Here is a 288,358-nt window from a genome sequence, read left to right on the forward strand (position 1 = left end):
GTTCTGGGGGTGTTACTCTGACTGGATGTCTGGGGGGTGGGTTACTGACTAGATGTCTGGGGTTGTTACTGTGACTAGATGTCTGGGGGATGTTACTCTGACTAGGGGTCTGGGTGTGTTACTCTGACTGGAGTTCTGGGGGTGTTACTCTGACTAGAGGTCTGGAGGGTGGGTTACTCTGACTAGAGGTCTGGGGGATGTTACTCTGACTAGAGGTCTGGGGGTGTTACTCTGAATAGGGGTCTGGAGGATGTTACTCTGACTAGAGGTCTCGGGGTGTTACTCTGACTAGATGTCTGGAGGGTGGGTTACTTTGAATAGAGGTCTGGCGGTGTTATTCTGACTAGATGTCTGGGGGTGTTACTCTGACTAGGGGTTTGGGGGTGTTACTCTGACTGGAGGTCTGGGGGTGTTACTCTGACTAGATGTCTGGGGGTGTTACTCTGACTGGAGGTCTGGAGGGTGGTTTACTCTGACTAGAGGTCTGGGGGATGTTACTCTGTCTAGAGGTCTGGGGGATGTTACTCTGTCTAGAGGTCTGGGGGATGTTACTCTGACTACAGGTCTGGACGGTGGGTTACTCTGACTGGAGGTCGGGGGAGTGTTACTCTGACTAGATGTCTGTGAGGTGGGTTACTCTGACGAGGTCGGGGAAGTCTTACTCTGACTTGATGTCTGAGGGGTGGGTTACTCTGACTAGAGGTCTGGGGGATGTTACTTTGACTCGGGGTCTGGGGGTGTTACTCTGACTGGATGTCTTGGGTGGTGTTACTCTGACTATGAGTCTGGGTGGCTGTTAGTCTGACTAGAGGGTTGGGGTGGTGTTTCTCTGACTAGATGTCTGGGGGATGGGTTACTCTGACTAGAGGTTGGGGTGTTACTCTGACTAGATGTCTGGGGTGTGGGTTACTCTGACTAGAGGTCTGGGGGATGTTACTCTGACTAGAGGTCTGGGGGTGTTACTCTGAATAGTGGTCTGGAGGATGTTACTCTGACTAGATGTCTGGAGGGTGGGTTACTCTGACTAGAGGTCTGGCGGTGTTATTCTGACTAGATGTCTGGGGGTGTTACTCTGACTAGGGGTTTGGCGGTGTTACTCTGACTGGAGGTCTGGGGGTGTTACTCTGACTAGATGTCTGGGGGTGTTACTCTGTCTGGAGGTCTGGAGGGTGGTTTACTCTGACTAGAGGTCTGGGGGATGTTACTCTGTCTAGAGGTCTGGGGGATGTTACTCTGACTAGAGGTCTGGACGGTGGGTTACTCTGACTGGAGGTCGGGGGAGTGTTACTCTGACTAGATGTCTGGGGGGTGGGTTACTCTGACGAGGTCGGGGGAGTGTTGCTCTGACTAGATGTCTGAGGGGTGGGTTACTCTGACTAGAGGTCTGGGGGATGTTACTCTGACTAGGGGTCTGGGGTGTTCCTCTGACTGGATGTCTTGGGTGGTGTTACTCTGACTATGAGTCTGGGTGGCTGTTAGTCTGACTAGAGGGTTGGGGTGGTGTTTCTCTGACTAGATGTCTGAGGGATGGGTTACTCTGACTAGATGTCTGGGGGTGTTATTCTGACTAGATGTGTGGGGCGTTGTTACTCTGTCTAGATGTCTGAGAGGGGTTTTACTCTGACTATAGGGTTGGGGTGATGTTAGTCTGACTTGATGTCTGCATGGTATTACTCTGACTAGATGTTTGTGGGGTGTTACTCTGAGTAGAGGAGAGGAGGGTGTTACTCTGACTAGATGTCTGAGGGGGGTTACTCTGTCTAGATGTCTGTGGGGTGTTACTCTGACTAGAAGTCTTGGGGTGTTACTCTGACTAGAAGTCTTGGGGTGTTACTCTGACTAGAAGTCTGAGGGGGGTGTTACTCTCACTAGAAGTCTTGGGGTGTTACTCTGACTAGAAGTCTTGGGGTGTTACACTGATTGGCGGTCTGGCGAGTGTTACTCTGACTAGACGCTTGGGGGTTTTACTCTGACTACAGGTTTGAAGTGGTGTTACTCTGATTAGAGGTTTGAGGGTTGTTACTCCGACTAGAGGTCTGCGGGGGTCACTCTGACTAGAAGTCTGGGGGGCTGTTAATCTGACTAAAGGCCTGGAGAGTGTTACTCTGACTAGAGGTCTGCGGGATATTACTCTGAATAAAGGCCTGGGGGTTGTTTTTCTAACTAGATGTCTGGGGGGTGTTAGTTGGACTAGAGGTTTGGTGTGGTGTTACTCTTACTTGAGGTCTGCCGGGGTAACTCTGACTAGAAGTCTGGGTGGTGTTACTCTGAGTCGAGGTCTGGGGGATATTACTCTGAATAAAGGCCTGGGGGTTGTTGCTCTAACTAGATGTCTGGGGGGTGTTACTTGGACTAAAAGCCTGGGGTGCGTTACTCTGACTAGACGTCTGGGGGGTTGATGCTCTGACTAGATGGCTGAGGGGGGTTTTACTCTGACTACAGGGTTGGGGTAGTGTTACTCTGACTGGAGGTCTTGGGTGGTGTTACTCTGATGATGTCTGCATGGTATTACTCTGGCTAAATGTCTGGGAGCTTGTTACTCTGAGTAGAGGAGAGGAGGGTGTTACACTGACTAGATGTCTGAGGGGGGTTACTCTGTCTAGATGTTTGTGGGGTGTTACTCTAACTAGATGTCTGGGGCATTGTTACTCTGACTAGATGTCTGAGCGGGGTTTTACTCTGAATATAGGGTTGGGGTGGTATTACTCTGACTTGATGTCTGCATGGTATTACTCTGGCTAAATGTCTGGGAGGTTGTTACTCTGAGTAGAGGAGAGGAGGGTATTACACTGACTAGATGTCTGAGGGAAGTTACACTGATTGGAAGTCTTGAGGTGTTACTCTGATTGGAAGTCTTGATGTGTTACTCTGACTAGAGATCTGGGGGATGTTACTCTGAATAAAGGCCTGGGGGTTGTTACTCTAACTAGATGTTTGGGGGGCTTACTCGGACTAAAGGCCTGGGGGGTGTTACTTTGACTAGATATCTGGGGAGTGTTATCTGGCCTGATGTCTGGACTGGTGTCACTCTGACTAGAGTTCTGTGGTGGTGTTACTCTGACAAGATGTCTCAGACCAGTGATAGCAGAATCAGAATTGGGACAAATGTCATGAAATTTGTTGTTTTGTGGGAGCTGTATAATGTAATAAATTTTTTAAATACTATACGTTACCATAAGAAATACAAGTAAATAGTGCAAAAAATTCAAATAAATAGATTTCATTGAGAAATCTGTTGGCAGAGGGGAAGAAACTTTTCCTAAACATTGAGTATGTGTCCTCAGGCTCCCGTATCTCCTTCCCAACAAGGGAGCAATGAGAAGGGGGCATGTCCAGGGTGACCGTGGGGAGAGGGGGGAGTGGTTCTTAATGTTGGATGCTGCGTTCTTGAGGCATCGGCCTTAGAAGATGTCCTCGATGCGGCTAGTGTCTCTGTTTCTGATCCTGTGCACATACCTGACAGTGATGTAACCAGTCAGAATGCTCTCCATGGTACCTCTGTAGAAATTTGCCAGAGTCTCTGGTGAGCTCACAAATCTTCTCAAACTGTAGGTGAAATATAGCCTCTGGCCTGTCTTCTTTGGGATTGCATCTCGACGTTGTTCTGCGAGGATCAGTGTGGACTCTCTGCATATTTATATGTACATATTTAGATAAAAATGTACTGGGCTCATTGGTAAGTTCACAGGTAACACAAAAATAAAGGAGCTGTATGTTCGAATGCTGTTCATAGACTTCATTTCAGCATTCAACACAATCATCCCTCAGAAACTGATTGGAAAGCTGAGCCTGTTGGGCCTGAACACCTCCCTCTGCAACTGGATGATTACTGAAGAAGGCCCAGAGCGGATGTACTTCCTGCGGCTCTTGAGGAAATATGGTCTGCCTCAGGAATTGCTGCTGCAGTTCTATACTGCAGTCATTGAGTCTGTCCTGTGCACCTCCATCACTGTGTGGTTTGGAGCCGCCACCAAGCAGGATAGAACCAGACTACAGCGCACAGTGAGGACTGCCGAGCACATCATTGGAGCCTCCCTGCCCTCTATTGTGGACCTGTACTCTTCCAGGTTGAAGAAGAGGGCGGGGAACGTCATAAAGGATTCCTTCCATCCTGCGCACGGACTGTTTGAACTGCTTTCATCTGGTAGGCGCTTCAGATCCCTCCAGACTCAGACTAATAGGCACTGGAGAAGTTTTTTCCCTACTGCGGTCACTTTGCTGAACAGTTAACTGCCGGTTAACTGTCGGCTAACTATTACTTGGATTGCACTATTTGTATGTATAATCTATATTTTCATTTATATTTATCATTATTATTGTTATGAGCAGAGAGACAACATCTGCCGGAAGTAAATTCCTTGTATGTGCACAGGTACTTGGCGATTAAAGTCTGATTCTGATTCTGATTCTGATCCTAGACTTCCTGACTGGGAGACCTCAGTCAGTCTGGATCAGAGGCAGCATCTCTAACACCATCACACTGAGCAAGGGGGCCCCCCAGGGCTGTGTGCTCAGTCCACTGCCGTTCACTCTGCTGACCCACAACTGTGCAGCAATACACAGCTCTAGCCACATCATCAAGTTTGCTGATGACACGACCGTGGTGGGTCTCATTAGCAAGAACGACGAGTCAGCTTACAGAGAGGAGGTGCAGCGGCTAACGGACTGGTGCAGAGCCAACAACCTGTCTCTTAATGTGAACAAAACAAAAGAGATGGTTGTTGACTTCAGGAGGGCACGGAGTGACCACTCCCCGCTGAACATCGAAGGCTCCTCGGTAGAGATCGTTAAGAGCACCAAATTTCTTGATGTTCACCTGGCGGAGAATCTCACCTGGTCCCTCAACACCAGCTCCATAGCAAAGAAAGCCCAGCAGCATCTCTACTTTCTGCGAAGGCTGAGGAAAGTCCATCTCCCACCCCCATCCTCATCACATTCTACAGGGGTTGTATTGAGAGCATCCTGAGCAGCAGTATCACTGCCTGGTTCAGAAATTGCACCATCTCGGATCGCAAGACCCTGCAGCGGATAGTGAGGTCCGCTGAGAAGATCATCGGGGTCTCTCTTCCCGCCATCACGGACATTTACACTACACGCTGCATCCACAAAGAAAACAGCATTATGAAGGACCCCATGCACCCCTCATACAATCTCTTCTCCCTCCTGCCGTCTGGGAAAAGGCACCGAAGCATTCGGGCTCTCACGACCAGACTATGTAACGGTTTCTTCCTCCAAGCTATCAGACTCCTCAATACCCAGAGCCTGGACTGAAACCTTACTGCCCTATTGTCCTGTTTATTATTCATTGTAATGCCTGCACTGTTTTGTGCACTTTACACAGTCCTGGGTAGGTCTGTAGTCTAGTGTAGTTTTTTTCTGTGTTGTTTTTTACGTAGTTCAGTCTAGTTTCTGTCCTGCTTCATGTAGCACCATGGTCCTGAAAAATGTTGTCTTGTTTGTACTGTGTACTGTACCAGCAGTTATGGTCGAAATGTCAATAAAAGTGACTTGACTTGTAGATAGTGAGGAATATTCTGAACAGTTGGAAATGTGAGCAGGGAAGTGGTAAATGGAGTTTAATTTGGACAAGGTCCAATGGAAGAGACAAATCTAGAGGAAATGACAGGACCTTGATTTACAGAGGGGTTTTGGGGTGTGTCCACAGCCCCCGGAAAGCACCATCCCAAGTAGACAGGGTGGTAAAGAAGGCATGCAGCATCTTTTTCGTTCAGGTTGTTATTATGTCTGGAAGTCATGCTAACATGGGACATGGGACATGCTAACACTATAGCACAGTACAGGCTCTTCGGCCCACAATGCTGTGCTGACCCTTAATCTATTCTAAGATCAATTTAACCCTTTCCTTTGACTCCACTCTTTTGTCATCCATGTATCTACGAGTATCTTAAAAGTCCCTCATGTCTCAGCCTCTACCAGCTGTGTATCTTACGCACGTACCATTCTACGTGAACAGCCCTCTTCTAAACATTCCTCCAATCACCTTAAAAGGACTTCCTCTGGTACTAAGAGACACCAGATGATAGGATTTGGTATCATTGTCAGGACAAACATCAAAGGACGAAGGACTTATTCCTGTGCTGTACTCCTCCATGCTTCATGATTAATAAATAGCATCTCTTCTTTTAAGCAATACAATCTCAACACTGATTTTGACAAAGTGTGTGAATGGGAAGCTTAACCTCATTATGTAATGGGAGAAACAATGTCGAAGAGTTAACAGATGATTGTGTGAATGATGTTCCTTTTAATGAATGGTGCTTGTTCTTAATCTAGTAGCTGGCTGTGCAAGCAGCATTTACCTCTCTTGTGTGATCTGTGCCACTAACACTAAAAGTCAACGTAAAGTAACTTTCAAAGTAGATTTATTGTCAAAGTGCGTATATGTCACCAGATACTTCCTTGAGATTCATTTCTTGTAGGCAGTTACAGGAAAATATAGAAATACAACGGAATTCATGAAAAACTATACACAAACACAGATTGACAAACATCCACTGTGCAAAAGAGGACAAGTTGTGCAAATAAATAAATAATACCGCAAATGTGAGTTGTAGAGCCTCGAAAGTGAGTCTTTAGTTGTGGAATCTGTTCAGTGCTGAGGTGAGTGATGCCAGTTCAGGAGTCTGATGGCTGAAGGGTATTAACTGTTCCTGAAACAGGTGGTGTGGGACCTGAGGCTCCATGGCAGCAGTGTGGAGAGAGCGTGGTCTGAACAGTGAGGGTCCTTGATGATAGATGCTGTTTTTTGTGGCAGGGATCTTTGTAAATGAAGGAGTACAAGGCGAAGGTTTTACCTGTGAGGGACTGGGCTGTTTCCACTACTTTCTGTAGACACAAACAACTAAACAGATATCCTCAATGTTGTGAAATTCATTGGGAGAACATAGGAGAAGGTGGAGGCCATTAAATCTTCAGTGTATTCTGCCAGATCTGACTGATCTTAACCCTGTTTATTTCCTTAACTCCATATCTCTTAATCTTGTTCCTTCACAATCTTTGTCAGTTTTTAATCTTTTAGTTGACCCTCAGCTTTCATTGTCTGAATTCTGCCCCTCTATGCCTGGTAGGATAAAGAGTTGAGAATGTGGTTCTTCCCCACAGAGTCTTTGCATTGGTTGCATTGACCTTCAGGGTCTCGTACTCCTGAAGCCTGAAACATATCAAGGCATAGCAAATCTGAGCGATCTATGGACGTGGACCCCAAGTTTCACCTGTTCCTCCCCACTGCTAAGAATCAGACCATTAACCCTGTACTCCACTTTCATGTTCAAAGTTCAAGTTTACTTTACAATTATTTGATTGGTTTTGAGATGCAGTGCCCTTCCAGCCCAACAAGGCCACTGTGCCCAGCTGCACCCATGTGAGCAATTCACTCCCTGAACCGTACGTCTTTGATACTGGAGAAAGCAGAGGAAACCCAGACACAGTCACAAAGGGAACATCCAAACTGCATCCAGCTTGAATTGAACCTGGGTCACCGGCACTGTAAGACCATTACGCTAAACGCTAAACTACCACGCCACCCTTGACTTGGGAAGCACTCTTCCACAAAAGACAGGTGGAGCGGCAATGTCTGTCTAATTGTGACGCTGCGCGATGACTTGGCCAGGTCTGTCTTCCACAGTACCAGGAACTAGTAGACCCTCAGTACACAGTGACACACGGTGCCCACATACTTGTGGTCTGCACACACTGACTGAGAAATGCTCCCCTTCTAATGCAATTATTAGAAAGCAGTCGCCATAATCCTGTGAAGGATATTTGGCCCCGGGAGCGATTGATACCAGTGCACCTTATCATTGTGACACTTCAGTGCATTCACAAGAGGGGGTGTCGTGGAAAAAAACACATCATTTACTGCCATTCCTTTGCACTCGCTGTCTGAGGAAAAGTGAAATCTGAGCATAAAATGCTTTCAATACCATTGCTCTCAGTGGCTCAGTCCCCATAGCAACCAGAGCACTTAATCAAATTGGTAAACAGATGGTCAGTGTGCAACAGGTAACATATGTGACAATGAGGCCTGACATCACCACAGATGGAGGGTGGAGAGAAGGCTGGTGCAGGAACATTTCCTCCTCATTTGCTGCCCTATTGTAATCCTTCACACATGTAGATTAGCTGAGTTCATTCATGCAGAAAGCACAAGGCTATGTGGAACCTGCTCCCATACAAGACTCCCAACAACTCACCCCTTGAACAAGACGGGAGGCAGCTACTGCTCTGATTATCCTGTTGTCTTCCGCCTTCCTTTCCAGTCGCGATGAAGGGTTTCGGCCCAAAATGTCAACTGTACTCTTTTCCATAGGTGCTGCTGAGTTCCTCCAGCATTGTGTGTGTGTATTGCTTTAGATTTACAGCATCTGCAGATTTTCTCCTGTTTCTGATTATGCTTGCTAAAAATACTCCCCTTCCTGAAATATTATCAGAAATACCACACTTTCTATTTTCCAAACCTGACCTATTGATTTCCTTTCCGTAAGTTTATGGGCAAGGGTTAAATAGATTAAGACTTTATTCCCTGGAGTGTAGAAGATTGAGGGGTGATTTGATAGCTATACAAAATTACGAAGGGTATAGATGGGGTAAATGCAAGCAGGCTTTTTCCACTGAGGTTGGGTGGGACTACAACCAGAGGTTGTGGGTAAAGGGTGAAAACTGAAATGCTTAAGGGAGGCACTTCTTCACTCAGAATGGGGAACGAACTGCCAGCAGAAGTGGTGGATGTGCGTTTGATTGCGACATTTAACATGGATGTGAGGGACATGGGTATGGGGTCTATGGTCTAGGTACAGGCAGAGTAGTAGTTCAGCATAGACTAGATGGGCCAAATGGCCTGTTTCTGTGGTGCACCTTACTTCCCAGGGATCCCTGGTTTCTATGACCACAATGAAATGTGGGAACAAATCACTGTGGCCCAACCTTCACTACAAATAACACCGATGACCTTTCCAATATTCTTGATTCAATATTACCATCTATCACTGACAATTACCCACTTGTTTTAGCAGACCCTGCCTGTCCTTGAATGAGAAATTGGGCACAGGCAGAATTTACTCTCTCTGATTTCTAAGAAAGGCACCCTGGTTCCCTCACTATAGGAAGGGCGTGAAAGTTTAGCGAGGAGGTAGGAGTTTACCAGGATGCTGCCTAGGCTAGAGTGGGATGAGAAAGCTAGGGCTTTTTTCTTGATAGGTGACTTGATAGAACTGTACAATGTCCGGGTGAGCTTGATTTCAATGGTTAAGGGGCTTTTGGGCAGGTATATGGATAGTAAAGATATGGAGGGCGATGGTCATGGAGCAGATCGTTGGGTATAGACAGTTTAAGTGATTTTCGTCATGACCTAGTTGGGCCAAATGGTCTGTTTCTGTGCTGTACTTCTCCATGACTCTACAAGATGATAAGAGGCATTGATAGAGTGGACAGCCCAGGCAGAAATGGCTAATATGAGTGGGCATGGTTTTAAGGGTGTTGGGAGGAAAACATAGAGGCATTGCCAGAGATGGGTTTTCTTTACACAGAGAGTGGTAGGTGCAGGGAACTTGCTAACAGGGTAAGTGGTAGAGCCAGAGACATTAGGGACACGTCTGACTCATGGATATGCAAATGGATGGCAGGACAATAGAGAGAAGGGTTAGATTGATCTTAGGGCAGGTTAAAGGATAGGCACGACATTGTGGGCCAAAGGGCCTGTACTGTTGTATGCTCTAAGTTGTATGTTCCACAATTTCCAAGATCTTAAAAATGCTTTGCCAGTCAATTAACTATCCCTTGAAGCATTGTAATGATGGTGCTGTGTTATGGGAATTTGCACACAGCATTGTCCCTGATGATAACCAGATAATCTACTGAGGTAATGTTGGGTGTGTAGCAACACCCCCACCCCTGCCTTTACCTGACCTTGTACCACAGATGTAGTATGTTTGTGGAAACCAAAAAGTAAAAGTAAATTACTTTGTTACTACTATTTTTTTAAAAATCTCAATGTTAACATTAATGCAAAGGCACTAATTATAGCTTCCTTCAATTCTGGGAGTTTAGCTGACATGATGCACTCTTCAGTGTGTCATCTGAATGGCCAACATTTATGTATAAGCTTAGAATACTTAACTCTGCATAGCTTCACTGTCTAGCCTGACTGTATGCAAACTGTCTGCAAGATGCACCAGGTTACAGGAAGGACAGGGGACATTTTTAAGTTCCACACCTGTGTCCAAGAGGCCCAAGGGGAGAATTGGAAGCCAGGGCCTGTTAGCCCAAGCACTGAGTCTGCGAATCTTGGTGAGCTTGCTGGGGTAGTCAACGATCCAGTCCTCTCAATCTGGATCTGCTGGAGGTCATAGAATAGAGACCATCTTGGGGTCAGAGGCTGGTGTATGTTCATAGCTGGGAGAGAGGAGTGGGGGCTTGCTTAGCTGTTGCTTGCCCTGTTCTGCCGAGCATCATGGGCATGTTATGCTGGCGTTGGAAGGCGTGGTGGCATTTGCGGCCCCCCCCCCCCCAGCACACCCTCGTTAACACAAAGAAAGCATTTCACTGTCAGTTTTAATGTACACGTGCAAATAAACTTGAATCTTGAGGTACAGAGTGAGTAACCTGCCCACTGCAGCCACAAACCCAGCTCTGGTTTTAACTAATCAGACTATACAAATGACATGTCATTGAAGGCATTTAACAAAGGTTATTCTGTAACAGCACATCCACAAACCTTGGACTTAAACAAGGGTCAGCAGTAGTCCTTTCAAAGATCAATAAACAGATTGCAGTCTGTTTCACTGAGAGCAGGCTTAAACCTGCCCTTATATTCAATTAAATGTTTGCCAGCAGTGCTGTGCTGTGGGGTGAGGGAGAAGGGAGTTTGTCCAAGGGCAAGATGACTGCATTTTCTCTATAGATGATGGAAAGCATTCTGAGACCAGAATCAGCTTTATCTGTTGCTTTTTGGTAGCAGTACAGTGCAGTAGATAAGCTAATATTACAAGTTACAATAAGAAATATATTAAACTTATATAACAATATTTAAAAGTATACCAAGAACAAATCTCACATGTGGCACTGCAGTAGCGTAGTAGTTAGCAAATGCTGTTACAACTTGGAGTTCGGAGTTCCACTTGAACCTCCTCTGTAAGCAAGCTTGCACGTTCTCCCCACGAGTGTGTGGGTTTCCGCCAGGTGCTCTGGTTTCCTCCCACAGTCCGAAGACGCACCGGTTAGTAGGTTAGTTGGTCATTGTAAACTATTCTGTTGCTAGGCTCGGGTTAGACTGGGAGATTGCCGGGCAGTGCGGCTAGTGGATCAGAAGGGCCTATTCTCCTATTCTGCACATTGTCTCCAAACAAATCAAAGTAGAAGAGAAGCAAAGAGCAGTCCAGGATCTCACCCCCCCCCCCCCCACTTACTCCAAGGCACAGAAGAAAGGACAAGGAAGCACTTCTCCCTGAAGAAAACAAACACGCTGCTTTCCAGGAGGGCACATTACAGCCGTCCCCCCTTGGCTGGAAAAGCTTTGCAGCGCACAATTAGAGGAAAGCACTGAAGCGCAGGATAAAGTGTGAAGACCTTACATTCGCGGTTAAAAGCGTGTCTGCTTTGCGACTGTGTGCTAAATACACAACTGACATGGAAACGCACAGCTGGTTTCTGGGGGATCTGTATTATGTGGGCTGACATGGTGATCATTAACCCCTGATAAGATCATGGTAGGAATGAACTGCTTGGTTGTTGCTGTCACTGCAAGAGAAACCATTTGCTGGCTCACTCCAGCTTTGTTCTCTGACTTGACTTCTGCATTGTAATAACACACTGTATTGTAAAAGATCCCTCCTCCTGTCTTTTTGTTTTCTCCTTCTACTTGTCAATATTTTTGTCTTACTCAAAGAGGTTTAATGATAAGAAATCACCAATGGCCAGTCTCTAAGTGAAAGGGTCTCCCATACTCTGGGTATTGCCAAATGTAGTTGGCATGTGTGCTTTATACCTATGACTGTGAGGCTAAGTACAGTTCCAATGTTGTACGAAAGTTTGGTGGCAAGTCCTCTGTTGTTGACCTCTACGTCTCTAGAAGTTTATGCATCATCTAAAACCCTGACAGACTTCTACAGACATACAGTGGAGTCTACCCTGACTGAACTCCATGAAGAGCTGAACTGTCAGTCGTGGAAGATCTGGTCTTCGAGGGGACAAAGTTTGTGATTTCAGTGTTGGCATGCGAGGAAATACTCCAGAAAATACACAAAGGGCATCTTGGTGAGGAAAAATGTAAATGTAGATCTCATGAAGTGATGTACTGGCCAAGAATGAACCAAGACATCAGCCAGATGTGAAATATGCCCTACCTACAGACCATAGCAGCAAGCAAGACTGTTTATAATGGGAAGAGCCACTGGTGTAACAGACTACTTTTCCAATTTCCCAGAGGCTTCACCACTACAATCAACATCCAGCAGAGCAGTCATCACCTTCCTGAAAGTTGTGTTTGTGAGGTATGAAGTTCCATGGCAAGTGTATCGGACAATGGTCTACAGTTCTCAAGCTGTGAATCTGAGTCTTTTGCCAGTGACTGCGGGTCTCAACATAAAACTTCAAGCCCACAACACTCAAAATCTAATGGCCTAGTAGAGAGTTCAGGCCATTTGGCCCATGGAGTCTGCTCCACCATTCCATCAAGGCTGATCCATTTCCCCCTCAGCCCCAATCTCCTGCCTTCTCCCCATATCCCTTCATGCTCTGACTAATTACTAATCTATCAACTTCTGCCTTACATATACATAAAGACTTGGGGTTCACAGCTTCCTGTGGCAAAGAATTCCACAGACTCAGCACTTTCTGCCTAAAGAAATTGCTCCTCAATTCTGTTCTAAAAGGACACATGTCTATTCTGAGGCTGTGTCCTCTTGTCTTATACTCTCCCACCATAGGAAACATCCTATCCACATCCACTCTATCAAGGCCTTTCACCATTCAATGAGGTCACCCCTCATTCTTCTGAATTCTAATGAATATAGGCCCAGAGCCATCAAACACTCTTCATATGACAAGCCATTCAATCTGCCAAACCTGGAATCATTTTCTTGAACCTACTTTGAATCCTCTCTGGTTTCAGCACATCCTTTTGAAGAAAAGAGCCAGAAGGCTCACAATACTCCAAGTGAGGCCTCTCCGGTTCTTTACAAAGTCTCAACATTACATCCTTGCCTATATATTGTAGTTCACTTAAAATGTATGCTAACATTGCATTTGCCTTCCTCACCACAGACTCAGCCTGCAAATTAATCTTTAGGGAATCCTGTATAAGGACTCCCAAGTCCCATTGCTTCTCATTTTTTGTATTTTCTCTCCTTTTAGAAAATAGTCAACCCTTTCATTTCTCTATCAAAGTGCATGACCACACACTTCCCAACACTGTATTCCATCTGCCATTTCTCCTAATCTGTCTAAGTCCTTCTGTAGACTCCATATTTCCTCAAAACTACCTACCCCTCCACCTATCTTCATATCATCTGCAAACTTCACAACAAAGCCATCAATTCCATCATCCAAATCATTGACATATAACGTAAAAAGAATCAGTCCCAGCACAAACTCCTGTGGAACACTGCTTGTCACTGGCAGCCAACTAGGAAAGACTCCCTTTATTCCCTCACTTTGACTCCTACTGCTTTATCCATGGTAGAATATTTCCTGTAATACCATGGGTTCATAGCTTGTTAAGCAGCCTTGTGTGTGGCACCTTATCAAAGGCCTTCTGAAAATCCAAGTACACAACATCAACTGATTCTCCTTTGTCTATACTGATTGCTATTTCTTCAAACAATTCCAACAGATTTGTCAGGCAAGATTTTCCCTTGAGGAAACCATGCTGACTATGGGCTATTTTATCATGTGCCTCCAAGTACCCTGAGGCCTCATCTTTAATGATCAACTCCAACATCTTCCCAACCACTGAGGTCAGACTATTTGGCCTATATTTCCTTTCTTCTGCCTCTCTCACTTCTTGAAGTCCTTAGTGACACTTCAGACTTAATCTTCTGGAACACTCCAGAGACTTAATCTTCTGGAACATTCCGGAGTCTAGTGATTCTTGAAAGATCGTTATTAACGTCCTCATGCTCTCTTCAGCCACCCTCTTTCAGAATCCTGAGTGCACGCCACCTTATCCAGCTGACTCATCTACCTTCAGATTTCAGTTCCCCAAGAACGTTCTCCCTACTAATGGGAACTTCACACTCTTCATGATTCCTGATAACTGGAACTTCCACCATACTCCTTGTGTCTTCCACAGTGAAGACTGATGCAAAATACTTACTGAATAAGTTCATCTGCCATTTTGTTGTCCCTCATTACTACCTCTCCAGCATTGTTTTCTAGTGGTCCAATATCCACTCTTGCCTCTCTTTTACACTATGTATCTGAAGAAACTTTTGGTACCCTCTTTAATATTATTGGCTTGTTTACCTTTGTATTCCATCTTTGCCTTCTTTATGACCTTTTTAGTTGTCTTCTGCTGGTTTTAAGAAGCTTTCCAATCCTCTGACTTCCCACTAATTTTGTTCTATTATGCTCCCTCTCTTTGACTTTGACAATACCAAACCTGCCTCTACCACTTCTACTGGAAGCTTATTACACACAGCTCATTTACTCTCTGAGTAAAGAAGTTCCCCCTCGTGTTACCCCTAAACTTTTGCCCCTTGACTCTCAACTTATGTCCTCTTGTTTGAATCTCCCCTACTCTCAATGGAAAAAGCATATCCACGTCAACTCTATCTATCCCCCTCATAATTTTAAATACCTTTATCAAGTCCCCCCTCAACCTTCTATGCTCCAAAGAATAAAGACCTTTCTCTGTAACTTAGGTGCTGAAACCCAGGTAACAATCTAGTAAATCTCCTCTGTACTCTCTCTATTTTGTTGACATCTTTCCTATAATTTGGTGACCAGAACTGTACACAATACTCCAAATTTGGCCTCACCAACGCCTTGTGCAATTTTAACATTACATCCCAACTCCTATACTCAATGCTCTGATTTATAAAGGCCAGCATACCAAAAGCTTTCTTCACCACCCTATCCACATGAGATTCTACCTTCAGGAAATTATGCACCATTATTCTTAGATCACTCTGTTCTACTGCATTCTTCATTGCCCTACCATTTACCATGTATGTCCTATTTGGATTATTCCTACCTAAATGTACCACCTCACACTTACCAGCATTAAACTCCATCTACCATCGCTCAGCTCACTCTTCTAACTGGCCTAAATCTCTCAGCAAGCTTTGAAAACATACTTCATTATCCACAATGCCACCTACTTTAGTATCATCTGCATACTTACTAATCCAATTTACCACCCCATCATCCAGATCATTAATGTACATGACAAACAACATTGGACCCAGTACAGATCCCTGAGGCACACCACTAGTCACCGGCCTCCAACCTGACAAACAGTTATCCACCACTACTCTGGCATCTCCCATCCAGCCACTGTTGAATCCATTTTACTACTTCAATATTAATACCTAATGATTGAACCTTCCTAACTAACCTTCCGTGCGGAACCTTGTCAAAGGCCTTACTGAAGTCCATATAGACAAAATCCACTGCTTTACCCTCGTCAACTTTCCTTGTAACCTCTTCAAAAATTTCAGTAAGATTTGTCAAACATGACCTTGCACGCACAAATCCATGCTGACTGTTCCTGATCAGACCCTGTCTATCCAGATAATTATATATACCATCACTAAGAATACTTTCCATTAACTTACCCAGCACTGACGTCAAACTGATGGGCCTATAATTGCTAGGTTAATAGAACCACATGAGCAATACGCCAATCCTCTGGCACCATCCCCGTTTCTAATGACATTCGAAATATTTCTGTCAGAGCCCCTGCTATTTCTACACCAACTTCCCTCAAGGTCCTAGGGAATATCCTGTCAGGATCCAGAGATTTATCCACTTTTATATTCCTTAAAAGCGCCAGTACTTCCTCCTCTTTAATCGTCAGTTTCCATAACTTCCCTACTTGTTTCCCTTACCTTACACAATTTAATATTCTTCTCCTTAGTGAATACCAAAGAAAAGAAATTGTTCAAAATCTCCCCCATCTCTTTCAGCTCCACACATAGCTGTCCACTCTGATTCTTTAAGGGACCAGTTTTATCCCTCACTATCCTTTTGCTATTAATATAACTGTAGAAACCCTTCGGATTTATTTTCAACTTACTTGCCAAAGCAACCTCATATCTTCTTTTAGTTTTTCTAATTTCTTTCTTAAGATTCTTCTTACATTCTTTATATTCCTTGAGCACCTCATTTACTCCATGCTGCCTATATTTATTGTAGATATCTCTTTTTCCTAACCAAGTTTCCAATATCCCTTGAAAACCATGGCTCTCTCAAACTTTTAACCTTTCCTTTCAACCTAACAGGAAAATAAAGATTCTGTACCCTCAAAATTTCACCTTTAAATGACCGCCATTTCTCTATTACATCCTTCCCATAAAACAAATTGTCCCAATCCACTCCTTCTAAATCCTTTCGCATCTCCTCAAAGTTAGCCTTTCTCCAATCAAAAATCTCAACCCTGGGTCCTTGCTAATTTCTAACTGTGCTACATGTTCATCTGCCTTATTCTGCATATTGCGTGCATTCAAATATAACACTTACAGTCCTGCATTCACCCTATTCGATTTTGTCTGCCTTTTATGTTGCAACTCATCCTGTTGTGCAATGTTGCCCTATCAAAATCTCTCTTTGCTACACATTGCCTCTGTTTGTAAACCAGTTACCTCACCTTCAGCACTGACATCTGTCTTTCCTATTGAATTGCATTGAAATGTACGCAGCTCAGGACACTAGTCACACCAGGCTCAACATTTTGATTCCTGATTTTGTCTGAGGTCTTACCAACAGCTGCCTCCACAACCTCTCCACTAACAGAAAGGCCGAGAGAGGATGAACTAGTAAAACCCACTGGAATGTGAGACTGAGGATGGGAAGTGAAATTCTCTGTAGTTTTGAAAGTCAGCGTTATTCATGGTTTTGAATTAAATTTATTATCTACGTGCCACCATGTACTACCCTGAGATTAATTCTTATTATTTATAGATATGGCACGGAACAGGCCCTTTTGGTCCAACAACCCACCTGACCTAATCACAGGACAATTTACAAAGATCAATTAACCTACTAGCCAGTATGTCAACACAAAGTACACTGCAGACGCTGTGGTCAAAGCAACATGTACAACACGCTGGAGGAACTCAGCAGGTCAGGCAGCATCCATGGAAATGAACAGTCAACGTTTTGCAAAGGTCTCAGCCCGAAACGTTGACTGTTCGTTTCTACAGATGCTGCCCAACCTGCTAAGTTCCTCCAGCTTGTTGTATGTGTAGCTGGTATGTCATTGGACTGTGAGAGGAAACGCACTGGTTCACGGAGAGAACCCTACAAGCTCCTTACATAGGATGCCAGAATTGAACTCCGTACCCTGACTGTAGTAGCTTCACACTTCACACTAACTGTTACACTTTCTTGCAGGCATCCAGAGTGGAAATGTCAAATACTAGCAGGCATAACTTTCAGCTGAGAGAGGAGATTTACATTTTTTTATTCTAAGTTCTTCAACACAGAAACATAGAAATCTACGGCACATTACAGGCCCTTCGGCCCACAATGTTAGCTGACCATGTAACCTGCTCTAGAAACTGCCCAGAATTTCCCTCCCACATAGCCCTCTATTTTTCTAAGCTCCATGTACTTATCTAAGAATCTCTTAAAAGACCCTATCGTATCTGCCTCCATCACCATTGCTGACAACCCACTGCACATACCCACCATCTGACTCTTAAGTAGCTAACACTTACTCAAAAAAGGTAATTTAATTTGCATTCAAAGTTTGGGAATAGATTATTGGTCTGGACCTGAACCCTGAGTGTGATTGAAACCTGAGGACTGGTCTCCTCCTCATGCAAGGACCAGTACCAATAGCCATGAGGCCACAAGTTTTCCTAAACTGCTTTATTATTGTCATATACCAAGATACACTGAAAAGTTTGTCTTGCATACTGTGATGTTAGCATGCATTCATTTCAAGAGGATTAGAATATAAAAGCAAGGATGCACACTGACGCTGAGGCTTTATAAGACCACATTTGGAATATTGTGAGCAAATTTGGGCTCCTTATCTAAAAAAGATGTGCTGGCATCGGAGAAGGTCCAGAAGAGGTTCATGAGAATGATTCTGGGAATGAGAGAATTAATGTATGAGGAGTGTCTGATGGCTCTGGGCTTGTACTCACTGGAGTTTAGAAGAATGAGGAGGATCTCAGATTCAGATTCAGATTATTGTCATTTATAAACCACAAATATAATGCAGTTAAAAAATGAGACAACGTTCTCTGGAATGATATCACGAAAAAGCACCAAACAGACCACACAAGAAAAACCACATAACGTTTGGTAGTCCCCAATCCAGAGTCCGGAGAGGCTGCTGCTTATCGATATTGTGCTACCGTCTTAGCACATTCCCCGGAAAGGACCTACAAACCCATCAGACAAACCTAAAGCTACAAGACCTACACAAAACCACATAGTTACGTATAGTTATAGTTAACATATAGTTTCAACAGTGCAGACAATACCATAATTGATAAAAGACTAACTGACAAAGACCACATAATTATAACACATAGTTTCAACAGTGCAAAGCAATACCGTAATCTGATAAAGAGCAGTCCATGGCACAGTTTAAAAGAAAGTCTCAAAGTCCCGACAGCCCATGCATACGGTAAAAGGAAGAAAAACCGCAGCTTGCCGATACAGCACTTTGGGAGCTCCGACCACAGCCAGCTCCGAGTCACTGAAATCTATTGAATATTGAAGTAGAAAGGATGTTTCTTATGGTGGGGGGGGGGGGGGAGTCTAGGACCAAAGGGAACAACATCAGAATGGAGAAATGTCCATCTTAAACAGAGGTAAGAAGGAATTTCTTTACCCAAAGGGTGGGGAATCTGTGGAATTCATTGCTGTGAAGGCCAAGTCATTGGGTATATTTAAAGTGGATGTAGATAGTATGTTCTTTATCACACATCAATAAAAGTTGGCCGGCAATTTTTGGGGCAGATTAGCTCTCAATAAGCACCTCAGGTACTATAGTTGCTCAAAGATGAGAAAGTCTGCAGATGCTGGATATCCGAGCAACACACAAAATGCTGGAGGAACTCAGCAGGTCAGGCAGCATCTGTGAAAAAGAGTAAACATTCCTGATAAATGGTCTTGGCCCGAAACATTGACTATTTACTCTTTTCCACAGATGCTGCCTGACCTGCACGTTCCTCCAGCGTTTTGTGCGTTGCTAGTAGAGTTGCTGTTGTTTTTTTACTGTTGAAGTGGTGTTGACGACCATGTGAGCTCCTTGGTGATGTTCATCCCCAAAAACTTGAAACTGGAGGCCTTTTCCCCTACCCCATTGCTCATCAACAGTGCGGCTTCCTGAAGTCAACTCTCATTTTTTTTGTCTTCTTGATATTGAGTGATAGGCTGAGGTTCCAGCACCAATTGGGCAGTTTCATACCTCTTCCCTACATGCAGATCCGTTACTAGTCTGTGATGAGGCCAATCTCAGTTGTGTCATCTGCAAATTTGATGACTGAGTTTGTAGCATGAGCAGGATTGCAGTCACAGGTGAAAACAGAGTAGTGAAATGGGCTCAGTACACATTCCTGTCCGGGGGGTGAGGAGTGATCTGCACTTGCCTAGTTTCACTACCTGGATACGATTAGTGAGGAAGTCCAAGATCCAATTACAGGATGATGTGCCAAGACCTGAATTATGAAGCTTGACAGCCAGCTTGTTGGTGTTAAAGGCCAAGTGCTAATCAGTGGAAAGCATCCTGATGTAGCTGTCTTTGTGCTCCAGGTGTTCCAAGACAATATGAAGGGTGATAGAAATGGCACCTTCAGTTGATCTATTCACCTTGTACGCATACTGGGGCTGGTCCAGGGTAGCCAGGATTATTATGTCCTTGATGTGGGACATGACCAATCTTTCCAAGCACTTGGCAACTATGGGAGTGAGCATAGCATCTGTAGTTATTAAGGCACGTTGCCACTGACATTTTAGGGATTAGCATGATGGGTGCTGCTTTGAAACATGCCAGAACCATAGCCTGGGACAGTGAGAGGGTGTAAATACCATCAGAACTTTTGACAGCTGTTTGGTGCAGTCCCTGAGGTCCTGTCTGGTCACACTGCTCTGTGTGCATTGCTGTTATGGAAATGTTTCACACCTCACCTCCTGTATGTCCAGTGTCAGTGCAGATCTTCCATCTGATGTTAAGACCCTTATCACTGGCTCCTTATTGTCCTTATCAAAGCGAGCAAAAAAGCCGTTTAGCTCTTTGGCTAGCTTGGCATCACCATGAGCAGAGCCGGAGAGCTTTCCTTTGTAATCTGAGATGGCAGAGGGGAAGAAGCTGTTCCTGAATCACTGAGTGTGGGCCTTCGGTCTCCTGTACCTCTTCCCTAACACAAAGTACACTGCAGATGCTGGGGATCAAAGCAACACAGACAAGCTGGAGGAACTCAGCAGGTCAGGCTGCCTGACCTGCTGAGCTCCGCCAGCTTGTTGTACCTCTTTCCTGATAGTAACAATGATAAATGTCTTTGGTGGTAGGGATCTTTAATAATGGACACCTCCTTCCTGAGGCACCACTCCTTGACAAAGTCTTGGATACTATGGAGGCTATTACCCATGACAGAGTTGACTAATTTTACAAGTTTCTGCAACTTACTTCGATGCTGTGCAGCAGCCCCACTAACCCTATACTAGTGATGCAGCCAATCTGAATGCTCCCAAGGAATTAGATTCATACATCAAGAGAAAAAGGATAACTTAGGAGAGGGTAGGGCCAGTCAAGGATAAAGGGGGGAACATTTGCTTGGATGTTACTAAATGAGTACTTTGCTTCAGTATTTAACAAGGAAAATAATATGGAGGACCAGGAGATCAGTGCTGTGTATAAATATTTTAGGGTATTTAGAGGTCAAGAAGGAGGAAGTATTGGGCTTTCTAATGAGTATTAAGGTAGATAAGTTCTCAGGGCCTGATGGGATTTACCCAGAATATTGAAGGAGGCAAGAGACAAGATTGCTTGATCCTTGACCAGTATCTTTGTGTCACAAGCAAGGTCCTGGAGGACTGGCAAAACTGGCTAATGCTGTACCTCTATTTAAGAAGGGGATGAAGGAAAATCCTGTGAAATATAGACCAGTGGGCTTCATGTCAGTTCTAGGGAAGTTTGTGGAGAAAATTCTCGGGGATAGGATATATGAGCATTTGGAAAGCCATGGCGTAATTGGGGAGAGCCAGCATGGCTTTGTGTGGCAAGGTGTGGGTTACAAACTTGATTGAGGTTTTTGACAAGGTGACGAGAGAGATTGATGAAGGCAGGGTAGTGGATGCTTCCTACATGGATTTTAGTACGGCATCTGATAAATCCCTCATGGGAGGCTAATCCGGGAGATTAAGATTCATGGGATCCACAGCAAATTGGCTATTTGGATTTAGAAATGTCTTGCGCATAGTAGAGGGAAGTGGTCAAAGAGACTTACTCGAACCGGAGGTTTGTAATTAGTGGAGTTCCGCAGAGATGTGCTGGGACCTCTGTTGTATATAAATGACTTGCAAAAAGTAGAGTGCAATATAGATAATTTACAGATATGGGCAGAGGAATAACAGATGGAGTTTAACTCAGATAATGTGAAGTGTTGCATCTCAGTAGGGCAAATGCAAGGAGACAGTACACTGTTAAAGGTACAATCCTAAACAGTGTTGCTGAGCAGAGAGATCTTGGGATCCAAGTTCATAGCCCCTTGAAAGCGTCTACACAGGTCAATAAATTGGTTAAGAAGGCTTGTGGAATGTTTGGTTTTATTAATTGAGGCACTGAGTTCAAAAGTCAGGAGATTACATTGCAATTTTATAAAACTCTGGCTAGGCCACCCTTTGAGTTCTGGTTGCCCTACTATAGATAGGATGTTGAGGCTTTGGAGAGGAGGCAGAAGAGGTTTAAATGCTCCCAATGGCATGCATCTCAAATAGCCTCCAACAAGCAAGTCCTGGCCTTCACATATGGTTTAGCTAACTAAGCCCAGTGGAATCGTTTCTACTGACAGGAGAAGAGGCAAAGGTGGGTTATTGACATCTTAAAATCAGTCACTTCGTCAGCTGTGCTTGGCAGCTCATCCAGAAGGAAAAATGACCTCAAATCTCTGCTGCCTTGAGGCAAGACCCACTCCTGGGGAAGGCTTTGGGAGTAAACATTGAGGAAAATCCTGAACTGGAGTCCCTAAGGCAGTCTTACATTGAGTTCAACACCGACTGGCAACTCGATGCTGCCAGTGCCAAACTGTATCAGTCTCTGTAGTTCCTTTGGATTCATCAACTACATGAAGAGGGGGAGCCTGCTAACGTGGGCAACAGCTTGTTCTCCATACTGCACTGCCCTGGCTTGTGCATCACATAGATAGCTGGGACACAACATCCACGGTCGACCCCAACCAACGGAGGACCTCAAGACTAAGAAAGCAGTGGCAGGACATAGCAGGAGGGATAAAAGGCATGAGGTTGCTCTACCAGACAAAGTGAAGTAGAATCCCAAGGGTTGTATTAAGAGCATGAGGATTGCAGGGGACAAAAATGGTCCTCTTGAAGATCAAATTGATGAGCTGAAAGAGATGGGGAAAATGGAATTTTTGCATCAGTATTTACTTGGGAGATGGACACAGTCTATAGAAGTGATAAGCAGCATGCAAGCACCATTCTCTGCAAACTCTAGAGACTGTTGTGCATGAAAACCCCAGGGGATCAGCAGCTTCTCAAATACTCAAACAACCCTGTCTGGCACCAACATCATTCCATGGTCAAAGTCACTTAATCACATTTCTTCCCCATTCTGACACTTGGACTGAAAAGCAACTGAACGTCTTGACCATGTCTGCATGCTTTTTATGCACTGAGTTGCAGCCACACGACTGGCTGATTAGATATTTGCATTAATGAGCAGGTGCATCTATTAAAGTGGCCACTTCATCGCCCTTTCGGTGAAATGGTTACTCCTCAGGTTCCTATTAAATCTCTCCCTTCTCACCTTATATCTGTTGTCTGGTTTTTGATTTCCCCAAACTTAGGAAAAAGACTATGTGCATTCAACCTCTCTATGCCTCTCATAATTTGATATCGTCAAAGTTCTGGCATTCAAGGGAGTATTTTGAAAGTTCTTTTGGGCAATCCACATACAGTTTCAAGCTTGTAATCACTAGACTTAAAAATACTTTAAAAACTCCTCCAAAGTTGGCATTACATTCATATATGTTTTGATAAAGAGAATGGGATAGGAGCTTTTCTTCCAAATAGTGCATCAGGACTGGCGGGACTCCCTGGATAACAAGCAAGACCACCAATTTAAAAGCAAAACACTGCATATGTTGGAAAGCTGAAACAAAGCAGGTGAAAGATCATAGAAATGAAATCCTGACTGTGATTCACTCTCAACAGCTGCTGCTGAGCATTCTTGTTTTTGTGTTAATGAATCTATCAGCGGCTCCATCACCAGTTACATGGTTGAAGTTGCTGCCAATCTGGGACCTGATAATGTAGTTAGTATTCAAACCAGTGACAAAAAGGGAAAATTCCAGAAGAGACAGCAGAGGAGCACAGTGGAAAGTATGTTAATGACCTTTTAGCAAATCAGGGAACGTGACTGGATAACTTGCATAGATGTTGTCAAAGTTGCATCAGACTTCATAAATCATTTATTGCTCTGCCAGTCCAATACAAAAAGTGTCTTTAACATGCTAAGTCAATAATTAATGTTTCTGGTAGTTTATTGATTGAACCAGTGGAAATCGATATTACACTCTCCTTCAGGAAAACGTTCGTCTTCTCTCCTCTAACATTCTGTCTAGCTCCAATCAGGCTGTGAACCTTGGAAGCTAAATGGTCTAAAATAAAATGAAAACAAGACAATGGTCAGAAAGCTGCTTCTCAGCAAAAGGTTTGGACAAATGTGATTATGTCAATTATTTTGCATAATGCTTCATGTCAATGGCCCTTCCTCAGAACACTAATCAGTTCTGCTGGCAGGTCATTAATTTCTGAGGTTAACTCTGGTTCTCTCTCTACAGATGCTGCCTGATCTGCAAGGTATCAACAAAATTATTTGCCGCACACACACACACAAAATACTGGAGGAACTCACAAGGTCAGACTGGACCTAAGGAAAGGAAACAGTTAGGTGTTTTGGATGAGATCTTTCATCAGGACTGGAGAGGAAGAAGCCAGAATAAAAATATGGTGAGGGGGGAAGGAGTACAAACTGGAAGGTGGTGGCTGAAGGTGGAATCTGATAGGAGAGGACAGTGGACTAGTGTTCTCACATAAGTTTACTGTCACATACAACAGTATACAATAAAATTCTTTGTTCGTGTGAAGATCAGAGTAAAATAAGCGACAGAAATGTGAGCAAAACATGGCAACTTGTCTTTTGACTCCTCTTTATCATACACAAGTGGCACCAAGTATCCAGGGCTGACATGGCAGTGTGGGGTTAGCACAGTGCTATTACAGGGCCAGTGACCCGGGTTCAGTTCCCACTACTGTCTGTACATTCAGCCTGTGACTGCCTAGGTTTCCCCTGGGTGCTCTGGTTTCCTCCCACATTCCAAAGACATGTGAGTTAGTAGGTTAATTGGTCACATGGGTGTAAATGGCCAGCATGGGCTGAAGACAGTTCAAAGTTAGTTGAAAGCAGCTGATTGAAGACTGTTTGATCACTTGCATCTTTATTGCATTTGGAAATTCATCCTTAATTCACTTGAGGAATGGGTTTTAGAACCAAGTTTCTTGGCACAATCCTCAGTGTTGGAATGATTAACATTGGCATTTGCCAGGAAACCTATTTGTCACATCAGAGGATTCTATTTTTGCATTTTAAAAATGTGTTGCTTGTGCTCAGTATGAGGCCACTCCTGAAGCACAGGTCCCAAGTTTGTACTTCTTAATGCAAATTCAAATTTCTAGTGAATTGCATCATCAGCTATCTGATGGCCCAATTCTGCTCCTATGTCTTATGGTCTATTCCACATCCTCGGTAATTACTAAAAGTACCCCCACATAGGCAATTCACAGGATAGGTAGCAGATCAGGAAAAGCCCCTTGAAAAGAGATTTTACAATTAGAAATTGGAAGAGAATGTCAAATATGTTAAAGAATCCAAGTTATGCCCATAATTACAGCATGGGAAAGATGTAAAGTACAGCTACCCTGGATCCTAGGCTAGATTGTCAGTTGTAAACGCAGCATTTCCAGACATCTGTATATTGTACCTGAGAGTTTATTTTAAATGGAAACATGAAAAGCCAATCATGTTTTATACAATGATTCCAACAAAAAGAAAAGGGGTGTCTTTGCCCAGAGATGACATAACACAATCAGCAGCTTAGGAGGGGGAAAGGAAAAGGAGAAACATCACTGATAGGTTTAAGAGAAAAATACTTAAAAAGACAAGAAGAATAAGTTTCTTTTTGCATGTTTCTTCATCAGAAGCAGAAATTGTTGACAAGGAAAGTATATTTTGATTGTTGATCTCTAAAATGCCTTGCACATCTCAATATGGCTGCTCATTTCAGAACGCAGTTCAGAGTCAATCATTTTGCTTTGACACTTTAGAAGTGTTTACTTAGGCAGGCCAAGATCAGCAGACTTCCTTCCCTGGAGGATACTGGTAAACCAGATAGATGCACACCAACCTGGTAACTTCATGATTACTATTAAAGTTAAATTTTAGAATTCTACAGCTGTTATGGGACCTGAACTCATGCTTCTTCGTGGGTCTGTGATATTTGTCCAGTCATCTACTCTAACAACAGTCCAGCTTAATACAGCAGAACTGCGCTTCGGAATTGACAATGTCTCCTGCTGAGCTGCTCTGGTTGTTCTAACATTGAACTTTTCCAAAATGTGGAATAATACTCGGTTATGCTCTGTTCAGAAAACCAGTGCCTCCAGTTTTATCTAGCTCCGATTTCTGGAGAAGCTTCTACCAGTCTACGCTATCAACATCCTCAAAAATTAAGTATCTCAATCATACCTAGAGGTCATAGATTATTTAAGACGGACCAGAAGGGTGACGTGAGTTTAAAAAGCTGCCACCAGAAGTGATGGATGTGGGTTCAATTGCAGCATTTAACAGAAATTTAGGTAAGTACATGGATATGGTCCAGGTGCAGGTAGATGGGAATGGGCAAAATAACAGTTTGGCATGGACAAGATGGGTTGAAGGGCCTGTTTAGTGTTGTCTGTTAACCTTCTCCATGCAGTAAGAATGGACCAAGGTTCTCCAAGTTCTCCTCATACGGAACCGCACCATCCATGCAACTTTCCTGTGAATCTTCTCTGCACTATCGTCAATGGTCTTACATCCTTCCTAAAGCAGGTAGCACTCCAACTGAGGTCAGACCAAAGTTGGAGCACAAAACCCCTACTCCTGTATTCAATGCCCCAACTAACACCATAGCCAATATGACTTCCTAACCATGTTGTGTACTCGTGTTGTCACCTTCAAGGATCTATGTCTCTCTGCTCCTCAATACTCCCCAACAGCCTATCATTCATGACGCACGCACGCGCGCACACACACACACGATGTTTTGGGCCAAAACCCTTCAGTAGGAATGGAGAAAAAAGATGAAAAATCAGAGTTAAAAGGTGGGGAGGGGAGGAAGAAATACAAGCTGGTAGGTGACAGGTGGAACCGGGGGGGGGGGGGGGAGCGAAGTAAAGAGCTGAGGAGTCGATTGGTGAAAGAGATAAAGGCTGGGGAGGGGAGAATCTTATAGGAGAGGGCAGAAAGTCATGGAAGAAAGGGTAGGGGAGGAGCAGCAGAGTGAGTCAATGGACAGGTAAGGACATAAGGTGAGGGAAGAAAGTGGGAATGTGGAATGGTGAAGAAGAGGAGAGGGGCCATTACAGAAGTTGAAGAAATCAATGTTCATGCCATCAGGTTGGAGGCTACCCAGACGGAATATAAGGTGTTGCTCCTCCAACCTGAGTGTGGCCTCAGTGCAGCAGTAGAGGGGGCCATGGACTACCATGTCGGAATGGGATTGGGAAGTAGAATTGAAAATGGGTGGCCAATGGGAGATCTTGCTTTTCCTGGTGGATGAAGCGTAGGTGCTCGGTGAAGTGGTCTCCCAATCACTGATATACAGGAGGCCACACTGGGAGCACCAGGTACAGTAGATGACTTCAACAGGTGCACAGGTGAAGTGTGGCCTCACTTGGAAGGACTGTTCGGCAACATTTCACCTGTGAGTCTGTTGGGATTATCTACTGCATCCAGCTCTTTACTTCACCCTTACCCTTCCCCCTCCCCCATCTTTTTACTGTGATTTCTCATCTTTTTTCTCTCCAGTCCTGAAAGGTTTCGGCTTGAAACTTCGACTGTTTAGTCTTTTTCATAGATGCTGCCTGGCCTGCTGAGTTCTTCCAGCATTTGTGTGTGCTGCTTGGACTTCCAGCATTTGCACATTTTCCCGTTTGTGATTCATGATGCAAATCCTGGCTTCATCCGTCATCAACTCACGTGTCTGCCATTTTTCAGCCTACTTCACTAACACATCGATATCTCTCTGCAGCCTAAATACATCACTTGTAAACTAAATGATCATGTCTCCCACATCCAAATCCAAGTAATTCGCGTATATTACAAAGACACTAGCATCCAATCACAAAAGTATTCTTCTAGCATCACACATTGCCAAGCCAAGTTTGAGTCCAATTTATCATCTTGCCCTGGATTCCCTGGGCCCTAACCCAAACCTTTTGAACCTGTCTCCCATGTGAAAGCTTGTCAAAGGCCTTGATGAAGTCCATATCCTGCCCCACCCTTAACAATATACTTTGTTAGCTCTTTAAAGTCATTCATCAACTGAATCCAGCTGATTCCATAACCTCAGGGTAGAACTTAAATGGTGAATAGTAGGGCCTTGGGAAGTGTTATTGAACAGAGAGGCCTAGGGATGAAAGTGAATGGTTCACTGGAAGACATGTAACAAGCAGACAAGGTGGTGAAGGTGGCTTTTGGCGTACTGGTCTTCATCAGTCAGTAGGAGCTGGGATGCCACAGTTATTTAACTGACCAACATCCTTGCCGGCAGGTTTGCTAGGGCTGCTGGGGAGGGTTTAAACTAATTTAGTAGTGCGATGGGAACTGAAGTGATGGGACAGGTGGTATCAAAGTAGATGCAGTGTGCGAGTAAGGACAGACAATTGACAGGGCAAAATTGCAGTCAGTGGAATGGGTGGGGGGGGGGAAGAGTGTTCAACAGTTTAGAAAAGTGATAAAGTAAAAGGGCAGGAGAGTGCAGAAGAGGCTCTGAAAGGTTCCAGAATAAATAAAATGACAAAAATTTTAGATATGGATAAGAATTTAACCTCCAGACATGGGGGCAAGATTGAATAGGGTGATGAAAACAGGACTGAAGATATTACTTTCAATGCATGCAGTTTACAGAATAAGGTAGCACAGGAAGAGATTGACAGGTATGATATTGTGAGTATCACTGAGTCGTGGCTGAAAGAAGATAACAGTTGGAAGCTTAACATCCAAGGATGCACATTGTTTTGAAAGGTCAGGCAGGTAAGCAGAGGGGATACAGCTGTTCTACTGGTAAAAAATGAAATCAAATCTTTAAAAAAAGTGACGTAATATTGGAAGATATAGAATCCATGTGGGTAGGGTTAAGAAACTGCAAAAGCAAAAAGACCCTGATGCAGGCCTCCAAACAGTAGCTAAGATCTGGGTGACAAATTACAATGGGAAATAGAAAAGGCATGAAAAAAGGGCAATGTCACAATATAAGAGCATAAGATCATCAGATATAGGAGCAGAATTAAGCAATTTGGTCCATCAAGTCTGCTCCGTCATTTCATCAAGGCTGATCCAATTTTCCTCTAAGCCCCAATCTCCTGCCTTCTCCCCATATCCCTTCATGTCTTGACCAATCTATCAATCTCTACTTGAATATACAAACAACTTAGCCTCCACAGCTGCCTGCGGCAATGAATTCTACAGGTTCACACTCTCTAGCTAAAGAAATTCCTCCTTATTTCCATTCTAAACAGATGCCTTCTATTCTGAGGCAATGTCCTCGGGTCTTAGGCTATGTCCACACTAGACAGGATAATTTTGAAAACGCCGGTTTCGTGTAAAAATGATAGGCATCCATACTATGCGTTTTTTAAAATATCTATCCACATTGAAATGGAGATTTCGGCGAATCTCCTCCTGCGCATGCGCAGGACAAATCTACTGAAAACAAGTGACATGTTTTGGGAGACTTAATTTTTTTGTACCTATTGTTTATATATCCTTCTATGTTAACTTCTAATTTTGTAATCCCAATAATTATGTACCAATTTTTGTTATCTTAATATGTTGATATTAATAAAAAGATTGAAAAAGAAAACAAGTGACATGTTTGGTGTCGAATCTCCCCGTAGAAGTGTGCGTTTGTGTAGTTACAGACTAGAAAAACAAAACGACGGACAGTTGTTGGCTTTCGCGCAGGAGAAATTAAAAGTAAAAAAAAAACTGGAGCATACGGAGGCAACCGACGTGAGTTCACTGGGATTGACCCAGCTGACGATGAACATTGAAAAACTGACTAACTCTGTTGCATTAATAAAGCACCTTGTTAAATGTATAAAACATGTCTGCATCAGTGTTATTGTGTATTTCCATACAATGTTACATTAGGCTGTTACACATCTATTATCAGAGAAGTACTTGCATAAATAGGTAAACCACCTTCATACGAGCAAGAACAGAAAACAGGGCAAAGTGAGTATACTTATTTATTCAGTAAGTTATGGGTCGAAGTATTTGGTGAGTAAACTTCTAACTCTTCTGGCGTCAGTTTCGTTGCCATCTGTTCTGAAATTGTTAGGTTGCATTCAAGAAAACAATGAAATAGCGCGCTGCCGTCTGACAGCGTTTTCAGAAGTCTCCGGTTACCCCTTCCACACTGATCCAGCCAATACAGCATTTTCAAAAATACACACTTTGGAGAGCGTTTCTGAAAAGCTCCGGTTTCGGGGTACGAAAACGCCATTTTAGTGTGGACAAAGAGTAAAAATGAAGAGAAAAAGCTTCGGTTACGGATTTATCCGGTGTAGTGTGGACGTAGCCTTAGACTCTCCCACCGCAGGAAACCTCCTCTCCACATCTACTCTATCAAGGTCTTTCACCATTAAATAGGTTTGAATGAGGTCACCCCTCATTCTTCTGAATTCCAGTGAATACAGGCATAGACCATCAAACAATCTTTATATGACAAGCCATTCAATCCTGGAATCATTTTCGTGAACCTCCTTTGAACCCTCTCCTGTTTCAGCACATCCTTTCTAAGTTAAGGTGCTCAGATACTCCAAGTGAGGTCTCACCAGTGCTTTATAATATCTCAACAGTATATCCATGCTTTTATATTTTAGTCCTCTTCGAAGGAATGCAAATATCACATTTGCTTTCCTCACCACAGACCTAACCTGTAAATTAACCTTTAGGGAATCTTGCATAAGGACAGCCAACTCCATTTGTACCTCAGATTTTTTGTTGTATTTTCTCTCCATTTAGAAAATAATCAATGCTTTAATTTCTTTCACCAAAGTGCATGACCATACACTTCCCGACACTCTATTACATTTCCATTCTCCTAATCTGTCCAAGCCCTTTTGTAGCCTCTCTACCTCCTCAAAATTACCTATCTTCATATCATCTGCAAACCTTGCAATAAAGCTATAATTCAAACCATTGACATATAATGTAAAAAGAATTGGTCCCTTCACAGACCCCTGTGGAACACCATTAGCCACCAGCAGCCAACCAGAAAAGGTTCCTTTCTTTCTCACCCTTTGCCTCTTGCTAATCAGCCATTGCTTTGCCATGTTAGAATTTTCCGTGTAATACCATGGGCTCATAGCTTAAGTAGCCTCATGTGTGGCACCTTGTCAAATGCTTTCTGAAATTCCAGTACCCAACATCAACCAATTCTCCTTTGTCTATTCTTGTTATTTCTTCAAAGAATTCCAAAAGTGTCAAGCAGGATTTTCCCTTGAGCAAACAATACCAACTTTGTCATGTGCCTCCAAGTACCTTGACTGCTGAAAGACCATTTCTAATGCCTCCACAATCTCTTCAGACTCCTCTTTCAGAACTCTGGGCTGTACACCATCTAGTCCAGAAGACTTATCTATCTTCAGATCTTTCAGCATTCCAAAAATTTTCTGTCTAGTAATGGTAACTACACAACACTTTATGACCTGGAATTCCACTAAACTGTGTCTTCTACAGTGAAGATTGATTCAAAATACTTATTCAGCCCATCCGCCATTTCCTTGTCCCCCATTACTACCTCTTCAGTATTGTTTTCCAGTGGTCTAATACCCACTTTCGCTTCTCTTTTGCACTTTAAATATCTGAAGAATCTTTTGGTATCCTCTTTAATATTACTGGCGAGCTTTCATATTCCATCTTTATCTTCTTAATGACTGTTTTAGTTGCTTTCTGTTTTTTAAGAATTCTCTCAATCCTCTAACTTCTCCTTGAATTTTGCTCTATTATATGCTCCCTCTTAGGCTTTTATGTTGACTTCTCTTTTTTAGCCACGGTGTCATCTTGTCTTCAGAATATTTCTTCCTCACTGGGATGTGTATATCCTGTGATTTTCTGAATTGCTTCCAGAAAATCCAGCTATTGCTGGTCTGCCATCATCCATTAGTGTTCTTTTCCAATCAATTCTGGCCAATTCCTCTCTTATGCCTCTGTAATTCCCTTTACTCCACTGTAATACTGATATATCTGACTTTAGCTTCTCCCTCTCAAATTGCAGGGTGAATTCAATCATATTATGATCGTTTTCCCCTAAAGGTTCTTTTACCTTAAGCTCTCTAATCAATTCTGGCTCATTGCACAACAACCAATCCAGAATAGCTGATCCCCTGACCTGCTCTAAAAAGCCATTTCGTAGGCACCCTAGAAATTCCCCCTCCTGGATTCCAGCACCAACATGATTTTCCCAATCTACCTGCATATTGAAATCCCCCATCACTATTGTAACCTTGCCCTTTTGACATGCATTTTTTATCTCCTGTTGTAATTTGCAGACCACATCCTTACCACCGTTTGGGGGTCTGTATACAACTTCCATCAAGGTCTTTTTACCCTTGCATTTCCTTAGCTCTATCCACAATGATTCAACATCTTCTGACCTTATGTCACCTCTTTCTAATGATTTGATTTCATTTATTAACCAACGGAGCAACCGCACCCCCTCCGGCTTCCTGCCTGTCCTTCCTAAACAATAAGTATCCTTGGACATTAAGCTCCCAGCTATAATCTTCTTTCAGCTATGATTCAGTGATGCCAACAACACCATACCTATCAATCTGCAACTGTGCTACAAGTTCATCTACTTTATTCTGTATACTGTGTTACGCCCGCAGCCCCCTCCTTTGTGAGAATCGCAAGAGCATTATTGGGTTGGGTCACAGGACCCAGGAAATGAGAGAGAGACATGGCCATTGTCTCCTGGAGACAACGTTTGTGGATTGGGGACTATGCTACGTGCAGGCCCTTGGGCAAAGTGGGCTGGTTGGGACAGAGATTGCATCACCCCAACCTGATTGACATCTACTACCCTGCGAGTTAAGATAAAAGAGGGGCTGTAGGGACAGCCCCTCAGACGCACCAGAAGAAACGCTAGCGATCCCGTAATAGCGGAAAGCCATTTGAAGGAAGCCACGTGCGTTTGGTTCCCTTGCCTGGGGACTGGTGGCTGGTACCACGGAAAACGACTTGGAACTAACAACGGGGAACCAACTCCCCTGACTCAACGGATTGGCCTCATAAAAGACCAGGGCAAGTTTCAAACCGTCTCTCTCTTAAACCCAAAGAGCTGCAGTTTGAAAGGACAGAGACTTTTATCTTTCCATCGGACAATACAATATCCCCTAGACCAGGGGTCAGCAACCTTTACCACTGAAAGAGCCACTTGGACCAGTTTCCCACAGAAAAGAAAACACTGGGAGCCGCAAAACCCGTTTGACATTTAAAATGAAATAACACTGCATATAACGTTTTGTTTTGCCTTTATGCTATGTATAAACAAACTATAATGTGTTGCATTTATGAAATTGATGAACTCCTGCAGAGAAAACGAAATTACATTTCTGCATGCAACAAAAACATTTTGAACTCCGAAAAAAAGACGTTGGGTTGAAGGTTACTTTTAAGTAAAATACTCAACGTCTATTTGAGTCCCTCTTGTATTTATGAAAGACGCCAAACTTAAATTTGCCGCCAGCAGCAAACCAAAAATAACGTCAGCCAGCTGTCAACCTGAAAAATAAAAGGACTATTTCACTGAACAATGAAAACATATGAATATACGTAAAATAATAGGCAATTAAAATATTTATCATACTTGGTCAGGTTGACTCTCACCTGACAATGCAGTCGTGTTCAGTAGGGATGGATCGATGCTTAGGGGAGTGACCGGAAAGGATAATGTGTTTTTTTCCTCTCTGAACTCACAGAAGCGTTTCCCAAACGATGTTTGCATTGCGATGATTGCAGAATGTAAATACTCCGAATTTATCATGTCGTGACCTTGTTTGAACTCTCTCAAATTGGGGAAGTGAGACAATGTGCCTTTCTGTAAATCTCTGGCAAGCAACGTCAACTTGCGCTCGAATGCCAAAACATCCTCCAGCATGTGCAGGGCGGTACGTCCTTACCCTGTTGAAGAGCTGTGTTCAGCGTGTTCAGGTGCGCTGTCATGTCTACCATGAAGTGTAGCTTTTCCAGCCACTCTGGCTGTTCCAGCTCAGGAAAGTTGAGCCCTTTGCTGCCCAGGAAAGTTTTCACTTCTTCCAGACACGCGACAAACCGTTTCAGCACCTCCCCTCTGGACAGCCAGCGATAAAAACACGTTGTAGCGGTGTGCTACACGCAGTCAGTAAACTGCAGTCAAAGATAGCTTTATTCGAACTAAACAGCCTTGCTTTTAAGCCTCCCTCAACCCGCCCCCCATGGGCGCGGATGTTGCAAAAGACACGTACTCACAAACCCCCGTAGGCTATCTCCCTTAGCCTGAACGCTGGCTAATTGTGAGCCGGTTCGGATGTGTCAGGAAATGGGTCGCCACAACGTCTTATTTAGATTGTACAAGATCACCATAATCTTCAAATTTAGAATTACATTTCAAAAACTAACAAACTAACATAAAATACATTTTAATTAAATACTGACCATGTAGCGGTGTGCTACACGCAACGCTAAAATTACGACACGGAGTCGGTAACTGCAGTCGAAGGATAAAACTTTATTCGAAATCTTCAGCCTCACTTTTAAGCCTCCCTCAACCTGCCCCCCATGGCGCAGAGGCTCCAAAGCTCTGTGCTCGCAAACCCCCGTAGGCTATCTAATTGTGAGTCGGTTCGGATGTGCCAGGAAAAGGGTCGCCACAACCAATTATTTCCCAAAGCAACAGGGAGCCGCAGCACAGACGTAAAAGAGCCACATGTGGCTCCGGAGCCGTGGGTTGCCGACCCCCGCCCTAGACAAACGATAGAGCTATTGCTTAATTGATGATTATTATTATACCCGCGTTTTTAGATTGAGTATTGACAACGTATATTATCTGAATGTCTGCATTAATCTTATTTTTGTGCCCCTTTATAAATAAAGACTTTTAAAAATAGTATCATCAGACTTCAACGGACCTCTCTATCTTTGCTGGTAAGTGATCCAGTTACGGGAATTTCGTAACAACTGCACACATTCAAATATAACTCCTTCAGTCCTGCATTCACCTTTTTTCAATTGCCTGCCTTTTACGTTCCAGCTCATCCTGTTGATTGCAATTTTGCCTATTATCAGCCTTTTCTCAATACACAGTGCCTCTGTTTGTAAATTAGCTACCTCACTTTCAGCACTATCATCCACCTTTCCTATGATTTTTTTGCATTGCAATATATGCAGCTCAGGACATTAGTTGCACCATGCTCAACTTTTTGTTGGAGGTCTTACTAACATCTTCTAAGTGTTCTGGCACTCTGGTTCCCTGCCGTGCCGCATTAACAAACCTTCCCGCTAGGATATTAGTCCCCCTCCAGTTCAGGTGCAAACCATCCTGGCTATATAGGTCTCAACTTGCTGGAAGAGAGCCCAATGATCCAAAAATCTTATGCCCTCCCTCCTATACCTTCTCCTAAGCTACGTATTAAACTGTATAATCTTCCTAGTTCTGGCCTCACTAGCATGTGGCTTGGGTAGTAATCCTGAGACCACAACCCTGGAGGTCCTGTCCTTTAACTTAACACCTAACTCCCTGAACTCCTGATGCAAAATTTGAGGTAACAGTAATATCCGACCACTAGATAATGGTGCTGGAGAGGTAGGAATGGGGTACAAACACAACGTCTTCACTGTGGAAAATGCAAATGTCACTCCACTTTTTAAGGGAGGGAGGCAGCAAGAAGGAAATTATAGATCAGTTAGCCTGACTTCTGTGGTTGGGAAAATGTTGGAGTCCATTATTAACACAGAAAACCTACAGCACTCTACAGGCCCTTTGACACACAAAGCTGTGCCGGTAACGTCCTTACCTTTGAAGTTACCTAGGGTTACCCATAGCCCTCTATATCTCAAAACTCCCTGTACCTGTCCAGGAGTCTCTTAAGACGTGAAAGAATGGGACCTATCAAGTGTGACAGTGGGAAAGTGTGTATGGAATCAGAGGAAAAGGCAGAGGTACTTAATGAATACTTTTCTTCAGTATTCACTATGGAAAAGGATCTTAGTGATTGTAGTGATGACTTGCAGCAGACTGAAAAGCTTCAGCATGTAGATATTAAGAAAGAGGATGTGCTGGGGCTTTTGGAAAGCATCAAGTTGGGTAAGTCAGCAGGACCAGACAAAATGTACCCCAGGCTGCTGTGGGAAGCGAGGGAGGAGATTGCTGAGCCTCTGGCAATGATGTTTGCATCATCAATGGGAACGGGAGGGGTTCCTGAGGATTGGAAGGTTGTAGATGTTGTTCCTTTACTCAAGAAAGGGAGTAGATAGCCCAGGAAATTATAGACCAGTGAGTCTTAACTCCGTGGTTGATAAGTTGCTGGAGAAGATCCTGAGAGGCAGGATTTATGAACATTTGGAGAGGTATAATATGATTAGGAGTAGTCAACAAGGCTTTGTCAAGGGCAGGTCATGCTTTACGAGCCTGACTGAATTTTTTGAGGATGTGACTAAACACATTGATGAAGGAAGAGCTGTAGATGTAGTGTATATAGATTTCATCAAGGCATTTGATAAGGTACCCCATACAAGGCTTATTCTGTATACTGTGGATAAAGTAAGGAGGCATGGGATCCAAGATGACATTGCTTTGTGGATCCAGAACTGGCTTGCCCACAGAAGGCAAAGAGTGGTTGTAGATAGGTCATATTCTGCATGGAGATTGATGACCAGTGGTGTGCCTCAGACATCTGTTCTGGGACCCTTACTCTACGTGATTTTTATAAATGACCTGGATGAGTAAATGGAGAGATGTGTTAGTAAGTTTGTTGATGACACAAAGGTTGGACGTGTTGTGGATAGTGTGGAGGTCTGTCAGAGGTTACAGTGGGACATTGATAGGATGCAAAACTAGGCTGAGAAGAAGTGGCAGATAGAATTCAATCCAGCTAAGTGTGAAGTGGTTCATTTTGGGAGGTCAAATATGATGGCAGAATATAGTATTAATGGTAAGACTCTTGGCAGTGTGGAGGATCAGAGGGATCTTGGGGTCCGAGTCCATAGGACACTCAAAGCTGCTGCGCAGGTTGACTTTGTGGTTAAGAAGGCATCTGGCCTAACCTTTTGAACCTGTCTCCCTTGTGGGACCTTATCAAAGGCATTGATGAAGTCCATATCCTGCCCCACCCTTAAAAATATACTTTGTTAGCTCTTTAAAGTCATTCATCAACTGAATTCTCTGCACCCTTTCTATGTCTTCCACATCCTTCTTGTAGTGAGGTGACCAGAATTGAGTACAGTACTCCAAGCGGGGTCTGACCAGGGTCCTACATAGCTGCAACATTACCTCTCCGCTCCTAAATTCAATTCCACGACTGATGAGGCGGATATGATAGGGTTTTTTAAGAGGCTTTTGGATAGGTACATGGAGCTTAGCAAAATAGAGGGCTATAGATAAGCTAGTAATTTCTAAGGTAGGGACATGTTCGGCACAACTTTGTGGGCCAAAGGGTCTGTATTGTGCTGTAGGTTTTCTATGTTTCTGTGAGCCTTTCATTTCCGCCTCCACCACCGTCGATGGCAGCCCATTCCACGCACTCACCACTCTCTGCATAAAAAACTTAACCCTGACATCTCCTCTGTACCTACTCCCCCAGCACCTTAAACCTCTGCCCTCTCATGCTAGCCATTACAGCCCTGGGAAAAAGCCTCTGACTATCCACACGATCAATGCCTCTCATCCTCTTATACACCTCTATCAGGTCACCTCTCATCATCCGTAGCTCCAAGGAAAAAAGGCCGAGTTCACTCAAGGCATGCTCCCCAATCCAGGCAACGTCCTTCTAAATCTCTTCTGCACCCTTTCAATGGTTTCCACGTCCTTCCTATATTGAGACGACCAGAACTGAACACATTACTCCAAGTAGGGTCTGACCAGGGTCCTATATAGCTGTAACATTACCTCTCGGCTCCTAAACTCTTTCCCACGAATTATGAAGGCCAATGCACCGCATGCTTTCTTAACCAGAGAGTCAACCTGCGCAGCAGCTTTGAGTGTCCTATGGACTCGGACCCCAAGATCCCTTTGATCCTTCACGCTGCCAAGAGACTTACCATTACTATAGTCTGCCATCATATTTTACCTACCAAAATGAACCACCTCACACTTATCTGGGTTGAACTCTATCTACCACTTCTCAGCCCAGTTTTGCATCTCTGCCAGCCCTCCACGTTATCCACAAAATCCCCAACAGTTGTGTCATCAGCAAATTTACTAATCCATCCCTCCACTTCTTATCCAGGTCATTTATAAAAATCACGAAGTGTAGGGGGTCACAGAACGGATCCCTGAGGCAGACCACTGGCCACCAGCCTCCATCAAGAAAATGACCCATCTGCAACCACTCTTTGCCTTCTGTGGGTGAGCCAATTCTGGATCCACAAAGCAATGTCATCTTGGATCCCATGCCTCCTTACTTTCTCAATAAGCCTTGAATGGGGTACCTTGACAAATGCCTTGCTGAAATCCATATACACTACATCTACTGCCTGGTTTAGAGAATATGGATTATGATCAGAGATTAAGGGAGCTAGGACTTTACTCTTTGGAGAGAAGGAGGATGAGAGGAGACATGATAGAGGTGCACAAGATATTAAGAGGAATAGACAGAGTGGACAGCCAGCGCCTCTTCTCCAGGGCACCACTGCAAGAGGACATGGCTTTAAGGTAAGGGGAGGGAAGTTCAAGGGGGATATTGGAGGAAGGTTTTTCATTCAGAGAGTGGTTGGTGCATGGAATGCACTGCCTGAGTCAGCTGTGGAGGCAGATACACTAGTGAAGTTTAAGAGACTACTAGACAGGTATATGGAGGAATTTAAGGTGGGGGTTTATATGGGAGGCAGGGTTTGAGAGTCAGCACAACATTGTGGGCTGAAGGGCCTGTAATGTGCTGTACTATTCTATGTTCTATGTACTGCTCTACCTTCATCAATTTGTTGAGTCACATCCTAAAAAAATTCAATCAGGCTCGTAAGGCATGACCTGCTTTTGACAAATCTATGCTGACTATTCCTAATCATATTATGCCTCTCCAAATGTTCATAAATCCTGCCTCTCAGGATCTTCTCCATCAACTAACCAACCACTGAAGTAAGACTCACCGGTCTATAACTTTCCCTACTCCCTTTCTTGAATAAGGGAACAACATCTGCAACCCTCCAATTGTCCAGAACCTCTCTCATCCCCATTGACAATGCAAAGATCATTGCCAGAGGCTCAGCAATCTCCTCCCTTGCCTCCCACAGTAGCCTGAGGTACATTTCATCTGGTCCTGGTGACTTATCCAACTTGTCCAAAAGCTCTAGCACATCTTCTTTCTTAATATTTACATACTCGAGCTTTTCAGTCCACTTAAGTTATCCTTACAATTGCAGAGATCTTTTTCTGTAGTGAATACTGAAGCAAAGTACTCATTAAGAACCTCTGCTACCTCCTCCAGTTCCATACACACTTTTCCACTGTCACACTTGATTGGTCCTATTCTCTCACGCCTTATCCTCTTGCTCTTCACATACTTGCAGAATGCCTTGGGGTTTTCCTTAATCCTGTCCACCAAGGCCTTCTCATGACCCCTTCTGGCTCTTCTAATTTCATTCTTAAACTCCTTCCTGCTGGCCTTATAATCTTCTAGATCTTTATCATTATCTAGTTTTTTGAACCATTCGTAAGCTCTTCTTTTCTTCTTGACTAGATTTACAACAGCCTTTGTAAACCACGGTTCCTGTATCCTACCATCCTTTCCCTGTCACATTGGAATATACCTATGTAGAACTCCATGCAAATATCCCCTGAATATTTGCCACATTTCTTCTGTACATTTCCCTGAGAACATCTGTTCCAAATTTATGCCTCCAAGTTCCTGCCTGTTAGCTTCATACTTCCCCTTACTGCAATTAAACACTTTCCTAACTTCTCTGTTCCTATCCCCCTTCAATACTACGGTAAAGGAGATAGAATTATGATCACATTTCCACCTTTAAGGATCAAGTTTCAGGGTACTTGGAAGCACATGATAAAATAGGCTGAAGTCATCATGGTTCTCTCAAGGAAAAATCTTGCCTGACAGATCTATCAGGGTGTTGGGCCAAAGTAGAGGAATGGGCCTCTTGCTCATGATGTTTTACTCATCTCGGTGCTGAACTGAGGCTGCAGCCTGCACCTAACGACTGTGACTGTGGCTCATGCCTGTGGACTCTCTTTCGTGAGTATTATTTGCTTGTTCTTTTTGTTTAGACATTGTTGTTTTCTGCACATTGGGTATTTGATAGTCTTCTTTTGTTTTAATAGGTTCTTGGGTTTCTTTGATTTTGTCTTTAAGGAGACAAATCTCAATGTATAAAGTAAACATACATCGATAACAAATGTGCTTTGAACTTTTGAATTCTGAGTTACTTGAGGAAATAACAGGCAGGATAACCAAAGGAGATTCAGTGCATGTTGTTTACTTGGATTTTTAGAAGACTTTTGACAAAATATCAGACAAGAGTCTGCTTAAAAAAGAGCCCATGGAAAACTACTAGTATGGATAGGAGATTGGCAGGATGTCTGTTGCTGTCAAGTGGGAATAAAGAGAGCACTTTCTGGTTGGCTGCTGGTGGTATTCTGCTGGGGTCAGTGTTGGGACCACTTCTTTTCACATCATATGTCAATAACTTGTGTAATGGAATTGATGGTTTTGTGGCCAGGTTTGTGGACAATACAAAGACAGGTGTAGGGGCGAGTAGTGTTGAGGAAACAGGGAGCCTGCAGAAGGACTTAGACAGATTAAAAGAACAAAACAGAAGTTGGTGTTACATTGAGTAAGTGAAATTAAATGATAAAGGCGGAAATAGGACAAATATTTGGAGGAGATGAAAATGTAAACTAATTATCTGAAATTCTTGAACAGCATTGAGACCAGGCTTAATGTGGCTAATCAGAAGAATGTGTCTCTGGAATATCTTCCCTGGATCATGATAGGCATTTGAAGTGAAGGTGGATAAATATTTGATAGACTGGGAAATGAAGAAATGCCACAGAAGAGAAGGCTAGTAAAGATCAATTATGATCATTTTAAATGGTGGTGGGGAGAGGGGGGGGATAAACTTGATGGGTCTGATTGCCTATTCTTTCTCTGATTTCCTTGTGTATGAGGTGTATTACTGTAGGTTTCATTGTGATTTATAGTACAGATTTACTGGCTGAAGATGGAGGGGTCAGATTGGGAATGTGACAGAAATACAAAGTTGCTGTAAGCCTGAGGAGTGAAAGGTGATGTTTCACCAAGCAACCATTCGGTCTGAAAACAGAAAATGCTTAGAAGGCTAGTTAGTGTCTGTGGAAAGTGAAAAAGTTAAAATATCAGGTCCAGGAGCCTTCAACAAAGTTTGGTCTCTCTGAGGTGGAGGAGATAACATCTTCACCCCCAAACGAGTAAATTGCTGCTTCCTGTGGAAGTGAGTGGAAAGGGAGGAGGTAAATTGGAAAAGTGCTGTAACTGCTGAAGTTAAAGAAGAAATTGAGTAGATTTTATACTTGTAACTTAATACAAAGATACAAAGAGAGACAAGATACAATAATTCTTCACACTCACTACAGTGGTCTCCTGTGGCAGAACCCTGGCCGAACTTGAGGTCTTCTACCTGAAATAATGAAGAAGGTTACACAATAAGTGAACTCAATAATGAACAGCATTGATGTACTTTTACAGAATGAATTAATTTGAGGATACAAAGACCTACACAGACTGTACTCCCTGCGTATATTATAAATAAAATACATTTTATGAAAGTATAAATAAAATACACAGAAGAGCTAAGGAAGCTTTGAAATCCTTTCCACTTAAACACACACCAGTATTGTGATCAACTACAATTCCTTTGCTGGTACTTTGTTGATACGTTCTGTTGACTTTTTAAAAATTTGATTAAAAATTTAGATGGAAATGAAGATAAAAATACTTCAGAATGTAGGACATCAAAAGTAAATGAATCACAAGTAATGTTACTTCATAGGATACTGGAGTTCTTGGGAACTGAAAACCACTTTCCTAAACTAATTTATTCAGAAAATTTTCAAATATTCATAGCACATTTTATTATCAAAGAATTATACACCTTGAAATTTGTTTACTACAGGCAGCCACAAAGCAAGAAATCTGAACAAAAAAAGACAAAAACCACTGTGCGGGGAAAGCAGCCAGAGTAGGCCCAAGCCTGGGTCCCCAGTTCATCACACCCTGGGGCAAAAATGCAAAGCAGCCGGATCAGTTTACAGCCTCGGTGCTGCGGAGAAAGGAATAAACATTCACGGGAAAGCCAGTGAAATCAGCCTGACTCTTGCCTCTGTACTTGACACGTGGGCCTCAGTCTATCTGAACCGCCAGTTAAATCATCCAAGCACTAGGTAGTGCCATGCTTCAGAATCTGGATCCAACCACACCAACAAACCTGGGCTGCCAGCCCAAAGCTGTTCTCAATCTCACCAAATTGGCTCAACACTTGGAGCGATCCAACCTTACACCCAAGTTATGTACATGGGCACCCAAACTCTTCTGCATTGAATTCTCTCCAAATTGCTCATTCCATCTCCGACAGTGGTACAAACTCCGTCCGCAACCCCGGCTCGAACGTGTTGTGACTCACAATGCCCCAACACTACCCATCCCCTCTTCACTGTCTGTGGCAATAGTTCACCACAATTTGCTTCAGAAAAGTTGTTACAAGGAATGTTTGTAGTTGAAACTCTTCCTTTATGATTTACCAGTAAGCTGTTACACATCTTCAGCAGCAGCTGTTAAACTGGAAAGTTAACAAGGTTTATTGAAAAATTAAGCATAACACAAAACCCTGAAGGAAAAATGTATTTGTATATCACAAAAGAGCATGGGTATTGACTAAAACAAATGCCTGATATAAAAATGTATGTCACAAAAAGCATGGGAATATGCAGGCTTAAAAACTACCACCATTTGAGAAGAAACTATAATAGCCACAGCCAAGGTAATTAAAAATCAAACCTAATGAAATTAATTGTATAGACTTAACATCAGAAAATGCTGGAAATGATCAGTGGAGACAGTAGAACTAGAATTTAGTTTCATTTTTCATCAGAAGATTTCATTCCCCACTGACAAAATTGAAAGCTTGAATATTTTCTGTACCTTATTGTTTTTACTGCAAACTTCTATCACTTCATAAAGCCTGTTGCTTTACAGCTTAGAAAAGGAGACACCTCCTGTTGCAGACAGTATAACATCTTCTCCACGGTGTTATAAATAAATGAAACAAATTAAAGGAGATATGAAATTCTGTTTAGATCACACATAAAGCATATTCCAGAATAATCAGCAAGAAGTTGAAAAGCTGCCAAATTTCTGTATTTTTTCTGTAATTTTTGACTGCTAGTTTGTCATATGTACATGCATACATAGGTGCAATGACAAATGTTATTTGCATCAGCATCACAGACATGTAGCAACTAACTGAAATATTCAAACAAAACTTAGCCTAGTTGGTTTAATATACTACCAGTCGAATACCACACTCACCAGTTCTATGGCATTACGCGTGCTCATAACCCCAAATGCACATCACCTATGATATCTGTATCCACTGAAATCATTGCCATAAAGCTGCTGTTGAAGCTCTGTGCATTTTGGCTACCACCTTTCTTCCTTACAATGACCACACATCAAAAGAACCTTATAAACGATCAAGCACTTTGGGTGCTAATATATGACTGTCTGTGCTGGATCTTAACTACGCATGATGTGTGTGATTGCATGTACAGTGTTTTACATCTTGTCCTGAGAGGAACAATTTTTAAACTCTTCTCAGGCTTCCAGCCAGGTACAGGTATTGATTTTAACCAACATTTCAATGACAAATTGCCATCTTCATCAGGGATGATGCCTGGGCAAGTCTAGTCTGGAGGTATTTATACTCCATCATCCGTCCTTCCTGATTGGTTAGTCCTCATCCAATCGGATTTCTGCTGTCCCACCCTGCTTACAATTGAATTCCAGTTCTTACTTAAAGCGAGACCTTCATCTTTGTTAAAATTCTTCTCCACTAGTTTTGTGCTGTCGAAGTCAATCCTTCGGCCATTGCGTTCTGCTTCCACCAGTTCCTCCAGGTAACCCAAACGGATACACCTCCCATGCTTCATGATATGGGTTTCCACCATGTGCTCCATCTGGCCGAAAGACGCTACTCCATATTCACAGGGAATCCTATAAACGCCAGCCATTGAGCCCCAGGTAATCTTTGACCCATAAGTTGTGATTTGAACTTCTTTACTTTATGGGTTTGTGGATGGTATTAATCTGGTATTTCTTCAAGATCCTGGCGATCCTTTCAGAAACTGTGGCAAATAGGGAAAACAGGCAGTAGTGACAGGTTCCTCCTCGTTGTTAGGTTTCCTGGCTCTTCTCTCAGCTCTTTTAAGGGCCCTATTGATTTCCTTCACCATTCTTTAGGAACATAGTGTGTAATCATCTTATCTTCTTGTGGAGACTCTCCAGGTCCAAAATAGTTTTTGCACTGTTAGTCTTGAGTAGAGAGAACCACTCTACATTGGGAGGCATAACGGTGGCTGTTATTGCTGAGGTAGAAGTCTCCGTGAGTGGGTTTCCGATAGACGCCATGTCTGAGGCTAGCATCCAGTTTTCGTCCGAGAACGTCCAAGAATGAGAGGCAACCGTCCTTCTCCATCTCCATCAGAAGTTGAATGTTTGAATGTATGCTGTTCAGGTGGTTGTGGAACTGTTGGAGTGCCCGGAGGCCATGAGTAGTATTTCGGGCAGACGAGATGCACAGGGGAAACTCACATCAAAGAACATAGGAGGTGTATCTGTCTTGGTTACCCGGAAAAATTTGCAATGGCTGTAAGATTGACTTTGACGGCACAAAACTACTGTGCTGCACCTGGTGAAGGAAGCTATTGAAATAAAGAAGAATTTTAACAAAGATGAAGGTCTTGTTCTAAGTCAGAACTGGAATTTGATCGTAAGCAAGGTGGAAACCTGATTGGATGAGGGCTAACCAAACAGGAGAGACAGACAAAGTGGGGTATAAATACCACTGGACTAGACATGCCCGGGCATTATCCCTGATGAAGATGGCAGTCAAAACGTTCGTTAAAATCGATACCTGTACCCAGCTGGAAGCCCGAAAAGAGTTTATTCATCACATACGCAGGGAAAGCACATGATCCTTTTTGAATAATATTTTATTTAGCTGTATGTATGTGTATGGTTGAATGATAACAAATTTAAACTTGATTTTATAAAAGGTGTGAGAAAGATGTAAGACAAATCTATTTCCCTGTCCCTGCCCCTGCCATGCTTCCTGGGTATCACTGATCACCGAACAATTGGCCTGGTTCATTTTTCAGAACTAGGAAGATAAAAGTACAGTGGATTCCGGTTAATTGGGACACATCAGGACCAGTTTGGCCCAATTAAGTGACTGCTGGAGAATTAGCTGAAGTTTCATTGAATTGACAATATTACTTACATCCTTCATACACATGGGGAGTAAATATCTTTACGTTACATCTCCGTCTAAATGTGAAATGTGCAATTATAGTAATTTATAATAAAGATTATGTACAACAGGATAGTCAATATAACATAGAAAAGCAGTTGTGTCAGCATGAATTAAGCAGTCTGATGGCCTGATGGAAGAAGCTGTCCTGGAGCCTGTTGGTCCTGGCTTTTATGCTGCGGTACCGCTTCTCAGATGATAGCTGCTGGAACAGTTTGTGGTTGAGGTGACTCGGGTTCCCTATAATCCTTCAGGCACTTTTTACACACCGGTCTCTGTAAATGTCTTGAATAGTGGGAAGTTCACATCCACAGATGAGCTGGGCTGTCCGCACCACTCTCTGCAGTGTCCTGTGATTGAGGGAAGTACAGTTCCCATATCAGGCGGTAATGCAGCCAGTCAGAATACTCTCAATTGTGCCCCTGTAAAAAGTTCTTAGGATTTGATAGGCCATACCAAACTTCTTCAACCATCGAAGGTGAAGGAGGCGCTGTTGGGCCCTTTTCACCACACAGCCGGTATGTACAGACCATGTGAGATCCTCGGTGATGTTTATGCCAAGGAACTTAAAACTGTTCACCCTCTCAACCCCAGATCCATTGATGTCTATAGGGGTTAGTCCATCTCCATTCCTCCTGTAGTCCACAATCAGCTCCTTTGTTTTTGTGACATTGAGGGAGAGGTTGTTTTCTTGACACCACTGTGTCAGGGTGATGACTTCCTCTCTGTAGGCTGCCCCATTATTGTTTGAGATTAGGCCAATCAATGTAGTGTCATCAGCAAATTTAATTAGCAGAGCAGCAGGTGGAGACAGTTATAGGTACACAGAGAGTACAGGAAGAGGTTTAGTACACAGCCCTGAGGGGCACTTGTGTTGAGGGTCAGAAGGGCGGAGGTGAGGGAGCTCACTCTTACCACTTGCTGGCGAACTGACAGGAAATCCAGGATCCAGCTACAAGGCCGAGGTCTCTGAGTTTCTTGTCAAGCCTGGAGGGAATTATGGTGTTGAATGCTGAACTGTAGTCCAAGAATAGCATTCTTTCATAAGCACCCTCAGATGTGTAAGGATGGTGTTTAGAGCTGTGGCTATTGCATCGTCTGTTGATCAGTTGTGTCGGTAGGTGAACTGTAAGGGGTCTAGTGCGGGTGGCAGCATGCTGCAGATGTAGTCCCTGACCAGCCTTTCAAAGCATTTGCTTATTATTCAGGTGAATGCCACAGGACGCCTGTCGTTCAGACATGTTATCTTGGTCTTTTTAGGTACAGGGACGACGGTGGATGCTTTGAAGGAGGAGGGCACTCTACACTGGGAGAGGGAGAGATTAAAAGTGTCTGTAAACACACCGGCTAGTTGTGCTGCACACATCCTGAGTACCACCCTTGGATGCCGTCCGTTCCCACAGCCATGCAGCTGTCCACCTGTTGGAAACACCTGCGTACTTTGGCCTCAGAGATGACTGAGCTGCCGGTTGCATCACCTGCAGGACTCCTCAGGGGCTCAGTATTGGCGACACTGAATTGGATGTAAAAAAAAACTTAGCTCGTTTAGGAGAGAGACATCGATGTTGGAATCTCCACTGTGTTTGGCTTTGAAATCTGCGATGGAGTGCAGATCTTGTCATAAGCTGCGTGTGCTGTTGGTGGAAAGTTGAGTCTGAATCTTGTCTCTGTATTGTTGTTTCACTGCCTTGATGACTTTGCGCAATTCGTGGCTGCACTTGAGCTCTTGCTGATTACCGGCAGCGTAAGCTCTATCTCACGTGGTAAGTGCTGCTCGCATGGAACTGTTGATCCAGGGTTTCTGGTTTGGAAAGACCCTGACCAATTTCTGGGTGATAACTTCCGGATGAAATGCATTTCCGGATGAAACTCGTGACCCCTTTCGTGAACTCATAGAAATAGTTAAAAAAGTATAAAAAAAAGATAAACTGAGTAACAAATTATAAATTTAAATGAAATTCAAAACAAATTAGAATACTATCAATACTACTGCAGTATTATAAAATTGTGTACAGGTATTAGTTCCTAATACTTGGTATTGGTGGCATTCGTCGGTCTCGAGAGACCATGGATCTGCGCCTGGAGTTTCTAGGGCGCAGGCCTGGGCAGGGTTGTATGGGAGACTGGCAGTTGCCCAAGCTGCAGGCCTTCCCCTCTCCACGCCACCGATGTTGTCCAAGGGAAAGGCACTAGGACCCATGCAGCTTGGCACCGGTGACGTCACAGAACAAGTGCCTTGCTCAAGGACACAAACACACTGCCTCAGCTGAGGCTCAAACCAGTGACCTTCAGGTTACTAGTCTGATGCCTTGTCCATTAGGCCACGACAGACAGAGGAATTCATTTGCGTTGCATTCTCTTGATGGTAAATGAACAAAATCTGGGCACACACCTAGTGCCAATAATGGACTGCCTTCATACCATGCTATTGACAACTGCATCCTCCAAATCTTCATTTTCATTGTTGGTATCTTCAAATTCTCTGTAGTATCTAACTCTCTGATGTAGTGAAATTGTTTCATTTTCACTCTTGGTCATTTCTGGCATCTCCAAGCCTGAATGCTTGAAACTGCAGCAAGCAAAACAATTGTAAATTGTCTTACTGTTCATTTCTCACCAACCATCAGTGACAAAAATCTCTATTTGTTTAATGTAACACACGTCACTGACTCTATTTAAAAACTATTCACTCGAAGCACAGTGTTGTGTTTACCAGCCACGCAAATGCACATGATGCTAGCTAGAAACTGTTCGGCATTATTCTCCTGTTCCAATTAAGCGGCATAGTGTGCCAAATAAATGAAGAGAATCCCAACTAATTTTTTCGATTAGATTTTGTTCTTTAACAGTTATCCCAAATAAGCAGTTACCCTGATTAACAAAATGGCCAATTAACTGGAATCTACTGTACATCACCAGGTGTTGAGTTTTCCTCTCTTTGCCACAAATGAATCTATCTATCGATAATTTAACTGATGAGACAATTCCAGTGTGACAAGGAATGGGAAGCTTACAATATCTCCATGCTGGTAAGCTGTAACGCATTCAAAAATTTGAACTTCAGCCAACCATAGCACGTACTTGAGATTTCTGTCCTTGTTTTGCTAATTTCTAGCTAAATTGCTTAGATGTGAGCATGCACAAACTGCAAGGGGAAAAAAAATAATCCATTGACACACACTGATGATCTTTTGGGTTTCCAGGTAAGAGGGAAGGTAGTTGGGTGGAGGAGGGAGGGGCTTCTTTTACCTACTTCCATTTTCTCATACCATCGCCCCCTCCCCCAGCCACTTTTCCCTTCACCTAGTCTCATCTATCATCTGCCCGCTTGTACTCCTTCCCCTCCTCCTCATCTTATTTTGGCTGCTTCCGCCTTCCTTTCCATAAAAGGTCTCAACCCGAAATGTCATCTGTTTATTTCCCTCCAAAGATGCTGCCTGACTTACCGAGTTCTTCCATCATTTTGTCTGTGTTGCTCTGGATTTTCCTAATGCAGAATCTTGTGTCCATTAAGTGGAACATGGTTATATAAACATCCTGTAGCTTACCTCTTTGAGCTGAGTTGGTCCAACGAGGCTGTGGATGTTGTCCCTGATACCATGGGCGATGGGAGAAGTGTGCACCCTGGGAAGTGTGATGGCTGCCCCTACCATGGAAGTCAGACATTCCTCTTCCTATGAAACATATGAAAGATCCACTGAATGAAAGGAGTATTTTGATGACTCTGGGCCAGTACTCGCTGGAGTTAGAAGAGATTGGGAGATTGGGGGGGGGGGTGGGATCTTATTAAAACCTATTGAATATTTAAAGACCTAGATAGAGTAGATGTGGGGAATCTAGGACCAGAGGGCACAGCCTCAGAATTAGCGGAAGCCCTTTTAGAACAGAGATGAGGAGGAATTTCTGTAGCTAGAGGGTCATGAATCGATGGAATTCATTACCACAGACAGCTGTGGAGGCCAAATCACTGGGTACATTTAAAGCAGAGTTTGATAGTTGCATGATTAGTAAAGGCATCAAAGGTTATGAGCAGAGGTAGGAGAATGAGGTTGAGAGGGATAATAAATCAGTTATGGTTGAATGACAGAGCAGACCAAATGGGCTGAATGGCCTAATTCTGCTCCTGTGTCTTACGGTTTTATGGTATTAAGCCCCTGTTGTTATTTTACTCAAATGTGGGCACTGGGTGTAAGCACCATCAAGTGATCAATGCAGAGGTGAATCCTATTTAGCATCATAGAGCAGTGGTTTTCAACCTAATCTGCTCATGACCCACTTCTGACTTTCATTTAGCTCTGTGATGGGTGATTTGTGTGTGGTCAAAGAGGACCAGAGATCAGACATGTTGCAGCTCCCTCTCCCCCTTTACACAAAGGCTAAATTGTTTTGCTACCTTATTTACATCATCTAGCATATTTTCCCATTCACTCCATTCAGGGTTCCAATTAAATTACATATATTTTTTTTGTTTATGTATTTTAGTAATACTTCATTGAACAGTAAACTTACCGTGGTCCATTCAGAAACTCCTTTTTACTTGATACCCCTATGAAATCCTGGGGGGGCCATATGGCCTATGTTGAGATCGACTGACAGAGTATATCAGCACAGAGGCAGACGTTTTGGCCATATAGCTTGTGCCAAACTGCTGTTCCGCCCAGTTCATTGAGTAAGCTCACAAGCCATTTTTTTGGCTGCGATCAGCATTTCAGTTCAAAGCTGGGATTGAATTTGGTTATCTCGATCCCATTAAGGATGAGTATGTGCTTCACTGCAGCACATAGGGAAAATACTTCCTCCTCTTTAACCTGAGTCTCTGAGAATAAGAGCATACAATTATAGTGTTCTCTATTTACTCTTGAAGCTCTGATGCTCTTGTTACAGTTTAGTGTTCAAAACTAGCTTCAATATTTGAAGTCAAAGTGTCTTTACTTTTCCATTGCCTCAAGTAAAGCATTCACACCCGACATTCTTTCTTCTTCCTTCTCCCATTGGGCAGAGGGTATAAAAGCCTGAAAGCACGTACCACCAGGCCCGACGACCGCATCTATTCCACTGTTATAAGACTCTTAAACGGACCTCTTACACGACAAGATGGACTCTTGACCTTCCAATCTTGCACTCATCATTTAACTTCACTGTGCTTTTTGTGTACTATCATTGTTACTGTTTTACCTTGTTCTAGCTCAATGCACTGTGTAATGATTTACACTACACGCTGCATCCGCAAAGCAAACAGCATTATGAAGGACCCCACGCACCCCTCATACAAACTCTTCTCCCTCCTGCCATCTGGGAAAAGGCACCGAAACATTCGGGCTCTCACAACCAGACTATGTAACAGTTTCTTCCCCCAAGCCATCAGATGCCTCCATACCTAGAGCCTGGACTGACACCAACTTACTGCCCTTTACTGTTCCTATTCTCTTGTTTATTATTTATTGTAATGCCTGCACTGTTTTGTGTACTTTATGCAGTCCTGGGTAGGTCTGTAGTCTAGTATAGTTTTTGCTGTGTTGTTTTTACATAGTTCAGTGTAGTTTTTGTACTGTTTCATGTAGCACCATGGTCCTGGACGAACATTGTTTCGTTTTTACTGTGGTTTATAGTTGAAATGACAATAAAAAGTGACTTGACTTGAAGTGTATGAACCAAGACCAGCTTTTCATTGTGTCGTCATACAAATAACAATAATAAACTAAGACCAGTGTATAATATAATACCAGTGTGAAAGTCACATTAAAGATGTTTAACTGAAAATCCAATTCACTTCATTGCAAACTTTTTACTAAAAGTATTCTGCTTTGACTGCAGAAACATTTCATTGATCCTGTCCAAACCCAACAGTTCTCCTTCTGCAAACTGAATCATCATGACTTCAGTACAACATCGAGGCACAGCAGGGGTACTAAATGAGATATATCTGGTTCAATGGGTTCCGAAAATATGAAAGAACAATCAGAGGTTCTCTTGGTATCTGGTTTTCATTGCTCTACGAACCAATGTCAGGATGCCATACAGTCCTTTAAATGCCATCTTAACAATATTCCTGGAATTTCTCTGTGTATAAAATGGGTACCTATTTCCCTGCCTAACAATATTGATAATCTGCATTGCAGATGAAAGATTTTTGAGCTTTTCAGAGATATTATACAGCATAACTCTACAATACATCTTCTTGGCTTTATTTTATTAAAATAAAACAAAATATCTCCCAACCTCACCACTTTGTTCATTTCTTCCTTCCTACCACTGACTTTTAATTTGTCAAATTAAAAAATAAAATTCTCATGATTTACAGAATGATGATTAATAAGTAAGATTTTGTTTGTTCTCCATGGTCTATCTAATTTGGCAAAGACAGACAAGAAGGAAATGTTAATGCACACTGACCTGGGACAAGAGGCCGCGGTTGGCTCTGTATAATCCTGTTCTTCCCTGCGCATACAGTGTTAATGAGGTCCTTTAGCTTCTGAAACTTGTGAACCATCACATCCTACAACCAAGAGAAAGTATTATCAGTAAGTGAATAAAACAGAACCCTGCCACAAATTAATTCAATTTTCAGCAGCTAATAGCATTACCAGATCCTGCATTTACACTGTAGTTAAACACACCCAAGAGGTATCATGAGCATGTTCAAAGTAAATCTGTCACCAAAGACTTTGGAAGGGTGCAGGAGGAGAATAAAAGAGAAAGGAGTGCAAAGCCAACAATGGATTTATAAAAGAAATCGGTTTTAAAATTGGTTCATTGACATATTGGTAACTAACAGGGGAAGCTGGCAGGTCTGAACCGATATTGTCAAGTTTAGGAGTTAAAAAAGGCATATTTGAAAGCTGTGGTAAAGAGTGAAATGGGGAATGCTTTGGAGGTGACAGTAGGTAATTATGGTAATGGATATATGGTCTGATGTTGACTGCAGGGTCAAACTCAATTAAACAATAAATGAACTGGATCAGCCTCAGGCAGTAAGTAAGAGATAACCTGTTGGAAGTCAGGGTGTAGAGTTCATAGTGGGAACTGAATTTGGTCTTGCCAATATTTGAGTGAGGGATATCTATCTCTGCTTCTCCAGTATGAGACTTCGGAGGAGTGGATGGATAACCCAGAGTGAGGTGTCATTAGTGTATAAGTGGAATCTGACAATTGCTTCTAAAGGGGTCTAGAGGACCTGAGTTAACAGACTCAGGTTTAGTATCACAGGAATATATCGTAAAATGTGTTACTTTGCAGCAGTACTATAATGCAGTAAATACCAATGGAGGAAAAAAACTGTGAATTACAGTAAGAGAATGTGTGTGTGTGTGTATAAATATATAAAAGAGTTAAATTAAAAAGAGTGCAAAAATATAAAGTAAAAGAGTAGTGAGGTAGTGTTTATGTGTTCAATGTTCTTTCAGAAATCAGATGGCAGAGGGGAAGATGCTTTTCCTGAATTGTTGAGAGTGTGCCTTCCCGCTTCAGTATCTCCTTCCTGATGGTAGAAATGAGAAGAGGGCATATGAATCATAAAGACTTTTAGGAAAGATTGAAAAGGTTAGGAGTTTATTCCTTAGAATACAGAAGATTGAAGGGAGACTTGATAGGTATACAAAATTATGAAGGAGTATACATAAAATAAACATAAGCAGGTTTTTTCCACTGAGGTTGGGGGTGTGGGCACTTCAACTAGAGGTCATGAGTTATGGGTGAAAGGCGAAAAGTTTAGGGGGAACATGAGGGAAAAATTCTTCACTCAGAGGGTTGTGAGAGTGTGGAATGAGCTGCCAGACAAGTGGTGCATGCGAGCTTGATTTCAACATTTAAGCACAGTTTGAATAGGTACATGGATGGTAGGGGAATGGAGGGCTATGGTCCCGATGCAGGTTAAAGGGAGTAGGCAGATTAAATGATTCCAGCATGGACTAGATGGGCCAAAGGGTCTCTTTCTGTAATGTACTTTTCTATGACTCTAAGACAGGCAGGTAGGGAGAAAGAGTGGCATAGCTCTGCTGGTAAAAAAATCAAATCAAATCATTAGAAAGAGGTGATGTAGGGTCAGAAGATGTAGAATTGTGGTGGGTAGAGCTAAGAAACTGCATGAGTGAAAATCAACATGTACAACAAGCTGGAGGAACTCAGCATCCGTGCAAATGAGTAGTCAACGTTTCAGGACGAGACCCTTCATCAGGACTGAAGAGGGAGGGGGCAGGGGCACTATAAAGAAGGTGGGGGGAGAGTGGGAAGAAGGCTGGTAGGTGTCAGATTAAAAACCAGTTAGAGGAAAGATCAAGGGGTGGGGAAGGGGAAGCAGGGAGGGGATAGGCAGGAAAGGTGAAGAAGATTACATTTGTAAGGTGAAAGCACTGTGTAGTAGAAGAAGGCAGAATCACGAGAGGTCATAGCCAGCTGGAGGAGACGGCAGAGTGAAACTTGGATGGATGAAGCCTACTACTTTAACAAGGATTCCCCTCCCCCTGTTGATGACCCCTTCTCCTGTCTTCAACCCTCCTCCTCTCCTGGACCAGGCCTTCTACCTGCACTCGATCTTTTCATCTCCAACTGTCGCCAAGACATCAACCGTCTCAACTTCACCACTCCTCTCTCCTGTTCCAACCTCACTCCCTTTGAACGCACTGCCCACCACTCTCTCCGGACTAATCCTAACCTCACCATCAAACCTGCAGACAAAGGTGGTGCCGTAGTAGTCTGGCAGACGGATCTCTAACTCACTGAGGCCAAACAACAGCTCTCTGACACCTCCTCTTATTTACCCCTGGAACAGCACCCCACCAAAAAACATCAAACCATTGTCTCCCGTACCATCAACTTTGGAGACCTTTCATCCTCAGCCAAAGAACTCATAATTCCCACACCCTGAACTGCTCGGTTTTACCTCCTCCCCAAGATCCACAAGGCTGACTGTTCTGGTAGACCCATAGTTTTGGCCTGCTCCTGCCCTACTGAACTTGTATCTTCCTACCTGGACTCCATTTTGTCACCCATAGTTCAGTCCCTCCCCACCTACATCCGGGATACATCCCATGCCCTCCACTTCTTCAATAACTTCCAGTTCCCCTGTCCCGACCGCTTCTTTTCCACTATGGATGTCCAATCTTTATACACTTCAATTCCAAGTCAAGAAAGCCTCAAAGCCCTCCGCTACTTTCTTGACAATAGACCTCACCAGTTCCCCAACACCACCACACTCCTCCGGTTGGCGGAACTGGCAATAACTTAACAACTTCTCTTTTGGCTCTTCCCACTTTCTTCAGACCAAGGGTGTAGCTATGGGCACTCGCATGGGCCCCAGCTATGCCTGCCTCTTCGTGGGTTATGTGAAACAGTCTATGCCACAAATCTATACTAGTACTGCTCCACAACTTTTCCTTCGCTACATTGACGACTACATTGGTGCTGCTTCCTGCACCCATGCTGAGCTCATCAATTTCATCGACTTTGCCTATAACTTCCACCCAGCCCTCAAATTCACTTGGTCCACCTTGGACACTTCTCTCCCCTTTCTCGATCTCTCGGTCTCCATCTCTGGAGACAGACTGTCCATTGACATCTTCTACAAACCCAATGACTCCCATAACTACCTCGACTATACCTCTTCCCACCCTGCCAAATGCAAAAATGCTATTCCCTATTCCCAGTTCCTCCATCTCTGCCGCATCTGCTCCAAGGATGAGGCTTTCCATTCCAGTACATCCCAAATGTCCTCTTTCTTTAAGGATCGTGGTTTCCTTCTGCCATCATCAATGATGCCCTCACCTGCATCTCCTCCATTTCCTGCACTTCGGCCCTCACCCCATCCTCCTGTCACCACAACAGGGACCAAGTTCCCCTTGTCCTCACCTACCACCCCACCAGCCTCCAGATCCAGCATATTATCATCCGCAACTTCCGCCAACAGGACCCCACTACTAAGCACATCCTTCCCTCTCTATCCTTCTCCACTTTCTGCAGGGTTCGCTCCCTCCGCGACTCCCTGGTGCACGTCCCTCCCCACGGATCTCCCAGCTGGCACTTATCCCTGCAAGCGTAATTGCTACACCTGTCCCTACACCTCCTCTCTTACCACCATTCAGGGCCCCAAACAGTCCTTCCAGGTGAGGCAACACTTCACTTGTGAGTCTGTTGGGGTCATCTATTGCATCCAGTGCTCCTGGTGCAGCCTCCTTTACATTGGCGAAACCCGACGTAGATTGGGGGACCGCTGTGTCGAGCACCTTCACTCCGTCTGCCACAACAGACAGGCAGCTTCACCTGCCTGTCTGTGTCAAGTGCCACCCACTTCAACTCTGCTTCACAGTCCCATTTGGATATGTCCATACATGGCCTCCTCTACTGCCATGATGAGACTAAACTCAGGTTGGAGGAGCAACACCTCATATACCGTCTGGGTCGTCTCCAGCCCCTTGGCACGAACATTGAATTCTCCAACTTCTGGTAATTCCCTCCCTCTCCCTTCACCCATCCCAGTTTCACTCTGCCTCTTCCTCCAGCTGCCTCTCTTATGATTCCGCCTTCTTCTACTACACAGTGCTTTCACCTCACCTGCCTATCCCCTCCCCCACCCCTTGATTTTTCCTCTGATTGGTTTTTAACCTGACACCCACCAGCCTTCTCCTTCCCACCCTCTCCCCACCTTCTTTACAGGGCCCCTGCCCCCTCCCTCTTCAGTCCTGACCAAGGGTCTTGGCCCGAAACATTGACTGCTCGTTTCCACAGATGCTGCCCGACCTGCTGAGTTCCTCCAGCTTGTTGTGTGTGTTGATTTGACCACAGCATCTGCAGTGTACTTTGTGTTTGAACATAGAACAATACAGCACAGTACAGGCCCTTTGGCCCACAATGCTGACCTTAAACCCTGCCTTCCATATAACCCTCCACCTTAAATTCCTCCATATATCTGTCTAGTAGTCTCTTAAATTTCATTAGTGTATCTGATTCAGGCAGTACATTCCACACACCAACCACTCTGAGTAAAAAACCTTCCTCTAATATCTCCGTTGAACTTTCCACCCCTTACCTTAAACAGACAAGAGATTCTGCGGGGGAACAGACAAGAGATTCTGCAAGCCGGATGAGGATACCCAAATGGTGTGTTGCCTCCCTGGTGCCCGGGTACGGGATATCTCGGATCGGGTCCAGAGTATTTTGAGGAGAGAGGGTTAGCAACCAAAAGTCTTGGTACGTGTTGGTACCAATGACATAGACAGAAAAAGAGAGGAGGTCCTGAAGGAAGATTACTGGGAGCTAGGAAGAAAACTGAAAAGCCTGACCTCCAGAGTAATAATCTCAGGATTACTGCCTGAGCCATGTGCTAATAGCAGAATTAAACAGATGAATGTGTGGCTAAGTAACTGGGTGCAGGGAGCAGGGCTTCAAATTCTTAGATCACCGGGATCTATTTTGGAGGAGGCATGACTTATACAGAAACGATGGGTTACACCTGAGCTCAAAGGGTACTAATATCCTGGCGAGTTTGTTTAATATAGCTGTTAGGGAGGATTTAAACTAAGAAAATAGAAATAAGTCAAGGATACTGTGCAGCAAAGATGGCAACAAGGACAGTCAGGTGAATAGACAGGATAATTTGCTGTGCGATAGAAATATTGCAAAATCAGTAACAGATACTGATCTAAGTGTACTATACTTAAATGCCCGCAGCATTAGCAATAAAGTGGATGACCTTGTTGTACAACTACAGGTTAAAAGATATAACATAGTGGCCATCACTGAATCATGGCTAAATGATGGATGTGATTGTGAGCTAAATATTCAAGGATACACCGTGTACAGGAAAGATAGGAAGGTAGGTAAAGGGGGTAGCGTGGCCCTGATGATATCAAATCACTAGAAAGAAGGGACATAGGATCAGAAGAAGCAGAATCCCTATGGGTCGAGTTAAGAAATGGCAAGAGTAAAAAGACACTAATAGCAGTTATATATAGGCCTCTAAACAGCAGCCGGGATGTGGACTACAAGTTACAGCTGGAAATAGAAAAAGCGTGTCAGAAGGAAAATGTCAAGATAATTATGGGAGATTTTAATATGAAAGTGAACTGGGAAAGTCAGGAAGATTCTGGATCTCAGGAGAGGGAGTTTGTAGAATGCCTATGGGATGGCTTTCAGGAGCAGCTTGTCCATTAGCCCACCAGGGTATCTGCTGTTTTGGATTGGGTGCTGTGTAATGAGCCTGAGGTGATTAGGGAGCTAGAGGTAATGGAACCCCTTGGAAGTAGTGACCATAATAAGATCAAGTTCAGTTTCAAACTTAAAAAGGAGAAGCTGGTATCAGGTGTATAAATATTTCAGTAGAACAAAGGAAATGACAGTGGTATGAGAGAGGAAATGGCCCAAGTTGATTGGAAAAGTAAGCTAAATGGAGGGACAGTAGAGCAGAATTGGATGAAATTCCTACAAGAATTAAGGAAAGTGCAGGAAAAATATATTCCAAGAAAAAAGAAAATCATAAAAGGAAAAACGAGACAAATGTGGCTAACGAAAGAAGCTAAGGCTAAAATAAAAGCAAAAGAGGCAGCGTACAAGGAAGCAAAAATCAGTGGAAAACTGAGGACTGGATGAATTTTAAAAATTTACAGAAGGAAACTAAGAAAGTCATTAGGAAAGAAAAGATGAATTATGAAAGGAAATTGGCAATTAACATAAAAAAGGACACTAAGAGTTTTTTAAAAATATATGAAGAGTAAAAGAGTGACACGGGTAGATATAGGACCTATTGAAAAGGATGCTGGAGAAATTATAATGGGTAACAAAGAGATGGCAGAGGAACTAAATGAGCATTTTGCATCAGTCTTCACAGTGGAAGACATTAGCAACATACCTGATAGACAGAGGTCTCAGAGAATAGAATTAAGTATAGTCAAGATTACTGGAGAGAAAGTGCTTGAAAAGCTAAATGGACTAAGGATAGATAAGTCTCCTGGACCGGATGAAGTGCATCCATGGGTTCTGAAGGAGGTGGCTTTGGAGATTGTGGAGGCATTGGAAATTATCTTCCAGGAATCAGTACACTCTGCCATGGTTCCGGAGGACTGGAAGATCGCAAATGCAGTTCTGTTGTTTAAGAAAGGGGGAGGCAGCAAAAAGAAAATTACAGACCTATTAGTCTGACATTGGTAGTTGGAAAATTATTGGAGTCCATCCTCAAGGATGAGGTTATGAATTACCTTGAAGTGCATGACAAAACAGGCCCAAGCCAGCGTGGTTTCATGAAGGGAAGATCCTGCCTCACCAACCTATTGGAAATGTTTTGAGGTAATCTCAAATAAGATTGACAAGGGAGAGGCTGTGGATGTTTTGTATTTGGATTTTCAAAAGGCCTTTGAAAAGGTGCCGCATAAGAGGCTGCTTAATAAGATGAGGGCCCATGGAATTACAGGAAGGATATTGGAATGGGTGGAGCATTGGCTGACAGGCAGAAAGCAAAGGGTGGTGTGCTGTCTTTACGACAGTTATTTAGTTTATAATATTTTCGCTTAGTAATTCATTCAATAGTATTTTCTAGTTAGAATTAGAAGTGTTTAAAGTATATTCATTGCATGTAAAATATATCGGCATGCGATGACGTCACATCCGGTTTCGCTGCGTCTTGTGGGAAAACACCGGTTTGAAATTAGCGCGAGGGTGGGGGCTTTCCACGAGGCTCACCTGAGCACAAGCAGTTTTGCAGGCATGAGAAATCACAGTGAGAGCAACGCTGTAAGTTAATAGATAATCGATATATTGAACTAAGATGTTAATGCTGATCCTGTTAGAGGTAACGACGGTAGATAATGTTTATGCTTTCGTTAGTTAAAGAGTCGCGGATAGTTTGCATGGAAGTGTATTTAAAGTAGTCAATGGAGCAGGTAAACTCTCCCTGTATACTGCACCTTAGTGTAATGTAGTTATAGTCACCTTTGCAAGTATTTACACTTGAAATGTGATATTAAGGAAGGAACAAATACTGTATCAATCTTGTATTGTTTTATCAACAGTTTTCACCATATGTTAATGTGAAGAGTGAACAGTAAATGGTTAATCTTACTGCGATCTGGTTTGCATTGGCTGTGGTTTATCCGGACGTTAAATTCGGCGTTTCGTTACACCCGAAGGAGAACGTTACAGTGAAAAAGCGGCATTATCAGGTATTTCAAGTGCTGCAATGTCAGCTCAATCCAGCATCAAGTCGACGCCGCCCAGCGACAAGGGCAGTAAACCGACATCAAGTAAGCCCACCCAAGCGTTATCAGGTGTTCCAAGTGCTGCAATGTCAGCTCGATCCGGGATCAAGTCGATGGCGCCCAGCGACAAGGGCAGTAGAACGACATCAAGTAAGTCCACACAGGCAAGAGCCAAGGCAGAAGCCGCCAAGGTGCGACTGCATTACGCCAAACAAGAAGCAGTTTTGAAAATGAAACTGGCCACCAAAGAAGCCGAAAGGGCCGCCAGACAAAGAGAAGAGGCTGCCAGAGAAGCCGAAATCCAGAAAGAAAGGGCCGCCAGAGAAGCCGAAGAGGCTGCCAGACAAAGAGAAGAGGCCGCCAGAGAAGCCGAAACCCAGTTGGAAATGACAAAAATATCGACAGAGTTGCATGTGCTGCAGCTAGAAGGAGAAGGAGAAGCTGCCAGGGTGGAAGCAGAGTACATAGAAGAAGCTGAAGGGTCGCGTGATCTGACCGAAACAAGTTCTGCTTTAGAAAGGACCACTGGAACGCACAAGCGACTATGTACAATATCAAGCAGACAGGCAGGCTCGTCTCCGCTCTCCATACCTATTCGATAACTTCCCCAGCTACGAGGAAGAGAATTTACCCTCGCGGCCCCGCGATGAAGTCAAGAATGAAAGAGCTGACAACCGATATACTTTGACACCAAAGTTACAAAGTTCGATGCGAAGAGACGCGGAGGTTGAATCCAGGATGGCAAATTCCATGAGAAACGTGCGTTCTCAGTCATATGGGCGCCAACGTACTTCTCCAGCCCGCATGCCGCTTGCAGCCGATCCCACGCTGCAGTATTTAGCACGACGGGATCTCGTCACTTCGGGACTGTACCAGTTTGACGATAAACCCGAAAATTACCGTGCTTGGCTCTCCACATTCACCAACGTGATTGACGGGGTCCAGCTCAGTGCAACCCAAAGGTTGGACCTTATGGCGAAATGGCTGGGGAAAGAATCACGCGACCAGGTGAGACGCATGCGTTCAGTGTACATCAACAAACCTGAGCTAGCCTTAAGCGAAGCGTGGGAGAGACTTTGGGAGAGATATGGGGCCCCCGACATTATTGAAGCGGCGCTATATCGACGTCTGGAAAACTTTCCTAAGGTGTCAGCCAAAGATCACTTTAAGTTAAGAGAATTTGGAGATTTACTCATGGAGATCCAAGGCGCCAAAGAAGATGGCTATTCAGCTGGTCTAGTATTCCTAGATACTCCATCCGGGATTAGACCAATTGTGGACAAACTTCCATTTGGGCTGCAGGACAAGTGGCTGACTGTTGCCTCAGAGTACAAGGAAGACCACGATGGTCGATTTCCTCCCTTTAAGCACCTCACTAGGTTTGTGTGCAAGGAGGCGAAGAGGCGAAACGACCCTAGCCTTGTAGGTCCAGGAAGCAGTTCGATTTACACCAAGCCAGGCAGATCCGTTTCGAATGTTTTCAACATTGATAAACCCGTGTCAGTGCTCAAGACCGAAGCCCTTACGACTAACAACGACCCTGGCAAGTATTGTCCATTGCATAACAAACCTCACCCCCTGAAAGCATGCAGAATGTTTAGGGAAAAACCCCTTGAAGAGAGGACGGCTCTTCTCAAGGAGAAAAGAATATGTTTTAGATGCTGTTCCTCAACCTCTCACCTCGCCAGAGAGTGTACGATCGCCGTGAAGTGTCAGGAATGTGACAGCCCAGATCACGTCGAGGCCATGCATCCCGACCTGTCACCGCAAACCGAGAGTGCTCCTTCACCCCCACAACAGGACGGCGGGGAGGGAGAGGCTCACTCTAGGTCAATAGCTGTCAGCACGAACTGTACAGAAGTTTGCGGTCAAGCTCAGTCAAGTCGTTCTTGCTCCAAGATCTGCCTCACTAAGGTGTACCCTAAAGGAGCCAAAGACAAGGCCATCAAAGCCTATGTGATTCTGGACGATCAGAGCAATCGTTCACTAGTCAGTCCAGAGTTCTTTAAATTGTTCAACATTGAGAGTGAGCGGTTCCCATACTACCTCAAAACTTGCTCAGGCAACATGGAAACCCAAGGAAGGAAGGCAGAAGGCATCCAGATCGAGTCCCTGGATGGTAAAGTCGTCATCTGTCTCCCTCCGCTCTTAGAGTGCAATGAAATCATGAATAACCGCGCTGGGATCCCGACACCAAGTGCGGTGCTACACCAGCCGCATCTCCACCACATCGCCAAACACATCCCAGAACTGGATCCGAAAGCGGAAATACTCCTGCTATTAGGAAGAGATGTTATCCAGGTACACAAGGTTAGGCAGCAGATCAATGGACCACTCAACGCCCCCTTCGCGCAACGTCTGGATCTGGGCTGGGTGGTGATAGGAGAGGTGTGTCTCGGTGACGTACACAAACCGATGGTTAACACACTCAAGACCAATGTGCTAGAGAGTGGCCGCCATTCAATCTTTCAACCCTGCCCGAGTGTCCCGTGCATCAAGGAAGCACAACAAGGCGTTAACAAGCGCGAGGCAAGCGACGAGTCGCTGGGCCAGTCAGTCTTCGCTCTAACGAAGTATGACGACAAACTTGCACAATCAGCTCAAGATACCATTTCTTTAAAAACCGAAGACACCAAGGTCTTCAGAGATGAAGCAAATAATGGGGTTGCCCCATTGCCTATCAGAGAACCATGCCAGCGCTCACCAGATAACAAAGAGCAGGCAGTCAAACGGTTCACGTCCTTACGGAAAACCCGGAAAAGGAAACCTGAGATGCAGCAACACACCCGATTGGCTCACGAGGTACTGTGCACCCTAATGGCAGAGGTCACAGCCATTATAAACGCACAATCATTCCTACCTGTGTCTTCTGACCCAGAAAACCCCTTTATACTTTCGCCATCAACGCTCCTTACGCAGAAGGCAGGAGCACCTCCTCCACCAGGAGACTTCTCAGACAAGAATTTGTACACAAGGCAATGGAGACAAGTCCAGGCTCTGGCAAATCAGTTCTGGTCCCGCTGGAGACAGAAATATCTACACTCGTTGCAACAGAGACGTAAGTGGACAGAACCCCGCAGGAATCTTCAAGTTGGAGACTTAGTCCTGCTCAGGGACAAGCAGATCACCCGCAACAGCTGGCCAATGGCCAGAATCACTGCTACATTCCCTAGCGAGGATGGACATGTCAGGAAGATCGAATTGAAGACTACCGACCAAGGCGATGTGAAAATTTACCAAGGGCCAGTTACAGAAGTTATTCTACTTCTACCCAATGACTGATTAAGAGACTAAGTTTTGTACTCTGCTCATTGTGACCTTACGAAGGTCAAGCGGGGAGTGTGCTGTCTTTACGACAGTTATTTAGTTTATAATATTTTCGCTTAGTAATTCATTCAATAGTATTTTCTAGTTAGAATTAGAAGTGTTTAAAGTATATTCATTGCATGTAAAATATATCGGCATGCGATGACGTCACATCCGGTTTCGCTGCGTCTTGTGGGAAAACACCGGTTTGAAATTAGCGCGAGGGTGGGGGCTTTCCACGAGGCTCACCTGAGCACAAGCAGTTTTGCAGGCATGAGAAATCACAGTGAGAGCAACGCTGTAAGTTAATAGATAATCGATATATTGAACTAAGATGTTAATGCTGATCCTGTTAGAGGTAACGACGGTAGATAATGTTTATGCTTTCGTTAGTTAAAGAGTCGCGGATAGTTTGCATGGAAGTGTATTTAAAGTAGTCAATGGAGCAGGTAAACTCTCCCTGTATACTGCACCTTAGTGTAATGTAGTTATAGTCACCTTTGCAAGTATTTACACTTGAAATGTGATATTAAGGAAGGAACAAATACTGTATCAATCTTGTATTGTTTTATCAACAGTTTTCACCATATGTTAATGTGAAGAGTGAACAGTAAATGGTTAATCTTACTGCGATCTGGTTTGCATTGGCTGTGGTTTATCCGGACGTTAAATTCGGCGTTTCGTTACACCCGAAGGAGAACGTTACAGGTGGGAATACAGGGATTCTATTCTGGTTGGTTGTCAGTTACTAGTGGTGTTCCGCAGGGGTCTGTGTTGGACCTCTTCTTTTTACACTGTATATCGATTATTTAGCTTACGGATTAAATGGTTTTGTGGCTAAGTTTGCGGATGACACCAAGATAGGTGGAGGAGCAGGAAGTGTTGAAGAAACGGAAAGGTTGCAGAGAGACTTGGTCAGTTTAGGAGAGTGGGCAAAGAAATGGCAGAAGAGATACAATGTTGAGAAATGTACGGTTGTACATTTTGGAAGAAGAAACAATTGGACAGATTATTATTTAGATGGGGAGAAAATTCAAAAATCAGAAGTGCAAAGGGACTTGGGGGTCCCAGTGCAGGATACTCTAAAGGTTAACCACCAGGTTGGATCAACAGTAAGGAAAGCGAATGCTACGTTGGCATTCTTTTCAAGAGGAATAGTGTATAAGAGTAAGGAGATGTTGATGAGGTTCTATGGGGCACTGGTGAGACCTCATTTGGAATACTGTGTGCAGTTTTGGGCCCCCTATCTTAGAAAGGATGTGCTGATGTTGGAGAGAGTTCAGAGACGATTCACGAGGATGATTCCTGGAATGCAGGGACTAACATATGAGGAGCGTTTGTCGGCTCTTGGATTGTATTAATTAGAGTATAGAAGAATGAGAGGGGATCTCATGGAAACATTTCAGATGTTGAAAGGGTTGGACAGAGTAGATGTGGAAAGGCTGTTTCTCTTGGTGGGTGAGTCCAGGACAAGAGGTCACAGTCTTAGAATTAGACGGTACCCATTTAAAACAGAGATGAGGAGAAATTTTCTCAGCCAGAGGGTCGTGGATTTATGGAATTCGTTGTCACATACCACTGTGGAGGCCCAATCATTGAGGGTTTTTAAGGAGGAGATTGACAGGTATCTAATTAGTCAGGGTATCAAAGGATATGGGAAAAAAGCCAGAAATTGGAACTGGACGAAAGAATAGTTTAGCTCATGGTAGAGTGGTGGAGCAGACTCGATGGGCCAAATGGCCTACTTGTAAAGCCATTTCCTTTTGTACTGAGCAGTGGTGCCCTGGGGAAGAGGTGCTGGCTGTCCACTCTACCTATTCCTCTTAATATCTTGCATACCTCTATCATGTCTCCTCTCATTCTCCTTCTCTGCAGAGAATAAAGTCCTAGCTCCCTTAATCTCTGAGCATAATGCATACTCTCTAAACCAGGCAGCATCCTGGTAAATCTCCCCTGTACCCTTTCCAATGCTTCCACATTCTTCCTATAGTGACATGACTAGAACTGGACACAGTACTCCGAGTGTGGCCTAACCAGAGTTTTACTTACTGCATGAGTAAAAAGACCCTGATGGGAGTTATATACAGACCTCCAAACTTTGGCAAAGATATGGGCTACAATTTACAACAGGAGATAATAAAGGCATGTCAAAAGGGCAATATTACAATAGTCGGAGGGGATTTTAATATGCAAATAGATTGGGAAAATCAGGTTGCTGCTGGATTCCAAGAGGGTAAGTGTGTAGAATATCAACAAGATTGTTTTTTTAAAGCAACTTGTCATTGAGCCCACTAGGGGATCCACTATTTTGAATTGGGTGTTGTGCAGTGAACCAGAATTGATTAGAGAGCTTAAGGTAAAGGAACCCTTAGGGATGAGCGATCTTAATGGGATAGAATTTTCCTTGAAACTTGAGAAGGAGAAGTGAAAGTCAGCTGTATCAGTATAAAACTATATGACATAGGAGCAGAACTAGACCATTTGGCCCACTGAACCTGCCCCACCAATCAATCATGGCTGTTTCTTTTTCCCCTCCTCAGCCCCAATCCCTGGCATTCTCACCGTAACCTTTGATGTCATGTCCAATCAAGAAACTATCAATCTCTGCCTTAAATACACCCAACGATCTGGCCTCCACAGCTGCCTGTGGTAACAAATCCCACAAATTCACCAACCTCTGACTAAAGGAATTTCTCTGCATCCCTGTTTTAAATGGATACCCTGCTATCATGAGGCTGGACCTTTTGTCCTAGACTCCCCCATCACAGGAAGCATCCTTTCCACATCTACTCTGTCTACACCTTCTAACATTCAAAAGGTTTCAATGAGATTCCCACTCATCCTTCCAAATTCCTATGAGTACAGATCCAGAGCATTCGAATGATCCTTGTATAATAACCCTTTCATTCCCAGAATCACCCTTATGAACCATCTCTGAACACTCTCCAAAGCCAGTGCATCTTTTCTTAGATGAAGAGCACAAAACTGTTCACAATACTCAAGGTGAGGCCTCACCAGTGCCTTATAAAGCCTCAGCATCACATTCCTGCTCTTATATTCTAGACCTCTTGAAATGGATGTCAAAATTGCATTTGCCTTCCTCACCACCGACTCAACCTGCAGGTAAGTTCTGTACAAGGACTCCCAAGTCCCTTTGCATCTCAGATTTTTTTGATTTTCTCCCCGCTTACAAAATAGTCTGCACATTTATTTCTACTACTAAAATGCATGACCATGCATTTTCCAACATTGTATTTCATGAGCCACTTTCTTGACCATTCTCCTAATCTGACTGTCCTTCTGCAGCCTACTTGTTTCCTTAACTCTATCTGCTCCTCCTCCAATCTTCATATCATCTACAAAATTGACAACAAAACCATCTATTCCATCATCTAAATCATTGATATACAGCAAAAGAAGAAGCAATCCCAACACTGAGCCCTGTGGCCTACAGCCAACCAAACAAGGATCCTTTTATTCCCACTCACTGCCTTCTACCAATCAAGCAATGCTCTAAGCAGCCAATGGAATAACTTTTCTGTAATATCATGGGCTCTTAACTTGTTAAGCAGCCTCATGTAGCATCTTGTCCAAGGCCTTCTGAAAGACCAAATATACGGCATCCCTTTACCTATCCTATTTGTAATCTCCTCAGAGAATTCCAACAGGTTTATCAGGTAAGATTTTCCCCTAAAGAAACCTTGCTGACTTTGTCCTATCTTGTCCTGTGTCACCAAGCACTCCATCAACTTATCCTTAACAATTGACTCCAACTTTTTCCCAGTCATTGAGGTCACGCTCACTGGACTATCATTTCCTTTCTGCTGCCTTCCCTCTTTCTTAAAGAGTGGAGTGACATTTGCAATTTTCCAGTTCTCTGGCACCATGCTAGAGTCCAATGCTTTTTGAAAGATCATCCCTAATGCCTCTACAATCTCTATCACTACCTCTTTCAGAACCCTAGGGTGCAATTTATCTGGTCTGGGTGACATGTACCCTTAGGTCTTTCAGCTTTTTGAGCATCTTCTTTCTTACAATAGTCACTGCACTCACTTCTCTTCCCTCACACCCTTCAACATCTGGCATATTGCTAGTGTCTTCCACAGTGAAGACTGATACAAAATACTCATTTAGTTCATCTACCATCTCCTTTTCCCACGTTATTATTTCCCTGGCCTTATTTTCTTGCAGTCTTATGTCCACTCTCAGCTCTCTTTTATTTTTTTTACATAATTAAAAAGGCTTTTACTATCCACTTTGATATTATTTGCTAGATTAGTTTCATATTTCATCTTTTCCCTTCTAATGATTCTTTTAGTTGCTCTTTGTAGGTTTTTAAAAAACTTCCCAATCCTCTATCTTCCCACTAAGTTTTGCTTTGCTGTCTGCCCTCTTTTTTGTTTTTACATTAGCTTTGACTTCCCTTGTCAGCCACGGTTCTACTATTTTGCCATTTGAGTATTTCTTTGTTTTTGGAATATATGTATCCTGCACCTTCCTCATTTTTCCCAGAAACTCACACCATTGCTGCTCTGCTGTCATCCTTGCCAGCATCTCCTTCCAATTTACTTTGGCTGACTCCTCTCTCATACCACTGTAATTTCCTTTACTCCACTGAAATACTACTACGTCAGACTTTATTTTCTCCCTATCAAATTTCAAGTTGAACTCAATCATATTGTGATCACTGGCTCCTGAAAGCTTTTCTACCTTAAGCTCCCTAATCACCTCTGGCTCATTACATAACACCCAATCCAGTGTAGCTGATCCCCTAGCAGGCTCAGCAGCAAACTGCTCTAAAAAGCCACCTCGAAGGCATTCAACAAACTCACTCTCTTGAGATTCATTACCAACCTGATTTTCCCTATCAACGACCATATTAAAATCTCACATGATTATCATAACATTGCTCTTTTGACATGCCTTTTCCATTTCCTGTTGCAATCTGTGGTCCCCATCCCAGCCACTGTTGGGAGGCCTGTACATAACTGCCATCAGGGTCCCTTTACCCTTGCAGTTTCTTCACTTAACCCACAAGGATTCAACATCTATGTCACATCTTTCTACTGATTTGATGGCATTCTTTACAGCAGAGCCATGCCACCCCCTCTGCCTACCTTCCTATCCCTCCAATATAATGTGTAACCTTGGACATTCAGTTCCCAACTACAACCATCCTTCAGCCATGATTCAGTGATGACCACAACATCAAACCAGACAATCAGTAACAGTCCAACAAGATCATCCACCTTATACGCCGTGCATTGAGATGTACTGTAATTGTTACTCTTTTTGATTCTGCATCCCTAATGCACTGGTATTCATTCTGCTGGCTACGATTTTGTCCTATCATCTGCCTGCCCTTCCTGACAGTGTGACTGCACGCTATCTTTGCTTTTTTACCATCTGTCCTATCCTGAGTCCCTTTGTTCCGGTTCCCACCCCTTGCCAAACTAGTTTAAACCCTCCCCAACAGCTCTAACAAACCTGCCCACAAGAATATTCATCCCCCTTAGGTTCAGGTGCAACCCGTCACTTTTGTACAGGTTATACCTTCCCTAAAAAAGATTCCAATTATCCAAAAATCTGAAGCCCTGCCCCCTGCACCAGCTTCTCAGCCACTCATTTATCAGCCAAATCATCCTGTTTCTACCCTCACTGGCACATGGCACGGGCAGCAATCCAGCAATTACTACCCTGGAGGTCCTGCTTCTCAGCTTTCTGCCTAGCTCTCTAAATTCTCTCTTCAGGACCCCACTGCTTTTCCTTTTGCTGTCATTGGTACCTATACATACAAAGACATCTAGCTGCTCTCCCTCCCTCTCTAAAATTCTGTGATTACAATCCCAAGATGTCCCTGATCCTGGCACCTGGGAGGCAACATACCATATAGATGTCCCGTCACGCCCACAGAATCTCCTGTCTGTTCCCCTGACTAATGAGTCCCCTATCACGATTGCTCCCTCTTCTTCCTCTTTACCTTCTACACCTCTGACCCATGCTTAATGTCAGTAACCTGGTCTCCCTGGCATTCCCCTGGGAGGTCATCCCCCGCAAAAGTATCCAAAATGGTATACTTATTTTTGAGGGGAATGGCCACAGGGGTGGTCTGCGTTAACTACCTAATCATATTTCCATTTCTCCTGATAATCTCCCAGCTACTCGCCTCCTGAAACTTTGGGGTGACTACTTCCCTGTAACTCAGATGGATGATCTCATTCTTTCGTACAATCCAAAGGTCATCCAGCTACTGCTCCAGATCTCTAACATGGTCTTCAAGGAGCTGTAGGTGGATGCATTTTACACAGATGTAGTTCCCTGGCAGACTCTGGGTCTCCCAGGACTCCAACATCCGGCACGAAGAACGCACAACGATATTACAGTGGATTAAAGAGAATCACATAGGAATGAGAGATGAGTTGGCCAAAATTGATTGGAAGGGGACACCAGCAGGGATGGCTGCAGAACAGCAATGGCTGGAGCTTCTGGGAGCAGTTCTGAAGGCGCAGCCTAGATACACCCTAAAAAAAGTATTCTAAAGATAGGGTGACACAACCATGACTGACGAGGGAAGTCAAAGCCAACATTAAAGCCAAAGCAATACCCACAAAATGCTGAGAAACCAGGAAATGCTCAGCAAACCAGGCAGAATCTATGGAAAGAGTAAACAGCTGATGCTTTGGGCCAAGGCCCTTCTTCAGGTCTGGAAAGGAAGGGGAGAAGTGAGAGTAAGAATGTGGGGCAGGGGAGGAAGAAGTACAAGGTGGCAGGTGATCAGTGAAACCGGGAGAGAGGAGGGAGTGAAGCAAAGAGCTGGGAAGTTGACTGGTGAAAGAGATAAAGGACTGAAGAAGGGGGAATCTGACAGAGGATAAAAGACCATGGAAGAAAGGGAAGGGAGTGGAGCACATGAGGGAGGTGATGGGTAGGTAAGGAGATAAGGTGAAGAGAGGGAAACAGGAATGGGGAATGGCGAAGGGATTGGAATTGAAATGGGTGGTTACAGGGAGATCTCACTTTTTCAGGTAGATGGAGTGGAGGTGGTCAGGAAGCAGCCTCCCAATCTATGTTGTGTTTCACTGATATACAGGAGACCACACCAGGAGCACTGGATACAGTAGATGACCCTAACAGACTCAAAAGTGAAGTGTCACCTCACCTGGAAGGACTGTTTGGGGCACTGAATGTTAGTGAGGTAGGAGGTGTAAGGGCAGGTGGGGCACTTGTTCTGCTTGCAAGAATAAGTACCAGGAGGGAGATCAGTGGGGAAGGACTAGTGGACAAGGGAGTTGCGTAGGGAGCAATCTCTGCGGAAATCGGAAATTAAGGGAGGGGGAAGATGAGCTTGATGGTGGGTTCCTATTGGTGATGGTGGAAGTTAGGGAGAATTATGTGCTGGATGTGGAGACTAGTGGGGTGGTAGGCATGGACAAGAGGAACCCTATCCCTGGGTGTGGTGGTGGGAGGGTGGGATGAGGGCAGGCATGTGCAAAATGGAAAAGATGTGGACGAGGCAGCATTGATAGAGGAAGGGAAGCCCCCCTCTTTGATGAAAGAAGACATCTTATTAGTTCTGGAATGAAAAGCCTTATCCTGAGAGCAGATGCAACGGAGGCAGAGGAATTGACAGAAGCGGATGGCATTTTTACAAGTGACAGGGTGGGAAGAGGTAACTGTGAGAATCAGTGGGTTTTTAAAAGTTATCAGTAGATAGACTGTCCCCAGAGATAGAGACAGAGAGATTGAGAAAAGGATGGGAGATAAACCAGATAAATCTGAAGGCAGGCTGGAAGTTGGAGGCAAAGTGGATGAAGTTGATGAGTTTGGCATGGGTGCAGAAAGTAGCACTAATGCAGTCGTCGATGTAGCATAGGAAAGCTAGGGAATTATACTGGTGTAGGCGTTGATCATAGACTGTTAATGTAGCTGACAAAAAAACAGGCATAGCTGGGACCCTTGTGAGAGACCACGGCTATATCTTTGCTTTGAAGGAAGTGGGAGGAGCTGAAGGAAAAACTATTGCGAGTGAGGACCAGTTCTGCCGACAGCAGAGAGTGGTGGTGGAGGAGGGAAACTGGTTGGGTCTCTCGTCCAAAAAGTAGAGAGCTTTACGGCCCGCCTAATGGGGGATAGAGGTGGACAACCATAGTGAAAATGAGACGATCAGAGCCAAGGAACCTATTCTCATTGAAAAGATCAAGTACGTGTATAGTGTCACTGATAGGTAGAGAAGGACCGAATGGGGGGGCGGGGGGAGAGAATAAAACAGAGCTGAGGTATGCAGATATAAGTTCAGTGGGCAGGAACAATTAGAAACACTGGGTCTTCCTGGACAGTCAGGTGTATGGATCTTGAGTAGGAGGTAGGTAGAAGTAGGAGGTAGAAACAGGAGGTGCGGGGTGAGGGAGCTATGAGCTTTGTGGCTGCGGGAGAATTGACAAGGTGAGTAATGGTGCAGGAGACAATGGCCTGGTGTTTGTCAGTGGAATCCTGTCCGAGGGCTAAGTAAGAGGAAGCATCTGAGAGTTTTGACTGGCATCAGCAAGGTAGAGGTCAGTCAACCAAACTACTACAGCATATACCCTTATCTGTGGGTTTAATGGTGAGGTTGGTTTGGTGTGGAGAATGTAAAACAGTGCATTAGGAAGGAGGGACGTTAGAACTTTAGAGAGGAGTGTTAAAGTCAAGAAGTTTGATGCCTTGTCAGCAGTTAGTGATAAATAGAAACAGGAAGGGAGGGGGAGGGGAGGGAGAGGGAGGGGGGAGAGAGGGAGAGACTGACTGACTGACTGTGGTATGTCAAATTACCAGGGGCACTGCAAGCCTGTGTCTTTATGGATACATTTTCCTGCCTGCTTGGTGAAGGGCACTGATGCTTTTTGCTGGTGGGGTGAGAGGCCTCAGTTGCTTTGCGGCTGTTTGTGCGTGGGGGGGGGGTAGCTGGGGGGGCTTTGGGGCTCTAATGTTCAATTGTCATTCATTCTTTGGGGCATTCCTCTGTTTTCATGAATGTTTGCAAATAAAAAGAATTTCAGTATGTTTATTGTTTACATTTCTCTGACATTAAGTGTACCCATTGAAACCTATTGATATAATAGAGCAAAATTAGAGGATTGGGAAGCTTTTAAAAACTAACAGAAGGCAACTAAAAAAGTCATAAAGAAGAAAAAGTTGGAATACAAAGGTAAACTAGTCAATAGTATTAAAGAGGATACCAATAGTTTCTTCAAATATATAAAGAGTAAAAGAGAGGTGGGAGTTGATATTGGACCCCTGGAAAATGATGCTGGAAGGAATGACAAGGATGACAAGGAAGTAGCAGATGAACTGGTTAAGTCACTGTGGAAGACAATAGCAGTATGGCCAAAGTTTGAATGTGTCGGGGGCAGAAGTGTGCGAAGTTGCCATTGCTAGAGAGAAGTTTCTTGGGAAATCAAAAGATCTGAAGGCAGATAGGTCATCTGGTACAGATGGTCTACACACCACGGTTCTGAAAAGGTGGCTGAAGAGATTGTAGAGGTATTAGTAATGATCTTTCAAGAATCACTAAATTCTGGCATTGTTCGGAGAACTGGAAAATTGCAAATGTCACTCACTCTGCAAGAAGAAAAAAAATTATAGGCCAGTTAGTCTGACCTCCATGGTTGGGAAAATGTTGGAGTGTGGTTTTGAGGTACTTGGAGTCACATGACAAAATAGGCCAAAGTCAGCATGGCCCAACAAATCTGAAGAAATAACAAAGGATAATTAGTGGATGTTGTGTACTTGGATTTTCAGAAGGCCTTTGACAGGGTGCCATGCATGAGACTGTTTAACAAGTGCCCATGGTATTACAGAAAAGGTACTAGCATGGATAGAGCATTAGCTGAAGGGCAGGAGGCAAATGTGGGAATAAAGGGAACCTTTCCTGGTTGGTTGCTGGTATTTCACAGGGCACTGTGTTGTGACCGCTTCTTTTTATGGTATATGACATTGGATGATGGAATTGATGGCTCTGTAGCCAAGTTGGTGGATGATTTAATGTTCATAAGTGTGAGGTGCTACATTTTGGTAGGAATAATCAAAATAGGACATACATAGTAAACGGTAGGGCATTGAAGAATGCAGTAGAACAGAGTGATCTAGGAATAATGGTGGATAGTTCCCTGAAGGTGGAATCTCATGTGCATAGCGTGGTGAAGAAAGCTTTTGGTATGCTGGCCTTTATAAATCAGAGCATTGAGTATAGGAGTTGGGATGTAATGTTAAAATTTTACAAGGCATTGGTGAGGCCAAATTTGGAGTATTGTGTACAGTTCTGGTCACCGAATTATAGGAAAGATGTCAACAAATTAGAGAGAGTACAGAGGAGATTTACTAGAATGTTACCTGGGTTTCAGCACCTAAGTTACAGAGAAAGGTTGAACAAGTTAGGTCTTTATTCTTTGGAGTGTAGAAGGTTGAGGGAGGACGATAGAGGTATTTAAAATTATGAGGGGGATAGATAAAGTTGATGTAGATAAGGCTTTTTCCATTGAGAGTAGGGGAGATTCAAACAAGAGGGCATGAGTTGAGAGTTAAGGGGCAAAAGTTTAGGGGTAACATGAGGGGGAACTTCTTTACTCTGTGAGTGGTAGCTGTGTGGAACGAGCTTCCGGTAGAAGTGGTAGAGGCAGGTTCGATTTTTGTCATTTAAAGTGAAATTGGATAGCTATATGGACAGGAAAGGAATGGAGGGTTATGGGCTGAGTGCAGGTCAGTGGGACTAGGTGAGAGTAAGCGTTCGGCACGGACTAGAAGGGCCAAGATGGCCTGTTTCCTTTAGGTATGTGAAAAGTAAAAAAAATAGTTAAGACCAAAACTGGGCCATTGAAGACAGAAACAGGTGAATTTATTATGGGGAACAAGGAAATGGCAGATGATTTGAACAGGTACTTTGGATCTGTCTTCACTAGCTAAGACACAAACAATCTCCCAAATGTAATAGTGGCCAAAGGAACTAAGGTAATGGATGAACTGAATGAAATTTATATTAGGCAAGAAACAGTGTTGGATAGACTGTTGGGTCTGAAGGCTGATAAGTCCCTGGGACCCGATGGTTTGCATCCCAGGGTACTTAAGGAGGTGGCTCTAGAAATCGTGGACACATTGGTAATCATTTTCCAATGTTCTATAGATTCAGGATCAGTTCCTGCAGATTGGAGGGTGGCTAATGTTGTCCCACTTTTCAAGAAAGGAGGGAGAGAGAAAACAGGGAATGATAGACCGGTTAGCCTGACGTCAGTAGTGGGGAAGATGCTGGAGTCAATTATAAAAGAGGAAATTACGGCACATTTGGATAGCAGAAGAAGGATCGGTCTGAGTCAGCATGGATTTACGAAGGGAGAATCATGCTTGACTAATCTTCTGGAGTTTTTTGAGTATGTAACTATGAAAATGGACAAGGGAGAGCCAGTGGATGTTGTGTACTTCCTGAAAGCTTTTGATAAAGTCCCACATAGGAGATTAGTGGGCAAAATTAGAGCACATGGTATTGGGGGCAGAGTACTGACATGGATTTAAAATTGGTTGGCTGACAGGAAACAAAGAGTAGTGATTCCTTTTGGAATGGCAGGCTGTGACCAGTGGGGTACTGCAAGGTTTGGTGCTGGGACTGCAGCTGTTTACAATATACATGAATTATTTAGATGAAGGGATTAAAAGTAACATTAGCAAATTTGCTGATGACACAAAGCTGGGTGGCAGTGTGAAATGTCAGGAGGATGTTATGAGAATGCAGGGTGACTTGGACAGGCTTGGTGAGTGGGCAAATGTATGGCAGATGCAGTTTAATGTGGATAAATGGGAGGTTATCCACTTTCGTGGCAAGAACAGGAAGGCAGATTGCTATCTAAATGGAGTCAAGTTAGGAAAAGGGGAAGTACAACGAGATCTAGGTGTTCTTGTATATCAGTCAATGAAAGCAAGCATGCAGGTACAGCAGGCAGTGAAGAAAGCTAATGGCATGCTGGCCTTTATAACAAGAGGAATTGAGTACAGGAGTAAAGAGGTCCTTCTGCAGCTGTACAGGGCCCTGGTGAGACCCTATCTGGAATACTGTATGCAATTGTGGTCTCCAAGTTTGAGGAAGGACATTCTTGCTATTGAGGGAGTGCAGCGTAGGTTCACAAGGTTAATTCCCGGAATGGTGGGACTGTCATATGTTGAAAGATTGGAGTGACTGGGCTTGTACACACTGGAATTTAGAAGGATGAGAGGGGATCTGATTGAAACATATAAGATTATTAAGGGATTGGACACGCTGGAGGCAGGAAGCATGTTCCCGCTGATGGTTGAGTCCAGAACTAGAGGCCATAGTTTAAGAATAAGGGGTAGGCCATTTAGAACAGAGATGCAGAAAAACTTTTTCACCCAGAGAGTGGTGGATATGTGGAATGCTCTGCCCCAGAAGGCAGTGGACGTCAAGTCTCTGGATGCTTTCAAGAGAGAGTTAGATAGAGCACATAGATAGCGGGGTCAAGGGATATGGGGAGAGGGCAGGAACGGGGTATTGATTGTGTATGATCAGCCATGATCACAGTGAATGGCGGTGCTGGCTAGAAGGGCCAAATGGCCTACTCCTGCACCTACTGTCTATTGTAATTGTTATATGGTATGAAAAAAGTGGAGGGGCTGGTAATTTTGAGGAAGCTAGGCTACAGAAAGACTTAGACAAATTAGGAGAATGGGAAAAGAAGTGGCAGATGAAATACAGTGTCGGGAAGTGTATGGTACACATTTTGGTAGAAGAAACTAAAGCATAGTCTATTTTCTAAATGGAGAGGAAATTCAAAAATCTGAGAAGCAAAGGGACTTGGGAGTTCTTGTGCAGGTTAATTTGCAGGTTGAGTTGGTGTTGAAGAAGGCAATATGAGCATTCATTTTGAGAGGTCTAGAACATAAAAGCAAGGACGTAATATTGAGGCTTTATAAAACACTTGTGAGGCCTCACTTGAAGTACTTTGAGCAGTTTTCAGCCCCTTACCTAAGAAAGGATTTGCTGATATTGGAGAGGGTTCAAAGGTGGTACACAAAAATGATCCTGGGATTGAAAGGTTTATCATGTGAGGAGCTTTTGATGGATCTAGGCCTGTACTTACTGGAACTCAGATGAATGAGGGGAGATCTCATTGAAACCTATTAAATGTTGAAAGGCCACAACAGAGTGAGTGCGGAAAGGACATTTCCTATGGTGGGGTAGTTTAAGACCAGAGGACATAGCCTCAGAATAGACAGGCATCCTTTTAGAATGGAGATGAGGAGGAATTTCTTTAGCCAAAGAGTGGTGAATCTGTAGAATTTGCTGTCACAGGCGGCTGTGGCCAAGACTTTGGGTATATTGAAGGCAGTTTGTAGATTCTTGATTATTCAGGGCATGAAGGGATACGGGGAGGAGGAGGAGATTGGAGCTGAGAGGGAACTAGATCAGCTATGATGAAATGATGGAGCAGACTCAAATGGCCAAATGGCCCAATTCTGCTCCTATGTTTTATGGTCTTAACCCTACAACCTCCCAGCTGATGTCTCCTCACAGATAGCCAAAGGAAATGGAGGAGGGTGGTGTAGGCAGCTATATCTAAATATCTAAGGTGATAAGGAGTGTTCTCTTATCAGATACAATTCCATTATACTTCACTGAGACATGGAAACTCAATGAATAATTCAAATCGGATGTCATGATAACGAAGGTCATAGAACATGGGCAAATATGACGGTGGGAGGGTATGTGCTGTCATCACCCTGCTCTCCATATTGCAAACTGCCCCCCATTAGCTTCCACATCTTTTCCACATTGGGTGAGTCTAGAATCCATGCTTTATCTTTCTCACAGGACATTTGATTTTCCATTAAGAGTACCTGCTAACTAGATTATCTTTGTTATATGTAAATCATAACATGAAAAATAGACAGCACTATGCAAGAGAGTTAGGCGCATTATGAGGGTGCCTCAGATTATGTCTTTCCAGTTACTAAATAAAACTTAATACTAGAGAGCTAAGTGCTCTCATTTCTGTTTCCCAACAATCTTCCTGTTTTAACCCATATACAACTACATGTGTGTGTCTAGGACCTTTGCACAGTACTGTACATTGGGTAGCAAAGTAGTGTAGCGCTTTACAGCACTAGTTCAACTCCTGCCGTTGTCTGTAAGGAGTTTTTACATTCTCCCTGTGACAGTGTGTACTTGTTCAGGGTGCTCTGGTTTCCTCCCACAGTGCAAAGACATACAAGCTAGTCGGTTAATTGGTTATCAATGTATTTGGGTGGCAAGTGATCATTGTGCCAGGAAGGCCTGTACTATGCTGTATCTCTAAATAAAATGCATAAATACAGTGAAATGTTTGCATCAAATCAAATCAGCAAGGATTGTTGGACAGCCGGCAAATGTTGCCATGCTTCTCGTTCCAACACAACATGCCCACAACTCGCTAACCCTACTTGCAGATCCTTGGGATGTGGCAAGAAACAGAAACCCATGCAGTCAGTCACGGGAAGAACGCACAACTCACGGACAGTAGTGGGAACTGGAACCCGATGTTACGGCTGGCACCCTGAAGTGTTGCGTTAACCACTACACTACCGTGCTGCCCAACCAGTAAGAAAGGCTGAGTATTCATCCATTTGCAGGGAGAAAGTCAATGTGGATCTATGGCACAAAATAAGAGCATGTGGAGAGGTAGGATAGAAACCAGGTTCTGCAAAATCTGGACTAGGGTAGTGTGATCCTCAGACTACACTTGACTCTCCACGGCAGTTGGAAGGGTGGGAAGTAGCAGAGAAGCTCAATAAATTCCTTGTCTTGTTGTTGGAGGTAATAGCGTAAAACAGGGGGAAAGATTGGATTAGATTAAATAATCACATGTACATCAAAACATATAGTGAAATATGCTGTCTGTGTTAACAACTAACACAATCTGAGTCTGTGCTGGGGTCAGTCCGCAAGAGATTTAAGGCAGCCGTTTGCAATGGCTAAGAATTGTTGGTGTTACTGCTGTATTTCAGAATGATCTCTATTTCTGTTTTAACACTATTTTCAATGTAACTATTTAATACACATACACTTATTATAATTCAGGTTCTTTTCTCTATTATTATGTATTGGATTGTATTGCTTCTGCAAAGTTAACAAATTTCACGACATATGCCGGTGATAATAAACCTGATTCTGATCCTGGATCAAGTATTGGATTAAATTGAAGTTTGCAAATCCACAACTGAATGGGGAGGGACCAGCTTTCTCCCAAGATATACGAATTTGCTCCTCTGGCACTGAAAGCTGTAGGGATAAAGGATTGAATAAAGGAATGATCGTGTTGTAAGAGGATTGTAAGATTTAATATGAAGTGCATTAAAAATAAAAGTGATTTAGCAAATTGGTTTGTTGCTGAAAAGTGGACAATGGAGTCCAAATGCAAGTCAGGTGGGAATTAAAGAAATCTACAATTAAACAAGGGGTATGTAAGTGTTAATGTCAAATCAGAACAAGACACAAGGTTCACTGTGATTAAACAGGCTGTTGACAAACACAGGTAATACTGACAGATAATAACGAGTGTCTGGGTGAAACAGTCTCAGCAGAGGGAGTTGCAACGATAAAATAGGGCAACCACAAAGGTTTGAACTGTGACCTTCATGAAGACAACGCATATTTGATTACAGAGTAAACAGAAAGACACACAAAATGCTGGAGGAAAATGACAGATCAGGCGTGTCTGCAGAGAGGAATAAACAGTCGGGATTTTGGGCGGAGATCTGATACCGAATATTGCATTAGATTTAATTCTGCAGGCCAACTGAAAGATGCAGGAATGAAGGAATGAGTCAGGGAATGGCCAAGACTATTTATTCCTCTCCATGGATGCTGCCTGACTTACCGAATTTCCGGGGGGGGGGGGGGTGGAGGGGGGTTGTGTGTGTGTTTGTCTGTTTGTATGTTCTGGGTTTCCAGCATCTCAGGAACCTCTTGCATTTAAAACACAGAAACACTATTTTGTCGACTTGATAAACTGAATAACCTGATTATGTGTTGCAAATTTTCTATGATTTCTAAACTTTGTTTTAAAAAAGGGCATTTAAATGAAGTGCCTGTTATGTAGGTACAAGCTGACTTTGGACTGAAAAGATTAATCATTAATTTCATCTTGTGATAACTGGTCTTTGTATTTATGTTACCAGATGGTATTTGCTTTTGAAAATAACCTACTGTAAACCATCATCATTAGTTGAGAGCTACCTCAAGCATGAACACTCCATCTGTATACATACGTTCTTTTCCAGGAGGTCCTCCATTGTACTTCCACTGTGAGACTGCAGGTACTTTGTATGGAAAAGCTTCCCATCAAACACCTCCCAAGGCATCAGATCGACCATCTTAAATGGGAAGCCACAAGCACTGTTAATTGAAATGAGCATAGCCAGGCCCCGTATAAAAAGGGAAGCCAGGTGCACAGCTCGCGAATCAACACGGGGCACCTGAGAAAGAGAATCAAAGATTAATGACCGGACAAATGACGGCAAATTAGTCGCTTGCTGCATACACTGTGTGAAACAAGGTCTGTTAGTGGGAGGTCCCTCTGGTATCCATACTGCTACAATGGTCAAAGCTGCACAGACAGCAAAGTGACACAGAGCAACTTGCCATCTCGGCAGGCAGCAAAACCACAAGGCGATCTGCTTTGCCTCCACAGCTAAATTATGGGCAGCACCGTAGTGTAGTGGTTAATGTAACACAATTCCAATGCCAGCAACCCAGGTACAATTGCTGCTGCTTGCTGGAAGGAGTTCTCCCTGTGATACGTAGGCTTCACGTATTACGTTGTTCCTTGTACCCATCTAAGAATCTGTTAAAAGAGCTGATTATATCCGCCTCTAGCACCACTGCTGGCAGTGCATTCCACATACCCACCACTCTCTGTGTAACTTATTCTTAGTTAATTCCTGGCATGTCTAATTGGTAAAATGCCACTACTTACTGCCTTTTTTTAAACCAAAATCAACCAGGTCTATTGCCACTTGTTACCAATTCATCATTTAATCTGAATTCAGATTGTCAACAGCCTGGTGGTGAGCTCAATCTTTGGATTGCCTCTTCGGTTAAGTAATGTGACAAATGCCACTCGATAATGCCTACCCATCTTCCACACTTCCCTACCCCACAATTCAAACCTACTCCTCCAGTCTCATTCCCTGCTCCCTTCCCTTAAGGTCATGGTTTTTGTTGCAAGACTACATACATTGCAGGAACATTATACTGTCTGAGTGGATAGTACCTGTCTGGGAAGAGACCCAGCCTGCTCTCTGCAGTAATAGCTCAGTGGTAGCAGCCTCCGTTAAAAGGTTAAGAGCTCCAATACTTCAGATGAGACATTAAACTGAGAACCCTGTCTGATCTCACAGAAAGGTGTTATAAAGAAAATCTAATTACATTATTTCAAAAAAGGTGGAACAGTTCTCTCTCTGACCAATCACACTTCAACAACCACCATTAAAACTGTTAAATGGCATCGTTACTGTTGAAAGTCTCCTAGCTGGCTGCATCATGACAACTCAAACATGCAAGAACATAAACAGTGGACTCAACACAGGCTTACCCTCCCCACCACTGAAAGTATCTATGTAAGGCTCTGCCTCAAAAAGGCAACATCTATCATCAAAGCTCCCGACCACGTTCTCACAGATACCGAAAGGCAGGAACCTGAAATCCCACAGCACCAGCTTGAGGAACCGCCACTTTGTCCTTAAACTGATCTGCACAGCCCTAATCACTACCTCATATAGCTACAGAATGAACTTTTTACACTACAATGGACATCTTGTTTCTGTTCTTTATTGTATAAGTTTGTATAATTTATGTTTTTCTTGTGAATGTAGTATCTCTAATGCTATGTGCCATTGATACTGCTGTAAGGATCTACTGCAGCAGCTCTCCTTTGTTAGAAGTTGGTGAACATTTGGAATGTCACAAAAACTGCAAATTTCCACTGATGTAGAGTGGAGGGCATTTTGGCTGGTTGCATCACAGTCTGGTTTGGAGTTTCTACTGCACTGGACAGAGAAAGGCTGCCGAGAGTTGTCAACTCAACCAGTTGAATCAAGGGCACAACCCTCCCCGCCATTGAGGACATCTTCAGAATGGTGGCATTCATCACTACAGATCCTCACCATCCGGGACGTGCCCTCTTCTCATTACTGCCACCAGGGAGGAGATACAGGAACCTAAAGACCCACATTCAATACTTTAAAAGCTTCCTCCCCGCCATCATTTCTGAATGGTCCATGCATACTACTTTGTTACTTGCCTTCAGAAATAATTAACTTTGTAATTTATAGTTTTTTTTAGGTTCTGCACTGTATTTCTGCCACAAAGCAACAAATTGCATGACATACATCAGTAACAATAAACCCGATCCCGATTCCAAGGAGGTTGTTCACTGTACCTGTGCACATGAACATAAGCTCCACTTTGACTGCTGCTTTCCGAATGTCCAGAGGTCATGAAAGGTAGCAACTATATAAATGTGAGATTCCTTTTTGTCCCCATCACTGATTGCTCTTTGCCTTGTAGATGCCATGGCAGGCATAAAAATGCCCGTTTCTACAACTTGAAGAAAATCACACCCACAATTGACTACATAATTATTGCCTGAGGACCTGCAGACAAATCTACATGTTGCAAAATGAAAGAATCCAAGCAGTAGTTCTCACAGTGGTGCAAAAATTAACAAGGATTAAGTCATTGTTACTATGATGCATAAATCAACAGCAGACAGTGAGTGCATGTGTCGGCCAGAAAGGGAATGTGAAAACAGGCGTTCTCTTAGGAGGAGCCTGTGCCTAGGATTCACATGTGGCTCTGGTGAAGTTCACAACTCAAGCCTGCTCTTTCCTTGCAGAAGAAGAAGAAATTGCAGCTGAGGGAAAAAGAAGACAACAAAAGAAGAAAAGCCGTAGACCCATTAAAGCGAGTGTTCCCCGCACTGGGACAGAGAATGTGTCTGATCTGCAGAAGGCTTAAAACAATAGTCCAAAGGCAGGGCATCTAACGTTACATTAAAATGAAGGGATAATGTCTGCTGGGTTATAGATAACAGACAGTAGGTCTTTGTGAATTTCAACTGACAGCAGTTAAAACAATACCAGCGTCCTAGCAAATTTGCTACAAAACCCAGTGGCAGCTTCAAAACGTGTACTGTATTTCAATGAAGTTTCCCATTGGCTTATACAGTATGGGATGCAAACAGTCATGGGAAAAATCAGTGCAAATTCTTATCCCGTACAATTAGCATCGGGTCCACAGAAACATTTGAAATGATGATAACTACACAGACACTGCAGCTCCATCAGCTTGCATTTTAATAATTATTTTTAATCGATCTTCTCCCTCCCACAAGTAATTATTCACTTCTTATTGTGAATGGGTGGGAGTCTAGGATCAGAGGGCACAATGGCAGAATAGAAGGATGACCCCTTAGAACAGAAATGAGAAGGAATTATTTTAGCCAGAGTGATGAATCTGTGGAATTCATTGCCAAAGTGGCTGTAGAGGCCAAGTCATTGGGTATATTTAAAGTGGATGTTGATGCATTCTTGATTAGCAAGGGCATCAAAGATTACGGGGAGAAGGCAGAAGAATTGGATTGAGAAGGATAATAAGACTATTGGCAGTGTGGAGGAACAGAGGGATCTTGGGGTTAGAGTCAGTAGGACACTCAAAGCTACTGAGCAGGTTGACTCTGTGGTTAAGAATGCATATGGTGCATTGGCCTTCATCAACCGTGGGATTGAGTTTTAGAGCCAAGAGGTAATGTTGCAGCTATATAGGACCCTGGTCAGACCCCACTTGGAGTACTGTGCTCAATTCTGGTCGCCACACTATAGGAAGGATGTGGAAACCATAGAAAGGGTGCAGTGGAGATTTAAAAGGATGTTGCCTGGACTGGGGAGCATGCCTTATGAAAATAGGTTGAGTGAACTCAGCCTTTTCTCCTTGGAGTGATGGCGGATGAGAAGTGACCTGATAGTAGTGCACAAGATAATGACAGGCATCGATCGTGTGGATAGTCAGAGGCTTCTTCCTAGGGTTGAAATGGCTAGCATGAGAGGGCATGGTTTTAAGGTGCTTGAAATTAGGTACAGAGGAGATGTCAGGGGTAAGTTTTTTTACGCAGAGAGTGGAGAGTGTGTGGAATGGGCTGCCAGCGGCAGTGGAGGTGGAAACGACAGGGTCTTTTAAGAGGCTCCTGGATGGATACATGGAGCTTACAAAAATAGAGGGATATGAGTAAGCCTTGGTAGTTCTAAGGTAAGGAGATGTTCGGCCCAGCTTTGTGGACCAAAGGACCTGTATTGAGCTGTAGGTTTTCTATGTTCTAAATCAGCTATGATTGAATGGTGGAGCAGACTCAACAGGCCTAATGGCCTAATCCTGTTCCTGTGTCTTAAGGTCTTCCCTCTACACTTGCCAACTTGGACAAGAAACTCTCTGGTGGTCTGTGATTCATCACAATGGGTATTGTGGCACAGCCTGATCGCGTTCCAACTGTACAACCCCTCCTCTGCACTTTGCATTAAAGGTCACCAAAATAAAAAACTTCCAGCTAGAAACGATTTCCCTTTAGCTCAGTTCCACTGTTGTTTCCTCAGCATGTGGGGTTCATTGCTATAGTTTTAAAACCATAAGACATAGGAGAAGAATTAAGCTATTGAGCCCATCAAGTCTACATTTCCATTACATCAAGGCTGATTTACAATCCCTCTCAACCCCATTCTTCTGCCTTTTCCCCGTACCCTTTGCACCCTTACGAATCAAGAACCCATCAATCAGCGCTTTAAATATACCCAATAACATGGGCTCCAGAGCTATCTAAGGCAATGAATTCCACAGATTCACCACCCTCTGAACAAAGAGATTCCTCATTGTCTCTGTTCTAAAGGGACATCTTTCTATTCTGAGGCTGTGCTCTCTGGTCCCAGACTCCCCCACAATAGAAAACATCCTCTCCACATCCACTCTCGCTAGGCCTTTAAATATTTGATAGATTTGAATGAGATTCCAGTCTCATTTTCCTAAACTCCAGCAAGTACAGGGCCAGAGGCAAACGCTCTTGATGTGCTAACCAAACAAGTCTTTATCTGGATAACCAGTCATCATCTAAGCAAACTTCAGAAAAGTACCACAAGTCCATTATTGGTCCAACTTATATGAATCTGGCAGTCAATGCTACTTTCATTCATATATAAAAGAATTAAAAAGTGTTCTTCTATGCTTAGTCAATACTTCCTTTATTTTAAAATATATTCTACGGACACTTTATTACGTACACCTGTACACCTGCTATTAATGCAGATATCTGATCAGCCAATCATGTGGCAGCATAAAAGCATGCAGACATGGTCAAGAGGTTCAGTGTTGTTCAGACCAAACATCAGAATGGGGAAGAAATGTGATCTAAGTGATCAGGATGGTTTGAGTATCTTCGAAACTGCTGATCTCCTGGGATTTTCCACGCACAACAGTCTCCAGAGAGTGGCGTAGGAAGCAAAGAAAAATAACCAGTGAGTGGCAGTTCTATGGGCAAAAACACTTTGTTAACGTCGGCTCTACTTTCTCCATAGACGTTGCCTGGCCTGTTGAGTACCTCCAGCATTTTGTGTGTGTTTTCCAGCATCTGCAAATTTTCCCGTTTGTTAATGAGCAAGGTCAGAGGAGAATGGCCAGACTGGTTCAAGCTGACAGGGACACGACTCTAACGCAAGTCTTCTTAACCACCTTATCAACCTGCACAGCAAATCATCATCACCTCTCAAATTCCTTTGATCCAGACAAAAGCCCTAGCTTGCTCAACCTGTCTTCATAGGACATGCTCTCTAATCCAGGCAGCATCCTGGTAAATCTCCTCTGCACCCTCTCTAAAGCTTCCACACCCTTCCTATAATGAGGTGACCAGACTGAACACAATAATCCAAGTGTGGTCCAACCAAAGTTTTATACACTACAACAAGGGTGCCATGGTAGTGTAGCGGTGACCTGTTAACGAACCCCAAGATCCCTCTGTTGTGCCACACAGCTAAGGATCTTGCCATTAAACTTGTACTCTGCCTTCAAGTCCGAACATTCATACTTTTCCAGATTGAACTTTATCTGCCACTTCCCATCCCAGCTCTGCATCCTTCCAATATCTCACTGTAGTCTACGCCAACCTTCTACTCTATCCACAACACTGAGGGCATTGAGAACCCCACACTGTTTGCCAGAAACACAGAAGCCCAGTGTAAATATGCAAAGAGGACACCCGCTCCTAAATTAATTAGGTGTCAGGCAGCTCCCGCTCCATCTAAGGTCGTTCCTGCAAGTCCCACATTGGCCTCAAAAGCCACCTCAGAACCCACAGAACCAACAGAAAGCCTCAACCCTGAGGGACTATCCAAGTTATTGGGTATACTTAAAGTGGAGGTCGATAGATTCTTAATTATTAAGGGCGTCAAAGGTAACAGGGAAAAAGCAGGTGAAAAGGGTTGAGAGGGATAATAAATTAACCATGATAGAGTGAAGGGCTGACTGTCCTTATTTTGCTCCTATGTCTTATGGTCTACCCAATAAGAGATATATCTGGATCTTTCCAGCTCAGTTAATAGCAAACCAGTCCTGCTGAAGGGTCTTGGCCCAAAATGGCGGCTATATTTTTTTCTATGGATGCTGCCTGTCCTGCTGAGTTCCTCCAGCATTTTGTGTGTGTTGTTTGGATATCCAACACCTGCAGATTTTCTCTTGTTTGTACTAAAACAGCAGGCCATCCATAAGGGCATAAAAGGTGGAGAAACCAGCTTCATCCCACTTCATGGTAAGTAATTCCATTCATGTTTATGCTGCTTATTTTCAATCACCCAATTGGTCTGGTGAAAGCAAACAAGCACAAATCAAACAAAGTAATTTTGTAATTGCTCTGCATTCCTCAGCCATCAGGATGGCCTGGGTAGGGCCCATCGCTGCTAATATTTAGAGTAAACAACACAGGTAGCACCTGCAGTTTCTGGCTTTTCCAATACAGATGACCAATTCTTCTAATGTGGGGGAGAATCAATGGTTATGAGAGATTTTGAATAGTTATGAGTGACAGAAGCATAATTTCTCCTGACTAGGAAGGATGCTGAGTAAACAGTTTTAAATTAAAAAATCAAAGGGGATATGACACTTTCTACAAAAATTGACTCAGGTCAAAGCCATTCCATAAAATCAAGAGGTAATTCAATAAACACAATGGGGAAACAGTTGTAGGAAGGATATGGAAAGACTCAGACAAATTATGCAGCTTTTTCAAAAAGTTGGGTTGAGAGATTTTACATGATCATAAACCCCAGAGATTCTGCAGATGGTGGAAATCCAAAGCAACACACACAAATGCTGGAGAAACTCAGCAGCCCAGGCAGCATCTATGGTGAGGAATAAACAGTCGATGTTTCAGGCCTGATGAGGTCTTCATCAGGACTCAGGAAGACACATTCATCTCTGCCTGGACAACTTTAGTTATAGTGATGTGATAAAAGTCAGCACCATAGATATCTCACCTCCTATCTGCAGTCCAAAAGTGTTGCAGCACATTGTCATTTTGTGACAAGAATGCCAGAAAGTGGTGTGCATCTCACAACTGATTATGCACCTCTGATTGATTTTATTGGTTTTGTCAGGATTTTCAACATCAATTTACCTTTTATTGTGGGGGGGGGAGTGAGGGGGTAGAAAATTGATGAAGGATGGTACATTGACAACAATTGTCCTCCTACCCATACTGCTGAATCCACTGACTTCTTCAAGCATTCTGTGTGCTGGTCATTTCTAGCATCTACAGGTTCTAGTTCCCAGTGGTTATAACTATGTTGCAATCAGGCAAAAATAATTTAAAGTACTAAGCCTGTGGGGAGCATCTTCCCTTGCATTTCTTTCACCTTAGTGTTATACATTCAGTGCTTATGATGTTTTTCCAGAGAAATTAAAGGCAGATTGGTTGACTGCATGGCAAAATGTTCAGCCTGCAAGAATGATCTTGAGCTTACAGTTGTAAGCTTGAGGGTTACATGTTAACCCTCTGCACCTTCTGATGTCTATCTTTGTCCATTTACCCAGTTCTGCACAGTTTCCTCTAATTTAGAACCAGGCCATTTGGGCCATTATAGATAGCTGTATCAGTTCCAGAGTTGTAATGCACTACAGCATAGAAACAAACACGGTGGCCCTTCTAGTTGGTGCCAAGCTGTTATTCTGCCTAGTCCTATGGCATGTAAACCATAGACCTCCCAGTTTTGCATCCTGCTGATGTCCTGCTGTAACCTTTGACAGCCCTCCACACTATCTACAACACCCCCTACCTTTGTGTCATCAGCAAATTTACTAACACATCCATCCACTTCCTCATCCAGGTCATTGATAAAATCACGAAGAGAAGGGAGTCCCAGAACAGATCCCTGAGGCAGACCACTAGTCACCAACCTCCATGCAGAATATGACCTGTCTACAATCACTCTTTGCCTTATGCGGGCAAACCAATTCTGGATCCACAAAGCAAGGTCCCCTTGGATCCCATATTTCCTTACTTTCTCAATAAGCCTTGCATGGGGTACCTTATCAAATGCCTTGCTGAAATTCATATACACTACATCTACTGCTCTACCTTCATCAATGTGTTTAGTCACATCCTCAAAAAATTCAATGAGATTCGTAAGGCACGACCTGCCCTTGACAAAGCCATGCTGACTATTCCTAATCATATTATGCCTCTCCAAATGTTCATAACTCCTGCCTCTCAGGATCTTCTCCATCATCTTACTAACCACTGAACTAAGATTCACTGGTCTATGTAAAGATGTAAAGATCATTGCCAGAGGCTCAGCAATCTCCTCCTTCGCTTCCCACAGTAGCCTGGGGTTTATCTCACCCGGTCCTGGTGACTAATCCAACTTGATGCTTTCCAAAAGCTCCAGCACATCCTCTTTCTTAATATCTATATGTTCAAGCTTTCAGTCCACTGTAAGTCATCCCTACAATCACCAAAGTTCTTTTCTGTAGTGAATACTGAAGCAAAGTATTCATTAAGTATCTCCTCTATCTCCTCCAATTCCATACATGTTTTTCCACTGTCACACTTGATTAGTCCTAATCTCTCACATCTTATCCTCCTGCTCTTCACATACCTCTGGAATACCATGGGGTTTCCCTTAATCCTGTCCACCAAGGCCTTCTCATGGCCCCTTCTGGCTCTCATAATTTCATTCTTAAGTTCCTTTCTGCTAGCCTTATAATCTTCTAGATCTCTGTCTTTACCTAGTTTTCTGAACCTTTTGGAAGCTTTTCTTTTCATCTTGACTAGATTTTCAACAGCTTTTGTACACCGTGGTTCCTGTACCCTACCATCGTTTCCCTGCCTCATTGGAACATAACTATGCAGAACACCACACAAATATCCCTTGGACATTTGCCACAATTCTGCCGCACATTTCCCTGAGAATATCTGTTCCCAATTTATAAAGCTCCTGCCTGAGAGCTTCATATTTCCCCTTACTTCAATTAAATGCTTTCCTAACTTGTCTGTTCCTTTCCCTTTCCAATGCTATGGTAAAGGAGATAGAATTGTTATCAGTATCTCCAAAATGCTCTCCCACTGACAGACCTGACACCTGACTAGATTCATTTCCCAATCCTGAACTTACCTAACAAACTCCACCCCATCTAAACCCCTTGCTCTTGGAAGATGCCAATCAGTATTGGGGAAATTAAAATCTCCTACCACAACCAACCTGTTACTATTGCAGCTTTCCAGAATCTCTCTCCCTCTCTGCTCCTCGACATCCCTGTTACTATTGGGTGGTCTACAAAAAACACCCAATAGAGTTATTGGCCCCTTCCTGTTCCTAACTTCCACCTACAGGGAGTCAGTAGACAATCCCTCCATGGCATTCACCTTTTCTGCAGCCATGACATTCTCTGATCAGCAGTGGCATGCCTCCACCTCTTTTGCCTCCCTCTCTGTCCTTTCTGAAACATCTAAAGCCTGGCACTCTAAGTAGCAATTCATGCCCCTGAGCCATCCAAGTCTCTGTAATGGCCACCATGTGGCGACCCGCTTTATGCACAGGCGAACCGGCTCACAGATAGCCAGCGCGCGGGGAGAGACTTTGGTAATGCACCTCTGACATCATTTCTGCCCAGAGAGGGCGGGCACTAGGGATTAAATGCCAGCACTGTGAAGTTTGAATAAACTAGTCTTGAAACAACTTACCGACTGCGTGTCATTATTTCAGCGCTGTGTGTAGCACATCGCTACATTGGTGACCCCGACAGTCCAAACGGGATTTGGACCAAAGGTGACTGACTCTTCATCCTTTCACGCAGTTTCGCTAAAACTGCTGACTTTCTGGACGCTGCGACCATGCGTGTGGTTTAGCCAAGCAGAAGCCCAGTTCCAGATTCGGCAGATATCTTCTGATTCCACGCATCACAACCATGTGGTGAGCGCCTTTGACCAGGAGACGGCCAGCCAGGTTGCGGATTTCATACAGTCGCCCCCGGAAGAAGGCAAATATGAAGCATTCAAAGCGCTGCTCACAGGGACCTTTGGCCTCTCTCGACATGAGCGGGGTGCCCGCCTGCTGCACCTGGATGGTTTGGGAGACAGGCTGCCGTCAGCATTGATGAACGAGATGCTGACCCTGGTTGACGGACACAAGCCCAGCATCATGTTCGAGCAAGCATTCCCAGAGCAACTGCCCGAGGACATACAGCTGGCCGACGCAGATTTCAGCAACCCCGGAAGGTGGCGGCCCGGGCAGACCTGCTGTAGAAAGCCAAGAGGGAAAGTGTGGCGTCCGTCAGTCAGATTACCAGGTCACGCACCCAACAGTGGACCAGACCAGGCCTGGCAGTGGGGTGCAGACAACACAGAGGCAGGAGCGAGGAGGCCAGTGAACAGTGGTGTTTCTACCACCTGCAGTGGGGCACAGAAGCCCGCCGTTGTCGCCCACCCTGCAAGGGCCAGGGACAGGGCCAGCTGCCACTAATGACTATGGCAGCTGGCCACCAGGACAGCCTCTTGTACGTCTGGGACAAACAGTCGAGACGCGGCTTCTTGGTCGACACTGGAGCAGAAATCAGCGTCTTGCCTCCAACGGGGTATAACACCCGCAACAGGAAGCCAGGACCCACCCTGAGGGCTGCAAATGGCAGCATGATACGGACCTATGGCACCTGCCGGTTCACATGGGGCTTCGCACTGGCCGCGGTGGCCCAACCACTCCTGGGGGCACCCCCACACCTGGACTCCATCACGCTGTCGGATAATGAATTCACCAGAATCCTGGCGGACTTTCCATCGATTCTGGCACCGCAGTTCACGGCAGCCATGCCCAGACACAGGATACAGCACCACATCCCAACCCAGGGACCACCCTTCCACGCCTGCGCACGAAGGCTCCCCCCGGAAAAGCTCCGCCTGGCAAAGGAGGAGTTCAAGAGGATGGAGGAATTGGGGATCGTACGGAGGTCACACAGTCCACGGGCCTCCCCCCTGCACATGGTGCCCAAAGCAGCTGGGGGTTGAAGACCGTGCGGCGACTACCGCAGACTGAATGAGGCTACCACCCCAGACCGCTACCCCGTGCCACACATACAGGACTTTGCAGCAAACCTGCACGGGGCAAGAATCTTTTCCAAAGTAGACCTTGTCCGGGGGTACCATCAAAACTGCACTCATCAGCCCGTTCGGCCTGAAGAATGCCGCAGACGTTCCAGCGGCTAATGGATGCAGTGGGATGCAACCTGGACTTTGCGTTCATCTATTTGGACGACATCCTTATAGCCAGCAGTTGTCGTCAGGAGCATCTGTCCCACCTCTGCCAGCATGATTTCGGCCTCACAATCAACCCAGCCAAATGCCAGTTTGGTCTCGATACCATTGTCTTCCTGGGCCACAGGATTACCAAAGATGAGGCAACACCTCTGCCCGCCAAGGTAGACGCGATCCGCCACTTTGCCCGGCCCAACATGATCAAAGGCCTGCAGGAGTTCGTTGCTATGGTGAACTTCTACCACCGTTTCCTCCCCTCAGCAGCCCGTATCATGCGCCCTTTGTACACCCTGATGTTGGGTAAAGGCAAGGACATTAATTGGGACGAGGAGGCCACCTTTCATTAAAGCCAAGGAAGCCTTGGCAGATGCTGCGATGCTGGTGCACCCCAGAACGGACGTTCCGACCACCCTCACGGACGCATCCAACACAGCAGTTGGTGGGGTGCTGGAGCAACTCATCGAGGGGTGCTGGCAACCCCTGGCGTTCTTCAGCAAGCACCTACGACCACCCGAACTCAAGTACAGTGCTTTTGACCGGGAGCTGTTGGCACTGTATCTGGCAATCCGGCATTTCAGGTACTTCTTAGAAGGCAGGCCGTTCACCCCATTCACGGACCACAACCCGTTGACCTTCGCGTTCACGAAGGTGTCCGATCCCTGGTCAGCTCACCAGCAACGACATCTGTCCTACATCTCCGAGTACACAATGGACATCCGGCATGTCTCGGGAAAGGAAAACATCGCACTCTCCAGACCAGCTGTCCAGGCCCTGACCCTGGGGGTGGACTATGCAGCACTGGCGGAGGCACAGCAGGCAGACGAGATGCCCAGCTACAGGACCGCAGTCTCCGGTTTCCAGCTGCAAGACTTTCTCGTAGGCCCAGGTGAGAGGACCCTCTTGTGCGACGTGGCAACCGACCAACCTCGCCCCATCGTCCCGGCAGCCTGGAGGCGGTGAGTTTTTGACTCCATACGCGGTTTGGCGCACCCATCTATCAGGACAACCGTCTGGCTGGTCTCCAGCAAGTTCGTGTGGCATGGATTTCGCAAGCAGGTCAGTGAATGGGCCAGAACTTGCGCGCAGCGCCAAACAGCCAAGGTGCAGTGGCACACTAAAGCCCCATCGCAGCAGTTCGAACCCACCCACTGGACGTTCGACCACATTCATGTGGATATCGTGGGCCACCTACCAGTGTCCCAAGGAGTGCGATACCTCCTAACGATGGTAGACCGGTTCACGAGGTGGCCAGAGGAGGTCCTGCTCACTGACACATCTGCTGATTCCTGCGCCTGAGCACTGATCGCAACCTGGGTAGCACGCTTCGGGGTACCGGCCCACATTACCTCCGACAGAGGCGCCCAGTTCACCTCCAGCCTGTGGTTGGCTGTGGCCACCAGCCTGTTGGGTACGCAGCTACACTACACAACTGCCCACCACCCACAGTCGAACGGACTAGTGGAACACTTCCACCGTCACTTGAAGTCAGCTCTCATGGCCCACCTGAGAGGACCTAACTGGGTGGATGAGCTTCCCTAGGTCCTGCTTGGAATTCGCACAGCGCCCAAAGAAGATCTGCACGCCCCTGGCCATCCCAGGTAAGTTCATACCAGCCCCAAGAGGGCAAGAGGAAGAACCCGCAGCAGTCCTGGACAGACTATGCGAAAGGCTCGGCAACCTGGCCCCGTACCGACTTCACAGCATGGACGGACCTCGACCCATGTACCCAAAGACCTGCAGAACTATAAGTTTGTATTTGTGCGAAGGGGTGGACACCGGGCACCGCTACAGCAGCCGTAAGAGGGGCTGTTCAAGGTGATCAACAACAACGGGTCCACGTACGATTTGGACATTGGGGGGAAAGAGGAGGTTTTCACGATGGACTAACTCAAACCAGCCCATGTGGACTTGGCGCAGCTGGTCGAGGTTCAGGCACCGCGACGCAGAGGCAGACCTCCCAAACAGAGGCTGATCCAGACTGTGGACATTGGGGGGTGTATCGCTGGTTCTGGGGGGGGGTTATGTGGCGACCCACTTTCTTTGCAGGCGAACCGGCTCACTAATAGCCAGTGCGTGGGGAGAGACTTCGGTAATGCACATCTGACGTCATTTCCGCCCGGAGAGGGCGGGCACTGAGGATTAAATGCCAGCACCCTGAAGTTTGAATAAACTAGTCTCGAAATGACTTACCGACTGCGTGTCATTATTCCAGTGCTGTGTGTAGCACATCGCTACAACCACATCATATCTCCAAGTACTGATCCATGCTCTAAGCCCATCAACTTTGTTCATGATGCTTCTTGCATTAAAATAGACACATCTCAAACCATCAGTCTGAGCGTGTCCCTTCTCTCTCACCTGCCTATCCTCCTTCTCACACTGTCTACAAGCTTTCTCGATTTGTGAGTGAACTACCCCTTCCTCCTTCCTCAGTTTGGTTCCCACCTCCCAGCGTTTCTAGTTTAAACTCTCCCCAATAGCCTTAGCAAACTTCTCTGCCAAGATATTGGTCCCCTTCAGATTCAAGTGCAACCTGTCCTTTTTGTACACGTCACACCAGCCCCAAAAGAGTTCCCAATGATCCATAAATCTGAATCCCTGCCCTTGAATTTAGTCAAGAAGAAAAAGGAAATATATGTAAAGTTTTAGAAGTTAGGATCAAATGATGCACCAGAGGTGTATAAAGAAGCCAGAAAATAGGAAAGCCAGGAGGGGCCATGAAAAATCGTTAGCAAGTAGGATTAAGGTGCGTCCCAAAGCATACATACATTAAGACCAACTAGGGAAAGGGTGGGACGAATCGAGGATAAAGGCGGCAACATTAGTTTGAATGCTGAGATTGTGAGCAAGGTACATAATGGGTACCTTGCTTCAGTATTTATCAAGAAGGATACGGAGGACCAGAAGGAGGAAGTGTTGGACCTCCTAATGAGTATTAAGTGGATAAATTCCCAGGGCCGGATAGGATTTACCCCAAGTTAATGAAGGAGGCAAGAAATGAGATTTCCAGGCTCTTGACCAGTATCTTTGCGTCCTCTCTAGCTACAGGCCAGGTCCCAGAGGGCTGGTGAGTGGTTAATGTTACACATTTATTTAAGAAAGGAATAAGGAAAATCCTGGGAACTATAAACCATTGAGGTCCCATCTGGAGGATTGCATACAGTTTTGGTTGTCCCACAATAGGAAGGATGTTGAGGTTTTCGAGAGGGTGCAGAAGAGGTTTACCATGATGTCGCCTAGTTTAGAGGGCATGTGCTATCACAAGTGGCTGGATAAACGGGTTGTTTTCTCTGGAGCGCTGGAGGCTGAGGGGAGATCTGATAGAGGTTTACAAAGTTATGAGAGGCAGAGATAGAGTGGACAGAGAATATGTGTTTACCAGGGTTGAAATGTCTAATACCAGAGGAAATGAAATGGGATAGGTTTAAGGGGGAAGTGAGGGGTAAGTGTTTTTACTCCGAGTGGGAGATGCCTGGAATGCACTGCTTGATATGGTCATAGAGGCAAATACATTACAGGCTTTTAAGAGATGTTTGGATAGGCACATGAATGAAGATGGAGGGATACGGACATTGTGTAGGTAAAAGGGATTAATTTTTTGGGCGCTTTTGATTTGCTTTTTAACTGGTTTGGCACAAGCCGAATGGCCTGTTCCTGTGCTGTACTGTTCTGTGTTCCTAGTGATCACATGGGTTTCCTCTGGGTGCTCCTGTTTTCTCCATACTCCAAAGATGTAGGTTAATTGGTCAGTGTGGGCCAGAAGGATCTGTACCACACTGCATCTCTAAATAACAAAAATAAACCCTGTTGGATTTCTGACATGAAGAAAACTATTGACCTAGAAGTGTGAGCTCTGTTTCTCTTCACTAGTGCTGAGTGACCTGAGAATTTCTAATATTTTCCATTTTTATTTCAGATTTCCACTAGATGCATCTGTAACTCATTTTACAAACAGCACTGAAATTCATTTCTTCTGGAAGCACATTCATTTCTCCTCTCTGCATAAGTTATTAGTCTTTTAGTTGCTACAGCTGTATCCTTCTCCCTTTTCCAGTCTCCATTCCTAGAATCTCCCTGTCTGCATCCACATTTGTACACATAAGACATAGGAGCAGAACTAGGCCTTCGACCCATTGAGTCTACTCCACCATTTTATCACGGCTGATTTATTATTCCTCTCAACCCCATTCTCCTGCCTTCTTCCCGTAACCTTTAACACCCTGATTAAGAACCTATCAACCTCGGCTTTATATATACCCAATGACTCGGCTTCCACAGCTGCCTGTGGCCAATGAATTCCAGATTCACCTTTATTCTTCTTCTTCAGCTGTCCATCGATTTCGATGTTGACTGAGGCCTGGGCAAGGTTGTATGGAAGACCGGCAGTTGCCCATGCTGTAAGTTTCCCCTCTCCATACCACCAATGTTGTCCAAAGGAAGGACACTAGGCTGATACAGCTTGGCACCGGTGTCGTTGCAGAGCAATGTGTGGTTAAGTGCCTTGCTCAAGGACACAACATGCTGCCTCAGCTGAGGCTCAAACTAGCGACCTTCAGATCGCTAGACTAATGCCTTAGCCACTTGGCCACGCGCCAACACAGATTCACCACCCTCTGGCTAAAGAAATTCATCCTTCTAAAGGGACGTCCTTCTAGTCTCAGGCGGTGCACTCTGGTCCTAGACTTTCCCACTAAAGGAAACATATTCTCCACATCCATTCTCTACCTCGTTCAATAGGTTTCAATGAGATCCATATAACCATATAACAATTACAGCATGGAAACAGGCCATCTTGGCTCTTCTAGTCCATGCTGAACGCTTACTCTCACCTAATCCCACTGACCCGCATTCAGCCCATAACCCTCCATTCCTTTCCTGTCCATATACATATCCAATTTTGCTTTAAATGACAATACCGAACCTGCCTCTACCACTTCTACTGGAAGCTCATTCCACACAGCTACCACATTCCACACAGAAAAAGCCTATCAACGTCAACTCTATCTATCCCCTTCATAATTTTAGATACCTCTATCAAGTCCTCCCTCAACCTTCTACGCTCCAAAGAATAAAGACCTAACTTGTTCAATCTTTCCCTGTAACTTAGGTGCTGAAACCCAGGTAACATTCTAGTAAATATTCTCTGTACTCTACTTTGTTGACATCTTTCCTATAATTCGGTGACCATAATTCCTATAACTCCCCTCCTCTCATTTTTCTAAATGCCAGCAAGTACAGCCCCACAGCCAAACACGCATCATACGCTTATTCCCAAGATCATTCCCATGAACCTCCTCTGATGACTTTCTTCACACCTGTATGTTTGCTTGTAACTTAATCATTTCCCTCAGCACTTCAATTCCTTTCTATCTCCTGCACACAACTTATATGACTGCTTACCACCCACCTCCCCCATATATGCTTGTGCTGAAGTCACACCTGTGTATTTCTTCAACTCTTTACCTTCCAACCTATCACTTCAACCTGCCCTCTGCCACCCACCTACCTCCCCCCGAACTGTCCTCACCTACCACCTGCCACTTGTTTCCCTTCCCTCACCCCACCTTCTTATTCTGGCTTCTTTCCCCCTTCCTTTCTATAGACGCTGCCTGACCTGCTGAATTCCTCCAGCATTTTGTGTGTGCTACTCTGGATGTCTGTGCCTCTGTGACGCTCCTACACCTCCAGCTGTGTCAGTCCCTTTGTCTCTCCCTGATGTACACACATACCGCTGTAATGTGTCAGTCCTTATCGGCCCCCTCTTCCTACACCCTAGAAAGCACACAAGCTCACTATGAGCAAATGTACCAGTTGGAAACAATGGTCCACCTTCAGCATAAGGATGACTGAACAGATGCAAACTGGCGGCAGATGTGAAACATTTTGTGCTGCTGCATTCCAGACCACGTGCAACAATAGCCTGCCAACCACCAGTCCCCCCTGCCCCCCACAGGACCCAACAGGTGCTCAGGACCGGTGGCAGATGACAGGCAGGTGCACAGACCGCTCCCAGTTTGCTGCAGGCTGGGCCCTCCCTCAGACAGCACCTGCCGCCACAGACACCGGTCAGTTCCAAAGAGCAATCTGATACCGTCTCAGGATTGACCGTCAGCCTCACCACGCTGCACAAGACTCCTCAGACATTCAGCGGGTGCTGAACTAGTAATAGTGTCAAACTGCTTTGCAGATTAGCTGTTTTAAGATGATTGGTGGTGCGAGGGGGAGGGGTTATTTTTTAACAGGTACTAACAATAACAAGCTCTGGTGCACCCAGATCTGTCGTGCCCCTGTCAGATTTTAATGAGAACCTTTTCCCCCAAACAGCATGATGTCCTCATTATAAATTACCCACTCTAGCACGATGGAATGTGCGCAGTTCAAATGAAGGATTGCACGGGGCAAATGTTACTAATGAAAGGCTTTGCTTTTGCTTAAATTGGAGTGGGGGATGGGGGAGTAAAATCTACATTTCCAATTCTAAAATGAGTCAGATCAACCACTTTAGGATTGAAAAATAGGGAATGGCAGTTACATAAGGCTGAAACCTCACACAAGCTGACTAACATATTTCACTGGCAGGTTCAATACTACATTCTGCTATTTTGCTGCTGTATTTGGTATGTGTGATGGATGCACAGTGTTCTCTGTTCATCTGTCCTCACCCTAACAACAAGAATCCTCTGGAGGCAGGCACTCCACATGTCATATTAAGTTGTGTGTGCCATAGTGATTGCCCCATAACAAACCATGCTAATAAAGCTGAAGTCAAAGCTCAGCTGCCTATAACAGAAAAGGCACTCATTGTTGAAAGCTTCAGAAGAGCCTGGCGTGTGCCTTGCAAGTTCCTGATAATTAACCACTTTTTGTAGTTACACCTTAAAACAGCTTGTTCACATCTTTCAGTTAACCTTTTCTTCTCTGCTGACTCCCTGGCTCATACACTTCCAAAAAGGGACTTTTAGGAGACTCTTAGATAGGCACATAGGTAATAGAAAAATAAGAGACTAGGCAGGAGGGAAGGGGTAGATTGATCTTGGAGTAAGTTAAAAGGTCAGCACAACATTATGGGCTGAAGGGCCTGTACTGTGCTGTACTCTTTGATGCTGTAAAATATTGGATAGAGCCAGAACATTGATGTTCTTCCAGCAGCTGCACTACTTCATAGAACAATTCAAGTTTATCCACCACGTAGGAGGCCACTTGATGCATCAAGTGTCTGCTGGTTGTAAAACACTACACAGTTCTGATAAGGGTCTCAGCTCAAAACATCAACTGTTTGTTCCTTTCCACGGATGCTGCCAGACCCGAGCTCCCCCAGAACACACGTGCATGTGTGTGTCTGTGTCATCCTGTCTAATTCCACTTCTCCACTCTTGTTCAGAAGCCTTGTAGGCTCACCTAAGTGCTTCCAAATAGAGTAAGATTTTTCTGCCTCTGTTACCTCTAAGCAGTGAGTTCCAGGCACATCTTCCTGTTAAAAAGAAAAATCCTCCTTAGATCCTTCAATCAGAGTCGGATTATAAACACAAGAGGTTCTGCAGATGCTACAAATCTTCAGTTACTTACATAAAATGCTGGAGCAACTCAGCAAAAGTTTGGCAGCATCTATGGAAGGGAGTAAAGGATCTCGGCCTGAAACATCAACTTGCTGAGTCAGGCATCTATGAAATGTGAGTATTCACTCAACTTCACTTGCCCCATCATTAAAATGCCCCCACAACCTATGGACTCACTCCCAAGGACGCTTAATGTCATGTTCTTGAAATCTATTTATTATTATTACTTTTTTGTTTTTGCACAGTTTGTTGTCTCTTGCACACCGGTTGAACTCCCAAGTTGGTGCAGTTTTTCATAGATTCTATTATGGTTATTATTCTATTATGCATATATTGAGTATGCCAGCAAGAAAACAAACCTTAGGGTTGTATATAGTGACATATATGCACTTTGATGATAAATTTACTTTGAACTTTGTTCCCCCAGTAAATTCAGATTAGGGTTTTAGACCTTAAGACACAGGAGCAGAATTAGGCTATTCAGCTCATTGAGTCTGCTCCTCCATTCCATCATGCCTGATTTATTATCCTTTTCAACCCCATTCTCCAGCCTTCTCCCTGTAACCTTTGTTGCCCTGACTAACCAAGAACCTATCAACCTTTGCTTTAAATATACCCAATAACTTGACCTCCACAGTGTCCATGGCAATGAATTCCACAGAGGCACCACCCATTGGCTAAAGAAACTCTTCTTCATCTGTTCATTGTCCATTTACAACAGAGTGCAATAAAATTTCTTATTCACGTGAAGAAACCATACAACGACTTTTCCACTGAGGGAAACAGTGGGGCTCTCCATTATTTCATACAAAAATATGCATACCACAGAATCTAACTGACTTAAAAGTATTAAAAGTATTTGGTGAAGTGGTGGGTTAAGTTTGTGAAGATTATGACGTATCTGGATTGAAACCAGCTCAATTATTTTGGGTAACTGTAGGTATCGTAGATTGTCCAGGATGGAACAGGTTAACAATCCGACAGGAGGCAGCTCCTGCGTTTTCAGAATTCCACTAACAGTACCTTACCTAATGATTAGCAATGACAGCTGAAGCATGGCTCATTGACTCAAACACGACTAACCACAAAGGCACTTAGAAAGTGTGCTGAATGAGTGCTTGCAACCAAATGACTGATTTGCAAAGCATCCATACATTCTGCAATACTCTTTTGTTACTTGTTACACCATATATATTCCCAGTGAATCCCAAATGAGGGGGACTCCAAATGTTAATGCCCCATGTGGCTGAGTCATTGGGCATTTTTAAAGCAAAAGTTGATGGGCTCTTGATTAGTGAGCTAATGAGGAGAAGGCAGGAAAATGGGGTCGAGAGGGATAATAAATCAGCCATGATGGAATAACAAAGCAAACTCGATGAGCTGAATGGCCTAATTCTGCTCTAATGCCTAATGGTGCAAAAGGAGACCTCTCTGCCGCTCCCTGCCATTTCTTTTAAAGAACAATTTCATTGGTTGCCCCACCCTGCTCTGTCCCAAGTCCGCCCTCAGGTTAGGTCTGCTGCAACAGCCTGTAACCTCACTGGCAACGACAAATATTCTTGCAAGCAACAGATATGCTACACATGTCCATTTACCTTCTCCCTTACCTCCATTCCGAGCCTAAACAGCCCTTCCAGATGAGGCAATACGTTATCTGCGAATTTGTTGGGGGTCACCTACTGCATTCAGTGCTCCCAATGTGGCCTCCTCTCCACTGGTGAGACCTTTGGGGGGCGTTCTCTTTTTCAAGTACCTCCACTCCACACGCCAATAACAGGATTTCCTGGTGGCTAACCATTTTAATTTCTATTCTTGATTACAGTTCCGACATGTTAGTCCATACCCTCCACTTTTGTCACGAAGACGCCACTCTCAGGTGGAGGAGCAACATCTTATACTTTGTTTGGGCAGCCTCTAACCTGACGCCATGAATATCGATTTCTCCTTCAGGTAACTTCCCCCCCCCCCCCCCCCCCACTTATCTCTTCTCTTATTCCCCCATTCTGGCCTCTTATCTCTTCTCCTCACCTGCCTATCATCTCTCTCCGGTGCCCCTCCTTCTTCCCTATCTCCATGTTCCACGCTTGTCTCCTATCAGATTTAATCTTCTCCAGCCCTTTACCTTTCCCTCCCACCTCTCACCTTCTAGCTAGTCCTCCTTACTCTCCATCCCACCTTCTTATTCTGGAGTTTTCCAATCTCCTTTCCAGTCCTGATGAAGGGTCTTGGCCTGAAATGTTGACTGTTTATTCATTTCCATAGATGCTGTCTGGCCTTCGAGTTCTTCCAGCATTTTGGATGTGTTGCTCAAGATAAATTATAAGTACTTTCCATTTTACCTTTAATTGTTTTCTTGTGATGTATGCAGGTCAAACTGTTGTCCACCTTATAACTTACAGACAAGGTGATTGTACAATGCTGTAAATTGTATTTCTATTAGTGATTAAAAAGACAAAAACATCCTCAAACACAAGAAGATCTGCAGATGCTGGAAATCAAAGCAACACACACACAGAGTACTGGAGGAACTCAGCAGGTCAAGCAGCATCGATGGAAGAGTAAACAGTTGACGTTTCAGACCAAGGCCTTTCATCAGGACTGGAAAAAAAGATGAGAAGTCAGAGTAAGAAGGCGGTGGGGAGAGAAGGAAGTAGTAAAGGTAGTAGGTGATAGGTGAAAATGGGGTAAAGAAAGCTGAGAAGTTGATTGGTGAAAAAGATAAAGGACCGGAGAAGGTGGAACCTGATAGGAGAGGACAGAGCACCATAGAAGAAAGGGAAAGGTGAGGAGCACCAGAGGGAGTCAATGGACTGATAAGGAGATAAGGTGAGAGGGGGACATGGAATGGGGAATGGTGAAGGAAAGGAGAGGGCCCATTACAGAAGTTGAAGAAATCGATGTTCATGCCATCAGGCTGGAGGCTACCCAAACGGAATATGAGGTGTTGCTCCTCCACCTGAAAGTGGCCTCAAGGCCATGGATCGACCCATCAGAATGGGAATGCGAAGTAGAATTGAAATGACTGGAGGTGCTCAGAGAAGTGCCTGGTCTCACTGATGCACAGGAGTCCACATAAGAAGCACCAGATACAATCGATGACCCCAACAGACTCACAGGTGAAGTGATGCCTCACCTGGAAGGCCTGAATGGTAGTGAAGGAGGTGGTGTAGGGTGAAGTGTGACACTTGTTCCACTTGCAAGATAAGTACCAGAAGGAAGATCATTAGGGAGGGATGAATAGACAAGGGATTCGCATAGGAGCGATCCCTGTGGAAGGCTGAATATCGGGTGGGGGGTGGTGGGAAAGATGTTCTTGGTGGCTGGATCCTGTTGGAGATGGCAGAAGTTATGGAGAACTATGTGCTGGACGCAGAGTCTAGTGGGATGGTAGGTGAGGTCAGGAGGAACCCTATCCCTGGTATCTCTGCTGGAGGGCGGGGTGAGGGCAGACACATGTGAAATGGAAGAGATGTGGGTGAGAGCAACGTTGATGGTGGAGGAAGGAAAGCCCCTTTCTTTGAAGGAGACTCTTCGTCAGGGTCTCGGCCTGAAACATTGACAATGCTTCTCCCTATAGATGCTGCCTGGCCTGCTGTGTTCCACCAGCATTTTGTGTGTGTGGCTTGAATTTCCAGCATCTGCAGATTTTCTCATGTTTGCAGGTAAATTTGAGGGCAGGGTGGAAGTTGAAGGCAAAGTTGATTAAGTTAACAAGCTCAGCATGGGTGCAGGAGGCAGCACCAATGCAGTTAACAATGTCGCTTAGGAAGGGTTGAGGAGCAATACCAGTGTAGGCTTGGAACATGGACTGTTCCATGTAGCCGACAACAGGCAGGCATAGCTGGGACCCTTGCAAGTGTCCATGGCTACACCTTTAGTTTGAAGGAAGTGGGAAGGAGAAGCTATTGAGGATGAGGACCAGTTTCACTGATGGAGGAGAGTGGTGGTGGAGGGAAACTAGTTGGATCTGGTGTCCAGAAGCAGAGAGCTTTAGAACCCTCCTGATGGGGAATGGAGGTGTATAGGGACTGGACATGGGGGACAGAGGTGCATTGGCACTAGATATGGGTGTATTTCGACTGGATATAAGGGAATGGAGGTGTACAGGAAATTTGAAGTCATTTAAAAGATCCAGAGCATATGAAGTATCACGGATCTAAATAAGAAGGGACTGAAACGGGGAGGGATTAACCTGAATCTAGGTATGAAGATACAAGTTCAGTAGGGCAAGAACAAGCAGAAACAATGAATCTACCTGGACAAACAAGAGGAAAATCTGCAGATGCTGGAAATCCAGGCAACACACACAAAATGCTGGAGAAACTCAAACTCAGCAGGCCAGGCAGCATCTGTGGAAAAGGGTCTAATGCTGGGTATCAGCCCAAAACGTCAACGCTACTCTTTTCCATAGATGTTACCAGGCCTGCTGAGTTCCTCCAGAATTTTGTTTTGTGGTCTACCTGGATCTTGGGTAGGAGGTACAAAACAGGAGGCATGGTGAAGGGAAATATGAGGTTGGTGGTAGTGGATGGGAGATCCTCAGAGTCGATAAGGTCGATGATGGTGTGGGAGATAAGGGCCTGGTACCCTTGTTCAAGGGGTAAGTACGAGGAGGTGTCTGAAAGTTGTCACCTGACTTCAGTAAGATAGAGGTCAGTCCGCCAAACTACAACAATCACCCTTTAACTGTGGACTTGATGGTGAGGTTACAATTAGAGTGGAGTGCAGTGTGTTTGTCAGGTTCCATGGCCAAGGTTTGAGTCTCATGTATCCTCACTGGCCACTTTATTAGAACATAAAACACAGAAATCTACAGAACATACTTCAGCCCACATTGTTGTGCCAATCACCTAGAGTTTTCCTACTGCATAGCCCTCTATTTTTCTAAGCTCCATGAACCTATCTAAGAGTCTCTTAAAAGATCCAATTGTATCTGCCTCTATCACTGTCGCTGGCAGTGCATTCCATGCACCCACCACTCTCTGTATGAAAAACTTACCTCTGACATCCCCCTTGTACCTACTTCTAAGGACCTTAAAACTGTGCCCCCTCGTGTTAGCCATTTGCAACCCTTCAATCCTCTGATAATTCTCCCATCCCTATTAATAATGCAAAGATCATCGCCAGAGGCTCAGCAACTCCTCCCTTGCTTCCCACAGTAGCCTGGGGTATAGCTCGTCCGGACCCGGTGACTCATCTAACTTAATACTTTTAAGCCCCAGGAAAAAGTGTCTAGCTATCCACATGATCAATGCCTCTCATCATCTTATACACCTTTATCATATCACCTCTCATCCTCTGTCGCTCCACGGAGAAAAGGACAAGTTCACTCAACCTATTCTCATAAAACATGCTCTCTAATCCAGACAACGTTCTTGTAAATCTCCTCTGCACTCTTTGTATACAACCCACATCCTTCCTGTAGTGAGGTGGCCAGAACTCAATACAGTACTCAAAGTGGGGCCTAAGGTCTTATATAGCTGTAACATTACATCTTGAACTCAATCCCATGGCTGATGAAAGCCAACACACCGTACGCCTTCTTAACAACATTGTCAACCTGTGAAGCAACTTCGGGTGTCCTATGAACAAGGACTCCAAGATCTCGCTGATCCTCCACAGTGCCAAGAGTCTTACCATTAATATTATATTGTGTCTTCAAATATGACCTACCAAAATGAACCACTTCACACTTATCTGGGTTGAACATCTGCCACTTCTCAGCCCAGTTCTGCATCCTATCAATGTCCTGCTGTAACTTCTGACAACCCTCCAGACTATCCACAACACCCCTAACTTTTGTATCATCAGCAAACTTACTAACCCACCCTTCTACTTCCTCATCCAGGTCATTTATAAAAATCACAAAGAGGAGAGGTCCCAGAACAGATTTCTGAGGCATACCGCTGGTCACCGACCTCCATGCAGAATATGACCCGTGTACAACCACTGTTTGCCTTCTGTGGTCAAGCCAGTTCTGGATCCATAAAGCAAGGTCTTGGATGCCATGCCTCTTTATTTTCTGAATGAGCCTTGCATGGGGAACCTTTACTGAAATCCGTACTCATTACATCCACTGCTCTACCTTCATCAATGTGGTTTATTACATCCTCAAAGAATCCAATCAGGCTCAAAAGGCATAACCTGCCCTCGACAAAGCCATGCTGACTATCCCTATTCAGATTGTGTCTCTCCAAATGCTCATAAGTCTTGCCTCTCAGGATCTTCTCCAACACCTTGCCCACCACTGAAGTAAGACTCATTGGTCTATAATTTCCTGGGTTATCTCTACTCCCTTTCGTGAACAAGGGAGCAACATTTGCAACCCTCCAATCCTCTGGAACCTCTCCCATCCCTATTGATGATGCAAAGATCATCGCCAGAGGCTCAGCAATCTGCTCCCTTGCTTCCCACAGTAGCTTGGGGTGCATCTCATCCGGTCCCAGAGACTTAGCCAATTTGATGCTTTCCGAAAGTTCCAGCACATCCTCTTTCTTAAAGTCTATATGGTCAAGCATTTCAGTCCGCTGTAAGCCATCCCCAAAATTGTCAAGGTCCTTTACCCTGGTGAACACTGAAGCAAAGTATTCATTAAGTACCTCTGCTACCTCTTCCAACTCCATGTACACATTTCCACTATCACACCTGATTGGTCCTATTCTCTCACGGCTCATCCTCTTGCCCATCACATACTTGTAGAATGCCCTGGGGTTCTCCTCAATCCTGCTCACCAAGGCCTTCTCATGACCCCATCTAGCTCTCCTAATTTCATTCTCGAGTTCCTTCCTGCCAACCTTGTAATTTTCTAGAGTTCTACCAGTACATAGTTTCTTGAACCTTTCGTACGCTTTTCTTTTCCTCTTAATTAGATTTTCTACATCATTTGTACACCACGGTTCTTTTACCCTGCCTCAATGGAACATACCTATGCGGAATGCCATGCCAATGTTCCTTGAACATTTGCCACATTTCTGCCATGCATTTCCCTGACAGCATCTGCTCCCAAGTTTCTGCCTAACAGCATTATATCTCCCCCTACCATAATCAAATGCTTTCCCAAACTGTCTGCTCCTATCCCTCTCTAGTGCTAAGGTAAAGGAGATAGAGTTGTGATCACTACCTCTAAAATGCTGTCCTACCGAGAGATCTGACACCTGACCAGGTTCATTTCCCAATACCAGATCAAGTACAACCTCACCTTTAGTTGGCTTATCTACATATTGTATCAGAAAACCTTCCTGAACACACCTAACAAACTCCACCCCATCTTAACCCCTTAATCTAAGGAGATACCAGTCAATATTAGGGAAGTTAAAACCACCCATCATGACAACACTGATATTATTTCAGAATCTGTCTCCCTATCTGCTCCTCAATGTTTCTGTTACTCTTGGGTGGTCTATAAAAACACCCAGTAGAGTTTTTGTCTCCTTTCTGTTTCTGACTTCCACCCACACTGACTCAGTAGACAATCCCTCCATGACTTCCTCCTTTCCTGCAGCCGTGATACTATCCCTGATTAGCAATGACACTCCACACATCTTTTGCCTTCCTCTCTGTCCTTTCTGAAACATCTGAAGCCTGGCACACTCATCAGCCATTCCTGCTCGAGACATCCAAGTCTCTGTAATGACAACATCGTAGTTCCACGTATTGATCCACACTCTAAGTTCATCCGCCTTGTTTATGATACTCCTTGCATTAAAGTAGACACATCTCAAACCATCTGGCTGAGTCCTTTGCTCTATCATCTGCTTGTCCTTCCTCCCAAACTCTCTATAAGCTGTCTCTATTTGTGCACCAACCTCATCCTCTGCCTCTGCACTTTGGTTTCCACTCCCCTGAAAATCTAGCTTAAACCCTCCCAACAGTATTAGTGAACCTCCCTCCCAAGATATTGGTTCCCCTCCAGTTCAGGTGCAACCGGTCCCATTTGTACAGGTCACCTCTTCCCCAGAAAAAGTTCCAAAGAACTTAAAACCCTGCCCCCTGCACCATCTCCTCAGCCACTCATTCGTCTGCTCTATCTTCCAGCTCTGACCTTCCCTAGTAATTTGCACCAGGAGTAATCTGGGGATTACCACCCTGGAGGTTCTGCTCTTCAGCCTCCTTTCTAACTACCTAAGCTTACTGCACAGGACATCTACCCCTCTCCTACCTATGTCATTGGTACCAACATGTGCCACAACCTCCAGCTGCTCACCCTCCCCTTCAAGAATATTCCGCAACTGATTGGAGACATCTGAGACCCTAACACCCGGGGGACAACACACTATCCTGGTGTCTCTTTTGCTGCTGCCGAATCTCCTATCTGTCCCCCTAACTACTGAGTCCCCTATGACTATTGCTCTGCTTGACTTCACCCTAACCTTGTGAGGCTCAGAGTCGACCACAGTGTTATTGGTCTGGCTGCTGCTGCCTTGCCCAGACAAGTCATCCCCCTCATCAGTATCCAAAGTGGTATACCTGTTATTGAGGGGAATGGCCACAGGGGGATTCTGCACTGACTTCTCTCTTCCTTTACATCTCTCTGTGTTTACCCATCTACTCACTGAATTCTGCACTCTGGGTGCAACCACCTGCTCAAAAGTCGTATCTATCAATTGTTCATCCTCCCGCATGATCCTTAGTTCATCCAGCTCCAGCTCCTTAATGCGGTCTTTCAGGAGTTGGAGTTGGATGAACCTCCTGCAGGTGTAGTCATCAGGGAGACCATCAGGTTCCATGAATTCCCACATCCTACAGGAGGAGCATTCCACTGCCATATCAGCCATCCTGCCTGCACTGTACAATGGGCAACCAAGACCAAATCAGCAATAACAAGAGGAAAATCCTACCCTTCTTACCTGCTTCTTTGGCTTCAGCCTCTTCTTGTTGAAGCTTCTCGAGCCAAAGCCTCCAAGTTCTCACTCTGACTCCAGCCCCACTCCGACAATGGCCACTCTGCTAGAACCTATCTTTTATGGCTTAAGAAATACGCTCTTCTGCACACCATTGTTGTAAGAAGTGGTTATTTGAGTTACTATCACCTTCCTGTCAGCTTGAACCAGCTTCACCTTTCTCCTCTGATCTCTCTCATTAACAAGACATTTTGCTCACTGGATTATTTTTTGTTTATAACTCCATTCTCTGTTAACTCCAGAGATGGTTATGCTGAAAACCCCAGGGATCAGCAGCTTCTGAGCCACTCAAACCACCCTATCTGGCACCAACAGTCATTTCACATTCAAAGTCACTTAAATCACATTTCCTCCCCATTCTGATGTTTGGTCTGAACAAGAATTTAACCTCTTATCCATGTCTGTATGCTTGTATGGTAGATTTTCAACAGACCAAACCAAAATGAAGACAAAAGAGCATTCAAGACAAGTTAGGGAAATGAGGATAGAGAAGCTCAAATCTGGGGAAGGGTACAAGACCGTCTCAAAGACACTGAACATTTCTCAGAGCTCAGTGTAGACCATTGTGAAACCAAAGCCAAACTGTCAGGTTGCCCCTCTAAACTCAGCTGTCAGAGAAGAACAGTATGGTAACAGTATGGGTGGCACAGAGTCTAGTGGTTAGCAAAATGCTTTACAATACAGGCGACCCACAATCTCTAAGACCTTACACAAAAAAGATATTTATGGAAGAGTGACAAGGAAGGAGACCAGGCTAAATAAAAAGAATATCCTTGCCCAGAAAAATTTTGCAATGTGTCAATTAGAAAATACTGTAAAGATGGGTGAAAAGGTCTTGTGGTCAGATGAGACTAAGGTGGAACTTTCTGGCCTCATCACTAAGCCATACACGTAGTGTAAAACTAATACTGTACATCAGCCAGGTAACACCATCCCTACTGTAAAGTATGGTGGAGGTAGCATCATGTTAACTGGATGTTTTTCAGCAGCAGGGATTGGAAATCCTGGATAAAACTTGCTAGCCTCTGCCAGAAAGCTTAATCTAGTGAGGAAGTTTGTTTTCCAATAGGACAACGACAAAAAGCACACAGCCAGACTAACCAAAGTGGCTTCAAATGAAGAAAGTTAATGTCCTTGAGTGGCCCAGTCAGAGTCCTGACCTTAACCCTGGCAAGACCTCAAGATTACTGTCCACTGCCACTCCTCAACAAACTTGGCACAGCTTGAGCAATTTTGCAAGGAGGAATGGGCAAGTCTTGTTCCATCACGTTGTGCAAAGCTAATATAGACTCATCCAAAAAGACTATTGATTGTAATGTGTTGGCACGTGGCCATGCTGTTTGTTTAGTGATCTGAAGGTCGCTAGTTCGAGCCTTGACTGAGGCTCTGTGTGTGTGTCCTTGAGCAAGGCACTTAACCACACTTTGCTGTGCGACGACACCGGTGCCAAGCTATATAGGTCCTAATGCCCTTCCCTTGGACAACATTGGTGGCTTGGAGAGGGGAGACTTGCAGCTTGGGCAGCTGCCCATCTTCCATAAAAAAAAAACCTTGCCCAGGCTTGCGTCCTGAAAACTTTCCAAGGCACAAATCCATGGTCTATCGAGACTAACGGAGGCCTACTAGCTTGAGCAAATAAGGATGATTACTTTTGAACTGATGATATTTCAGCTGATGATTACTTTTGAACTTTTAGTTTATTGTATTTTGGGGTTCGCTGTGAAACATCTGATTCTGTGAAGCATTGTGATTCATAAGTAAAAACTCTCAGTTAAATTGATTAATATTCTTAGTTGTAATAGTCAGTTATGTGAACAAAGGGTTGGGGCTGAATACTTTTACAAGTCATTGTATTCTGCAACTCTCACCCAGTTGTAGCCCCCCATTTCCCTCCTATCCATGTGCCTAATTTAACAGAAAACCTACAAGCCCTTTGGCCTACAAAGCTATGCCGAACATGTCCTTACCTTAGAAATTAATAGGCTTACCCATAGCCCTCTGTTTTACTAAGCTCCATGTACCTACCTAAAAGTCTCTTAAAAGACCCTATCATATCCGCCTCCACCACCATTGCCGGCAGCCCATTCTACGCACTCACCACTCTCTGAGTAAAAACTTATCCCTGACATCTCCTCTGTACCTGTTTCCCAGCACCTTAAACCTGTGTCCTCTTGTGACAACCATTTCAGCCCTGGGGAAAAGCCTCTGACTATCCACACGATCAATCTCCGTCTCATCCTCTGTCGCTCCAAGGAGAAAAGGCCAAGTTCACTCAACTTATTCTCATAAGGCATGCTCCCCAATCCAGGCAACATCCTTGTAAATCTCCTCTGCACCCTTTCTATAGTTACCACATCCTTCCTGTAGTGAGGCGACCAGAACTGAGCACAGTACTCTAAGTGGGGTCTGACCAGGGTCCTATATAGCTGTAACATTACCTCTTGGCTCCTAAATTCAATTCCACAATTGATGAAGGCCAATACACCGTATGCCTTCTTAACCACAGAGTCAACCTGCGCGAATGCTTTGAGTGTCCCAAGGACTTGGACCCCAAGATCCGACACTGAAATCAATCCCGCATCCACGATTTTTGCAGGAAGCTCATTCCACATTCTCACCATCCTCTGAGTGAAATAGCTCCCTCTCATGTTCCCCTTAAACATTTCACCTTTCACCTTTAACCCATGACCTTGAGTTCTAGATGGACTTGGGTCTCAGTTGCATGAGGCGGGAATGGGTCTGTAGTGAAACTCCCTGCAAATGGAAGGATGGCAGCTGTCAATATCATTCATGCCAAATATTTAAAAGACTTGTACTAATTGAGTTTAAACAGTTTAACATGCACTTGGAGTTTTCAAGTCGTTAAACTAACCCACTGAATTCTGGTACAATCTGCTTTTGTCACAGGTAAGCAAGCACTCCGTGAAACTGTAGTTTTGCTTTGGAACCTAGCTTACTTCTATAAATGGAATATTAATTACAGAGATCAATTTATTCAGTAGACGGTAACACAGATTGTGTGTGCTAAAAACTAGGAAAGGTGAAGTGAAAATTATCAGGGACATGTAACATCACGTACCTGTATCTGACTGAGCTGGTCAGCTGACTTGTCTTGAATACATAGCATCTGGGCCAAATATGCATTCAGGTCCTCCAGAGATAATGTGCTTACCTGAAACAAGCAATGTTATACATTTAAAACACTGGAATCACAGTAGACCATTTCCAACCTACCATAAGATCATACTGAATTTTGAAATCATTCTGTGGGTATACTTTCCTATGGGTGTCTTGCACATAATTTCCTCTAGACTATCCAGTTACAATCTGCACAACCTCTGACCTCTCTCTCATTAACAAAGCATTTTCACTGACAGAACTGCAAGATCCATTGTTTTCACACCATTCTTCATAAACTCTAGAGACTGTTGAGGGTGAAAATCTCAAAAAACCGCCCTGTCTGGCACTAGCAATCATTCCATGATCAAAGTCACTTAGATCACATTGTTTCCTTATTCTGATGTTTGGTCTGAACAACTGAACTGTTTGACCATGTCTGCATGCTTTCATGCATTGAGTTGCTGCACCATGATGGCTGATTAGATATTTGCATGCACCTGATAAAGTGGCGACCGAGAATACTTTCACTGAATGAACAAGAAAGACTCCCTCATTATTGGTGGCAAACATAGTATCATAATGATGTCACGAAAACCTGGTGGTTTTGATGGCATTATTACCATGACTGAAACATGCATTGCTTCTCCTCACCTGCAGTGTGATATAGGCGAGCAGGCAGCAAACGGCAGCAACTGTGGGATCTTTCAGATGTTGAAATTCCTCAATATAATCCTGTATGCCAAAGCACGCGAGAAATGTGCGGTAGCGCAATTCCTCAACCACTGATCCTTCTGCTAGCCACAAGGTTTGTAGATCTGGAATTCCTCCTGCAAACAAAGGATTGATTTATTATTGGAGATATTAAAACTGGAATGACGACATTTCAAGATCTAGTGAAGGGCCTCGGCCCAAAACATTGACTGTTTATTCCCTTCCATCGATGCTGTCTGACTTCTTGATTTACTTCAGTATTTTGTGTGTTCCTATTAAAACTAAAATTATTTGCTTTCATTGAGCAGACCTGCTCCAGTCTCTGCAGTTGATGTTAGTATCCTGCATTCCCAAGATAACGAACATCCAGGAGCGCTGGAGATGTTACAAGTTCCTCATTCAATGCCGAAGTAAAAGGTTTACCAATTATCTGTCTCAATGGTGTTTAGAAGTTCTTATCTGGGTGCAGCCTGGGAGCCAGATTTCCTGCAAGAGTCATTCCAATTCAAAGGTACTGAATTGTTTGTACAATGCAACAATATCACACTGGAGACATAAAAGGTGCTATGGATTAAGCCCATTCACTTTTTTCCCTGCTACATATGTCAAAACACAGCAAGACAAAAAAGACTGCAAGTACCTGGTAGTTCTGGTGGTAGAGCTGGCACAAGATCTGGCTGCTGAAGCAGGTTACCTGGATATACAAACCATTCCTTTATGGTACGGCATGATGTGGCAGAATTAGGCTGGGCATCTGGACATAAGGAATTTCAAACAGGATTAACAGATGAACAGGATATCTCTTTTTAGCTAATTTACAAAACATTAAAATCATAGAGCTTTTCAGAATGATAAGAGCTCGTCTAATTCTCATGGGCCTGTGTTGTCTTCCCCTGACAATGAATCCATAGCGTCTAATTCTCAAGTCAGTGTATTTTAACAAGATCTATTCTAAACATCATAGAATTAGATAGCATTGACAAACTCAATTTAGTTCATCTTCCTAATGCCAGCTCTTTGAAAGTGCTATCCAGTTAATCCACTCTGGTGGTAGTTCAAAATAGGTCTGCATTATTTTAAGTGTTTTCTGTCCTGTGTCATAAATGTGATCTCCAGCCTGATGGCATGATCGTTAATTTCTCTAGCTTCTGGTAATTTCTCTCCCCCCACCCCCATTTTTTTTTCCTTTTTGTAATCTAGTTCCCCTCCCACCCTTTCTCTTTTCCTCACCTGACCAGCACCTCACTCTGGCTAGAACATTCTCATAGCCAAAAAGACTTCTAATCCACAGTGGTCTTGTTTTAGACACAAAGGAATCATCCCAGAGGTGCCTTTAGGATGAGAAAGCTGTTCTACAAATAGTGTCTCAGGAAGCCTGGCCTATATTAACTGGAGCTTAGAATGAAAGCTGATCTTCTAGATTCTGAAAGGGTTGAAAGAATAAATGCAAGAGACAACTGCTATTTAGTGCAAAGATCAGAATTTTCATTCATCATGTTCTGAAGGTCCTTTACCATGTTCTCAAGTTTTTCATTGTAATTACAGTTTGTCTTCTTCTGTATATTGGTTGGTTGTTTGTCTTTGTGTGTGTAGTTTTTCATTGATTCTATTGTGTTTTTTTGTATCTACTGTGAAAGTCCATAAGATAATCAATCTCAAGTTAGTGTATGGTGATATGTATGTACTGGAAGAATAAATTTATTTTGAACTTTGAATTAAGAATCAATGTCTGAGGATTATGGGTGCCTCTTCAGGACTGGGCTGAGGAGAAATTTCTTTATTTAGAGGGTTACAGAACTTTGAAAATCTCTACTAACCCAAAGGACTGAGTTTGCTTTAATAGTGAGTACAGTCAAGGCTCAGATGCTATTCAGGGAAAATGTTACAGCAGTGCTCAGGCAGGACAGATTAGAGGGCTTGTCTACCTCGGCCATGAGGGTGGAACTGAAACACAGGAATGACCACATTAATGGGGTTGCATTATAGACCACCCAATAGTCAGCGAGAATTGGAAGAGCAAATCTGCAGAGAGATAGCAGACAACTGCAGGAAACAGGATTTTAATTTTCCACATATTGATTGGGACTCCCATACTGTTAAAGATCTAGACGGGTTAGGGTTTGTAATATGTGTTCAGGAAAGTTTTCTACGTCAATGTATAGAGGCACCGACGAGAGAGGATGCAATATTAGATCTCCTATTAGGAAACGAGTTAGGACAGGTGACGGAAGTGTGTGTAGGGAAACACTTTGGTTCCAGAGATCATAACACCACTAGTTTCAACTTGATCATGGATAAAGATAGATCTAGTTCTTGGGTTGAGGTTCTAAACTGGAAAAAGGCCAAATTTGAAGAAATGAGAAAGGATCTAAAAAGTGTGGATTGGGACAGGTTGTTTTCTGGCAGGGATGTGATTAGTAAGTGGGAGGCCTTCAAAGGAGAAATTTTGAGAGTGCAGAGTTTGTATGTTCCTGTCAGGATTAAAGGCAAAGTGAATAAGAATAAGGAATCTTGGTACTCTAGGGATATTGGAACTCTGATAAAGAAGAGAGAGGTGTATGATGTGTATAGGAAATAGGGAGCAAATAAGGTGTTTGAGGCGTATAAAAAGTAGAAGAATGAGGGGAGATTTGATAGAGGTGTATAAAATTATAATGGGTATAGATAGAATGAATGCACAGGCTTTTTCACCTGAGGTTAGGGGAGAAAAAACCAAAGGACATGGGTTAAGGGTGAAGGGGGAAAAGTTTAAAGGGAACATTATGGGGGGCTTCTTCACACAAAGTGGTGGGAGTGTGGAATGAGCTGCCAGATGAAGTGGTAAATGCGGGCTCACTTTTAACATTTAAGAAAAACTTGCAGGTACATACATGGATGACGGGTGTATGGAGGGATATGGGCCGGCTGCAGGTCAGTGGGACTAGGCAGAAAAAATGGTTTGGCACAGCCAAGAAGGGCGAAAAGTCCTGTTTTTGTGCTGTAATGTTCTATGGTACTATGAATATAATTTTGAGTACCAAGGAATTACAAGGATCAGATAGGAAATACACAGGATGACCTATGATCTTCAGGATAGATGGAACAGGTTCAAGGGACCATGATGCTACTACTGCTTTGATATTTTATGTTCTCTGGCGAGCTGCACCTTCTACTTTTATGAACTTAATTGATTCAAATTGTCTGTAGACTAACTTGCACCACCTCTTTTACCCATTAATATTATTCCACCTGACTTAAAATGACAGTATTGTTGAGCTAGAAACTTTCCCTCTTAGTTACAAAATGTCTCACTGGACTCAAACCTCCTATCTCTGTAACCTTTTAAAAGAAAATCGAGCTTTCTGTGTTCCTTCAGTTCAAATATTTTGCGCATTCCAGATTTTTAAAAAACACTCATTTATTGGGGGAACACACACAATATGCTGGTGGTATGCAGCAAGCCAGGCAGCATCTATAGGGAGAAGTGCTGTCGAGGTTTTGGGCCGGGACCCTTCATCAGGACTAACAGTCAGTCCTGACGAAGGGTCTCGGCCGGAAACGTCGACAGCACTTCTCCCTATAGATGCTGCCTGGCCTGTTGCGTTCCATCAGCATTTTGTGTGTGTTGCTTGAGTTTCCAGCATCTGCAGATTTCCTCGTGTTTGCATTTATTGGAGGACATGTCTTCAGTTTCCCCCTGTCCCATCATCTCCCACCTCACCTATTGCCTGCCCAGCCCTGCCTCACCTCATGCTGCCCTCTCACCTCTTCACACTGGCTATTTCTCCTCTACACTCTCAATCCTGGGGTAGGGTCTCAACTCCAAACATTTACTAACCACAGTTGCTGCTTAACCTACTGAGTTCCTCTAGCACAGCTATTTTCTGCTGCAGATGACAGGATTTGTAGTCTCTTGCTTCACCATTATTTAGTGCCCTTGGCTATAAATTCATGAATACTAACTTCCCTTTATTTAAAACCCGACCATCCAAAAAAGTTTTTAGTCATCTGATATTTCCTTCTCTGTGCTAACTTCTTATTAGGATCAAAGTCAAAGTAAATTTATTATCAGAGTGTGTATTTCTTACCTTGAGATTCATTTCCTAGCTGGCTTTATTTACAGGAAAATGAAGACTTACAACAGGATTTATGAAGAACCATACTGTACATAAACAAAGACTGACAAGCAACTGATGTCCAAATTAAGACTGATTGTTCAAATACTAATAAAAAAGTAAATGCTGAGAACATGAATTTTACAGTTCTTGAAAATATGTCTACAGGTTGTAGGGTCACTTCAGAGCTGAGGTGAGAAGTTATCCATGCTGGTTCAGGAGCCTGATGGACCATGGGATGTTCTTCTATGTTACAGCTAATATATAAACTCAAGACTCTGTTGATGTTGGGTGTTATGGTTCCACATATGCATGACTGAATGGTGAAGAACCAGCTAATGTAAGAAACTAATGAGATGTATGAATTTTGGGAAAACAGACGTAAATATAATAGTACAGATCTTCTGCAATGTATAAATGTTTATTCTTGGATTTATATACAAAGGAATCATTTTGTAAGCGGTCTGCAAGTCCTTTTCACATCAAGGTTAATTGTCATGTTGGGATTGTAAGGAAATAAAACTATCCTTATTTTCCCCTGACACTTGAATGGCAAAATTGATCCTGTTAAACGGTCAAGTTGCCCTAACAGCAGCAGTGCCACTTGATTATTACCCTGAGGGTTCAACATCCTCATGAAACTCCTCCAGGTCTATGGAATGATGCAAGATGTTGTTGGTACCTGAAACTGTGTCACCTGTCATTTGAAGGATCGAAGTATTTAAAATATTCCTACATGATTCAGCTGCTAGAAGAATGCCATAAACGGACTGCCGAGCAGATCGGTAAACAATTGCTTGTCCAGGAAGGTCTGGGTCCATGTCGTCCTCCAATGTGTTGCTGCAGTCAACTTCTCCAGTACTCAGGATCTTATAAACCATAGAGCTCTCAGCTTTGAAATGCTTCTCTCTTGCAAACTTTTAAAATTAAAAAGGAAATCAGTTTTAATGATAGTTATAATAGTTAGAAATTTAATGATAGTTTAATTAGTTACAAATACAGTCTGCCGAGGCACTGTAATGCTATAATGTAGGAACATCTGGAAGCCAGTGATGGTGAGGGAAAGGTCAATACATCATGAGCACAGGCCTCCAGTCTGAGAGGCAATCATCTACTGTCACTCTCTGGTTTCTCCCACAAAGCCAATGTCAAATACCAGGAACGCTCATGTGCAGGAAAGCCAGACTAATCAAAGTCACCATCAGGTGACACCGAATCACTCAACACCGAATTCAACAATTTCAGATTATCAACAGTTCCTGCCTTTTCATTTACATATCAAACATTCACAATTGTTTCCTCTGGAATTTCACAAGATTACTTTAACTATTCACAGACTTAAGTTACCTTATTTGTCCTGTTTTCTCACCTTTTCACTATTGCCATTTAAGCTCTCCTGCTTTAGATTCTATCATATATCTTCTCTCTTTCTCTGAATGTTGAAGCTTGTTTCATTTCATCCTGAAATATTAACTTCCACAGATGTTGGCTGACTAGCTGAGTATTTCCAGTATCTTTTGCTTTGAACCCAATCTTTTTGCATGGCTGCTACAACATTTATGGTGAAAATAGACTTGTAAAGCTTTTCAATAAGCTCCGAATGTCTCAAAGTGCTCAATATCTCGAAGAGACTGTAGTTGTGAAAAGCATCAACATTGTTATAGAGAGAAAGCTAGCATAATATAGTATTGAATCAGGCTGGAGAAGCAATACCTCATATTCTGCTTCCAACTTGATAGCACTTATATCGATTTCTCTAACTCCCCCTTCCCTCTTCTTCCATTCCCCACTCTGACTCCCTTCTTTCCTTTTTTCTTTCCCTCATCTACCTATCCACTCACCCCTGATGCCCCACCTCCTTCCTTTACTCCCATGGTCAACACTCCTCTCCTTCTCCTGCTTCTTCTCCTTGTTGCTTCTTCTCCTGCCCTTTAGCTCTTCCACCTATCACCTCCCAGCTTCTGGCTTCATCACCCCTTTGGGGGTTATATGGGAGGCAGGGTTTGAGGGTCGGCACAACATTGTGGGCCGAAGGCCCTGTAATGTGCTGTACTATTCTATGTTCCCCACATTGCTTCACCCATAATCTTCTAGCTTGTATTCCTTCCTCTCCCCCCCCCCCACTTCTAATTCTGACTTCTCCCCCCTTCCTTTCCAGTCGCGATGAAAGGTCTTGGCCCGAAAACATCGACTGACTTGCTGAGTTCCTCCAGCATTTTGTGTGTATTGCTCTATGAAGCTTCAGCATAAATGACACTCTCATCTTCTAGGTTGAGATTTCAAACCATGAACGTATGACTCATGACACAAATGAACCAAAGCTGGCACCTTAAGTTGCATCCACCAACAGGCACAGTATCAATATGGCACAACTTTATCCCAAATTTGTTTAACACTGATAGAAACAAAAATTATTTCTCAATTCACAAATTTACTTCTAACTTGAGCAATGTAAAAACATAAATCAATTGACAAAATCAATTAATATCTTTACTGCCCTCTGAGTGAAATGTGTTTTCTGTGGTCCATTTCAATGAATCATTTATTTTATTTATTTAGTGATACAGCACTGATTAGGCCCTTCCAGCCCTTTAAACCAAGCCGCACCCCCCCCCCCACAACTCTATAACCCTGATTAATCCTAACCTAATCACAGGACAATTTACAATGACAAATTAACCTACCCAGTAAGTCTTTGGACCGTGGGAGGCAACCAGAACACCAAGAGAAAATCCACACATTATACAGGGAGGAAGTACAGAAACCCCTTACACACAGCGGCAGAATTAAACTCCAAACTCCTGAATACCCCGAGCTGCAATAGCATCATGTTAACTGCTACGCTACTGTGGTGCCCATTCATCATTGTGCTCAGCTTGATTCCATACCTCAGGCAGAACTATCGGAGTTTAATGCCCAATACACAGAGGTAATTAACAGTGAATGTCATTAAAGACTGGCTTTTTCAAAGTCTGTCTTCTGTTAGGTGAGTTACAGTTATTCATAGAGTGTGCGTAGTTTGATAATTTGGTACACTCACACGGAGAGGTATGGAAATTGGATTATGCCATGCAGTTGGGCTGGTGCTCAGGGAATTTATTCTGCTATGTCTGACCTGGGAGTATTCAGTGCCAGTGGTTAGTATTGCAGTGGATGGGGGCTCTGTTTATTTTCAGCCTTTCCTACTAACACTTCACATAAGAGTCCTTAAAAATGTTTTGCCTCCAGGGATGTGATCCTGATTTTCTTTCAATGAAAAAGTCTTCAGAAGCAATTTCAGAATTTCAAAGTTCAAGATAAATGTATATTAAAGTACACATGTCACCATATACAACCCTGAGATTCAATAAATTCACATTAGAATAATAATCATGAATAGAATGAATGAAAAACTACACCAACAGGGCATTCAATCAGCATGCAAAACACTACAAACTGTACAAATGCAAAAAGAAAGAAATAACATTAATAAATAAGTACTAACAAGAACATGAGCTAAAGAGTGCTTTAAAGAGAGTCATGAAGCATAGAAAACCTACAGCACAATACAGGCCCTTCGGCCCACAAAGCTGTGCCGAACATGTCCCTACCTTAGAAATTACCTAGGCTCTGTGCCCTCTGTTTTTACATAGCCCTCTGTTTTTCTAAGCTCCATGTACCTATCCAGGAGTCTCTTAAAAGACCTTATGTTATCCGCCTCCACCAACGTCGCTGGCAGCCCATTCCATGCACTTACCACTCTCTCTGTGTTGTGTGCTGGGGCAGCAGGCTGAGGGTAGCAGACACCAACAGAATCAACATACTCATTCGTAAGGCCAGTGATGTTGTGGGGGTGGAACTAGACTCTCTGACGGTGGTGTCTGCACAGAGGATGCTGTCCAAGTTGCATGCCATCTTGGACAATGACTCCCATCCACTTCATAATGTACTGGTTAGGCACAGGAGTACTTTCAACCAGAGACTCATTCCACCGAGATGTAACACTGAGCGTCATAGGAAGTCATTCCTACCTGTGGCTATCAAACTTTACAACTCCTCCCTAGGAGTGTCAGACACTCTGAGTCAATAGGCTAGTCCTGGACTTATTTCCACTTGGCATGATTGACTTATTATTATTTAATTATTTATGGTCTTAGATTGTTATATTTCTTCACTATTCTTGGTTGGTGCGGCTGTAACAAAACCCAAGTTCCCTTGGGATCAATAAAGTATGTCTGTCTCTGCGTAAAAAACTAACCCCTGACATCTCCTCTACACCTACTTCCAAACACTTTCAAACTGTGCCCTCTCGTGCTAGCCATTTCAGCCCTGGGAAAAAGCCTCTGACTATCCACATGATCAATGCTTCTCATCACCTTATACACCTCTATCAGGTCACCTTTCATCCTCAGTCGCTCCAAAGAAAAAAGGCCGAGTTCACTCAACCTCTTTGTAAATCTCCTCTGCACCCTTTCTATGGTTTCCACATCCTTCTTATAGTGAGGCGACCAGAACTGAGCACAGTACTCCAAGTGGGGTCCGACCAGGGACCTACATAGCTGCAACATTACCCCTTAGCTCCTAAACTTAATCTCGCGATTCATGAAGGTCAATGCTTTCTTAACCACAGAGTCAACCTGTGCAGCAGCTTTGAGTGTCCTATGGACTCGGACCCCATGGTTGAGGAGTAATAACTGTTTCTGGAGGTATGAGCCCTGAGGCTCCTGTAGCTTCTTCCTAAAGAGAGCATAACCTGGGTGGTGAAGATCCCTGATAATGAATGCTGCTTTCCCCCAACAGTGCTCAATGGTGGTGAGGGCTTTACGCATGACAGACTGGGTCATATCCACTACGTATTAAAAAGATTTTTAAAAACATTTAAGGGCATTGGTGTTTCCATAACATGACACAACCAGTTAATTTACTCTCCACCATACATCTATAGAAGTTTGTCAGATATCACGTCAAACCTTTGCAGCTGCCTTGCTTTCTTTCTAACTGTACTTGTGCTGGGCCCGGGACATGTCCTCTGAAAGTGATAACAATGACTTGCTGACCCTCTCCACCTATGATCAGCCGATGAGGACTGGCTCACGGACCTCTGGTTTCCTCCTCCTGAAGTCAATAATCACCTCTTTGGTTTTGCTGACATCGAGTAAGAGGTTGTTGTGGCACCAATTTAAAAATGGACACGTGGTTTTGTCAAAATTTTGTCAGTTTGAAGGAGTAAGTCTGAGAATCAGAACGGGAGTACGGCAGAAGTCATTTTGATCTTTTCTTCTCATCGGGGTTAAGAGAGGAGGGACTTCGCAGGTGTGTGACGTCGGGCAGTGAAGCGCAGAAGATTTAAAAGGACAGGAATCCTGATTCAGGTTTACTTTGGAGGAGTAAGTCTGAGAATCAGAACGGGAGTGCGGCAGAAGTCATTTTGATCTTTTCTTCTCATCGGGGTTAAGAGCGGAGGGACTGCGCAGGCGTGTGATATCGGGCAGTGAAGCGTGGAAGATTTAAAAGGAATACCGCCTTATACAGCGGGCAGTGTCATTTGCAGAGTGAGCTGGGAGCAGAGTGAAGGCTTAAAAGCTTTGGCTCAACAGGCTTTGGCAGAAACGGGCGAGGCAAGGTAGATTTAGTTTTCAATTTTTCCTGTTACTTGAGGAAAGGGGGAACTATAAGTGTGAGGGCAGCTTGTTGTTCTCGGTGTCAGATGTGGGAGGTCCTGAAGTTTCCTAGCCTCCTGGACGTCCATATCTGCGCCAGGTGCGCCGAGCTGCAGCTCCTTAGGGACCGTGTTAGGGAACTGGAGCTGCAGCTCGATGACCTTCGTCTGGTCAGGGAGAGTGAGGAGTTGATAGAGAGGAGTTACAGGCAGCTGGTCACACCAGGGCCACGGGAGACAGACAAGTGGATCACGGTTAAAAGAGGGAAGGGGAAGAGTCAGGTACTAAAGAGTACCCCAGTGGCTGTACCCCTTGACAATAAGTACTCCTGTTTGAGTATTGTTGGGGGGGGGGGGGGGGACAGCCTACCTGGGGGAAGCAACAGTGACTGTGCCTCCAGCACAGAGTCCAACCCTGTGGCTCAGAAGGGTAGGGAAAGGAAGAGGAAGGCAGTAGTAATAGGGGACTGGATAGTTGGGGGGTCAGATAGACGATTCTGTGCACGCAGTCAGGAGACCCGGATGGTATTTTGCCTCTCTGGTGTCAGGGTCTGGGATGTTTCTGATTGCGTCCAAGATATCCTGAAGTGGGAGGGTGAGGAGCCAGAGGTCGTGGTACATATAGGTACCAATGACATAGGTAGGAAAAGGGAATTGGTCCTGAAAGGAGAATATAGGGAGTCAGGAAGGGAGTTGAGAAGAAGGTCCGCAAAGGTAGTAATCTCAGGATTACTGCCTGTGCCGCCTGACAGTGAAATAGGAGTGGAATGAGGTGGAGGATAAATGCGTGGCTGAGGGATTGGAGCAAGGGGCAGGGATTCAAGTTTCTGGATCATTGGGACCTCTTTTGGGGCAGGTGTGACCTGTACAAAAAGGACGGGTTACACTTGAATCCTAGGGGGGCCAATATCCTGGTGGGCAGATGTGCTAAGGCTACTGCGGAGACTTTAAACTAAAATGGTTGGGGGGTGGGAATCAAATTGAAGTGACTAGGAGAGAGGAGGTTAGTTCACAAATAGAGTAAGCTTATAGACAGCATGTGAGAGAGGATAGGCAGGTGATAGAGAAGAGGAGTGCTCAGACCAAAGATGTAGGGGAGAAGGAAGGAAAACAAGATTGTAAAGCTGTTTGCACCTTTAGGGATAAGCAGAGAGTAAAAGGTGGAGAATTTCTTAAATGCATTTATTTTAATGCTAAGAGCATTGTAAGAAAGGTGGATGAGCTCAGAGCATGGATTGATAACTGGAATTATCATGTTGAAGCTATTAGTGAAACATGGTTGCAGGAGGGGTGTGATTCGCAACTAAATATTCCTGGATTCCGTTGCTTCAGGTGTGATAGAACTGGAGGGGCAAGAGGGGGAGGTGTTGCATTGCTTGTCAGAGAAAATATTACAGCGGTGCTTTGGCAGGATAGATTTGAGGGCTCGTCTAGGGAGCCTATTTGGGTGGAATTGAGGAATGGGAAAGGTGCAGTAACACTTATAGGGGTGTATTATCGACCACCTAATGGGGAGCAAGAATTGGAGGAGCAAATTTGTAAGGAGATAGCAGATATTTGTAGTAAGCACAAGGTTGTGATTGTGGGAGGTTTTAATTTTCCACACATAGACTGGGAAGCCCATTCTGTAAAAGGGCTGGATGGTTTGGAGTTTGTAAAAAATGTGCAGGATAGTTTTTTGCAGCAATACATAGAGGTACCGACTAGAGAAGGAGCAGTGGTAGATCTCCTGTTGGGGAATGAGATAGGTCAGGTGACGGAGGAATGTGTTAGGGAGCACTTCGGGTCCAGTGAGCACAATGCCATTAGTTTCAATTTAATTATGGAGAAGGATAGGTCTGGACACAGGGTTGAGATTTTTGATTGGAGAAAGGCTAACTTTGAGGAGATGCGAAAGGATTTAGAAGGAATGGAGTGGGACAATTTGTTGTATGGGAAGGATGTAATAGAGAAAAGGCAGTCATTTAAAGGAGAAATTTTGAGGGTACAGAATCTTTATGTTCCTGTTAGGTTGAAAGGAAAGGATAAAAGTTTGAGAGAGCCATGGTTTTCAAGGGATATTGGAAACTTGGTTCCGAAAAAGAGAGATATCTACAATAAATATAGGCAGCATGGAGTAAATGAGGTGCTCAAGGAATATAAAGGATGTAAAAAGAACCTTAAGAAAGAAATTAGAAAAGCTAAAAGATATGAGGTTGCTTTGGCAAGTAGGGTAAAAATAAATCCAAAGGGTTTCTACAGTTATATCAATAGCAAAAGGATAGTGAGGGATAAAATTGGTCCCTTACAGAATCAGAGTGGACAGCCATGTCTGGAGCCAAAAGAGATGGGGGAGATTTTGAACAATTTCTTTTCTTCGGTATTTACTAAGGAGAAGGATACTGAATTGTGTAAGGTAAGGGAAACAAGTAGGCAGTTATGGAAACTATGATGATTAAAGAAGAGGAAGCAATGGCACTTCTAAAGAATATAAAAGTGGATAAGTCTCCAGGTCCTGAAAGGTTATTCCCTAGGACCTTGAGGGAAGTTAGTGTAGAAATAGCAGGGGCTCTGACAGAAATATTTCAAATGTCATTAGAAACAGGGATGGTGCCGGAGGGATTGGCGTATTGCTCATGTGGTTCCATTGTTTAAAAAGGGTTCTAAGAGTAAACCTAGCAATTATCAGCCTACACACAAAAAATACTGGTGGAACACAGCAGGCCAGGCAGCATCTATAGGGAGAAGCGCTGTCGACGTTTCGGGCCGAGACCCTTCATCAGGATGTCCTGATGAAGGGTCTCAGCCCAAAACGTCGACAGCGCTTCTCCCTATAGATGCTGCCAGACTTGCTGTGTTTCACCAGCATTTTGTGTGTGTTGTTTGAATTTCCAGCATCTGCAGATTTCCTTGTGTTTGCAATTATCAGCCTGTAAGTTTGACGTCAGTGGTGGGTAAATTGATGGAAAGTATTCTTAGAGATGGTATATATAATTATCTGGACAGACAGGGTCTGATTAGGAACAGTCAACATGGATTTGTGCGTAGAAGGTCATGTTTGACAAATCTTATTGAATGTTTTGAAGAGGTTACTAGGAAAGTTGTCGAGGGTAAAGTAGTGGATGTTGTCTATATGGACTTCAGTAAGGCCTTTGACAAGGTTCCACATGGAAGGTTAATTAAGAAGGTTCAATCATTAGGTATTAATATTGAAGTAGTAAAATGGATTCAACAGTGGCTGGATGGGAGATGCCAGAGAGTAGTGGTGGATAACTATTTGTCAGGTTGGAGGCCGGTGACTAGTGGTGTGCCTCAGGGATCTGTACTGGGTCCAACATTGTTTGTCATATACATTAATGATCTGGATGATAGGGTGGTAAATTGGATTAGTAAGTATGCAGATGATACTACGATAGGTGGTGTTGTGGATAATGAAGTAGGTTTTCAAAGTTTACGGAGAGATTTAGGCCAGTTAGAAGAGTGGGCTGAAAGATCGCAGAGGGAGTTTAATGCTGATAAGAGTGAGGTGCTACATTTTGGTAGGAATGTAGATGTCAACAAAATAGAGAGAGTACAGAGGAGATTTACTAGAATGTTACCTGGGTTTCAGCACCTAAGTTACAGAGAAAGGTGTTTATTCTTTGGAGCATAGAAGGTTGAGGGGGGACTTGATAGAGGTATTTAAAATTAGGAGGGGGTTAGATAGAGTTGACGTGTATAGGCTTTTTCCATTGAGAGGGGGGGGAGATTCAAACAAGAGGACATGAGTTGAGAGTTAAGGGGCAAAAGTTTAGGGGTCACACGATGGGGAACTTCTTTACTCAGAGAGTGGTAGCTGTGTGGAATGAGCTTCCAGTAGAAGTTGTAGAAGCAGGTACGATATTGTCATTTAAATAAAAATTGGATAGGTATATGGACAGGAAATGAATGGAGGGTTTTGCGCTGACTGCAGGTCAGTGGGACTAAGTGAGAGTAAGCGTTCAGCACGGACTAGAAGGGCCGGACGAGATGGCCTGTTTCTGTGCTGTAATTGTCATATGATTAAAATTACCAATTAAATTGAAGGAGGATATTTCAGGGACAGAATCATCTTCTTGCATGGGGGGGGGTAACATTAAATATTCCCTACTTCATATACATTGCCCCACTATATAGACATGTGTCTTCAATGTGTTAAAAGGACATTACCCTGCAACCCTCAAATTAACAATTTTTTAATCATAATTTGTTAATTACATGCATAGACCTCATTCTTGATGGATCCCAAAAATGTAATGAGTCTTTAGAATTGTAATACCATAGAAGGCATGCTTCTGCACACACTTTAGAAACATATCATTATGCCTACATTATCCCTTATACGTTTTGAGAACATATACTGCTTCATACAGTCAGTGGCCACATTATTAGGTCCAACTGCTCGTTAACGCAAATATCTATTCATTCAATCATGTGCCATCAATTCAATGTATAAAAACATGCAGACATGGTCAAGCAGTTCAATTGGTGCTCACTCTAAATATCAGAATATGGAAAATGTAGTCTAACTGACTTCGACTGTGGAATGATTGTTGGTGCCAGAGGGAGTGGTTTGATTATCTTACAAACTACTGATCTGGGATTTTCACACACAACAGTCTCTAGAGAATGGTGTGATAAACAAAAATCTTCCAGTGAGTGGCATTTCTGTGGGCGAAAATGCCTTGTTAATGAGAGAGGTCAAAGGAGAATGGCTAGACAGATTTCAAGCTGACAAGAAGGTGACAGTAACTCAAATAACCATGAGTTACAACAGTGGTGTGCAAAAGAGTAACACACACAAAATGCTGGTGGAACGCAGTAGGCCAGGCAGCATCTATAGGAAGAAGCACTGTCGACGTTTTGGGCCAAGACCCTGACAAAGGGTCTCGGCCTGAAACATCGACAGTGCTTCTTAATCTGCCCATTCATTCAACTAAGTGTATCTTCTTGTAATCTATACTACCCTGTCGATTATTTCCAACATTTCCATCTGCAAATTTGGAAATTTTTACCCTGCAGAAGCCTGCTTATTCCAATAAAAATAACAAAGAAAGCAAAGGTCCCAGTAGGAGCAACACTCTCAATCATACGCCAAACTTCAAATGTATTGTTTTTTAGATTCAGTTAAGTTGCTGGTGACCTTTTAAATCAAAATAAAACATGGACTTTAAAGAATTCTAATTCTATTCTTTCTTGTAAAACTGTAAATAATTAATGTTTAATGTGTTCATGAATGTCGCTTAAGTGAAGCTATATGCCCTGTGATGTTGCCTAGGTGTCTCATTGCACAATAAACTAGACTTTAACTAACTGCTTTCTATTCATCACCCATCTCCATCACCTGCTCTGGCAACAGCTCTAGAATGATGGCAAGAAACCGCAGAGCTGTGGACACCATTCAATGCATCACAGGAACCAGCCTCCCCACTAAGGACTCTGTCTATATTTCTTGCTGCCTCATTAAAGCAGCCAGCATAATCAAAGACCCCACCCACCCCAGACATTCTCTCTTCTCCTCTCTCCAACTGGGCAGAGGGTGCAAAATTCAGACTCAAGGACAGCTTCTGTCCCACTGTTATCAGACTCTTCAGCAGGCTTCTTATATGATAAAATCAGAATCAGATTTAATATCACCAGCATATGTCATGAAATTTGTTAACTTAGCGGCATCAGTACAATACAATATACGATAATATAAATAAGTGTGTGTGTGCGCGCATGTGCAAAGTATGTGTGCATTACATTGTTAAATTAAAAATAGTAGTGCAAAAACAAAAATAATAATGAAAGAGCGAGTTAGTGTTCATGGGCTTAATGTCCATTTAGAAATTGGATAGCAGAAGGGAAGAAGCTATTCCTGAATCGCTCTGAATGCAACGCACTCTTGGCCTCACACTTTACCTTGTTATGATCTTGCACTTTATTGTTTACCTGCTCTTCACTTTTTTTTGGTAACTTTTACTCTTTATTCTTCATTGTTCTCCAATATTCTCCAACCTTATTCTAGCTCAATGCACTGTTAATGATTTGGTCTGTATGAACAGTATGGAAGACAGGATTTTCATTGTATCTTGATAAATGTGACAATAGTAAACCAAATCAATCCACCTCATTAAGAGAATTCAATCAGGTTATTCAAACATGAAATGCTTATAACAACCCCACGTCAATTCTCCTTCATCGATTCAAGCTTCCCCAAATCCCTATCAATATTTCCCATAATTACAGTTTCTAAAAATTTCCTAACAACCTAGGATTAAAATAACCAACCTGCAGTTAGCTGGCACATCCTTAAACCTTATTTTGAACAAATAAGATATTTAATTACATGCACTTGGTAAATTTCGAGGACTATGGTAAGCCCATCTTCCCCCTTGAAACCCCTTCCACTGGCAATCATGGAGACATCCATTCAGACCCAGTGACCCGCTTGCCTTATACCTGTACATTACATTTGTACATTTTGAAAAGGTGGTAAAATTGGCATATGACATGTTTGCCTTTATTAGTCAAGGCACTGATCTCAAGAGTTGGGAAGTTAAGTTTCAGCTGATTCGGTCATATTTGGAATATTGTATTCAAATCTGATTGCCCCATTGTAAGTACAATGTGGTGGTTTTCCCACTGGACTTTGGACGTGGATGCTTTGCTCCACGATGGGTGCAGAAGCGGTTTACCAGGATGTTACCTGGAACAGAGTCCACGTACTGAAGGAGCAGTTGGTCAAACTGGGGTTGTTTTCTCTGCAGCAGCAAAGGCAGATGGTTATAAAATTGTAAGAGGCACAGATAGAGTACAGCTCTATTTCTACCTTTAATATCTCTTTTTTTCTTCCTTTTCAGGGTTCTTTTGAAGACCCTGACCTGGAACTACATTCTTGTTCTTTGAGGGAATGGGACCCGCTCTCAGGGCCTCACAACCAGCCACTTTTCGATATACCAAGGACGCAAACTGAAAGACTAGCGTGCCTTCAGGGTGCCAGATTCTTGTGCCTCTGGAGGCAGGCAGATTTGAGGCCTGATATACTGTAGGAGTAAATGGAAGATCAAAAACAGTGAGCTGGCTGCTGGTTGTGTGCCCAGAGACCTGAGATCTTTGGGCAGAAAGCTTGTAAAAAGCGACACAACAGACCATTAACACCATGAATCAGTGAGTTGCTTTGTTATGTGTCCCCCCTCACTGTGAAAGGAGACATCTCTTTTTCCCTTATTAGGGAGAGAGAGCCTGTGGTATGTCGAATACCTGGTGAACAAATAGTCTTTGGGGTACTGCAAGTTCGTGTCTTTATTGATGCTTTGCTGCATGCTTGAGTGCTTGGTGGGGGACGCTGATGCTTTTTTGCCAGTGGGGGAGGGGGCTGTCACTTTGCTGCTGCTTGTGCGTGGGAGGGGGGAGCTGGGGAGGTGCTTTTGGGTTCTAACATTTAACTGTCATTCATTCTTTGGGACACTCCTCTGTTTTCCTGAATGTTTGTGAAGAAAAAGAATTTCAGGATGTATATTGTATAATTTCTCTAACATTAAATGTACCTATTGAAACTTATTGATATCTTTCTCCCCAGGGTCAAATATCTAATATCAGAAGGCATGCATTTAAGGTGAGAGGGGGCAAGTCTCTTTCAAGAGATTTGAAGGATTTTTTTTAAACATAGAAAGTGGTCAGTAGCTGCAATGCACTGCTAAGGACAGTGCTAGGCAAATCCGCTAGGGCAGATTTAGTAGAGGTGTTTAAGAGGCTGTTAGAAAGGCACGTCAAAATGCAGAGAATGGAAGAATATGGACCACATGCAAGCAGAATGGATTAGCGTAATTAAACTTCATAATCTGGTATAATATTGTGGGCTGAAAGGACTGTTTCTCCAAGGGGACCACAACCTTGTCATAGGGTTTAGTGGGCTTGCATGCCTCAGTGACCCAGACAGCTATGTTAGCTGGAGTCAGGGCTTGGTTTATGCATTGGCTCTTGGTAGGGTTACCCATGGCAAACAGGTAAAAGAGCAGAGGCCAGACTAACAGTGGTCCACCGGTCCTCCAGGTTCAGGTGTTCAGTTCAGGGCTAACAACCCTGACTGGTTAAACAAAATTGTTATGGAAACAGCAATGAAGAACTCTTCCTTTATCGGTGTGCAACGGTATGGATAGACAGAGATGGAGGACCCTCATTTCTGTCTCAAACACCAGCAGCATAAGAGACAGTAAGTAAGAAAGAAGGGCCTATTGTTCTATGTTCTAAACATAACCAGCCCTTTTAGCAGGTCCTCTTTATCAAGGATGTGGCCTCAAGAAGGCAACATCTTCTTGCAGCTACCATCAGGCAGGAGGTACAGAAGTCTGAAGTCCCACACCACCAGGTTCAAGAACAGCTACTTCCCTTCAACCATTTTGTTCTTGAACCAATTGGAAAAACTCTCATCACAACAGCTTAGCAACATTATGAACACTTTGATTGTTCTGCACTAAAATGGATTTTGTTTTGATTCTTGTAAGAGTTGTGTCTAATTAATGCTTAATGCGCTTTGTGTGAATGCTGCTATTTGATGCTCTGTGCCTGTGATGCTGCTGCAAGTCAGTTTTTCATTGCAGAGGTGCAAAGGGACTTGGGGACCTCATGCAGGGCTCCCAAGATGTTAACTTGCAAATTAAGTAAGTAGTATGGAAGGCAACTGCAATGTTAGCATTCATTTTGAAAGGACGAAAATATAAAAACAAGAATGTAATGTTGAAGTTTTATAAGGCTTTGGTCAGCCCCCCACTTAGAGAATTGTGAATAGATCTGGGCCCCTTATCTAAGAAAAAATGTGCTGGCATTGGAGAGGATCCAGAGGAGGGTCACGATAATGAACCCTATAAATAAAGGGTTAACATATGAGAAGGGTTTGATGGCTCTCGTCCTGTACTCGCTGGAGTTTAGAAGAATGAGGGGGGATCTTATTGAAAGGCCTAAATAGAGCAAATGTGGAGAGGATGTTTCCTATAGTGGGGGAGTCTAGGACCAGAGGGCATAGTCTCAAAATAGAAGGGCATCCATTTATAATAGAGACAAGGAAAAATTTCTTTAGCCATAAGGTGGTGTATCTGTGAAATTCATTGCCAGACGGCTGTGCAGGCGGCCAAATCTTTGGTTATGTTTAAGGCAGAGGTTAACAGGTTGTTGATTAATCAGCGCATCAAATTTAAGGGGAGAAGGCAGGAGAATCAGTTTGAGAGGGATAATAAATCAGCCATGATGGAATGGCGGAACAGACTCAATGGGCTGAATGGCCTAATTCTGCTTCGTGTGGTATGATCTTATGCAAATGACAATAAAGTCAACTTTGACTTTATCAATGTTCATAACATGCATTACCTCTGCTACCGTAATCTTTTGAGATTTTGGTAGCAGACTGCTGCCACTCCACCTCTTTCTCTATGCATTGATCACCTTTATATCTAATTGGCTCGACCCTTTCTCTTACGTGCCTTTAGGAATTGGAGCAGCTGCTGGTCACTTAATGTCTCAAGCCTGGCCTGCCATTTAATAAGACTGTGACTGATCTGATGGTGAACCTAATTCAGCATTCCTCTCTATCCACCGATCAGGTAGCACACTTAAGATACAGGAAGCAAAAACCAGTCATGGCTCTTAAGAGTTATAAGGTAGCTAAGAATAAGCTTAAGAAAGAGCTCAGAAGAGGACAGTAGAAAGCCTTGGTGAGTAGGCTTAAGGAAAACTCCAATAAATTCTACACATATGTGAGGAATAGAAGGAGGATGAATAAGAGTAAAGGTTCACAGATAAAGAGTGAATCATGTCTGGGGTTGGAGAAGATAAAGAAGACCCTTAATGAATACTTTGCTTCAGTATTCACCATTAAGAGGGACATTGATGAATGTGAGGTCAGTGTAGAATATGCCAATGTGTTGCAGCATGTCAAAGTTAAGGAGGCAGAGTTGTAGCTTTCGAAAAACATTAAAGTTCAAAGTTAATCTATTATCAAAGTACATATATGTCACTATATACAACCATGAAATTAATTTTCTTGTGGGTATATTCAATAAATTGAAGAATAATAACCATAAAAGAATCAATGGAAGACTGTACCAATAGAATCCCCAGGGGCTGGACTAGTTACCATTGGAACCAAGGTAAGAGATTGCTGGGGTGGTGACAATGATTTCTGCATCCTCCCTGACCACAGAGATTGTGCCAAAAGGTTCAAGGATGGGAAATGCTGTATCACTGTTCAAGAAAGTTAATATGGATAATCCTGGGAATTATAAATCAGTGGTAGGCAAACTAATATAAAGGACTTACAAGCATTAGTCTGATTAGGGATAATCTGCTTTGTAAGAGGCAGACTGCGTCTCAATCAGTCTGACTGAATTTTTTGCTGAGGTGACAAATCAGATTGCTGAAGGTGGAGTGGTGGATGTGGTGTATATGAATTTCAATTAGCTGCTTGACAAGATTTCCCCATGGCAGACTCATTCTGAAAGTCAGGAGGCATGGCACACAGGGAAACAGGCCTAATTTGCTATTTGCTTGCCCATAGAAGGCAAAGGGTAGTAGGGGATGAGGCATGTAGTGCCTAAAGTCCATGACTAGTTGTATTCCACAAGGAACATACTGTTCTCACTGGAATTTAGAAGAACGTGGGGTTAGGGGGGGTGGGGATCTCATTGAAACGTACTGAATGTTGAAAGGACTAGATAAGGTAGATGTGGAGTGGATCTTTCTTATGGTGGGAGTATCCAGAACTAGAGGGTTCAGCCTCAAAATTGAGGGGTGACCTTTTAGAATAGAAGCAAGGAGTTTTTTTTTAGCCAGGAGTAGGAAGTTTGTGGATTGCTCTGCCACAGACTGTGGTGGAGGCCAAGTCCATGTCTATATTTAAGACGGAAGTTGATCGTTTCCTGATCGGTCAGGGCATCAAAGGATGTGGGATCAGACATGATGGAACGGCGGAGTAGACTTGATGGGCTGAATGGCCTAATTCTGCTCCTCTGCTTCATGTCTTATGATCTGTTCTGGGATCTCTATGCTTTGTGATTTTTATGAATGACTTGGATGAGGAAGTGGAAGGGTGTAAGTTTGTAGATGACACAAAGATTAGTGGTGGTGTGCATAGTGTACAAGATTGTTGTAGTTACAAAACAAAGAGTGAGATGTACACTTTGGAAGATTAAACTTTCAGGTGGAGTACAAGATTAATGGCAGGGTGGAGAAATAGGGATTTTAGAGTCCATCCATAGACTCTACAAAGTTGCTACACAAATTGGTAGGGTGGTTAAGAAGGCCTATAATTTTTTGGTCTTCATTAGTTAGGAGATTGAGTTCAAGTGCCATGAAGCAATGTTGTGGCTCTATAAAGCTCCGCTTAGACTACACTTGGGTCGCCATGTTCAGTTCTGGTCGCCTCATTATAGGGAAAGATGTGACAGCTTTAGCGAGGGTGCAGAGGAGATTTACCAGAATGCTGCTTGGATTAGAGGACATATCTTATAAAGAAAGAATGAACGAGTTAGGACTATCCTCTTTGGAGTGAAGGAGAATGAGAGACTACTTGATAAAGATGTATAAGTTATGAAATATAGATAGAGCAGACAGTCAGAGCCTTTTACCCAGGGTAATAATGGTCAATGCCAGAGGATATCTGTTTAGGATTAGTGAAGGAAAGTTTAGGCGAGACATTAAAAATAGGTTTTTTTATACAAGAAATGGTGGGTGCCTGGAATGCCCTTCCGGGGATGGTGGTAGAGGAAGATATAATAAAGTTCAAAGTAAATTTATTATCAAAGTACACATATGTCACCATATACAACACTGAGGCTCATTTTCATGCAGGCATATTCAGTAAATCCATAACAGAATCAATAAAAGGCTGCATCAGTCTGAAAGTATTTGAGGTGTACAATGCGAACAGTTAAAAGACTCTTAGTTAGACACATGGACGTAATAAAAATGGAAGATTATGGATTGTGTAGGAAGGGTTACATTGATTGTGGAATAAGCTCTACACTGTCAGAATACCGTCTTTTTGATGCAATATTAATCTGGGGCCCTGGCTGCCCCTTCAGGCTGATGTAAAAGATCACAAGGCTTGAGTATTAAAAAAAAGCTGAGACAACTCCCTGGGTGAAATGTTTACCCCTCAAGCAGTATTACTAAAATATCATAACTATATTATTAGTGCCAGCTTCTGCATGCAAATTGGCAGCTGTGTTCTTTCTTACAAAATAAAGTGATAATATCTCAGAAGTACTTTCCTTCAGTTTGGAATATGCTATGTTCATATAAGGACATACATAAATGCAATAGGGTGAATATCAAGCCCACTGTGTTAAATAACGACTTGTTTATAATGTAAATTCCCAATTAGTTACAACAGCTGTCAATTTCATTTGACACATTTTTGTAACAAAGCTTTATAAACCAAGACACTCAGTTAAATTCCTCAGCTCAGACTTTCTACAGTTCCCCAATATCACAAGAATGGTTTGCTTATTATTTGTCTTTGGGCTGAGACTCTGATGACAGATGTCTGCCTGAAATGTCGACTGTTTACTTGCTTCCACAGATGCTGCCTGGCCTGCTGAGTTCCTCCAGCATTTTGTTAGTGTTGCTTATTATTATGCTGTTTTTTTTCAATAATGTAATTGGCTCCCTATTACCTTTGATAAGACCACAAGACACTGGAGCAGAATTAGGCCATTCAGACTGCTCTGCCATTCCATCATCACTGATTTACGAGGGGTGATTGATAAGTTCATGGCCTAAGGTAGAAGGAGTCAATTTCAGAAAACCTAGCACATTTATTTTTCAGCATAGTCCCCTCCTATATTTACACACTTACCCCAGCAGTCGTGGATCATATGGATCCCTTCTTTGTAGAAGTTGGCGTCTTGGACTTCCAGAAAGTGGTCTACAGCACTTGATAAGTTCCTGGCCTAAGGTAGGAGATGAGTTATACAGGCAGTCCCCAGGTTACGTACCAGTTCCGTTCCTGAGTCCGTCTTTAAGTCGGAAAACACTTAAGAAACATATGCATTCCAATAATTAAACCACTGCGTTGCTTAGTAATAATTGTAGCTTTCATTGGGGCAGGGCCTTTCACATGCTCCATTACATATTCTCACTTTATCCGTTATCCTTTAAAATTGTTCCGATCGTTGACTGACTGTAGCCTAATGCTTTTCCAATGACCAATGGCATTTCACCTCTTATCAAACGCTTTATTATTTCCACTTTATTTTCAACTGCTTCCCGTCAATGGAATAGAAACACTGCGGGCAGCACGTCCCGAGCTCCGCTGGCTCCTAAGGACTACCGCATTCAGACAGGTTAAATGGGACAAGTGGGGGCTGTGCTGGGTTTGGGTATTTGATCCTCCACAATATTCCATGTGGGAATTTAAACTGGAGGTGGCAGTGCTTTTTTTTTACAAGGTCGAGTTGCGAGCTCGACATCAACCTGGCACGGATAGTACGGGAGTCATTGGATCGACATCAACCTGGCACAAGAGCGGTCTGTCACTAGATCGAACTCGGTAACCTCCGTTCTCGAACCTGGCATTGATCTCACTATGCCACCAGCCGAGTGGAATGGGGGGGTGGGGGGCAGGGTCAGGGTGAATCTTACTAAGAAAAATTTAAGCCAAATACAAAGTTAAACACTCAACACAGTGTCAACGGCAACGACTTAAAACGGCGGACGGCGTCGCGATCTGACTTAAAATGGCGGACGGCGTCACGATCTGACTTAAAATGGCAGACGGCGTCGCGATCTGACTTAAAATGGCAGGCAGCATTCTCCTTCCTCGGTTCGTAAGTACAAGTTGTCCGTCAGTCAGATGTTTGTAACATGGGGACTATCTGTACAACTCTCATTACATGCACATGCAGTTCAACTCTTTGAGTGATTATGCAGGAAGTTTGAAGTTAATAACTTTTATGGTATTTCTGTTTCACATAATTGAAAATTGCAAGTAAGCGCAGTCTGACAAAATGGACAACATCTGCCTTAGTTCAGTCATCCACTACCTTGGTCTCCAGGGCTTATCACCCAAGGAGGTCCACGAGGACGTGGTGGCAACACTAGGGGAGGGTGAAAAATAAATGTGCTAGGGTTTTTAAAATCGACTCCTTGTATCAATCACCCCTTGTACTATCACTCTCCGTTCTCCTGCCTTCTCCCCATAATCTTTATATGCACTGATTCGTACATGGATTCCATTAATTCTTTCCATCAAACATATATTGCTTAGAAAACTGAAATTTAGATCTTGAGTCAATTACTCACCTGTAAAATCTTAAGATCTGAGTGTAAGGGCATCTCACACTGGGGAGTCGCAGGAGATATTCTGTTGAGGGGGAGCCATGGTGAGCTCTGCCCAGGCATTAAGTAACATTCCACTCCCTTTTCTAGCAAACTTTCACCTGAGTGGAGTTGCAGGTTTCTTTTCACCTCTTTCAAGCCGCTATGTGAATGGTCCACCCTGGAGATGTAACATGCCACTGCCGCCACCATCTCCTTCCTCTGCCTTGCATTTGGGCCACCCAGCGAGTATTCAGCCAGGCACCGGCTCTTCAGTCTCCCCACCACGCTCTCAGACACAATGTCATTACCAAGAAGACAGGCCAAAAGTGGCAAGTCCATCATCTGCAGCCTGAGAGCATGACAGAGGTTTTCACGAGAGTACATGACAGTAGTTAACTTTTCCAGAGAAAGATTACTTATAGAGAGGTATGGCACAGTGTCATAAATGAGGAAATCTGTGTCCTGGCTCAGAATTGCCATTCCGTCATTTAGCCTTGCATAGCTAGCTATCTCATAATCGGCCTCCTTCAGGGAAACCATGACGTTTAAGCCCAATGATTTTAAGGCAAAGCAAGTGAAAGTGGCCAGTCCAGATGGAATGAAGAACATATCTCTTCCTGGTTGGCAGGCAGTTGCTTTTATGTACTGAAAGATGGTTGCAATCTCTCTGTTATTTCTCAGACGTCGTTTAATCCATTCATCCCTTTTCTTCTCTTCTATTACCCCATCAAAGACAAACACGAGCTCTATGCTGGTTGCTGAGAAAGCTCTCACAAAGGATTTCAGGCTCTCTAAATACTCACGCCATTGACCACCGTGCACCCATGCCCCTGACGTGTACCAATATCGTAGACATGCCAAGGTGTCCACAATCACAACAGGAGAACGTCCAGGATGGGAGCACCTGTACTGCTCTGCCATCTCCTTCAGGTCTACCCATACTTTCACAGCTGGGCAGATGTGATCCACAAACTGCTGGAGTCCCTTTACACCCATTGTTGAGTCAGTTTATCTTCTCTCCAAAACATTTGAAGTCTGGGGAAAAAAAGGAAAAAAAGACATGAAAAAATCATTTATGAAAAAATACCTGCAGCTTTCATGCTAGGATGAAACTCTATTTATTTATAAATAATTATTTTTATTTAAAGATACACACAGCTTCCAGCCCAACAAGCCCATGCCACCTTATTACAGCCATGTGACCAATTAACCGACCACCCCATTAGCCTTTGGAATGTGTGAGGAAAGTGGAGCACCCAGAGGAAACCCACAAGATCATGAGGAGAGTGTACAAGAAGCAGAGGAAAGTTCCTCCATGGGAAAATCTGATAATGAATGCATGCACTTCTTGCACATACCATGAACACGCAGGGAAACTGGAAGAGTAGAGCGGTACAACAATGCTGTCAATGTGACACCAATTCAATGCTGAGCAGCACCTTGCCAGACAGTGAATATTCAAATTCTAAAGTGGGCTTAGAAACAACAATCAGAGATGAGATGAACTGAACGGAAGAAAATTCGGAAAAAATAGTTCTGTAGTTTGAGAAATGAATTGGTCTATAAGATTGTTCAAATTGAGAGCAAAATGAACTATGCCACAGATTGATCTATGCTATCTTTGCCAAATTGTTTTACCATGTATGGCTCAAATGTAGACCAATATTGGAGCTCAGATCTCAGACCCCATTTCTTGCACATGCAGATGGAAAGGGAAACAGGGTTAACGACTGAAGCAGTTTTGTCATGACTAGGATGGCTAAATTAATAGTATAAATAGAAATAAATAGGAACAGACTAATAGCCTAAGCAAAGATGGGTTGACAAAGTGATCGTTAAAAAAGACAGGCAAAATGAAAAAAAAAGAGGGGTAATCCTAACCGTAGTGTATAGAAATAGGTAAAGGCAGAACCAAGGAACGGGATCCTAGCTAGAAAATCAAAAATGCAATTGGGAGGAGCTACTAACAAACAAAAGACAGGAAACATCAGTATCGATTACTTGCAAAAAGACAGGCATATGTAACAAGGGTAAGAACAAAATCACGAGGCATCAGCAGAATACTGTTTAATCCCCTCCATAGATGTGAGCTGACTTTCTGAGTTCCTCTAGCACTTTGTGTTGCTCAGAATCATCTATTTATTTTATGATTTACAGAGACAATGCTGAACAGGCCCTTCTGGCCACCAGCAATTCCCCCAATTTAACCCTAGCCTAATCAGGGGACAACTTACAACCACCAATTAACCTACCATCTTTGGACTGTGGGAGGAAACGGGAGCAACCAGAGGAAACCCACGCGTTCACGAGGAAGACGTGCAGATTCCCTATCGATGACGTCGGAACTGAGCTCTGATGCTCCAAGCTGTAAAAGCTTTGCTCTAACCACTGTGTCACCATGGTGCTAATCTACTTGTCTTAATCTACTTGTAAATGGGGAAAACCAAATTAACAGTAATAATTCAGAGGATACATTTTACAAATGTATGTGATGGTTTGAACAGATCAGTATATTCAGTATTAAGAGCAACTTTTAGGTGGCAGTCAGAGAACTATCATATGACGTTATTGAAACTGAGAATTTTCAACTATAAACAACTACTGGCATTTAAGGAAATACACATAATTTATAACAAATATACAGTATATCCCTTTAAGGCACTAAAATCCAACAGGAAATGTGATCTGGGCATGGCTAACAACAAAAGTTAAAGATAGAATTAGATCAAAGGACAACATTTACAATGTTTCCATCAAAGAGCAGGAAGCCAAAGGATAGGGAAATATTCGAATTCAGCAAAGGAAAACCTGAATCCGCGAGTAGTCCAGAGTGAAATTGCACTCAGATTCATACCAGATCTGCACACATTGAAATGTGTCGTTTTTGCCCAAGCGACCAACACGATCTGAGAATTTTGACAGGGGTAGCCCACAAGTGTCACCACACTTCCAAATCCTCCAGGTCCTTTGGTGTTCTAATGGTAGCTAGGTCCTCATGGTTGAGGATGCTAGACATGAGACAATCTCATTTTACACCAATGCAGATCAGAATTACCTTTCGGGCTATCCTGCACAGGTACAGGTGCCACTATGTTGCTACTTACCAGAATATTCACAAAGTGGTGCAGCACATTAGCAAAGCAGTTAGCTTTTCACTTTACAGCTCCCGATGCAAGATCGGGATTCAGCTCCTACCACCGTCTATAAAGAGACTACATTGGCTTCCTCTAGGTGCTCCAGTTTTCACTCACAATCCAAAGACATATAGGTCAGGGTTACAAAATTGTGGGCATGCTACACTGGCACTAGAAGCGTGGTGATACTTGCAGGCTGCCCCCAGCACATCCAAAGACTATGTTGGTCATTGATGTAACGATGTATACATTTCACTGTACATTTACAGGTTCCGATGTACAGTACATGGGACAAATAAAGCTAACATTTTAATTTTCTTTAATCTTTACTTATCAGCAAATAGCCCTTGCACTTTGTATCTCCACACATCATCTTCCATTGTCTGTTTCTGCCTTCATCTTTCCACCACCGAGCCTTTTTTCCCTTGTCTGCTTCCGCCTATTACCACCTCCCCTCCCTCCCCCTCCCAACTCTGGTCCTCCCCTTCCTCCTCCAACCTGGCTCCATTTGCCCACCATCACTCACTCCACCTAACTCACCTACCAGTGTCTGCCTTGCCCCTCCATTTCATTATGGCAATGTACAGGGCTGGTCTCCCTACCACATGTGAACGAGTGCAACAAACATTCATCAGATTGACTCCTGGGATGATGGAGAGATTGCAGACTTAGACTGCACACTCTTCTTTAGAAGTGTTCTCATTAAAACAGTCAAAATTTTGCTGGCAAAGGTCCAGGTGCCTTGGTAGCATAGCAGTTAACAATGCTATTACAGCTCAGGGTATCAGCGTTCAGAGTTCAGTTCTGACACCATCTTTAGGGAGTTTGTACGTACTTCCTGTGAGCACGTGGGTTTCCTCCCACAGGCCAAAAACGTACTGGTTAGTAGGTTACTTAGTCATTGTAAATTATCCTGTGATTAGGCTACGGTTAAATAGGTGGGCTACTGGGAGGGGCAGCTCTTTGGGCTGGAAAGGACTACTCCATTCTGTATCTCTAAATAAATATCAATAGAATTCTTACAGGGCTTCAGGGTAGATAAAAGGATTATATCATCTGCCAGGGATAAAATACTAGAGAAAGAGGATTTAGTCTCAAAATAAAGAGTACGCCACTCAAGATGGAAACCAAAGGAGAGTCCTTCCCCAAAGAGCAACAAATCTCTGTCACCAACCTACCCATAATCAAGGACATATGTACAGGAAGGTTCTGGAAAAGAGGACCCCACATACCCTGCTCATGGACTGTTTGCCCCATTCCTATCAGGAAGCAAGCTACATAGCATCCATGCCAAGAGCACCATACTTAAAAACAGTTACTTTCCTCAAGCAATAAGGCTGATCAACACCTCCAGCCTATAACTCCACCACTACTTAATTATGACTTGTCAGTCACCTCAGATACAGCCTAGTGTCACTTTATGCACTATCAATCTATGTAATAAACGATCTATGTATTTATATTTATCATTTTGTTTTAGTATTACCGTGTTCTTTAACTTTTGTGTTTTTTGTGCTGCATTTGATCCAGAGTAACAATTATTTTGTTCTCCTTTACACTTGTGTACTAGAAATGGCATTAAGCAATGTTGAACCTTGAACTCTCAATGAAAAAGGAACATGGAGGTTCAATCACTATGTATTAGCAGAGAGACTGATGGATTTTTGGATTTTAAGGAGTCAAGAGATAAAACGCCAGCAGAGGAAATGCACTGAGGTGAATGATGAAGTATCTTTTTGAAAGGTGGAGAAAGGAACAAAGGGTCAGATGTCTCCTTGTGGTGAACTACATATACCTGTCTGGACACGCCCCCTGCTGACTGCTCCTGTGGCTCCTCCCACAGACCCCTGTATAAAGGCGAATGAGGCCTGAGCCAGGCCTCTCAGTCTCCAGGATGTAGTACGGTGGTCACTCACTGCTTGTTCCTTCTTCCAGTCAATAAAAGCCGATATCTCGCCTTTACGTCTCAGAGTGAGTTATTGATGGTGCATCACTCCTCCAGCTTAATTTTCATTTTGTTCTAGTTTTTATTCTATTGCATTGTGGAACACTGCAGTACACTTCAAGCCCTTCAGTTATAAAACCTTTTTACCTACTCTATCTAAACCTTCCTTCCTATCTTTCTATCATCCATATGCCTATCTAAGAGTTTCTTAAAGGGCCCCTAATGTATCAGGCAAAACATGACAACATATGTTTTTAAGCTATTTTATTTGATTAATCTTTATTTAATTTAGTTATAGTGTGAAAAGGCCCTTCCAGTCCTTTGAGCTGCGCTGCCAGCAACCCACCAGTTTAACCCTAGCCTACTCACAGGACAATTTACCAATTAAGCTACTAGCTGGTACATCTTTGGACCGTGAGAAGAAACCAGAGCAACTAGAGGAAACCCGCACATTCCACAGGGTGGACATACAAACTCCTTACAGAGGGCGCCAGGATTGAACACCAAACTCAGGTGCCCCAAGCTGTAATAGTGTCACACCACTAGGCTGTGGCTCCTCTCCTACAGAAACACCAGTGACAGCAAGTTCAAATGAGATTTAAAAAAAACTTATTGTTTGAAGCAACAGCAATTTGTAATAGTCATAATTCACAGCACTATCATGAACCTTAAAAGGCAGCAGATTGAGAACACTTCAATTCCTGAATATTCATAATCTGCATCATCAATTCTAGGCATGAGATACCCAAAGCTCAAGTATATACAAACCCCATTTCCAGAAAAGTTGGGATATTTTCCAAAATGCAATAAAAACAAAAATCTGTGATATGTTAATTCACGTTAACCTTTATTTAACTGACAAAAGTACAAAGAAAAGATTTTCAGTAGTTTTATTGACCAACTTAATTGTATTTTTTAAATATACACAAAATTAGAATTTGATGGCTGCAACACACTCAACAAAAGTTGGGACAGAGTTAAAATAAGATTGAAAAGTGCACAGAATATTCAAGTAACACCAGTTTGGAAGACTCCACATTAAGCAGGCTAATTGGTAGCAGGTAAGGTATCATGACTGGGTATAAAAGTAGCATCCATCAAAGGCTCTGTCTTTGCAAGCAAGGATGGGTCGTGGCTCACCCCTTTGTGCCAAAATTCCTGAGAGAATTGTTGGTCAGTTCAAAAGGAACATTTCCCAACACAAGATTGCAGAGAATTTAGGTCTTTCAACATCTACAGTACATAATATTGTGAAAAGATTCAGAGACATCTCAGTGCGTAACGGGCAAGGTTGGAAACCACTGTTGAATGCATGTGATCTTCGAGCCCGCAGGTGGCACTGCCTAAGAAACCGTCATGCTACTGTGACAATTATAGCCACCTGGGTTCAGAAGTACTTTGGAAAACCATTGTCACTTAACACAGTCCGTCGCTGCATCCAGAAATACAACTTGAAACACAAGGAGGAAGCCATACAGGAGGAACTCTATGCAGAAACGCCGGCGAGTTCTCTAGGCCCGAGCTTATCTCAGATGAACCGAAAGACTGTGGAACTGTGTGCTGTGGTCAGATGAGTCCACATTTCAGCTAGATTTTGGAAAAAACGGGCGTCGAGTTCTCCATGCCAAAGATGAAAACAACCATCCTGATTATTATCAGCGAAAGGTGCAAAAGTCAGCATCTGTGATGGTATGGAGGTGCATCAGTGCCCACGGCATGGGTGAGTTGCACGCATGTGAAGGTGCCATTGACTCTGAGGCATATATCAGGATTTTAAAGAAACATATGTTGCCATCAAGGCGACGTCTCTTCCTGGGACGTCCATGCTTATTTCAGCAGGTCAATGCCAGACCACATTCTGCACGGGCTACAACAGCGTGGCTTTGTAGATACAGAGTGCGTGTGCTTGACTGGCCTGCTGCCAGTCCAGATCGATCTCCTATTCAAAATGTATGGCGCATCATGAAGAGGAGAATCAGGCAACGGAGACCATGGACTGTTGAGCAGCTGAAGTCTTATATCAAGCAAGAACGGACAAAATTTCCAATTGTAAATCTACTACAATTAGTATCCTCAGTTCCAAAACGATTAAAAGTGTTATTAAAAGGAAAGGTGATGTAACACAATGGTAAACATGCCTCTGTCCCAACTTTTGTTGAGTGTGTTGCAGCCATCAAATTCTAAATTTGTGTATATTTACAAAATACAATTAAGGGTCAGTAAAACTATTGAAAATCTTTTCTTTGTACTTTTGTCAGTTAACTAAAGGTTCACGTGGATTAACATATCACAGATTTTTGTTTTTATTACATTTTGGAAAATATCCCAACTTTTCTGGAAATGGGGCTTGTAGTTAAATCTACTATATGCTTCCAATGTAGAGTCTCTTACATTATTGTGCAACCAACACTACTCTAAGAGTGTCTCATATCTTACTTGGTGACATAGCAAAAAGGGAATTTTCAGTATGTGTACTGGAGACCAATATTGCTGATTGCTTGATAGTCAGAGGTTACTCTCTATAATATAACAGGCATGAATTAGTGCTGGTGGGGGAGGAGAGGAGACATCTACTGAGTAGCACAGGGACAATTATTGTATTATGTTTCATGCATTCAGTCAAATACTCAAGAGTACAGAAATTTCCATGAAAGCACTTGCTGTAAATCACCTGCTGTTCACCAAAATTGCTCTGATCAGGAATTCCCATTTGCACTGTCACTAACCTGATCCCCAAACTAATTATCAAGTCTGGCAAAGACATCAACGTACTGCCTCCTGTTTGATTATTTTGAACAATTCAGAGTAATAATACAAGAAATCCATCTTTTTAGGACTTTTAGAATCTGCAGCTATCAAGAAGGGAATGTGTACCTTGCCTCAGGCCAGGAAGCTGAAAATAACAGTAGAAATCAGTCTGATTTTAGACCAAGTAGGCTGCCCACATCCAACAAAAATGGCTCCAGAGTTTAAAAGTAAAATTCTCATTGTTAATTTAAAATTTTTCCATATCCTCCCCTTTGGTATCTCTGTGAATCTCTTCCATATTTATTTATGACATGTCCGGCATTTGAGTCCATTTAATTTATTTATGTTGACTCACAGGGTAATGGCACTCCCTCTAAACTTCCATGTATCTCATTTTTCCTTCATTCTCACCAAATCTTTCCAGATTCTAAGACTCACCAACACACTAAATCAATTCATGGTGCCCATTAACCAGCATATCTCTGGAATGTGGGAGAAAATCAGAGTATCTGGAGGAAACCCACACAGTTACAGGGAGAATGTTCAGTCTCCACACAAACAGCGCTGGAGGTCACAAGTTGATGCAACTTTGAGGCAGCAGTTTTACAGTCAGTGTCATTCTGCCACACTGTGCTACAATCCTTAAGATTATCCATACTCCTGCTGATTTGCCCTTTGGTATTAATACCGCCAATGGAAACCGTACATTCAATATTTATTTTATCAAACAAGGTGATAATGTGTTGTCAATACATTGTGTAGAGTTACAACATGATGTCCCATCACTTATACTCAATAGTTTCAGCCATATGAAGGCAAGAATATCTTTCAATATACTTCCAATGAAGAAAGTAACATTTTCAAGGATGTTGGCAGGATTTGGGGACCTGAGTTACAGGGTAAGGTTGAATAGGTTAGGACTTTATTCCCTGAAACATGGGAGAATTAGGGGAGATTTGATAGAGGTATACAAAATTATGAAGGATATATATATATATGGTAAATCATAAACACAAGAAAATCTGCAGAAGCTGGAAATCTAGAGCAATACACAAAATGCCGCAGGAACTCAGCAGCCAGCATCGACAGAAATAAATAAACAGTCGACGTTTTGGGCCGAGACTTTTCATCAGGACAGGAAAGGAAGGGGGATGATGCCAGAATAAGGTGGGGAGAAGGGAAGGAGGACAAGCTAGAAGGTGATTGGTGAAGCCAGGTGGGTGGAGGAGGGGAAATTAAATAAAAACCTGGAAGGTGATTGGAAAAGATGAAGGGCTGGAGAAGAAGGAATCTGATGGGAGAAAAGAGTAGATTATGGGAGAAGGGGGTACCAGGAGAAGGTGATAGGCACGTGAGGAGAAGAGGTGAGAGGCCATAGTGGGGAACTATGGTGTGAAGATGATGGAAGAGGAAGGGGAAAAGTATTACCCAGTGTTGGAGAAATTGATGTTCATGCTATTGGGCTGGAGGCTACCTAGATGGAATCTGAAGTGTTGCTCCTCCTACCCGAGTGCCTCATTGTGGCAGAACAGGATGGTAAGGACTAACATGTCGTAATGAGAAGGGGGATTGAAATTAAAATGCTTGGCCACTTTTTTGCAGGAGGAGCAGAAGTGCTAGAGCAAGCGGTTCACTAATCTACATCGAGTCTCAATGTTGAGAAGGCCACATCGAGAGCACTGGTTAACTCATCACAGAATATCTCTTCCAAGAGTTTTGTGTCAGCCATGTGAATAACACAGCATGCCCAGTATCATCGTCATTATGTGCCATGTCGTATAATGTGGGCAATCATGGACCATGACCATGATTGGTCTTGGCAAATCTTTCTACAGAAATGGTTTGCTATTGTCTTCTTCTGGGCAGTGACCACTTTATAAGGCAGGTGACCTCAGCCATTATCAATACTCTTCAGAGATTTTCTGGCATCAACAGTCACATAACCAGGACTTATGCTATACACCACCTGCTCTCATGTGACCCTGATCTGGGGGGGGAAACAGGGGGAAGAAGGGCCTAAGTAGGTTCTACACCTTGTCCAAGGGTGACCTGCAGGCTAGCGGAGGGGAGGAGTACCTTGCACCTCCTTTGTTATTTTGGCCAATATAGCCAATCAATTGTAGCTAAAGGCCAATTTTATTTTACCCCACTATGGGTCAGAATCATTTACAGACTATCCTGCACTGGCGCAGTGGTTTCTTACCAGCATATTCACAAAGTGGGGAGGCACTGTAGCATACTGGGAGGTCAATTCCACTAACGCCTGTAAGGAGTTTGTATGTGGACTTTCTCTATGTGCTCCGTTTCCTCCTGCATACCAAAGAAGAGGCGCACAACTTAGGATTAGTAAAGTGTGGGATCTCTATGGATAATATGCACTGTACACATGACAATAATAAACTGAATTACCACTGTAATTTAATAAATCCATTCTCATAAATCTGAATGCCCAAAGTCAATGTTTCAATGTGAATAAATGTGAAAGAGAAAATGTTTCAGAATCTGACATAAATTACTTGGATGAATGGAGTGCCATCTGATCAGGTTTGTCTGTTGAACAAGAGAGTACAATTCAGTCATGTAATGTTTTTAGATGATTTGTACCGTGAATTCCTTTGACTTCCCAAACAAAACTTTCTATTAATATCAGGCATATTGTAATACTGGGATGAGAAATTGATCTTTTAAATTTGAAGCTTCAATTCAAAAGCAGCCTAAGCAAAGAAACTTTATTCCAGACTACAGAAATCTACCATGAGCATATTTTGAGCAGTCATACACTTATTAGCACATTACAACATAGAACAGTATAGCACAGTACAGGCCCTTCAGCTTACAATCTGTGCTGAATTTAAAACCTACCCCTTACAAGGACTAGGATGGTAAAACTCAGAGGGGTGGCTTGGTAGTGTATCAGTTAGCACATCACCCTACAGCACAAGCCAGCGATCAACGATTGGGGTTCAATTCCCCTTGTGAGTGTGTGGATTTCCTCTAGATGCTCCAGTTTCTTCCCATATTGCAAAGACTTACGGATTAGGGTTAGTGAGTTGTGGACATACTATGTTGGCTAATATATGTTGGACACTGTATGGTCCAACGTACATACGACAAATGAAGCTAATCTATCTACCTTTCTAATGTAATCTAACTGCTCCTACTTCAGGGGAAAACGCCACCTTGACTTTCATACAACCCAAGCCCAATGACAGTCAAGCATGGATATGATGGGTTGAATGGTCTTAATCCATTTCTTGTGCTGCAACATTCTTTTGTTCTGATAATCCAAGCTTTGGAGAGCTGAAAGCAATTTTAAAAATCTGAAGATCCAATCCACACAACAATTCAGAAGTTTATTTCCAGCTTGCACAAGACCCGATGGAGAGATAAGAACAAGGAAGAATATGCAGTATACTCCTCCTCCTTTCAAATCATTAAAAATCATGGATGTTTGTCATCATAGCCAGTGTGCAGTGAACTTGATTTCTGCAACTGAGGGTAAATCACTAGACAAAGAATGAAGGAGAAAAAAAAATCAGCAGGTCAAAAGAGTGATAAACATTGATACTAGACTGGAGAAGATGCTGCTGCCAATCAGTATGAAGGAACAAGGGATACACTCATACATTTCATGACTGAATTGCACTCTCTATTCCAAATGTATCACGTATGGAACTCATATCAGACCATAAGACATAGAAGCAGAATTAGGCCACTCAGCCACCACGTCTGCTCCACATTCCATTATGGCCGATTTCCTATCTCCCTCCCATTCTCCTGAATTCTCCCTGTAACCTATGATGCCCTGACTAATGAAGAACCTTAACAACCTCTGCTTTAAATATATGCAATGACTTGACTTCCACAGCCTTCCATGGTAATGAATTCCACAGATTCACCATACTACAACTAAAGAAATTCCTCCCCATCTCTGTTCTAAAGCCCTTCTGTTCTGAGGCTATGCCCTCTGTCCACTACAGGAAACATTCTCTCCATGTCCATTTCATCTAGGCCTTTCAACACAGTATTTGATAGGTTTCAATGAGATCTCCCCTCATTCTTCTAAACTCCAGTGAGTACAAGCACAGAATCTCAAATGCTCCTGATACATTAATCCTTTCATTTGTGGGATCGTTCTCTTAAAAAACCCAAAATCTCATTTTGAAGCAATAATTTGCTAGGGTTAAAGAGGATGCATGAGATAACAAAAAACGAGTTGTTTAAAGATGAGTTATAAAAATAGGAAAATAGTAGTAAAATAATTCAAAACTAACCTACTCTTAATTCAGTTGTGAGAAAAAGCCTCCTGTGCTATATTGAAACTAGTTAATTGGATCAAATCTATTTTAGGCAAAAAAGACCAATTAACAAGAATTTATGAAAGAAATTAATGGAAATGCAAATTCCCATGATAGCTTGGGTGATCAACACTGTAAAAGTTGCTTGCATTACTTTCATATCAACTCCAAATCAACATTTCACTGAGGCCAGATGTTTCAACAGAGTAGCTGTCATCAAGAAATTCACAGCTTGACTTTTCACACTCATTTCCAAGGAACCCTTTCATAGAATTTTACAATTTTATTTTAAAACCTGAAACATATTGAGATGATACAGATCAATCCACATTACTGCAATTTTTAATTACCTGCTTTCTAAGAAATAGATGGACAACCATGTAGTTTAAACAGGTCTGCTTTATTTCTAAAAGTAAAAACTCGTACATCTGAAAGGAAAGGAAAGCAACCCAACTAACTATTGCACATGGACAGTGATAGTTCAATACTGTATAATTTAAACTGTTTTGCTTCAGGGATTATCGCCTCTCTAAACTTTAAAAAAAAATCCAGCATTCATCAGCCAGCCCATGTCCTACCTAACCTCTCCTCCTAAGAAGCTGGAGTGCGTTGATGCATGAGATGATTTGCTGAGCTCTTGCTGTCTGATTACCTCAGAATGGCTTGCCCTGCACACCGAACTGAGACTCAGTGACATGAAAGGGAGATAGAGCTGAGAAAAGAGGGTTGAGTTAACAGGTTGAAACCCTATTGCATGGTAAATGAAAGATAATCTGACGAGTGGGTATAGTTGAAGCACACAGAGTTGAAAAGGTTTATTGGTGTCATGCTCGTACAGCCGAGGTTGGTGGTCTAATCATCTTGAATTTCTTTGCCACTAAACAAAGCCTCATTCTCATATCGAGCCCATTCTTGCGCAGGAAGCTTCCATTCCTTAGGACTAGAAGTCCCTCTGCCTGAGAAGAACAGCTGTAGTGGAAATAATTTGTCATAAATTATGAACTTCACAGAAAATAAACTTGTGTGATTTTCTCCATTACTTATTAGCACCAATGTGCCAACTCTGACTGGTGGCCACACTGTACCAGTATCTCCCACAACTCTAGTAATTGCTGTCTTATCCATTCCAGCGATTATTACACCAGGGACAGGAAAAAAAATTAAAATTATAATGACAGGGCCTGGGGATTGCACTTGTGCTAAATGAGGAGTCGTTCAAGGTCCTTCGGGAAGGTGGGCTGGACATGATTCTCAAAACAAAAACTCTGCTTCAAAAAAGATTACATCTCCTCAGCTAAAACCTTTGACCCTTAAGAAGATTTTAAATTTGTCCCAGCAAACATAAGGAAAGAAATTATGCAAATTCCATAATATATATGCATCTAATGTCAAATGCCTTCCAGGCTTCTTTTCAAAATAAGATGCATTTCATAGCAAATGTCTGATGACAATTATTTTGACCAAGTTCAGAATTGCAACTTTTTCCCAAAATTCATCTACACTATATGTCCATTTGTAAAGTTGGTATGTAGATTAAACAGAACTTTCCTCTACTTACTGTCAAGGGACATAACTACCTCCATTACTGTTCCAACATTTAACATACTCCAGCTATCCTTGTTCAGGAGATCTCGAGCATTTTTTCCTCAAATCTGTTCAAAAGACCTTCAGTTAGTCCTCTAATTCCATTGTCCATTCCACACATTGGCCATTCTTTAAAACGGAGACAATCTAGTATCAACCTATATTCTTTCTATAAAATCATGATCTTCATCACAGTATTACTTGGGAGGCAGAAGTCGTTGGGTATATGTAGTTTTCTTCCCATACACTTAGTGAGATACAATTCTCTGGATAAAAGTCACCATCCTATAACTCACCCCATTGGCAATTGATGTGTACACTCACACATGGGTCAGGAATTCCCTGTTCATCCAGGAAGAAGGATGTCCTGCCTTGATTTTGAGCAGTAATAAGAACTGACCATATGCAGTTTACTAGACCGAGTGTGAATTTATATTAAGCTGTGTACTAAGAAAAAGTTACTCTAATCAGGCAAAATAAGTACAGCTTAATGCTTGTCTGAACTTCTACTGAGGTATAAGAACCCAGACTTCAGCCAATTCAATCGATTCCATGTAGTCTGGCAAAGTACATGACTTGAACTAAATATGACCAAAGTGCTGAACTCCTGAGGTGAAATCATAGTGACCATCCTTCACATCTGGGCTGGTATTGAGTAAGTATAGCATCAAGAAATGGTTAATATGAATCAAGGGGTAATTCTTCTGTGGTTGTAGATACTTCAATTTCGTTGACACAATGTCAATTCAAATATGGCTTAAATTGTGAATATCAGTGCGACCACTTTTGGCGACCTGTGCTCCATGTCCCTCTGTTCCACAACACATACAGTGTTGTGACTGACAAGTCCTACCCTGCTTAGAATGCCCAAAGTGCATCACCTCACGCTTATCCAAGTTGAAATTCATTTGCCAAAGGAGACAGTGATGGCCTTTAGGAAAACTAAGCCTGCATTGCTCCCTGTTACTATTGATGGTGAGGAAGTGGATGAGATGAGGACCTACAAGTTCCTGGGGGTGCAGCTGGATGATAGACTTGAGTGGAACACCAACACAGAGGCTGTGTACAAGAAGAGCCAGAGTCGACTCTACTTCCTGAGGAGACTGATATCCTTTGGAATATGCAGGCCTTACCTTCACATGTTCTACCAGTCTGTTGTCAGGACATCAGAGAGGCAAAGCGTGCACACGCCCAGCGAATCCACAGCCACTTCCAGGAGAGCAGCAACACACCGCGCATGTGGAAGGGCATTCAGGACAAAACCAATTACAGGACAACATCACCTGACTGTGCAGGTGATGCCTCCCTCCCAGATGCGCTGAATAACTTCTATGTTCGTTTTGAGGCAGAAAATGACGTGGTGGTGAGGAAGTCCACCCCTCCTCCAAATGACCAGGTGCTGTGTCTCACTGTGGCCGATGTGAGAGGAACCCTGCGCAGGGTTAACCCACAGAAGGCTGCTGGACCAGACAATATTCCTGGTAGAGTGCTTAAAGGATGTACAGACCAGCTAGCAGGTGTACTCACTGACATCTTCAACATCTCCCTGAGCAGCGCCACCATTCCAACATGCTTCAAGGCCGCCACCATTGTCCCCGTGCCGAAGGTCTTCAGTTTCCTGCCTCAATGACTACTGGGACGGTTGCACTCACATCCATCATCATGAACTGTTTCGAGAGGCTCGTCATGAGGCACATCAAGACCCTGCTAACCCCCCCCCCCCCCCACCACCACTGGAGCCACTGCAGTTTGCGTACCGTCCCAACTGTTCAACAGATGATGTCAATGCCATCACCCTCCACCTGGACAAAAAAGACATGTATGTTCGGATGCTGTTCTTAGACTTCAGTTCAGCATTCAACACAATCATCCCTCAGAAACTGATTGGAAAGCTGAGCCTACTGGGTCTGAACACCTCCCTCTGCAACTGGATTCTAGACTTCCTGACTGGGAGACTTCAGTCATTCCGGATCAGATTCAGCATCTCCAACACCATCACACTGAGCATGGCCCCCCCCCCCCCCCGGGCTGTGTGCTCAGTACACTGCCACTCACTCTGCTGATCCATGACTGTGCTGCAACACTCAGCTCGAACCACATCATCAAGTTCGCAGATGACACAACCGTGGTGGGTCTCATCAGCAAGAACAACGAGTCAGCTTACAGAGAGGAGGTGCAGCAGCTAACAGACTGGTGCAGAGCCAACAACTTGTCTCTGAGTGTGAACAAAACAAAAGAAATGGCTGTTGACTTCAGGAGGGCATGGAGCGACCACTCCCCGCTGAACATCGACGGCTCCTCGGTTGAGATCATTAAGAGCACCAAATTTCTTGGTGTTCACCTAGTGGAGAATCTCACCTGGTCCCTCAACACCAGCTCCATAGCAAAGAAAGCCCAGCAGTGTCTTTACTTTCTGCAAAGGCTATGGAAAGTCCATCTCCCACCCTCCATCCTCACCACATTCTACAGGGGCTGTATTGAGAGCATCCTGAGCAGCTGCATTATTGCCTGGTTCGGAAATTGCACCATCTCAGATCGCAAGACCCTGCAACGGTTAGTGAGGTCAGCTGAGAAGATCACTGGGGTCTCTCTTCCCTCCATTACAGACATTTACACTACACGCTGCATCCGCAAAGCAAACAGCATTATGAAGGACCCCATGCATCCCTCATACAAACTCTTCTCCCTCCTGCCATCTGGGAAAAGGCACCAAAACATTCAGGCTCTCATGACCATCAGACTCCTCAATACCCAGAACCTGGACTGATACCAACTTACTGCCCTCTACTGTGCCTATTGTCTTGTTTATTATTTACTGTAATGCCTGCACTGTTTTGTGCATTTTATGCAGTCCTGGGTAGGTCTGTAGTCCAGTGTAGTTTTTTTTTCTGTGTTGTTTTTACGTAGTTTTTGTACTGTTTCATGTAGCACCATGGTCCTGAAAAACATTGTCCCATTTTTACTGTGTACTGTCCCAGCAGTTATGGTCGAAACGACAATAAAAAGTGTCTTGACTTGTCGCCAGTACAATCTATGCGGTGGTGTGCTGAGGTAATGGCATCAACATGGGAAATGCCAACAGGCTCAATAAACTGATTAGAAAGGCAGGCTCTGTTATAGGAGTCAGACTAGACACAGTGGAGGCTGTGGGAGAAGACAGGACCCTACAGAAAATCCTGGCAATTCTGGACAATGTTTCTCGCCCTCTGCATGCCACCTTAGCTGAACACAGAAGCATTTTTTGTAATAAACTAAGACAAATGCGCCACTCCAAAGAACACTATATGAGATCATTCTTACCCTCAGCTATTAGGCTCTAAAATTAGTCACCCTACAACTGGGGAAGTGATGGCCCCCTCCTGTTAGACTGTTTGAGGCAACTGTTTTCTAAAAATTTAGCACGAACGCAGTCCCCCACTACCACAAATTTTGCAGTCGAGTATCCCGCATTTGGAGACATCGCAGGCCTCAGCACACCCGAAGTACAATGAGATAGCCTCATCCTGGGAGAACCACCTTCATGATCACGGTCTCTCCCCTGCCAGGTAAGTATTTGTTTGAGGCAACTTTTTTTAATTCATTTTCTTTTTTTTTTTTTTTTCTCTCCTCTCTCTCTCTCTCCTCTCTCTCTCTCTCTCTCTCTCTCTCTCTCTCTCTCTCTCTCTCTCTCTCTCTCACTCTCACTCTCTCTCTCTCTCTCTCTCTCTCTCTCTCTCTCTCTCTCTCTCTCTCTCTCTCTCTCTCTCTCTCTCTCTCTCTCTCTCTCTCTCTCTCTCTCTCTCTCTCTCTCTCTCTCTCTCTCTCTCTCTCTCTCTCTCTCTTTTTCTTTCTTTCTTTCTTTCTAATATTTGTATATATGTGCACTTGTAATGCTACTGAGATGCTGCAATTCTCTTTGGAATCAATCATTCCTTAGCCTATCTCTCAGACTGATCAAGATCTCTTTGCAATTCACTATTATCGACAAGGATCCTAATTTAGTATTAGCCAACTTGCTAATTGTGGCACGTATACTCACATCGAAAAACTTGACATAAAAATGAATAACGGAGATGCAAACACTAACCCCTGAGCACCACACTAGCCCATGTCTCCAATTGCTTCATATTCCAAATTCAAGTTTATCATCAACTGTACACACGTATACAGCTAAACAAAACGACATTCCTTTGGCACCAAGGTGCAAAACACAGTACACACTTAAAATAATATTAACACAATAATACTTACAGATAATTTTTAAAAATTATATCAATTCGTGCATTTACAGGAAGTACATCTACAACATAGAGTTAAATATACAACAGTATAATACTACTAGAACTGTCATAAATAATGTGTACTTTTTTTTTTACTTTTATGTCTTTCTTCTCGTCTTGAATGCAATTCTGGCACTGCTGCTGCCTGTGTTTTACTGTTTGGGGATTGTATGGGTGCTTCAGCACTCTGCAGCCTCCTACAGCATTCCAGGAGGCAGAGGCAACGTGAGCGAATCTCATGGCGAGAAAGCTGCAGGATGGCACATGAGCCGATGCTTGACCCCATTTCACCAATTAAAGTGACTGAAACATGAAAGTGAGTGCAGAAGTTTGTAGATCATTTGGTGTACCAGCACTCTGCAGTATCCAAGAGGATTCCAGTGGGCAGAGGCAGCATGTGTGAACCTTGTAGTGGGCAGGCTGCAAGCCGATGTTTGGCTCCATTTCCCCGACTATAGCTTCCATTGTTCACAGATAAAAGAGACAAGGGAGATTGAGGCATCGAAGCGAGTGCAGAGGGAGAGACCAGGCTGCTTGTCTTTTGATCGGTTGCTCTATACCAAAAAGGGAAGAGCCTGCTGCTGGGCCTAGACAATGTTGCCCAGGCTTTTTTCTGCATTTTGGATGTGGACAGGACTATAGACTCCTTTTTTCAGTCTTATCATTTTAATAATCTGTGTTTTTCACTCAATCTTTTTTTTGTGTGGGGAGCAGGATTTGGGGGTCAATATGCCTGTTCCATTTTGTTAGTTTTTTTGTGCGGGAGGAGGGATTTGCGGGTTGATGTGCCTATTCTATTTTTGGGAAGGGGAGACCTGGGGGGGGTTGATGATTATGCTGCCTTTCTTTTCTTTCTTGGTTTAGTAGCTACCCAGAGAATTAAAGAATTTCAGAGTTAATAATAAATGAACCATTGAGGAATAGCAGGGCATTCAGAAGTCTCACAGCCTGGGGGAAAAGCTAGCGTATACAGTGGTACCTTCTGCCTGGCGCTGGGACATCAAAGAGATCATGGGACGAATGGGAGGGGTCCTCGACATTGCTAAGGGCACTGCGAATACAGCACTTGGTATATGGGAGCAGGGGTCGGGGGGTGCAGTGGTTGGGAGGAACGACCCTGCTGATTCATTGCAGGGTCCTGTGGTCAGATGCCTTGTGACTACCATAGCAGATGATAATACAGCTGGTCTGGACACTCTCAGTGGTGCTCTGGTAAAATATGGTTACAATGGTAGTTATTCATAATCCTTTAGCTAAATCTTTTGCTTCAACCTATCAATGTTATTGTTTCTCAAATGGACTAGAAAAGTTGCATTATTAACAGCTCAGGGAGTTGGTAGTTCAGAGTTCAATCCTGGCATCCTCTATAGGGAAGTTTGTGTGTTCTTCCCATGGGTGCGTGGGTTTCCTCTACGTGCTCTGGTTTCTTCCCAGAGTCCAAAGACGTACCAGTTAGTAGGTCATTGTAAATTAGACTGGTGAACTGTTGTGTGGTGTGGCTCGTTGGATCACAAGGGCTGGTTCCGCATTCTATCTCGGTAAATAAATAAATACTAGAGGAACTCAGCGGGTCAGGCAACATCTATGGAAATAACATGAACAGTTGACGTTTCAGGCGAGACTGAAAACATTGACCATTTATTCATTTCTATAGATGATACGTGACCTGTGAGTTAATCCAACATTCTGTGAGCATTATTTTGGATTTCTAACATCTGTAGAGTCTCTTGTCTTTATCTTTCCCCTCCAAGTTCAAGTTTCTTTCTGGGCCTCAGAAGATATCGTTATGATTCACACTGATATGTAGTTAAAGTGAACAACATTTATCTACCAACTATACTGTCCCCTTTCAATAAAACACTCCTTCCTCCTCTCTCTGCTCAATTGGCTATCTGTAACATAGCACTGCAATCAGTTTGCTCATCCTTCCAGTGTTTCCTACTGTCCTCCACACAGGCCTCAAGACCTTTTATCTGTGGATAGACTCAATGGCAAATATATTTATTTATTTACTTAGAGATAGAGCACAGAACAGGCCCTTCCAGCCCAATAATCCACATTGCCCAGCAACCTCTGACAACTCTGATTTAACCCTAATCTGATCAGAAGACAATTTACAATGACCAATTAATCTACTCGGTACATCTTAGGACTGGAAACCGGAGCACCCGAAGGAAATGAATGCATTCCATAGGCAGATTTCTTATAAAAGACACCGGAATTGAACTCTGAACTCCAACACCCCAGCTGTAATAGCATCATGCTAAACGCTGTGTTACTGTGGTGCCCTCCAATGCTACTTTTATGATTCCTGAACCCGTCTCAGTCTTAAGACACATCAATTTTGATTTACTGATGTCAAGCACCTCTTTGCTATGTCTTATAACACACAGTGGATCAATCATGAGCACTTGCAGCAAGGGAAGACAAGCGCCACACAAGAGTTAGTGATAGCTTCAAGAAAACAGACTGCATAGTCACTCCTTTACATACAAATGTGGCCTCAGTTCAAGGACGGGGTGCATTTTGTTTGGCTGCTTAATCAGTGTACTGGGCATTCATCCAGTAATCAAATCCTTGTCTTTCTGCAGTTTGTCATTAACTCAGGATGCATCTGCATAAGGCTGCACAAACACTATTAGCAAAGCACTCTGGTACAATACAGGTTCCATTTTGTTACAGACAAAAATGCCATTTTGTTATTACAAGTAAAATGCATTTCCACTCTAACAAGTAACATCCCTGCTCCTTGTAGCAATGTCCAAATGCGAGATTCCTGAATCCAGATCATTCAGCTCTGAATCTTGAGCTGCAGATTCTTATGACCGATGTGGTCACCCTGGACCACAACAGTTTTCATAATCTCTAATGTACTACAATTGTAATATATTGTTTGTCATGCCTGCTTTAATTAAATAACCTGTACCTCACCTCAGATGATAAAATAGCCTGTGGTCAGCATGGTTTTCATGATAAAATAGGCCTTAGTGGCTTCCTTAAGGGAAAATCTTGCCTGGCAAATCTATTGGAATTCTTTCAAGAAATAACAAGCAGGACAGACAAAGGAAAATTAGTGGATGCATATATGTGGATTTTCAGAAGGCCTTTGACAAGGTGCCACACATGAGACTGCTTAACAAGTTAAGATCCCATGGTATTACAGGAAAGGTACTAGCATATGTAACGCATTGGCAGATAGGCAGGAGACAAATACTGGGAAAAAAGGGAGCCTTTTCCGGTTGGCTGACAATGACTAGTAGTGTTCCGCAAAGGTCTGTATTGGGACCGCTACTTTTTTATGTTACATGTCTATAACTTGGATGACAGAATTGATGGCTTTGTGGCTAACGTTGCAAACAATATAAAAACAGGTGGAAGGGCAGGTAGATTTGAGAAAGTGGAGAGGCTACAGGAGGACTTAGGCAGATTAGAAGAATGGGCAAAGCGACAGACGGAATAGTGTCGGTAAGTGTATGGTCGTGCACTTTAGTAGAAGAAATAAAAGGATAGACTATTTTCTAGATGGAGAGAAAATTCAAAAACCTGAAGTGCAAAGGGACTTGCGAGTCCTTGCGCAGGACTGCTTAAAGGTTAATTTGCAGGTTGAATCGGTGGTGAGGAAGACAAATGCAATGTCAGCGTTCATTTCCTGAGAACTAGAATATAAAAGCAAGAATGTAAGGTTAAGGCTCTATAAGTACTGGTGATGCCTCACTTGGTGCATTGCGAGTAGTTTTGGGCCCTTTATCTTAGAAGGACTAGAACTAGGGGACACAGCCTCAAGATTCTGGGTGTAAATTTAGGATGGAGATGAGGAGGAACTACCTTTCCCAAAGAGTGGTGAATACGTGGAATTCTCTGCCCCATGAGGCAATGGAGGCTACTTCAGTAAATACATTTAAGACAAGGTTGGATAGATTTTTGCACAGTAGGGGAATTAGGGGTTATGGGGAAAAGGCAGGAAGAAAAGATGAGTCCATGGTCAGATCAGCCATGATCTTATTGAATGGCAGAGCAGGCTTGGCGGGCAAGATGGCCTACTCCTGCTCTTATTTCTTATGTTCTTAAAGAACGTGCTGACACTGGAGAGGACTCAAAGGAGATTCACAACAATTATTCCGGGGGCGGAGTTTCAAGATGGCGACGTAAACATCTGCCTTTTAGGCGCTCTTCATTTTTTAAACTATAATCACCCTTTAATCAAATCTTTTCATCTTTATTACATGGGTTGATACTTACGATTTATTTCTTTTCTAAAATAATACTTGATTTAATCTTTCCAAACTTAAAATGTCTGCACCTAAGAAATCGTCTAAAGAGCCTCTATCTATTGACGCAATTTCTAATCTTCTGGATACTAAACTGGATACTAAACTTGCAAGTTTGGAAAGTAAAATAACAAGTCTGGAAAATAAGCTTACTGCGAAAATGTCTGGGCTCGAAGAAGCCGTTAGACCGTTTGATACCAAGTTACAATCGCAGGCAGCATATATTGAACGACATGAAGAAAAGTTTGTAGCTCTTGATAAGTTAATTTGTGAAAAAATATGTACAATCCAAACACTGGAGAAGAAGGTACTGTCGACTGCTAAGACAGTAGAACATTATAAGTTTAAAATCACCGATCTTGAAAACCGATCTCGCAGACAGAATTTGCGAATCATCGGGCTTCCCGAAAATGTTGAATCTGGTGACTTAACTGAATTTTTCTCTAAATTATTATGGGAAGTTTTTGGCGCTGATGTTTTGAAAGCTAAACCTACTATTGATCGTGCCCACAGAGTTTCGAGATTTTCGATCTCGAGAGACAAGCCACGAGCTGTGATTGTTCGCCTCCATTATCCTCGGGAGGAAGAACTTTTAATCCAACTAGCTCGTCAGAAAGGTATGATTTCTTACAGAAGCAACACGTTTCGTATTGTTGAAGATTATTCATTTGAAGTAATGAAAGCAAGAATCGCTTTTAAACCAGTGATGGCAGAGATTCATTCGATTGGATTTAAACAAGCTTTAAGATACCCAGTGAATCCCAGAGTTACGTTGAGTGACGACACTCAGCGCTTTTTTAATACTCCGGAAGATGCGAAGAAATTCGTTGAAGAACATCGATCTTCCAGCATAAGCTGAACTATGTGTTATGTTGAAGAATTTTTGGAGAGAAGATGCCATTTCGTTTTGGGCTTTAACTTGTGAAGCTGCGTTATAGTTTTTTACTTTGGTCTGTAGACCCGGTTTTTTTTTTTACTATCATGGTTTATAGATACTCTTTTAATTTTACTATAATGTTTTTTTTCTTATTTTTTTTCTGAATTGGATATACATGTTTATATTTTGTAATAATGATTTCTTTTTTTAAGATGTCGTTTCTTCTTCCCATAAGACTTTGCTTTCCATTAGCATTCATTTGTTTGCTTGTATTTGAGAATGGGACGAATGTTTTGGATTTTTGGACCCTTTTTTTATATTGTAGTGATTATTGAATCCTTTTTTAATTCTATTTTGATAACCTTTTTTTAAACTTATTTTAATAGATTGGTGAATTTACATTTATATTTTGTAATATGGCTTTTTCAAAATGTCGTTTCTTCTTCCCATAAGTCTTTGCTTTTGAAACATCATTTTTTTGTATTTGAATATGGAATCTTTTTTTAAAGGCATATTACACTGTTTCAAACTTTAACGTCTATCCTTTTTTAATTAATGATCTTTTACTTTATTATATTACTTTTTTTTTCATTTTGATTGATATATACTCTTTTTTTTTGCAACCCTGTACTTAAATCTGTGTGTTTTATAATCTCTTTTTATCTTTTCATGGAGTTGCCATCTTGAAATGGGGGTAATATTAGTATTAGTTTGTGCGCCTGCCGCTTGGCTTTTTTTCGAGGGGTTGGGGTAGGGGGTAGGGATCTTTTCTCACGCTTTTGCTTTTTATTTTTTTGCTTTTAGTTTATGGGCCAACTTTAAATTATTAATATTGTTGAGGTGTCATTTTCTCCGGTTGCTCCTGAACATTTTCTCTTCTTCCTGAATTATGGGTTATGTGTCTTCTTAACCTTTTATGATATACACAATCAATATTGGCATGATGGATAAGTCTATTAATTTTATCTCTTGGAATACTAATGGTTTAAATCATCCGATTAAACGTAAAAAAAATATTTAAAGTATTCCATAGACTGAATGCTAATATTATCTTTGCACAGGAGACCCATATTAGGAGGGAGGATAATTAACGCTTTTTTAGGTTCTGGAAGGGTCAACAATTTCACTCGAATTGTACCGCCAAAATTAGGGGTGTGTCTATTTTTATAGACCCCTCAATTTCATTTACACATCATGACATTATTTCTGACCCACAGGGCGGATTTTTGTTGATTACTGGTTCACTTTTTAATCGAAAAGTGGTTCTAGTTAATATTTATGCTCCAAACTTTGACTGCCCTGAATTTTTTAAACGCTTATTTACTTCCCTTCCTAATCTAAATGAATATATGTTGATAATGGGTGGAGATTTTAATTGTCTGAATCCTTTGATGGATAGATCTAAACCTATTCGAACTCTTCCGAATAGATCAGCCTTACTTATTAATTCTTTTATGGTTGATTCGGGAATTACTGAAATATGGCGGTTTTTGAACCCTAAAGATAAAGAATTTTCATTTTTTTCACATGTATATCATAGTTATTCTAGAATTGATTATTTCCTTATTGATCATCGTTTATTAACAGATGTTACTGATTGTAAATATGATTTATTGCCATTTCGGATCATGCACCTTTGAAGTTATCTATCAAGATTTCGGACTTTTCCATTAATACTAGATCTTGGAGACTCAATGCTACTTTGCTTCAAGATCCAGAACTTATTACCTTCATAAAAAAACAAATTGACTTATTTTTTTCAACAAACTATACTGAAGAGATTGACAGAGGAATACTTTGGGACTCTTTCAAGGCTTTTATCCGTGGACAAATTATCTCATATTCCGTTGGTAAAAGAAAACAAAGATATTTAGATATAGCTTTATTGGTGGATAAAATTAAAGAAATTGATAAGATTTATTCTGTTACTCCTACCAAAGAACTTTATAAGAAGAGAGTTGAGCTTCAAATGGAACATAGCTTATTATTATCTTCTTCTTCAATTGAGAATCAATTAATCAAGACCAGGGCTCAATTTTATATTCATAGTGATCGAACTGGTAAATTGTTAGCTAACCAATTAAAAGCTATTTCGACTAGGCGACAAATTATTAAAATTCGTAAACAAGACAGTAATCTGACTACTGATCATAAAGAAATTAATAATACTTTTCAAGATTTTTATAAATCTTTATATCAATCAGAATTTGATGGCGATCTGTCCATGATGGATAATTTTTTTAACAATTTAAATATTCCCAAACTGACAGATGAAGATCGAAGTGCGTTTGATGCTCCTATTTCTATGGCCGAAGTAGGAGAGGCTATCTCATCAATGAATTCAGGGAAAGCTCCTGGTCCTGATGGTTATATTATAGAATTTTTAAAAACTTTTTCTTCTTTGCTTTCCCCTTGGTTATTTGAAATCTTTAATGATGCATTTACTAAGAAGAGATTACCTCAGTCTTTTTATGAAGCTACTATCTCTCTAATTCTTAAAAAAGATAAAGATCCTACTTTATGTGCATCTTATCGCCCTATATCGCTATTAAATGTAGACTCTAAGATTCTTACAAAAATTTTAGCTATTAGGTTAGAAAAAGTATTATCACAGATTATTTCAGAAGACCAAACTGGTTTTATTAGGAATCGGTATTCCTTTTTTAATGTTAGAAAATTGATTAATATAATTTATACTTCTTCACCCACAACCTCAGAATGTGATATCTCATTAGATGCTGAAAAAGCTTTTGATAGAGTTGAATGGACATACTTATTTAATGCCTTGAAAAATTTTAATTTTAGTTCTAATTTTATATCATGGATTAAATTAATATATTATAAACCTGTTGCTTCTGTTCTTACAAATAATTACAGATCCTCTTTTTTTCAATTATCTCGTGGTACGAGACAAGGTTGTCCCTTAAGTCCTTTATTATTTAATATCGCATTAGAACCTTTAGCCATTGCTATTCATGAATCTCCTAATATTTTTGGTATTACTCGTAATGAAAAGTTATACAAGTTATCACTTTATGCTGATGACTTGTTGTTATATATTTCTGATCCTGATAGGTCTATTCCCGCTATCCTATCTTTGTTGGTTCAATTTGGTAGTTTTTCTGGTTATAAATTAAATTTGGATAAGAGTGAAATATTTCCTTTAAATGAGCAAACTTTATTGAATGACAGGACACCATTTAAAGTAGTTACTGATAACTTTATTTATTTAAGTATAAAAATTACTAAGAAGTATAAAGATTTATTCAGATTGAATTTTTTACCCATGCTTCATCAAATTCAACAACTTACTACTAGATGGTCTCCTTTATCCTTATCATTAGTTGGTCGGATTAATGCTATTAAAATGATGATTTTACCGAAATTTTTATATTTATTTCAAGCCTTACCAACTTATATTCCTAAATCTTTCTTCGATAACATTGATTCAAAAATTTCCTCATTTGTGTGGCAAAATAAAAATCCCAGGTTAAGTAAAAGACAGTTACAGAAATCTAAAAAAGATGGTGGTTTAGCTTTACCTAACTTTAGATTTTATTATTGGGCGAATAATATTCGAAACTTAATATATTGGAAATTAGATTTGGATTCACCATTGTGCCCACAGTGGGTAAATTTAGAATGTAATGTTGCACAAGGATATTCTTTATTCTCCATTCTTGGTTCTTCTCTTCCGGTTGATTTAGTTAAACTCAATAAACAGATATCCAATCCTATTGTCAAACACACAATACGAATTTGGTTTCAGTTTCGTAAGTTTTTTACTCTGGAAAAACTTTGTTCTTGATAGCCCTATCTTACTTAACTTCTTTTTTAAATCTTTAACAGATCAAGCTTTTAGCATATGGAAAAGGAAAGGTATAATATGTTTTCGTGATCTCTTTTTTGAAGGTAGTTTGATGTCTTTTGACCAACTTTCCAACAAATTTAATTTACCTAAATCTAATTTTTTTAGATATTTACAAATTAGAAATTTTTTATATAAAGTTTTACCATCCTTTCCCAATTCAACTTTGATAGATTTTTCAGACATGATTTTTACCCTGAATCCTTGTCAGAAAGGATTAGTGGCTTTTATTTATAATAGGATTATGAAGATACAACCAGAAATATCAGGTAGGATTAAACAAGAGTGGGAAAAAGAACTTCAATATAATATATCAACAGAAAAATGGGAAAAATTTTTACAAATGGTTAATTCTTCTTCTATATGTGCTAAACGTGCTTTAATACAATTTAAGGTCGTACATAGAGCTCATATGTCTAAAGATAAGCTTGCTCGATTCTATTCTCATATTAATCCTCAATGTGACAGATGTCATTCAGATGTGGCTTCATTGACCCACATGTTTTGGTCATGTCCCACTTTACATAACTATTGGAAGGACATATTTGCTACCATTTCCTCAATTTGGAATATTGATTTACAACCTCATTTTATTACTGCAATTTTTGGTATACCAAATGAGGATGGTAGTCGACTTTCCCCTTCAATTAGACAAATGATCGCCTTTGTAACATTAATGGCCAGAAGGTCTATATTACAAAAATGGAAAGAAGTAAACCCTCCTACCACATTTCAGTGGTTTTCTCAAACTATTTCTTGTCTGAGTTTAGAAAAAATTAGAAGTACTATTTTCGATTCATCAATTAAATTTGAAGAAACTTGTTCATTCGACACTTTCATATGAATTAATTTGGCCTCTTCCAGACCTTTTCTCTTTTTATTCTTGTTCTGGTATGGAGTTCTGGAGTTTTTGACACTATCATACTCATATAAACTGGTATTATTGCCCATGTTAGTTTAGGTTTTTTTTAATATACATTTCTTCGTGCATTTTTACTTTTTTTTCTTTTGATGACTATTTTTATTTTTCATGTTCAATCAAAATAGGTTTGATTGTTTATTATAAGTTTTTTCTTTGGTTGATATTTAATAAGATATTGTTATCCTATTATAAATTTAACTTTAAATCTAATGCATTTATAACCTATTTATATTATGTTATGTTTCTCTTTTTATATATATGAAATTTAATAAAAAGATTGAAAAAGAAAAGAAAAAAAACAATTATTCCAGAATTGAACGGCTTGTCACATGAAGGGCATTTGACGGTTCTAGGCCTCAGAAGAATGTGGAGTGACCTAATTGAAACTGATCAAATGTTAAAAGGCCTTGACAGAGTGGATGTGGAGAGGATGTTTCCTATGGTGGGGGAGTCTAAGACCAGAGGACAGTCTCAGAATACAGGAACATCCTTTTAGAATGGAGAAAAGGAGGAATTTATTTAGACAGAGAGTGGTGAATATGTGGAATTTGTTGCCACAAGCGGCTGTGGAGGCCAAGTAATTGGGTACCTTTAAGGCAGGGGTTGATAGATTCTTGAATAGTCAGGACATGAAGGGATATGGGAAACAGGCAGGAAATTAAAGCTGAGAGAGATTCATGATGAAATGGTGGAGCCGACTTGATAGACCAAATGCCTAATCCTGCTTCTCTATCTTATGGTCACCAAAGTCCACATTCTCTAAACACTATCATCAGTAGCATAACAGAAACCTAGATTTACATTATCTGGTTCCATTGGTACCCCTTGTTCCTTAGCTGATAGAACCGATGCTTCATAGCACCAGTGACCCTTGTTATATGTTGACTTCATATTTCAAGTAAATTTCCAAGTTCAAAATAAGTTAATTACCAAAGTACATATATGTCACCAAGATTCATTTTTTTGCACTCACAGTAGGTACAAAGAAACACAATAAACTTCAATGAAAAACTACACTCAAACAAGAGGGACAAACAATGAATGCACAACAGACAACAAATTGTGCATAAACAAAAACAAACAAAATAATATAAACAAATAAATAATATTGACAGCAAGTTATACAGTCCTTGAAAGTGAGTCCATAGGTTGTGGAATCACTTCAGCGTTGAGGTGAGTGAAATTATCCCCTCTGGTTTAGAAGCCTGATGGTTGAAGGGTAATAACTGCTCCTGAACCTGGAGGTGTGGGACCTAAGGCTCCCGTATTTCCTTCTTGATTGCAGCAGTGAGAAGAGGGCATAGCCCGGCTGATTCTGTCTGTGTGGAGTTTGCACTTTCTTTCTGTGACCAGGTATATTACCTCCAGGTGCTCTGGTTTCCTTCCACACAAAACATAGATCAGTACAACAAAGCACAGGCCCTTAAACCTACTCCAAATTCAACCTAACCATTCTCTCCCACATAACCTTCTAGCTTTCTTTCATCTATGTGCCTGAGTGTATTTAACATTTCTAATGTATCTGGCTTTACCACCACCACTGATGAATCCACCACTCTTTGTGTAAAAATTCTGCCCCTGATAAACCCCTATTCCCCAACACCCTAAAGTCATGCACACAAAATGTTGGAGGTCAGGTAGCATCCATTGATGGGAATAAACAGCTGACTTTCTGGACGCGTCCACAATATCCTGAAACGGGAGGGCAAGCAGCCAGAAGAATGCAGGATTGAAGGTGCTGTATTTAAATGTGCGTAGTATTTGGAATAAGGTGGACGAATTCATGGCACAATTAGATTGGTTGGTATGACATTGTGGGCTTCACTGAGTCGTGGCTGAGAGAAGGCCATAGTTGGGCGCCCAACATTAAAAGATGCACCTTGTATCAAAAGGACAGGCAGGAAGGCATAGGTGGTGGTGTGGCTCTATTGGTAAGAGATGGAATTACATCTTTAGAAAGAGGTGACAAAGGGTCAGAAAACATTGAATCTTTGTGGGTGGAGTGAAGAAATTGCAAGGGTAAAAAAAACATTATGGGCCTCCAAATAGTAGCCAAGATATGGGGTTGAGATTGCAAAGGGAGCTGGAAAAGGCATGTAATAAGGGTAATGACACAATTCTAATGGGGGCCTTCTATATGCAAGAGGATTGAGAAAATCGGGTTGGTGTCGGATCACATGAGAGGAAATTTGTTGAATGTATACAAGATGGCTTTTTAGAGCAGCTTGTGCTTAAGCCTACTTTGGGAAAGACTATCTTAGTCTGGGTTTTGTGTAATAGCGCAGATCTCATTAGGGAGCTTAATGTAAAGGAACCCTGAGGAAGCAGAGATCATAATATAATTGAATTCATGCTATAGTTTGAGGGGAAAAAACACAAGTCACATGTATCAATATTGCAAAGAAAAATAATAGAGCATGAGAGAGGACTTTGCCTAGGTGGATTGAAGGGGGAAGATGGTAGTTTCACGGCAGACCAGAGGTGGCTGAAGTTTCTGGGAATAGTTCACGAGGCACAGGATAGATATGTCCTCAGAGGAACTAGTTCTCAAATGACAGAGTTGAAAAAGGAAGTTAAGGACTGTATAAAAGCCAAGGGAAGTGCATATAAGGTAGCAAAAGAAAGTGGGAAGTTGGATTGGGAAACTTTTAAAATCCAACAAAAGGCAACTAAAAAGTGCGAAGAAGGGAAAAAGATGAAATATGAGGGCAGACTAGCCAAAAGTATAAAGCAGGATACTCAAAATTTTTTCAGCGAAATAAAGTAAAATGGATGTGAGAGTTGATGTTGGACAACTGGAAAATTATGATGGTGAGATTGTAATGGAGGACAAAGAAGTGGCAAATGAACTTAATGGGTACTTTGCATCTGCCTTCACTATGGACGACACTAACAATGTGCCAAAGGTCCGTGAGTGTCAGAGAGTAGGAGTGTGTTCCATTACCATTACAAATGAAAAAGTGCTAGGTTAACTCAAAGGTCTTAGTGGTTAAGTTACCTGGTCCAGATAAATTACATCCCTGTGCCCTGAAGAGAGGTTGCTGAAGAGATAACGGATGCATTAATCATGATCTTTCACGAATCACTTGATTCTGGCATGGTCCCGGAGGACTAGAAAATTGCAAATGTCACTCCGCTCTTTAAGAAGGGAGGAAGCCAAAAGAAAGGAAATTATAGGCCAGTTAGCCTCACCTCAGTGGTTGGATAAGTGTTAGAGTCTATTATAAAGAATGAGGTTTAGGGTACTTGGAGATTAATGATAAAATAAATCAAAGACAGTATGGTTTCTGTAAAAGGGAAATTTTGCCTGACAAATTGAGTTCTTCGAGGAAGTGACAAACAGGGTGGACAAAGGATGGGTAGTGGAAATCATTTACTTGGATTTTCAGAAGGCGTTTGATAAGGCACCACACACGGCTGCTTAATAAAATAAAATCCTATGGTATTAGAGGAAAAGTACTGGGTTGTATAGTGGAATGGCTGACAGGCAAAAGGCAGTGAGTGGAAATAAAGGGGGCCTTTTCTGGTTGGCTGCCTATAACTAGTGGTATGCCTCAGGGGTCAGTATTCTCATTGCAACGTTTCATATTGTCAATGATTTGGATAATGGAATTGATGGCATTGTGGCAAAGTTTGCGGATGATATGAAGATAGGTGGAGGGATAGGTAGTGCTGAGGAAGCAATGCAATTGCAGCAGGACTGAGACAAATTGGAAAAATGGACAAAAAGTGGCAGATGGAACACAGGTTGGAAAATGTATAATAATGCATTTTGGTAAAGGAAATAATAGTGCGGACTATTATCCAAATGGGGAGAGGTTCAGACATCAGAGGTGCAGAGGGACTCTGAAGTCCTTGTGGAAGACTCCCAGAAGGTTAATTTACAGGTTGAGTCTGTGGTGAAGAATGCAAAGAAAGGATGCGTTCTCATTGGACAGAGATCAGAGGAAGTTCAAGAGGATGATTCCGAGAATGAAGGGATTAACATATGAGGAGTGTTTGGCAGCTTTGGGCCTGTACTGACTGGAATTTAGAAGAATGTGAGTGGATCTCGTTGAAACCTACCAAATGCTGAAAGGACTACATAAGCTGGATGTGGAGAGGATGTTTCCTATTGTTGGGGTTTCCAGAACTAAAGGAGATAGCCTCAAAGTTGAAGGGCAACCTTTTAGAACAGAGGTTAGGAGGAATATTTTTTTAGCCAGAGAGTAGTGAATCTGTGGAATGCTCTGTCACGGACAGTGGTGGAGGCCAAGTCCATGGGAATATTTAAGGCTGATTGGTTCCTGATCGGTAAGGGCATCAAATGATATGGCAAGAAGGCAGGTGAATGAAGTTGAGTGTGATCTGGGATTAGCCATAATGGTATGGCAGAGTGGACTCAATGGGCTGAATGGCCAAATTTTGCTCCTATGTCTTATAGACTTCTTGGGCCAAAACACTTCATCAGGATCAGAGTTTCTCCTGTGGTACTCTGAATTTCCATTATCTACAGAATCTCATGTTTACCTTAAAATATGCCTTTGTGTATTACCATTTCCTCCCTGGGAAAATATCTCTTGCTGTCCATTTAATCTATGCCCCTTATCATCTTGTATACATTCAAGTCATCTCTCATCCTCCTTCACTCCAAAGAGAAAAGTTATAACTTACTCCACTGATCCTCACAAGATGTGTTTTCTAATCCAGACATCTTCCTGGTAAATCTCCTCTACACCCTCTCTAAAGCTTCTACATCCTTCCGATGTATCAACGTCTAAAAACATGTTAACTGGTGTACATTCTCTCATGTGCCGTCGTGTTACAATCTAAGTACAGTTGAAGTCAGAAGTTTGCATACACTTAGGTTGAAGTCATTAAAACTCATTGTTTAACCACTCCACAGATTTCATATTAGCAAATTATAGTTTTGACAAGACGTTGAGGACAACTGCTTTGTGCATGACACAAGTAATTTTTCCAACAATTGTTTAGAGACAGATTCATTCACTTTTAATTCACTATATCACAATTCCAGTGGGTCAGAAGTTTACAAACAAAATTAAAAGAAATCAGCCAGGACCTCAAAAAAAATTGTGGACCTCCACAAGTCTGGTTCATCCTTGGGAGCAATTTCCAAATGCCTGAAGGTACCATGTTCATCTGTACAAACAATAGTACGTAAGTATAAACACCATGGGACCATGCAGCCGTCATACCGCTCAGGAAGGTGTCGCATTTTGTCACCTAGAGATGAACATACTTTGGCACATAAAGTGCAAATCAATCCCACAACAACAGCAAAGGACCTTGTGAAGATGCTGGAGGAAACAGGTAGCCAAGTATCTATATCCTCAGTAAAACGAGTCCTATATTGACATAACCTGAAAGGCTGCTTAGCAAGGAAGAAGCCAGTGCTCCAAAAGCGCCATAAAAAAGCCAGGCTACAGTTTGCAAATGCACATGAGGACAAAGATCTTACTTTTTGGAGATATGTCCTCTGGTCTGATGTAACAAAAATTGAATTGTTTGGCCATAATGACCATCGTTATGTTTGGAGGAAAAAGAGTGAGGCTTGCAAGCCGAAGAACACCATCCCAACCGGGAAGCATGGGGGTGGCAGCATCACATTGTGGGGGTGCTCTGCTGCAGGAGGGACTGGTGCACTTCACAAAATAGATGGCATCATGAGGAAGGAAAATTATGTGGATATATTGAAGCAACATCTCAAGACATCAGCCAGGAAGTTAAAGTTTGGTTGCAAATGGGGCTTCCAAATGGACAATGACCCCAAGCAAACCTCCAAAGCTGTGGCAAAATTGCTTAAGGACAACAAAGTCAAGGTATTGGAGTGGTCATCACAAAGCCCTAACCTCAATCCGTGAGAAACTTTGTGGGCAGAACTGAAAAAGCGTGTGCGAGGAAGGAGGCCTACAAGCCTAACTCAGTTACACCAGTTCTGACCTGGAGGATTGGAACAAAATTCCAGTAACTTATTGTGAGACGTTTGTGGAAGGCTACCCAAAATGTTTGACCCAAGTTAAACAATTTAAGGGCAATGCTACCAAAGACTAACAAAGTGTATGTAAACTTCTAACCCACTGGGAATGTGATGAAAGAAATAAAAGTTGAAATAAAACATTCTCTCTACTATTATTCTGACATTTCACATTCTTAAAATAAAGTTGTGATTCTAACTGACCTAAGGCAGGGAATGTTTTCTAGGATTAAATGTCAGGAATTGTAAAAATCTGAGTTTAAATGTATTTGGCTGCGGTGTATGTAAACTGTACATGGGTAGAATACAAATTGAGACTAATGTAGGATCAGTGTAAATGCGTGGCTGATGGTCAACATACACTTGGCGTGTTGCTTAAGTGCTTCTTATCTCTACGACCCTCATTTCTCTTTTCACTTCTTGGTTCACACTCAACAGACATTAAGTGCTGGACTAAACATACTTAATGAAATAGAATAGTTGAGATGAGGAGGAAGAGAAGGAGAATCACGTACAGTATTATAAACACTAGAAGCAATCATTGTGCCAAATGACCTATTACTGTGCTGTAAACTCTTCATCACATCCCATTCTGATAAAGAGATGCTGTAGCTAATTGTGCCTAAGCTGCAGACAGATATCCCATTGAGACCAAGAATTAAAACCAGTCACACACTATGTTTACCAGCCAAGCCACTGGAAAAGCAGTACAACCGATTTAAAGCATTTCCTCAGCTTCTAATCCACTTTCAGATCATTAAGTGTCAGCCCTGGAATTTGTCTTATCTGAAAGAAAGAAATAAACGTATGCCTAAATGGAAGTTAAACCATGGCGTGAGTCCAAATTTAGGTCATTAGCTCCTGTGCCAATCACCTGGACTGTGTCTCCAGCAATTTCTTGTCATGAGATATCCATTAACAATTCAACAGAAACAGAAAGCACTCCTGCCTCTAAACAACCATCAACCCACGATCGAAGTAACCAGTTTGTAACAAGCTGGCTTGTAGCTTCCTGACATTGAGCCTCCTAAACTGTCAGAATCTCCTAAAAATGCCTGTACAATGTTCTACCAACAAACAAATGTTCTATTCAACAACAAATACTCCATTTTGAGCGTAGTGGGGGGGGGGGGTGGATGGACCTATCTGAGGGGAAGCAACAGCGGCTGTGCCTCACACACTGAGCTGGCACTGTGGCTCAGAAGGGTAGGAAGCTGAAGAAAATGGCAGCAGTAATAGGGGACTCCATTGTTAGAGGGACCATAAAGACATAGGAGCAAAATTTGGCCATTTAGCCTGTCAGCTCTACTCCACCATTCAATCATGGCTGATCCTTTTTCCCCTCCTCAGCCTTATTCCCCGGCCTTCTTCCCATAACCTCTGAAGCCGTGTCCAATCAAGAACCTATCAATCTCTGCCTTAAATACACCCAACGACCTGGCCTCCACAGCTGCCTGTGGTAACAAATTCCACAAATTTAGCACCCTCTGGTTCAAGACATTTCTCTGCATTTCTGTTTTAAAACTATCCTGTTTTAGACCCTTTTGTCCTAAACTCTCCCACCATGGGGAACAGCCTTTCCACATCTACTCTGTCTAGGCCTTTCAATAATCAAACTGTTTCAATGAGACCCCCATCTCGTCCTTCTAAACTCCAGCAAGTACAGACCTACAGCTATCAAATATTCCTCATATGATAACCCTTTCATTCCCAGAATCATCCTTGTGCACCTTCTCTGAGCCTTCTCCAAAGCCAGCACATCTTTTCTTCGATAAGGTGCCCAAAACTGTTCACAATAGTCAAGGTAAGAATTCACCAGTGCCTTATAAAGCCTCAGCATCGCATACCTGCTCTCATATTCCAGACCTCTTAAAATGAACGCTAACTTTGCATTTGCCTTCCTCACCACTGACTCTACCTACAAGTTAACTTTCAGAGTTGCCCTGCACAAGGACTCACAAGTCCCTTTGCAACTCAGATTTTTGGATTTTCTACCTGTTTAGAAAATAGTCTGCACATTTATTTCTTCTACCAAAGTGCATGACCATGCATTTTCCAACAGTGTATTTCAAATAGGCAATTCTGTGGATGCAAAAAAAAGAAATAAGGATAGTAATTTATCTCCCAGGTGCCAGGGTCTGTGATGTTTCAGAATCAGAATCAGGTTTATTATCACGGGCGTGTGACGTGAAATTTGCTAACTTAGCAGCAGCAGTTCAATGCAATACATAATCTAGCAGAGAAAAAAAATAAAACAATAATAAATAAACAAGTAAATCAATTGCATACATTGAATAGATTTTTTTTTAAGTGCAAAAACAGAAATACTGCATATTTTTTTAAAAAGTGAGGTGGTGTCCAAAGATTCACTGTCCATTTAGGAATCAGATGGCAGAGGGGAAGAAGCTGTTCCTGAATCGCTCAGTGTGTGCCTTCAGGCTTCTGTACCTCCTACCCGACGGTAACAGTGAGAAAAGGGCATGCCCTGGGCGCTGGAGGTCTTTAATAACGGACGCTGCCTTTCTGAGACATTGTTCCTTAAAGATGTCCTGGGTGCTTTGTAGGCTAGTACCCAAGATGGAGCTGACTAGATTTACAACCTTCTGCAGCTTCTTTTAGTCCTGTGCAGTAGCCCCTCCATACCAGCCAGTGATACAGCCTGTCAGGACATTCTCCACAGTACGACTATAGAAGTTTTTGAGTGTATTTGTTGACATGCCAAATCTCTTCAAACACCTAACAAAGCATAGCTGCCGTCTGGCCTTCTTTATAACTACATCAATATGTTGGGACCAGGTTAGGTCCTCAGAGATCTTGACACCCAGGAACTTAGGAACCAAACTGAAGAGAGAGAGGAAGAGGTGGTTGGCTCACAAATAGAGAAAGCTTGGAGACAGTGTAAGAGGGAGGATAGGCAGGTGATAGAGAAGGGACGCGCTCAATGAGTCTATTTTAATGCAAGGAGTATTATGAACAAAGTGGATGAGCTCAGAGCGTGGATCAGTTCTTGGAGCTATGATGTTGTGGCCATTACAGATACTTAAATGGCTCAGGGGCAAGAATGGTTACTTCGAGTGCCGGGCTTTAGAAGCTTCACAAAGGATAGGGAGGGAGGCAAAGGAGGTGGGAGTGTGGCACTGTTGATCAGAGATAGTTTCACTTCTGTAGAAAAGGAGGAAGTCACAGAGGGATTATCGTCTATGGAGTCTCTGTGGGTGTAAGTTAGGAACAGGGAGGGGTCAATAACTCTACTGGGTGTTTTTTGTAGACCACCCAATAGTAACAGGGACATCGAGGAGCAGATAGGAAGATAAATTCTTGAAAGGAGTAATAATAAGAGTTGTTGTGGTGGGAGATTTTAATTTCCCAAATATCAATTGGCATGTCTCTAGAGCGAGGGATTTAGATGGGGTGGAGTTTGTTAGGTGTGTTCAGGAAGGTTTCTTGACACAGTATGTAGATAAGCCTACAAGGGGAGGGACTTCACTTGATCTAGTATTGGGAAATGAACCTGGTCAGGTATCAGATAGGAGAACATTTTGGAGATAGTGATCACAATTCTATCTCCTTTACTATAGCATTGGAGCGAGGTAGGAACAGACAAGTTAGGGATACGCTTAATTGGAGTAAGGGGGAATATGAGGCTGTCAGGCAGGAACTTGGAAGCATAAATTGGGAACAGATGTTCTCAAGGAAATGTATGGAAGAAAATGTGGCAAATGTTGAGGGGATACTTGCATGGAATTCTGAATAGGTGCATTCCAGTGAGACAGGGTAAGGATGGTAGGGTTCAGAAATGATGGTGTACAAAGGCCGTTGTAAATTTAGTCAAGAAGAAGAGCTTACGAGGGGTTCAAAAAAACTAGGCAATGGGAGATCTGTAAGATTATAAGGCTAGCAGGAAGAAATTAGGAGAACCTTCTGGTCCTTCTGGGGCCATGAGAACGTCTTGGCGGACAGGATTAAAAAAAACCCCCATGACATTCTACAAGCATATGAAGAGCAAGAGGAAAAGACGTGAGAGAATAGGAGCAATCAAGTGTGACAGTGGTAAAATGTGTATGGAACCAGAGGAGATAGCAGAGGTACTTACTGAGTACTTTGTTTCAGTATTCACTACGGAAAAAGATTTTATAAGGGAGCTTAAAGTAAAGGAATATGATTGAATTCACACTGTAATTTGAGAGGAACAAGCATTAGTCACATGTATTGGCAGCATAATGAAATAAAGGGAATAATAGAGGCATGAGAGAGGAGCTTGCCCAGGGATGGTGGCAGGGATGATGGCAGAACTGGAGTTTCTGGGATAGTTCACAAGGTGCAGGATAGATATGTCCCACAGAAGAAGTTGTTCTCAAATGGCAGGGCTAGGCAACCATGGCTGACAAAGGAAGTTTAGGACTGCATAAAAGCCAAGGAAAGAGCATATAAGGTAGCAAAAGTGAGTGGAAAATCGGATGTTTGGGAAGCTTTTAAAATAATATATAACTAAAAAGGCTGTAAGAAGGGAAAAGGTTAAATATGAGACAAGCTAGCCAATAAAAGTTTTTTCAGTTATATAAAGAGTAAAAGAAATGTGCGAGTTGATATTGAACCACTGGAAAATTACGCTGGTGAGGTAATAATGAGGGACAAAGAAATGGCAGATAAACTTAATGAGTACTTTGCATCAGTCTTCACTGTGGAAGACACTGAGCAGTGTGCCAGAAATCAGGGAGTGTCATGGAGCAGGAGTGAATGTCATTGCTATTACAAGGCAGGCAAACTCAAAGGTCTTAAAGTAGATAAGTCACCTTGACCAAATGGACTATATCCCAGAGTCCTGAGAGAGGTTCCTCAAAATTAATGGATACATTGGTCCTGGTCTTTCAAGAATCACTTGATTTTGGCATGGTCCCGGAGGACTAGAAAATTGCAAATGTCGCTCCATTCCTTAAGAACAGAGGAAGGTAAATAAAAGGAAATTATAGGCCAGTTAGCCTACCCTCAGTGGCTGGGAAAGTGTTGGAGTCTATTATTAAGGATGAGGTTTCAGAGTTCTTGCAGACTAATCATAAAGTAAGTCATAAATCAGCATGGTTTCTGTGAAGGGAAATCTTTCCTGACAAATTTGTTAGAGCTCTTTGAGGAAATAACAAGCAGGGTGGATGTCATTTACTTGGAATTTCAGAAGGCATTTGATAAGGTGCCACACAAGAGGCTGTCCAGAGAATGTTCACAGGGATGATTCCAGGAATGAAGGGGTTAACATATGAGTAGGGTTTGGCAGCTTTGGGCCTGTACTCACTGGAATTTAGAAGAATGCAGAGGGATCTCATTGAAACCTATCAAACATTGAAATGACTAGATAAGGTGGATGTGGAGAAGATTTTTCTTGTTTTAGGGTATCCAGAACTGAAGGGCACAGCCTCAAAATTGAGGGGTGACCTTTTAGAACAGAGGCAAGGAGGAAATTTCTTTAACCAGGGAGTAATGAATCTGTGGAATGCTCTGCCACAGACTCCGGTGGAGTCCAATCTCATGGGTATACTTAAAGCGGAAGATGACAATTTCCTGGTTGGTTAGGATATTATAGATTATAGCAAGAAGGCGTATGGGGTTGAGTGGGATCTGGGATCAGACCTGATGGACTGTCAGAGCAGACTCGATGGGCTGAATGGCTTAATTCTGCTCCTATGTCTTATGGTCTAACATGGATTGTGTAGTGATGAAATCAAATGCACAAGGAGAGTTATCGACTTCAACACAAAATGCTGGAGGAACTCAGCAGGTAGAGCAGCATCTATGGAGAGGAATGAACAATCTACGTTTCAGGCTGAGGCTTGTCCCAAAACATCAACTTATTTTCAATTCCATGGACGCTCCCTGACCTGCTGAGTTCCTCCAGCATTTTGTGTGCGTTACTCTCGATTTCCAACATCTGCAGAATCTCATGTGTTTATGAGATGGATGAGCTGAAGGCTCAACTGCAGGAAAGTAGTAACTCCCAGAATTTAAAAAAAATAGCACTGATGTCACATCTGTAGTGATCTGGTGAAAATTAACCCAAGGCTTAATAAATTTTATCCTGTTTACTATCCCTCAGAGTGCAATTCATCTGGTAAGAAAATGGCACTTTCCTACATGGGCCAAATCTCTCCTCCCATAACAAAATATTAGAGAACAGGAAAAAAAGAGGAATAGACTGATCATATCTAGGCCAAAACTAATGGGTTGAGTCCCGCTTGACAAATGCACTACACGCATAGTTTTTTCCAGCTTATGGAACATCTGAGTAATATACTATAAATGCATTCAGTGGCCATTGAGTATATGCTTGTCATCTTTTGCTGCTGTTGCCTATCTGCTTCAAGGTTCAACGTATTGTGCCTCAAACCTGAGGGGTGACCTTTTAGAACAGAGGCAAGGAGCAATTTCTTCCTGTCAGCCTGAACCAGTCTGGGCATTCTCCTCTGACCTCTCTCATTAACAAGACATGAATTGGCACTCATCGCTTTTTGTTTTTCATACCATTCTCTGTAAACTCTAGAGACTGTTGTGTATGAAAATCCCAGAAGGTGACATACTCAAACCACACCATCTGGCACCAGCAATCATTCCATGGTCGAAGTCCCTTAGTCACTTCTTCCCCATTCTGATGTTTGGACTGAACAACACCTGAAACCGCTTGACCATGTTTTTAATGCATTGAGTTGCTGAAATATGATCGGCTGACTAGATATTTGCATTAATAATCAGGTGTACAAGTGTATCTAATAAACTGGCCACTGAATATCAACTCTGTGTTCTTAGTTTAATAGGGTGCAATATACCTGTGGTTTACTACTAATAAATATCCACATTTGCCTTCAGATAGAATAGGATTATTTGGTAAAGCAGCAGTGTGGGGTCGGTTGGAAGGCAGTAGTGGTGAAACCTTACTAAACAGATACAAGTTTAAAGTTCAAAATTAAATTTATTGTAACAGTATATATAAAATCGTGAGACTGAATTAGCAGAATTAGGCCATTTGGCCCATTGAGTCTGCTCCACCATTCAATCATGGCTAATCCTTTTTTCCCCTCCTCAGCCCCACTCCCCAGCCTTCTCCCTGTAACCTTTGATACTGTGTCCATTCACGAACCTATCAAGCTGTGCCTTAAATACACCCAATAACCTGGCCTCCACAGCTGCCTGTGTTAACAAATTCCACAAATTCACCAGCCTTTGGCTAAAGAAATTTCACCACATCTACGTTTTAAATGAACGCCCATCTATCCTGAGGCTGTGCTGTCTTATCCAATACTCCCCCAGCATGTAAAGCATCTTTTCCACATCTACTCTGTCTAGGCTTTTCAACATTCAAAAGGTTTCAATGAAATCCCCCTCATCCTTCTAAATTCCAGCTTGTCCAGACCCAGAGCCTTCAAATGTTCCTTGTATTTGTATTTGAATGACCCTTGTATGTGCCCTTTCATTCATAGAATCATCCTTGTGAACTTCCACTGAACCCTCTCAAATGCCAGCACATCTTTTCTCAGATGAGGAGTCCAGAACTGTTCACAATACTCAAGGTGAGGCTTCACCACTGCCTTATAAAGCCTCAGCATCACATCATTGCTCTTATATCCTAGACCTCTTGAAATTAATGCTAACATTATGTATGACCATGCATTTTCCAACACTTTATTTCCTTTGTCACTTTCTTGCCCATTCTTCTCATCTGTCTCAGTCTTTCTGCATCCTACCTGTTTCCTAACCACTACCTGCCACTCCACCAATCTTTGTTATCATCTGCAAACTTGGCAACAAAGCCATCTATTCCATCATCTGGATCATTAAAATACAGCATAAACAGAAGTGGTCCCACTGCGGAACACCACAAGTCAGCGGCAGCCAACCAGAAAAGGATCCTTTTATTCCCACTTGCTGCCTCCTACTGGTCAGCCAGTGCTCTAACCATGCCAGTAACTTTCCTGTTACACCACAGGCACTTAACTTAGTAAGCAGCCTCATGTGTGGCACCTTGTCAAAAGCCTTCTGGAAGTCTAAATGTATAACATCCACTACATCCCCTTTATCTATCCTACTTGTAATCTCCTCAAAGTATTCCAACAGGTTTGTCAGGCAAAATTTTCCCTTGAGGAAACCATGCTGGCTTTATCCTCTCTTGTCCTATGTCACCAAATACCCCATAACTTCATCCTTAACAACTAACCAGCATCTTCCCAACCCCTGAGGTCAGGCAAACTGGTCTATAATTTCCTTTCTGCTGCCTTCCTCATTTTTAAAGAGTGGAGTGACACTTGTGATTTTCCAGCCCTCAGCCACCACGCCAGAGTCCAATGATTTTTGAAAGATCATTTCTAATGCCTCCACAATTTCAACTGCTAGTTCTTTCAGAACTCTAGGTTGCAATTCATCTGGTCCGGGTGACTTATGTACCCTTATGTCTTTCAGCTTTTTGAGCATTTTCTCCCTTGTAATAGTAACTTCACTCACTTCTCTTCCCTCACACCCTTCAAGACCTGGCTCACCGCCAGCATCTTTTATAGTGAAGACTGATGCAAAATACCAAATTTAGTTCATCTGCTATCTTCTTGTCCCTGATATTATTTCTCCAGCTTCATTTTCTAGCGGTACCATATCCACTCTCAGCTCCCTTTTATTTTTTCCATACTTGAAAAAGCTTTTAGAAACATAGAAAACCTACAGCACAATACAGGCCCTTCAGCCCACAAAGTTGTGCTGATTATGTCCTTACCTTAGAACTACCTAACTTACTGCCCTGTTGTCTTGTTTATTGTTTATTCTAATGCCTGCACTGATTTGTGCACTTTATGCAGTCCTGGGTAGGTCTGTAGTCTAGTACAGTTTTTTTCTGTGTTGTTTTTTACGTAGTTCAGTCTAGTTTTTGTATCGTGTCATGTAACATCATGGTCCTGAAAAAACATCGTCTCATTTTTACTATGTACTGTACCAGCAGTTATGGTCGAAATAACTTGACTACCTAGACTTACCCATATCCCTCTATTTTTCTAAGCTTCATGTATCTATCCTGGAGTCTCTTAAAAGACCCTATTGTTTCCACCTCCACCACTATCATTGGCAGCCCATTCCAAGCATTCACTACTCTCTGCGTAAAAAAAAACTTTTGGAGATGTCGGGGTAAGTTTTGGAGATGTCAGGGGTAACTTACCCCTGACATCTTTTACTATTCACTTTGATATTGTTTGCTCGTTTTTTCCTCTTCACCTTTTTCCTCCTAATGATTCTCTATGGAGGTTTAAAAGCTTCCCAATCATCTATCTTCCCACTAATTTTTGTTTAGTTGTATGCCCTCTCTTTTGCTTTTACATTACCTTTGACTTCCCTTGTCAGCCACAGTTGTATTATTTTACCATTTGAGTATTTCTTTGCTTTTGCAATATATCTATCCTGCACCTTCCTCATTCTTCCCAGAAAGTCATGCCATTGTTGCTCTGCTGTCTTCCCTGCCAGCATCTCCTTACAATTTACTTTGGCCAACTCCTCTCTCATACCACTGTAATTTCCTTTACCCCACTGAAATACTGCTACGTCAGACTTTACTTTCTCCTTATCAAATTTCAAGTTGAACTTAATCTTATTGTGATCACTGCCTCCTTGGGATTCTCTAATTGCCGCCAGTTCATTACATAACACCCAATCCAGTGTAGCTGATACCCTGGTAGGGTCAACGACAAACTGCTCTAAAAAGCCATCTTGTAGGCAGTTCAAGAAACTCACTCTCTTGAAATCCACTACCATCCTGATTTTCTCCCATGACTATCATAACATTGTCCTTTTGACATACGTTTTCTATGATCCATTGTAATCTGCCATCCAAATCCCAGCTACTGATGGGAGACTGGCATATAACTGCTATCAGGGTCCTTTTACCGTTGCAGTTTCTTAACTCAGCTCACAAGGATTCAACATCTTCTGATACTATGTCAGTTTTTTTGAATGATTTGATGTCATTCTTTACCAGCAGAGTCACATCACACCCTCTGCCTACCTTCCTAACCCTCCAATTCAACGTGTAACCATGAACATTCAGCTCCCAAATACAACCATCTTTCAGCTATGACTCATCATACCTAACAATCTATAAAAGTGCTTAGAAAAATAGAGGGCTATAGGTAACCGTAGGTAATTTCTATAGTAAGAACATGTTTGGCATAGCACTGTGGGCCAAAGGGTCTGTATTGTGCTGTAGGCTTTCTATGTTCCTATGCAACAAGATCTGCCTTATTTCTTATACTCGGTGCATTGAGATATAACATTTTGAGTACTGTATTTGCTACCCTTTTTGACTCTGTATCCCTAATGCACTGATATTCATCCTGCTAGCTACAATTTTGTCCTATTTTTTGGCTGCCCCTCCTGACAATTTGACTACATGCTTTCTTTGCATTTTTACCATGCATTCTATCCTGAGTCCCTTCACTCCAGTACCCACCCCTCCACCAAATTAGTTTAAACTCTCCCCAACAGCTCTAACAAATCTGTCCATGAGAATATTCATCCCCCTCGGGTTCAGATGCAACCCGTCACTTTTGTACAGGTTATACCTGCCCCAGAAGAGATTCCAGTGATCCAAGAACCTGAAGCTTTGCCCCCTGCACCAGCTTCTCAGTCATGCATTAATTTACCAAATCATCCTGTTTCTACCCTCACTGGCACATGGCACAATCAGCAATCCAGAAATTACTACCCTGGAGGTCCTGCTTCTCAGCTTTCTACCTAGCTCTCTAAATTCTCTTTTCAGGACCTCTTTGCTTTTCCTTCCTATGTCATTGGTACCAACATGTACTGATACGTCTGGCTGCTCTCCCTCCCACTCCAAAATGCTGTGGACATGATCCGAGACGTCCCTGACACTGGTACCTGGGAGGCAACATACCATCCAGGTGTCCTGTTCACATCCACAAAATCTCCTGTCTTTCCTTTATTGAGACCCCTATCACTACCGCTCCCCTCTTTTCCTCCTGCACCATGGACCCATGCTCAGTGACAGTAACCTGGTCTCTGTGGCGTTCATCCCCCACAACAGTATCCAAAACGGTATACTTATTATTGAGGGGAATGGTCACAGGGTGCTCTGTGCTTACTGCCTATTCACATTTCCATTTCGCCTGACAGTTGTCCAGTTACTCGCCTCCTGTAACATATGGTGTCACTGAGATTCACTTTCTTGTGGGAAAACACAGTAAATTTCCAAGAAACAAAAAAGAATCAGTGAAAGACCACATCCAACAGGGTGGACAAATAACCCATGTGTAAAAGACAACAAACTGTGAAAATACAAAAGAAATAAATAATATTAAATAAAAATTGAGAACTTGAGATGAAAGTGAGTCATAGGTTGTGGGAACAGTTCAGTGATGGGGCATGTGAACTTAACCCCTCTGGTTTAGAGCTGGATGAGTGAGAGGTAATAACTGTTCCTCAACCAAGTGGTGTGGGTCCTGAGGCTCTTGTACCTTTTTCCTGATGGCAGCAGCAAGAAGAGAGCATGGCCTTGGTGGGGGTCCTTGATGGAGTGCTTTCCCACGACAGCAAATGGCAGCCAACATCAGACCATTTTGTAAAATTGCACGATACTGACACAAACATCAGGTGGAAAGTTGGAACAAATACCAGAAGCTTTAATTATCATAAGCCATGGTTCCCAGGATTTGTTCAGCACCACTGAGACATTATGGGCAGGAAAACAGAAAATCTGCCAACTTCTTTCTAATTCTCTCATACGTCTCTATCAGTGTTTGTATCCCCACCGCCTCCTCCCTCTCCATGTCCAGGTTGCAGCGAGCAGTTCACTCAGCGGAGAAGGTCATTGGCTGTCAGCTATCAACGTTAAAAGAACCTGTTCATTACCCGAGTGATGAAAAGAGCTGAGAAAATTACTACTGAATCCACCCACCCTACAGCAATCATCAGACCTTAAGACATAGGAGCAGAATTAGGCCACTTAGCCCATCAAGTCCGCTCTGGGATTTCATCATGGCTGATCCTGGATCCACTCAACCCCATACACCAGCCCTCTAACCAAGTCCCTTGATGCTACAACCAATCAGGAATCTATCAAATTCCATTTAAATATTCCCATGGACTTGGCCTCCACCAGAGTCTGTGGCAGAGATTTCCACAGATTTATCACTCTTTAGCTAAACAACTTCCTCCTTATTTCTGTTCTAAAAGGTCACTCCTCAATTTTGAGGATGTGCCCTCAAATTCTGGATACTACCAAAAGAGGAAACATCCGCACCATATCCACCTTAACTGGTTCTTCCAATATTTGGTAGGTTACAATGAGATCCCCATGCATTCTTCTAAATTCCAGTGAGTACAGGCCCAAAGCTGCCAAACACTCTTCATATGTTAACCTCTTCATTCCTGGAATCATCCTTGTGAATGTCCTCTGGACTCTCTCCAATTACAATACATCATTTCTGAGATAAGGGGCTCAAAACAGTTGACAGAAGTTCATCTGCCATTTCCTTATCCCCTCACCAGCATAATTTTTTCCAGTAGTCCAATATCAACTCTTGCCTCCCTTTTACTCTTTATATAACTGAAAAGAAGTTTGGTATCCCACTTTATACTATTGGCTAATTTGCCCTTATATTTCATCTTTTCCCTTCTGCTTTTTGGTTGCCTTTTGTTGGATTTTAAAAGCTTCCAAATCATTCAACTTCCCACTCACTTTTGCTACCTTATATGCCCTTTCCTTGGCTTTTATGCAGTCCTTAACTTCTCTTGTCAGCCATGATTGCCTATACCTGTTATTTGAGAACACCTACTTTAGTGGGACATAGTGGGACAGCCTCAACACTTCATCCTCTGTAATCTGAATAGGGGCCATGAAGTCAATGCTGCTTTGCCTCACTTCTTTAGACTCTATGACTGTCTCCTACAAAAAAAAACCATTTAAAGGGCTAAGAGGCCTCTATATCTTTTGGCTCAACGCATGGGTTGTCATTCTGACCTCCCAGAAGACCAATTTTGTCCTTTGCAATACTTTTGCTCTCAACACATCTCAGGATTCTCCTTCATCTTGACTACGAGGGCAACCTCATGCCTCCTTTCAGACCTCCTGATTTATTCCCTTAAATGATGTCTTGCATTTCTGATGGTCCTTAAACACCTCATGTGTTCCTACCTGCCTATACCTGCTACACACTTTATCTTTACCTTTTATTTTGATGGACACATACAAGCTCCATATTCTCAAAATTTCATTTTTGAAGGTCTCCGAATTACCAAGTACATCTTTGCCAGAAAACAGCCTGCCTCAATCCACACTTTACTGATACCAACAAAATTGGCCTTTTTTTCCAATTTAAAATCTCAACCCACAGACCAGACCATATTTTTTCCATATTTACTTTGAAACTAATGGCACTGTGGTCCCTGGATAGAAACTGTTCCTCTACCCTGTCAGCTGCCATGTCTCATTCCCTAATAGCAGATCAAGTATCACACACTCTCGTAGAGACTTCTGTGTACTGATTAAGGAAACTTTCCTGAAAACATAAAATCACATTTATTCCTTGTACAGTGCGGGAGCCGCAGTCGATATGAAGAAAGTTAAAATCACTTACGAAAACACCCTCATGTTTTTTTGCAACAGTGTGCAATCTCTCTGCAAATGTGTTCCTCTAAATCCTGCGGACTGTTGATGGTCTTCATTATAGCCCCAGTAACATGGTCATACCATAGAACATTACAGCAGAGAAACAGGCCTTTTGGCCCTTCTTGGCTGTGCCGAACCATTTTTCTGCCTAATCCCCTGACCTGCACCTGGCCCATATACCTCCATACACCTCTCATCCATGTACCTGTCCAAGTTTTTCTGAAATGTTAAAAGTGAGCTCACATTCACCACTTCACCTGGCAGCTCATTCCACACTCCCATCACTCTCTGTGTGAAGAAGCCCCCCCCCCCATGTTCCCTTTAAACTTTTCCCCGCTTCACCCATAACCCATGTCCTCTGGATTTTTTCTCCCTTAGTCTCAGTGGAAAAAGCCTGCTTGCATTCACTCTATAGATACCCATCATAATTTTATATACCTCTAATAAGTCTCCCATCATTCTTCTACACTCCAGGGAATAACGTCTTAACTTATTCAACCTTTCTCTGCAACTCAGTTTCTCAAGTCCCGGCAAACCTTCTCTGCACTCTTTCAACCTTATTAATATCCTTCCTGTAATTCGGTGACCAGAACTGCACACAATACTCCAAATTCAGCCTCAACAATGCCTTATACAACCTCACCATAACACTCCAACTCTTACACTCAATACTTTAATTTATAAAGGCCAATGTACCAAAAGCTCTCTTTACTACCCTATCTACCTGTGACGCCACTTTTAGGGAATTATGTATCTGTATTCCCAGATCCCTCTGTTCTACTGCACTCCTCAGTGCCCTACCATTTACCTTGTATGTTCTACCTTGGTTTGTCCTTCCAAAGTGTAATATCTCACACTTGTCTGCATTAAACACGAACTGCCATTTGTCAGCCCATTTTTCCAGCTGGTCCAAATCCCTCTGCAAGCTTTGAAAACATTCCTCACTGTCCACTACACCCCCAATGTTTGTATCATCAGCAAATTTGCTGATCCAATTTACCACATTATCATCCAGATCATTGATATAGATGACAAATAACAATGGACCCAGCACTGATCTCTGTGGCACACCACTAGTCACAGCCTCCACTCAGAGAAGCAATCCTCCACTACCACTCTCTGGCTTCTCCCATTGAGCCAATGTCTAATCCAATTTACTACCTCACCATGTATACCTAGCAACTGAATCTTCCTAAATAACCTCCTGTGGCGACTCATTTCCTAGCGTATCCGAACCGACTCACAATTAGATAGCCTACGGGGGTTTGCGAGCACAGAGCTTTGGAGCCTCTTCGCCATGGGGGGCCGGTTGACAGAGGCTTAAAAGTGAGGCTGAAGTTTTCGAATAAAGTTTTTCCTTCGACTGCAGTTACCGACTCCGTGTCGTAATTTTAGCGCTGCGTGTAGCACACCGCTACAATTGGTGACCCCGACGGTCCAAACGATTTTTGGACCAGAAATGACCGACGCCGCCTCTGTTCATGCGGTTTCGTTGAAACTGCCGGGTTTCTGGACACAGCGCCCGGACCTATGGTTCCAGCAAGCCGAAGCCCAATTCCACGTTCGCCGGATCACCTCAGAAGACACCCGCTACTACTACGTGGTGAGCTCCCTCGACCAGGACACAGCGGCCCAGGTCGCGGAGTTCGTACAGTCGCCCCCGGCAGACGGCAAGTACACGGAATTCAAAGCCCTGCTCCTCAGAACTTTCGGACTCTCACGGCGCGAGCGGGCTGCCCGTTTACTGCACCTGGATGGCTTGGGCGACAGACCTCCATCGGCTTTAATGAATGAGATGTTGTCTCTGGCCGAGGGACACACAGGCCTCATGTTTGAGCAGGCATTCCTGGAGCAGCTGCCCGAGGACATACGCCTGCTGCTGTCCGACGCGGATTTCAGTGACCCCCGGAAGGTGGCAGCCCGGGCGGACTTGCTGTGGAACGCCAAAAAGGTGAGCGGGGGGTCCATCGCACAGATCACCCAGCCACGCTCCCAGCAGCAAACCAGTCCAGGCCCGGCCGCAGAGCCCGCTAACCCCCGGCCCAATGAACACTGGTGCTTCTACCACCAGCGGTGGGGCGCAGAAGCCCGCCGTTGCCGCCCGCCCTGCAAGTTCCCGGGAAACGCCAGGGCCAGCCGCCGCTGATGGCTACGGCGGCTGGCCATCGGGATAGCCTCCTGTATGTGTGGGATAGAAGGTCGGGACGCCGGTTTTTGGTCGATACTGGGGCTGAGATCAGCGTTTTACCTCCGACGAGTTACGACACCCGCAGCAGGGCACCGGGTCCCCCCCTGAGGGCCGTGAATGGCAGCACAGTAAGGACCTATGGCACCCGTCAGGTGCAGCTACTGTTCGGCCCCAGCCAGTTCACGTGGGACTTCACACTGGCCGCCGTAGCCCAACCGCTTCTGGGTGCGGATTTTTTGCGAGCTCACAGCCTGCTGGTTGACCTGCCCAGGAAGAGACTGGTACACGCCGAGACCTTTCAGACGTTCTCCCTGGGCGCGGCCCAGTTGCCAGCCCCTCACCTCGGCTCCATCACGCTGTCCGACAACGACTTCACCAGGGTCCTGGCGGAGTTCCCATCGGTTCTGGCACCGCAGTTCACAGCAGCCATGCCCAGGCACGGCGTACAGCACCACATCCCGACACAGGGACCACCCCTCCATGCCCGTGCTCGGCGGCTTCCCCCGGACAAGCTCCGACTGGCGAAGGAGGAGTTCCAGAGAATGGAGGAATTGGGGATCATCCGGCGGTCTGACAGCCCCTGGGCTTCCCCCCTGCACATGGTGCCCAAAGCGACGGGGGGCTGGAGACCGTGCGGCGACTACCGCAGGCTGAACGAGGCTACCACACCGGACCGCTACCCTGTGCCGCACATTCAAGACTTTGCGGCAAACCTGCACGGCGCCCGGATCTTCTCCAAGGTCGACCTTGTCCGAGGGTACCATCAAATCCCGATGCATCCTGACGACGTCCCCAAAACGGCTCTCATCACCCCGTTTGGCCTTTTCGAGTTCCTCCGCATGCCGTTCGGCCTGAAGAATGCCGCACAGACGTTCCAGCGGTTAATGGACGCGGTGGGACGGGACCTGGACTTCGCGTTCATCTATTTGGATGACATCCTCATAGCCAGCAGCAGTCGTCAGGAGCATCTGTCCCACCTCCGTCAACTCTGCGCCCGACTGAGTGAGTACGGTCTTACAATCAACCCTGCCAAATGCCAGTTCGGACTTGATACCATTGACTTCCTGGGCCACAGGATTACTAAAGACGGGGCAACCCCTCTGCCCGCTAAGGTAGATGCGGTCCGCCACTTCCCCCGACCCACCACGATCAAAGGCCTTCAGGAATTCGTAGGTATGGTCAATTTCTACCGCCGCTTCCTCCCTTCAGCTGCCCGGATCATGCGCCCCCTGTTAGCCCTGATGTCGGGTCCGAGCAAGGACATTACCTGGGACGAGGAGTCCGCCGCCGCTTTCGTTCAAACGAAGGAAGCTTTGGCTGACGCCGCAATGCTAGTACATCCCAGAATGGACACCCCTACCGCCCTCACAGTGGACGCATCAAACACGGCAGTCGGTGGGGTGCTGGAGCAGCTCATCGCAGGTCGCTGGCAACCCCTGGCGTTTTTCAGCAAACACCTGCGGCCACCCGAGCTCAAGTACAGTGCTTTTGACCGGGAACTGTTGGCGCTCTACCTGGCAATCCGGCATTTCAGGTACTTCCTAGAAGGTCGGCCCTTCACCGCGTTCACGGACCACAAACCGCTTACCTTTGCGTTTACGAAAGCATCCGACCCCTGGTCATCCCGCCGGCAACGCCACCTGTCCTACATCTCTGAATACACAACGGATGTCCGGCACGTCTCGGGTAAGGACAATGTCGTGGCGGATGCGCTCTCTCGCCCTACCGTTCATGCCCTTTCCCAAGGGGTAGACTTTGAGGCACTGGCAGAGGCACAGCAGGTAGATGAGGAGATTCCGAGTTACAGGACTGCAGTCTCCGGTTTGCAGCTCCAGGACCTCCCCGTGGGCCCAGGTGAGAGGACCCTACTCTGTGACGTCGCCACCGGCCAGCCCCGTCCGGTCGTCCCCACAGCCTGGCGGCGACGTGTTTTCGACTCCATTCATAACTTGGCGCATCCCTCCATCCGGACAACTGTCCGGATGGTTTCCAGCAGGTTCGTTTGGCACGGACTCCGCAAACAGGTCAGTGAATGGGCCAGAACGTGCATGCACTGCCAGATGGCCAAGGTGCAGCGGCACACCAAAGCCCCACCGCAGCAGTTCCATCCCGCCCACCGGCGTTTCGACCACATTCATGTGGATATCATGGGCCCCCTGCCAGTGTCGCGCGGAGCGCGTTACCTCCTGACTATCGTGGACCGGTTCACAAGATGGCCAGAGGCGGTCCCGCTCACCGACACCACCTCCGAATCTTGCGCCCGAGCCCTGATCGCCACCTGGATATCCCGCTTTGGTGTACCAGCCCACATTACCTCCGACAGAGGCGCCCAGTTCACCTCCAGCCTGTGGTCAGCTATGGCCAGCCTTTTGGGGACTCAGCTGCACCACACCACTGCCTACCACCCACAGTCGAACGGGCTAGTGGAGCGTTTCCACCGTCACCTGAAGTTGGCCCTCATGGCCCGCCTGCGAGGAGCCAACTGGGCGGACGAGCTTCCCTGGGTCCTACTCGGCATCCGCACAGCGCCCAAGGACGACCTGCACGCCTCGTCGGCCGAGTTGGTATATGGCGCGCCCCTGGCCGTCCCCGGGGAGTTCCTACCAGCCCCGAGGGGGCAAGAGGAAGAACCCGCTGCAGTCCTGGGCAGACTTCGCGAGAAGCTCGGTAACCTGGCCCCCATACCCACTTCACAGCATGGGCGGCACCCGACCTGCGTACCCAAAGACCTACAGAACTGTAAGTTTGTGTTTGTACGAAGGGGCGGGCATCGGCCACCGCTGCAGCGGCCATACGAGGGGCCGTTTACGGTGCTCCGGAACAACGGGTCCACGTTCGTGCTGGACGTTGGGGGGAAGGAGGAGGTTTTCACGGTGGACCGCCTCAAGCCGGCCCATGTGGACCTGGCGCAACCGGCCGAGTTTCCGGCGCCTCGGCGCAGAAGCCGACCTCCCAAGCAGGTTCTGGCCCAGACTGTGGACATTGGGGGGTGTATCCCCGGTTCTGGGGGGGGGGTTATGTGGCGACTCATTTCCTAGCGTATCCGAACCGACTCACAATTAGATAGCCTACGGGGGTTTGCGAGCACAGAGCTTTGGAGCCTCTTCGCCATGGGGGGGCCGGTTGACAGAGGCTTAAAAGTGAGGCTGAAGTTTTCGAATAAAGTTTTTCCTTCGACTGCAGTTACCAACTCCGTGTCGTAATTTTAGCGCTGCGTGTAGCACACCGCTACACTCCCATGCGGGACCTTGTCAAAGATCTTACTGAAGTCCACGTAGACAACATCCACTGCCTTCCCTTCATCCACTTTCCTGGTAACCTGCTCGAAAAACTCTAACAGATTTGTTAAACATGACCTACCATGCACAAAGCCCTAACGACTCTCCCTAATAAGTCCCGGTCTATCTAAATACTTGTAGATCCTATCTCTTAGTACTCTTTCCAATAATTTACCTACTACCAACTTCAAACTTACCGGCCTATAATTTCCCGGATTACTTTTCGAGCCTTTTTTAAACAATGGAACAACATGAGCTATCCTCCAATCCTCCGGCACCTTACCCATAGATACCGACATTTTAAATATATCTGCCAGAGCCCCTGCAATTTCAACACTAGTCTCCTTTAAGGTCCGAGGGAATAACCTGTCAGGTCCTGGGGATTTATCTACTCTGATTTGCCTCAACATAGCAAGCACCTCCTCCTCTTCAATCCATGACCTCACTACCTGTTTGCTTTATTTCCATTGACTCCATGCCAGTTTCCTTAGTAAATACAGACGCAAAAAAACCATTTAATATCTCCCCCATTTCTTTTGGTTCCACACAGAGCCGACTACTCTGATCTTCAAGAGGACCGACTTTATCCCTTACTATCATTTTGCTCTTAATGTACCTGTAGAACCTCTTTGGATTATCCTTCACCTTGACGGCCAATGCTACCTCATGTCTTCTTTTAGCCCTCCTGATTTCTTTCTTAAGTTTTTTTTGCACTTTTTATACTCAAGTAACTTATTTGCTCCCTGTTTCCTATACATGTCATATATCTCTCTTTTCTTCTTTATCAGAGTTCCAATATCCCTGGAGTACCAAGATTCCTTATCCTTGTTCACTTTGCCTTTAATCCTGACAGGAACATACAAACTCTGCGCTCTCAAAATTTCTCCTTTGAAGGCCTCCCACTTACCAGTCACATCCTTGCCAGAGAACAACCTGTCCTAATCTACGCTTTTTAGATCCTTCCTCATTTCAGAATCAGAATCAGAATCAGACTTTAATCGCCAAGTACCTGTGCACATACAAGGAATTTACTTCCGGCAGATGTTGTCTCTCTGCTCATAACAATAATAATGATAAATATAAATGAAAATATAGATTATACATACAAATAGTGCAATCCAAGTAATAGTTAGCCGACAGTTAACTGGCAGTTAACTGTTCAGCAAAGTGACCGCAGTAGGGATAAAACTTCTCCAGTGCCTATTAGTCTTAGTCTGGAGGGATCTGAAGCGCCTACCAGACGGAAGCAGTTCAAACAGTCCGTGTGCAGGATGGAAGGAGTCCTTTATGATGTTCCCCGCCCTCTTCTTCAACCTGGAAGAGTACAGGTCCACAATAGAGGGCAGGGAGGCTCCAATGATGCGCTTGGCAGTCCTCACTGTGCGCTGTAGTCTGGTCTATCCTGCTTGGTGGCGGCTCCAAACCACACAGTGATGGAGGTGCACAGGACAGACTCAATGACTGCAGTATAGAACTGCCGCAGCAATTCTTCAAAATTTCTTCAAAATTGCCTTTCTTCCAGTTTAGAACCTCAACCCAAGGACCAGATCTATCTTTATCCATGATCAAGTTGAAGCTAATGGTGTTATGATCACTGGAACCATAGAGTTCCCCTACACACACTTCCGTCACCTAATAGGACTCATTTCCTAATAGGAAATCTAATATTGCATCCTCTCTAGTTGGTACCTCTATATATTGATTTACCTTTCTTATTCCTCAGTCCACTCATAAAGCCTCACTGGACAAGTTCCACAGTCTATCCTGACTGAGTACTACTATGACATTTTCTGACAAGTAGCGCCACCCCACCTCCTTTAATACCTCCTGCTTTACAGCATCTAAAACAACGGAACCCTGGAATATTGACCTGCCTTTCCTGCCCCTCCTGCAACCAAGCCTCACTGATGACCACAGCATCAACATAATTTGAACTACTTTCAGAGCATTATCAGCAGCAAAATCTCTTATTTTAACTATTTTTTCTCTCTTTTATGTTTATCTGTATCACAGTGTTGGGCTCCTATCTAAGAAAGGATGTGCTGGCATTGGAGAAGATCCAGAAGTGGCTCACAAGAATGATCCTTATAATGAAAGGTTTTGTTGTCCCCAAGATGGCTCCATGAGGCTGCGACCAAAGCATGAAGCGTGGAGGCCAGAAAGCCTGGAGATTGCATGCTGGCCCATGATTGTTCCATTTCTCATTGATTAAAGTGCCAAGGAAGATTAAATTCATCGAAGCAAATGTGGAGAACGAGTGAGTGTTCAGTATCGCCTACCAGCCTCTCACTCGCTCATTGCCGAAGGTGTCTGTGTGTGGAAGTTTCTTGCTCTCTCTCTCACTGCTCCTGAGGGAAGATCCTTGCATTTGAGTGATCTCTCTCTCCCTCGCTGCTATCAGCAGATGGGTCCGGACCAAGGTTTAATCGACGGAGACTGTAGATTTGGACTCAGGTTTATGATGTATTCTATTTCTGGTTCTCGTTGCTACTTTTGGGCAATTTTTGAATCGGGGTGGCCTGCAGATAATGAACACTGAGCTGGACTGCACTGAAATATGCCTTTTATGCTTTAGAGTCTGTGTTTTCAATTGCTTTTTGTTGCCATTCAAGTATGGGGTGGGGTAAGGGGGAGTTTTGATAGTTTGATTTTTGTTTAATGTTGGTCCATAGTTCTTTGTTTCTTGACTGCCTGTGGGGACGTATTTCAGGGTTGCATATTTCATACATGTGTTGATAATAAATGTACTTTGACCTTTGAATATATGGGGAGTATTTGATGGTTCTGAGCCTGTACTCACTGGAGTTTAGAAAAAGGAGGGGGAAATCTCATTGAAACCTATCGAACATTGAAAGGCCTAGATGAAGTGGATGTGGAGATGTATTTCCCACCGTAGGAGAATCTAGGTCAAACGGGCACAAACTCAGAATAAAACGGCACCCATTTAGAACAGAAATGAGGAGAAACTTCTCCAGAGTGGTGAATCTGTGCAATTGCCACAGACAGCTGCAGAGGCCAAGTCATTATAAATATTTAAAGCAGGAGTTGAAAGGTTGATAGGAGTAGAGCGTAGAAGATACAGGGAGTAAGCAGGAGAATGGGATTGAGAGGAATAATATATTGGCCATGATGCAATGGCCAAGCAGACTCAATGCATTGAATGGCCTAACTCAGCTCCAATGACTTACAACTTTATAGATTATTCTGGAGTTATGACATTAAGAATGGTACAATTTTGGATCAACTGAGAACCAGTCTTCAGGAAAGGAAACCTGTACAGAATTTAACTTCCAACAGATACACTGTGGCTGGTGAACCCATTCATTGTTTGTGCAATGGGATATTCTAATTCTGTTCCATTCAAACTACATAGGGAAAGTCAATTTGCACATTGTTAATGGTGTACCCCTGCAACTTAAAGAATACTGCAGGATATATCAGTTTTGGCACTTAACATGATTAGTTGTACAGTCATCACTCAACTCTGTAACCAAAAGGGCACATTTTGGGTGTCTGGAGTTTGTACTAAAGGGGTTCTGTTATTTGGGGTGTGCTACCATTGTCAATATGTAATTCTGTACATTTACCTAAATATATTCAAGATGTTAAAGATAAGTAAGTTATTATAGCAATTGAAACTGTAGTTAATTGTTTATTGTTATCTTTGTGTTGAAGAAGCAGATGTCATCCTATCAGGAGAATGAGATACTCTTGGACTCTCTCTTGTGAAGGCTCGCTGTCTGAATAAGGACTTGTATTTCCCACTTACTGCTTCCATGTGGCTCTGTTCTTAGTTGATAGGACACTCTACTCCCAAGGCCTGGTTCTGGCAGAAGCTTTCATTACAAGGCTGGGCAATGTGGGAGATCAAGTAGGCCTTTCAATGGCTTATCATTTTGTTCACTTAGGATGCTTTATGTTCATGGGGATAATGTACTTACTGGAAAAAAAAACTATTTTATCTATCTTCACATTATTCAAGAACAGCAGCAACATCAAATCCTGCACCATCAACATCATGGGAGTAGCCATTTACAAAGAATTTATTTGTTAAACAATACATTCATGTCTCATGGGTACAAGAACAGGTCAGAATTTGAATGCCTGCAACAAGTAACTTACATGAAGAAATTTACTCCCTTTGGATGAGTGCAGCTCCAACAATAGTCAAAAGTTCAACGTGCCCAAAGCACCCTAGACATTCAATGTAGTGCACCAAACACTTAGTCACTGCTACAATTCAGCAAGGATTGTTTAACATTAAACCCCTCCTATCCTCACCCCTACCACAAATTCTATCCTCTTACAAAGGCAAAAGCAGATTGAAAACACCAGCACTGGCAAATACCATGGGATGGCATGGTAGCGTAGTAGTTAGCTCAACACTTTACAGCACTAGAGACCAGAGTTCAGTTCCTGCTGCTGTCTGTAAGGAGTTTGCATGTTTCTCCATGACCATGTGGGTTTCCACCCACATATCAGTTAGTAGGTTAACACACACAAAATGCTGGGAAACTCAGCAGGCCAGACAGTATCTAAGGAAAAAAGCAGTCGATGTTTTGGGCTGAAACCCTTCAGCAGGACTGGAGGAAAAAAGCTGAGGAGTAGATTTGACAGGAGGGAGAAACACCAGGTGATAGGTGAAACATGGAGGGTGAGGGATGAAGCACAGAGCTGGTAAATTGATCGGTGAAAGAGACAGAAGGCCATGGAAGAAAGATGAAAGTGGGGGGTGGGGTGGTAGGAGCACCAGAGGCGATGCTCAGGCAAGGAGATAACATGAGAGAGGGAAAAGGGGATGGGAAAAGGTGATTGGGGGGGGCGGAAGGCATTACTGGAAATCTGAGAAATTGATGCTCATGCCATCAGGTCGGAGGCTACCCAAAAGGAATATAAGGTGTTGTTTCTCCAACCTGTGACTCAACATGACAGTGGAGGAGGCCATGGATGGAAATATTGGAATGGGAATGGGAAGTGGAATTAAAATGGGCGGCCACCGGGAGATCCTGCTTGTTCTGGCAGGCAGAGCGTAGATGTTTGGCAAAGCGGTCTCCCAATCTATGTTGGGTCTCACCGATATACAGGAGGCCTTCACCAGGAGCACCGAACACAGTATATGACCCCAACAGACTCACAGGTGAAGTGTTGCCTCACCTGGAAGGACTGTTTAGGGCCTTGAATGGTAGTAAGGGAGATGTAGGGGCAAGTGTAGCACTTGTTAATTGGTCACATGGGTGTAATCGGGCTTGTTGGGCCAGTAGAACCTGTTACCGTGCTGTATCTCTAAATAAAATTTTCTCCAAATCACACATCACCCAGACTTGGAAACATCCTGTCACTCTTTTATCACTGTTAGGTCAAAATTCACTTGGTACAATCTGCTGAGAGTATACTACAGAAGGGTTCAAAGAGACAGCTCACCATCACCTTTCCAAACACAATTGGGGATGGATGTTAAATACTGACTTTGCCAGAGAGACCCACAGCCACAAACGTACATAACATGGAGACAACCTACCTGTCATTGTGCTGAAGGAGGGAGAAGACCCAGCAGTTACTGCTCTATATAACTACAGCATAACCTTCATCAGCTAGGGTATTTTTATTTTATTTAGAGAAACAGTATTAGGGCACAATGGACCCACAACACCCAATTACACGCTCGTGACCAATTAACAAGTGGGAGGAAACCGAAGCATCCGGAGGAAACCCAGACAGTCACAGGGGGAACATACAGACTCCTTAGAGACAGCAGCGGGATTGAACCCAGGTCACTAGCATTGCAATAGCATTGCACTAACTGCTACAATACAAAGCAGTTAGTATAGAAGTTCTATACTAAGTATAAAAGTTGGGATGTTAAGTTGCTTCTGTACAAGTTTCTGATGTGGCCACATTTGGAATACTGTGTTCAGGTTTGGTTATCCATTATGCTAGAAAGAGTGCAGAAAATATTCACAAGGATGGTACCAAGACTTGAAACTAAACTATAGAGAGGGATTGAACACCTTAGGACTTTATTCACTGAGCTGAGAAGAATGACAGAGGTGTACAAAATCATGAGAGGCATGAAATGCACAGCAGTCTGGTGGCTGGCACAATGCTTTACATAATGAGCAACCCAGGTTCAATTCCCGCTGCTGCCTGCAAGGAGCTTGTACATTATCTCTGTGACTGTGTGGGTTCCCTCCGGGTTCTCCGGTTTCCTCACACAGTGTAAAGGTGTACTGGTTGGTAAGTTAAATGGTCATTGTAAGTTGTCATGTGATTTGGCTTGGTTTAAATCTGGTGGGCTGGGGGGATGGATGGCACAGCTTGATGGGACGGAAGGGCTTAATCTGTGCTGCAACTCAACAAGTAAAAATAACAAATAAAAAAATAAGGAATGCACGCAATCTTTTTCCAAGATTCGGAAATCAAACTAAAGGGCATATACTTAAGCTGAGGAAAGATTTTTAAAATGAGCCCAAGAGGCAACTTTTTCACTCAGAGGGTGGTTTGAATGTGGAATAAGGTGCCAGAGGAAATAGTTGAGGCAGGTACATTAGTATTTAAAAGAGAGATGGATATGTACATGGATAGGAAATGTTGAGAAATGGTCTAAATGCAGGCAAATGGGTCTACCTTAGATGGGTACCTTGGTTGGCGTAGACCGGGGTCCCCAATTTTTTTAATGCCATGGACCAATAGCATTAAGCAAGAAGTCAGTTGGGAACCCCCTGGCATAGACTGATTAGGCCTGTTTCTATGCTGTTTGACTCTCTATAGGGTCACCAAGGGGCAGGCAGCATACAATCACAGTCAGAAGGAGTATGGCTTAAACAAATACTTTGTCAAAGAGACAAATTAGATGGTTATGACATTAAAAATACCTAATTGTGTTAAATAAATAAAATACTGGATAAATGAATTAAGCTGCATATTACTAGAAAAATTATTGTTTAAATGAGGTAAAGGACAAAGATCTTGTACTACAAATTTTGAAAGCACTGCAATAATGAAGGTTAATGAAACCAGAAAAATAAACCAGACATTAGAAGCACAGAGGAGAAAAGCAGAATAGAAATTTGGTTTTAACGACAGGGAGCATTTCTGCTTGTCATGTTATAAAAATAATTTAGAGGACTAACTCTGCAATGGGCAGCCCAAGCCCAGCTGTGAAAGGAGCAAGGTTGGGCACAGGGCTAGCAACACTATACAGTAATAACCCAGAGCTATAGAGCTACCCCTAACAGAAGCTCCTAAGACCTCAATCCTGGGAGAGGAAGATGGGCTAACCTTGAAAGAGAGGCCCAAGACAGAGGACACTGGCAAGCTGCTGTTGACCCCAGTAAGGGTGATGGACTTAAGCAAGTTAAGTGATTTAGATGACTGGTTCTATCCATAAGAAAAGGAGGTACAGATTGGGCTGCATTTCTCTTGGTGTCTTACTAGAAAAAGAAAATTATAATTATACCACTATGACTAAGAGGAATATTTGTGCAAAACATGGTATTTACTGTCAATGTACAACTGCAAAATTCCTAAACACAAGAAATTCAGCAGACGCTGGAAATCCAGAATGCAACAAACACTCACAAAACGCTGGAGAAACTCAACAGGTGAGGCAGCATCTCTGGGGACTTGACGAAGAGTCTCAGGCAGAAATGTCGACTGATTTATTCATTTCCATAAATGCTGCCTGACCTGCTTAACTGCAAAAATTCTATCCTCTTGAAGTCAATGAAGAAAATTGATCAGTCCTTAGAAAATGAGGATTAATTTCCTTGAGAAACAACAAAACATGCTGCATCCATCAACAGAGTGATATTCACAATATGGGCCACATGATTGATCATTAAGAACCCCCATCATCCAGGACAGGTTCCCTTCTTAGTACAAGCTCCAAAATACCCAAATCCAAAATTTTTTTGAGTGCTGACATGACGTCACAAATGGAAAATTCCACATGATGCTGGTAAGTCCCCCAGGCGATGTACAGGTCTCTGTACATCACAGACAATTCTGAGAAGTGACATTGCATATGTAATAAACAAAAATTAATGAAAAACATAAAAACACACATAAAGTGAAAAATGAATATCTCAATAATGAGTGGATCCTTCAGCACTGGAGTGAACATATGCAGGTTAATGGTACGCTGATCATGAAACAAGTATAGATCTATCACAACAAACTGAAGGTAATTGTGAAAATTCAAAAGGCTGGTTGCAGAAATTTAAGAAAAGTCACGGCATTAAGTTTTTAAAGATTAAAAAAATTAAAGATAAAGCATCTGCTGGCCATGAAGCAGCAGAGAAATTCATTGAGTTTGCCAAGATCATCGCTGATGAAAATCTAAGACCAGACCAAGTCTACAATGCTGATTGTTTTTATACCTTACATAAAACCTAAAAAAAGTTTTAAAAAAACAAATACAGTGTACTGTACACTTTTTATCAAAACACAGATGGAGACTGAAAGGCTGTTGTTGTTCAATTCAGGTATTCTCCCGATGCTGCTTTTCTTACCCGGAGCACACTAGGTTTCATTATTAATTAAGGGTAAGCAATAACAAGTGTAAGACTGCCTATCTGTAACACACAAATTCACAGTTGGAACTGATGGCGAGCTAGGTCATTATATATTCCAAAATTCAAACAAATCCAAAATCTGAAACACTTTCAGCCCCAAGCATTTCGGATAAGGGTACTCAACCATGAAGGAGGAGGTAAAGGAGTCTGAAGGCACACACTCAAAGTCTGGGTATAGTTACTTTCCTTCCACCATCAGATTTCTGAATGGACAGTGAACCCATGAACACAACCTATTTTTGCACTAATATGATGTTATGAGATATTATACGGTGGCCATTACAGAGACTTGGATGGCTCAGGGACAGGATTGGTTACTTCAAGTACCGGGTTTTAGATGTTTCAGAAAGGACAGGGAGGGAGGCAAAAGAGGTTGGGGCGTGGCACTGTTGATCAGAGATAGTGTCACGGCTGTAGAAAAGGAGGAAGACACAGAAGGATTGTCTGTGGGTAGAAGTTAGGAACAGGAACGGGTCAATAACTCTACTCCGTGTTTTTTATAGGCTGCCCAATAGTAACAAGGATACCGAGGAGCAGATAGGGAAACAGATCCTGGAAAGCTGTATTAACAGAGTTGTCGTGACGGGAGATTTTAATTTCCCAAGTATTGATTGGCATCTCCCTAGAGCATATATGTCAAACTCAAGGCCCGCGGGCCAAATCCGGCCCGCGGTGGAATTATCTTTGGCCTGCGGGATAATATCTAATTACTATTAAAGCTGGCCCCAGTAATCGAAGCGCCTATGGCGTATGATATGGCTAATGCTGAGTTTATTCAGGTACCAGGTTTTCAGGGTTTTTAGTGTTTATTCGGTTTCTCTGGTTTATTTCCTGAATATCATTAATGAATAAATTTTTTTTCTATTAGAGCTGGCCCACCGGTATATTGCATGCACCACTAATACTACAAATCCCACAATGCACTGCCAGTGCATTGCTTGCGCTTTCCTTACTCTCTCATCAGCATCCTTATGGCGCTAGCCACGTGTGGTCAACTTTCAGCTATCACTCACCCCAAAAATGGCTGAACGAAAGGTGGACTTTGAAAACAGGGGTTTTCAAGGCAGGTGGGAGGCAGAGTATATGTTCGCAGATATAAAGGGCAAACCTGTTTGTCTTGTGTGCGGAGACGGTGTAGCTGTAATTAAAGAATATAACATAAGACGACACTATGAAATGAAACACCACGACAAATACAAGCATCTGGACAAGAAACAGAAGCCCGCGATGTGTGGTCAAAAGAGTGGATCGGTGGGCAGGATCCGGGAGAAGATGCGGGAGGAAAACGGCGCAGGTGAGCTGACACCTTATCACTGCATCATACACCAGGAATTGTTGTGTGGCAAAGCCTTGAAAATGGAACATATAATGAGCACCATAACACGAGCAGTTAACTTCATAAGAGCCAAAGGTTTAAATCACTGTGAGTTTAAGTCGTTTCTGGAGGAGTTGGGTTCAGAATATAATGATTTGCCCTATCACACAGAGGTGCGATGGTTAAGCCAAGGAAAAGTGCTGAAAAGATGTTTCGAGTTGCGTGAGGAGATCTGTCAGTTCATGGAAAGCAAAGGGAAAGACACAACAGAGCTCCGGGATAAAAAGTTGCTTTGTGAAATGGCGTTTCTGTGTGACATCACGAGCCATCTCAATGCGCTCAACCTGCAGCTTCAGGGGCGGGGTCGTGTGATCACAGACATGTACGCTGCAGTGAGGGCTTTTAAAACCAAGCTGCGCCTGTGGGAGACGCAGATGCAGCAAGAAAACTTGAGCCATTTTCCGTGTTGCCAAACTATGAAAGAGCAGGTTTCTACCGCAGTGTTCCCACGTGCAAAGTTTGCTGAAAAACTTAGCATACTTGATGCCGACTTCACACGGCGATTTGCCGACTTTGAAGCCCAAAAAAGCAGGTTTGAACTGCTCAGTAATCCATTTGCAGGTAGTGACACACCCAAGGCAAAGTATGACTCGGTGGGCGCTGCACAGTTTCTACGTTTCATTCCCGACACAATGCCCCAGCTGCATACCCAAGCTGCTCAAATGCTCTCTATGTTTGGCAGCACATATCTGTGTGAACAACTGTTCTCTTTGATGAAGATAAACAAAACATCACACAGGAGTCGTCTTTCTGATGAACACCTTCACTCAATTCTGAGGATTTCCTCAGCTCAGAGCCTGACTCCAAACATTGATGAACTTGCATCCAAGATGAGATGCCAAGTATCTGGCTTAGACTAGTGTGAATCACACAGTGTTGGCCTGTGGAAAAATGTTTTCATTAGAAATTACTCCAGAAAAGCTGCAGATAAAGCCATAAAAAATAAATGCAACTGATTTTTTATTTATTTAATGTTCAATGTTGTTGTAGGCAATAACCTAAGCTTTGTTAGTTCCAGGTTAATATGTGCAATAAATTCATTTCAATAAGTTTTGCCCTCGACTTGTACCGATTTTTAAATTTTGGCCCACTGTGTATTTGAGTTTGACACCCCTGTTAGGTCTACATTTGTTTTTGCTAATGCTTGATTTCGAACGGTTTATTAATGGAAAAGGTATGGCTCCCAAAACAATCTTAGCCGAAATAGCATCGTTTCTTTCTCGTTGCCTACTTTCTTGTAATCTACGTCTGTAAGTTAATACCAATCATAAAAATAATGCTTGCTAGGTAATCTGCTTCATAAAAAACAAAATTCATAAAGTGAAACAATTTTAGATATAGCAGAGACTGAGACACATGAGAGCAGGTTGAAAAAATGAAGGCAACGAAAGCTGTGGGAGCACGCGCGCGCACAACTGATCCGGCCAGCATGAAGTCGCATTTTTCTCAATCCGGCCCGTGACCTAAAATGAGTTTGACACCCCTGCCCTAGAGCAAGGGGTTTCAATGGGGTGGAGTTTGTTAGGTGTGTTCAGAAAGGTTTCTTGACACAGTTTGTAGATAAGTCTACAAGAGGAGAGGCTGTACTTGATTTGGTATTGGTAAACGAACCTGGTCAAGTGTCAGATCTCTCAGTGGGAGAGCATTTTGGAGATATTGATCACAATTCTAGCTCCTTTACAATAGCATTGGAGAGATAGGAAGAGACAAGTTAGAAAAGCGTTTAATTGGAGTAAGGAGAATTATAAGGCTATCAGGCAGGAAATAGGAGGCTTAAATTGGAAACAGATGTTGTCAGGGAAAAGTACGGAAGAAATGTGGCAAATATTCAGAGGATATTTGTGTAGGGTTCTGTGTAGGTACGTTCCAATGAGACACAGAAGTTCTGGTAGGGTACAGGAACCGTGGTGTACAAAGGCTGTAATAAATCTAGTCAAGAAGAAAAGCTTACAAAAGGTTCAGAGAGCTGGGTAATGTTCGAGATCTTGGAGATTGTAAGGCTACTGGGAAGGAGCTTCAGAAGGAAATTAGGAGAGCCAGAAGGGGCCATGAGAAGGCCTTGGCGGGCAGAATTAAGGAAAACCCCAAGGCATTCTACAAGTATGTGAAGAGCAAGACGTGAACAAATAGGACCTATCAAGTGTGACAGTGGGAAACTGAGTATGGAATCAGAGGAAACAGCGGAGGTACTTAATGAATACTTTACTTCAGTATTCACTATGGAAAAGGATCTTGGTGATTGTAGTGATGACTTGCAGCAGACTGAGAAGCTTGAGCATGTAGATATTAAGAAAGAGGATGTGCTGGAGCTTTTGGAAAGCATCAAATTGGGTAAGTTGCCGGGACTGAACAAAATGTACCCCAGGCTACTGTGGGAGGCAAAGGAGGAGATTGCTGAGCCTCTGGCGATGATCTGTACATCATCAATGGGGACAGGAGAGGTTCCAGAGGATTGGAGGGTTGCCGATGTTCCTTTATTCAAGAAAGGGGTTAGAGATAGCCCAGGAAGTTATAGACCAGTGAGTCTTAGCACGGTGGTTGGTAAGTTGATGGAGAAGATCCTGAGAGGCAGGATTTATGAACATTTGGAGAGGTATAATATGTTTAGGAGTAGTCAGCATGGCTTTGTCAAGGGCAAGTCATGCCTTATGAGCCTGATTGACTTTTTTGAGGATGTGACCAAACACATTGATGAAGGAAGAGCAGTAGATGTAGTGTATATGGATTTCAGCAAGGCATTTGATAAGGTATCCCATGCAAGGCTTATTGACAAGGTAAGGGGTCATGGGATCCAAGGGGACATTGCTTTGTGGATCCAGAACTGGCTTGCCCACAGAAGGCAAAGAGTGGTTGTAGACAGGTCATATTCTGCATGGAGGTCAGTCACCAGTGGAGTGCCTCAGGGATCTGTTCTGGGACCCTTACTCTTTGTGATTTTTATAAATGTCCTGGATGAGGAAGTGGAGGGATGGGTTAGTAAGTTTTCTGATGACACAGAGGTTGGAGGTGTTGTGGATAGTGTGGAGGGCTCTCAGAGGTTACAGCAGGACATTGACAGGATGCAAAACGAGGCTGAGAAGTGACAGATGGAGTTCAATCCAGTGAAGTGTGAAGTGGTCCATTATGATGGCGGAATATAGTATTAATGGTAAGACTCTTGGCAGTGTGGAGGATCAGAGGGATCTTGGGGTCTGAATCCATAGCACACTCAAAGCTGCTGTGCTGGTTGAGTCTGTGGTTAAGAAGGCGTATGGCGTATTGGCCTTCATCAATCGTGGAATTGAATTTAGGTGCCAAGAGGTAATGTTGTGGCTATGTAGGACCCTGGTCAGACCCCACTTGGAGTACTGTGCTCAGATCTGGTCGCCTCACTACAGGAAGGATGTGGAAGCCACAGAAAGGATGCAGAGGAGATTTACAAGGATGTTTCCTGGATTGGGGAGCACGCCTTATGAGAATAGGTTGAGTGAACTCAGCCTTTTCTCCTTGGAGCGACGGAGGATGAGAGGTGATAGAGGTGTACAAGTTGATGAGAGGCATTGATCGTGTGGATAGTCAGAGGCTTTTTCCCAGGGCTGAAATAGTTGCCACAAGAGGACACAGATTTAAAGTGCTGGGGAGTAGGTACAGGGGAGATGTCAGGGGTAAGTTTTTTTTTAACACAGAGTGGTGAATGCGTGGAATGGGCTCCCAGCAACGGTGGTGGAGGCGGATATGATAGGGTCTTTTAAGAGACTTTTAGATAGGTACATGGAGCTTAGTAAAATAGAGGACTATAGGTAAGCCTAGTAATTTCTGAGGTAGGGACATGTTCACCACAACTTTGTGGGCCAAAGGGCCTGTATTGCGCTGTAGGTTTTCTACGTTTCTAATTAATTAATTTTTATATTTCTTATTGAAATTTATAGTACTTTTACGTATTACACTGTACTGCTACTACATAACAACAAATTTCAGGACATATGCCAGTGGTATTAAGCCAAATTCTGATGGTTTCTACAGATACAAGATATAGTACCATGCCATTTGAAAAAAAATGCAGTTCTACAACTTTAAAGCTCTATCCCCTACATGGTCAGATATGAGCAGTAGCTGCCACCCCAAACATTGAATGTTTCATAATTCACTTATTGAATTTAAAACAGAAAATTATGAAAGAAACAACCCAAGATACCTACTGAGTCATCACCATACATTGGTTAATCAGACCACCAGGTTGTGATCTTTCTCCCTGTACACAAACAGAAACTGAAAGAGAGGATCCAGTCCAAAAACTCATGTAGCCTTGCTCTGATGAAACAGCTCTTCCTACACTACATCAATGACTGCATTTGTGCTACTTCTCTATCTCTGGACCCACTTGGTGGTGCAATAACATCAGCACCGGACTCCGGAGCGAAGGTTCCCGAGTTCAAAACCAAGTTGGGTTGAGCTTCGAGCTAGCAACTCGGCCTCGTAAAAATAAAAATAGCTTGCTAGGGAAACACTGTCATGACGGTGCCCTGATAACTCCACTGCCAAGTTAAGGGCTATTCTTCTTCTTTCTCTGGAGGCAGTCTATATACTGAAACCTTCTATAAGCCCACTGATACTCACAATTACCTGGACTATACCTCTTCCCACCCTCTCACTTGCAGACATTTTTAACCTCACCCTGCTTCAACCTGAGGATCCTACCTGCTGAGCTTGTCAACTTCATCAATTTTGCATCCAACTTCTACCCTGTCCTCAAATTTACTTGGTCCATTTCCGACACCTTCCTCCCCTTTCTCGATCTCTGTCTCTATCTCTGAAGACAGTCATCTACTGATACCTTTTATAAACACACTGATACTCTTAATTACTTGGACTATATAGCCTCCCACCCCGTCACTTGTAAAAATACCATCCCTTTCCCTCAGTTCCTCCACCAGATCTACTCTCTGAATGAGGCTTTTCATTCCAGAACTAATGAGATGTCCCCTTTCAAAGAAAGGGGCTTTCCTTCCTCCACCATCAAAAATGGCCTCAGCTGCATCTCTTCCATTTCGTGCACATCTGACCTCACCCCATCCTCCTTCTGAGACACCATGGATTTCTTCTGTCCTCATCTACCATCCACTAGCCTCCACATCAGCACATTATTCTCCTTACCTTCCACCACCTCCAACTGGATCCCACCACCAAGTATATCTTTTCCTTATCCCCACCCCACTTTCTACAGGGATCACTCCCGTGTCCACTCATCCCTCCCCACTGATCTCCCTCCTTGCAAGCAGTCCTGATGAAGGGTCTTGGCCCAAAACATCAACTGCTGTTCTCTCTTCCATAGATGTTGTACGGCTTACTGAGTTCCTCCAGCATTTTGTGTACTTTTCCTTAGATCCTGTACAAAACAGCTTGTGGGTGATTTGCAGACATTTTAGCCTCTCCCTAGTTCAATCTGAGGGTCCTACCTGCTTTAAGACCACCATCATCCAATACTAAGGAAAAAGCAAGGTAATGCCCCTCAAAGATTATTGCACAGTGGTTTTGACATCTACCATCATGAAATGTTTCAAGAGGCTGTGTGCATTAACTTCAGCCTCCCCGATAACCTCAACCCAATGCAACTGCCCTACTGCTGAAACAGGTCTATAGCAAACACCAACTCCCTTAACCTACACCCATCTCTGAAGCATCTGGACAATAAAGCCTACATTAGACACACACAGAATGCTGGAGGGACTCAGCAGGTCAGGCAGCATCTATGGAAAAGAATAAACAGAGTATGTTTCAGGCTGAGACCCTTCTTCAGAACTGAGAAGGAAGGGGAAGATGTCCAAATAAAAAGGTGGTGGAGGGGAAGGAGGCTAGCTGGAAGGTGATAGCTGAAGCCAGGTGGTTGGGAAAGGTCAAAAGCTGGAGAAGAAAGAATTTGACAGAAGAGGAGAGTGGACAGTAGGAGAAAAGGAAGGAGGAGGGGGGCCGGGGGAAAGGAATAGGTAGGTAAGAAGAACTGAAAGGTCAGAGTGGGGAATAGAGGAAGGGTGGGGAAGAAAAAGTTTCCCCTCATGTTCCCTTTAAACATTTCATATTCCACCCTTAACCTGTGACCTCAGTGGAAAAAACCTGCTTGAATTACCCTATTTATTCTCCTCATAACTGCCAACGTCAACCACCTCAATTTCGACACTCTCCTCTCCTCTTCCAACATGACCACTTCCGAACTACACTGTCTGTGCACCAATCCAAAGCTTACCACCAAACCCACAAAGGGGGTGCTGTTGTTCAAGGAGGACCCCACTCCACACCATCAGAGTACTGTCTCCAATATCATCACTGGCCTCATCTACTCTGCAGAACCCCCACCACTGCCACCAAACTCATTGTTCTGCAACGCCACACTGCTCACTTCTACCTCCTACCCAAGGTCCACAAACTGGACTGTCCAGGTGGCCTACTGTCTCTTCCTGCTCCTACTCCACTGAACTTGTTTCCTCATATCTCAATTCCACTCTACCCCCTTGGTTCAGTCCCTTCCCACCTACATCCACAAAACTTCCCATGCCCTTGACCTCTTTGGTTCCCTGGCCCGACCAACTCATCTTCACCATGAACATTCAGCCCCTGTACACTGCTATCCCCCCATCAGGAAGACCTCAGAGCCCTGAACAAAAGAACCAGCCAATCCATCTAGCAGAACTGCTACTCCTCCTCAAAGAGTACAGACGACATTTTGGGCTGAGACGTCGACTGTATTCTTTTCCAAAGATGCTGCCTGGCCTGCTGAGTTCCTCCAGCATTTTGTGCCTGGTGCTTGAGCCTCCACATCCAAAGCATTATCCTCTGCAACTCCCACCACCTCCAAAGGGATCCTACCACTAAACATATCTTTACCTCCCCACTCACTGTTCCCCACAGGGATTGCACCCTCTGCAATTCCCTTGTCCATTCATCCCTCCCTGCTAATCTCCCTCCACACACATCACTAAGTGGCACATAAATGCTACACCTGTCCCTAGACCTCCTCCCTCACCTGCATTCAGGGCCCCAAACAGTCCTTCCAGGTGAGGCAACACTTCACTTGCTGGGGTTGTATATTGCGCCCGATGAGGCCTCCAGTACATCGGTGAGACCCGTTTGTAAATTGGGGGACTGCTTCGTCACAACCACCACCATAAGCGAGACTCCCCAACGGCCAAACATTTTAATTCCAATTCCAACATGTCATTTCCAAGATAAGGCCACCCTCAGGGTGGAGGGGCAACACCTTATATTCTGCCTAGATACCCTCCAACCTCATGATATGATTACCGATTTCTCTTGTTCTTTAATCTCCAATATGTTACTGTACGACCACAATACCCTGTGTAATGACTTCATCCTTATGAACAGTATGCAAGATTCTCACTGAATCTCAGTACACGTGACAATAATAAAAACAATTCCAGTTCCAGAAACTCAGCCAATCAAGATGTTCTTTTGGAAGGAAAAAAAACATTAAAGGTTTCGGGTCAGCTACCTTTTCTCAGACTGGTTGTGAGGAATGCTCCCTAACTAGAACTACTTAATTGGTTCCTCCTTCCTCCGATACTGACCGAGTCCTTACAGTATTTTCTGTTTCATATCTGGGTTTAATTACTTTGTTATTGTCTTACATTGGTTTCACCTCAGTGCTAGCTCCACGACAAGTGCGGACACATCTGCCCATCGACCCTCGAGAGAGAGCCATTTGCTGGAGGCGTAGCCGAGCTCAAAGCCGGGGATTAGTGGGAACGGCCTACAGGCCCGCCTGCCCTCCCTCTCTCCTTCCACCCACTTGCCGCGGAAAGGCGCCCACTCTCCGGGAGCAGCTCTCAGCCCCATGTACGAAGAGACGCGGGGCCAGAGGTCTCTTCCCCGCGGAATGCACCGCCACTGCGGGATAAACCCAGCTCTTGCCTACCTGCCGCCACCGTGCGCGCCACAACGTGCGGGCTCCCGAGCCGCCGATCGCGCCCACAACGTGCGGGCTCCCGAGTCGCCGTCCGCGCCCACAACGTGCGAGCTCCCGAGCAGTCCCTGCCGCCTGCGCCCGCGCGCGGTCCAGCTGGCTCCCCCTGGTGGTAGTTATCGCGTTTCTAATTCCCGTTCCTCATAACCTCATACAGAAAATTCTGTGTTGTTGCTCTGCCGAATCTCTCGTATTTGTGCCGTGGTGGCCTCTCTCACTGGGGCTCAATGTGGTGCTCAATCTCACTGTCTGATCCTCCTTTTTCCCTAGGCAAGAGCTGGGTTGAATTGGAAACAGGAATTTTACGTAGAACACCATTGACTTTGGAAGCCTAAGGTAAAAGCTGGAAGCATCCTGCAGGTTGGGCAACATCAAGCAACCTGCTGGAGCGGAGCAGCATTGTTGACCATATCCTGGATCAGGCCTGAGAAGAGAGATGGCCAGTGTATGATTGTCAAATTGATAGATGACTCCTGGTGAAGTAAAAGAGGTGTTAAAACACATCAGTCCAAACAATCATAAAGCACTAATTTACACCATACTGTCCCAAGGGAACAGCATGCCATCCCTGCTCCTGGGATGAAAACTGAGCCACTGGCTAAATTACTAAGGGCACAATTTAAACGAAGGCTCAACTATAGCTGAAGGCAGAGGAATGAGGACAGTACCTATGAATAGCAAGGTACAAAGCTGACTCTTGTTTTATTCAAAAAATTCTTCTTTTCTGGGCAGTTTGACAATGTGTTACATACCCCGTAGCTGGGTGTCCGAGAAGCAGAGAAAGAAGAATCCGTTGGAGTCTGGTGGTACTATATTCAAAAGTGCTTATTAGTAAAATAAGAAAAATCAATAACAATAGTGCAAATATATAGGTAATACACATTAGCAATAATAAACCTAAAAGTGTGGGAATAATAATAAACAAGCTCTATCGATGTCTAGGGGATAATGAATTGTCATACGTCAGTATAAAGTTCAGTTCAGTTCATACGTGCTGAGGTAGATATTGGTTGTTGTGTTGTAGTCATTGGAGAGAGAGAGAGAGAGAGAGCAGTAACGGCTACAGGCAGGCAAACCTTCCTTTACGTTCTTGATCCATTGAGTCGTTGTTGTGGCCATTCAGTTATGACCCCTCTGTCCTTCAGCTAGACCATTCTTCTGTGGTGGACTCATCACTCTGGCATGAGTGGACACACACACAGGTCCCCACCTGCCCTGCTATAACACTGTGAGTTTAACTGACCAATCTCTTTGTTCAGTCTCCGATGCCCCAAACCTTCCCGTGGGTTCCAACACTCAGTCAGTGCTCAATGGTGTGTCTGAAGGGTGTCTCCCCAGACCTCACTTCTATCCCTACTCACAGGGCCTCAGTTGTCAATCAATTTTGAATGACTGTGTCCATCAGACCAGCCCACTCCAGCTGTCCACTGAGGAATTTTAATGAACAGAATGGTATAAGATAAATAACCCTCTCAGAAGTCAAAATACAGTGAATCAACAAGTCTCTCTCCCCTCTCTTATCAGCAGCAAATGTTCTTGCATGTTCTCTTTCCCATCTCCCTCTCTCATGAGCAGCATAGCAACAGTAAAGGTTTGTGATTCTCTGGGGTGGGGGAGGGGGGAACATGGGCAACTCTGCACCCTTCTGCCCATCCTTCATACTAAATGAATGTGATGGTAGTGTAGGGGCTAGCATGACACTAATACAGCTTGGACATTGGAGTTCAGAGGTCAATTCTGGCACTGCCTGGAAGAAGTTTGTACATTCTCCCCATGAACTGTATGAGTTTCTTCCAAGTGCTCTGGTCTCCTCCCACATTTCAAAAGCATACCGGTTAGTAGGTTAATTGCCGTTGTAAATTGTCCTGTGATTAGGCTGGGGTTAAATAGTAGGACTGTGGGCTCATTGAACTGGAAGGGCCTGTCCTGTGCTGTGTTCTTAAATTGACAAGACCACGACCAGTGGGAGCAGAATTAGGCCATTGAGTCTGCTGTGGCATTTCATCATAGCTGATCCAATTTTCCTCTCAGCCCTCACTATAAATAAATAAATAAAACTGAGTTACTCATCTGTAAAACTAGCTAGTCTTAAATTTATCCCCCATCTCCTCCTAAAGTGCAAATTTACTAAAGCTCATCCAGAATCAATATTATAATGTGACAATGTACGATGTGATTTCTATGCCAGTCTACATAGCTTAATGACACAGTTCACAGTGCTGGAGGAACGCAACAAGTCAAGAAGCATCTATGGAGAGTCAATGTTTTGGGCTGAGCTCCTCAATCAGGACTCAGTTTGAAATGTTTCCGTGGATGTTGCTTGACCTGCTGAGTTTTGTCAGCTTTTTGTCTCTGTTACTCTGTATTTCCAGTGTCCGAACAATCTCTTTTGTTAACGACCCACAGAAATTACTCTGAAGCTGTGAAAAGTAAAAGAGCTGTTTTGTGGATGATTAGGGTCAGCCTAGCAGGAAAAATGAGGGAAGTGAGCAAACATAACTCTGAGGAAGAGCAGAGCTTTCATTGCAAATAATCTTTCTTTAAATATCATCCCAGCATTCTTAACATTTCTGTGAGTAGGTGACATTAACGGCCAAGATGATCAGGTGTCTTATTCAATATTGACTTTGATCTATACTTGGCTAAAGAGCTCTTCTGGTTGGATTGAAAATTACCACAATCCTTTGAGTGAACTGAATTACTAGGCTCTAATTTTTGAGATTGTAGCTCTTTGTTTTGCATTCTTCCATTAAAGCAAAGATATTGTCATAATCAATGCAATGAAATATTTAACTTAGGATGCAGAATGGTCTCAGATTTGCTGAAAGAGACTGGAGAAGCCAGGTTGTTCTCCTTTGAACAGAGAAAGGAGGAAGGCTGAGAGGTGATTGTGATTAGTGTACACAATAGTGAAGGACCTAGATCACATAAATTTAGAGAACCTGTTTCCGATAGCCAAATGGCCAAGAACCAGCAGACAAAGGTACACAGTGACTGGATAAAGAAGCAGGGACATGAAGAGGAAGAACTCTTCAAGTTTAAGTTTATTTATTATCAATGAACATATATGTCAGCATATACTAGGCTGACATTCATTTTCTTGCAGGCATTCAGGGTAGCTACAAAGAAACACAATAGAATGAATGAAAAAACTACACACAAAGATGGGCAACCAACCAACTGTGCAAGTACAAAAATCAAATAATAGTGATAAATAAATAATGTTGAGAACAAGAGCTGAACAGACCTTGAGAGTGAGTCCATAGGTTGTAGAATCACTTCAGAGTTGAGGTTATTCACACTGGTTCAGGAGTCTAATGGTTGAGGGGTAATAACTGTTTCTGAACCTGGTACCTCCTTCCTGGCAGCCGTGAGGAGAGAATGTGGCCAGGATAGCAGTGGCCCCTGATGTTTTTCACTCCTTCAAGAGATGATGGAAGCAGATTCAAATGTTGGTTTTTGAAAATGATTCCTGTGGGAAAAGTTGCTAGACTATGGGAAAAGAGTGGGGGCAGGTGTCTATAGATTATTCTGAAATTAACAGAGTGGGTAGAATGGATGCAAAGGCTTCCTTTTCTGTTGACTTTTGGATAAGTCTTTGAATCCTGATGTCTTTTATAAACACCTTAATCAGGTCTTTCTTCAATTTTCAATACCTGAATTGATCTTCCCCTTCCCATTTTGTTGCTTGTCTCTTGGGGACTTGTTTTGGCACTAGACAGACTTGGCATTTTCAGTGAAGGGCTGAATTACCGTGTAGTGACTGCGTTCAGATCCAATTTTCCCCTCAAAGATCTGACCCAATTGGAATGTTCACCTACTCCACAGACCTCTGACATGCAAAGGTGAAACTGAAGAATTAGGAGCAATTCCTTTCTGAAAGAATAATTCAAGCTGTAGTGTAAGTGACAGTGACACGCTTAGATACTGGAATAGCTTACACAGGTCGTGATCTACGTCCAGAGGAAGTTGTTCAGAAACGAGTCTGGCTTTGTCAGCATCTGCGCTCGGAGTTTGCTTGGAAAGGCTCACAGAAGAAGTAGAGACCCACAAAATCCTACAGGCCATTAGGTCCAAAGTGGCCGCACGCTCTCCTGCTCGCTCCCTATCTGGCTCAGATATTGTGCGGTCGGGGACCGGCAGATAAGCTGGTAGAAATAAAACCTTTCGGTAAATATTTCCATCCGACGAGATACTGATTTTGAAATATGCTGATTCCGCCCTCCCTTCAGAAAAGGAATGGGAGGGGTTGTAGAGTGGGAGGAGGGCTTTCGACCCATCGAATTCACGCCGCGACAGATTTTTATGAAACAAATGGTTGTGTTTAAGTTCGAAGTTGGTTAGTTTATCCCTCTGCCTCTGATGTCCTGTCTCCCTTACACTGTGCTCGCTGTGCTGTAACCGGAATCTGTCTCCACAACGTTTAACGGGAAAGCCTTGGCCTGAGTTTTATTTTGTCGGTGGTATTTTCCTTCTGTTTTCGCCTTTCCCTTCTATACACCACCCTACACACAAACAGCGCCTCCTGTTCATTACCAGCACTCCGCACCAGCATTTCCCCACAACAGAATCGGACGCTTGTGTGCAAACGCAGAAACAGATGCAGCGCGCGCGTGTTTGTGTATGTGCGCGTGCATGTGTGTACGCATGTGTGTGTGAGTGTGCGCGCTTTTGTGTATGTGCGCTTGTGTTTCTGTGTGTGTGTGCCTCTATATGTGTGTGCGTGTGTGTGTGTGTTTATGTGTCTGTGGGTGCGTGTGTTTGTGTGTATGCATGTGCATTTCCCTGTGTGTGCTTGTGTCTGTGTGTGGGTGCGTATGTGCGTGTGTGTTTGTGTGTGTTTGTATGTTTGTGTCTATTTGTGTGTGTCTTTGTGTTTGTATCTGTGTTTGTGTGTGTTTCTGTGTGTGTGTCTGTGTGTGTTTGAGTGTGTGTCTTTGTGTTTGTATGTGTGTTTGTGTGTGCACGTTTGTGTGTGTGTGTGTTTGAGTGTGTTTGTGTTTATTTGTGTCTGTGCTTGTGTGTGTCTCTGTGTGTGTGTTTGTGTGTGTGCGCGAACGTGTGTTTCTGTGTGTGTTTGTGTATGTGCGCCTCTGTATGTGTGTTTGTCTGTTTGCGTGTGTGTGTGCGCATGTGTGTTTTTGTATGTGTGTGTGTCTGTGTGGGGGGAGAGGTGGCGGGTGATGTTTGTGTGCGCATGTGTGTTTTTGTATGTGTGTGTGTCTGTGTGGGGGGAGAGGTGGCGGGTGATGTTTGTGTGCGCATGTGTGTTTTTGTATGTGTTTGTGTGTGTGGGGGGGGAGGTGGCGGGTGGTGTTTGTGTGCGCATGTGTGTTTTTGTATGTGTCTGTGTGTTTGTGTGTGTGTGGGGGGGGAGGTGGCGGGTGATGTTCGTGTCAGGAAGCACATGTCCTAAGACATCGCGAAGAAAGCAGTTGCAGGTAACCGGAGGGAGTAAAAAGAAGAACTAACAGTGATATCTTTTGCTACCTTCCCTCACATTCATTTAAATGGGTAGTGCTTGTTGGCAGAGATAAAACGGCAGTATGATTTCCCAAACCAATTCAACGTTTCTGAAGAAGGGTCTCGGCCCGAGAAGTCCTCTCCACGGATGCTGCCTGACCTGCTGAGTTCCTCCAGTATTTTATATATATTGCTCTGGACTTCCATCATCTGGAGGTTTTCTGGCGTTCTAAACGTTCCTGTGGCCTTTATGTGTGCTCACCAATATCTAATTTTGCAGAATCTTGTGATCTTGAGCACGTATGCCTATCATCCTCAGAGGAGACAGAGTACCGAAGAGCTAAATATGAATGTGTCCGTGCACGAATCTGTATTGTACTGATGCTGTGTTGAGTCCCGATGAAGGGTCTCGCCTCGAAACGTCGACTTTCCAGAGATGCCGCCCGGCTGCTGAATTTCCCAGCAATCTGTATGTGTTCTCCATATTGTAGGGCAGCGTTAGTGTCCGCACATGCGCGAGATTGCGTGTTCAATGTTCAGGTGCATAAGTGTGCACGCCAATTTGTTGGTGTATTCATACACATCAGCGTGGGCATTCCGGGCATGGCGCTCTCCAAACTTCCAGTGTACTTCCGCTCTCTTGTAGTTTCAGATCAGTGCGAAGAGCCCGTTCTCCGTGGAACCTCTGACTTGTTACAAGGAGGTTCCAGAGTCAGATTTAAGTTTAATATCACTGTCCTATGTCGTGGAATGTTATTTTGCGGCAGTGCTACTTTGCAATACATGATAAAAACTATTACTTACATAAAAACTATGTGTAAGTTAAGTAAGTAGAGCAAAAGGAGAACAGAAAAGGAAAAAATAAATAGCGAGGTGGTCTCGTTGGCTTATTGGTCATTCAGAAATCTGATGGCGGAGGGTAAGAAATGGTTTCTACAACATTGAGAGAGTGTGTTCAGGCTCCTGTACCTCCTCCTTGAGGATAGCAAATGAGAAGAGGGCATGGCCTGGGTGATAGGGGCCCTTAATGATGGATGTCGTCTTTCTGAGGCATCTCCTTCTGAAGATACCCTCGATGCTGGGGAGGCGAGTGCCCATGATGGAGCTGGCGGGGTTTGCAACCCTCTGCAGGTTTCTTTTCGATCTTGTGCAGTGACCCTCCAAACCCGATGATGATGCAGCCAGTTGCAATGCTCTCCGCGGTACCTCTGTAGAAATTCGGCGACAGAAGCTGCGGATGAGGCTCGTTTGAGCGAACCACGGGCCCGCGTGGCACAGGCTGGCCCGGCCTGTGTGGTGCCTCCCGTCTCTCCTCTCTGCCTCCCTCATTTCATTTACAACCTATCTTTAATTAGGCGGAACTAGCCAATGCTAACTCCTAAAGAGAACGTAAAGAGAAGAACAACCGAATTACCTCTTAGAAGGTTAGCTCTGTGTTAAAATTGAAAGGGCAACAGGTGGAAATTAAATAACTTTACAGGTTGGGTTAAAGGATCTTTTAAGAGCAGATTTAGGGATTAGTCAGATGTTATTGCTGGTATAAAATTAAACAGCGTAGAGCTCTGGGGAGTGTAGTGATCTGAGAGATTAATATATTGTGGAATTGTGCGCACAATGCCTCGCTATTGTGGTGATGTATGAGAGAATAGTGAATGGGATGGAACATATGCAGCCTGTCACCGCAGGTGCCGACATCTGTTCAACTCGAGGCAGATGCTTATAGAAAGCGATGGAGTCTCCCCGACCCCGGCCCGTCCCATTCAGAGCCCATTGCTCTATACTTAGTGAAATAAATCAGATCACATTGCACAGCAATGCTAAGTCAACGGTGCAAATATTCTGTAAACTATCGGAATTCACTCTGGATATTAAAAAACGTGTCGAGGTTGCCAATATTTTGGTTGTAGTATTATTGTGAGTTAGAAGCGGGGCGTGCGGTGCCAGAGAGACTGTTTTCCGTTATCCAAACACTTCTACGCGAAGGTTGATTAGTACGAAAAAAAAGTAACTACAAACACGCATTAAACAGCGCAACAATTACACAAACACCTGCAAATCCCGGCGCAGCCAGATCGAGCGATTAAACAAACCATTTTCCCTTTAGTGAACTAAACATTGCATAATTAGCGGGCGACTTTCAATAACACAACCAGGCAATGGTAGTGCAGAGGAAATGTTGAATTAAATGTATTGATATATCGATCTAGGGATCTCTCCCCCCCCCCCCTCCATATGGCGTGAAGTTGCCCGGTGCTTTTAACAATATGTTCACATCGAAGTTAAACTGTATAAATAAAGAATTTGCTGGGGTAAATACAAACCTAGCGGTAAACTCGCGTCAAAGTTTGAATTTCACAACATTGCAGCCGCAACTTTTAATCGGCATTTCATTACTGGATTTTAGATGCTTTGAATGTGCCGAGATACAGATATAAAATGCTAAGGATTTTTAAAAGAAGCGCTGTTTTTCGTCATGGCCGTAACAACGAATGATCATGTTTAGTAAAGATTCCTTTTGTTTTTCTATGTGAAAATAAATCAGGGATAATATGCAGAGTAACACACAAAACGCTGGTGGAATTCAGCATCTGCAGAAACTCTTGTGTTAGAGATAACGTGCACACTTCCAAAGTGCGGTAGCCTGCACTGGCGCTGCCAATCTGTTAGCTGGGAGCTAATTGTAGCCTGGAGTTATGCGCAATCCTCTGTCACAAGTGGAAGGGGTTCTTCCAATCAGGTTGAGAATTAGCCCCGGAGCCGGCAGATGTTGCGAGCAGACATCGGCACGCGACCGCGCGCAGCTCCGCAAAAAAACTCAGCAAATAATCTGAGTTTTCGTTTTTATTGTGTTGGAAGTAAGGAACGGTACACACCAGTTTATCTTTCTCACCTCATCCCTACCTTTTCTCATATTCTCTATCCCTTAGGCGGAAATGAATGAGATTTTTTAAAAAAAATAGAGATCAGGGAACACTCTGAATTGGGCAGCCGGGGTGTATAAAGACACGTAGTGAGCAGCTGGTCTGGTAATCTGATCTGGGGACAAAAAAGGAATGCCCCCTCGGTTCTAAGATCACAGGTAAACATACCAGTTTTGTTATGAAAATGAGTCCTGCGACTCGCCGCAGCAGATGATTTTCGATGGATGGCAGTGTTTGAAAAGGTAGACAAGAGAGCTTTGTATCTCTCATCTGCTTTCCCCTGTGCAGGATGAGCCACGCGACTGGCGCATTCATATTGTAATTAGCACATGCCGGGCACCAGCTCGGAGACTTTCTGCCCAGTTCCTCAAACTGTTAAAAAAAATTGAACGAGGGGGTCAATTTAAGAATTATTTTCGATTCTAGCTCCTCCGCCTACCACCACAGGTGCACCTCGGATTATTCTGGTTGTTTACAGATAACTTGCAGCAAAACCGCAACAACCTAAGCAAAATTGTCATTAAAGCTTTAGACAATACCAGCGCTTCACTTGAAATGAATTCCATTAGTGCCGATGCTAGGGCGTGCTCTTATTATTAAAACCTCTGATTCTCTTCAATCCTCCGATTCTGACCTCACCATATAATTTACTATTTTTCTCTTTTAAGACACTCACTCAGAAATATAACATTTTAAAGGCTCTTAAAGTTAAATTTGAGACTGCATAATCCTTGATTCAGCCAAGCCAAACTCATTGACAAATCATCAACCAAAGGCATCTCCAGCCTCTTATAACACTTTTCAAAATAAGAATTCCAGAGGGTGGATATTATACGATTATACTGTGGTTGTTTAACACTCTATCGATAGGACATATCATTGAATTTTTCTGCCTCGCCTCATAACAAGCATTTAGCTCTGTGCGATTACACACACACACACACACACACACACACACACACACACACAGATACACACACACACACACACACACACACACACACACACACACACACACACACACACACACACACACACACACACACATCTTCATCTTCTTCGGCTGTCCATCGATTTTCCATGATGACTGAGACCGGCAGTTGCCCATGCTGCAAGTCTCCCCTCCACCAAAGGTACAGCTTGGCACCAGTGTCGTCGCAGAGCAATGTGAGGTTAAGCTCAAGGACACAACGCAGCTAAGGCTCGAACTAGCAACTTTCAGATCATTAGACCGATGCCTTAACCACTTGGCCACACGCTGTACAAACATATACACACTTTTATACACACACACACACACACACACACACACACACACACACACACACACACACACACACACACACACACACACACACACACACACACATCTACAGCATCTGCTAGAGACAAATTACATCTTAGACTCCAGGACTGAATGTTTGGGATCCAATTTAATGCTAGGGCAATAAATAGACAAGTAAGTTAGCTGACAAAATATACACATTCAAAAGGTGCACCATGTAGGCAATACAATGTTTTCTCTAACAATTTATTTATTTAATCTGAAAATTAGACTGTAAAACCATAAGACATTCGAACAGAATTAGACCGTTCAGCCTATCGAGTCTGCTCCACCATCCCTTCATGGCTGACTAGTTTCCCTCTCAACTCCATTCTCCTGCCTTCTTTCCGTTACTGACGCCCTGACTAATCAAGAACCTGTGAATGCTAACATTACATTTGCCTTCCTTTACCATTGACTCAACCGGTAAGTTAACTTTTAGGGAATCCTGCACAAGGACTCCCAAGTCCCTTTGCACCTCTGATTTCTGAATTTGCTTCCTGTTTCAAAAATAGTCTATATTCATTCTACCAACATTCTACCAACTAATTTCAGTGGATTTATAGATTTGTTCTCCTAATGTTGAGAGAGAGAGGGGGGGAAGGAGGGAGGGAGGGGGAAAGAGAGAAAGAGGGAGGGAAGGAAGGAAGGAGGGAGAGAGAGAAAGAGGGAGGGAAGGAAGGAGGGAGGGAGAGAGGGGAAAGAGAGGGTGGGAGGGAAGGAGGGGAGAGAAAGAGGGGGGAGAGAAAGAGGGAGGGAGAGGGGGAGAGAGAGGGAGAGAGAGAGAGGGAGGGGGAGAGAGAGGGTTGGAGGGAGGGAGGGAGGGGGAGAGAGCAAATCCTTTAGTAATGGCCTATCTGAGCCATATGTCATTTGCCATACCGTTACAGGTTATTTTGAGCGTGCTTTTGAGTAGCACTGATCGGAGGGTCGCATTTGCAAGTAAAGTCATACAGAGACATGCCATTTTCAGTGGAATAACGCCATTTGTTCGGAGCAGATGGTTGGCTATCTGCTGACCGCGTCTGAGGCGTGTCGTACCCCTTGAGATCGAATCCCCAAGGGTTCCTCTTGTCTTGATAATGAAAATTAAACTGGGGGAAGAAAGCGGAATAGTTGGACCTCGAATCGCCAGAGCTGCCCTCTCTTTGTTTCCGTAGTTACTGGTGGACAGGAGTTAAACTACAACAGGCTCTGGCAGAACCACTTAAGTTAAACAGTCTCTGTCTCATTCTCCACCTCCCTCCCGTTCTGAAACGCAGGTTCGGCCTTCTAGGAGGAGGAGGAAAGAAAAGAGAGCTTTCTGCCTGATTTCACGAAAACAGAATCGCGTGGCATAAATTGAGGCTGAAAAGAATAAGTGCACTGGCAAGGATTGCCGTGTTTTAGTGTGCCTTTCAGTCACGCTCTGCCGCTGCAATCGGGAAATCTGTACCCCGTCAATTCAACAAACGCATGCTGGGCGGTTGAGAAAGGCACATTTTTTTTTTGTCGTGTTAAACCCTTGCGCGTGGAACCTATTTACACTTGAATATTAATAAAATTGCGATGCGTTACGTTTTTGCAATGCATTAACTTGCAAGCCATTATCTGGGGTCTGTGTATTTTTTAAAAAAAATCTCTTTGGAAGACATTGTTTAGAGGGGCAAAGAAAGTCTTTTGAATCACTTGTTGCTTCCTTTTATAAGAGTTAACATTACAGCCGCCGCATCAGCATTCTCTCTTTCCAAAGTCAATGTTTCTGCGATTGGCTCGAGATAAATTGAGTTTCTCCAAGTCATTGCACGCCTGATGTAAAAGTAATCCGGTCAGATGAGTCATTAATGCAGCAGGAAACCGTGCAGCACAACGATGCCTTTTAAAAATATAACAATAAAAGGCACTTCATCTGAACTCTCCATGGGCATTTCTCTCTCGCCCCCTCCCCTTCATATATCGCGAGGAGCACGATAAATGCCCCCAGCAGTGAAAGGTAAATATAGCAAACTGTTTACAACAAACTTGACCGGTAAATTCTTTTCCGAGAAAGTCGCTTCCACAGCTGTTCATAGATCTTAGCTGATAGTGCAGGACAAAGTCTAGCAAAATAAAGGAACTTTTGCCTGTGGATTTGAGCTACTATAGATTAAAAAAAGCATAGAACTGTTGCGTGTGAGTTATGTTTAGTGAACTTTTAGCCAGGTTATGTACTTTTGTACCTAGAGGGTTGGTCAGTTGTTGTGATGTGTTTGTTTGTTGGCCGGATTCAATGCAGGAGCAGAGGGGAGGCAGCGTGCGCCGGGGGGAGCTGCTCTATTGTAGGGAGCAGGTGCTTGCTCCCATTAACATACAGCTGAGAGCACAATGAGTCGCCTTGAGCTCAACAATAACAACTGTCGTAATGACAGCCACGCGAACGACACACACCCACCAACTACCCCCCCCCCACACAGCTTTACAGAAACACACACACACGGAGTCAAAATCCATAAATGCTCTAACTTTCATCGGAAAACTCAAAGTTTCTGTCGCTACAATCCTCCCCGCCCCTCAGATTCCTTGCGTAAAGTGAAATTGGAGCGAAAAGTGGGGAAGGGGAGCATATTTTCACAACATGGCCCCCTGTCCGCTCTTCTGTTAACTTAATAAATTGTTACAATTCAGAGAAACTTGCACGACTGTTTATATACGGCATATATGTATTCGTTGGAATTTAAATGAGTTTTTGTGTGTGCTGGGAGAATTGCCCAGCTCAGTGACCATTTGGCGATCCATTGAGGAGGGCAAGACCGGCCCCTTTTGTAACAGCTCGCCAGATTGGGAGGGGGTGGGGGGAGAGTTGGTCGAACAATCTGTGTGTCATTAGGAATGCAGTTCCGCTGTTGTATATAAAGAGAGGGCAGGGCGCTTGGTTCATCAGTCTTCGAGGGTTGCGGATCCGAGTGGGAGTGAATTAGGGAAGGCGTTTGTATACGAGGCATAGGGAGAGAAGAGGGAGGGAGAGAGAGAGAGAGAGAGAGAGAGAGAGAGGGAGAGGGAGAAAGAGAGAGAGAGAGAGAGAGCGGGAGACAGAGCATCAAAGTAAAAAAAAGTAAGAGGACGACAAAAGGGATAACCTCCTGAATCCGACCTTCTCCGAGAACATTAGTGCTCTCTCTGCCTTCTCCATTTAAAATCAACTAGTTAAAAATTCAGCTGGAATAATTGAGAGAACTAAGGCTGTTGCTAAATTTCCTGGAAATCATCTCGCTGCACAGGGTGTTTCCCTCTGGAATTAAACCCCGAATATCTGGGGTAAAATTAAAGAGGCAGCCCACGCAAGAGAGAGAGAAAGAGAGCGAGAGAGAGGGGGGGGGCAGACAGATACAGAGAGACAGAGGCAGAGAAAGAGAGAGAGAAAGTGTCAGCTCGGTGCAAAGGACCTCAGCCAGTGTGTGCGCATCGATCTTCCGACCGCTGCGCTCCGGCCACGGAGCCTCATTGAGAGGAACTGTCAGTCATCGGCGCAAGGGCGGTTCTGTGGAGAATTGCAGCAGGCAGAGGATTTGAGAGGGGAAAAACAGAAGCAGTCTCAGTGCAGCTGGGAGCGGCAAGCCTTAGTCCGGGCTCCCCCTTCCGTAAAGGCCAAGTGAGATCGTGCCCAGCCATGGCCCGTCGCAGCCTCTGTCTCCTTATCATAGTTCTCGCCACGCTTCATCAGGTAAGCTGGCTGCTCCCGATTTACCCCCCCCCCCCTTTCCACCTACACCTAAATCGCTCACATCCTTTCGTGGCTCTTCCTCGTCCCGTTTACATCCCACCTTTTGACTCTCCACAGGCTTCTCCCTCGGGGGTGTTTGAGTTGAAATTACAAGAATTCAATAATCGCAAAGGCCTGAGTGGCAACGTAAACTGTTGCAAAGGAGGCTCTGCTTCTAACTACGGGCTGCCCTGCGAATGTAAGACCTTCTTCCGCGTGTGTCTGAAACATTACCAGACCAACATCTCCCCGGAGCCCCCGTGCACCTACGGCAGTGCCCTCACCCCTGTGCTCGGCTCCAACTCGTTCTCCATCCCGGACGCCGAAGCCTTCAGCAACCCCATCCGATTTCCGTTCGCCTTCACCTGGCCGGTAAGTTGCCTTGTTGAGGAGGGAGGGAGTGTGTGTGTCAGTGCGGGAAAGCTGAGGTGACGGTGGATTGAGAGTCAGAAGGAACACGCGTTTGAACTAGAGTTAAAAGAGTTAATGATGTGGGAAACTTCACAGACCCTAACTGGCAATTTTCATCCCAGCGTGAGATTCCTAACGGCTTCATTTTACAATCCTATGTGTGAAGGTGGTGAAATTAAGCGTAAAGATGGATAACAATTGCCGGCTCTGCCAGTATCCTGCGCCTGGATTATAAACACACTTCTGATTAGAGATCCGCTCCTCATGTTTGAAATGCAAAGGCTGCAGAGATTGTGTGTGTGTGTGTGTGTGTGTGTAACAGCTTTCATATGATTCCTTTTTATCGAGGCTGTTTTTGCAGGTTCACATTTTGCTTTATCTTGTTTGAAACAGGGGACTTTCTCTTTGATCATTGAAGCCCTGCACGCAGACCCCACCGATGACCTTAGTACAGGTAACTTCCTCCCTCTCCCTACTTCCCGTAATCTCGAATTTACCCCCCCCCCCCACACACACACCATTTTATTATTGCCTCTGGTGAGATGTCTGTCATGTCTTTAACAATGCGTGTTTCCCCACGCTGCGTGGCTGCAGATAATCCAGATCGGCTCATCAGCCGCCTGGCGACCCAGCGACACCTCACCGTGGGCGACGAGTGGTCCCAGGACGTACATATCAGCAGCAGAACCGAACTCAAGTACTCCTACCGCTTCGTCTGTGACGAACACTACTACGGAGAGGGCTGCTCCGTCTTCTGCCGCCCCCGAGATGACGCCTTTGGCCACTTCAGCTGTGGCGAGAAGGGGGAAAAGATGTGCAACCCGGGCTGGAAGGGGCCATACTGCACTGAATGTGAGTGCACACTTCTCATTACATGCGGCGACTTTAAACTGCTCGATCAACGGGACTCAACCCCGTCTTTAACTTTGCTCTTGAGGTTAAACCATTTGCACTATTTACTTTAAGCAAACCTTTAAGATGGAGTTCGTAAACAAGAAGGCGCTCGAACAGACGCGTATAGACTGCACTGAACTTTAGGCTCTCGCCAATGCAAAGAGCAGCAACTCCGGGGGCCCCCAGTTCTCGCTCATTGGGCCATCTCAGCTCGTGCGGTGACAATTGAGCGGGCGGGCTTTGGGCCGGGGCGCGGATGGGCGGCCGGCAGGCTGGCTGGCGGTGGCGTGCATTGTTATCGAGAGCACACAAGTCCACGAGGGCAGCTGCGCTGTGGGGCTGAGAGGTAGCGAACAATGAGGCAGCTGTCTTACTGCAGCTAGCCTGCAAACCAGCTGTCCACTCTTATCTACACACACACATACGCGCGCGCACACACACACACACACACACACACACACACACACACACCACTCACACACACACACACCACTCACACACACCACTCACACACACACACACACACACACACACCACTCACACACACACACACACACACACAACACTCACACACGGGTGGTGGGGGGATAAACTGCTGAATGCAGTGAAGCTTAGGGTGTTACAGAAAAGCGAGAAGGGCGGATAATAAAAGTTAAATATAAACGTTTTGTGAGTTAGCTTTGTACCGATGTTTTACAGTAGTGAGTGATCTTCAATCATCTTGTGTGAAAACCTATTCTGTCTCCTCATCTTTTGTTTTAGGGTCTGATAGGTAGATTTAAAAGTTGCAACTTTTCTTTCTTCCCTCAGCTATCTGCCTTCCTGGATGCGACGAACAACACGGATTCTGCGACAAACCCGGGGAATGCAAGTGAGTAATGAGAGCTGCTGTCGGATGATCGGTAGATAAAAGAGGCGGTAAATGATCTGTATCGGAAGGTGCGTGGGAATAGAAGGCATCTTTCAGAGTTCAAAGAGGTTCATCTCCTGGTGGCTGTTAGGTACATCTTGGAAGCCTGGGAAACTGCAAGTCTTTGGGGATCATGTAACAAAAGGAAAACATTACTGTTAAACTCGAATGTACACTACCCTACTGGGAAGTAAATTTACTATTATTACCGAGTTAAACGAGTGCAGGGAGACTCATTACAGCACTCAGTGTTCTGTCACGGAACAGCTGCTCACAGCGCCCTCTATTGGCCAATGCGGAGAGACCGGAACGAATCAGTCGGTCAACTTGGGCAAGTTTTCAAGCGACCTCAGCAATACGGACGTTCCTGTTTTCACCACCATCGCTCTAAGCAGGACATCTTTACAGGGCTTTGAAAACTGTTTTTTTGTAATATGCATACTATGCATATTCAGAATGAAACTTGAAGAATCACATGCTTTCGATTTTTATTTATGAATTGAAGGGTATAATGAAATTAGAGAACAAGGAAGAACGTTTTGTAAACCTTTTCTAGCTGCGTCCAATTACCGCTGTGTGGCGACAAAGGCCAGGGAGCATTTCAGTTACTGCACGGCCTAGAGGGAACTCTGCAGAGAGTGACTTTTCACAAATCATTTATTGTATTTTAAAGCTCTCACGTCAACCACACTGGCCCATAGAAATTCAATCAATCTTAAATTTCTTGTAAATTGTCATTTTAAGCCATTTTTCAGGATGTGGACGTCAGTTGATTGTCTTGGGAAGGTGTCAGCTACCTTTCATTGTGATATTTCAATTACTTGCTAGAATTATATGTGGGTAAGAACAGCTGTTTTCCTCCTGGAAGGTGAACCAGGTGGCTTTTTATGACATGGTCACCATTGCTAACACCCAGTTCTTTTTAAACAGTTTATTAAGTGAATTAAAATTCCACAGCTGTCATGGTGGGATATGAGCTGGTGCAAAGTCCCATAAACCAGTACTGCAAACCTACTGAACTCGAATCTTGCACACTGTGAATTCACACCATGAACAACAATTCAATTGTTGCCTTTGTGTGTTTTTAGTTCTTCACTTTCAAATTTAGTTTTCTCAGCAGCAGATTTGCAGAGCTCTACTGCACAGAAACAGGCCTGTCTAGTCTGCCTGGTCCCATTGACAGCATCCATTCCATCACTTCCACACCCAGCCCATCCATGTACCCGCCAAAACTTCTCTTAAATGTTGAAATCGAATCTGCACCTATCACTCCCGCTGGCAACTTGATCACAATCTACCGCTCTCTGAGTGAGTGAAGTTCACCCTCAGGTTCCCCTTAAAAAATTTCACCTTTCTCCCTTAACCCATGACCTCTACTTTTTGACTCACCCAACCTCAGTGCTTGCTTTTACATTTATACATTCCTCTCATAATTCTGTATACAGTTCCATAACTATATATTTACTGTAGTTGCATAACTATATGTTTTAAAACCCTAGGTTTTAATTGTTGTATCCTAATCCTTTTAACAATAATTAATCATCACAGAATTATTGTCCTAGCAATGAGGAGGCAGCATTGTGTTCCTGGAATTGACAAAATCACTGCCCCCTTCTTAATGGCAGCAAGGGATACCAAGTAAATGTTAGACTTCCCTCTGATGTCCGTTCACATAAATGAGTAAATAACTACTTTCCTTTTCTTCTTAAGCCTGTCACCCCTCCCAGGCCATGAGCTGCTGACAGCATCCTCTGTCCTGGGCTCAGTCCTGCTTTCATCAAATAACTATCTTAGGAGGGGAGTGATTAACTTTCTTACAATGGTTTGTTCAGATAATCCTTAAGTGGAGAATGAAGACTTCCTTTTGCATGAAATATGTTTCATTGTTTGTTGTGTATTTCTAGATGCCGGGTGGGATGGCAAGGACGATATTGTGACGAGTGCATTCATTATCCTGGTTGTCTACATGGAACGTGTCAACAGCCTTGGCAATGTAACTGTCAGGAAGGGTGGGGCGGTCTGTTTTGCAACCAAGGTAAAGATGTTTTCCCATTTTCACTGAAAATCCAACTCTTTGATTTGGTGTTTGGTTTAATCTTTGTTTTAATTTCTTCTGTGATTGACCATTTCTCATACCAGACCTGAATTACTGTACTCACCACAAGCCATGCAAAAATGGAGCCACGTGCACTAACACCGGTCAAGGGAGCTACACTTGTTCTTGCCGCCCTGGTTTCACCGGGTCCAACTGCGAAACTGAAATCAATGAGTGTGACGTCAATCCCTGCAAAAATGGCGGAAGCTGCACAGTAAGTGAGAGTCACCCCTTTAGTCAAGTGTAATAAAGCTCCTAGCAAGGGTATAGATTGAGGAGATGCAAGCAGGCTTTTCCAATTCAGGTTTGGTGAGACAAGAACTAGAGGTCATGGGTTAGCTGCAAAAGGTGAAATGTTTTGGGGGGGATCTTATTCACTCAGAGAATGGTGGGAGCATGGAACTTGCTGAGGGCAGAAGGGGAGGATATGGGTACGATTGTAACATTGAAGAGAAGTTTTGATAGGTACGTGGAGAGGAGGGGTGTGGAGGGTCATGACCCAGCTCTGAGTTGGTGAGACTAAGCAGAATAATCGTTCGGGATGGACGGGATGGGCTGAAGGGCTTGTTTCTGTGCTGTAGTGCTCGATGGCTTGGGGAAGGAGCATGCACTCTCCGTGGGCACAGTAGGAGAACTGTGGGGCCCCACAGGGGCTTGAGATAATAGTAATCATATCTTAGTTTGAAATTTTAAAAGGTTTTATGAACTTCTGATAATGTATGTTTTTTTGAGAAAAAGTATATTATATATTGATAAAAGAGACCTATGACTCACTCTACCTTGTGTATAAGTAACCATTGCATTAAAATCACTCTCTAGGATCTGGAGAATCGGTATTCCTGTACGTGTCCTCCTGGCTTCCATGGGAAAAACTGTGAACTGAGTGCCATGAAGTGTGAGGACAGGCCCTGCTTTAATGGAGGGAGGTGCTCGGACAAGCCCACTGGTGGCTACAGCTGTCACTGTCCGGCCAGTTACTCTGGCTTCAACTGTGAAAAGAAAATTGACCTCTGCAGTTCCAGTCCATGCACCAATGGTAAGCAGGAATGTAAATGTGCAGATTTCAGGTGTAATGGTGGTGCTTACGTTACCTCATCCACCTATCTTCTTGCAGCTTCTTGCTTCATCTGCCCCTCTCCACTCACCCACATTACTCCCCCACTCACCCATATTCCCCCTCCACTTGGTTACATTGCCCCCCCTCTCCCATGTAAACCCCTACTCTCCCACATTCCCCCTCCACTCAGTTACATAACCCCCACTCTCCCATATTACCCCCTACTCACCCAATTCACACACATTCCCCCCTCCACTCACCCACATCAACCCCACTCTCCCATGTCCTCCTCCACTCACCCACATTCCTGAATTCCTCTTAAACTCACAACCTGTCTTTCCTTCTAAGGCTCTCCTGAAGTCCTGTCTCTTTTGAACATCCTTTGGTCAGCCGTTCCTAATACTACCTCTTGTGATTCGGCATCAAAAGTTGCTTAACCACACATTCCTGCTTTGTGGTTGAGTGTGTAGCTAGAACCTGCTCCAACTCCAGCTACAAGTTTGTAGAAGATACCACAGTAGTGGGTCACATCTCATAACAATGAGCCAGAGTGTGGGAAGGTGATAGTGACATGAATTCAGACAACATTTTCCCCCAAACATCAGCAAAACAGAAGAGCTCTCATTGACTTCAGGGAGGCCGTGCACATGCTCCTACCTACATCAAAGATGGTGGGGTTGAGGCCTCAATACAGCTCAGCACAGAAACCAGCTTTCCCTCTATTGACTATGTCTGTACTTATTCTGCCTCAGTAAGGCAGCCAGTCTAACCAAAGACCTCACCTCACCCACCCACCCACAAAGAGGTAGCTGAAGAAATTGTGGAAGCATTAGTAATGATCTATTCAGGGAGAGAAGCAGAAGGAAGGAAATTAGAGGACTGTGCATGAGTGGTTGGGAAGGTGTTGGAGTCCATTATTAAGGATGAGGTTTTGGGGTACTTGGAGACACATGATAAAATAAGCAAAGTCAGAATGGCTTCCTTAAGGGGAAATTTTGCCTGAGAAACCTGCTGGAATTTTTTTGAGGAAGTAACAGGTAGGTTAGACAAAAGTAGAGCCAATGGATGGTGTTTACTTGGATTTTCAGAAGGCCTTTGACAAGGTGGCACACATAAGGCTGCTTAACAAGATATTCCAGGAAAGATACTAGTATGGATAGAAGATTGGATGACTGACAGGAAGCAAAGTGTCAGAATAAAGGGGGCCTGTTCTGGTTGGCTGGTGTTCTGCAGGGATTGGTGAGCGAACCACTGCTTTTCAAGTTATACGTCAGTGATTTGGATGATGGCTTTGTGGCCAGGTCTGCAAATGATACAAAGATTTGTGGAAGGGTGGGCGGGCGGTGCTGAGGAAGCAGAAAGTCTGCAGAAGGTTGGGAATGGGCAAAGAGAAATGGCAGATGGAAAACAGTGTCAGGAAGTGTGTGGTCATGTACTTTGGTAGAAGAATAAAGGCATGGGCTATCTTCTTAATGGGGAGAAAATTCAAAAACCTGAGGTGCAAAGGGACTCGTGCAGGTTAACTTGAGTTGGTGGTGAGGAAGGCAAATGCAATGTTAGCATTCATTTCCAGAGGAATGAATTCTAAAGTAAGGACATCTTTGGCACAGCATTGTGGGCGAAGGGCCTGTATTGTGCTGTAGGTTTTCTATGTTTCTAGGACTAGAATATGATGCTCAGGCTTTATAAAGTTCTGGTCAGACCACACGGGGTATTGTAAGAAATTTTGAGCCCCTTAACTAAGAAAAGATGTTCTGGCTTTGGAAAGGGTCTGGAGGAGGTGCCTAAGAATGATCCCAGGAATGAAAGGGTTAATGTGTGAGGAGCATTTGATATCTCTGGGCCTGTACTCACTGGAGTTTAGAAGAATGAGGGGGGATCTCACTGAAACCTGTTGAATATTGAAAGGCTCAGATTTAAGGGCATGCAGAGGATGTTTCCAACAGGGGAGAGGCTAGGACCAGAAAGCACAGCCTTGGATAGAAGGACATCCCTTTAGGAGAGGGATGAGGAGGAATTTCTTTAGCCAAATGGTGGTGAATCTGTGAAATTCATTGCTACGGATGGCTGCGGAGGGAAAGTCATTGTGTATATTTAAAGCAGAGGTTGAAAGGTTCTGAGGATACTAATTTTACATGTCTTCAATTTGGGTGCTTTCTCAATTATCTTTTTGGTATTATATTATTATCGTATGTTTATTTTTGCACTGTATTAATTTTCTTCATTTTGATTTGGGTTTTTTTTTCTATCTGTAGCGATGTAGAAAATGCATAAAAAAACTAATAAAAAAAAGAAAGGTTCTTGATTTAGTGCGATTGTTATAATTTTGTGCCTTCTTGTTTACCTGCCTGTAGTTTCTCTCTAGCTGTTACAATTTAATTTGCATGGTTATTGTTTTACCTTGTATTAGCATGATGATTTGATCTGTCTGAACAGTGTGCAGGGCAAGTGTTTCACTGTATCTTGATATGTGTGACAGTAATAAGCCAATTCCAACCTCGAGGTGTGTTAAAACCTTGATATATAAATTCTGGTTTTCATGTAAGACTTGAATCATCATATCACAGAAGATCTCTTTGATTTCTATAGATGCTGAGTGTGTTGATATTGGGAATTCCTACATATGCAAATGTCGCGCTGGCTTCATGGGCAGAGACTGTAATATTGATGCGGACAACTGTGCAAGCAGGCCCTGCCTTAACGGCGGAACATGTCAGGATAGAATTAATGACTACACCTGCACCTGTCTGTCTGGATTTAGTGGGAAGAACTGCAGCATCGCTCTCAGTCAATGCATCAACAACCCTTGTCACAACGGGGCAACCTGCCATGAAAGAAATGATCATTATATCTGCCAGTGTGCCCACGGCTATGGTGGTCTTAACTGTCAGTTCCTGCTGCCAGAGCAGCCTCGGGATCAAACTCTCATCATTGACATTAAGGATAAATACACGGATGCCGAGAACAAGGGCCAGTTCCCCTGGGTTGCCGTGGGCGCTGGGGTTATTCTGGCCCTGGTGCTGCTCCTGGGATGTGCAGCAATTGTTGTCTGCATGCGGGTGAAGCTTCAGAAGGGCCAGCAGCGGCCGACCATCTCCAAGAGTGAGATCGAGACAATGAACAACCTGAATGACTGTCATCGTGAGAAGGACATTTCCATCAGCATCATTGCTTCCACACAGATCAAAAACACCAACAAGAAAGTAGATTTGCAAAGTGAAAGTTCTACAGAGAGAAATGGTTACAGGGTCAAATTCCCCTCAGTGGATTATAATCTGGTGCACGAGTTGAGAAATGAAGACTTCCTTAAGGATGAAAATGAACGGGGGGATGCCAGTGTTTCAGAGACAGAACAGAAAAGTACTCCACAACACAATGGGTAAATAAGAAAATCCGTTTACTTTTTATTAGTTGCTGTGAATGTGGCTATTATCTGGGATATCCAATGAATTGCTGGGACACACAGTCAATTGCCTAGCAACCTAACCCTTGCTTTTGTCTCAAACCACCAGCGAACCAACAGAAAGGAAGCAGCCAGAATCGGCGTACTCTGCTTCAAAAGACACCAAGTACCAGTCGATATACGTCATATCAGAAGAGAAGGACGAATGTATCATTGCAACTGAGGTCAATGTTTTTCTTCTCCATTCCTTAATGTATGATGGCGTGAACCTAATGCACGTGTAATAGAACCAGTTCTCTGTATGCCACTCAATGTAATCCTCCTTTACGTTGGCAAAGGTGCTGGGCATCGAGATATCGTAGCATTCAATCCCAGCACCATCTGTAAGGGGTTTCTACGTTCCCCCCATGAACCGCGTGGGTTTTCTCTAGGCCCTCTGGTTTCTTTGGTCCCACAATCCAAAGACTTGTCCGTTATGAGTTTAATTGGTCGTTGTTCTATTGTCCTGTGATTAGGCTAATGTTACATAGGTGTGTTGCTGGGTGGTGCAGTTCATTGGGCCAAAGTGTCTGTCCCACACTGTATCTGTAAACAAAAGTTTGAAAAGAGACCAGCTACTGACAGTAAATCTATTTGCTTTCTCCCCAGGTGTGAAATGGAAGGACAATAATTGAAGTATAGTTGCCTTGCCAAGAAGAGATTTTCTCCAGTAAACTGCTGCTTAGATTGAACCGGTTTCTCTGCTGAAACTGGCAGGAAGACTCAAAAGGACAGACAGCAAGCCAGGAGTCTGTACTCTCCACTTGCACTGTCTTTAAATGGCATTTTATAAAGAAATGAAATTCCGTTGCACTATGGACCGACAGTTGCTTCCTGTATTCTCTACAATGTCCGAACAGAAAGCCTGCACTGCCTTTGAGTGTAAATTCAGGAGAAGTTTGAGAAAATGCTCTCACACTGCAGACACAAATGCGGCCTCCGATGCCTTTCCTTGGACATGAACTATTTAATGGTCGAGGGGAGCAGGAGGAAAAGAGAACACAAGTATTCTTTCGAGTACCGAAATATTTTTTAAAAACTTGCTTGTGCATTTGAAGGTTCTTGAAGTTCATTTCACATAATTTAAAATTCTGCTATATATGTAAAAGGAAAAGGCACTTCAGTTCTATATGTCTATATTTTGTACATATTCGTATTTATAGAAACAGGTGCAAAAGATTATTGGGCTTGTTTGTATTGTTTTTTTGTTACTGAAGAAAAGTGTTTTATAAATATTTTTTCTAAATAAATGAAATGGATTATAATTTTCTGGTGGTCTTCTCTGGTTCTATTTTGTCTATTGTTGGTGCAATACACTAAGTGCTTCATGCTCTGATTTTAGCTTCAAATCTATTTTGTCATCTGGATAAATATCAGCTCCTCAGTTCTATCTGCCCATGTCAGCTTTGTGCAAGTAACTTTTACACATATTTTGCTGATGATTTAAATGAAGGTGGTTACATCTTTTCAAATTAGAAGAATTGCAAGTCCCTAAACTTCAATATTACCCAGTTACACCATTTGATTGGTTTCTTACAGGAGCCATACACTCAGTGGCCACTTTATTAGGTACACCTGCTCATAAATCAGCCAATCATGTGGCAGTAAGTCAATGTATAAAAAAACACGCGGACATGCTCAGGAGGTTCAGTTGTTCAGACCAAACATCAGAATGGGGTAGAAATATGATCCAAGTGATTTTGACTGTGGGAATGATTGTTGGTGCCAGGCAGGGTGCTTTGAATATCTCAGAAACTGCTGATCATCTGGGGCTTCAAGTCCAATAGTCTCCAGAGTTTTACAGAGAATGGTGCAAAAAACATTCAGTGAGCGGCAGTTCTGTGGAGGAAGCAATTTGTCAACGAGAGAGGTCAATGGAGATTGGCCAGACTGGTTAAAACTGACAGGAAGGTGATACGAATCCAAATAACCATGAGTTACAAGAGTGGTGCGTAGATGGGCTACAGCAGCAGGAGGCCACGAACATAACTACAGTAGATAACTAATGAAGTGGCCTCTGAGTGTATTTTCTCATCGGACTAAAACATCACCTCTTCAGTCCTTTTGTTCCATCTCTGTTTTGTCCTGCACCTTGAAGTGAGTAACTTTGACACATATTTGCCATTGATTTAAACTAAGGCTATTGCATCTTTTCAACTGGAACAATTGGAATTTGAAAGTTTCCAAACTAAACTATTGCCCAAAGACACCACTTAATTGGTTATAAACGTGTCACGTAACTTCATGAAGCTCAAACTGTTTTTGTCTCTGCTTTTTTTTCCCTGAGAATATCTGACCTCTGAAACAGTCCGAGTTTGATTTTTGATTTCACTGCATTTGAGACTTCCTGTTCGTATTTTTATTGTGTTTCCTCTGTGAAGTAAGTTAACAAATCAACCTGGACAGTTTGTACTTTGCTCGCCTCAGCTGTGGATTGTTTCCCCTCAATTCAATGTCCTTAACTTAGGTTGATATCAAATTGGGTACTCCCTTTGCACTTTCTGTCCAATCCATTTCCATCCACTCAATTACAAGACCATAAAACACAGGAGCAGAATTAGGCCATTCAGCCCAATGAGTCTGCTGACATCCCTCTTAACCTCAATCTCCTGCCTTCTCCGTGCAACCTTTGATACCCTGCAAGAACAAGACTTGGTCTCCTTGGCACCTGTGGCACTAAATTCCACAAATTCACTACCCTCTGGCTAAAGAAATTCCTTCTCATCTCTGTTCCAAAGGGATGTTCTACTCTGAGACTGGGCCCTCTGATCCCAGACTCCTCCGCATCCACTCTTTCTAGGCCTTTCAATATTCAATAGCTTTGAATGAGATCCCTTCATTCTTCTAAACTCTGTGGAGTACAGGCCCAGAGCCACTAAAAGCTCTTTCGTGTATTTAACCCTTTCATTCCTGGGATCAATCTCCATTATCTGTTAGACAAGTATGTAATAAGGCAAGGCATAAAAGGGTACTGAGCTAAAATGGGCAAATGGGATTAGCATAGCTGGGCAAAAAAGTTGGCATGGAGAAAGTGAGCTGAAGTAACCATTTCTGGTTACCTCTATGACTGAAATCAAATAAAATGAATGAGGGAGATGTACAGTAATGTAGCTAAATTGATAAACTCTAATTTACACTTTCAATCAAAGTCAGAGCTCTCTCAGTTATATCTTGAGAATCTGAAACTAGAAACTTCATGCAGAACTCTGAAATTTCATACAGCATAAAACACAATTTTTCTCCAGGGCAATTTCCTTCTGTTTTTGTTTCTCTACAAGTTATTGGTTTGTCTTAAAAATCAAACTATTGCATGTTCTTTGTTATTGAGGGAGAGTGCAGAACACACCAGGATACTGGCATGCACGATAGTCTACTAAACTTTATGTACAGGATGTGAACTCCTCCCATACGGGAACGGCTAACTTTGTGGCACAAGAATAACCTATTAACTACCACTACATTGCAGATGCTGGAAGAATGGACCCCCCCTCTACACACATGCATGCACAAAATGCTGGAGGAACACACACAAAACGCTGGAGGAACTCAGCAGGTCAGGCAGCATCTATGGAAAAGAATATTCGGTCAAAGTTTCAGGCTGTGACCACTCACCAGCATTTTGTGAGCATTACTCTGGATTTCCAACATTTGCAGAATCTTTTGCATTCAGAAAATGCAGGGAACACTCAGCAGATCCTCTGTGGAAAGAGAAACAAAGTTAATGCCTGAGGTCAAAGGTTCTTCATTAAATGAAGGTCTGACAAAAGGTCTTTGACCTGAAATGTTACTCTATTTTTCTTTCCACAGGTGCTGCCTGACATGTTGAGTATTTCTAATGCTTTCTGTTTTTGCAGCAGATTTCATTATTGGTCTGATGTTTAGTAGAGATGGGGTTTTGCATTTTAAAGATACAGAAGTGGGAATGGGAGAGCTGGTAGGTAAGACATATTTAACTGAAGACATGAAAAATGAGAATTCAAATGGAGCTCATTGTTTGCTAATGCCAAATGAAATACACCCCGTGGACACTTTATTAGGTACACCAGTACATTTGCTCGTTAATGCAAAAATCTAAACAGCCAATCATGTGGTAGCAACCCAGTGCATAAAAGAATGCAGACGTGGTCAAGAGGTTTCAGTTTTTGTTCAGACCAAACATCAGAATGGGGAAGAAATGTGATCTAACTGACTTTGACTGTGAATGATTTTTGGTGCCAGACAGGGTGGTTAGATCCCAGCTGAGCTCCTGGGATTTTCACACAAAACCGTCTCTGGAGCTTACAGAGAATGGTGTGAAAAACATCCAGTATGTGGCACTTCTATGGGTGAAATCACCTTGTTAATGAGAGAGGTCAGAGGAGAATGGCCAGACTGGTTCTTGCTGACAGGAAGCCAACAAACACATTACAACAGTACAGAAGAGCTTCCCTGAATACACAACACATCGAACCTTGAAGTGGATGGGCTGCAGCAGCAGAAGACCATATCCCTACACTCAGTGACCACTCTATTAGGTACAGGAGGTAACTAATAAAGAGGGCTACTGAGTATATGTGACCTTGATATATGATGCATGGGCAATTTTTCTTTTCCACTTCATTTGCACGGAGGATATTTGACCTCCAACTCCTGCTGGTTTATTGTTTAATTTTGCTGTATATGAGGTTTTCCTGTTTAAAGGGGCTGTACTGTGCACTTAATTAGTTACTTGACTCGAATTATGATTTTTTTTTGTAGCTGAACGCACATCAGCTGTACTTTTACTTTTTAGTGTAAACAGGAATTGATGTTTGGCTGGAAAGCAAAATATGAACACACTCATTTTTGTCACGTTCCATCTTTTGCCCTTTACTTCATTTTCTTAACCCACACCCACTACTCCCATTTTGGGATTATGTCCCTTAATTTTTCTATGCTATTCTTAGGCAGAGGTTATGGGAGAGTTTGAAGATAATTCCACAAATATTGCTGAATGCAACTAGGTTAAACAGGAAAATGCACAGGGTCTGCCAGTCTTTTGATTCCTTCCTCTCCATCCCACCCTATCCTATCGCACGGGCTCTGCAAACTGTGGACTAAGGCAAAACCAACAAACATTTTCCTTTTGGGAAGTTTCTGTGTGATTGGTAATTGTTTAACCGAGATCTGAACCTCACCTTTCTGGTCTTACAAATACAAGGGATTTATAAAGCCACCAAGCTAACCTGGGAGAAAGAATTTATAAATTCTTCAGTATAACTGACCTGAAATCTTAATCAGTATTTTCAAGCTCCTAGAATATCAACTAAATTTGAAGATTGTTGGTTTCACTTTCAGATTATTTAAGAGTTGGGATGGAGCCAGACTGAGCTCAATGCTGTGATTATAAGTTAAAGCTAGAGTCATAGCATACCGCAGTACAGAAACAAGCCCTTCAGCCAGCGAAACTCCATGCCGAACTCTTACTCTGCCTAGTCCCAATGACGCACACTTGGACCTACACACCTACACTGGTATTGCCATTATTTACATTTTAATTGCCATAACTATATTTCCACTCTATATTAATTCTCTATATTAATTGTCATTTTTACAATTCTCACTTAATGTCGATGAGTTACAAAGGTGCAATATTGTAGATGCATTCTAGAATTGGATACCGAGCTCCTTGCTAGCCATTCAGCATTTTAGAATTGGATACCGAGCTCCTTGCTAGCCATTCAGCGTTCTAGAATTGGATACCGAGCTCCTTGCTAGCCATTCAGCATTCTAGAATTGGATACCGAGCTCCTTGCTAACCATTCAACATTTTAGAATTGGATACCGAGCTCCTTGCTAGCCATTCAGCATTCTAGAATTGGATACCGAGCTCCTTGCTAGCCATTCAGCATTCTAGAATTGGATACCGAGCTCCTTGCTAACCATTCAGCATTCTAGAATTGGATACCGAGCTCCTTGCTAACCATTCAGCATTCTAGAATTGGATACCGAGCTCCTTGCTAACCATTCAGCATTCTAGAATTGGATACCGAGCTCCTTGCTAACCATTCAGCATTCTAGAATTGGATACCAAGCTCCTTGCTAACCATTCAGCATTCTAGAATTGGATACCGAGCTCCTTGCTAGCCATTCAACATTTTAGAATTGGATACCGAGCTCCTTGCTAGCCATTCAGCATTCTAGAATTGGATACCGAGCTCCTTGCTAGCCATTCAGCATTCTAGAATTGGATACCGAGCTCCTTGCTAACCATTCAACATTTTAGAATTGGATACCGAGCTCCTTGCTAGCCATTCAGCATTCTAGAATTGGATACTGAGCTCCTTGCTAGCCATTCAGCATTCTAGAATTGGATACCGAGCTCCTTGCTAACCATTCAGCATTCTAGAATTGGATACCAAGCTCCTTGCTAACCATTCAGCATTCTAGAATTGGATACCGAGCTCCTTGCTAGCCATTCAACATTTTAGAATTGGATACCGAGCTCCTTGCTAGCCATTCAGCATTCTAGAATTGGATACCGAGCTCCTTGCTAGCCATTCAGCATTCTAGAATTGGATACCGAGCTCCTTGCTAACCATTCAACATTTTAGAATTGGATACCGAGCTCCTTGCTAGCCATTCAGCATTCTAGAATTGGATACTGAGCTCCTTGCTAGCCATTCAGCATTCTAGAATTGGATACCGAGCTCCTTGCTAACCATTCAACATTTTAGAATTGGATACCGAGCTCCTTGCTAACCATTCAACATTTTAGAATTGGATACCGAGCTCCTTGCTAGCCATTCAACATTCTAGAATTGGATACCGAGCTCCTTGCTAACCATTCAACATTCTAGAATTGGATACCGAGCTCCTTGCTAACCATTCAACATTCTAGAATTGGATACCGAGCTCCTTGCTAACCATTCAACATTCTAGAATTGGATACCGAGCTCCTTGCTAGCCATTCAACATTCTAGAATTGGATACCGAGCTCCTTGCTAACCATTCAACATTCTAGAATTGGATACCGAGCTCCTTGCTAACCATTCAACATTCTAGAATTGGATACCGAGCTCCTTGCTAACCATTCAACATTCTAGAATTGGATACCGAGCTCCTTGCTAGCCATTCAGCATTCTAGAATTGGATACCGAGCTCCTTGCCAGCCATTCAACATTCTAGAATTGGATACCGAGCTCCTTGCCAGCCATTCAGCATTCTAGAATTGGATACCGAGCTCCTTGCCAGCCATTCAACATTCTAGAATTGGATACTGAGCTCCTTGCTAGCCATTCAGCATTTTAGAATTGGATACCGAGCTCCTTGCTAGCCATTCAGCATTCTAGAATTGGATACCGAGCTCCTTGCCAGCCATTCAACATTCTAGAATTGGATACCGAGCTCCTTGCCAGCCATTCAGCATTCTAGAATTGGATACCGAGCTCCTTGCCAGCCATTCAACATTCTAGAATTGGATACCGAGCTCCTTGCTAACCATTCAACATTCTAGAATTGGATACCGAGCTCCTTGCTAACCATTCAACATTCTAGAATTGGATACCGAGCTCCTTGCTAACCATTCAACATTCCAGAATTGGATACCGAGCTCCTTGCTAACCATTCAACATTCTAGAATTGGATACCGAGCTCCTTGCTAACCATTCAACATTCTAGAATTGGATACCGAGCTCCTTGCTAACCATTCAACATTCTAGAATTGGATACCGAGCTCCTTGCTAGCCATTCAGCATTCTAGAATTGGATACCGAGCTCCTTGCCAGCCATTCAACATTCTAGAATTGGATACCGAGCTCCTTGCCAGCATTGTGGAGCTGGAGCATGCTGGATGAATAAGTCAGTTGGTGATCCAAACCTAACTATCTTTTCCTCTCTGTATGTCATTTTGAAAATTCTCACTATGTCTTGGCAATACCTCTGTGAGTCTGTGAGTCTCACAGCATTTTCTTTTTGATTTTATATATGGGATATGGATATGACTAGCAATAATTGTTCTCTGGAAGATGATAATAAGCCACTATGCCTGCCTTCTGCAAATATCTAAGACTTTCTATAGATGTGTGGTGGAGAGTATTCTGACTGGTTGCATCACAGCCTGGCATAGAAACAATGCCAAAGAATAGAAAAGCCTGCAGAAAGTAGTGGACACAGCCCAGTCCATCACAGGCAAAGCCATCCCTGTCATTGAGCACATTTACAAGGGGTGCTGCCACAAGAAAGAATCATCTGTCATCAAGAACCGTCACCTAGACCATGCTCTCTTCTTGCTGCTGCCATCAGGAAGGGTGTATAAGAGCCTTGGAGTCCTCACCACCAGGTTCAGAAACAGTTATTATCCTTCATCTATCAGGCTCCTAAACCAATGTGGATAGCTTCACTCCACAACCAATGACCACATTTACAATGACTTTTCAACTTGTGTTATCAATATTATCTATTACTTATTTATTACTATTATTATTACATGTTTTTACTTGCACAGATTGTCTTCTTTTGCCTCTCTCCCTTCTTGACGAGTGGAGTGATGTTTGCAAGTTTCTAGTCCTCTGGAACCATTCCTCTATAACTTCCTTTATTCTGCTGTAATACAGATACATCTGACTTTATCTCCTCCTTCTCAAATTGCAGGGTGAATTCTATCATATTATGGTCACTGCCTCCCAAGGGTTCCTTTACCTTAAGCTTCCTCATCCAGAATTGCCTTTCCTCTAGTGGGCTCAAACATGAGCGGCTCTAAAAAGGCATTCGACAAATTCTCTCTCTTGGGAATTTTTTTATGGTTAGATGCCGAAACTGAAATAGTTCCACAATCTATGGTCTCAATTTTTCATTTTCTTGATATTTATTGCTGATTTATTATTGTTTGTTTTCTTTTTTTGTATTTGCACAGTTTGTTGTCTTTTGCACACTGGTTGTTTGTTTTAGTTGTGTGGTGTTTTTCATGGATTCTATTGTGTTCCTCTGTATTTACTGTGAATGCCCTCAAGAAAATGAATCGCAGGGTAGTATACTGTGACATAAATTACTTTGAAATGCCTAATTGAGAGCCGATGACCTGTTTATTCATGGTATTGAATGAACTGGGAGAAGTTTATTGGTATTCTTCAAAACATTATTTTAAAAGCTTTTGTGTCCAGCATAACAGGGCAGGTAGGATTTTGGTTTAATGTCTCATCCTAAGATCATACCCCACAGAAATATCTTGATTAGATGCACATCTCTGAAACACTTTCTGACTCACAGATCAACGACTAACATAATAACTGAAAGTCAGTATTAACCTTCACTTCATAATGATTGGGGAACTGATTATTTCACATCGTTAAGGATAGAACTTTATGAAATGTGTTTTCACTAAAACTGACCAGGTGTTACTTATAGTCGGAATACCAGTTCCTATCTGCCAAACGTGGACTTTTAATTCCTGTTCTCATTCCTGTTCTAACAAGTCAGTTCATGACCTCCTCTTGTGCCATGTTGAGGCCACTCCCAAGGTGACAGCATGAACATTGATTTCTCTTTGCAGTAATTTCCCCTCCCCTTCCCTCTTCTATTACCCTTTCTAGCCTCTTCCCTCTTCTTACCTGCCTCACCTGCCTATCACCTGGTGCCCCTCCTTCTTCCCTTTCTCCCATGGTCCACACTCCTCTACTATTAGATTCTTTCCTCTCCAACTCCTTACCTTCCCCACTCACCTGGCTTCACCTATCACTTTTTAGCTAGCCTTTCCCCCCACCCCCCAAAGCCTTTTTATTCTGTAATCTTCCCTCTTCCTTTCCAGTCCTGAAGAAGAGGCTCAGCCTGAAACATTGTTTATTCATTTCCATAGATGCCGCCTAACCGGCTGAGTTCCTCCTACATTTCAGACTTCCAGCACCTGCAGAATTTCTTGTGTGTACTACTTCCCTAAAACTTGAATTTGAACAAGACTTTAAAGATTGTGTTGTTTGATGTAAATAACAAGTTGAGTCTAATTAGTTGAATATTTTCATCACTGTTACTGGAATGAGAATGTAGACATGTGTGGCTTCATTGCACCGAAGTTTGAAGGCTTTTACAATTAATTTATTTAATAAGAACTTATGATTAAAAACTTGCATTTTTGTCTCAAGTCAGACAAAACAATTACTTCAATGTTCAATGTTATTGGAGCTACAACAGTACTTGGCTGATTGTGTGAAAAATACGGTGCTATGTATATCAATGCCATTGGCATTGTCACAGCAAATGGCAGGGCCCTTAGGAAGACAGATGTACAGAGGGATCCTGGAGTGCAGGACCCAGCACTCGTTAGTAACAACACAAGTATGTGTTTTGTGTAGGTCTTGTAGCTTTAGTTTTTGGTCTTGTTTGTCTGGTGGGATTGGAGCTCCTTTCTGGGGAATGCGCTAAGAAGGTAGCACGATATTAATACGCAGCAGCCTTTCCGGACTCTGGATTGGGGATTGCCAAACGTTATGTGGATTTTCTGGTGTAGTCTGTTTTGTCATGTGCTTTTGTGATATCATTCTGGAGGAACGTTGTCTCATTTTTTAACTGCATTGCATTTGTGGTTTTTAAATGACAATAAACTGAATCTGAATCTGAAGTAGAGAGGGTGGTAAAGAAGGCACTTGCCATCATTTGGAGTGTTGTGTATACAAGTTGTAAGCCATGTTGCAGTTGTACTTGATTCAACCACATTTGGAGTATAGCGTGGTGTTCTGGGTTTTGCTTAACAGTTAGGGTATGGAAGTTTTGGGAGGGTGCAGGACAGGTTCACCAAGGTTTTATTTGGATTAGAGAGTATTAGCTGTAACGAGAGGTTAGACAAACTTGTTTTCCCTCCTTCCTCCTACCTCTGAAAATGCAGCACCTCACATTTATCCCAATTAAGCTTCAACTGCCATTTATCTGCCCACATTTCCAACTGGTCTATAGCTTTCTGAATCCTTTGGTAACCTTACTCACAATCCATAACTCTGCCAATTTTTGTGTCATCTGCAAATTTATGAATCAGCCCACTAAAAATTTTCATCTAACTCACTTCTATGTATCACAAACAGAGATCCAACACCAATTCTTAAGGAATGTCACAGGTCACAAATCTCCTGTCTGAACGTTACCCTTTCTCTACCATCCTCGGCCTTCTGTAGCTAAGACAACTTAGAATCCATGGATTCCATTTGCCGTAATCTTTAGGATCAATCTACCATGAAAGACTTAGTCAAAAGCTTTACTAAAGTCTATAAATACAACATCCACTGTTGCATCTTCATCAGTCATCAGTACAACTAAATTTGTATGATATGACCTCCCCTACATAAAGCCATGCTGACTACCCATAATAACTATAAATAAAAAATAACAGAGGTCCCAGTACTTGCCCCTGGGGCTCTCCAATAGTTGTAGGCCTTCAGTTGGAGAATCAACCTTTGCTTACTATCATCAAGCCAATACTGGATCCACCTCACTAGCTCCCCCTGAATTTTGTGCAACCTAATCTTTCAGATTAGCCTGCCACATGGGATCTTGTCAAGGCCCAACTAGATTCCACATAGACAACATCTACTGCCCTACCTTCATTTATTCCCTTGGTTACCTTTTCAAAAAAGCTCCCAGAGATTGGTTAGACATGACCTTCCAAGAACAAAACCATGCTGACTATTCCTGATCAGGCCTTGATTCTCTCTGCGATGGTAGATCTTGTCCCTCAGAATCTCCTCCAATAACTGGCCTACAACTGAAGTTAAGTTCTCCCTGGCTTGTCCATATTACCATTCTCGAACCGTGGATGTTAGCCATGCTCCAGTCTTCTGGAACTTCACCAGTGGCTAATGATGAAACAAATATCACTACAAGGGCCTCCACAATTTATTCCCTGGCCTCCCAGAAGGTTGAATTTCCCCCTTAGTACTGCCCATACCACCTTCCCTGTTATGAGCATATGTTCCGTGACCTTATTATTTATGGCCCTCATGTCTTTGGTATTCATGATATTCTCCTTAGTAAACGTGGCAGGTGTCAGCCACTCCACATATAGGCAGCCATGATGGTCTTTAAGAGGACCCAGCCAGTCCCTACTGTTAATATAACTGAAGAACCTCTAGGGATAGTTTTTGACCCTGCCTGCCAAATTCATCTCATACCATCTTTTTGCTCTCCCAATTTCCCCTTGAAGCCTGCTCCTAATCTTTCTATACTCTGACCCACTCAAGCTAATTTCTCCCTGGGTGGCCCAGTCGATGCCGGAAATCTACTGGCACCAGCATATTCTTTTCACAACCATGTGCAATGTATCAACCCAGCTGCTCGCGCTGATTAAAATGTCCATCCGTCAGTGTCCACTGTGATCGCAGCAGTATGCAAGCCAGCACACAAGCAAGGGCGCATAATATAGAGATCTCACCAGATCGCCAACTCCAATTGCAGAAATGCAGCCCCACACCTGCAGGGAACTTCCACTGTGCTTCACTGTTGGATGCCAACACTCATCCAGTGGACAAACTGCCTCCGGTTTCAGACAACAATTTCAAATTTCAACTCACTAGTCCAGAGCATTTGATGCCATTGTTCAGCACCCCAAGTCCTTGTGTTTTTGTGTGTAGATGAGTGTCTTGGCTTTGTTTCTGCTTCAGAGGAATGACTTTTTAGCAGCAACTCTTCCATGAAGACCACTTTTGACAAGACTTAGAGGGATGCACTTTGGTTCCAGTGGTTTCTCTGAGCTCAGAGCTGATAGCAGTGCTGGACTTCTTTCAGTTTAGAAGGGACATAAGTTTGATGTATCTCTTGTCTGCTGCACTCAGTTTCTGTGGCCAACCACAGAATTCTGGTCCTCATCAGAGCCCACTTCTTTATGCTACTTCAGAAGAGTTTGTCTGCACTTCTTGAAACTCCTGTCTGCTGCAAAATTTCTGCTTGGGAGGGACCTTGTTGATGCAGGATGACCATCTCGTGTCTTGTTGCTGTGCTCACCCTTGCTGTGGTGTAAGAAATGATGATTTGAAGGTTAAGCTGTCACTGGCCACACCCTCATCTTTTAGTTTGGTTGTCCTTCGCCCAGTCTGATTCCTTCTATGCTTGTTTCTGTTTCAATTAATCAGTTTAGTTCATTCAACTCATGATGTCACTGATCATTAGCATTCTGTTTGTTAACTTTGTTTAATCATGAACTGGGCTATACACCCACCAAATAACCAAGTTTTTATTTGAAAAGTGGTCTGTTACTTAATGCTACTTTATTTAATGGAATATAAAAATTTCTCTGTAACATTTAATTTTTTTGGAAAATGGATGTTTGGAAATTTAAGATTTGCTCTTTTCTACTGACACTAATGTAGAAGACAAAAAAAACATCCAAAACAAAATTTATATAAAAATTCTAGGGTGCCTAAGATTTTTGCATGCTATTGTATGTCCATGATTTTCTAGATGCTAACAGTATAGAGAACAGGGTTGGCATCATCTTGTCTTTGTATTAATCCAGCTTATGTTCAGAAAAATATCTAAAGAGTGAGTTACAGTAAGGAAGACTACCTTATTCTCAGCTCTTAAGCACCTGTTCATTATACACAGCTTTACGTATAGTTATGCAGCTGCTTTATGCTCATTACAGAATAGTTCACTAAGTCTTTTTTTAGCTTTAGGCAGTAATTGAGAAGTAGCACACTCCTAATTGAGGGTTGAGACTATATATTAATTCCTTTCATCCAGCTGTCTATTCTTAATTGCAAGCTATTGTGCTTCAGAGCTGCTCGCTATTAACTATTCAGATAGATCTCAATGCTGCTCAGATTTATGGTTCAGATTTTAAACTTCATTTTGACTAATCCTGTCGAATGTTTTTTTTGCAGTTTCTTTAAAATTGTAACGCAAGACTTAAAAAAAATCTTCTTGGCAGAACTGCAATCAAGCATTCAGAGTTCAGTATTCTAATCAGATATTATCAAATTATTAATGAGATGACATCGGCTGTACAATATTTCATAAATGAAATTGGTAAGTTACTGGAAGAGGGCATACATTTTGCCTGGCCTCGTTGCACTTAAGTTTGGAGGTGTGCACAATATATTTACATATGGACTTGTGATGAAAGATTAAAGAGGTTTAGAGATTAGCTTTATTGTCACATGTACATTGAAACATATTGCATCAAATCAAATCAGTAGGGATTGCGGTAGGTAGCCTGTAAGTGTTGCCATGCATCTGGTGCCAACATAGCATGCCCACAATACACGAATCGCAACTGTACCTCTTTGGAAGTCAGAGCACCTGAAAGAGAAAGTGTGCAGGCTCCCTACAGGCAGTGGTGGGAATTGATCGCTGTTACTGTAAGATGATGTGCTGTCTGCTAAACTACTGGGCTGCCTCTTGTGCTTGTGTTAACCTTACTTCATTGTAAGGACTCATCTTAATCCTGCCCTAAACTTCCCTTAAGAACTAGAGCTTTGCTGTTGGTTTATTATTATTGTCACGTGAAGCCAGATGTAATGAGAAGTTTGTTTTGCGCGCTATGCTGCTTCTTTTCATTCCTTTGCCAGGCTCCTAAAACACCCTGCCTGTGTCTTTATCTCTCCTATCTAAAGTCACCATCACACAATTTCCTTCAATTGATTTGACTCCTATTTCAGCTGTCTATCTTTTTAACAGCTTTCACTAAAACCATCCTCTTCAATCATCAACCAATCATCAATCAGAGAACCAACAATCAAGACTGATGAGATGGAACAATTACCTCAGCATAGCTTTAATGAGATCAAACACATCTGGTTCTCTCACAGATCCTGGAGAATAATGTCAGAAGTTATGGGTGGCCACCTAATACAATGACTGACAGACCTGTCCCAAAACATATGGAATTAAGAAAAAAATTCTGTCAAGAATGCAAATGTTGTAGAAGTGGAAGGGAAACTAGTCTCTCAGTTGTCAATTGCTGATAAGATGAACATTTATCAATATGGCTAGTTTTATGATATTATGATGGTCAGTCATGTCCTCCAAATCAAAGTCCAAAGTAAATTTGTTATCAAAGTACAGACATGTCACCATATACGACCCTGAAATTCATTTTCTTGCAGGCATAGTTAATAAATCTATAGAATAATAACCATAATAGAATCAGTGTAATACCCAGCATCTTGGCTGTTCAACCAGTTACGAAAGATAACAAAGATAACAAAAATAAATGATAATAATAGTAACAATAATAAATAAATAAGCAATAAACATCAAGAATATAAGATTGGGTCCTTAAAAGTGAATCCATTGGTTGTGAGACGGGGCAAGTGAAATTGAGTGAAGTTATCCTTTTTGGTTCAAGAGCCTGATGGTTGAGAGGTAGTAACTGTTCCTGAACCTGGTGGTATGAGTCCTGAGGCTCCTGTACCTTCTTCCTGATTGTTGAGGGGTAGTAACCATTCCTAAACCTGGTGGTGTGAGTCCTGAGGCTCCTCTACCTCCTCTGCCTGCAACTGCACTTTATCTGCAATTGGGACATGAAGGCAGAGGGCATTGAGTCTTGGAAGGAACTTGCAGCCAACTGTAACAGATGGAGAATTACCCTGAAACAACACCTTACCAGAATGTTACCTGGGTTTCAGCACCTGTTACAGAGAAAGGTTGAACAAGTTAGGTCTTTATTCTTTGGAGCATAGAAGGTTGAGGGGGGACTTGATAGAGGTATTTAAAATTATGAGGGGGATAGATAGAGTTGACCTTGATAGGCTTTTTCCATTGTGAGTAGGGGAGATTCAAACAAGAGGACATGAGTTGAGAGTTGGGGGCAAAAGTTTAAGGGTAACACGAGAGGGAATTTCTTTACTCAGAGAGTGGTAGCTGTGTGGAATGAGCTTCCAGTAGAAGTGGTAGAGGCAGGTTCGATATTGTCATTTAAAGTAAAATTGGATATGTATATGGACAGGAAAGGAATGGAGGGTTATGGGCTGAGTGCAGGTTGGCGGGACTAGGTGAGAGTAAGCGTTTGGCATGGACTTGAAGGGCCGAGATGGTCTGTTTCCATGCTGTAATTATTATATGGTTATATATGTTATAAATCAGGTGAAGACAAAATACTGAAAGTGACAGAAGACAAATGGGTCCATAGAAAGGAACACTGCGTCTCTAGCAAAACTGAAACCACATACAGATGTGACTGTGAGAAAAGAGACTGCCACTCTCACAGTGGTCTCATCATCCACAGCCAGCACTGCACCAAGAACGTAGATAGCTAGGACACAACATCCATGATCAACCTCAACCAAGAGAGGGCCATGATAATCTGAGGAATGTAAGCCGGTAAACCTCCCCACCCCTTTCCTGGGTCAATGGAGTCAAACAAGCTCAGATTCATTCATTCATGGTACACCCATCTTCTACAATGCTTTCCAAGATGGAAACGCTGAGAGGGAGCAGATGTTTCCTATAGTGGGACCATCTAGGACCAAAGGCCCCAGCTTCAGAATAGAGGGACATCCATTTAGAACGGAGATGAGGAGGAATTTCTTTAGCTATAGGGTGGTGAATCTGTGGAGGCCAATTCATTATCTATATTTAAAGCAGAGGTTGGCTAGTTCTTGATTAGTAAGGTTGTAAAGGTTATGAGAAGAAGGCATGAAAATGGGTTGGAGAGCGATAATAATTTCAGCCATGGTGGAATGGCAGAACAAATCCAATGGGCCAATGGTTGAATTCTGTTCCTATGTTTTATGATCTTAGTACGATAACAGAAAGCTCTATAATCTTAGTAGACTTGGTCAAAGCTAAAAGTATTTGAGAAATGGACTTGCAGTTGATAACTTTTCTCTGAAGATCGTTGTGGTGGAAATGCTTCTAGTTTTCCAAAATCCCAAGAGTGACACTATCTGGAGTTTAGCCATTTGGTGCGTATCCTTGGAAGTGAGGTCAAGGGGCAGGTTCCAGACAAAGAGCGATCCAATCAAGGTCTCAACGTTAGAGTTGGTAGAAGGTGATGACACATCACAACGGCAGGGAAGGTGGAGGATCGCTGCAACAGTGAAAGGTCTCCAGTCATTCTGCATCCCATGTCACCGGGCCCTGGCCCTGATCTGTCAAGGGCCCTGTGGTGGCTGCCCGTGCATCAGCCTCCCCATGTTAAATAAAGTCATGCGCAGCCGTTCTCCATTAAGGGAATCCACCGTAACGTTTGGGATTAAGTTCCATGGCAGTGAACAAGTTGCAAAGGTCTAGGACAGGGGTCAGCAACCTTTACCACTGAAAGAGCCACTTGGACCCGTTTCCCACAGAAAAGAAAACACTGGGAGCCGCAAAACCCGTTTGACATTTAAAATGAAATAACACTGCATACAACGTTTTGTTTTGCCTTTATGCTATGTATAAACAAACTATAATGTGTTGCATTTATGAAATTGATGAACTCCTGCAGAGAAAACGAAATTACATTTCTGCATGCAACAAAAACATTTTGACCTCCGAAAAAAAAGACGTTGGGTTGAAGGTTACTTTTAAGTAAAATACTCAACGTCTATTTGAGTCCTTCTTGTATTTATGAAAAACGCCAAACTTAAATTTGCCGCCAGCAGCAAACCAAAAATAACGTCAGCCAGCTGTCAACCTGAAAAATAAAAGGACTATTTCACTGAACAATGAAAACATATGAATATACGTAAAATAATAGGCAATTAAAATATTTATCATACTTGGTCAGGTTGACTCACACCTGACAATGCAGTCGTATTCAGTAGGGATGGATCGATGCTTAGGGGAGTGACGGGGAAGGATAATGTGTTTTTTTCCTCTCTGAACTCGCAGAAGCGTTTCCCAAACGATGTTTGCATTGCGATGATTGCAGAATGTAAATACTCCGAATTTATCATGTCGTGACCTTTTTTGAACTCTCTCAAATTGGGGAAGTGAGACAATGTGCCTTTCTGTAAATCTCTGGCAAGCACTGTCAACTTGCGCTTGAATGCCAAAACATCCTCCAACATGTGCAGGGCTGAACGTCCTTACCCCTGAAGAGCTGTGTTCAGCGTGTTCAGGTGCGCTGTCATGTCTACCATGAAGTGTAGCTTTTCCAGCCACTCTGGCTGTTCCAGCTCAGGAAAGGTGAGCCCTTTGCTGCCCAGGAAAGTTTTCACTTCTTCCAGACACGCGACAAAGCGTTTCAGCACCTCCCCTCTGGACAGCCAGCGATAAAAACACGTTGTAGCGGTGTGCTACACGCAGTCAGTAAACTGCAGTCAAAGATAGCTTTATTTGAACTAAACAGCCTTGCTTTTAAGCCTCCCTCAACCCGTCCCCCCATGGGCGCAGATGCTGCAAAAGACACGTACTCACAAACCCCCGTAGGCTATCTCCCTTAGCCTGAACGCTGGCTAATTGTGAGCCGGTTCGGATGTGTCAGGAAATGGGTCGCCACAAAGTCTTATTTAGATTGTACAAGATCACCATAATCTTCAAATTTAGATTTACATTTCAAAAACTAACAAACTAACATAAAATACATTTTAATTAAATACTGACCATGTAGCGGTGTGCTACACGCAGCGCTAAAATTACGACACGGAGTCGGTAACTGCAGTCGAAGGAAAAAACTTTATTCGAAATCTTCAGCCTCACTTTTAAACCTCCCTCAACCTGCCCCCCATGGCGCAGAGGCTCCAAAGCTCTGTGCTCGCAAACCCCCGTAGGCTATCTAATTGTGAGTCGGTTCGGATGTGCCAGGAAAAGGGTCGCCACAACCAATTATTTCCCAAAGCAACAGGGAGCCGCAGCACAGACGTAAAAGAGCCACATGCGGCTCCGGAGCCGCGGGTTGCCGACCCCCGGTCTAGGATTATGAGGTTTTGCTCAGATTGGCTGAGGATTTACAGCCACCTGAGGATCCACCAATAGACAATGCATTAGAGGAACATCATACCCAGCTTGAGAGATCGCACAACTACTAAACGACAGGCCATTCCTTTGGAGTTCTACACTTGACTTAAGATTACATTGCTGTAGTATGTTCTCTCTGAGAAGTACATCAGTAAATTGGTTTATTATCGTCAAATGTAGCTGTCCAGAAATGTATAGCAGAGACGATTTAGCAGTAAACAATATTTTACTAATAAACTGCAAAATAACAAGCCACGAGGGAGCACAAAAGAAGAGAGTACCATACTTAACACCACACGGCAACAAGGCAACTAAGAGCCAGGAGCAACCGCTTGAGGCTGGCTGGTTCAAAGGGTGAATAACGACTGTGATCGAGAGCTGGATTCAAATAGGCTGCAGGTATTGAGATGGAAACGGGTTGTAGGTGACTTTTATTAGTAGAGCAGAGACTGAGAGGAGCCTGCCTGTGCAGGCCTGAAAGTCGTGAGGTATCATGGAAAGCTATGTTTTGGACCCATCCACCCTGATCATCCATTGCATCAGTGCATTAAGGATGTACAAGGAAAAGCAAAAACTAAATGCAGGATAAATTGTTACTGTAACAGGGAATGTGCAGGGCAAGCGGACCAGAAACAAGGGCACGATGAGGTAAAGAGTCCAGCTATATAAAGAAAATGCTTGCTAATGCAAGTTAAGAGGTTCAGTTGTTGTTCAGACCAAATACCTGAATGGGGAAGAAATGCGATCCAAGTGACTTTGACTGTGGAATGATTGTTGGTGCCAGATGGGGTGGTTTGAGGATCTCAGAAAGTGATGATCTCCTGGGATTTTCATGCACAACATGAGTTTACAGAGAATAGTGTGATAAACAAAAAAACATCAATTCAGCAGCAGTTCTGTGGGCAGGAACACCTTGTCAGAGGAGAATGGCCAGACTGGTTCAAGCTGACAGGAAGGCGACAGTAATTCAGATAACCACACACAACAACAGTGGTGTTCAGAAGAGCATCTCTGAATGCACAGACCTTGAAGTGGATGGGCTACAGCAGCAGAATACAAGTGTGCACAAACTTCAGAATGGGCACCACGGTAGTGTAGGGTAAGCGTGAAGCGATTACAGTTCAGAGTTCAATCCTGGAGTCCTCCGTAATGAGTCACTCTCTAGGGAAAGCTTGGGTTTTACTGTGTACTCCAGTTTCCTCCACAGTCTGGGTGGGTAAATTTAATTGTAGTTTGTACCGTGATTAGATTAGGGTTAAATCAGAGTTGTCGGGGTTACTTGAAGGATGAGAAGGGCCTATATCCATCCTCTATTAGTTACATCCTGAGCCTAATAAAGTGGCCCCAAGTGTATTCTCTACCAAAGTGGAAGGATAGAATGATTTGCGGTGCAATATTTTAAGACTTGCCATCCGTAATTAAGTAATCACCGTTATAATAAAGGGTTTTCTAGGAAAGAATTTACTGAGATACAGCTCAGAATCTGCTCTTCTGGGACTTTGGGCTGTGCCACCCAGCGATACCCCAGTTTAACCTTAGCCTAACGATGGGACATTTACAATGACCAATTAACCTAGTATCTAGTACGTCTTTGGACTGGGGGAGGAAAATGGATCACGCAGGGAAAACCCATGTGGTCACAGGGGGAACGTAGAACAAACATACAATCGCAAACAAGAGAAAATCTGCGGATGCTGGAAATCCAAGCAACACACACAAAATGCTGGAGGCCAGGCAGCATCTATGGAAAAGAGCACAGTCGCCATTTATGGCGGAAACCCTTCATTGGGACTGGAGGAAAAACAATGAGGAGTCACAGTTAGAAGATGGGAGGAGGGAACGTAAGGTGGTAGGGGAAACTGGGAGGGGGAGGGTTGAAGTAAAGAGCTGGGAGGTTGATTGGTGAAAGAGATACAGGGCTGGAGAAGAGGGGGGTTTGATAGGAGAGGACAGAAGGCCATGGAAGAGATAAAAGGAGGAGGAGCACCGGAGGGAGGTGATGGACAGGTCAGAAGTTAAGGTGAGAGAGGGAAAGGGGGATGGGGAATAGCGAAGGCCGGAGAGGAGGGGGGGGGGAACCTTAAAACAATTATTATTATACTAGAGCAAAGGCTGAAATAGGTTAACGGTAATAAAATCCCATGGATATAGTATCTTGCATCCTAAAGTCCTAAAAAAGGATAATTACAAAGATGTCAGAGTATTCAAGATTGTTTAATGCCATTTTCAGTACACAAGTGTAAAGGGGGAAATTCTCTCATTTCTGGTAATCTCCCAGCAGAATGGAAAACTACTGGGACCTTATGAGAAAAATTGAGATAAATGGAGGAAAGTCTCATTGCTACCATTAGGAGCCTCAAAAAGTCAGGAACAGCTTCTTCCCCTCTGCCATCAAATTTCTGAATGAGTAATCAACCCATGAACTCTGCATCATATTTTTTTTTCTTTTTTGCACTATTTAATTTCACTTTAAAAAATATAGATATACTTACTGTAATTTACAGTTGTTATACTATATATCACAATGTATTGTCACTGCGTAACAGCAAAAAAAAAACAGGAAAGGGGATACAAAATACTGTTCCACAAAGGGACCCGGATATCCTCATATGTGACATGCAGAAAGATAAAATGCAGGTGAAAAAAGTAATTTAGGGAGGCAAAGGGAATGTTGGCTTTTATTGCAACAGGGATGGTATACAAAAATCAGGAGTATTGCTGTAATTTCCCAGGGCATTGCTGGAACCGCACATGGATCAATGCAGAAATCACAATCAGAATCAGAATCAGGTTTATTTTCACCAGCACATGACGGGAAATTTGTTAACTTAGCAGCAGCAGTTCAAAGCAATACATAATACAGAAAGAGAAAAAGATCAGTAAGCAAATCAATTACAGTATATGTATATTGAATAGATTAAATATAGTGCAAAATCAAATAATATATATATTATAAAAGTGAGGTAGTGTTCATGGATTCAATGTCCATTTCGGAATCGGATGGCAGAGGGGAAGAAGCTGTTCCTGAATTGCTGAGTGTGTGTCTTCAGGCTTTTGTACCTCCTCCCTGATGGCAGAGGGGAAGAAGCTGTTCCCGAATCGCTGAGTGTGTACCTTCAGGCTTTTATACCTCCTACTGGATGATAACAGTGAGAAAAGGGTGTGCTCATGTCCTTAATAATGGACGCTGCCTTTCTGAAGCACCGTTCCTTGAAAATGTCATGGAGGCTATTACCTGAGATAGAGCTGACTAATTTTACTACTCCCTGTAGGTTCTTTTGGTCCTGTGCAGTAGCCCCCACCCCACCCCAACAGTGAAGCACCCTGTCAGAATGCTCTCCACAGTACATTTATAGAAGTTTTCGAGTGTTTTAAATTATAAACCAAATCTCTTCAAACTCCTAGTGATATATAGCTAATATCTTGCCTTCTTTATAGCTGAATTGATATGCTGGGACCAGGTTAGATCCTTAGAGATCTTGACACCCAAGAACTTGAAATTATTCACTCCCCCCACTTCTGATCCCTGTATGAGGATTGGTATGTGTTCCTTCGTCTTACCCTTCCTGAAGTCCACAATCAGCTCTTTCATCTTACTGACATTGAGTCCAAGGTTGTTGCTGCAACACCACTCCACTAGCTGGTATATCTCATTCCTGTAATCCCTCTCATCTCCATCTGAGATTCTACCAACGATGGTTGTATCATCAGCAAATTTATTGATAGTATTTGCGCTATGCCAAGCCGCACGATTATGTATAGAAAAAGAGTAGAACGGTGGGCTAGGCACACACCCCTGAGGTGCGCCAGTGTTGATCGTCAGTGAGGAGGAGATGTTATCTGCACAGATTGCAGTCTTCTGGTTAGGAAGTCGAGGATTCATTTGCAGAGGGAGATGCAGAGGCCCAGGTTCTGCAGCTTAGTGATCAGGACTGTGGAAATGATGGTGTTAAACGCTGAGCTATAATCAACAAACAGCATCCTGACGTAGGTGTTTGTATTGTCCAAGTGATCTAAAGCCATGTGGAAGAGCCAGTGAGATTGCGTCTGCCGTTGACCTATTGTGGCAATAGGCAAATTGCAGTTGAACCAGGTCCTTGCTAAGGCAGGAATTCATTCTAGCCATGACCAGCCTCTCAAAGCATTTCATCACCGTAGTTGTGTGCATATTACTTTGGTCTCTTTATTTAAGTAGGGATAGATTTGAACTTCGGACTGTGTAGAGAAGTTACCTGGCAATGAAGTCTGGTATGGAGAGAATTAGCAGGTGGGGCTAATTCATTGGGGTTAGAAGCAAGAGATGTAGTTATACAGAAACATATGTGATTCTGAGGGAACTTGACAAAGTTTGACACATTTTTCTTCCTATATCTGTCTAAATGGCTTCGTGGGGAAGGGAGTGGTTTGAACAGAAGGACAGGAATTTGTCCTCGACTCCACCACCTTCCCTGGCAGCTCATTCCATAAACTCATCACCTCTGTGTGAGACTGGAGATGCCTCTTTTGACCGGTTCATTAACCTTCGCAGGTGAGTATAAAAGAAGCCACAGCACAATTTTGTAGAGAATATTTTTTTGACAGCCTTGCCAGTGTTTGTTCCTCAATGAGCACATTAAAAAATAGTGATCAACGGGTAATTTCACATTCCTGTTTGTGGCAGCTTTCAGTGCACAAATTGGCTGCTTTTCTTCGGAAGTACTTCTCTGGCAAGGAAGTGTTTTTGGTGCTTTAGCACATTCTGAGCTTGTGAAGCTTTCTCCTTTACCACAATTCTTTCTTTACTTCCTCTCTTTCCTTCATTCTTTCTGTTATCGTTTCTTCCACGAATTTCCTCATAAGATTGTTCTCAGAATGAAATGGGAGTTGTTTATTTATTGGGCCTTCCCAGTCCTTGGAGCTGTGGTGTTGAGTAAACCCCACCCCCCCCCCACCTCCGATTTCACCCGAGGCTAATCACAGGACAATTTTAAATGACCAACTGACCTACCAACCCATAGGTCTTTGGACTGTAGGAGAAAACCTGGATGGGGGAGGTCAGGCACATGGTCAGGGGGAGAATATGCAAACTCCTTACAGACTAGCAGCAGGAAGTGAACCTGGATCACCTGTAAAGCATTGTGCTAACCACTACACTACCATGCTGCTCTCACACTTCTGTGGAAACTGAACAAAGTTTTAACTGGATCAATGGTTGTATATTACGAGTGGATTTCTGTATAAAGAGGACATTTTGTTGTTTGAACAGTGTGACGACAGGGGTCATGCTGTTCTCCTTGCGCACACGTTAATAAAGCATGGTGGAAGAGTGAGTGGAAGTTGTCAGAGTACGGTTAACGAGTCCATCTACCGCAGAGTCTGATGCCAGCCTCACTCAATGCTTCCCAGTGAGTTTCCAGCCAAACTGAGTTTCTCCTCCTTATTTCTGCAGACTAAGGTCACTGATTTAAAACTCAGGATTGTTTAATGTAATTTCCAGTACACAAGTGTAAAGGAGAATGAAATAATTGTTACTCCAGATCAGATGCAGCACAAAAAGACACAATAAGATAAAAATCACAATCATAAACAACACAATAAACATAAATACATAAGATAGCTTATAAACATAGATTGCATGTCCATAAAGTGGTGATAGGCTGCACGTAAGGTGATTTTGACAGGAAATGATAGAGTAGTGGTGGTGGGGTGGGGCGGAGGGATGCGTTAGCGAATGGAGTTGTCAATCAGTCCTACTGCTTGGGGAAAGTGACTGTTTTGAGTCTGGAGGTCCTGGCATGGATGCTACATAGCCTCCTCCCCGATGGGAGTGGGACAATCAGTCCATGAGCAGAGTGGGTGGGATCCTTCATGATGCTATTGGCACTTTTCTAGCACCTTTTTGTATATATGCATGCTGCACAATGGTTGAATGTTCAATTTGGTGCGGTCTATCATTGATTCTATTATTCAATGTATTTATTGAGGATGCCTACAAGAGAATGAATCTCAGGGTTGTAGATGGTGATATATATATATATATATATACTTTGTTAATGCATTTACTTTGAACTTTATATAATCCTTGATGGTTGGTAGGCTGGTGCTGGTGATGCATTGGGCAGTTTTGACTCCCCATCGTAGTCAATTTACATAAAAATATGCAAACAATGCTGAGCCTTCCTGCCCACTGCGGAGCAGTTTCTGTATCATGCAGACTGCAGCACGTCAGGATGCTCCCTACTGTGTATCTGTAGAATGAAGTGAGTATGGATGTGTAAGGCCCAGCTCTCTTCAACCTCCTCAGAACGTAGAGGAGTCGGTGAGCTCTCCTGATAGTGTAGAATATATTCTGGGGCATACTTCTCCTTCCATCTGATTTACAAAGCGCTGACCAGGCATCTACATGCTTCATTGCCTCAACAGACAGACCATAGACCTCAGTGAAACAGTGAGCATTATGCAGCTACACTGCAGCAGTTAGAGTATTTGAAGCCAGGTCACAAAAATTGGTTTATGTCTTTTGTAAACAAAAGAGATTCTGCAGATGCTGGAAATCCAGAGGAACACACACAAAATGCTGGAGGAATGCAATAGGGCAGGTAGCATCCATGGAAATGAGTAACAGTTGATGTTTCGTGCCAAGTCTCTTCATCAGGACTGGGTCTCAGCCCAAAATGTTGACTATTTATTCTTTTCCATGGATGTTGCCTGATCTGCTGAGTTCCTCCAGAATTTTGTGTGTATTCCTCCATTTGTTCCTTAATCCTCGGCCACTGTACAGTTCACATCTGAGTGGAGCATAAAGCTGCTATTGCACATGTCATCTCATTGTTTACCATTGTATGAAATAGCTGATCCAAGCCTAATGTTCAAGCACAAATCCTTAACCAAGCAGAAAATGGTCACCAATTAGTCTTTCTATCTATATAAAAATGTTCAGCATATTAATCATAGCCAATCCCCTGCTGGCTTTCACCTGACAGAAACCACTTTGAAGAAAGCTGATCATTTCTGTCTTACATGTGTATTGCTTTGTATATTTTTATGTAGATTGACTCACTGCATGACATCAAAAACTTCGACAAACTTCTATTGATGTGTGGTTCGGAGTGTCGCATCACAGCCTGGTATGGGAACACCAATGGAAATTCCTATAAAACGTAGTGGATACGGCCCAGTCCATCATGGGTAAAGCCCTCCCTCCCCATCACTGAACACATCTACATGAGCATTGTCACAGGAAAGCAGCACCCATCATCAGAGACCCCCACCACCCTCTTCTCACTGCTGCCATCAGGAAGAAGGTACAGGAGCCTCAGGATTCAGCCCACCATGAATGGAAACAGTTATTACCCCTCAACCATCAGGCTGTTGAACCAGTGGGGATAACTTTGCTCAACTTCAATCATCCAATTGTTGAACTGCTCCCACAACCTATGGACACACTTTCAAGATCTCTCCATCTTATGTTCTTGATATTATTTGTTTATTATTATCATTTGTATTTGCACAGTTTGTTGTCTTTTGCATGTTGGTTGCTTGCCTGTCCTTTTAAGTGTGGCCTTCCATTGATTCTGTTAGGGATCTTCGATTTACTGAGCATGCCAGCAAGAAAACGCATCTCAGGCTTGTAGATGGTGACATTTATACCCAGTAGTTCCATAATAAATTTTACTTTGAACCCTGGATGAATGATTTATTTATATGTGGAGCAGTGACTTGCCAAATGAACTGTGGAAAATCCACGCAGCTTCTCATTCAGGCTCAGGGTGGAGTTGTCTACCGCAATCTGTCCACAGGAGTCCAGAATGTTACCAATTTATCCTCATTTTATTTCCAACTGGGAGGACATAGCTGTTTTCCACGCAGTCTGTAGTAGTATACTCTTTCTACAACGAGCTTGAAATTAATGTCGGCAGCTTTGGCAACACATTAAAAACATCCTCAGGGCCTTCAAAGCAGAGCAATTGTATTGTTGAATTTCAACAAAACAGTAACGCCTGTCCGAGAAACCAAACAAATATAAACTTGGAGTGGTATCAAGCTGAAAGACAACCTCCCCCTAAAGAATAAAGCGACCTTGCAGATAGCAGCGCACTGCCCTGGAACTGCGCTAATGGAGCCATTGAGCGGCGAGCATTGACCAAACAACATTATGATGGACGTCTATAGTGAGAAGGACAGCCCATCCCTCTCTGTGTGGTTACTGTTTTGCCATCACAAAATCAAATAGGCACCAAAAACAGATGAGAAAAGAGAACATATTGTTGTCACTGTGTGTTCACTGCAGACTTTCCCCTTCACCCCGTGGTTTGTGTGCCGACCACCATTGAAATGTGTCGGAGCGTTAGAAAGGGTACTGTAATACAATTTCCCCGTGCAATGTATGCAGTGCTCTGACTGTCTCTGAGGTAATGCCTAGCATATGTAGATTGTTTTGAATTAATTGGCCTGTTCAGTGAAGAACCAATGGGTTTTGCACTAATCTGCATTAGCATGACAAGGGAACTCTCAGAGCAGTTGTTAGCACTGCAAAGGCTTGTTTAAGTCAAGCATGTGTTTCAGCTCTACAGGCTGATTAATCTTGTCACTGATTTTCTGAAGACTTTTCACTGGAGGCAGGGGAGAAAGAGAATAGTCGTGTCCCGCCTTCGAACCTGTCTCTGTGTGTACTCTTACTTCTGCCTGGATTAGTGAATATAAAGCTGTTTCTGCGGCTAAGACCCTCAATGGCGAGTTAAATTTGGACAGATTGCGAGGAGTGGAGAACATGAAGCTGAGAGAAGAGAGCCGGCTCTGGCTCTGACCCGCTCTTTGTGCTGTGATACCGGTCACCTGTCAGAAAGCACAATGCCCGGATCCACCCCTCCTTGCGCTCCTCCAAGCTGACCCCCTCAGTCCCTTGTGATTGGGCGAGGGAATCTGGTTAAGGTTGTTGCTGGGGGAGGACTGGGAGAAACAATTAAAATTCAGCGCAAGTAAAATGCACCGGGGTGTTTTTTTGGACAAAGACAGCTGATAGCAGGGGAGCTTCGGCCACGTCGTGAGAAGCCCGCGTGGTGCAGACAGGCAAACAAAGCTGGCAAAACGCAAACACCATGTAGTGTATTCCTAACCCGAGGAAACGCTCTGGCTGGAAAGGGCATCGTGGAACCAGCTCCAATTGCGAACGTGCTTGTTAATTATCTAAAATAAAAGTACTTTTAAACATAAATGGGGTCACTTTTAATGGCTTATAACATTCTTGACCTTAGATTTTAATTAAACTAACTTATCAGAATAAGGTTACCTCTGGCATATGTCGTGAAATTTGTTGTTTTAAGGCAGCCGTGCATTACAATACACAATAATTAACTATAATTTACATTGGGAAATATTTATAGACACAACTAAATTAAGTAAATAATGCAAAAAGAGGGCAAATAAAAAAAATAGCGGTTGTGTTCATGGGTTCAATCTCCATTCAGGATTCTGATGGTGGAGGGGAAGGAGCTGTTGCTGACACGTTGAGTGAGGGTCTTCGGGATCCTGTACTTCCTCCCTGATGCGAGCAATGAGAAGAGGCCATGTTGATTAGAAAACATAACAGAGTGGAAGTCCGGAGCAGTGATTTTATCCGGCAATATCACTGCCTCCCCTCACTTGACTAACCAATCCATGAGCGCTGCACGACGCAGCAGCGTGTTAGAATGTAAACAGGGTTTATCACCAACATCTGCTGTGTATTCCCCATCCTACCCCATGGGGTGGGCTATTCTGTGCTGACACTCAGGATACTGCCATGATTTAAATGTAACTCTCCGGAGACCCAGTGCTTTCTGTTTGGAAACTCCTGCGCGGAAAGTTCCCAGGAGAAGCTCTGTACGAACTCACAACATTGACATAAGGACAAGGCAGGGTGACAGCTGAAGACGCCCATGTCCATCAGGGGCCTGTGGTGAAGGTATTTAAAAATCAGTCAAATAAATCATGGTTTGCAATGGTTAACTACACCTCCCCCCAATCCCATCTCCAGCCCGGCTAATCACTTAGAGAAAACGAATATAACAATACTAATCCTTAGATTCTTTTGCACTCACAGAAGCCAGGATAATGGAGAGTTCAAATTGACTTCAGTTCAGAAGGGCTTTGTTTGGTTATAATGATCATGCATATCGATAACATGTCGGTGATATTGTTTTAAAACTGCATGATTACCACTTTATTGGAATGCAAGCTATTCCCAGGAATGAAATAAACTAGCTCTACAATGCGTTGGGAATCTTGCAAAACCAATGTGTGTTATTCGAAATGTATTTTCAGTGTGTTAGTAACCCCATTGTGTAATAGAGAACAGCCTGCAGCCCACAATTGCAGGTACAAAGGCACCTTTGGATGAAGCCATTTCTTGTGGTGTACTGAGAGACGGGGGCAACAGCAGCAGATGCTTTCAAGTCCTGCCGGCAACAGATGCTTCCTGGCCAGTCAGACCAGAGCACATCATTCATACACAGCACCCAGGAGCATGATTATGCCATGGGTGGCGGATGGTGAGGGCTGTGTGGGACACAGGCGCATGGACAGAGAGTTAAAGGTGGCAGGTGGTGGGAGCTCCAGGATTTGCTCAAATCGGGGTCAGTTATGAGTGTTCATTGTGTGACTGCACTCTAAGGGGTTGAATCATTGAAACAACTGATTTTCAAAATACCAAAGAACAATTTCAATTTACTTTCAGCTTTTTCTACTTTTCTGTTAGCTTTATGAACTTTTTCTGCAATTTCTAAGTTGACAAAGAATACATAAATCTACAATTGTTCAAAAACAAGTTTTGGCAGATATTTGGCAATATAACTAGAATAACTCACATCAGGTGGTGCAGAACTCAGTAGGTCAGGCAGCATCTATGGAAATGACACCCTTCATCTCGACAGGCAAGGAAGGGGAAAGATGCCAGAAAAAGGAGGTGGAGGGAGGGCAAGGAGGACAAGCTAGAAGGTGACAGGCGAAGCCAGGTGGATGGGGGGAGGGGATGAAGTAAGAAGCTGGTAGGTGATAGATGGAAAAGGTAAAGGGCTGGGGTCTAGCACTATAATGAAATTATTCTATTGTGCTGAAAACTCATCTGGAGTATTAATGTCTATCTATCTACTGTCTTTCATGACTTTCATCTATATGTGGCTCTAGATCCACAATAGTGCTGTGAAATTTTAACTGAAATGGTTAAACACTTCAGGCAATTAAGCACAGGCAAACATTGAATACCACACCTTTGAACATAAGGGCTTAGAGCAGGAGAAGGCCAGTCACACCCTTGAATCTACTCTTCACCAGCCTCTGGATAAAGAAATTTCTCTGTATCTCTGTTTTGAAAGGGTGCCTCTCTATCCTGAGGCTGTGCCCTCTAGTCCTAGACTCCCCCACCACGGGAAACATCCTTACTACATCTACTCTGTCTAGGTCTTTCAACCTTTGAAAGGTTTCAATGAAATTACCCTCATCCTTCTGAATTCCAGCGAGTACAGACCCAGAGCCATCAAACGTTCCTTGTGTGATAACCCTTTCATTCCTGGAATCATACTTGTGAACCTCCTCTGGACCCTCTCCAATGCCAGCGTATCTTTTCTAAGATGAAAAGCTCAAAACTGTTCACAATAGTCAAGATGAGGCCTCACCAATGCCTTATAAAGCCTCAGCATCACATCCTTGCTCTTGTATTCTAGACCTCTTGAAATAAATGCTAGCATGGCATTTGCCTTCTTCACCACTGATTTAACTTGTAACTTCAGGGTGTTCTGCACAAGGACTCCCAAGTCTCTCTGCACCTCAATTTCCTGGATTTTCTCCCTGTTTAGAAAATAGTCTGCACATTTATTTCTACTATCATAGTGCATGATCAGGCATTTTCCAACATTGCATTTCATTTGCCATGTTCTTGCCCATTCTCCTAATCTGTTTAAGTCCTCAAATCTATCTGGCCCTCCACCAATCTTCATATCATCTGCAAACTTGGTAACAAAGCCACCTATTCCATCATCTAAATCATTGATACACAGCATAAAAAGAAGCGGTCCCAACACCGACCCCTGCGGAACACCACTAATCACAGGCAGCCAACCAGAAAAGGATCCTTTTATTCCCATTCACTGCCTCCTACCAATCAGCCAATGCTCTAACCACATTAGTAACTTTCCTGTAATACCATGGGCTCTTAACTTGGTAAGCAGCCTCATGTGTGGTTCCTTGTCAAAGGCCTTCTGAAAGTCCAAATATACAACATCCACTGCATCCCCTTTACCTATCCAACTTGTAATCTCCTCAAAGAAATCCAACAGGTTCATCAGGCAGGATTTTCCCTGAAGGAAACGATGCTGACTTTGTACTATCTTGACCTGTGTCACCAAGTACTCCATCACCTCACCCTTAACAATTGTCTCCAATATCTTCCTAACCATTGAGGGCAGGCTAACTAGTCTATAATTTCTTTTCTGCCGCCTTTCTTAAAGAGTGGAGTGACACTTGCAATTTTCCAGTCCTCTGGCAAGGATGATTTTTGAAAGATCATTTCTAATGCCACCACAATCTCTAACATTACCTCTTTCAGAACCTTCAGGTGCTGTTCCTCTGGTCCGGGTGACTCATGTACCTTTAGGTTTTTCAGCTTTTTGAGCACCTTCTCTCTTGTAACAGTAACTGCACCCACATCTCTTCCTTCACTCACTACAACATCAGGCATACTGCTAGTGCCTTTCACAGTGAAGACTGATGCAAAATACTCATTTAATTCATCAGCCATCTTCTCGTCACCCTTTATTACTTCTCCGGCCTCACTTGGCCCTATATCCACTCACATAAACATAGAACAGTACAGCACAGTACAGCCCCTTTGGCCCACAATGTTGTGCCCTGCCTCCCAAATAACCCTCCACTTTAAATTCCTCCATATACCTGTCTAGTAGTCTCTTAAACTTCACTAGTGTATCTGCCTCCACCACTGACTCAGGCGGTGCATTCCACACACCAACCACTCTCTGAGTGAAAAACCTTCCTCTAATATCCCCCTTGAACTTCCCTCCCCTTAACTTAAAGCCATGTCCTCTTGGACTGAGCAGTGGTGCCCTAGGGAAGAGGCGCTGGCTGTCCACTCTGTCTATTCCTCTTACTATCTTGTACAACTCTATCATGTCTCCTCTCATCCTCCTTCTCTCCAAAGAGTAAAACCCTATCTCCCTTAATCTCTGATCATAATCCATACTCTCTAAACCAGGCAGCATCCTGATAAATCTCCTATGTACCCCTTTCCAATGCTTTCACATCCTTCCTATACTGAGGCGACCAGAACGGGACACAGTACTCCAAGTGTAGCCTAACTAGAGTTTTATACAGCTGCATCATTACATCGCGACTCTTAAACTCTACCCCTCGACTTATGTAAGCTAACACCCCATAAGCTTTCTTAACTACCCTATCTACCCGTGAGGCAATTTTCAGGGATCTGTGGACATGTACCCCCAGATCCCTCTGCTCCTCCACACTACCAAGTATCCTGCCATTTACTTTGTACTCTGCCTTGGAGTTTGTCATCAAAGTGTACCATCTTACACTTCTCCGGGTTGAACTCCATCTGCCACTTCTCAGCCCACTTCTGCATCCTGCAATCTTCGACATTTCTCTTTTATTTTTTATGTACTTGAAAAAGCTTTTTTCATCTACTTTGATATTGTTTGCTTGCTTGCTTTCATATTTCATCTTTTCCTTCTTGTGATTTTTTTAGTTGCTCTTTGTAGGTTTTTAAAAACTTCCCAATCCTCTATCTTGCCATTAATTTTTGCTTTGTTGTATGCCCTTTCTTTTGAGTTTACGATAGCTTTGACGTTCCTTGTCAGCCATTTTACCATTTACTATTTTACAATTTGAGTACTTCTTCATTTTTGGAATAAACATGTCCTGCACCTTCCTCATTTTTCCCAGAAGTGCATCCCATTGCTGCTCTGCTGACATCCCTGCCAGTAGCTCCTCTCTAATTTACTTTAACTCCTCTCTCATACTGCTGTAATTTCCCTTACTCCACTGAAATACTGCTACATTAGACTTTACTTTCTTCCTATCAAATTCAAGTTAAACACAATCATATTGTGATCACGGGTTCCTAAGGGTTCTTTTAACTTATGTTCCCTAATCGCCTCTGGTTCATTACATAGTACCCAATACAGTGTAGCTGATCTCCTAGTAGGCTCAACAACAAGCTGCTCTATAAAGCTATCTCTTAGGCATTCATCATGTTCACTCTTTTGAGATCAATTTCCAACATAATTTTCCTAATCGACCTCCATGTAAAAAATCTCCCATGGCTACCATAACATTGCCCTTCTGACTCGCCTTTTCTATTTCCTGTTGTAACCTGTGGTCCACCTCCCAGCCACTGCTGGGAGGCATGTATGTAACTGCCATCAGGGTCCTTTTACCCTCGCAGTGTCTTAACTCAACCCACAAGTATTCAATATCTTCCTACTGATTTGATGCCATTCTTTCCCAGTAGAACCACACCACCCCCTCTGCCTTTCTTTCTATTCCACTGATATAACGTGTAACCTTGGACATTCAGTTCCCAACTATAACCATCCTTCGGCCATGGGTCAGTGATGGCTACAACATCATACCTGGCCATCTGTAATACTGCAACAAGATCATCTACCTTATTTCTTATACTACGTACATTTACATACAACACCTTGAGTACAGTATTTGCTATCCTTTCTGGCTCTGCATCCTTAATGATTTGATACTCACCCTGTTGGTTGCAGCTATGTCTCATCACCTACCTGCCCTTCCTGACAATCTGACTGCACGCTATCTTTACTTTCTTGCCATCGGTCCTTTCCTGAGTCCCTTCACTCTGGTTCCTACCTGGGTTTAAACCAAGTTAGTTTAAACCCTCCCCAACAGCTCTAACAAACCTGTTCACGAGAATATTGGTCCCTGTTGGGTTCAGGTGCAACCCATCAATTTTGAACAGGTCATACCTCCCCAGAAGAGACCTCAATGATCCAAGAACCTGATGCCCTGCTGCCTGGACCAGCTTCTCAGCAATGCATTTATCTGCCATATCATCCTGTTTCTACCTCACTGGTGCGTGGCACAGGCAGCAATCCAGAAATTACTACCCGGGAGGCCCTGATTATCAGCTTTCTACCTAACTCTCTAAATTCTCTTTTCAGGACCTCATTGCTTTTCCTTCCTATTTCATTGGTACCAAAGGACACATATGTACTTCGATAAAGAATTTAATTTGAACTTAGAACTTTCAATATTTGTCACCTCAGAACTGATGCTTCTGACAGCCAGTCTGAAATAGTCTCGTTTGTTCATTCCAATATATTCCCAAATATAACCCCCAACTTAAAGAGCTCCCATGCAGTAAACTTTATATATTGCATCTAATTAAATGCCTTCTGGAAATCCAAATGTATTGTTAACTGGCTCCTCTTTTTTGTGTTTGCTATATCTTCAAAGAGCTCTAGCAAATTTGTTGAATATGATTTTTCTTTCAGAAAGCCATTTGACTGCATCATCGTTTTATAATATTGTAACTGTCTCTAACAATAACAGATTAGGTTTATTGTATATCAGTAACCAACACTTCTACTTAATCACCCATCTGAATTATTTATTCTTCTTCAGAACTGACTCTTCAAATATAATTCCACCATCAGCAGTAACTGTGCTCCAGAATTCCATCCATGTAAAGCCACCACTTTGACCCAGCTTTTGATCATCTTCCCTTGCACCCGTTTATCAGTTCCATGTAAGTTTCTGTTGACAATATTCCTGTGGAACTCCATGGGACATTGTGACAGGACAAGTTGGGAGTGCTAATTCTCCCGCTAACCTTGCTCCTTTGCAAGTCACTCCTCTTTGTTCTGTCCCTGGTCTTGTTTCCCTAGTAGTTCACTCTGCAGTTCTTGGGAGTTCACCATTCACACACCCCAACAATAAAGCAATTTCTAGCTTGGCTGTTCAAAACAATCCCTTAGTTCATATGCTCTACTGGTTTATAACTCATTAAAATAAGGATTCTAGACATAGGCTTTCCAAAAACTTTCATTTATTTTCAATCACACCATTACATTGGCTTGTAGACAGCAGAACAGCCCCAAAAGACCTGGAGACAGTTTGGGGCATCCTGAAATAATGCTTAGTGATGGATCCCTCATCTACAACCCTGGTTTCGCTCAGCACTGCGATGTCAATGTTGTAGCGAGCAAGTTCTTTACCAATGAGAGCTGTTCTCCTTTCAGGTCTTGCAGTGTTTTCCTTATCCATTAAGGTGCGAATGTTCCATGCTCCTAGACGGAGAATCCTTTTCTTTTGATTTTGATTTCGACCGCAATGATTGGGTGATCCGTCAGTCATGGTTAACTGGCCCGATGATCTAGGGCAGGCGATGTTTCGGCCACCTTTTCTAGGCCCCTCCCTGATTACAGGGTGGGTAGCGCTGTCTTAAAAAGGGCTGCCCAGTCACCCTGGATGCTGCCGGACTCCCCTACTGCCCTGGGTTCAGAGGAGAACGACCATCTGTCCAAGGGCCGCCTACGTGCAGGTTTGCAACGACAACTCAGTGGTCGCCTCCACCTGTTGGTTCGCTGCTCTCTCATCGCCGTAGGGATTTTTAAGAGAGAAAGAAGTCGAAGATGCACAACACAAGGACCTGTGCGTGAAAAATATTATAGTGAAAACGCCTTAGCACGGAGACAGTCCCACACTTTCGGCCTCGGAGGTCAGGATCCACTGGCACGAAGATCGTTACACATGGTGGCCTCTTTGGCTGCAGGAGTTGCCGGACAATAGATTGATGAAGTCCTCCCTATTGACCGCCTATGGGATTCCGGCTCCGGATTTCTTCTCAGGGTTTACTCCCATAGCTGTTTCCATGATTGGGTGTGGCCGCAAGGCAGCGGAGGTTTTAAAATCAGAGTTTCCCTTCTCCTAGGTGGGCAGTCGACCAGGACTAACGAGCCCCACCTGCCCAAAGCATCTGGTTTTGAGGCACCAGAGACCTGCCTTTGCCCCTTCTCCCGTTGGTAGGAACAGTTCCTCCACGTGAAGGCCGGGACCTGGACTTGGTTGGCAAAGGCTATTTGAGACGCAAGCCATATGGAAGCACTTTATAGGTAGTGAGAGCTTATCCTCATTACCACCTCTGGCTATGTCAGATGGACCGGCCATGTGATCCGCATGGATGAGTCCAGAATGCTGCGTCAGTTGTTCTACGGAGAACTGGAGCAGGGCAACCGTGCCCAAGGTCGCCCAAGGAAGAGGTACAAGACAACCTCTATATTATACTACCAGCTGGCTAAATGACTTATATAGACCATAAGACTATGAGATATAGAAGCAGAATTAGGCCATCTGGCCCATCGAGTGTGCTCCATCATTTAATCATGGCTGATCCTTTTTTACTCCTCCTCAACCCCATTTCCCAGCCTTCTCCCCATATCCTTTGATGCCATGTCCAATCAAGAACCTATTAATCTCTGCCTTAAATACACCCAACCACCTGGCCTTCACAGCTGCATGTGGCAACAAATTCCACAAATCCACCACCCTTTTGGCTAAAGAAATTTCTCTGCAACAACACACACAAAATGCTTCTGGAACACAACAGGCCAGGCAGCATCTATAGGGAGAAATACCGTCGATGCTTCGGGCCGAGAGCCTTCGTCAGGACTAACCGAAAGGAAAGATAGTAAGAGTTTTGAAAAATTTCTCCACATCTGGTTTGAAAGGATGCCCCTCTATCCTGAGGTTATGTCCTCTTGTCTTGGACTCTTGGACTTGGACTCTCTCTAGGCCTTTCAACATTTGAAAGGTTTCAATGAGATCACCTTCATCCTTCTGAATTTTAGTGACTACAGACCCAGAGCCATCAAACATTCCTCGTATGATAACCCCTTCATTCCTCGAATCATCCTTGTGAACCTCCCCTGGATCATCTCCAATACCAGCACATCTTTTCTTAGATGAGGGGTCCAGAACTGTTCTCAATACTCAAGGTGAGGCCTCACCAATGCCTTATGAAGCCTCAGCATCACATCCTTGCTTTTGTATTCTAGACCTTTTGAAATGAATGCAACATAATGTCCCTACTCCTAAACTGTATGTCCTGACTGATGAAGGCCTGCATACTAAACAGCACCCCTTCTAGTAGTTAAGCCACACATGAAGGCCAGGAGCTGGTCCTGGTTGATAGAGGCTATCTGAGATGAATGCCATTGGGAGTATTTAATAGGTAGTGGAAGCTTATCCACACTAACCCCCAGCTATAACAACCGTAAGGAACGAATGTGATCATCTCTCCCATATAACTAGGTTCTACCCAAATAGCTTTGTTAGATGATCCCTCAAGAATATCCTCTCTAAGCACTGTTGTTATGTCCTCCCTGTTGGATTCTGGTGTTTTTAATCCAAAGGTTCTTTTGCAAGTCAGGAAGGAGGCATAAAGCTTGTTGCTTCATTTTATTAAGCATTAACAGGACAAAGAAAATTGAAACTGGACTATAACAGGAGCTGAGGATAGTAGTGGAATGGGGAGAAGAAGCAAAAGATGGTGCTGGCACGTGATCAGCTCTCTTTATACTCACAGAGAGGAAACATTCCATTCAAATTCATAGATAATCAGATATTCAAATAGTACAATACCAGAAAAACTTCCAGAGCTTTGCAGAATGATACACAGAACTGTAACCACTAGGGGATACACTGAATAATTGCATATACATATTTTGGCCACTAGGAAGCATACTAAATAGTTACATGCATATAAGTAGTTTTAAGCAGCACTGCAGTTGTAAATTGTTAAACTGCAAAGAAAGTAATAATTAAACAGTTTAATCTAACATCCTTTATTAAAAAGGATGTCCTGACCTTCTCTCAGCCACCCCCATGTTATGGCCACCACTTCCTGTCTCTAGGGGCAATCCATGTTCTCAGTTCACCCGCCTTTCCTGTGAAGGTACATACATTGAAATAGATCCTGTTTAAAGCAGTGGTTCTATCTGTCCTTCTAGTTTCACCAAGACTCTCCTCACCCTTTGGTTACTGCATAGACACCTGGCTTCTCACCAGCTAGCTTCCTTTGAGTCCTGCCCCCATGCCAATCTCATGGCAAAAGCAGATTTCCTTGCTAGGGTATTGGTCCCCGTCTGGTTGAAGTGCATCCTATCCTTCTTATGTAGGTCACCTCCAAAAGAGATCTCAAAGACCCAAAAATCTGAATTCCTTGCCCCACCCCCTCGTGCAAGCTACTCAGCTTCTCTTTCTATTCCTGGACGTCCTAGTACATGGTACAGGGAGTAATCCAGAGGCCTTGCATTTTAATTTCCTGCCTAATTTCCCTGTACTCATTCGGCAGAAATTCATCCCTTGTTCTGCCCATGTTTTTGTACCATTACCTCTAACTGACCAGCCACAGGTGAACCCTGACAGGATTGCGGACTAATCCTAGCTCAAGAAAACCTTAGTAGATTTTTCCAAACAATTTTGAGAAACTGGACAAAGATCTATTGTAACGTGATTCTTGTGGTCACTGATTGGGATTCATTTATCTGTCACTCGCACATCAAGGCCTTAAATATACCCATGAATGTGGCCTTCACCACAGTCTGTGGCAGAGCGTACCACAGATTCACTGCTCTCTGGATAAAAAAAAATTCCTCCTTACCTCTGTTCTAAAAGGTTGTTGGGCTGTGCCCTCTAGTGCTGTGCTCCTTATATGTTAATACCTTCATTCCCAGAATCATCCTCATGAGCTTCCTCTGGACTCTCTCAAATGACTACACATCCTTTCTGAGATATGGGGCTCAAAACTGTTGACAATACTGCAAGTGTGGCCTGACTAGTGTCTTATAAAGCCTCAGCATTATCTTCTTGCTTTTATATTCAATTCCCATTGAAATAAATGTCAAAATTGCATTTGACTTCTTTACCACAGACTCAACCTGTAAATTAACCTTCTGGGAGTCCTGCACAAGGACTCCTAAGCACCTGTACACCTCTGATGTTGAATCTTCCCCCCATTTAGATAGTAGTCTGCACTATTGTTCCTTTACCAAAATGCATTATCATATATTTCCTAACATTCTATTCCACCTGGCATATTTTTTGACCATTCTTCCAATTTATCTAAGTCTTGCTGCAATCTCATTGCTTCCTCAGCACTACCTACCTCTCCCGCTATCTTTATATCATTCACAAACTTTGCCACAAAGCCATCAATTCCATTATCCAAATCATTGACAAGCAATGTGAAAAGTAGAGGTCCCAATACTTATCCCTGAGGAACATCACTAGTCACTGGCAGCCAAACAGACAAGGCCCCTTTTATTCCCACTCACTGCCTCCTGTCTGTCAGCCATACCTCTATCCATGCCAATATCTTTCTTGAACACCATAGGATTTTATCTTGTTAAGCAGCCTGATGTGTGGCATCTTATCAACTGCCTTCTGAAAATCTAAGTAAACTATATCATCACCTCTCCTTTGTCCATCCTGCTGGAAATTCAGTTGTGGTGTGAAGTTCGCACACTGTCAATCAGTGTGGAGATTTCCTTCTCACATCACAGTTGAGTTTCTGAAATGACGTCCAATCAGCTGATGGAAAGATATATAAAGGCTGAGCACTTGGAGACAGCCCACTATCAACAATGCACTGACGATGTCTCCTCGCATGGTGACAAAACGTTTGCAGGTAAATTGCCAAGATTGGAGAACAATTCAACTCAAACATCAACCGCATGAGCTATACATCTTCTGAATTGTGTATACGTTTAATGCTAAACAAAGTTCCTCTGGACCAAGGAGCCCAAGACAGTACACATAACTCACACACATAACACAAAGTGATAATAAGGTCCATATATGATACAAGTTAAAAAATAAGCAGTATAACGCTGTTAGTGGTTTGTATGTGGTGAGAACTGGGTGGTGGCAGGGAGTTCAGTAGTGTCACAGGGGAAGGAAGTTGTTTCCTAGAAGTCCTTGTTGTATTGTTATGGTACCTCCTGCCTGATGGTAGGGGGTCAGAGAGATTGTTGGATGGATGGAGGGATCACTGACAGTGCTAAAGTCTCAGCGCAAATATCTTGGATGGGTACAAGAGAGACCCTGATGATCCTCTCTGCAGTCTTCACAATCCTTTGTTGGGACTTTCCTGATTATTTGCTGATCGGTCAGGACCTCAAAGGATATGGCGAGAAGGCAGGTGTATGGGATTGAGTGGGATCCGGGATCAGCCATGTTGGAATGGTGGAGCAGACTCAGTGGGCTGAATGGCCTAATTCTGCTCCCAGTCAGATACCTTGCAATTCCCGTACCAGATGGTGATGCAGCTCTCAATGGTGCTCCTGCAAAAACTGGTTAGAGCTGGCATGAGATGGGGGAGCCACCGATGGACTTACTTTACAATGTATTGATTCACTTTCAAGGACTTTATATCTCATGCCCTCTATTATTTATATATTTATCAGTCTGTCTATTTTTCTCACTATCTTCCTATTTTTTAAAATCTATTATTGTTTGGGCAGTTCGTCTTCTTTCGCACATCGGTTGTCAGTCTTCATAGTCTTTCATTGATTTTATTGTATTTCTTTGTTCTATTGTGAATGCCTGCAAGAAAATGACATATACTACATGTGCTTCCATAATTAATTTACTTTGTACTTCAAACTGAGAAGATCAATCTGATAGTTACTGGCTAACTGAATCAAATCTGTCCTTAATTCCATCCTCACAAAATCTGATCTAACATCCACATGCGTAACAAAATGTTCATGGAAACAATGAGTTATCCAGGGCTTCTTGAACAGAGACATAGCATAGACATAGAAAGTTACATTAAATTGATCTTAAACGGGAATGTTGCATCCAAACGTGGTCACTGTACTTTAGAAAAGATTCGAAAAGAATGCAGAGGTGATTTGCTGGAATGAGCTGAGCAATTTCATTTACAGGCTTAGAGTGCCAATAGCTCTCTATGAAGGAAAACGGATTGAGAGGAGACTGCGACTGGTTGAACATAGAGAAATTACTTTTGTTTACAGGATCAGAGTCACAAATTATTGCGAGGGTGAATGGAGGAAGATTTGAGGAAGAATCAGAACTCAAGAGCTTAACAGATGGTCAGAATAGTCTTCAAAATGGAACTGGTTGGGTGCTTGGGGTAAATTAATTTGAAGGGAATTGGGAAAGACTGTGGAAACAGCACTCACTTGATGGGTCAAGTCCCCTCTTATTATGATGTAATTATACAGGAGAGTCAGTAGATTGGAGTTATACAAGGGAATCAGAGTGTTGGAGTTATACAGGAGAGTCAGTGTATCGGAGTTATACAGGAGAGTCAGTAGGTTGGAGTCATACAGGATAGTCAGTGTGTTGGAGTTATACACAACTGTCAGTATGTTGGAGATATACAGGAGAGTCAGTGAGTTGGAGTTAGATGTGAGAGACAGTGTGTTGGAGTTATAAAGAAGAGTCAGTATGTTGGAGTTGTACAGGAGAGTAAATGAGTTGGATTTATATATGAGTCAGTAGGTTGGAGATATAAAGGAGTCTGTTTGTTGTTGTTATACAGAGGAGTCAGTGTGTTGGAGTTATCCAGGAGAATCATTGTGTTGGAGTTATACAGGTGAGTCAGTGTGCTGGAGTTATACAGGAGAGACAATCTGTTGGAGTTATACAGGAGAGTCAGTGTGTTGGAGTTATACAGGAGACTCAGTAGGTTGGTGTTATACAGGGGAGTCAGTGTGTTGGAGTTGTACAAGAGAGTCAGTGTGTTGCAGTTATACAGGAGAGTCAGTATGTTGGAGTTATCAAGGAGAGTCAGTGTATTGGAATTGAACAGAAGAGCAAGTAGGTTGGAGTTATACAGAAGAGTCAGTGTGTAGGGGTTACAGTTGTTGTGTTGCAGTAATATCGAGAGTCATTGTGTTGCAATTATACACGACAGTCAGTGTGGGAATTATACAGGAGACTCAGTAGGTTGGAGTTATACAGAAGAGTCAGTGTGTTGGAGTTATACAGGAGAGTCAGTGAGTTGGATTTATACATGAGATTCAGTAGGTTGGAGTTATAAAGGAGAGTCAGTTTGTTGTTGTTATACAGCAGAGTCAGTGTGTTGGAGTTATACAGGAGGGTCAGTGTGTTGTAGTGATACGCGAGAGCAAGTAGGTTAGAGTTATACAGGAGAGTCAGTGTGTTGCAGTGATACAGGAGAGTCAGTGTGTTGGAGTTATAAAGGAGAGTCAGTGTGCAGGGGTTACATGGCAACAGTCATTGTTTTCCAGTAATATGAGAGTGTCATTGTGTTGCAATTATACGCGAGAGTCAGTGTGTTGGAGTTATACAGGAGGGTCAGTGAGCTGGCGTTATACGTGAGAGTCAGTGTGTTGGAGTTATCCAGGAGAGTCAGTAATTTGGATATAAAGGACACTAAGAGTGTTGGAGTTATACAGGAGACTCATTGAGTTGTATTTATACAACAGCGTCAGTGAGTTGGAGTTATACGTCAGAGTCAGTGTGTTGGAGTTATACAGGAGACAATCTGTTGTTGTTATCCAGGAGAGTTAGTGTGTTGGAGTTATAGGCGAGAGTCAATGTGTTGGAGTTATACCGTAAAGTCAGTAGGTTGGAGTTATAGAGAAGAGTCCATATGTTGGAGTGATACAGCAGAGTCAGTATGTTGGTATTGTACAGGAAAGCCAGAATGTTGGAGTTATACAGAAGAGTCAGTATGTTGGAGTTGAAAGCGACAGTCATTGTGTTGCAATTATACGTGAGAGTCAGCAAGCTGGAGTTATACAGGAGAGTAAATGAGTTGGATTTATACATGAGAGTCAGTAGGTTGGAGATATAAAGGAGTGTCAGTTTGTTGTTGTTATACAGGGGAGTCAGTGTATTGGAGTTATCCAGGAGAATCATTGTGTTGGAGTTATACAGGAGAGTCAGTGTGGTGGAATTATACAGCAGAGTCAGTATGTTGGAGTTATAGAGAAGAGTCCTTATTTTGGAGTTATACAGCAGAGTCAGTGTGTAGGAGTTAACTCAGGTGCCAGTGTGTCGGAGTTATACAGGAGAGTCAGTAGTTTGGAGTAATACAGGAGAGTTAGTAGGTTGGAGGAATATAGGAGAGTCAGTGTGTTGGAGTTACATGCGGCAGTCATTGTCTTGCAGTAATACACGACAGTCATTGTGTTGCAGAAATACGTGAGAGTCATTATGTTGCAGTTATACGCGAGAGTCCATGTGTTTAGGAGTTATACAGGATACTCAGTTATGTGGAGTTATACAGGAGCGTCAGTAGGATGGTGTTATATAGGAGAGTCAATGAGTTGGAATTATACATGAGAGAAAGTAGGTTGGAGTTAAAAGGATTGTCAGTTTGTTGCTGTTATACGGAGGAGTCAATGTGTTGGAGTTATCCAGGAGAGTCATTGTGTTGGAGTTATGCAGGAGAGTCAGTGTGTAGGAGTTACACTGAAGTGCCAGTGTGTCGGAGTTATACAGGAGAGTTTGTAGGTTGGAGTTATGCAGCAGAGTCAGTGTATTGGAATTGAACAGGAGATCAAGTATGATGGAGTAATACAGCAGAGTCAGTGTGTAGGAGTTACACTCAAGTGCCAATGTGTTGGAGTTGTTACGAATTCCCGTTACTGGATCACTTACCAGCAAAGATAGAGAGGTCCGTTGAAGTCTGATGGTACTATTTTAAAAAGTATTTATTGATAAAGGGCACAAAAGTAAGATTAATGCAAACATACAGATAATATACCTCGTCAATACTAAATCTAAGCACGGGTATAATAATAACCAATAAGAAATAGCTCTTTCGTTGTCTAGGGGATTAATGTATTGTCCAATGGAAAGATAACAGTCACTATCAGTTCGTTCAAGCTGCAGTGTTGTTGGGTTTAAAAGTGATGCGGTTTAAACTTGCCCCAGGTCTTTTAAGGTGCCAATCTGTTGAGTCAGGGGAGTGGGCTTCCCCGTTGTTAGCTAAAAGCTGTTTTCCCGTGGTTCCAGCCACCAATTCCAGCCACGGAATCGAACGCACGTGGCTTCCTTCAGATGACTTCCTGCTGTTACGTGGTCGCTTAACGTTTCTTCTGGTGCGTCTGAAGGGGTTGTTCCCCAGACCCTCTTTTATACTTCCTCACGGGGTCTCAGATGTCAATCAGGTTGGGATGATACAATCCCTCAACCAGCCCACTCTAGTCATCCCCTGAGGGGCTTCAATGAATAGTGCAGTACTCAACACACAACTTGGTGTTCTGGAGACAATGGCCATGTCCAGTAGCTTTACATTGCCAGGGAAATGAGCCAGCCTGCAAGTCTCCTTTCCCATTTCCTGGGTTCCTTGACCCAACCCAACATTGATCTTGCGATTCTCACAAAGGAAGGGGCTACGGACGTAACAGAGTAATACAGCAGAGTCAGTGTGTAGGAGTTAACTCAAGTGCCAGTGTGTTGGAGTTATACAGGAGAGTCAGTAGTTTGGAGTAATACAAGAGAGTTAGTAGGTTGGATGTATATAGGAGAGTCAGTGTGTTGGAGTTACAGGAGACAGTCGTTGTGTTGCAGAAATACTCGAGAGTAATTGTGTTGCAATTATACGTGAGAGTCAGTGTGTTGGAGTTATACAGGAGAGTCAGTGTGTTGGAGTTATACAGGAGAGTCAGTGTGTTGGAGTTATACAGGAGGGTCAGTGAGTTGGAGTTATACGTGAGAGTCAGTGTGTTGGAGTTATCCAGGAGAGTTAGTGTGTTGGAGTTATACAGGAGAGTCAGGTATTGCAGTTATATGCAAGAGTCCCTGTGTTAGAGTTATACAGGATACTCAGTTATTTGGAGTTATACCGGAGAGTCATTAGGGTAGAGTTATACAGAAGAGTTAGTGTGTTGTAGTGATACACAAGAGCAAGTAGGTTAGAGTTGTACAGGTGAGTCAGTGTGTTGGAGTTTTAGAGGAGACTCAGTAGGTTGGTGCTATACAGGGGAGTCATTGTGTTGGAGTTATACAGGAGAGTCAGTGTGTTGCAGATATACAGGAGAGTCAGAATGTTGGAGTTATAAAGGACAGTCAGTGTGTAGCGATTACATGCGACAGTCATTGTGTTGCTGTAATATGCAAGAGTCATTGTGTTGCAGAAATATGCGAGTGTCATTGTGTTGCAATTATACGCGAGAGTCAGTATGTTGGAGTTATACAGGAGAGTCAATGAGTTGGATTTATACATGAGAGTCAGTAGTTTGGAGTTATAAAGGAGAGTCAGTTTGTTGTTATACGGGGGAGTCAGTGTTTTGGAGTTATAGAGGACATTCAGTAGGATGGAGATATACGCAAGTGTCAGTCAGTTGGAGTTATACATGGGAGTCGGTGTGTTGGAGTTATACAGGAGAGTCAGTGTGTTACAGTTATACAGGAGAGTCAGTAGGTTGGAGTTGTACAGGAGAGTCAGTAATTTGGATATACAGGACACTAAGAGTGTTGGAGTTATACAGGAGAGTCATTGAGTTGTATTTATACAACAGCGTCAGTGAGTTGGAGTTATACGTCAGAGTCAGTGTGTTGGAGTTTTACAGGAGAGACAATCTGTTGGTGTTATCCAGGAGAGTCAGTGTGTTGGAGTTATGCAGGAGAGTCAGTAGGATGATGTTATATAGGAGAGTCAATGAGTTGCAATTATACTTGAGAGTCAGTGTGTTGGAGTTATACAGGAGAGACAATCTGTTGGTATTATCCAGGAGAGTTGGTGTGTTGGAGTTATAGGTGAGAGTCAGTGTGTTGGAGTTATCCAGGAGAGTTAGTATGTTGGAGTTATACAGGATACTCAGTTATTTGGAGTTATACCGGAGAGTCATTAGTGTGGAGTTATACAGAAGAGTCAATGTGTTGCAGTGATATGCGAGAGCCAGTAGGGTAGAGATGTACAGGAGAGTCAGTGTGTTGGAAATATACAGGAGAGTCAGTAAGTTGGAGTTATAAAGGAAAGACTTTTTGTTGGAGTTCTACAGGAGAGTCAGTGTGTTGGAGTTATACAGGGGGCTCAGTAGGTTGGAGTTATACATGAGAGTCACTAGTGAGGAGTTATCCAGGAGAGTCAGTGTGTTGCAGTGATACACAAGAGCCAGTAGGTTAGATATGTACAGGAGAGTCAGTGTGCTGGAGTTATACAGGAGACTCAGTAGTTTGGTACTATACAGGAGAGTCAGTGTGCTGGAGTTATACAGGAGAGTCAGTGCGTTGCAGTTATACAGGAGAATCAGTATGTTGGAGTTATAAAGGAGAGTCAGTGTATTGGAATTGAACAGGAGAGCAAGTAGATTGGAGTGATACAGAAGAGTCAGTGTGTTGTGGTTACATGCGACAGTCATTGTGTTGCAGTAATATCCGAGAGTCATTGTGATGCAATTATACGCGAGTGTCAGTGTGTTGGAGTTATACAGGAGAGTCAGTAGGATGGTGTTATATAGGAGAGTCTATGAGTTGGAATTATACATGGGAGAAAGTAGGTTAGAGTTATAAAGGATTGTCAGTTTGTTGCTGTTATACGGAGGAGTCAATGTGTTGGAGTTATCCAGGAGAGTCATTGTGTTGGAGTTATGCAGGAGAGTCAGTGTGTAGGAATTACACTGAAGTGCCAGTGTAACGGAGTTATACAGGAGAGTTTGTCGTTTGGAGTTATGCAGCAGAGTCAGTGTATTGGAATTGAACAGGAGATCAAGTATGATGGAGTAATACAGCAGAGTTAGTGTGTAGGAGTTAACTCAAGTGCCAGTGTTTTGGAGTTATACAGGAGAGTCAGTAGTTTGGAGTAATACAAGAGAGTTAGTAGGTTGGATGTATATAGGAGAGTCAGTGTGTTACAGTTATACAGGAGAGTCAGTGTGTTGGAGTTATACAGGAGAGTCAGTGCGTTGGATTTATACAGGAGATTCAGCAGGTTGGAGTTATACAGAAGAGTTAGTGTGGAGGGGTTATATGTTACAATCATTGTGTTGCAGAAATACTCGAGAGTCATTGTGTTGCAGTTATACGCGAGAGTCCATGTGTTTTGCAGTTATAGAGGATACTCAGTTATTTGGAATTATACAGGAGAGTCATTAGGGTGGAGTTAGACGTGAGAGTCAGTGTGTTGGAGTTATACAGGATAGTCTTAGTATTGGAATTATCCAGGAGAGTTATTGTATTGGAGTTCTATGCGAGTGTCAGTGTATCGGAGTGATACGTGAGAGTCAATAGGTTGGAGTTATACGCTACTGTCATTGTGTTGTAGTTATACGCGAAGGTTATACGCGAGAAACAGTGTGTTGGTGTTACACAGAATACTCAGTTATTTAGAGTTATACAGGAGAGTCATTAGGTTGGAGCTATACAGGGGAGGCTGTGTGTTGGAGTTATACAGTAAAGACAGTAGGTTGGAATTATAGAGGACAGTCAGTGTGTAGGAGCGACACGCAAGTGTCAGTGTGTTGGAGTTATACAGGAGAGTCAGTAGTTTGGAGTTATACAAGAGAGTCAGAAGTTTGGAGTTATACAGGAGAGTCAGTCTGTTGGAGTTGTACAGGAGAGCCATTGTGTTGGAGTTATACGCGAGAGCCAGTATGTTGAAGTTATACGCGAGAGTCAGTATGTTGGAGTTATACAGGAGTGTCAGTGTGCAGCAGTTATACACGAGAGTGACTAAGTTGGATTTACAGGAGATTCTGTGTGTTTTTAGTTATACAGGAGAGTCAGTGTGTTACAGTTATACAGGAGAGTCAGTAGGTTGGTGTTGTACAGGCGAATCAGAGTGTTGGATTATAAGCGAGTGGCAGTGTGTTGGAGTTATACAGGAGAGACAATCTGTTGGTGTTATTCAGGAGAGTTAGTGTGTTGGAGTTATACGTGAGAGTCAGTATGTTGGAGTTATACAGGAGGGTCAGTGAGTTGGGGTTATACGTGAGAGTCAGTGAGTTGGAGTTATCCAGGAGAGTTAGTGTGTTGCATTTATACGCAAGAGTCCCTGAGTTAGAGTTATACAGGATACTCAGTTATTTGGAGTTATACAGGAGACTCAGTAGGTTGGAGTTATACAGAAGAATCTGTGTGTTGTAGTGATATGCGAGAGCAAGTAGGTTAGAGCTGGATTTATAGAGGAGACTCAGTAGGTTGGTGCTATACAGGGGAGTCATTGTGTTGGAGTTATACAGGAGAATCAGTATGTTGGAGTTATAAAGGAGAGTCAGTGTATTGGAATTGTACAGGAGAGCAAGTAGTTTGGAGTGATACAGAAGAGTCAGTGTGTAGGGGTTACATGCGACAGTCATTGTGTTGCTGTAATATGCGAGAGTCATTGTGTTGCAGAAATACGCGAGAGTCATTGTGTTGCAATTATACGCGAGAGTCAGTATGTTGGAGTTATACAGGAGAGTCAATGAGTTGGATTTATACATGCGAGTCAGTAGTTTGGAGTTATAAAGGAGAGTCAGTTTGTTGTTGTTATACGGGGGAGAGTGTGTTGGAGTTATAGAGGACATTCAGTAGGATGTAGATATACGCAAGTGTCAGTCAGTTGGAGTTATACGTGGGAGTCAGTGTGTTGGAGTTATAGAGGAGAGTCAGTGTGTTACAGTTGTACAGGAGAGTCAGTTGGTTGGAGTTACACAGGAGAATCAGAGTGTTGGAGTTATAAGCGAGTGGCAGTGTGTTGGAGTTATACAATAGTGTCAGTTGGATGGAGATATGCAGGAGAGTCAGTGTGTTGGAGTTATGCAGGAGAGTCAATAGGAGTGCAGTTATATATGAGAGTCATTGTGTTGCAATTATACGTGTGTGTCAGTGTGTTGTAGTTACACAGGACATTCAGTAGGATGGAGTAATATGCAAGAGTCAGTCAGTTGGAGTTATATGTGAGAGTCAGTGTGTTGGAGTTATACAGGAGAGTCTTAGTATTGGAATTATCCAGGAGAGTTAGTGTATTGGAGTGATACGTGAGAGTGAATAGGTTGGAGTTATACGCCGCAGTCATTGTGTTGGCATTATACAGAAGGGTCAGTGAGTTGGAGTTATACGTGAGAGTCAGTGTGTTGTAGTTATCCAGGAGAATTTGTGTGTTGGAGTTATTCACTAGAGTCAATGTATTGCAGTTATACACAAGAGTAACTGTGTTGGAGTTATACAGGATACAAGAGTAACAGTTATTTGGAGTTATATGGTAGAGTCATTAGGGTGGAGTTATACAGCAGAGTCAATGTGTTGGAGTGATACGCGAGAGACAGTTGGTTAGAGTTGTACAAGAGAGTCAGTGTGTTGGAGTTATACAGGAGACTCAGTGTGTTGCAGCTATTCAGGCAAATCAGTGTGTAGCAGTTACACACAAGCGCCAGTGTGTCGGAGTTATACAGGAGAGTCAGTAGGATGGTGTTATACAGGAGTGTCAGTGTGTTGGAGTTATATGCGACAGTCATTGTGTTGCAGTATACGCGAGAGTCAGTGAGTTGGAGTTATACGTGAGAGTCTGTGTTTTGGAGATATCCAGGAGAGTTAGCGTGTTGGAGTTATACACGAGAGTCAGTATATTGCAGTTATACACAAGAGTCACTGTGTTGGAGTTATACAGGATTTCGACGGTGGAACAGGATCGAGCTTATTTGATCCTCATTCGGAAGGAATTCGTTGGCTGTCCCCGTGGTAACCCCTGCAAACAATAGCAGAAAGGATTGGGTACAGTTTTGTAAAGGAAAGGTCAGTGCCTTTAAGCCGTTTCATTTTCATCTTCGTAAATTCTCCGGGAAAAGTATAGTTCGACTGGGAACCGCAGCAACACGACGTGAAAGAGAATTTAAATCATCTAAAAAGGCTCTCCTTTAATGGACTGTAAGCATTTAGAACTTTTGCAGTACTACTTTGAAGAACTGTTTTTGCAACATCGCTTTAAGAACTGTTTAAGCTTTTTTGCTTTTGGAACTGTTTAAGCTGCCGCACAGCAGCTGATTTCCGGTTACGTTAGTGGATTCTTTACTTTTGGGGGTTTTGTTTTTCAGTGTTTAGTGTTTTATTTGTTATAAAAACCCCTGCCTCACTTATATCTTTATTGTTGCTGAATCCGTAACATAAATATGGGGGCTGTATCGGGGATCAACCATTTTTGAGTTTTAATGCTTGTTAAATTTTGAATCAGTGTTTTGGAAAAGGGGAATACTCAATTCTTTTGTTTGATTGGCTTGTGAGTGGTATTCAACAACAATGAATATTGATGAGTTTCTGGCCTCGCCAGACGTGGATTTGTTAGTGAAGGCGAAAAAAACGGAGGTGTCTGAGATAGCTAGTAGATTGGAACTTAAAGGTATTTTGAAGTCTACATCAAAGGCTCTAATACAGAGAAAAATCGTGTCACACTATGTAGATTCGGGTGATTTTGATGAATCGATTTTTGAGTCGTTTCCAATAAGTAATCTGGAGATGCAGTTGCAAATCGAACAAATGAAGTTGGAACAAAGTAAAGCAGAATTGGAGCGTTGTAGGTTAGAAGCTGATAATAAAAAAGGGAATTTGAATATGCGATGGCGGAATTAAGGTCTGAGAAGGTTTTCTGGTTCTAGAAAACCGTTTGTTGCTAGTCAGGAAATTAAATTGGTCCCTCCATTTAGTGAAACCGAAGTGGAAAGGTATTTCCAACATTTTGAAACAATTGTTCAGATTTCAGAGTGGCCGAAATATAAATGGTCAGTGTTGTTGCAAAGTGTAATTAAAGGCAAAGCACAACAAGTTTATACAGCTTTAACTGTTGTGCAAGCACTTGATTATGATATTGTGAAACAGCAGATTTTGAAAGCATACAAATTGGTCCCAGAAGCGTATAGAGAAAGATTCAGAAGTTTGAAGAAGTCTGGAAAAAACTTATGTAGAATTTGCCTATAATAAAGCTGTGTGTTTTGAGAGATGGGTTTCCTCTAAAAATATAAATGGGGACTATAATACATTGAAAGAGCTGATTTTAATGGAGGAATTTAAAAGAAGCATCCCTGTTGAAGTAAGGACCTACTTAAATGAGAGGGATACTGATACATTGCAGGACTCTGCTAGATTAGCTGATGAGTATGTTTTAATCCATAAGAATAAATTTCCTCAGGGCAGAATTTTTAAGAGGAAAAATAACACAGAGACTCAAGGTAAATCAGAAATTAAATCAGAAGTTAATGAGAAAGGTAAGGAGGAAGGAAAACCTGTGAAGGAAAGACAGTTTGGTCCTATTTGTAACTATTGTAAGAAACCTGGCCATGTAATAGCTAACTGTTTCCAATTGAAAGAGAAGGAAGCAGTCCCAGATGCTTTTGTGCAACATACTGAAGCACCTGTAAAATTACAGGGTTTGATAAACACAAATGAGGTTTTGTTAGAGTCTGACCCAGTTAAAAAGGGATATGATCATTTTATAACTGAAGGGTTTGTATCCTTGAAAGAAGGATCTACTCCGGTGCCAATAAAAATCCTTAGGGATACTGGAGCTTCTCAATCACTGATGTTAGACAGTGTTTTGAAGTTTAATGAAGAGTCTGATACTGGTGAGGTAAATTATATATGAGGTATTGGGAGTGCTTTTATGCCTGTACATTTGCATAAAGTAAATTTAAAGTCAGGGTTAGTTACAGGATTTGTTAAAGTAGGATTACAGCCTAGTTTACCTGTGAAGGATATTTCTTTATTGTTAAGTAATAACTTGGCAGGTGGACAAGTTTTTCCTGAAGTGCATTTGACAATGGAGTCAGAGGAATCAGAGATGAATTCTAATTAAGATTCTTCCTGTGTTGTGACTAGAGCTATGGCTAAAAAGGTTGATGTGCAGAATGAGGTTGTTACTTATGACTGTTCAACTCAGGATTCGAGTTTTGAGGATGTGTCAGAGACTTTCTTATCTTTGTTGTTTGAACAAGATTCTTGGAGTAAGTCTGACTATGAAGATTTATCTCTGTCTTGGAAGGAGATGATAGCAGAGCAGAATAGAAACCCTGAGATTATAAAATTAAGAGAACAAGCTCTACCAGACAGTGAAATTAAGAAGGTGCCAGTAAGATATTACTTGGAAAAAAGAGTGTTGATGAGGAAGTGGAGACCACCTACAATTCCTGCAAGTGATGAATGGAATATTGTTTACCAGGTAGTTGTCCCTAAAGTTTATCGAAATAAGATTTTGACTTTAACTCATAGTGGGCCCTTAGGTAGACATCAAGGGGTAAGGAAAACTGTGGACAAGATTTTAAAACATTTTTACTGGCCTGGTCTAAGAAAAGATGTGGCGATGTTTTGTAAAATGTGCCATACTTGTCAAATTGTGGGTAAACCAAATCAAGTTACACCAGTGGCTCCATTACAACCTATTCCAGCATTTGGTGAACCGTTTTCTAAAGTTATTATAGATTGTGTCAGTCCATTACCAAAGACAAAAACTGGTTATCAGTACTTGTTGACTATCATGTGTACTTCGTCTAGGTTTCCAGAGGCAGTACCACTTAGGAATATAACAGCTAAAACTGTGACAAAGGCTGTTATAAAATTCTTTACTTATTTTGGATTACCAAGCAGGATAGAACCAGAGTACAGCGCACAGTGAGGACTGCCGAGCACATCATTGGAGCCTCCCTGCCCTCTGTTGTGGACCTGTACTGTTCTAGGTTGAAGAAGAGGGTGGGGAACATCATAAAGGACTCCTTCCATCCTGCACACGGACTGTTTGAACTGCTTCCGTCTGGTAGGTGCTTCAGATCCCTCCAGATTAAGACTAATAGGCACTGGAGAAGATTTTCCCTACTGCGGTCACTTTGCTGAACAGTTAACTGCCGGTTAACTGTCGGCTAACTATTACTTGGATTGCACTACTTGTATGTATAATCTATATTTTCATTTATATTTATCATTATTATTGTTATGAGCAGAGAGACAACATCTGCCGGAAGTAAATTCCTTGTATGTGCACAGGTACTTGGCGATTAAAGTCTGATTCTGATTCTAAGGAAATACAAACTGATCAAGGCAGTAAATTTATGTCTGGATTGTTTCAACAAATAGTTTATAAATTGGGAGCTAAGCAAATCACTTCATCTTCATACCATCCGGAATCGCAAGTTGCCTTGGAGAGGTTTCATTTTACCCTCAAGAATATGATTAGGACATATTGTGTGGAAAATGAAAGTGATTGTGATGAGGGTATAAACTTACTTTTATTTGCAGTAAGGGAATCAGTACAAGAATCTTTAGGTTTCAGTCCATTTGAACTTGTATTTGGGCATAGAATTAGAGGACCTTTAGCTTTATTAAAAGAAAAGTGGATTAGTAAGGAAGTACACACTAATTTGTTGGACTATATTTTGAAATTTAAGGTCAGGTTACATAAAACTTGCAGCTCAGCCAAGGAAAATTTAAAGTTGGCTCAGGAGAAAATGAAGACTTGGTATGATAAAGAAGCTAGGATGAGGATGTTTAAGCCTGGAGATAAGGTGTTGGTTCTTTTCCCAGTGCATACAAATCCTTTACAAGCTAGATTTCATGGTCCTTATGAAATTGTGTCTAAAATCAATGATGTGGATTACGTGATAAAAACTCCAGATCATAGAAGGTCAACACAACTTTGCCATATAAATATGATAAAACCATATTTTGAGAAACAATCTGATACTGTGACTGTTGTGGTTAGTGAGAATGAGTTTGATTTAACTAGGAACATGATAGATGATTCATCTGAATTTCATTCTAAATCCAACATTGTTTCTGTTAGGTTACCAAATTCAACCATTCTGGAAAATATTGATGAGAAATTAGCACATTTTACAGCTAGAGCAGAAACAACAGATGAAGGAATTAATTTTTAAATATAAGGAGTTGTTTCCAGATGTTCCGAGAAGGACTACTATAGCTTCACATGATGTAGATGTTGGAGATGCCAAACCTATTAAACAACACCCATATAGGATGAACATAGAAAAATGTGAACTTGCTGAGAAAGAAATTGAATATACGTTAGAGAATAACATTATTAGACATTCTAACTCGAATTGGAGTTCACCATGTGTTATGGTGCCAAAACCAGATGGTAGTTTAGATTTTGTACGGACTATAGGAAGGTGAACGCTGTAACGAAAACAGATGCATATCCAATTCCTAGAGTAGATGATTGTGTAGATAAAGTTGGAAAAGCAAAGTTCCTTACAAAGATTGATTTATTGAAAGGGTATTGGTGTGTTCCATTAACGGACAGAGGTAGAGAGATTTCTGCATTTGTAACTCCATCTGGGTTATATGAGTATAATGTTCTTCCATTTGGGATGAAGAATGCCCCGGGTACTTTCCAGAGGATGACTAACTCTGTGATTCAGGGATTGAAAGGTACTGATGCTTATATTGATGATTTAGTGACAGGAAATGATACTTGGGAAGCACACATTATTGCGGTGGAGAAATTGTTTGAAAGGCTTTCAAAAGCTAATTTAACTATTAATTTAGCTAAGAGTGAATTTGGACATGCCACTGTGACTTACCTTGGTTATGTTGTGGGTCAAGGTAAAGTAGCTCCTGTTCAGGCAAAAGTTCAGGCAATTTTGGAGGTTCCCACTCCAACGGGGAAAAAAACTCTGAGAAGATTTTTGGGAATGGTAGGATATTATCGAAAATTTTGTAAGAATTTTGCTAATGTTGCCCTTCCATTAACTAACCTTCTGCAGAAGAATGTGAAGTTTGTATAGGCAGTGCCTTGTCAAGAAGCATTTGAAAAATTGAAAATAATGATATGTCAACAACCTGTGCTTAAGGCACCTGATTTTGAAAAACCTTTTTCGTTGGCTGTGGATGCTAGTGATGTGGCTGCAGGAGCAGTATTAATGCAAAGGAATGAGGGTGATGAGGTTGATCATCCAGTAGCTTACTTTTCTAAGAAATTTAATAAGCATCAAAGAAACTATTCGACAATAGAGAAAGAATAGTTATCTCTTGTTTCAGCTTTAGAATATTTTGACGTATATGTTGGTACAACTCAAAAACCAATTATTGTTTACACTGATCATAATCCATTAGTGTTTCTGAGTAAGATGAAAAACAAAAACAGAAGGTTATTAAATTGGAGTTTGATGTTACAAGAGTACAATATTGTGATAATACATATTAAAGGTAAAGATAATGTGGTTGCTGATTGTCTATCTCGATGTTGAATGCACAAAGTAATTTTTTTTATGGAGTGGTTTTTTATAATTGTAACATTCCTACTGTATTGTAAGTTGTAAGATGTTATATGATGATACTATGTATACTGTGTATGTTAAAAAATTTATACATTTATTTTTTTCCTTGTAAATAATTGTTAAAATTTTGCTCTTGACAGACCAACATTTTTTTTTGGAGGGTGGTGTTACGTACCCGTGGGTATCTTGTACTTGTCACGTGACAGTGGTGTTGAAGCTATACTGGACTTAAGGTAATGGTCTTGTGATGGTGGAGTGACATTGTAGCGGTGTGCTACAAGCAGCGCTAGAATTACGACACGGAGTCGGTAACTGCAGTCGAAGGAAAAACTTTATTCGAAAACTTCAGCCTCACTTTTAAGCCTCTGTCAACCGGCCCCCCATGGCGAAGAGGTTCCAAAGCTCTGTGCTCGCAAACCCCCGTAGGCTATCTAATTGTGAGTCGGTTCGGATACGCTAGGAAAAGAGGCGCTACAACATCATTTTCCTGCCAGTAGTGGTCATGTGACAGGTTTTTTTTTACAGGGTATAAAAGGAGGACCCCTTCCTGTGAGTAGGGGCAGTTTGTGGCTGGATTTGCCATTTTGACTCCATGCCACTGTGTGGTCCAATATAATGACACAGTTTGGTTGAATGATGGAGTTTTATTTAATGCCTAAAGTTTAAAAGGTCATTGCCAGCAGTTTCTTTATTATACTGCCAGTTAAAAATCAGTGGAGAGTGAAGATCGGAGTATGGGAGCTAAAAGATCGAGGAAAGTCAATTTCGACGGTGAAACAGGATCGACCTGGTTTGATCCTCTTTCAGAAGGAATTCATTGGCAGTCCCCGTGTTAATCCCTGCGAAATACAGCAGAAAGGATTGGGTACAGTTTTGTAAAGGTCAGTGCCTTTAAGCCGTTTCATTTTCATCTTCGCAAATTCTCCGGGAAAAGTATAGTTCGACTGGGAACTGCAGCAACACGACGTGAAAGAGAATTTAAATCGTCTAAAAAGTCTCTCCTTTAATGGACTGTAAGCATTTAGAACTTTTGCAGTACTACTTTGAAGAACTGTTTTTGCAACATCGCTTTAAGAACTGTTTAAGCTTTATTGCTTTTGGAACTGTTTAAGCTGCCACACAGCAGCTGATTTCCGGTTACGTTAGTGGATTCTTTACTTTTGGGGGTTTTGTGTATCAGTGTTTAGTAAATGTTTTATTTGTTATAAAAACCCCTGCCTCACTTATATCTTTATTGTTGCTGAATCCGTAACACAGGATACTGAGTTATTTGGAGTTATACAGGGGAGTCATTAGGTTGGAGCTATACTGATGAGTCAGTGTGTTGGAGTGAAACAGGAGAGTCAATGTGTTAGAGTCATATAGGACAGTCAGCCTTTTGGAGTAATACAGCAGAGACAGTGTGCAGGAGTTACACTCAAGTGCCAGTGTGTTGGAGTTATCCAGGAGAGGCAATGTGTTGTTGTTATACACGAGAGTCACTGTGTTGGAGTTATACAGGATACTCAGTTATTTGGAGTTATACAGGAGAGTCATTAGTGTGGATTTATACAGAAGAGTCAGCGTGTTGCAGTGATACACCAGAGCCAGTAGGTTAGAGTTGTACAGGAGACTCCGTGTGTTGGAGTTATATAGGAGACTCAGTAGGTTGGTGTTATACAGGAGGGTCAGTGTGTTGGAGTTATACAGGAGGGTCAGTGTGTTGGAGTTGAACGCGACAGTCATTGTGTTGCAGTTATACGCGAGAGTCGGTGTGTTGGAGTTATACAGGATACTCAGTTATTTGGAGTTATACAAGAGAGTCATTAGGTTGGAATTGTACAGAAGAGTCAGTGTGTTTCAGTGATACAGGAGACTCAGTAGGTTTGAGTTATACAGAAGAGTCAGTGTGTAGGAGTTATATGTGACAGTCAGTATGTTGCTGTTATACGCAAGAGACTCTGTGTTGCATATATACATGGGAGTCAGTGTGTTAGTGTTATATAGGACAGTCAGTATGTTTGAGTTTTGCAGGAGAGTCAGTATGTTGTAGTTATACAGGAGAGTCAGTCGGATGGTGTTATATAGAAGAGTCAATGATTTGGAATTATACATGAGAGTCAGAAGGTTGGAGTTATAAAGGAGAGTCAGTGTGTTGGAGTTATACAGGAGAGTCGGTATGTTGTTTTTATACAAGGGAGTCAGTGTGTTGGACTTATACAGGACAGTCAGTATGTTTGAGTTTTGCAGGAGAGTCAGTGTGTTGGAGTTATACAAAGGGTCATTGTATTAGTGTTATACAGGAGAGTCAGTGAGTTGGAGATATCCAGTAGAGTTAGTGTATTGCAGTTATACGCAAGAGTTACAGTGTTGGAGTTATACAGAATACTCAGTTATTTGGAGTTATACAGAAGAGTCAGTGTGTTGGAGTGATACGCTAGAGTCAGTAGGTTGGAGTTATACAGGAGAGTCAGTGTGTTGGAGTTATACAAGACAGTCTGTGTGGTAGAATTATACAGCCGAGTCAGTATGTCGGAGTTAAAGAGAAGAATCCATTTGTTGGAGTTATACAGCAGAGTCAGTAGGTTGGAGTTATACAGGAGAGTCAGTGTGTTGGAGTTATACAGGACAGTTAGTTTGTTGGAGTTGAACGCGACAGTAATTGTGTTGCAGTTATACATGAGAGTCTATGTGTTGGAGTTATACAGGAGAGTCATTAGGTTGGAGTTATACAGAAGAGTCAGTGTGTTGCAGTGATACGCCAGAGCCAGTAGGTTGGAGTTATACAGGAGAGTCAGTGTGTTGGAGTTATACAGGAGAGTCAGTATTTTGGAGTTATAAAGGAGAGTCAGTGTATTGGAATTGTACAGGAAAGCAAGTAGGTTGGAGTTATACAGAAGAGTCAGTGTGTAGTGGTTATATGCAACAGTCATTGTGTTGCAGTATTACGCGAGAGTCATTCTGTTGCAATGATACACGAGAGTCTGTGTGTTGGAGTTATACAGGACAGTCAGTGTGGTGGAATTGTACAGCCGAGTCAGTATGTTGGAGTTAAAGAGAAGAGTCCATTTGTTGGAGTTATACAGCAGAGTCAATAGGTTGGAGTTATACAGGTGAGTCTGTGTGTTGTAATTATACAGGAGAGTCACTAGGATGGAGTTATATAGGACAGTAATTGAGTTGGAATTATACATGAGAGTCAGTAGGTTGGAGTTATAAAGAAGAGTCAGTTTCTTGTTTTTATACAGGGAAGTCAGTGTGTTAGTCTTATACAGGACAGTCAGTATGTTGGAGTTTTGCAAGAGAGTGAGTAGTTTGGAATTATACAGGAGAGTCAGTGTGTTGGAGGTATACAGGAGAGTCAGTGTGTTGGAGTTATACAGGAGAGTCAGTGTGTTGTAGTTATACAGGAGAGTCAGTAGGATGGAGTTATATAGGACAGTCAATGAGTTGGAATTAATCATGAGAGTCAGTAGGTTGGAGTTATAAAGGAGAGTCATATTGTTCTTGTTATACAGGGGAGTCAGTGTGTTGGAGTTATACAGGAGTGTCAGTACGTTGGAGGTGTATAGGAGAGTCAGCGTGTTGGAGATATATGCGACAGTCATTGTGTTGCAGTATACGCGAGCGTCGTATTGCAGTTATTGCGAGAGTCACTGTGTTGGAGTTATACAGGATACTCAGTTATTAGGAGTTGTACAGGAGAGTCAAAATGCTGCAGTTATAGAGAATATTCAGTGTGTTGCAGTGATATGCCAGAGCCGGTAGGTTAGAGTTGTACAAGAGTGTCAGTGTGTTGGAGCTGTAGAGGAGAGTCAAAATGCTGCAGTTATACAGAAGATTCAGTGTGTTGCAGTGATACGCCAGAGCCGGTAGGTTAGAGTTGTACAAGAGACTCAGTGTGTTGGTTATCCAGGTGAGTTAGTGTGTTGGAGTTATAGGCATGAGTAAGTGTGTTGCAGTTACACACGAGAGTCAGTGTATTGCAGTTATACGCTAGAGTCACTGTGTTGGAGTTATACAGGCGAGTCAGTGTTGGAGTTACACAGGATACTCAGTTATTTGGAGTTATATGGGAGAGTCATTAGGGTGGAGTTATACAGAAGAGTCAGTGTGTTGCAGTGTTACGCAAGAGCCAGTAGGTTAGCATTGTACAGGAGAGTCAGAGTGTTGATGTTATAGAGCAGACTCAGCAGGTTGGTGTTATACAGGAGAGTCATTGTGTTGGAGTTATATAGGACAGTCAGTGAGGTGAAATCATACAGCAGAGTCAGTATGTTGGAGTTATACAGGAGTGTTAGAGTGTTGGAGTTATACAGCAGAGTCAGTATGTTGGAGTTATCCAGGAGAGTTAATGTGTTGGAGTTATATGCAAGAGTCAGTGTTTTGCAGTTACATGCGAGAGTGATTGTATTGCAGTTATACACGAGAGTCAGTGTGTTGGAGTTATACAGGATACTCAGTTATTAGGAGTTAGGCAGGAGAGTCATTATGTTGGATTTTTCAGAAGATTCAGTGTGTTGCAGTGATACGCCAGAGCCAGTAGGTTAGAGTTGTACAGGAGTGTCAGCATGTTGGAGTTATACAGGAGAGTCAGTGTATTGGAATTGTACAGGAGAGCAAGTAGTTTGGAGTTTTACAGGAGTGTCAGTGTGTTGGAGGGATACGCTAAAGCCAGTAGGTTAGAGTTGTACAGGAGTGTCAGTGTTTTGGAGTTATACAGGATACTCAGTTATTTGGAGTTATACAGGAGAGAGATTAGGTTGGAGTTATACAGAAGAGTCAGTGTGTTGGAGGGATACGCTAAAGCCAGTAGGTTAGAGTTGTACAGGAGTGTCAGTGTTTTGGAGTTATACAGGATACTCAGTTATTTGGATATACAGGAGAGTCATTAAGTTGGAGGTATACAGAAGAGTCAGTGTCTTGTAGTGATACGCGAGAGCCAGTATTTTGGTGTTATACAGGATAGTCAGTCTGTTGGAGTTATACAGGACAGTTAGTGTTGTGGAATTATACAGCAGAGTCAGTATGTTGGAGTTATGGAGAAGAGACCTTATATTGGAGTTATACAGCAGAGTCAGTTGGTTGGAGTTATACAGG

General features: G+C 43.1%; 2 protein-coding genes and 1 non-coding gene across 13 annotated transcripts; 1 reads left to right on the forward strand and 2 right to left on the reverse strand.

Annotated features, from left to right (window-relative positions):
• Positions 1-6,369: 6,369 nt before the first annotated feature.
• Positions 6,370-206,078, reverse strand: fam120b (family with sequence similarity 120 member B). 10 transcript variants are annotated; one of them, XR_009515199.1, is made up of 12 exons: positions 205,676-205,951; positions 135,106-136,158; positions 115,927-116,107; positions 111,737-111,850; positions 111,037-111,212; positions 110,345-110,437; positions 79,243-79,449; positions 51,866-51,968; positions 49,021-49,146; positions 43,087-43,181; positions 41,518-41,566; positions 6,370-24,032 (listed from the first exon to the last, which is right to left on the reverse strand). XR_009515199.1 is itself a non-coding variant. In XM_059986517.1 (11 exons), coding segments are annotated over exons 2-11 (2,064 nt in total). In that variant the 5' UTR covers positions 136,120-136,158; positions 205,676-205,949; the 3' UTR covers positions 6,370-24,031. The 10 variants fall into 10 exon arrangements, 7 of the variants coding, with proteins under 7 accessions (XP_059842500.1, XP_059842504.1, XP_059842505.1 ...); XR_009515201.1 differs by lacking the exon at positions 43,087-43,181 and adding an exon at positions 47,894-48,041; XR_009515200.1 differs by lacking the exon at positions 6,370-24,032 and adding an exon at positions 38,026-41,372.
• On the reverse strand, positions 152,222-152,385 carry LOC132403352 (U1 spliceosomal RNA). Its single transcript, XR_009515257.1, has one exon. It is a non-coding gene; the product is annotated as a U1 spliceosomal RNA (small nuclear RNA).
• A 12,556-nt stretch (positions 206,079-218,634) lies between the features above and the next one.
• On the forward strand, positions 218,635-229,504 carry dld (deltaD). Of its 2 annotated transcripts, XM_059986525.1 has the most exons (11): positions 218,635-219,397; positions 219,515-219,808; positions 220,241-220,301; positions 220,442-220,699; positions 221,552-221,612; positions 223,556-223,686; positions 223,791-223,960; positions 224,566-224,782; positions 227,393-228,182; positions 228,316-228,430; positions 228,855-229,504. In XM_059986525.1, exons 1-11 carry the CDS (start codon positions 219,344-219,346, stop codon positions 228,858-228,860), a joined length of 2,157 nt encoding a protein of 718 aa, XP_059842508.1. In that variant the 5' UTR covers positions 218,635-219,343; the 3' UTR covers positions 228,861-229,504. The 2 variants fall into 2 exon arrangements, with proteins under 2 accessions (XP_059842508.1, XP_059842507.1); XM_059986524.1 differs by having other exon boundaries at positions 228,316-229,504.
• Positions 229,505-288,358: the final 58,854 nt, after the last annotated feature.

This window comes from Hypanus sabinus, chromosome 12 (genome assembly GCF_030144855.1).
Source record: "Hypanus sabinus isolate sHypSab1 chromosome 12, sHypSab1.hap1, whole genome shotgun sequence".
NCBI classification, from domain to species: domain Eukaryota; kingdom Metazoa; phylum Chordata; class Chondrichthyes; order Myliobatiformes; family Dasyatidae; genus Hypanus; species Hypanus sabinus.

Excerpts from the sequence above, each read along its gene's own strand:
- fam120b (XM_059986517.1), bottom strand. The coding sequence starts at position 136,119 with ATGGGTGTAAAGGGACTCCAGCAGTTTGTGGATCACATCTGCCCAGCT. Across the intron at positions 111,213-111,736 it reads TCTACCACCAGAACTACCAG|GAGGAATTCCAGATCTACAA; the intron begins GTACTTGCAGTC and ends CTTTGTTTGCAG. Across the intron at positions 79,450-110,344 it reads ACCAGCTCAGTCAGATACAG|GTGCCCCGTGTTGATTCGCG; the intron begins GTACGTGATGTT and ends TCTCTTTCTCAG.
- dld (XM_059986524.1), top strand. The coding sequence starts at position 219,344 with ATGGCCCGTCGCAGCCTCTGTCTCCTTATCATAGTTCTCGCCACGCTT. Across the intron at positions 220,700-221,551 it reads GGGGCCATACTGCACTGAAT|CTATCTGCCTTCCTGGATGC; the intron begins GTGAGTGCACAC and ends TTCTTCCCTCAG. Across the intron at positions 224,783-227,392 it reads TTCCAGTCCATGCACCAATG|ATGCTGAGTGTGTTGATATT; the intron begins GTAAGCAGGAAT and ends TGATTTCTATAG.